We start from the raw sequence: 246,110 nt of genomic DNA, 5'->3' as shown, positions 1-246,110 counted from the left end.
CACACCGGGTGGGCGGGGGGGGGGGGACCGGGTTGGGCGGACACCGGGTTTGGGGGGGGGGGGGGGGAAAAGGGTGGGGGGGACACCGGGTTGGGCGGGGGGGGGACGACACCGGGTTGGGGGGGGGGGGGAGGGTGGGGGACACACACCGGGGTGGGGGGCGGGTGGGGGGACACCACACCGGGTGTGGGGGGGGGGTGGGGACACACACGGGTGGGGGGGGGGTGGGGGACACACACCGGGGTGGGGGGGGTGGGGGACACACACCGGGTGGGGGGGGGGTGGGGACACACACCGGGTGGGGGGGGGTGGGGGACACACACCGGGTGGGGGGGGGTGGGGGACACTACACCGGGTGGGGGGGGGTGGGGGACACACACCGGGTGGGGGGGGGGTGGGGACACACACCGGGTGGGGGGGGGTGGGGGACACACACCGGGTGGGGGGGGTCGTGGGGTGGGGACACACACCGGGTGGGGGGGGGGTGGGGGACACACACCGGGTGGGGGGGGGGTGGGGGACACACACCGGGTGGGGGGGGGGTGGGGGACACACACCGGGTGGGGGGGGGGTGGGGGACACACACCGGGTGGGGGGGGGTCGGGGGACACACACCGGGTGGGGGGGGTGGGGGACACACACCGGGTGGGGGGGGGTGGGGGACACACACCGGGTGGGGGGGACGACACACACCGGGTGGGGTGGGGGGGTGGGGGACACACACCGGGTGGGGGGGGGGGGTGGGGGACACACACCGGGTGGGGGGGGGGGGGTGGGGGACACACACCGGGTGGGGGGGGGGGGGTGGGGGACACACACCGGGTGGGGGGGGGGTGGGGGACACACACCGGGTGGGGGGGGGTGGGGACACACACCGGGTGGGGGGGTGGGGTGGGGGACACACACCGGGTGGGGGGGGGGTGGGGGACACACACCGGGTGGGGGGGGGTGGGGGACACACACCGGGTGGGGGGGACACACACCGGGTGGGGGGGACACACACCGGGTGGGGGGGGGGGGTGGGGGACACACACCGGGTGGGGGGGGGACACACACCGGGTGGGGGGGGTGGGGGACACACACCGGGTGGGGGGGGGGTGGGGGGGACACACACCGGGTGGGGGGGGGGTGGGGGGGACACACACGGTGGGGGGGGGGGGTGGGGGGACACACACCGGGTGGGGGGGGGGTGGGGGGGACACACACCGGGTGGGGGGGGGGGTGGGGGGGACACACACCGGGTGGGGGGGGGACACACACACACCGGGTGGGGGGGGGACACACACACACCGGGTGGGGGTGGGGACACACACACACCGGGTGGGGGTGGGGACACACACACACCGGGTGGGGGGGGACACACACACACCGGGTGGGGGGGGGACACACACACACCGGGTGGGGGGGGACACACACACACCGGGTGGGGGGGGACACACACACACCGGGTGGGGGGGGACACACACACACCGGGTGGGGGGGGACACACACACACCGGGTGGGGGGGGACACACACACACACACCGGGTGGGGGGGGACACACACACACCGGGTGGGGGGGGACACACACACACCGGGTGGGGGGGGACACACACACACCGGGTGGGGGGGGGACACACACACACCGGGTGGGGGGGGGACACACACACACCGGGTGGGGGGGGACACACACACACCGGGTGGGGGGGGGACACACACACACCGGGTCGGGGGGGGGACACACACACACCGGGTGGGGGGGGGACACACACACACCGGGTGGGGGGGGACACACACACACCGGGTGGGGGGGACACACACACACCGGGTGGGGGGGGGGGGGGAAGACACACACACCGGGTGGGGGGGGGGGGAGACACACACACCGGGTGGGGGGGGGACACACACACACCGGGTGGGGGGGGGGACACACACATACACACACCGGGTGGGGGGGGACACACACACATACACACACCGGGTGGGCGGGGGGGGGACCGGGTTGGGCGGGGGGGGGGGGACACCGGGTTTGGGGGGGGGGAAGGGTGGGGGGGACACCGGGTTGGGCGGGGGGGGGACGACACCGGGTTTGGGGGGGGGGGGGACGACACCGGGTTTGGGGGGGGGGTGGAGAACGGGTGGGGGGGACACTGGGTGGGGGGGGACACACCGAGTGAGGGGGACACACCGGGTGGGGGGGGGGACACACACCGGGTGGGGGGGGGGACACACACCGGGTGGGGGGGGGGACACACACCGGGTGGGGGGGGGGACACACACCGGGTGGGGGGGGGGACACACACCGGGTGGGGGGGGGACACACACCGGGTGGGGGGGGGACACACACCGGGTGGGGGGGGGGACACACACCGGGTGGGGGGGGGGACACACACCGGGTGGGGGGGGGGACACACACGGGTGGGGGGGGGGGGGGAAGAGACACACACACCGGGTGGGGGGGGGGAGACACACACACCGGGTGGGGGGGGGGGGGGAGACACACACACCGGGTGGGGGGGGGGCGGGGAGACACACACACCGGGTGGGGGGGGGGCGGGGAGACACACACACCGGGTGGGAGGGGGGGGCGGGGAGACACACACACCGGGTGGGGTGGGGGGCGGGGAGACACACACACCGGGTGGGGGGGGGGGGGGGGCGGGAGACACACACACCGGGTGGGGGGGGGGGGGGGGGCGGGGAGACACACACACCGGGTGGGGGGGGGGGGCGGGGAGACACACACACCGGGTGGGGGGGGGGGGGAGAGACACACACACACCGGGTGGGGGGGGGGGGGGGGGGGGGAGAGACACACACACACCGGGTGGGGGGGGGGGGGGGGGACACACACCGGGTGGGGGGACACACACACCGGGTGGGGGACACACACACACACACCGGGTGGGGGGGGGGGACACACACACACACCGGGTGGGGGGGGGACACACACAACCGGGTGGGGGGGGACACACACACCGGGTGGGGGGACACACACACACACCGGGTGGGGGGGACGACGACACACACACCGGGTGGGGGGGGGACACACACATACACACACCGGATGGGAGGGGGGGGCACACACCGGGTTTGGGGGGGGGGGGTAGGAGACACACACCGGGTTGGGGGGGGGGGGGGAGAGGAGACACACCGGGTTGGGGGCGGGGGGGGTGGGGGGGACACACCGGGTGGGGGTGGGGGGGACACACACCGGGTGGGGGTGGGGGACGCACACCGGGTGGGGGGGTGGGGGACGCACACCGGGTTGGGGGGGGTGGGGGACGCACACCGGGTTGGGGGGGGTGGGGGGGAAAAAGAGACACCGGGGGGGGGTTGAAAAGAGACACCGGGGGGGGGGGGGGGGGGGAAAAGAGACACGGGGGGGGGGGGGGGAAGAAGAGACACCCGGGGGGGGGGGAAAGAGACACCCGGGGGGGGGGGGAAGAGACACCCGGGGGGGGGGGGAAGAGACACGGGGGGGGGGGGGGAAGAGACACGGGGGGGGGGAAGAGACACCGGGGGGGGGGGGGGGGGGAGAGACACCGGGGGGGGGGGGAAGAGACACCGGGGGGGGGGGGAAAGAGACACCGGGGGGGGGGGGGGGGGAGAGACACCGGGGGGGGGGGGGAAGAGACACCGGGGGGGGGGGGGGGGGGAAGTGACACCAGGGGGGGGGGGGAGAGAGACACGGGGGGGGGGGGGGGAAGAGAGACGGGGGGGGGGGGGGGAGAGACACCGGGGGGGGGGGGGGGGGGGGAGAGACACCGGGGGGGGGGGGGGGGGGGAGAGACACCGGGGGGGGGGGAAGAGACACCGGGGGGGGGGGGGGGAAGAGAGACACCGGGGGGGGGGGGGAGAGAGACACCGGGGGGGGGGGGGAGAGACACGGGGGGGGAGAAGAGACACGGGGGGGGAGAAGAGACACGGGGGGGGAGAAGAGACACGGGGGGGAGAAGAGACACGGGGGGGGAGAAGAGACACGGGGGGGGAGAAGAGACACGGGGGGGAGAAGAGACACGGGGGGGGAGAAGAGACACGGGGGGGAGAAGAGACACGGGGGGGGAGAAGAGACACGGGGGGGGAGAAGAGACACGGGGGGGGAGAAGAGACACGGGGGGGGAGAAGAGACACGGGGGGGGAGAAGAGACACGGGGGGGGAGAAGAGACACGGGGGGGGAGAAGAGACACGGGGGGGGAGAAGAGACACGGGGGGGGAGAAGAGACACGGGGGGGAGAAGAGACACGGGGGGGGAGAAGAGACACGGGGGGGGAGAAGAGACACGGGGGGGGAGAAGAGACACGGGGGGGGAGAAGAGACGGGGGGGGGGGAGAAGAGACACGGGGGGGGGGGGGAAGAGACACGGGGGGGGGGGAAGAGACACGGGGGAGGGGGGAAGAGACACGGGGGGGGGGGGGGAAGAGACACGGGGGGGGGGGGAAGAGACACGGGGGGGGGGGAAGAGACACGGGGGGGGGGGGGGAAGAGACACGGGGGGGGGGGGAAGAGACACGGGGGGGGGGAAGAGACACGGGGGGGGGGGGAAGAGACACGGGGGGGGGGGGGAAGAGACACGGGGGGGGGGGGGAAGAGACACGGGGGGGGGGGAAGAGACACGTGGGGGGGGGGGAAGAGACACGGGGGGGGGAAGAGACACGGGGGGGGGAAGAGACACGGGGGGGGAAGAGACACGGGGGGGGGGGGAAGAGACACGGGGGGGGGGGGGAAGAGACACGGGGGGGGGGGGGAAGAGACACGGGGGGGGGGAAGAGACACGGGGGGGGGAAGAGACACGGGGGGGGGAAGAGACACGGGGGGGGGAAGAGACACGGGGGGGGGAAGAGACACGGGGGGGGGGGGGAAGAGACACGGGGGGGGGGGGAAGAGACACGGGGGGGGGGGAAGAGACACGGGGGGGGGAAGAGACACGGGGGGGGGAAGAGACACGGGGGGGGGGAAGAGACACGGGGGGGGGAAGAGACACGGGGGGGGAAGAGACACGGGGGGGGGAAGAGACACGGGGGGGGGAAGAGACACGGGGGGGGAAGAGACACGGGGGGGGGGGGGAAGAGACACGGGGGGGGGGGGGAAGAGACACGGGGGGGGGGGGGAAGAGACACGGGGGGGGGGGGGAAGAGACACGGGGGGGGGGGGGAAGAGACACGGGGGGGGGGGAAGAGACACGGGGGGGAAGAGACACGGGGGGGGGAAGAGACACGGGGGGGGGGGAGAAGAGACACGTGGGGGGGGGGGAAGAGACACGGGGGGGGGGGAAGAGACACGGGGGGGGGGGGAAGAGACACGGGGGGGGGGGAAGAGACACGGGGGGGGGGGAAGAGACACGGGGGGGGGGGGAAGAGACACCGGGGGGGGGGGGAAAGAGACACGGGGGGGGGGAAAGAGACACGGGGGGGGGAAAGAGACACGGGGGGGGGGAAAGAGACACGGGGGGGGGGAAAGAGACACGGGGGGGGGGAAAGAGACACGGGGGGGGGAAGAGACACGGGGGGGGGGAAAGAGACACGGGGGGGGGGAAAGAGACACGGGGGGGGGGAAAGAGACACGGGGGGGGGGAAAGAGACACGGGGGGGGGGGAAAGAGACACGGGGGGGGGGAAAGAGACACGGGGGGGGGGGGAAAGAGACACGGGGGGGGGGAGAAAGAGACACGGGGGGGGGGAGAAAGAGACACGGGGGGGGGGAAAGAGACACGGGGGGGGGGGAAAGAGACACGGGGGGGGGGGGAAAGAGACACGGGGGGGGGGAAAGAGACACGGGGGGGGGAAAGAGACACGGGGGGGGAAAGAGACACGGGGGGGGGAAAGAGACACGGGGGGGGAAAGAGACACGGGGGGGGAAAGAGACACGGGGGGGGGAAAGAGACACGGGGGGGGGGGGGGGGGAAGAGACACGGGGGGGGGGAAAGAGACAGGGGGGGGGGGAAAGAGACACGGGGGGGGGAAAGAGACACGGGGGGGGGGGAAAGAGACACGGGGGGGGGGAAAGAGACACGGGGGGGGGAAAGAGACACGGGGGGGGGGAAAGAGACACGGGGGGGGGAAAGAGACACGGGGGGGGAAAGAGACACGGGGGGGGAAAGAGACACGGGGGGGGGGAAGAGACACGGGGGGGGGGAAAGAGACACGGGGGGGGGGGGGAAAGAGACACGGGGGGGGGGGGGAAAGAGACACGGGGGGGGGAAAGAGACACGGGGGGGGGGGAAGAGACACGGGGGGGGGAAAGAGACACGGGGGGGGGGGAAAGAGACACGGGGGGGGGGGAAAGAGACACGGGGGGGGGGGAAAGAGACACGGGGGGGGGAAAGAGACACGGGGGGGGGGAAAGAGACACGGGGGGGGGAAAGAGACACGGGGCGGGGAAAGAGACACGGTCGGGGGGGGGGGGGAAAGAGACACGGGGGGGGGGGGGGGGGAAGAGACACCGGGTGACGGGAGAGGCGACGGGGGGGGGCGAGGGGACATGGGGGTGTTCGGGATGGTGGGGTGACCGACCCCTAGGGACGCGCCGGAGGTGGTGGGTGGGGGGGTTGCTCCTCCAAACCGTTTCGCTCCCCATTCTTGCCGTTCCTTTCACCTGTAGTTGGACAGGATGCTCTTATTCACAACCACAATAATAAAGGAGCTGACTCCGTAAAAAACTGCCGCGCACAACTTGAGGAAAACAGTCAGCGTCTCGGCCGGCATCTCCTCGCCCCCGGCTCTGACACCAACTCCAGCAGAAGCATCTCCGGCTGCTCCGCTCCTTTCCTGGCTCGGTTTAACCACAGCATGGTGACGTTGACGGACCCCCAACATGTCTTCGCCATGGCTGCCCATCACTGCGTGCTCCTCAACGTCCTGACATCATCCACTTTAGCGACGTGCCGTGCGTAGCCAATCCCTGTTATGGGGACATTTCTGGGACAGGGTTTGCTGCCTGATCAGTGTGGCCAAAGGCAACATTACAGTTGTGTCCGTTTGGCGATATTAAATCATCTCGGCGAGGAGTCAGCAAGATTCAAAACTAGTAGAAGAGGAGGCGAAATAAATATCTCAGTTGTAATACAACGCAGATGTAACACTAGGGGCCGGTTTAATGTAGAACAAGAAGCGCGGGTTCAATTCCTGTATCGCCTCCCCGAACAGGCGGCGGAATGTGGCGACCAGGAGCTTTCACAGTAACTTCATTGAAGTCTACTTGTGACAATAAGAGATTATTATTATTGCTGTGTGACAGAAATAAGATTTTTTTTTTCGGACTTGAGTAAGGCATATAGAGTGGTTCCCCAGTGGTCAGTACTAAAACCACTGCTTTTGACCTGAGTGCACAAGACACAATTTCAAAGTTGGCGGATTACACAAAGACTTGAAAGTATTGTGAACTTTGAGAAGGATGGATAGACTTCAAGAGAGAAAAGGCAGGCTGGTGGGATGGGTGGCAGATGGAATTTATTGCAGAAATAAGGGATACACTGAGAGGAAGAAGAGAGAAGTAGTATTAATTAAAGGGTATGCTTCTAAACAGGGTGAGGAGACAAGGGACCTGGGAATATCTACACAAATTATTCGAAAGCTGGCATGGCAGGTAAAAAAAGTGATTAATAAGCTATACAGAATCCTGTGTTTCATAGAGCAGGGAGTACAGAAATAAGAGGTTATGGTGAGCCTTTATAATGAAATGAAATGAAAAATCGCTTATCGTCACATGTAGGCTTCAATGAAGTTACTGTGAAAAGCCCCTAGTCGCCACATTCCGGTGCCTGTTCGGGAAGGCTGGTACGGGAATTGAACCGTGCTGCTGGCCTGCCTTGGTCTGCTTTAAAAGCCAGTGATTTAGCCCAGTGTGCTAAAACACTGTTGTAGCCTCAACAGGAGTATTGTGTCCAGTACTGAACACCACACTTTACAAAAGGATGCAAAGACTTTAGAGAGGGTACAGAAAAGATTTATAAGAATGGTTCCAGGGATGGGGGACTTCAGTTATGAGGAGAGATTAAAGAACCAAGGGATATTCTTTTTAGAGAAGGTTGAGAGGGGATTGGCTTTTTTCTTTACTGTGATCATTTTATGATTCTGGAACTCACTGCCTGAAACCGAGTTAGAGGCAGAAACCCCCACAACATTTAAGAAGCATTTAGGTGAGCACTTTAAATGCCATAGCATACAAGGCTATGGAGCAAGTGCTGGAAAATTAGATTAAAAGGTACTTGATGGTCGGCACAAACACAATGGGTCCAAGGACTTCTTTCTGTTCTGAAAAATTTCAATGACTATGAAAATCCTGGAGATAAGACAAGGAGAATTCATGCAGCAGAAAATAAACTAAAAATGAAGTCTGCAGAACTGTACTCGCCTTCTCAAACACGTCAGTTCAATACTGAGGAAACACAATGTTGGAGATTAGATATTAAACCGAAGCCCCATCTGCCCTCCTTGGTGGATGCAGAACTCCCATGGCCCTGTTTCAAAGAAGAGCTTTAATTTAACTCTCAATCAATGTTACTGTTACAACCCCCTCTTGGGCCAAACCCTATATTGTATACCATTCCCCTCCTACACCTTGTAGTACAAACTACCCAAGTGATTGGGGGTGTTGGAGCCTTCCCCCTAATTGGGAGGAACCTCACAGGATATAAATCCTGACCTGGGCACAGATCAGGATGGGTGACCCTGTAGGGTGAGGGGTGTGGTGTACTTGTAGTATTGTGAGTAGAGTAAATTTGTTATCCAGCCTACCTGGTGTCTTATGAAGTCCATACCTTTGACCATCACAAGGATAATGTGGAACTGCCGCAGACACCAGATTTTTCGTCACCGACCAGCTTCATCTAAGTTTGGAGAGGCCTCCGTCCCGAGCAGAGCAATGGTACTCATTGGTAAACTGGAACCATTTGATGCTGACACCAACGATTGGGTCCAAAATGTCGAGTGGGTGCAACAGTTTTTTCGGACAGACGACATCGCAGGTGATGCAAGGTGTACACTGCTAACCGCTGTCGGCGGTCCCACCTATGCTTTAATTAAAAGCCTCATCGTCACGGACAGGCTGGATACGCTGCCATTCGTAATGTTGGTCGACTTGGTCGAAATGTACTTAAACCCACATCCATTTCCACCCACAGGCCCCGACTGAATCCACTGGGGGGGCTTTTGGAGTGCCTGCAGACGATCGCCGCCCCCTGCGAATTTGGGGCCACCTTGGCCGAATCCCAGCGAGACCGTTTTGTCTGTGGGTTACAGGACTGAGAGACACAACGCAAATCACTGATGGGGACTCTCCTGATCCTCCAGACAGCCATGATGTGGAGATGCCGGCGTTGGACTGGGGTGAGCACAGTACGAAGTCTTACAACACCAGGTTAAAGTCCAACAGGTTTGTTCGATGTCACTAGCTTTCGGAGCGCTGCTCCTTCCTCAGGTGAATGAAGAGGTCTGTTCCAGAAACACATATATAGACAAATTCAAAGATGCCAAACAATGCTTGGAATGCGAGCATTAGCAGGTGATTAAATCTTTACAGATCCAGAGATGGGGTAACCCCAGGTTAAAGAGGTGTGAATTGTACCAAGCCAGGACAGTTGGTAGGATTTCGCAGGCCAGATGGTGGGGGATGAATGTAATGCGACATGAATCCCAGGTCCCGGTTGAGGCCGCACTCATGTGTGCGGAACTTGGCTATAAGTTTCTGCTCGGCGATTCTGCGTTGTCGCGGGTCCTGAAGGCCGCCTTGGAGAACGCTTACCCGGAGATCAGAGGCTGAATGCCCTTGACTGCTGAAGTGTTCCCCGACTGGAAGGGAACATTCCTGCCTGGTGATTGTTGCGCGATGTCCGTTCATTCATTGTCGCAGCGTCTGCATGGTCTCGCCAATGTACCACGCTTCGGGACATCCTTTCCTGCAGCGTATGAGGTAGACAACGTTGGCCGAGTCGCACGAGTATGTACCGCGTACCTGGTGGGTGGTGTTCTCACGTGTAATAGTGGTATCCATGTCGATGATCTGGCACGTCTTGCAGAGATTGCCATGGCAGGGTTGTGTGGTGTCGTGGTCACTGTTCTGAAGACTGGGTAGTTTGCTGCAAACAATGGTTCGTTTGAGGTTGCGCGGTTGTTTGAAGGCAAGTAGTGGGGGTGTGGGGATGACCTTGGCAAGATGTTCATCGTCATCAATGACGTATTGAAGGCTGTGAAGAAGATGACGTAGTTTCTCCGCTCCGCAGAATCGCCGAGCAGAAACTTATAGCCAAGTTCCGCACACATGACTGCGGCCTCAACCGGGACCTGGGATTCATGTCGCATTACATTCATCCCCCACCATCTGGCCTGCGAAATCCTACCAACTGTCCTGGCTTGGTACAATTCACACCTCTTTAACCTGGGGTTACTCCATCTCTGGATCTGTAAAGATTTAATCACCTGCTAATGCTCGCATTCCAAGCATTGTTTGGCATCTTTGAATTTGTCTATATATGTGTTTCTGGAACAGACCTCTTCATTCACCTGAGGAAGGAGCAGCGCTCCGAAAGCTAGTGACATCGAAACAAACCTGTTGGACTTTAACCTGGTGTTGTAAGACTTCGTACTCCAGACAGCAGTAGCCTTCCCACTCTCCAGAGACAGTGCCAACCGTGGCCTCCAACAATTCCAGGGCTTAGTGGTCCCCATTTTTAGCTGTCGACAGGAACGCCAGCTGCAACCAGAAGTGATCAGCCAGGGTTTTCGTGAGGAGGAAGCATGACTTACCCCACAGCGATGGAGGAGTTTCCCCTGACCCAACGTTCCAGGGTGGCAGCTGATGAAATCGAGCGGGACGTCGCGACCAGGAGCGAGGCTCTTGGAGATCATGTGGGGACGCGGCTGGGACTGCAAATCAGGAAGCAAATCAGTATCCCTCGCCGTGCAATTTATGCATGCCGAGCAATACGAGGGATTCCCGATGGAATCCTGCAATCGGGCTGCCATTTTTAGCGGGAGGCCGATAGCGTGGTCCCAAGGCTAGCTACCACACAAAAACCGTAAATCAGTCCCCATTCCCCCTCACTGCACTGTAAATCAGCCCTTCCACCACCCAAATTGCAAAGGAGCCCCCCACCACTGGATTTTCTGGGTGCCTTCCTTCCCCCAGGAACCCCCTAAATAGGGAGCACCACTACAGGGACTCACTAAGTAGGGGGACCCCCCCAGGGACCCACTAACTAAAGGGACCCCCACAAGGACCCCTTTAATAAAGGGAGCCCCACAGAACTCCACACATTAGTTGCCCAACCCGCATCCACCCCAAAGACCCCCGAAATAGGGAGACCCCCACAGGGACCCCCAATTAGGGAGGGACTCCAAAAAGAAGGCCCTCCACAAGAACCCCCTAACCGAAGCGGCCTGTCAGTGACCACATAACTAAAGGGACACCCCCTAACTAAGGGACTCCCTGGGATCCCCTCTAATTGCTGAGAGGTAGTTATCTGGCAGTCACCTGAGGCCTGTTTAGGGGCACAAAGGTACACATTGTATTCTTCTCTTTGAAGTTTAAGTAGTGTGAGTCATCCTAAAGTCTGTATAAAGGACAGACAGAAAGCGCACTTAGTAAGCGTTGCGCAGGTCAAAGAGCCATAGCCTGAGTGAGTGAGACACAGACAGAGTGAGAATTTGAAACTTGGTAATTTGGTGCAGTGAGGTAACCAGGAAAGATAAGTGGTTAATCTAATTGTGCTGTTTTTCAGTTAAAAATGCAGTGTAGATTTGTGTCTGATTGGCTGAAGCTGCCCCCACCCTAATTGCTGAGAGGCAGTTATCTGGCGGTCACCTGAGGCCTGTTTAGGGGCACAAAGGTACACATTGTATTCTTCTCTTTGAAGTTTTAGTGTGAGTCATGCTAAAGCCGGTATAAAAGACAGACAGAAAGCACACTCAGTAAGCGTTGTGCTAGTCAAGAGACACAGACAGAGTGAGAATTTGAAACTTGGTAATTTGGTGAAGTGAGGTAATTCGGTGCAGAATGGGAGAAGGTGCTTTTTCCCTACTGTTTTGTTCTCTCTCTTTCTTCTGGCCTGTAACTTTTAATCAGCAGGGAGAGAACCTGAGAACATCTGAGACCCTCAGAAGGTAAGTAATTGATTTTTACTCATTTTTACTTTTATTACCTTTTCAAATTGTGTGTGGGGGGGGGGGGGGCTGAAGTGACATCACAGAAAAGCTGTGACCTGAGTGGCTAGTTGGGAATCTACACTAAATTAAAAAAATTAAGCATTGGTAACTAATTAAACATAATTACTTAATTATAATTTAGAGGGGTATCTAAGCCAGAGATCGAAGAGTACTATATTTAGCTTTCACATTTATAGTAGAAATCTAGTCCTAGGAAACAGATAGTTAACAGTAACTTTTAAATTTTAAAAAAACTTTTAACTTTAATTTACTAATTAATTGACGCAATGTCAGTTAGAGGGGTGCAGTGCTCTGACTGTGAGATGTGGCAGGTCCAGGAGGCTTCCAGTGTCCCGGGTGGCTTCATCTGCAGAAAGTGCACACAACTTGAGCTCCTCACAGACCACATGGTTCGGTTGGAGCAGCAATTGGATGCACTTAGGAGCATGCAGGTGGCGGAAAGTGTCATAGATAGCAGTTATATAAATGTGGTCACACCCAAGGTGCAGGCAGAGAAATGGGTGACCACCAGAAAGGGCAGGCAGTCAGTGCAGGAATCCCCTGTGGTTGTCCCCCTCTCGAACAGGTATACCCCTTTGGATACTGTCGGGGGGGATAGCCTATCAGGGGAAAACAGCAGAAGCCAGAGCAGTGGCACCACAGCTGGCTCTGATGTTCAGAAGGGAGGGTCAAAGTGCAGAAGAGCAATAGTCATAGGGGACTCTATAGTCAGGGGCACAGATAGGCGCTTCTGTGGACGTGAAAGAGACTCCAGGATGGTATGTTGCCTCCCTGGTGCCAGGGTCTAGGATGTCTCCGAACGGGTAGAGGGCATCCTGAAGAGGGAGGGCAAACAGGCAGAGGTCGTTGTACATATTGGTACTAACGACATAGGCAGGAAGGGGCATGAGGTCCTGCAGCAGGAGTTCAGGGAGCGAGGTAGAAAGTTAAAAGACAGGACCTCTAGGGTTGTAATCTCGGGATTACTCCCTGTGCCACGTGCCAGTGAGGCTAGAAATAGGAAGATAGAGCAGCTAAACACAGGCTAAACAGCTGGTGTAGGAGGGAGGGTTTCCGTTATCTGGACCACTGGGAGCTCTTCCGGGGCAGGTGTGACCTATATAAGGACAGGTTGCATCTAAACTGGAGAGGCATAAATATCCTGGCCGCGCGGTTTGCTAGTGTCACACGGGAGGGTTTAAACTAGTATGGCAGGGGGGTGGGCACGGGAGCAATAGGTCAGAAGGTGAGAGCATTGAGGGAGAACTAGGGAATAGGTTCAGTGTGGCTCTGAGGCAGAGCAGACAGGGAGAAGTTGCTGAACACAACGGGTCTGGTGGCCTGAAGTGCATATGTTTTAATGCAAGAAGTATTACGGGTAAGGCAGATGAACTTAGAGCTTGGATTAGTACTTGGAACTATGATGTTGTTGCCATTACAGAGACCTGGTTGGGGGAAGGGCAGGATTGGCAGCTAAACGTTCTAGGATTTAGATGTTTCAGGCGGGATGGAGGGGGATGTAAAAGGGGTGGCGGAGTTGCGCTACTGGTTAGGGAGGATATCACAGCTGTACTACGGGAGGACACCTCAGAGGGCAGTGAGGCTATATGGGTAGAGATCAGGAATAAGAAGGGTGCAGTCACAATGTTGGGGGTTCACTACAGGCCTCCCAACAGCCAATGGGAGATAGAGGAGCAGATAGGTAGACAGGTTTTGGAAAAGAGTAAAAACAGGGTTGTGGTGATGGGAGACTTCAACTTCCCCAATATTGACTAGGACTCACTTAGTGCCAGGGGCTTAGACGGGGCAGAGTTTCTAAGGAGCATCCAGGAGGGCTTCTTAAAACAATATGTAGACAGTCCAACTAGAGAAGGGGCGCTACTGGACCTGGTATTGGGGAATGAGCCCGGCCAGAAGTTTCAGTATTTCGGGAACAGTGACCACAATTCAGTAAGTTTTAAAATGCTGGTGGACAAGGATAAGAGTGGTCCTAGGGTGAATGTGCTAAATTGGGGGAAGGCTAATTATAACAATATTAGGCGGGAACTGAAGAACCTAAATTGGGGGTGGATGTTTGAGGGCAAATCAACATCTGACATGTGGGAGGCTTTCAAGTGTCAATTGAAAGGAATTCAGGACCGGCATGTTCCTTTGAGGAAGAAGGATAAATACAGCAATTTTCAGGAACCTTGGATAACGAGAGATATTGTAGGCCTCGTCAAAAACAAAAAGGAGGCATTTGTCAGGGCTAAAAGGCTGGGAATAGACGAAGCCTGTGTGGAATATAAGGAAAGTAGGAAGGAACTTAAGCAACGAGTCAGGAGGGCTAGAAGGGGTCACGAAAAGTCATTGGCAAATAGGGTTAAGGAAAATCCCAAGGCTTTTTACACGTACATAAAAAGCAAGAGGGTAGCCAGGGAAAGAGTTGGCCCACTGAAGGATAGGCAAGGGAATCTATGTGTGGAGCCAGAGGAAATGGGCGAGGTACTAAATCAATACTTTGCATCAGTATTCACCAAAGAGAAGGAATTGGTAGATGTTAGTCTGGAAAAGGGTGCGTAGATAGCCTGGGTCACATTGAGATCCAAAAAGACGAGGTGTTGGGCGTCTTAAAAAATATTAAGGTAGATAAGTCCCCAGGGCCTGATGGGATCTACCCCAGAATACTGAAGGAGGCTGGAGAGGAAATTGCTGAGGCCTTGACAGAAATCTTTGGATCCTCACTGTCTTCAGGTGATGTCCCGGAGGACTGGAGAATAGCCACTGTTGTTCCTCTGTTTAAGAAGGGTAGCAAGGATAATCCAGGGAACTACAGGCCGGTGAGCCTTACTTCAGTGGTAGGGAAATTACTGGAGAGAATTCTTCGAGACAGGATCTACTCCAATTTGGAAGCAAATGGACGTATTAGTGCGAGGCAACATGGTTTTGTGAAGGGGAGGTCGTGCCTCACTAACTTGATAGAGTTTTTCGAGGAGGTCATAAAGATGATTGATGCAGGTAGGGCAGTGGATGTTGTCTATATGGACTTCAGTAAGGCCTTTGACAAGGTCCCTCATGGTAGACTAGTACAAAAGGTGAAGTCACAGGGGATCAGGGGTGAGCTGGCAAGGTGGATACAGAACTGGCTAGGTCATAGAAGGCAGAGAGTAGCAATGGAAGGATGCTTTTCTAATTGGAGGGCTGTGACCAGTGGTGTTCCGCAGGGATCAGTGCTGGGACCTTTGCTGTTTGTAGTATATATAAATGATTTGGAGGAAAATGTAACTGGTCTGATTAATAAGTTTGCAGACGACACAAAGGTTAGTGGAATTGCGGATAGCGATGAGGACTGTCAGAGGATACAGCAGGATTTAGATTGTTTGGAGACATGGGCGGAGAGATGGCAGGTGGAGTTTAATCAGGACAAATGTGAGGTAATGCATTTTGAAAGGTCTAATGCAGGTAGGGAATATACAGTGAATGGTAGAATCCTCAAGAGTATTGAAAGTCAGAGAGATCTAGGAGTACAGGTCCACAGGTCACTGAAAGGGGCAACACAGGTGGAGAAGGTAGTCAAGAAGGCATACGGCATGCTTGCCTTCATTGGCCGGGGCATTGAGTATAAGAATTGGCAAGTCATGTTGCAGCTGTATAGAACCTTAGTTAGGCCACACTTTGAGTATAGTGTTCAATTCTGGTTGCCACACTACCAGAAGGATGTGGAGGCTTTAGAGAGGGTGCAGAAGAGATTTACCAGAATGTTGCCTGGTATGGAGGGCATTAGCTATGAGGAGCGGTTGAATAAACTCAGTTTGTTCTCATTGGAACGACGGAGGTTGAGGGGCGACCTGATAGAGGTCTACAAAATTATGAGGGGCATAGACAGAGTGGATAGTCAGTGGCTTTTCCCTAGGGTAGAGGGGTCAATTACTAGGGGGCATAGGTTTAAGGTGAGAGGGGCAAGGTTTAGAGTAGATGTACGAGGCAAGTTTTTTACACAGACGGTAGTGGGTGCCTGGAACTCGCTACCGGAGGAAGTGGTGGAAGCAGGGACGATAGTGACATTTAAGGGGCATCTTGACAAATACATGAATAGGATGGGAATAGAGGGATACGGACCCAGGAAGTGTAGAAGATTGTAGTTTAGTCGGGCAGAATGGTCGGCATGGGCTTGGAGGGCCGAAGGGCCTGTTCCTGTGCTGTACATTTCTTTGTTCTTTGTTGACCCCCATCCCTGCCAGGATTGCCCTAACTAAAAGGACCTCCCCATGATCCCCTTAACTAAAGCCCCCCCCCCCCCCCCCCCACATCGGGAACCCCCTAAATAGGGAGACTCTCCAAAGGGACCAAATAATAGGGAGACCCTCCACAGGGACCCCTCAACCTAAGCGATTATCCACCAGGGACCCCCTAATGAAAGGAACACCTCTCCCCCCCCCCCTCCCCCCTCAGGAACCCTGAACTAAAGGGACCTCCCGGAACTCTGGAACCAAAGGGCCCACCAACAGGGAACCTCTAAATAGGGAACCCTGCCACTAAACCCAGTAAATAGGAAGACCCCCCCCCCCGCTAAAGTGACCCCTCCCCCAGACCCCTATCTAAGGAGACCCCCCATAGAAACCCCCTAACTAAAGGGACCCCCACAGACCTCCCAAGAAAAGAGACGCTGTCTGGAACTCAGAACGTAGTCCAGATAGGGCCAGTGAAAATGATTACCACCACCAGCTGTGGGGAGGACGGAGCATAGTGGACGGTTCGGCTCCCAGCGCGAACCTCTATGTTGGCCAGGCACCCGATTCTCTGCCTGATTGCAATCCACGTGCTGGCATGGCGTGGAGGAGAACCCAGCTGTCAGAGTTCACGGGCTGGATTCTCCAATTTTGAGGCTATGACAGAGGAAGTGTCTAGTTCTACGATGGAAAAATCGGTGAGGCCCCAGCACCGACCCTCCGACCGGTGAAGGGCTAGCAGCTGCACCACGCAAAACACACAACCTTTATGAAATAAACAGCTGGAGAATTGCCGAGTCCGTGGCCGCACATGCACACGGTGACGACCTGCAGTGGTCGCGCCATGCAACATGACGCCCTCTGCGATTTGGCATGACCTGTCAGATTGTGCCTCCCTGGACCCCCTTTCGCCACCCCCGGACGACTCCCCCACCAGTCCCCCAGCCCTCGCCAAGTCCCCCCCTAGCCAGCGGCCCGGCTCTCCCCCCTCCCCCCCACCCCGACTGTGGTGGCGCTGGACACAGTCCGCAGCCTCCATGCCAGGTTGACGAAAACTGAGAGCACAAGTGCACCGTTATGAACTCGGTCCATCGGGGCGGAGCATCGGGGGCGGGCCTTCAGTTAACGTCCTGAGGCCGTCCCAATGCCGTGCGGCGTACTCACTGACAATGCCGTTTTGGAGGGGGTGGAGTATATGAAAAAAGGCGCCGCCCCGATTCTGGTGTAAAAAGGGATTCTCTGCCCGATGGCCAATTACAAAATTTCTTGGAAAATTTTCTGAGAGAGTTCACACCAGAATCAGGAGCACAAACAAAGCCCTGAAAGCTGTTTGGCTTGTTACACATGGGTCTAAGCAGAACATCTGGAGTTGTCTGAGAAGTGTAGTTTAATGTCAATTGTCAGTTCTTGAATCTGCTAACTATTAAAACATTTATGTTCTTCAGAATTCTTCTCACTTTTATAACTGTTCATGCATTTATGGGACAGAAACTATATTTTGGGCGGGATTCTCCCGTACCCGGCGAGGCGGGGGCTCCTGGTGGGACGGAGTGGCGTGAACCACTCCGGCGTCGGGCCGCCCACAGGTGCGGAATCCTCCACACCTTCAGGGGCTAGGCCCGCCCCAGAGTGGTTGGTGCCCCGCCGGCCGGCGCGGGTCCGCGCATGCGTGGGAGCGTCGGTGGCTGCTGATGTCATCCCCACGCATGCACAGGGGGGGTTCACCTACACGTCAGCCATCGCGGAGGCTTACACGGCTGGCGCGTAGGAAAAGAGTGCCCCCACGGCACAAGCCCGCCCGCGGATCGGTGGGCCCCGATCGCGGGCCAGGCCACCGTGGGGGCACCCCCTGGGGCCAGATCGTCCCGCGCCTCCCCCAGGACCCTGGAGCCCTCCCTCGCTGCCAGGTCCCACCGGGAAGGGACCTAGTCCAACTTACTTCGGCCCATCGCAGGTCGGAGGATCGCTGAGGGGGGGGGGGGGGGGGGCGCCGTCGACCGGTGCGGCGCGATTCCTGCCCCCGCCAAATCTCCTCCCGCCAAATGTCACGCCGGCCACCGGCGATTTTCCGACCCGGCGGGGGGTCGGAGAATCCCGCCCTTTATGTTGGGTTGATGGTCCCCTTAAGAACTAGGTTTCACCAGGATATTATTTCTGATAAAGCACTCAGCTTCCTTATCACCTGACCAAGTTGCCCAGGAGATAAAAATAGAATTACAAAGGGTCAACAGAAGTTAATTATGGGGTTAAGTAGGTTGTGGGTGTAACTAGTTTGGAAGCAGGTTTTAGTTTTTCATTTAAAATAAGGTGGCAAAGGAAATATTTATTTCAAGCAGGATTCTGTGTGTGTTGACTGTCATGATATTCAAACATACATCATAACACATACATAATGATAGACAGACCAACAGACCAATTAGCACACACAATACGACAGCCAATCACAGACAAGAGCAGACACCGTATAAGACAAGAAACACAACACTTCCTGGCCAGTCCATCTGGAGACAGCACAGGGCCAGGACCTTCCAAAACCAATGAAGCAAGACATTCGCACAGTCACAACGTGCTGAGCACCAAGTCAAATGTATAAATAGTTGGTTGGAATAAAACTGCGTTGTACCAATCGCAACCGTGTTGGTTCGTCTGTACCTCAGAGCACCCAACACCTCATTGGCTAAAAGAATTTAAACTCTTGTTAACTTAAAAAATGCTCAGTGAGGTGGACTTCTGGGATCGGCAAGCTGAGACAAGAGGGAGAGTTGTAGATACAAGATGCAAGGGTTCAAGAATACGAGAGACAGAAGAGTTCTGGCTGAGGTGCCTGAATATTAAATGCTAGTGATGTCTGTGCTGAAATGGGAGCCTACAAACACAGAATGGTTGGAGTACAACTGAAGGGACAACCTTGCTGGAAGTAAACAGAAGATCTAAGAAATCTGAACCCTTATATGAGTCTTTGAAACAGCACTCAGATCATGTGGTTAATCTTCCAATTCCTGCTAAGTATCTGACTTGGGTTATTGGGTGTGTGTGTCAAATGTGTGTGAAAGGAAAGTTGAGTTCAGAAGTTCAGTTTAAAGTGTAGGCATCTGTGCTCATTGCATTTTTAATATCTTTAACAAAGCTGACTATTTAAAAGAGAGAGTAGCTTTCGGTATTCATATCCTTTGGCACAGTAAAATTATTTTAAGTCATGGAACTTGTGCCTCTTGCTTTTAGAAAATACCTTGGTTTTCAGATTCTTAAAAAATGAAATACACACTTCTGGCCTCTACTGAGATCATAATACTCTTCAAAGTAGTACCTGTTTTTTTTAGTACAAGAAAATCCAGAACTCTTCCTCATTCACTTTGTAACTGCCATCCAAAACCTATGAAGCCTGTGTTGCGAGGACAATCGTCATTAAGAATCCAAAGGTCTTGTCATTGGTTTAATCTGGTCAATTGTGTCAAGACTAATATTGCTGATTGCTGGCAAGCCATTTGGTTGCTATACTGGTTGCTATGAACTGGAAACCATGGAGAAAGTCCTGATTATATTGTGTTATGCTCTCAGAATTTAACAATTTCTGCTACACTCCGAAGCTACATTGAATAGTATAATCAGGGCTTTCTAATATAGTGGTGTTTATGCTTTCACTTTCAGAAATTAGCTTCATAATATTATGTTCAAATTTTACACTGTTAGGGAATTTAATAAAGTCCAGTCCTTAACCCAACTGATGAAGAACTTGACTGTGACAACAGGCTGCCTGGCAGGCACTTCAGTGCACCAAGTGGTTTTGTGTGTAGGACCTCTTGTGCTCTCCTGTATGCCACCCAATCAAAGTTCTCATCCGAGTTCTTAGGAGCAGAACTCATCTGTAATCTCTCCTTCCAGTCAGCTGACACACATCATTCATTCTCTTTGGCCTGGCTACAGCCTACTTGTACCTGGTGACTGTGTAGAATCTCCCTCTACATGATTTCCAGTGGCAGCCATGAGCTGAGCGGTCACACGAAAGCTGGCTCTCGTATGAAATCCTCGAATACGTCCTTTTAACTCCAGCGAATGGACTCCAAAAATAACCTCAACCCCCAGGCTAACCCCCCCAAACCGCATCGACAAGAAATAGGAAGTAAAAATGGGAACGGGCCAATCGCCCAGCAAAAAAGCCAGCAAGGGCAAAGGGAGGGAAGCCTCAGTCTTGTAGCCGGCAGCCACACAAGGAGGCACGGAACCAGGTAGGGCCAATTCCACAGAGTTCTCAGCGCAGGCCCAGGCGCTGATGTACAAACTCATGGGCTTCATCACCTCTGAGATCCAAAAACACAGAGAGGGGCTGAAGAGAGACCATCTGGCAGCCGTCCAGACAGCAGTGGAAGTGGCAATGGCCCCCACGAGGGAAGCAATGGGCAAGATGGAGTGGCAGCTTGAGGCCCAAGAGGCAATGGCAAGAGACCTCGAGAAGGCCACCACGGACCAAGGGGCCCGAATCGTGGCACTCGAAGTCGAGGTGGCGAGCTTGATCAAGACCCAAAAGGGCCTAGAGGAAAAGGTCGACGACCAGAAGAACAGGTTGTGACACCAGTACTTAAGAATCGTGGGGCAGTCAGAAGGAATGGAGGGAAGACCCCCACAGTGCATACAGTGCTAATGCTCAGATAGCTGGTCAACGAGGAGGGCTTCGCCAAGACCCTGGAGGTGGACCACGCCCACAGGTTCCTTCGGCAGAAGTCCAGAGCCGGGAACCTCCACAGGCGATAATTGTGAACTTCCGTAAGTACCTGGACAAAGAACGGATCCTGAGGTGGACGAAAGGCGCGAGGGGCTGCAAATGGGAACAACATTCCATCCACTTGTACCAAGACATTGGGGCAGCCCTGACCAAGCGCCGGGCTGAATTTAACAGTGCCAAATCCGCCCTAAACAAAAGTAAGGTGCGGTTTGGCATGCTTAAACCTGCCAAGATATGGGTCACACACCAGGGGAAAGAGTGTTATTTCGATGTCCCAGAGGAGACCAACAGGTTTATCCGGAATAATGGTCTGGGCAAGCAGTGATAGCACACAAGGGCTAGTTGCGAAAGCCGAGAGGAGTAGGAACAAACACGGGCAGAAATCGGGGGGATGGCGTAGAAGGAGGGGGAAGAGGCAGACGGGGGTTACGTAGGGGAACCTGACCAAGACGGGAGCAGCTTCACCAGTGATTAAGCTGGTGTATAGAAGTACAGTGAAGGAAGAGGTTGCAGCGCGCCTCCAGGGTGGGAGGCTGCATCTGGCAGAAGGGAAGGGAAAAACAGAAATTCAGGGAAAACAAAGGGCAAAAAAAGGGGGTGTCGGAGTTGTGGTTGGGGTGGGGGAGGGGGGGTTGGGGGTTAAGGCCAAGGGGCAAAGGCAGGAGCGGGAAACACAAAGGTAAAGGGGGAACCAGAGGGGGGAGGGGAAGCGGGAAGGGGGAGAGGGAGGGTCGAGCGCTGCTTGCAACAGACAACACGTGGAGATGGCGAAAAAGGGGAAGTAGTCGGTGGCCATTTTGAATGGCCGGTGAGCGAGGGTAGGCCCGATCAGACAGTGCCGGGCCCACAAGGTGAGTATGATTAAACCACACCCTCCATCCGGATAGTTACATGGAACGCGAGGGGCCTCGACGGGCTGGTGAAGAGATCCAGAGTCCTCGCCCATCTCAAGAGTCTGAGGGTAGACATAACCTTCCTACAGGAAACGCACCTGAGAGAGAGGGACCGACAGCGGGTAAGGAAGGGCTGGGTGGGACAAACATTTCATTCACATTTTGACACTAGGACAAGGGAGGTCTCACCCTCCAAGTTCTGAGAGACAATGAAGGCAGTGATCGGGGTGAAATTATAGCCTACAGGGTCCTTAGGACAGGAAGGGAAGAGAAGCCCAGCAGTGGTTGACCGACTCCATACTGGAGGTGGATCATTGATAGCCAGGCAGAGACCTCTGCTTGGGTGGAAGTCGGCAGCGCCACCCAGGGCCTCAGAGTGGCTCTCCGATCTGGCTGAATTCCTGAGGCTGGAAAAAAATAAAATTTGGAATAAGGAGAGATTCCCCGGCACATGGAACAAATTCACAAACATCTTCAGAGACCTGCCTGCAACCAGCAGCCAACCAGGGCGTGGGGAGCTAATGCACTATCAATTACGACGAGACGAGAGTAGAGCATAATCGAGGCTTTATTACACAGAGATGTGTAGCCTCCCGCAGCTGCTGCCAAAATGGCTGCAGCTCGGTGAGCCCACACATTTATACTCTGCCTACTGGGCGGAGCCAGCAGGCAGGGATCTACCCCCATACCTGCAGTACAGAGGACTTACCGTAATACACCTCATATGCGGTACATACAATACAAGTGGTGACTACCACATTCACCCCCAGTTAAAAAAAGAGTACGGCGGCGGTGGTGGAAGGCTATTTACATGCAGGCGTTTAACATTTTAGGGAAAGTTTATAAATTCAGACGATCGGGCGCCTTGATCCGTCGTTGCGAACGCCGCAGTCTCGGTGGCGATGCAGGCGTCGGTTCGGTCGTCGGTGACTCCGAGAGCGTGTCAACCTCATCTTCATCCCTGGGACCAAGGGGAGGATGGAGCAGGGGCTGTGGTGGGGTGCACTGGGGGGAGGGAGGGTGGCGCCGGGGCAGTGGGGTGGGTGTGGGGACCCAGCTGGCGCCAGGTCCCTGAGGGAGACTGTCTTGGCAGCCGTCAGGGTACGCTACGTACCTCTCAACCAACGGGTCTGCCTTGTGGAGCCACACGTGCTTGTGGAGGAGAACTGTTCCTGGAGCTGCCAGCCACGTTGGGAGCAAAACCCTGGAGGTGGACTTCCTGGGGAAGGCAAAGAGACGTTGATGGGGAGTTTTGTTAGTCGCAGTGCAAAGGAGCGACCAGATGGAGTGGAGAGCGTCGGGGAGGACCTCCTGCCAGTGGGAGGCTGGGAGATTTCTGGACTGTAGGGCCAGCTGGACGGCCTACCAGACCGTCCCATTCTCACGCTCCACCTGCCCGTTTCCCCGGGGGTTGTAGCTGGTCGGCCTGCTCGAAGCAATGCCCCTGCTGAGCAGGAACTGACGCAGCTCATAAATGAGGATCCCTGGTCGCTGTGGATGTAGGCGGGGAAGCCGAACAGAGCGGAGATGGTGTTGAGGGCTTTGATGATGGTGGCAGACGTCATATCGGGCATGGGATGAAGGGAAATCTGGAATATTTGTCGACCATGTTAAGAAAGTACGTGTTTTGGCCGGTGGAGGGGAGGGGCCCTTTGAAATCCACGCTGAGGCGTTCAAAGGGGCGGGAGGCCAGAGGTTTAGCTGGTCCGGGGCCTTGATGTTTCTCTCAGAGCGACGCAGTGGTGTCGGCGATGTTGGTGCTGATCTGGTCGATGGTGACTCTGGGAGCCTGCCAAAATCCTCTTCATCATCGGGCGTGGGCAGGATGGGGACGGATGGTCCTGGGGGGGTGCTGTTAGGAGCGACGGGAGAGGGGAGGGTGGCGCCGGGGGCGGAGGGCGTGTGGGGGTGAAACCTGCTGGTGCCAGGTCCCTGAGGGAGACGGTATCCTGGCGGTCATCGGGGAACGCCATGTAGGCGTACTGGGGGTTTTTGTGGAGCAAGTGCACCCTCTCCACCAATGGGTCCGCCTTGTGGAGTCGGACATGCTTACGGAGAAGCACGGTTCCCGGAGCTGCGAGCCAAGTCGGAGCGGCACCCCGGATGTGGACTTCCTGGGGAAGGCAAAAAGATATTCATGGGGTGTATTGTTAGTGGCTGTGCAGAGTAATGAGCGAATGGAGTGGAGTGCATCAGGGAGGACCTCCTGCCAGCGGGAGGCTGGGAGGTTTCTGGACCATAGGGCCAGCTGGACGGCCCTCTATAACGTCCCATTCTCCCTTTCTACCTGTCCGTTTCCCCGGGGGTTATAGCTTGTCGTTCTTCTGGAGGCAATACCTCTGCTGAGTAGGAACTGACGCAGCTCATCACTCATGAATGAGGATCACCTGTCACTGTGGATGTAGGCGGGGAAGCCGAACAGAGTGAAGATTATGTTGAGGGCTTTAATGACAGTGGCAGACGTCATGTCGGGGCATGGGATGGCAAAGAGGAATCTGGAGTATTTGTCGATCACACTGAGAAAATATGTATGACAGTCGGTGGAGGGGAGGGGGCCTTTGATGTACACGCTGAGGCGTTCAAAGGGGCGGGAGGCCTTCACTAGGCGCGTGCAGTCCGGCCGGTAGAAGTGCGGCTTGCACTCCGCACAGACCTGGCAGTCCCTGGTGATTGTCCTTACTTCCTCGACGGAGTAGGGCAGATTTTGTGCCTTAATGAAGTGGTACAACCGTGTGACTCCTGGGTGACAAAGGCTGTTGTGCAGGGCCCGGAGTAAGTCTACCTGCGCGCTGGCACATGTACCTCGTGATAGGGCATCTGGAGGTTCGTTGAGTTTGCCGGGGCGATACATAATCTCGTAATTATAGGTTGGAGAGCTCGATTCTCCACCTCAAGATTTTGTCAATTTTGATCTTACCCCGCTGTGTGTTGTTGAACATGAAGGCTACCGACCGTTGGTCAATGAGGAGAGTAAATCTCCTGCCGGCCAGGTAATGCGTCCAATGTCGCACAGCTTCAACGATTGCTTGGGCCTCCTTTTCAATGGATGAGTGCCGAATTTCTGAGGCATGAAGGGCGCGGGAAAAGAATGCCACGGGCCTGCCTGTGTGATTGAGGGTGGCGGCAAGGGCGATGTCTGATGCGTCGCTTTCTACTTGGGAGGGCAGTGTCTCATCTACAGCGTGCATTGTGGCCTTGGCAAATTCAGCTCTGATCCGGGCGGAGGCCTGGTGAGCCTCGGCCTTCAGTGGGAAAACGGTGGAGTGGATTGGTGGGCGGGCCTTGTCCGCATAGTTAGGGACCCACTGAGCGTAGTACGAAAAGAACCCCAGGCAGCGTTTGAGGGCCTTGGGGCAGTGGGGAAGGGGGAGTTCCATGAGGGGGCGCATGCGGTCGGGATCGGGCCCCAGAACTCCGTTCTGGACCACATAGCCGAGGATGACTAAGCGGATCGTGCTGAACACGCACTTCTCCTTGTTGTAAGTGAGGATTAGGAGAGTAGCGGTGTGGAGAAATTTAGCAAGGTTGGCATTGTGGTCCTGCTGATCATGGCCGCAGATGGTGACGTTGTCTAGGTAAGGAAAGGTGGCCCGCAACCCATACCGGTCGACCATTCAGTCCATCTCCCTTTGGAAGACCGAGACCCCGTTTGTGACGCCAAAGGGGACCCTAAGGAAGTAGTATAGGCGGCCGTCTGCCTCGAAGTATACAGCCATACACCCTATGCGGTGCATGGACGGTCCGATTTACGGATGGGGAGCTGGTGGTAGGCGGATTTCAGGTCTACCGTTGAGAAGACCCGGTACTGCGCAATCTGGTTAGCCATGTCAGATATGCGTGGGAGAGGGTACGCGTCAAGCTGCGTGTACCTGTTGATGGTCTGGCTGTAGTCCACGACCATTCGGTGTTTCGCCCCAGTTTTAACTACTACCACTCGGACTCTCCAAGGACTGTTGCTGGCCTCGATGATGCCTTCTCGAAGCAGCCGCTGGACTTCGGACCTGATGAAGGTCTTATCCTGGGTGCTGTACTATCTGCTCCTGGTGGCGAGGGGTTTGCAATCTGGAGTTAGATTGGCAAAAAGGGAAGGTGGGTCGACCTTTAGGGTCGTGAGGCTTCACACAGTAAGGGGTGGTAGGGGCCCGCCGAATTTCAGAGTTAGGCTCTGGAGATTGCACTGGAAGTCCAGGCTGAGGATTAGTGCAGCGCAGAGGTTAGGGAGGACGTAGAGGCGGAAGCCGCTGAATTCTATGCCCTGGACCCTGAGCGTGACCGTACAGTACCCCCAGATCACTACGCAATGGGATCCAGAGGCCAGGGAGATTTTTTGGTTGGCAGGATGTATCGTGAGGTAGCAGCGCCTTACCGTATCTGGGTGCTCCCGGAGTCCAGCAGGCAGGAGGTTACATGTCCGTTCACTTTCACGCTGGTGGATGCGTTGGTCAGGTTATGCAGACGAGACTGGTCGATTGACATGGAGGCACGTCTTGGTTGGTTGTCGGGTAATGGGGCGGCTGGTGAGCCCGGATCCTGGCACGCTGGTGGTGCCCATGTGCTGAGGGGTAGACAAGATGGCAGCGCCCGAAGATCTTGAGGGTTGCAAAATGACGGCGCCCATGGAACGCATGTTGCGGGGATGGAACAAGATGGCGGCACCCATGCAACGCACGTGTTGCGCGGAGGGGAAGATGGCAGCGCACACTGGCCGTACATGGTCTGAGGGGGGGGGGGAAATGACAGCGCCCATTGTCCGTGACCGAGGGGGGTGGGGACAATAGCGGCTACTGAGTGGGCCTGGCACACTGCGGCAAAGTGGCCCTTCTTCCCGCATGCTTTACAAAGGGCAGCACGGGTCGGCAGCGTTGGCGGGGGTGCTTCTGCTGGCCGCAAAAATAGCATTGGGGGCCCCTGGGGTTCGCTGGCTGGCGTGCAGCGCAGGCGTATTGGGTGGGCAGCGCCCCCGCTGGGGCGGCTGTCTGTGGGGTCCACGAAGCGTAGGAGGGGTGGGCCACGCGGCTGGAGGTGTAGGACTGGACGTTGCGCAGGGCGACCGTCATGGAGAGCGCTAGCGTTTTAGTCTCTGCGAGGTCACGCGTGGCCCCTTCTAGGAGTCGCTGGCGTATGAGATCTGACCCAATTCCAGTCACAAAAGCGTCCCGCATAAGGAGGTCTGAGTGTTCTGTGGCCGTAATGGCCTGACAGTCACAGTCCCGGACTAGTGGGATTAGGGCCCGCCAGAAGTCTTCTATGGATTCACCAGGGAGTTGAGAGCAAGTGGCGAGTGCGTGCCTGGCGAAGAGCATGTTCGTTTTCTGTGCGTAGTTGTCCTTGAGTAGAGTCATGGCTTCGGTGTAGTTCGGTGCATCCTGGATTAACGGAAAGACTTTGGAGCTCAACCTGGAATATAAAATCTGAATCTTCAGAGCCTCCGGAACAGGGGTTGGTGCCACGTTGATATACGTCTCAAAGCAAGCTAGCCAGTGCTGGAAGTCCTTTCTGGCATCGCTTGAGTGTGGATCCAGCTGCAGGTGATCACGTTTGATACGGAGGTCCATCCTCAGTAACTGAGAGCAATAAATTGAGGCACGATCAATTGGACGAAGACGATGGTTGAATCCAACAGAGGCTTTATTGCTATCAGATGTGTAGCCTCCCACAGCAGCTGGCGAAATGGCTGCTGGCTGGAGGACACGCATATTTATACTCTGCCTGCTGGGCTGAGCCAACAGGCAGGGACTACCGGCGAACCTGTAGTACAGGTCCTACCATACATCACCTAATACAGGTGCAACAGTGGTTTACCACAAGGTGGAGAGCTCGATCCTCCACCTCAAGATCTTATTATTTTTGATCTTACCCTGCTGTGTGTTGTTGAACATGAAAGCAACCGACCGTTGGTCAGTGAGGAGAGTGAATCTCCTGCCGGCCAGGTAATGTCTCCAATGCCGCACAGCTTCTACTATGGCTTGGGCCTCCTTCTCGACGGAGGAGTGCCGAATTTCGGAAGCATGAAGGGTGCGGGAAGAGAATGCCACGGGCTTGCCTGCCTGGTTGATGGTGGCGGCCAGAGCGACGTCTGATGCATCGCACTCGACTTGAAAGGGGAGGGTCTCGTCGGCCGCATGCATCGCGGCCTTGGCGATGTCGGCCTTGATACGGTCGAAGGCCTGCTGAGCCTCGGCCGTCAGTGGGAAAACGGTGGAGTGGATGAGTGAGCGAGCCTTGTCCGCATAGTTAGGGACCCACTGGGCGTAGTACGAGAAGAACCCCAGGCATCGTTTGAGGGCCATGGGGCAGTGGGGAAGGGGGAGTTCCATGAAGGGGCGCATGCAATCGGGGTCGGGTGCTAGAACTCCATTTTGCACCACATAGCCAAGGATGGCTAAGCGGTTGGTGCTGAATACGCACTTCTCCTTGTTTTAGGTTAGGTTGAGGAGTTTGGCGGTGTGGAGGAATTTGGAACGGTTAGCGTCATGATCCTGCTGGTCGTGGCCACAGATGGTGACGTTATCCAGGTACGGGAAGGTGGCCCGCAGTCCGTACCGGTCAACCATTCGGTCCATCTCCCATTGGAAGACCGAGACCCCGTTAGTGACGCCAAAGGGAACCCTAAGGAAGTGATAAAGGCGGCCGTCCGCTTCAAACGCGGTGTACTGGCGTCTTGCGAATGTGGAGCTGGTGGCAGGCAGATTTCAGGTCCACTGTCGAGAAGACCCGGTACTGTGCAATCTGATTGAACATATCAGATATGCGTGGGAGGGGGTATGCGTCGCGCTGCGTGTACCGATTGATGGTCTGACTGTAGTCAACGACCATCCTGTTTTTCTCCCCAGTTTTCACAACTACCAGTTGGGCTCTCCAGGGGCAGTTGCTGGCCTCGATAATACCTTCCCGCAGCAGCCGCTGGACCTCAGACCTGATGAAGGTCCTGTCCTGGGCGCTGTACCGTCTGCTCCTGGTGGCGACGGGTTTGCAATCCGAGGTGAGGTTTGCAAATAGAGAAAGCGGGACGACCTTAAGGGTCGTGAGACCGCAGACAGTGAGGGGTGGTTGGGGCCCGGCAAATTTTAGAGTTAGGCTCTGGAGGTTGCTCTGGAAGTCCAAGCCGAGTAGCAAGGCAGCGCAGAGGTTGGGGAGGACATAGAGCCGGAAGCCGCTGAACTCTATGCCCTGGATGGTGAGGGTGGCGATGCAGTACCCCCGGATCGCCACGGAGTGGGATCTGGAGGTCAGGGTGATTTTTTGGTGAATGGGGTGTACCGCGAGGGAGCAGCGCCTTACCGTATCAGGATAGATGAAGCTCTCAGTGCTCCCGGAGTCCAGAAGGCAAGATGTCTCGTGCCCGTCGACCTTTACTGTCGTTGACGCAGTCGCGAGGTTTTGCGGTCGGTACTGGTCGATCGTGATGGAGGCGAGACACGGCTGGTCGGCGCCGGTTGCAGGCGATGGTTGCAGGCGATGAGTGGCCCGATGAGGTGCCCGACGAGCAGGGATCCTGAGGCGGGGAAGATGGCGGCGCCCATGGGGCGCATGCGGCGGGCAACGTTAAAGATGGCGGCGCCCACGGGCCACATGTGTCCTGAGGCAGGCAAGATGGTGGCACCCACGGGCCGCACGTGTTGTGAGGCGAACAAGATGGCGGCACCCACGGGCCGCACGTGTTGTGAGGCGAGCAAGATGGCGGCACCCACGGGCCGCACGTGGTCTGAGGCGAGGAAGATGGCGGCGCCCATGGGTCGCACGTGGGGGGTGCAGGGACAATAGCGACGATCGAGCGGGCCTGGCACACAGCAGCAAAATGGCCTTTCTTCCCACAGGCCTTGCAGAGAACGCTCCGCGCCGGGCAGCGCTGCCGGGTGTGTTTTGACTGTCCGCAGAAGTAGCACTTGGGTCCCCCGGGGTTGGTTGGCTGCCGCACGGCGCAGGCCTGGGGTTGGCTGGGGGCAGTTGCTGGTGGGGTCCACAATGGGGTGTTCGCTGGCGGGGTCCACGATGCCAAGGAGGGGTGTGCCATGCGGTCGGGGGCATCCGCCTGTACATTGCGTGAGGCGACTGTGAGAAAGATCGCTAATTTCTTGGTCGCCATGAGGTCGAGGGTAGCCCCTTTTAAGAGTCGCTGGTGGATGTAAGCTGACCCTATGCCCGTAACGAACGCGTCTCTAATTCGAAGTTCAGAATGTTCAACGGCCAAAACGGCCTGGCAATCACAGTCCCTTGCCAGGGTGTGCAGGGCACGCCAGAAATCTTCCACAGACTCACCGGGGAGTTGATGCCACGTGGACAGAAGGTGCCTGCCGTAGATTTTGTTGGTCTGCTGAATGTAGTTGTCCTTCAGTAGCGCCATGGCCTCAGCGTAAGTAGGTGCATCCCGGATCAGGGGAAAGATATCGGAGCTGAGCCGCGTGTAGACGATCTGGAGCTTCTGTGCCTCTGAGGGTGTTTCTGTCGCAGATCCGATGTATGCTCCGAAGCAAGCTAGCCAATGTGCGAAGGCCGACTTGGTGTTGTCTGCTTGAGGGTGCAGCTGCAGGCGATCCGGCTTGATACGGAGGTCCATCGCTGTAAAATCTCTGCTTAATAAATTGATGCACTATTAAGTACGATGAGACGAGAGTAGAGAGTAATCGAGGCTTTATTACGCAGAGATGTGTAGCCTCCCGCAGCTGCTGCCGAAATGGCTGCAGCTCGGAGAGCACACACATTTATACTCCGCCTACTGTAGTACAGGGGCCTGACCGTAATACACCTCATGTGCGGTACATATGCGGTACATATAATATAACAGTGGTGACTACCAGAGGAGCTACCTAGGTTAGAGAGGGGGGGGGGGGTGGGCAGAAAAGGAGGGTAGGGAAGGTCGCCTGGAGGGAGGGGAGCTCGCGCTGAACAGAGAAAGAATGGGGAGGCGGGCCACCTGTGGTAAACCACTGATGTACGGTAAAACCTGCACTACAGGTTCGCCTGTGGCCCTTGCCTGCTGGCTCCGCCCAGGAGGCGGGGTATAAATATGCGTGTCCTCCAGATCGCAGCCATTTCGGCAGCTGCTGTGGGAGGCCACACATCTGATACCAATAAAGCCTCAGTTTGGATTCAACTTTCATCTTTAGTCAAATTGATCGTGCCTCAATCAGTTTCAAAGGATGGACCTCCGTATTAAACCGGATCGCCTGCAGCTGGATCCTCACTCAAGCGACGCCAGAAAGGACTGTCGCCATGACGGTCGCCCTGTGCAACGTCCAGTCCTACACCCCCAGCCGCGTGGTCCACCCCTCCTACGCTTCGTGGACCCCACAGCCGCCCCAGCGGGGGCACTGTCCACCCAATACGCCTGTGCTACATGCCAGCCAGCAAACCCCGGGGGGCCCCAATGCTACTTTTGCGGCCAGCAAAAGCACCCCCGCCAATGCTGCCCGGCCCGCGCTGCCCTTTGTAAAGCCTGCTGGAAAAAGGGCCACTTCGCCGCGGTGTGCCAAGCCCGCTCAGTGGCCGCGATCGCCCCCATAACCCCCAGCTACGGACAATGGGCGCCGCCATCTTCTCCTCCCCCCCCCCCAGACCATGTGAGACCAGTGGGTACCGCCATCTTCCCCTCCGCGCAACACGTATGTTTCATATGCGCCGCCATCTTGCTCCACCCCTGCAACATGTGTTCCATGGGTGCCGCCATTTTGTAACCCCCAAGATCTTCGGGCGCCGCCATCTTGTCTATCGCTCAGCACGTGGACACCACCAGCATTCCAGGATCTGAACTCAACGGCCGCCCCATCACCCGACGACCAACCAAGACTCGCCTCCATGTCACTCGACCAGTCTCGCCCACATAACCTGACCAACGCATCCACCAGCATGAAAGCTCGACGCGTACCCCCTCCCACGTATATTTGATATAGTTAGCCAGATTGCACAGTACCGTGTCTTCTCAACGGTGGACCTGAAATCCGCCTACCACCAGCTCCCCATCCGTAAATAGGACCGACCATACACCGCCTTCGAGGCAGACGGCCGTCTATATCACTTCCTTAGGGTCTCCTTCGGCGTCACAAACAGGGCCTCGGTCTTCCAAACGGAGATGGACCAAATGGTCGACTGGTACGGTTTGCGGGCCACCTTTCCGTACTTAGATAATGTCACCATCTGCGGCCATGATCAGCAGGACCACGACGCCAACCTTGCTAAATTTCTCCGCACCGCTACTCTCCTAAACCTCACTTACAACAAGGAGAAGTGTGTGTTCTGCACAAACCACTTAGCCATCCTCGGCTATGTGGTCCAGAACGGAGTTCTGGGGCCCAATCCCGACTGCATGCACCCCCTCATGGAGCTCCCCCACTGCCCCAAGGCCCTCAAACGTTGCCTGGGGTTCTTTTCATATTACGCACTGTGGGTCCCAAACTACGCGGACAAGCCCCGCCCACTCATACAATCCACCCACTTTCCCCTGACGGCCGAGGCCCAACAGGCCTTCGCCCGGATCAGATGATATTGCCAAAGCCGGGATGCACGCAGTAGACGAGACACTGCACTTCCAAGCAGAAAGCGACGCATCAGACGTCGCCCTTGCCGCCACCCTCAACCAGGCAGGCAGGCCCGTGGCATTCTTTTCCCGCACCCTCCATGCCTCTAAAATTCGGCACTCATCCGTCGAAAAAGAGGCCCAGGCTATCGTTGAAGCTGTGCGGCATTGGAGGCATGGAGATTCACTCTCCTCATTGACCAACGGTCAGTCGCCTTTATGTTCAACACACAGCGTGGCAAGATCAAAAATGATAAAATCTTGCAGTGGAGAATCGAGCTCTCCACCTATAATTACGAGATTATGTATCGCCCCGGCAAACTCAATGAGCCCCCAGACGCCCTATCCCGAGGTACATGTGCCAGCGCACAGGTAGACCGACTCCGGACCCTGCACGACAGCCTTTGTCACCCAGGGGTCACTCGGCTGTACCACTTCATTAAGGCACAAAATTTGCCCTACTCCATCGAGGAAGTAAGGACAATCACCAGGGACTGCCAGGTCTGTGCGGAGTGCAAGCCGCACTTCTACTGGCCGGACCACGCGCACCTGGTGAAGGCCTCCCGCCCCTTTGAACGCCTCAGCGTGGACTTCAAAGGCCCCCTCCCCTACACCGATCGTCACACATATTTCCTCAGTGTGATCGACGAATACTCTCGGTTCCCCTTCGCCATCCCTTGCCCCGACATGACGTCTGCCACCGTCATTAAAGCCCTCAATTCGATCTTCACTCTGTTCGGTTTCCCCGCCTACATCCACAGTGACAGGGGATCCTCTTTCATGAGTGATGAGCTGTGTCAGTTCCTGCTCAGCAGGTGTATCGCCTCTAGCAGAACGACAAGCTACAACCCCCAGGGAAACGGACAGGTAGAAAGGGAGAATGGGACGATATGGAGGGCTGTCCAGCTAGCCCTACGGTCCAGAAATCTCCCAGCCTCCCGCTGGCAAGAGGTCCTCCCTGATGCACTACATTCCATTCGCTCATTACTCTGCATTGCTACTAACAATACACCGCATGAACGTCTTTTTGCCTTCCCCAGGAAATCCACATCAGGGGTGTCACTCCTGACTTGGCTCACAGCTCCGGGAACCGTGCTTCTCCGTAAACATGTGCGAGTCCACAAGGCGGACCCGTTGGTGGAGAGGGTACACTTGCTCCATGCAAACCCCCAGTACGCCTATGTGGCGGTCCCCGATGGCCGCCAGGATACTGTCTCCCTCGGGGACCTGGCATCAGCAGGTACCACCCCCGGCGCCCCCCCCCCCCCCTCCAGGACCATCCATCCTCCCCCTGCCCACGCCCATCGATGAAGAGGATTTCGGCACGCTCCCGGAGTCACCTTCGACCAGGTCAGCACCAACATCGCCGTCACCGCTTCGTCCCTCTCAAAGGACCATCAAGGTACTGGACCGGCTGAACCTCTGACCGGTCCACCGGACGCAAAGAGACATTTGTTTTGCTCTGTAAATATTAAAATCATGATTGTATATAGTTATCCACCACTCCCGCCGGACTCAATTTTAACAGGGGGTGAATGTGGTAAACCACTGTTGTACTTATATTAGAGGATGTACGGTAGAACCTGCATTACAGGTTTGCCTGTGGCCCCTGCCTGCTGGCTCCGCCCAGGAGGCGGGGTATAAATATACGTGTCCTCCAGCTCGCAGCCATTTTCGGCAGCTGCTGTGGGAGGCCACACATCTGATACCAATAAAGCCTCAGTTTGGATTCAACTTTCTTCTTTAGTCAAATTGATCGTGCCTCGCCACCCACTGGAGGCGTCACAGACCTCTCTCACACGGGAGAAACCGGGGCAACTTAATGACCCATCCTCCTTCAAAAACGCAACGCAAACTGAAGAGGGGAGCGGGTCGTATCTCCCCCCCCCAACTGAACGGAGTCTACCGGCGAGCGAGGGGAAGGATCCCAATCCTATCTGTATACATGTGGGTAAAGCTGGATGCAACCCCTATTGCCAAGCTGTACGAGCCCAAGGTGAAACCCATCAAATCTGTAAAAACCAAACACTACTGTAAATATGTAAATGTAAATTAACACTGGAGCCCAGTCACAGTTATGGTGACAGTGAGGGGCTCAAAACTTATTGTTTCTATGTTTTGTTATTATTGTCGTTGCAATGTATTTTACATGCAAAGCTCGTTTTTTTTCGTATCTAACTACAAACACCAATAAAAATATTATTTTACAAAGAACCTCGCTCTACATAATCTTCTAAGGTAAATGCAGTGCCACTATGCCAGCTGATAGCTGCAAGTGTCAGATCAAGTGGTAGTCGTTCTTACTAAGAAGTCTGCTCTTCCTACAGGCCTTCAGACCCGGGCCTTTTCTGGCTGGTAGGACAGCAGTTCTTGGGCCTTTGAAAGTATAAATATGCAAGGGGAAGGTTGTGATGAGAGAAAGGAATATGGGAGAAAGCAAGAGATTGATGGTTATACCATCTGTAGCTTGTGCATTATACCAGATTTGGGAAGGTGAATAAAGCAGGAGAACATCATCCTCTGGGATTATTCCAGTGAGGACCTCTAGCTATGGCAATCATTTCCAGCACCATGTTCCCCCATGGGGATTAGTATATGCATCATATCTGCCTCCACTTGTTCACTGCTGCCACCATTTATTTTGGACACCTTGTACTCCAAGAATGAGGGAAATGTGTCACTGTGTTGTAATATGTTTCGATGATGTGCCTGGCACAGTTGACTAGCTGGTGGTGTGTGGAAGCTGTGAGATATGAATGTGCAATTTCAAGCAGTGCCAAGATGTGAAGGTGAGGTGAAGCATTTAAATATGAGGTTTAAGCTGTGGTTTATATAGGTCATTGTATGTGTGGGATGCGGATGTTGTGATTGGAGCACTGGTGCTATGGTAGGACTTTCACTGACCTTTACCACACGTCGCAGGTCATCAAACCACTTGTGGCACTGCATTCATATCCTCACCTTGAACTGTTGATGTTGACTGCCACAGTTATCTGCTCCCACTGCCTTCTGCCTCCTGGCCCCTTGAGGAATGTTAACCTCTCTCCTCTAGTCCACCCGCTGCACCAATGACTCCAGTACAGCATCAGAAAACCTGGAATCACACTCTTACCTGTTTGCCATATCAGGTCCTTCCTTAAATTCTTCCAATGTTGCCCAGTCTTTTCCAGTCCTTCCTGCAGACAGAATGCACCTTACCTTTAAGTCAAGGTGTTGAACTGGCACAAACCTGAGTCTCTGCTGAACCACCCAACTGCTCAACAGTGCATTCAGTACTGGGTAGTGCTATGACTTGAGTACAAGCCACAATCATGACAATGAGCAGACAGCACAACGTTTGCACGCTACATCACTCCAAATCATTTGTGGATCATATGTTTCCATGCTTGAGTTTGGGGACTATCCAATTTAACCCCTCCTAATCTTCCATGAGTATGTCCACAAGTAATTGAGCGATTACTTTTTTTTTTAACACTGCCACAATTTAACTTCAGGCTACAAAACAAATCTCTGATCATTAATGAGGGATCTTAACTACAATTACAGACCGTTATTTTGTCTAGTTCCTATACCTTACTTGGAAATTTATTATGTCTGAGGACTGCCAGTGGGTGTCCAGAGAAACACTTCAGCAAAACAATTATTTTTTGCAGGGCAATTGTTTTGAAACATTTCCTCATATGCTTTTGATAACATAACAGCCCAAATGCGTGATTCAAAATCACCATTTAACATCTCTTATCTAGATGTGGACCTCAGTTCAGTGATGCTCCTGCTCGCTCACCATAGCAGCTGATGGAATTAAAATTCAATTAATGAAATAAAACTGGAATAAAAAGCTAGCATCAGTAACGGTGACCGTGAAACCACTGGATTGTGGTAAAATCCAATCTGGTTGACCGCAGTCCTTTAGGGAAGGAAATTTGCCATCCTTACCCAGTCTGGTCAATATATTACTCCAGATCCTCAGGAATGTGGCTGAGTCTTAACTGGTCTCTGAAAGGCTCAGCAAGCCACTCAATTATGTCAAACTATTTCGAAACAGTTCAGTAAGAATAAAAGCAGACAGATCCCACCTCAACCTAAACACCAGACAAAGTAAAAGCATACCCACCCCAGCTAGCCCTTGCAAGGGTCTCTTATCTGACATCTGGGTATATTAACCTCAAATGAGACTTGGTGAATCAAATCTTTCAACCAATGTTCTGCACAAATCTGCATCTCTCATGGCCATTTTCTGGTGCTGGACCACAACTTAATAGCTTTATTGAATGTTGAGGACTTCCACGGCCATTTCCTTCTGCATGTATACCGCTATTGTTACGACCCTTCAGGTGACAAACCCTCTACTGTATACGGTTCCCTTCCTACACCATGAAGTATGAACTCCCCAGGTGATTGGGGGGGGGGGGGGTGGCAGAGCCTCCCCCCTAATTGGAAGGAGCCTCACAGGATATAAACCCTGACCTGGGAGCAGGTCGGGGAGGATGACCCTGTGAGTGAGGAGTAGCGTAGTTGTAGTATTGTGAGTGGAGTAAATAAACCTAGTTGTTATCCTGCCTGGTTGGTGTCTTATGAAGTCCATACCTTTGGTTATCACTATGGCGATGAGGATAAAGTGGAGCTGCTGCAGCCACTGGACTTTTCATCACCGACCAGCTTCATCTAGGTTTGGAGAGGCCTTCGCCCCAAGCAGAGCAATGGCGCTCATTGGTAAACTGGAACACTTGACACTGACACCGACGATTGGGCCCAATACGCTGAGCAGACGCAACTGGTTATTCAGACAAGTGCCATCGAAGGTGATGAAAGGCAGACGGTCACACTATCATCGATGGTCCAACCTATGTTTAAATTAAAAGCCTCGCCTACCTGGACAGACTGGAAAAGCTGCTGTTCACAATTCTGATCGACTTGTAGCCTCCAATCATGGTCCGGAGGAACTACTTCCTTGCAGGCCCCAATCAAATCCAACATGGAGTTTTTGGCGTGCCTGCGGATGCTCGCCGCCCCCTGAGAATTTGGAGCCACCTGGACTGGACGCTGACTTAACCAGTTTGACTGTGGGCTATGGGACTGAGAGACGCAGGGCAAGTTATTGCTGGGGACTTCCCTGACCCTCCAGAGTGTAGTAGACATAGCACTCCAGGGAGAGTGCCGAGCGCCACCTCCAGGAACTCCAGCACCTAGTGGTCCTTACTATTGGCCGTTGACAGGACCGCCGGCTGTCGCAACCGGAAGTGATCAGCCGGGGTTTTTGCGAGGAGGAACCCACCACAGATTCCGCTGACTTTGCTACGACTCATCCCGGAGCGACTGCAGAGTTTCTGCTGACCAAATGTTCCAGGATGGCAAGATAGAAGATAGAACATACAGTGCAGAAGGAGGCCATTTGGCCCATCAAGTCTGCACCGACCCACATTAAGCCCTCACTTCCACCCTATCCCAATAACCCCTCCTAACCTTTTTGGACACTACGGGCAATTTATCATGGCCAATCCATCTAACCTGCGCGTCTTTGGAATGTGTGAAGAAACCGCAGTACCCGGAGGAAACCCACGCAGACACAGGGAGAACGTGCAGACTCCGCACAGACAGTGGCCTAGCGGGGTATCGAACCTGGGACCCTGGCACTGTGAAGCCACAGTGCTATCCACTTGTGCTACCATGCTGCTCAAACCAAGCGGGATTCCGCGACCAGGAGAAAGGCTCTTGGAGATTACATTGGGACGGCGTTTCCCGACAACAGACCAGTCGCCATTTCCGCCCCGATAGGCCGGATGTACCACATGGACAACCCAGAAACAGAGGACACACCCCTGCCGCTGCACTGTGTTACAGGCCCCATGACCGCACCTATCCAGTTCACACTAGAGATAAATGGATACCCCACTGAGATGGAATTCGACACCGAGGCAGCAGTTTCGGTGATCAACCATCAAATGTTTGCCACAATCCAGACCGGCCTCCAGACGCTGGAACTTCGGGACACGGGAGCCAGGTTGGGCACTTATACCGGGGAGCCCTTGACCATGGAGGGCACTGCCATATACGGGGACCAATCAGCGTGCTTGCCAATGATGGTGGTCCACAGCAATGGACTCAGTTTGCTGGGCCGCAATTGGCTACGTCACCTGTGATTGGATGACCAAGTAGTGCTGACCAAGTTCCGAGGGCTTCGGCACCATCAAGGGACCGATGGCCACGATCAGCATGGATGCGAACGCTCAACCCCAGTATTTTTGCGCCCGCCCAGTACTTTACGCACTGCGCCCTAAGGTCAACCAAGAGCTGGACCTGTTAGAGACTTGGGCATCATCCTCCCCATCAATTTCACGATTGGGCCACACCAGTGGTCCCAGCCTGATGGATCCGTACGAATCTGTGGTGTATAGGTCCTTGTTATGCCTTGACTGTTACCCGGTCCCGGGTATCGAGGACCTATATGCTAAGCTCAGTGGGGGCAAGGCGTTTACAAAGCTCGATCTGAGCCACGCATACCTGCTGCTGGTGCTGGATCCGGGTTACCGAAAATTCGGAATGATTAACTCCCACATAGAGGGCTATACAAGTGTATCTGGTTGTTATTCAGGGTTCCCTCATCCTGCGCGATTTTCCAGCGTGTCATGGAAAACATCTTACGGGTTTGCCAAGGGTGGCCGTATACTTTGTCCTAACTACAGACAGCGCTAAAAAATATGGAGAATCTCGCCAAAGTCCTCGAGAGGTTTGAGCAGGCGACGTCCACCTCTATAGGGAGAAATACATTTTTCATGCCCCTGAGGTGACTTACTTGGGTTACTGGGTGGACAGCTGGGGTCTCCACCCAGTGGCGGACAAGGTGCAGGTAATCTGACAGGTCCCATCCCTTGTGACCTGCGGAGCACCGCTTCGTTCTCGGATTGGTCAACTGCTATGGATAATTTATACCCAGAATGGCTATGTTCCTCAACCCGCTCCACCAGCTCTTATAGAAAGGACAGCGCTGGGACTGGGGCCCCTTGCACCAGAAGGTCTTCCAAGAAATCACGCGGCACCTATCATCAAACGAACTACTGACATGCGTCGAAGCCGGTGCTCCTCACGTGCGGTGCCTCGTCTGGCGGCATTGGAGCGGTCCTGGCGCACCGGGCGCCTTGCAGCATTGGAGCAGTCCTGGCGGCATTGGAGCGGTCCTGGCGCACTGGGCGCCTTGCAGCATTGGAGCAGTCCTGGCGGCATTGGAGCGGTCCGGGCGCCTTGCAGCATTGGAGCAGTCCTGGCGGCATTGGAGCGGTCCTGGCGCACTGGGCGCCTTGCAGCATTGGAGCAGTCCTGGCGGCATTGGAGCGGTCCGGGCGCCTTGCAGCATTGGAGCAGTCCTGGCGGCATTGGAGCGGTCCTGGCGCACCGGGCGCCTGACGGCTCAGAACATCCATTAGCCTTCGCTTCCCGCATACCCGCTGATGCCGAGGGAAATTACCCGCAGGTTGAGAAGGAAGGTTTGACCGATGCATTTGCGGAAGTTCGATTAGTACACTTACGGACGCATCTTCGTGATTTATACAGACCATAAGCCCCTGCTGGGATCATTTAAACAGGACAGGGCGATCCCGCTGGGAGCACTAGAAGTCCCCACCAGCGGCCCCCATGCACCCATGGGAAGGGCCGGGAAAACCATGGTCCTGCAACCACGAGGACTTTGCGGCCCATTCCAGGGGACCTGATCCTTATCCTGGTAGATGTCCATTCCAAATGGCTCAAGGTCCATCGGGTGCAATCTGCGACTACACGGATGACCGTGGACAGGTTACGACACACTTTTAGCATACACAGATTACCTGACATCTTGGTGACCGATGATGGGACAGCAGCGTGTATCAACCAAGACTTTGCATCATACATCGCCGCGAATGGAACCCGGCACGGAAGGACTGCCCTGTACCGCTCAGCCTCCAACGGATTGGCTGAGCGGCAGTCCAGACGCCTAAGCGGGCCATGAAGTAGATGACCGCCAGACCTTGGGAGAAACGGTTGGCTCACTTTCTCTTCAGCTACCGTACAACACCGCATGTCAGCACTGGGGTTGCACCGGTGGAATTACTCATGGGACGATGGATCAGAACTCGCCACAGCCTCGTATCCCCCAATGTTGGTCCACGGATCCGCCAATGGCAGGATCACTCCAAGGCAAAATCACATCGGCGATCCCCACTAGCACTTTCGAGCCGGGTGACACGGTCTTTGGTGGAATTTTGGCGGCAGAGCCACATGGATCCTTAGCGACGGGCCTGGTCTCCTATGCAGTCCAATCACAAGGGAATGAAGCCAACCGCCACCTTGACCACATTCGACAACGCATGCAAGAACCACTAGAGCTAAGTGAGGGTGCCCTGACCAGGGTCTGGGTATAATCCCTTTTACAGCCTAGGAGGACCCCTGAGGCACCACTGGGGCCAGAGCACTGCTAGCCACCACCGCTGCCTGTCAGACATTGGGAAGCTGACGTACCCGATGCATCCGCGGGGCTATCCAATGATGACGGCACCAACGATGATGGCTCCGCCATGGACACCGGCCTGCCTGACAACAGCATACCAATGCCAATGGTGCCAACACCATTGCTGGTTGAGCCACTCCCACCTCGGTGCTCTTCGCAAAAATGACGGTCGCCGGTGCGCTGCACGCCTCCCGGATCAACCTTACCATCACTGGATCACCATCCACTTGCCAAACAGTCGAGGGAACCACTACCTGAGGCAATGGACCTTTGCTCCAGACTTGCGGGGGAGAGGGATGTTATGACCCCCTCAGGGGCCAACCCTATATTGTATACAATTCCCCTTCTACACCTTGGAGTACAAACTGCCCAGGTGATGGGGTGGGGGTGCAGACCCCTCCCTGTAAATGGGCAGAACCTCACAGGATATAACCACCGACCTGGGCACAGGTCGGCGAGAGTGATCCTGCAGGGTAAGTAGTGTAATTGTAGGATTGCGAGTAGAGTAAATACACCTAGTTGTTATCATACCTACCTGGTGTTGTATGAACTCCTTACCTTTAGCTACCACAACTGTGCATAGATGCTGTACTTACTGGGGCATTGGCAATGGCTGCAGGGAATGTTCTCATTACTAATCAACCGTTCCGTTACATGGAATTGAGTAACCCGAACTGGTAAGGCGGGTTGTTATGTGATAAATTTTAATTAGTGGTATCAGGTTAGGAGCTATTAACGTGCCCCCTAAGCTATTTGGTGTCACATTCTTTGATAGAATCAAACCTCTCTAATTAATGAAATTTCAGGGAGGTGGAATAATTCAGATTGTTATTTGTAGCTTTCAAGACCACAAGTATTCCTTTTTGCATCTGTGGGAACCTTGCCATTACATAAAATTGGACCACTCATAAAATTGGACCACTTAGCACTTTCATTGAAAAGGTAGAAGCGACAACGCATATCAAAAAGGAGCATCAGCGACCTGCATAATACAGTAGGGAATTACAATCTGACTAATATGATAAAAGGTCAGCAAAAAGTGCTTCGAAAGATCCAATGGTAAAAAAATGAGTCAACCACATTCACTGTTTTAGATAATGTTGTGCTCCTTGTAAAAGTGGGCTGCAAGTTTTCAGCCAACATAACAAATACTGAGTAGGATCTGTGAAGTTGCTTGATTGACACAGAAATATAAGTAAGACCTTTTAGTTGTGTAAATGCCTTTGATTGGTATCAGCATTTTGGAAACAAATGTTTTCTCTCTACTTTCCTCCAGTCTAGCCTCTTCCGTTTCCTTTCTCTTCTATCCTTCTTATTACAGGTAGGGGCAGATTCCCTTTGGAAAATATATTTCCTAGAAATTAAAAGTTCTTCAACGCCACTTTAATTGACAACTTTATGAAGTTAGGAAAGAAACAAAAAAAATCTGTATTGGTAAAGTTTAGAAAAGCTTGAAATGAGGTAAGCTCCTCCGTGCGATATTACACATAGGGATATCTCTGTGCTGCTCCCATGGCCACTTGTATAGTAGTCAGGGTAGAGGTACATGTGGAAGGTTGTAGGGAAGGGTCCATCAACTCCTATTTGCCAATGGCAATGTGAACTCACAGCAGACGACAATAATGGCTAGAAGGTTCACTTAGGCAAAAGTTTGGTAACCATTTGTGAGGACACAAATGTGGCAGTCAACCTCATCACTCAATTTTTATTTTATTTACCATTTAATAATTGTCTTTATGTTGGACAGTTTTATATTTGGCAGTCTGAGGTATAAGATTGCACCAATTGAGTTGACCTCGAACATAAGTTGAGAAAAGAGCAAACTTTTGGATGCAAATAGAGAAATTTATTGGGCATATTTGACTGGAATCAGTATGATTCTCAGCACAACGCATTATAACGTTGATCAGCAGCTGGTAGCATTGGGCAACTTGTACAATTCATGACAATAGGCAACAGAGATTGATTGAGAGCGGTCATCATTCACTCAGATATTTCATTGGGGTCATTGATAGCATCTTCGAATAGTCACTCGAGAGGAAACAGACCTCGTGTTCAAATAAGTCAAGACAGTCTACAACCAGTGAGTCACCAAAACACCTTTTATGGCAAATTAGAGCCATTTGATCCAAACTCTGAAGATTTGGTTCAATTGGTGTGATTTTCTGGAAATATTTCTAAGTGTGGTAGCGAGCGGGAATTGCCGCGAGCTTCCGGGCGCTTGGCCCAGCGAGGTCGGCAACACAATTCAACATTAATTGGTCCACTTAACGAGGCCTCACGGGCTTCTCATCGCAAATGAAGGCTTGCCAGCTGATTCGCCGGGACCGCGCTCGCCAGCCTCCCGCTAACAAGATTGAGCAGCACTTAAGCAGCACTTGCTCAGCCAACCGCAGCCAGCTCGCAACAGTGGCGTCGAGGAGACCTGCCCCAAGATTCGGGGACGCTGACCTGGGGAGGATCTGGGATGCTGTGGAGGCCAGGAGGGATGTTCAGTTCCCCGAGGGTCCTGGAGTGTGAGCCACAAGGCAGCCAGTGCTGTCAAGGATGCGGCGGTGGCTGTTGTGTTATGTAATTTGAAATAACACAAGCTGCCACATGATGCAGTTTTGAGTAAAAGATGCTTCAGACTTTGAAGTGAGTTCAATGTGTTTTATTGAACTATTAGCACAGTTCTCAATGAGTTCGACTCTCTGCTAATCTAAATGTACTAACTCCGTCTAACTGAACCAGCCTTGCTCTAAGCCACGCACTGGGGTGTGATACTGAGGATACACCCTGTCTCACTCTGCAGATGTTGGTCTGTGGAAAGAGGCGGGGTGTGAGTGCCTCATCCCTTTTATAGTGAGATACCACTCGAGTGTCCTGACTGCTCATTGGTCATGTCCTATTCTATGTGTTCATTAGCTGCATGTTTGCATATCATGACAGTGACACCTCCTCCACCCCCTCACTTAGTTGCTCCGTTTCCTGGACAAGGAGGGGGTCATGAGGTGGGCCAGGCAGACGAGGTGCTGCACCTGGGAGGGCAGCGAACTTCGAATATATCAGGTCCTGGGTGCATAGCTAGCCAAGAGGAGAGTAAGTTTCAATGAGGCCAAGGCGGCCCTACCCAAGAAGGGGGTGAAGTTTAGGATGTTGTACCCTACACGTTTGTGGGTAACTTACGGAGCCAGGGTCTGCACTTTGGGACGTTGGAGGAGGCGATGGAATTTATCGGAGACAATGGACTGGCAGGAGAAGGTGAACCTTGAACTTTGGTGGAGATGCTTTGGCTTTGCTGTGGTGCTGTGTTTAATTTGTGTTTGGGACCATTGTTCGGCTTCAGGTTTGTTTTTGTTCTTTGTTGGAAGAAGGGGGATGATCTCTTGGATTGGGATAGGGCAGGGGTTGTTTTTGTTTGTTTGTTCTAGCAGGATGACTGAGCGGGGTGGAGGGAAATCAGTGGGGGTAGGATGCTATGCGCCATGGGCGGAGGTTGCCAGGCTAGCTGGGCGGACTAGTTCACGGAAGCTCAGTGGGGGGTGAGCAGAATGTTAGTGGGAGGATGGGGGTAGGGGTTGTTGTTTGGGGGACTGGGTGCGGGAGGGGTGCGTACTGTTGACAAGGGAAGGGCTTTTAAAATGTAATAGGCGGAGGATTGATGACAGTGGGCGCCCGAGGGTGGGCCTGAGGAGGCGCAGGACGATGGCCAGAGGCTGGCCCAAGAGGGACCATGGTTGATCGGTGTGTGTGTGTGTGTGGGGGGTTTGTGGATGGTAGGGTGTCCCCCAACCAGGCTGATCACATGGAGCGTGCGAGGGTTGAATGGGGCAGTCACAAGTGCCCGTGTGTTTGCACATTTAAAAAGATTAAAGGCAGATGTGGCCATGCTGCAGGAGACTCATCTGAAGGTGGGGGACCAGACTAGACTGAGGAAGGGATGGGTTGGGCCAGTATTTCATTCGGGATTGGACTCTAAAATGAAGGGGGTGGAGATTTTGATCAATAAACGGGTGGCGTTTGAAGTGGGAGGTATAGTGACGGACTCTGAGGGAAGGTGTGTTATGGTGAGCGGGAAACTGGAGGGGATGCCGGTGGTGTTATGAACATCTGTGCCCCGAACTGGGATGATGTTGAAATAATGAGGCGGGTGCTGGGGAGGATCCCTGACCTGGACTCTCATCGGTTAATTATGGGGGGGACTTCAATACGGCCCTGGATCTGAGACTGGACCAGTCGAGCTCAAGGTCGGGGAGGTTGTTGGCAACAGCTAAGGAGCTCTGGGGGTTCATGGAGCGCATGGGGTGGGGGGTGGATCCGTGGAGACTTGGGAGACCGGGGGCGAAAGAATTTTCATTCTACTCCCATGTGCATAAGGTGTACTCTCGAATAGACTTTTCGTGTTTGACAAGACGTTGTTGGCAGGGGTGGCTGATATTGCGTATTCGGCAATCGTGGTGGCGGACCATGCCACGCACTGGGTGGACCTATGAGTGAGCAAAAGTGGGGCTCAGCGCCTGCAATAGAGGCTGGATGTGGGACTGTTGGTGGAGGAAGAGGTGTGTGAGCAGGTGAGGAAAGCCATCCGGGGATATGTGGAGATTAATGACACGGGGAGGATTCGGCAAGTACGGTATGGGAGGCACTGAAGGCAGTGGCCAGGGGGGAGTTAATATCGATTCGGGCACAAAGGGGGAAGGGGAGCAGGCGGAGATAGAAAGGCTAGTGGAGGAAATCCTGCAGGTGGACAGGAGATATGAGGAGGCCCCGGAGGCGGGGCTGCTAAAGGAACTGCAGAGGCTGCAAATGGAGTTTGGGCTATTATCTACGGGTAAGGCGATGGGGCAGTTGAGAAGGGTGAGAAGGACGGTATATGAGAATGGGGAGAAGGCGCGCAAGATGCTAGCACACCAGCTGAGGAAGCAGGAGGCCGTGAGGGAGATTGAGAAAGTGAAGGACAGAGGTGGGAATGAGGAGCGCAATTCTCCGACCCACCACAGGGTCGGAGAATCGCAGGGGGCTGGCGTGAATCCCACCCCAGCCAGTTGCCGAATTCTCCGGCACCGGATATTCGGCAGGGGCGGGAATCGCGCCGCGCCGGTTGGCGCCCCCCCCCCCACCCCCTCAGCCGGCGTGGATTGAACCACCTTTGGGATGGCGTGGCGCGGGCGGGCTCCGGGGTCCTGGGGGGGGGCGCGGGGCGATCTGGCCCCGGGGGGCCCCCACGGTGGCCTGGCACGCGATCAGGGCCCACCGATCCGCGGGCGGGCCTGTGCCGTGGGGGCACTCTTTTCCTTCCACCTTCACCACGGTCTCTACCATGGCGGAGGTGGAAGAGACTCCCTCCACTGCGCATGCGCGGGGATGCTGTGAGAGGCCGCTGGCGCTCCCGGCAATGTCATTTCCGCACCAGTTGGCGGGGCACCAAAGGCCTTTCCCGCCAGCTGGCGGGGCGGAAATCAGTCCGGCGCGGGCCTAGCCCCTCAAGGTTAGGGCTCGGCCGGTCAAGATGCGGAGGATTCCGCACCTTTGGGGCGGCGCGATGCCGGACTGATTTGCGCCGTTTTTGGCGCCGGTCGGCGGACATCGCGCTGATATCGGAGAATCCCCCCCCCCATGGTCTTGGACCCGGCAGGGGCGGATGGGGTGTCTAGGGATTTTTATAGTAAGTTATACAAGACGGAACCCACAGCCGCGGAGGAGGAGATTAGGCAGTTTCTGGAAAGGTTGGAGTTCCCAAAGGTGGATGAGGAGTTGGTAGAGGGCCTGGTGGCCCCAATTGGACTGGTAGAAGTCGTTGAGGGGCTGTAGGCGATGCAATCGGGCAAGCTCCCGGGTCCGGATGGATACCTGGTGGAATTTTACAAGAAGTATTCATCAGGAGTATTGGGACCGTTGTTTGTAAGGGCTTTCGATGAGGCAAAAGAGCTGGGAGTATTTCCCCTCCCCCCCCCCGACGTGATGCAGGTGTTGGTCTCCCTCATTCTAAAGCGAGATAAATATCCGGAATAATGTCGGTCATATAGACTGATCTCTCTGCTAAATGTGGATGCCAAACTATTGGCTAAGATCTTGGCCTCGAGGATCGGGGATTGTGTGCCAGGGGTAATAGGGGAGGACCAGACGGTGTTTGTGAAGGGGAGGCATCTGGTGGCCAATATCAGGAGATTACTTAATGTGATTATGATGCCTCCAGAGGGACGAGACGTAGAGATGGTGGTGGCCATGGATGCAGAGAAGGCCTTTGATCGAGTGGAGTGGTAATACCTATGGGAGGTCCTGGGGTGGTTTGGGCAGGGATTTGTGGACTGGGACCGGTTGTTATATCAGGCACCGGTGGCGAGTGTGCGGACGAATCGGGTCAGATCAGATTATTTTAGGTTTCACCGGGATACGAGGTACACACTTTGCACACTGCTCTTTGCCCTGGCTATAGAGCCGTTGGCAATGGCACTGAGAATGTCGGGGGTCTTTGAGGGGTTAGTGTGGGTGGGAGGTTGGAGCACAAGGTCTCGCTTTACGCGGATTATCTACTTTTATATATTTTAGACCCGCTGCGGGGGATTGGAGGGATTATCGGAATATTAGAGGAAGTCGGTGGGTTTTCGGGGTTTAAATTGAATATGGATAAGAGCGAGGTCTTTGCGATTCAGGTGAGGGGACAGGAAAAGAGATTGGGTGAGATGCCGTTCTCAAGGTGCTGGGAGGGAGTATTCGGTATTTGGGTATCCTGGTGGCGTGGGAGTGAGAGCAGCTGCATAAGCTGAATTTGGGTCGGCTTGTAGAACAGATGAGGGGGGACTTTCCCATTGTCACTGGCAGGGCGGGTTCAGACGGTAAAAATGACGATCCTCCCGAGGTTTTTGTTCGTCTTTCAGAGCCTTCCAATTTTTATCCCCAAGGCATTCTTTAAAAAAGTATACACGGTGATCTCGGGATTTGCTCGGCGAGTAAAACCCCGCGGGTGAAGAAGTGCTGCTGGATTGTGTGTGTGTGTGGGGGGGGGGGCTGGCTCTTCCAAATTTTAAAATTATTATTGGACGGCGCATATTGGGATGGTCAGGGAGTGGGGGAGAGGTCGGTTTGAGAGGGGATGGAGGCGGCCTCATGTAAAGAGGCAAGTTTGGGGGCACCATTAACGGCATCTCTGTCATTCTCGCCGGCCAGGTAGTCCACAGGCCCGGTAGTAGTGGCAGCCCTGAGGTGTTGGGGACAGTGGAGGCAGCATATGTGGCTGGAAGGGGTGTCGGTGTGGGCACCGCTATGTGGTAACCACCGGTTCTCTCCGGTGGGGGGGGGGATGGGGGATTTCAGAGGTGGCAGCGGGCCGGGATCGAGAGATTTGGAGATCTTTTTATTTATGAGGGCTTCCCGAACTTAGAGGAACTGGAGGAGAAGTTTGAGTTGCCAGGTGGGAATGGGTTCCGGTGAATCTGCAGGTGAAGGATTTTGTGCGGAGGCAGGTTTCGATCTTCCCGCACCTGCCGCACCGGGGGCTACAGGATAAGGTGGTGGCAAGAAGAGGAGTAGGAGAGGGGAAGGTTTCAGAGGTCTACAAAGAACTGATCAAGTGGGAGGGAGCCCCAATAGGAAGGTGAAGAGAAATTGGGAAGAACAGCTGGGTGGGGAGTTGGAGGCTGGATTATGGGAGGAGGACCTGAGATGAGTCAATGCATCCTCGTTGTGTGCCAGGCTCAGCCTGATGCAATTTAAGGTGGTCCACAGGGCGCACATGACTGTGGCCCGGATAGGCAAGTTCTTTGAGGAGGTGGAGGATAGGTGTGGGCGCTGTGTGGGAGCTCCTGCGAAACATGTCCATATGTTTTGGGCATGTCCGAGGCTGAGGGGTTTCTGGTAGGGGTTTTCTGACATAATGTCAGAAGTTTTAAAGGTGAGGGTGGTGCCGGGTCCACAGGTGGCAATGTTTGGTGTGTCGGAAGACCCGGGAGCCAGGGGGTGAGAGAGGCCGATGTCCTGGCCTTTGCCTTCCTGGTTGCCCGGATCTTGCTAGCTTTGAGAGACTCGGGACCCCCGAAGTCGGGGGTATGGGTTAGTGACATGGCGGGGTTTCTCAGGCTCGAGAAAATTAAATTCGCCTTGAGGGGATCACTGCAGGGGTTTGCCCGGAGGTGGCAGCTGTTCATCGACTTCTTCGAGAAAAATTAGGCTGTCAGCGGTGATGTGTTGGGTGTTCTGGATCACATACAGGTCACCAACACTTGGAGTAGTGCAACACTATTTTATTAAAAGGTTAACTATTTAAACATACTTGACCTGTGGGTAAATACAATACCAGCTTCAACTAAAGACCTTTGCCTTGTCCTAACCAGTTGATGCACTCAGCACATGGTGAATGTCTGTGTTGCAGGTTGTGAGCTCTGTGCTCCTAGCTAGCTGCTACTCGAATGAGCGGGAACTCTGATGTCCCCTGTCTTTATAGTGCGTGTGCTCTCACTGGTGATTGGCTGCGCTGTTGTGTATGTTGATTGGTCCCACTGTGTGTCCATCAGTGTGTGTCTGCACCATGATATACTGGTGTATATTATCACATCCCCCCTTTTATATAAAAAAATGTGCCTGCGTCACAATAAATAGTGTGTGGTAAATGTTCCTGACTATGTGTGTGCAAAATATTTACAGGACTATGTACATAAAACTAAGCTATTTACGTGGGAAGGCGCCTGGTGCAGAAAAAAAACAGGTGTGTCACACAAGTAATGAGATGAACACTATATACAAACCATGGGAACCTGAATTGTAGCTCCAGTATACAGGAGGTTGGGAGTAGTGAGGTCATGAGTAAGGTTTCAAGGTTGCAGGAGTGTACCGGCAAGCAGGAAGGTGGTTTAAAGTGTGTCTTCTTCAATGCTAGGAGCATCCGGAATAAGGTGGGTGAACTTGCGGCATGGGTTGGTACCTGGGACTTCGATGTTGTGGCCATTTCGGAGACATGGATAGAGCAGGGACAGGAATGGTTATTGCAAGTGTCGGGGTTTAGATATTTCAGTAAGCTCAGGGAAGGTGGTAAAAGAGGGGGAGGGGTGGCATTGTTAGTCAAGGACGGTATTACGGTGGCAGAAAGGACGTTTGATGAGGACTCGTCTACTGAGGTAGTATGGGCTGAGGTTAGAAACAGAAAAGGAGAGGTAACCCTGTTAGGGGTTTTCTATAGGCCTCCGAAAAGTTCCAGAGATGTAGAGGAAAGGATTGCAAAGATGATTCTGGATAGGAGCGAAAGCAACAGGGTAGTTATGGGGGACTTTAACTTTCCAAATATTGACTGGAAATGCCATAGTTCGAGTACTTTAGATGGGTCCGTTTTTGTCCAATGTGTGTAGGAGGTTTCCTGACACAGTATGTAGATAGGCCAACGAGAGGCGAGGCCATATTGGATTTGGTACTGGGTAATGAACCAGGACAGGTGTTAGATTTGGAGGTAGGCTGAGCACTTTGGTGATAGTGACCACAATTCAATTACGTTTACTTTAGTGATGGAAAGGGATAGTTATATACCGCAGGGCAAGAGTTATATCTGGGAGAAAGGCAATTATGATGCGATGAGGCAAGACTTAGGATGCATCGGGTGGAGAGGAAAACTGCAGGGGATGGGCACAATGGAAATGTGGAGCTTGTTCAAGGAACAGCTACTGCATCTCCTTGATAAGTATGTACCTGTCAGGCAGGGAGGAAGTGGTCGAGCGAGGGAACCGTGGTTTACTAAAGCAGTCAAAACACTTGTCAAGAGGAAGAAGGAGGCTTATGTAAAGATGAGACATGAAGGTTCCGTTAGGGTGCTCGAGAGTAGCTAGGAAGGACTTAAAGAGAGAACTAAGAAGAGCCAGGAGGGGACATGAGAAGTCTTTGGCAGGTAGGATCAAAGATAACCCTAAAGCTTCCCATAGATATGTCAGGAATAAAAGAATGACTAGGGTAAGAGTAGGGCCAACCAAGGACAGTAGTGGGAAGTTGTGCTTGGAGTCCGAGGAGATAGGAGAGGTGCTAAATGAATATTTGTCGTCAGTATTCACACAGGAAAAAGACAATGTTGTCGAGGAGAATACTGAGATTCAGGCTACTAGACTAGAAGGGCTTGAGGTTCATAAGGAGGAGGTGTTAGCAATTCTGGAAAGTGTGAAAATAGATAAGTCCCCTGGGCCGGATGGGATTTATCCTAGGATTCTCTGGGAAGCTAGGGAGGAGATTGCTGAGCCTTTGGCTTTGATCTTTAAGTCATCTTTGTCTACAGGAATAGTGCCAGAAGACTGGAGGATAACAAATGTTGTCCCCTCGTTCAAGAAGGAGAGTAGAGACAACCCCGGTAACTATAGACCAGTGAGCCTTACTTCTGTTGTGGGCAAAATCTTGGAAAGGTTTATAAGAGATAGGATGTATAATCATCTGAAAAGGAATAATTTGATTAGAGATACTCAACATGGTTTTGCGAAGGGTAGGTCATGCCTCACAAACCTTATTGAGTTCTTTGAGAAGGTGACCAAACAGGTGGATGAGGGTAAAGCAGTTGATGTGGTGTATATGGATTTCAGTAAAGCGTTTGATAAGGTTCCCCACGGTAGGCTACTGCAGAAAATACGGAGGCATGGGATTCAGGGTGATTTGGCAGTTTGGATCAGAAATTGGCTAGCTGGAAGAAGACAAAGGGTGGTGGTTGATGGGAAATGTTCAGACTGGAGTCCAGTTACTAGTGGTGTACCACAACGATCTGTTTTGGGGCCAGTGCTGTTTGTCATTTTTATAAATGACCTGGAGGAGGGCGTAGAAGGATGGGTGAGTAAATTTGCAGCTGGCACTAAAGTCGGTGGAGTTGTTGACAGTGCGGAAGGTGTTACATGTTACAGAGGGACATAATTAAGCTGCAGCGCTGGGCTGAGAGGTGGCAAATGGAGTTTAATGCAGAAAAGTGTGAGGTGATTCATTTTGGAAGGAATAACAGGAAGACAGAGTACTGGGCTAATGGTAAGATTCGTGGCAGTGTGGATGAGCAGAGAGATCTCGGTGTCCATGTACATAGATCCCTGAAAGTTGCCACCCAGGTTGAGAGGGTTGTTAAGAAGGCGTACGGTGTGTTAGCATTTATTGGTAGAGGGATTGAGTTTCGGAGCCATGATGTCATGTTGCAGCTGTACAAAACTCTGGTGCGGCCGCATTTGGGGTATTGCGTGCAATTCTGGTCGCCGCATTATAGGAAGGATGTGGAAGCATTGGAAAGGGTGCAGAGGAGATTTACCAGAATGTTGCCTGGTATGGAGGGAAAATCTTATGAGGAAAGGCTGAGGGACTTGAGGCTGTTAAGGTTAAGAGGTGACTTAATTGAGGCATACAAGATGATCAGATAGGGTGGACAGTGAGAGCCTTTTTTCTCGGATGGTGATGTCTAGCACGAGGGGACAAAGCTTTAAATTGACGGGAGATAGATATAAGACAGATGTCAGAGGTAGGTTCTTTACTCAGAGAGTAGTAAGGGCGTGGAATGCCCTGCCTGCAACAGTAGTGGACTCGCCAACACTAAGGGCACTCAAATGGTCATTGGATAGACACATGGACGATAAGGGAATATTGTAGATGGGCTTTAGAGTGGTTTCACAGGTCGGCGCAACATCGAGGGCTGAAGGGCCTGTACTGCGCTGTAATGTTCTATGTTCTGTGTACATGAATGATTAAACGGAAGAACAGAACAGACCAGAGAGTCCATTAGTGCAAAGTTCACAAATCAAGTCTCTGAGGTGGGCGACAAATTCTGGTTGACCGCCCCAAGGGTGGGTCAGGAGCCACCAGCTGAAGAGCGGGCTGGACTGCGTCAGAGTGAGGAGGATGCAGAGTTACTGGAATCTCTGCATAGTCCAGGTCAGGGACAACAAGAGGGCGTGGCACTGGCGGAGGATCACGTAGCGAGTGCGGAACGAGACGAGGGGCACGCTAATTATGGCGCAGAATGGAACTATCCGGTAGACGAACCACGAACGAGAGGGGAGCCACCTGCCGAAGAACCACAGCAGTTGCAGACCAGCCACCAACCGGAAGATGGATGCGGACGTTGTCATCTGGAGCCAAAGCAGGGCGATCAGCTGCACGTGCGTCATGAGCCGCCTTGTGCTGTGCACGAGACAGTTGCATTCGTTGAAGGACCGGAACGTGGTCGAGGTCTGGGATGTGAATGGATGGCACCGTCGTCTTCAGGGTGCGACCCATGAGCAGCTGGGCTGGTGACAGGCCAGTGGACAGTGGGGCCGAACGATGGGCCAGCAGGGCGAGGTAGAAGTCAGATCCCACATCTGCAGCCTTGCAGAGGATCCGTTTGACTATGTGGACGCCCTTCTCTGCTTTGCCATTGGATTGGGGGTACAGGGGACTGGATATCACATGCACAAAGTTGTAGCTTCTGGCAAAGTTGGACCATTCCTGGCTTGCGAAGCAGGGGCCATTGTCTGACATCACAGTGAGTGACGAGCAAAGGTGTCCTTACAGGCACGGATGACTGCAGAAGATGTGATGTCGTGCAAACGTACCACCTCCGGGTAGTTTGAAAAATAGTCTACAATCAGAACATAGTCCCTGCCCAGTGCGTGGAACAGGTCAGTGCCGACCTTGGACCAAGGGGACGTGACCAACTCATGGGGCTGTAGGGTCTCACGTGGTTGGGCCGTCTGGAACCGCTGACAGGTGGGGCAGTTGAGCACTGTGTTGGCGATGTCGTCATTGATGCTGGGCCAGTACACTGCCTCTTGGGCCCGTCGACGGCACTTCTCCACGCCAAGATGGCCCTCGTGTAGCTGATCTAAGACGAGCTGGCGCATGCTGTGCGGGATAACATTGCGGTCCAGCTTCAGGAGGACACCATCGACTCCTGCCAGATCGTCTCTGATGTTGTAGAACTGAGGGCATTGGCCCTTGAGCCACCCGTCTGTTAGCTGGGGCATGAAACGCTGTGGCAGGGGGTCAGCCGCAGTTTCGCGGCGAATTTGGACGAGGCGTTCATCCGTGGCCGGTAGATTGGAGGCCACGAAGGCCACATGGGCGTCAACCTGGCAGACGAATCCCGCTGGGTGACACGGGGTGTTGACTGCCCTGGACAGAGCGTCGGCTATGATCAGGTCTTTGCCCGGGGTGTATACGAGCTGAAAGTTGTACCGCCGGAGTTTGAGCAGAATGCGCTGGAGGCGAGGCGTCATGTCGTTCAAGTCTTTTTGTATTATATTGACCAGTGGGCGATGGTCGGTCTCGACGGTGAATTGGGGAAGGCCGTACACATAATCATGAAATTTGACGACACCGGTCAACAGGCCCAGGCACTCCTTTTCTATCTGCGCATCGCGCTGTTCCGTGGGGGTCATCGCACGTGACGCATATGCAACGGGGGCCCATGATAAGGCCTCATCGCGTTGCAGGAGCACTGCCCTAATGCCAGACTGGCTGGCATCGGTCGAAATTTTTGTCTCTCGCTGGATCAAAAAAAGCCAATACCGGGGCCGTGGTAAGTTTGGTTTTAAGTTCTCTCTATTCACGCTCGTGGGCAGGAAGCCATTGGAAGTCTGTCGTCTTCCTGACCAGGTTCCGGAGAGCTGTGGTATGAGAGGCGAGGGATGAACTTCCCTAGGAAGTTGACCATGCTGAGAAATCGGAGGACCGCCTTCTTGTCCTCTGGCTTTTTCATGGCTGTGATAGCAGCTACCTTGTCCGCATCCGGCCGCACACCCAACTGGGAGATGTGGTCCCCTCGGAACTTGAGTTCCGTCTGGCCGGAGGAGCATTTGGCTCTGTTGAGGTGTAGGCCCTGCTCCCGTATGCGTTTGAACACGCGCTGGAGGCAACTGATAAGCTCCTGTGGGGTGGTGGACCAAATGATTATGTCGTCAACATAGACGCGAACACCTTCAATGCCTTCCATCATTTGTTCCATGATCCTGTGGAATACCTCTGACGCCGATATGATCCCAAATGGCATCCTGTTGTAACAATATCTGCCAAAAGGGGTGTTAAAGGTACACCGTTTCCTGCTGGATCTGTCTAGTTGAATTTGCCAGAATCGTTTCGAGGCGTCAAGTTTGGTGAAGAGCTTGGCCCGAGCCATCTCGCATGTGATCTCTTCGCGCTTGGGGATTGGGTAATGCTCCCTCATTATGTTGCGATTCAGATCCTTTGGATCAATGCAGATTCTGAGCTCGCCGGAAGGCTTCTTTACGCACACCATGGAAATGACCCAGTCGGTTGGTTCCGTACCTCTGGAGATCACTCCTTGGTCTTGGAGGTTCTCCAGCTGCTGCTTGATGCGGTCCTTGAGGGGTGCTGGGACTCTGCGAGGTGCATGCACCACAGGCGTGGCATTCTGTATACCGACAGCGGCTGGTTTCTTTGCTTCGGGGACAGCCTGTTTTTCGTTGCGACACCGACTTGAAAAGGCACCTTCGGGTCCTCGGTGTCACTGCTGTGTGGGAGGTCGGAATCGGACTCGGTGACCGTGGGTTGAATTGCCCAAACATTCCTACGAGGCTGGCTGAAGCGATATGAATTGGAAGGCTGAGCTGCTCGACTGCAGGCAGCATAGTGGCGAAGTCTTCCACATCGTAGGCATTGTCGAGAATTTGCGGGGCATTGCCGCTTTAAATGGGCGGAGCCACAGTTACCGCACGTCGTGACGTCAGCACGTTCGCTGCGCCACCGTGCATGCGTGGTGCGGTCCTTCGTGGTGCATGCCTGCGCATTACGTTCCTCCATGTCGCCGTCCCCTCGTTTGGTGCGTACAAGCGCGGGAGTCCACGAAAAGCACGCAAAATGGCTGCCCTCATCCAGGCTGAGGCCCTGGAGGTGTTCAATCACTTGGACCCATTACGCCTCGTGGGGACCTTGCCGCACCGTTTCAGCCGCTTGTATATGGGAGTACCGACTGGTGGCATTTTCATGTAGGACACAGGTCTCGATGGCGGTCGCGAGGGTGAGTTGCTTTACTTTGAGGAACTGCTGATGTAGGGGGTCCCACTGAACACCGAAAACGATCTGGTCGCTTATCATGGAGTCGGAGGTGGGCCCGTAGCTGCAAGATTGCGCAAGGATGCGGAGGTGCGTTAAAAAGGATTGGAAAGGTTCGTCCTTACCTTGCAAACGCTGCTGGAACACGTAGCGTTCAAAACTTTCATTCACCTCTACACTGCAGTGAGTGTCAAATTTGAGGAGAACCGTCTAGAACTTCGTCTTGTCTTCGTCATCTGCAACGGTGAGAGAGTTGAAAATATGGATGGCATGGTCCCCGGCCGTGGAAAGGAGAAGAGCAATCTTTCTGATGTCCGAGGCGCCCTCCCTGTCCGTGGCTTCGAGGTAGAGCTGGAAGCACTGTTTGAAAATCTTCCAGTTGGCCCCGAGGTTGCCGGCGATGCGGAGCGGCGGCGGGCTGATGTTGTCCAGGTTGCAGAATGACGGAATGCTGGCGGAAAGCTGATCACTTGCAGGTAGGTCTAAGAAGTGCTAGTATGCAACCACTCCTGGCATCATGATGTGTTGGGTGTTCTGGATCACATACAGGTCACCAACACTTGAAGTAGTGCAACACTATTTTATTAAAAGGTTAACTATTTAAACATACTTGAACTGTGGGTAAATACGATACTAGCTTTAACTAAAGACCTTTGCCTTGTCCTAACCAGTTGATGCACTCAGCACATGGCGAATGTCTGTGTTGCAGGCTGTGAGCTCTGTGCTCCTAGCTAGCTGTTACTCGAATGAGCGAGAACTCTGATGCCCCCTGTCTTTATAGTGCGTGTGCTCTCGCTGGTGATTGGCTGCGCTGTTGTGTATATTGATTGGTCCCATTGTGTGTCCATCAGCGTGTGTCTGCACCATGATATACTGGTGTATATTATGACAAGTGGGGGGGTGGGGGGCATGTGGGAGGGAGTAAGGGCAGGAGAATCAGTGGAAGGGGGGGGCAGGGAAAGGTGGTACTGTTTATGTAAGCCATGTTGGCTGAGGTTTGTTACTGGGGGTTGGGGGGCGGTGGTGTTGGTTAAGCTGTTCTTCCCAATTTCTCTTCACCTTCCTGTTGGGGCTTCTTCCCACTTGATCAGTTCCTTGTAGATCTCTGAAACCTTCCCCTCTCCTACTCCTCTTCTTGACACCACCTTATCCTGTAGCCCCCTGTGCGGCAGGTTGTATTGTTTTGTTCCTGTTGAAACCTTATGTTTAAAATTGTTAAAATTATAAATGTGTCAATAAAATATTTTCTAAAAAAAAAGAATCCTCACCTCCTTCGAGGAGCGGGCCCTGGAGGTGACTGGTATGGCCGAGGACCGAAGAGGAGGCTGGTGGACGCTTCAGAGGTGAGGAACCATTGGGCTTCACCAGGTGGACCTGTCAAAAGTGACTTTATACTGCCTTACTGACTGACCCATCCCTCCCACTGACCACATGTCCATTCTCCAGCAGCTCCAGAAGCCGATGGCACCAGCCCATCCCGGGCGGCTCTCTCTCCTGACTCCGAGGGGAACACCTCAGAGTAGAGCTCCGAGGATGCAACCGTGGTTGCGGCACAGCTGTCATCCCCACCCTCCCACCAGTGCAGATACACGCACTCGGTGGGAAATGTTAGTGGACAGGCTTCAGGGCACAATCCGGTCAGCACTGCATTGCTGATGATGTACATCATGTGGAGTCAAGATCACCAGGCTACACAGCGGTCGGAGGGCTGCTGGATCCCAGGACCCAGCCGGTCCCAGCTTGATGCTGAGCCTGTGGAATTGGGTTGCCCAGAGCTGATGGAGGCGCTAGGGAGTGGCCGGGACATTCAGAGGGAGATGCCAATTTGGAGGAGTCCCAGAGGCTACAGGCACATGAGTGGCACCACAGCCAACACTGCTAGGGTGGCAATGGCAGTGGAGAGCCTGGTGCATGACCATTAGTGAAGGTGTCCAAGGCGTTGCGCAGTCGGTGACAGCCATGGCTGAGGTTCTCGGCAGAATGCCTGACTCGCTGGGGGATGCCACCAAGTACCAGGCTGACCTTGATAAGGTTGTGCGGTTTTCCTCAGGTGGGCATGGCTGAAGTGCTGTGGAGCTTGTCCCAGTCGCAGGTGAGTATTGCTGAGGTGCTGCAGAGCGTGTCTCAGTCGCTGAGGAGCATCACCGAGGGCGTCGACATGGTGGTGCGGACTATGGGGAACCGCCAGGGCTGGCAGATGATGCAGGGGCAGGTCGGGCTTGAACCAGCTGCCCCTGTCCCAGGTGGACCCCAAGGCCCTGTGGGCACTTAGTGGGAGGAGGCGCTGCTGAGTGCCAACACGGACCTGTCACATGGAGTGGCGATGGTGGCGACTAGCTCGCCCGAGTTCCACCCCTTTGATGAGGCTGCGTCTCGAGGTCAGCACGCATGTGTAGCCGGCAAGTGAGCCGGGGCCCTCTGGCCCCAGAGCCCCCAGAGGATGCTGCCCATGGGCACCGAAGGCCACAGGACGAGATAGGCATCTGGCAGCCTTCACCTCAGATGTGCATCGTGGGGAAACACCTAGATGTAGTGGTACAGCGCAGAGGGCCAGGCACGTTGAGGGCCACTGAGGGCATCGGGGGAAGGGGAGGATGTGGTGATGGTAGGGGGGTAGGTAGGGGGTCAGAAGGGGGAGTTGGGGGGTGCCTATGTCACTTCCTTCTGCAATACAGGCTGACCTCCAGACTCTTTGGCCATCTCTCCAGGCATCCCACCTCCCTGTGGCACTCACCCACTCTCTGGCTGTGGACAAGTCCCTGAAGTTGTGTCCCATCCCCTGGGTCTTCGGATGTGGCATGTGTGGTGTTGCCTCCCGCAGTGTTCAAGCACAGTGTCCAGGCAAAAAGTTCTGATTAGGATGCTAGGCAATGACTCCCACATGCTACATGTCCCACCCACCCACGGGAATCCACTTGGTATGTGTGAAATGCTCATTTAACCACAATTGCCAATTCTCTATTAGCAATAGCATTGCTAATAGGTCTCAGCAGTCGTTGGGTATGGTAATCGGTGGGCAGATGGGCAGGGACAAGGATACACACGATCCAGGGGTTGGCACGGTGGGGCCATGAGTGGTTGCCCCCCGGTTGCCCCCCCAGCACCTCCCCATCCCCCATGGCGGGCCACCCCTCCGGAGGGACCCCCACTTCCAGCTGAGGGTCCCCCACCCTCCACTGAGCACTGGGGTGGCAAGCCCAGTGCCCCCAGGCTCTTTGCCTGTGAACAACGATGATGACTCATCTCCTCAGCTCCCCACAGGAGACCTTCTGCCAGTTCACATTTTTCAAAAGGTGTACTAATCGGCACCAGCGTGACTTGCTGGGGAGGCCGCTGAATGATGGGAGGCTGCGGAATATGGGGTGGCTCTTGTTGATTGTATGGAAATGGGGCTTAAGTGCTGATAATGGGGCGGGATGACGGGGGGGGGGGGGGGGGGTGGAGGGGGAGAAGAGAAAGATCATACTATTTACAGGCTGTGGAGACCAAATTTATAATTTAATCAAGGTTTTGACCTCCAAACACCCCTGATAAAAAGACTTTCACAGACTTAGTAGATCTTGTGAAAGAGTATTACCATTCGCAATTCTTCGATAATATACAAAGTTATGAATTCAATTCGACTGCAAGATCCCCTGGAGAAGCAATAGCAGCCTTTGTGGCCAGATTAAGGCAAATAGCAGAGCACTGTGAATATGGACCTGCCCTTAATGGCACTTAGGGCAGCATGGTAACATTGTGGATAGCACAATTGCTTCACAGTTCCAGGGTCCCAGGTTCGATTCCGGCTTGGGTCACTGTCTGTGCGAAGTCTGCACATCCTCCCCGTGTGTGCATGGGTTTCCTCCGGGTGCTCCGGTTTCCTCCCACAGTCCAAAGATGTGCAGGTTAGGTGGATTGGCCATGATAAATTGCCCTTCGTGTCCAAAATTGCCCTTAGTGTTGGGTGGGGTTATGGGGATAGGGTGGAAGTGTTGGGTGGGGTGCTCTTTCCAGGAGCCGGTGCAGACTTGATGGGCTGAATGGCCTCCTTCTGCACTGTAAATTCTATGAAATTAAGAAATTGTCTCGTGTGTGGGGTGAATAACACTGCCAACTGTTGGCAGAGTCCGAGGTAACCCTGAAGAAGGCACTGGAGGTTTCTCTAGCTATGGAAAGTGCCGAAAAAGACGCTCTAGAACAAGGCAGTGACACCAGGTCTGGAAAGAAGCTGCTAGCAGCAGTGGCACCATGTTTGAGGGGTGAATGAGCAGAAAATTGCAGAAAACGAGAGAATGCAGACATAAAAGATTTAGTCAGCAGACCCAGGAGTAGGGGAGAGTGCTGTAGATGTCGGGGGAGTCACTCCAGGAGAAGTGCCGATTTAGAGAAGCTGTATGTTTTGCCTGTGGTAGAAAAAGGCATGTAAGGTGCAAGTGAAGGAATAAGAAGGGCCTAACCAGTGATTGGTCCGTTGATCTGTCCATCAGTGTGTATGTGTGTTTGCACAATGATATGTGTATCTGAATATCATGACATCCCCCCTTTTTTACAAGAATATGTGGCTATGTGGTCATAAATATTGGTGTGTACTGAGTGCAGCTGAATATGTGTGTGCAATATCTACAACATGTACATGAGGCTAAACTATATACAGAGGAAGGTGTCAGGTGCAACATAGCAGCGAGGTTGTACCATAAACAAAACAAGTGCAATCATCAAACATCGACAACGAATTCCTGTAACGACAAGAAGAGAAACACATTAACATTGTAGCATAACACTTTAGTGAGTCCAGTGTGCAAACATGCTCATAAGTCCAGCCTAGTCGGTGGGCGATGAATTCGGGTTGACCGCCTCAAGGGTGGGTTAGGATCCACCGGCTGAGGAATGGGCCTGGCAGGCGACAGAGGAATAGGCATGGTGGCAGGAAGCTCCACGCAGTCGACATCAGGGACAACAGGAGGGCGTAGCACCGGTGCATGATCATGTAGCGAGTGCGGAAGCAGCCAAAGAGCCCGGCGATTACGCGGCGGAGAACTTCGGCAGTTGCCGACCAGCCACCCTCTGGTAGGTGGATGCGGACGCTGTCTCCAGGCGCCAAGGCAGGAAGATCAGTTGCCCGAGTGTCATGTGCCACCTTCTGCTGAGCACGCTGCTGTCGCATCCTCTGCAGCACTGGAGCATGGCCGGGTTTAGGAACATGAATGGATGGTACAGTGGTCCTGAGGGCGCGACCCATCAACAGCTGGGCAGGTGAGAGGCCAGTGGACAGTGGGGCCGAGCGATAGGCCAGCAGGGCTAAACAGAAATCCGAACCGGCATCAGCAGCCTTGCAGAGGAGCCGCTTGACGATATGGATGCCCTTTTCCGCCTTGCCATTTGACTGGGGATGCAGAGGGCTGGACGTCATGTGTGTGAAGCCATACGAAGCGGCAAAAGAAGACCATTCTTGGCTCGCAAAACAGGGCCCATTGTCCGACATGACGGTAAGCGGAATGCCATGGCGAACAAAGGTTTCCTTGCATGTCCTGATGACAGCTGACGATGTCAAATCGTGCAGGCGTACAACCTAGATTACATAGAACATACAGTGCAGAAGGAGGCCATTCGGCCCATCGAGCCTGCACCGACCCACATTAATCCCTCACTTCCACCCTATCCCCGCAACCCAATAACCCCTCCCAACCCTTATGGACACTACGGGCAATTTTTAGCATGGCCAATCCACCTAACCTGCACGTCTTTGGACTGTGGGAGGAAACCGGAGCACCCGGAGGAAACCCACGCAGACACGGGGAGAACGTGCAGACTCCGCACAGACAGTGACCCAGCGGGGAATCGAACCTGGGACCCTGGCGCTGTGAAGCCACAGTGCTATCCACTTGTGCTACCGTGCTACCTCTGGATAATTTGAAAAATAATCAATTATGATGACGTACCAAGCACATGAAAAAGGTCCACACCCACCTTCGCCCAGGCGGACGTTACCAACTCATGGGGCTGAAGCGTCTCAGGAGGCTGCGCCGGCTGAAACCTTTGGCAGGTGGGGCAGTTGAGCACCATATTGGCGATGTCGTCGCTGATGCCCGGCCAGTAGACAGCTTCTCGGGCCCTCCGCCTGTGCTTCTCAACCCCGAGATGGCCTTTGTGTAATTGTTCGAGGACCAACCTGTGCATGCTGTGTGGAATCACAATCCGGTCCAGCTTTAGGAGGACACCGTCAATGGCGGCCAAGTCGTCCCGGACATTGTAGAATTGTGGGCATTGTCCTTTAAGCCACCCTTACGTCATGTGGCGCATAACACGTTGTAGAAGGGGGTCAGCCGCAGTCTCCGGCGAATACGGGCCAGACTTGCATCATTAGCTGGCAGATTGGCAGATGTGAAGGCCACATGCGCAGGGCATCCGCGATGATGAGGTCCTTTCCCGGGGTGTAGACCAGTTGGAAGCCGTACCTCCGGAGCTTGAGCAGAATGCGCTGGAGGCGAGGGGTCATCTCATTCAGGTCCTTTTGTATGATGCTGACTAGGGGGCGATGGTCGGTTTCCACGGTGAACTGAGGGAGACCATACACGTAGTCGTGGAACTTATCTATGCCGGTTAACAAACCCAGGCACTCCTTCTCAATCTGCGCATAGCGCTGTTCTGTGGGAGTCATGGCCCACGAGGCATAGGTGACCGGGGCCCATGATGCAGTGTCGTCCCGTTGCAGGAGTACCGCCCCAATGCCGGACTGGCTGGCATCAGTCGAGATCTTTGTATCTCGAGAGGTGTCGAAGAACGCCAGTACCGGGGCTGTGGTGAGCTTAACCTTGAGCTCCTCCCATTCCTTCTGGTGTGCGGGCAGCCACTGAAACTCCATAGTCTTCTTCACTAGGTGGCGAAGAGCCTTTGTGTGGGAGGCAAGGTTGGGAATGAACTTCCCCAGGAAGTTGACCATCCCGAGAAAGTGTAGTACTGCCTTCTTGTCTGCCGACTGCGGCATGGCTGTAATTGTCTGCATCCGGACGCATTCCGGACCGGGATATGTGGTCCCCCAGAAACTTTAGCTCAGTTTGGCCAAAAGAACACTTGGCTCAGTTGGGGCGCAGGCCGTGCTCTCGTATCCGAGCAAATACGCGCTGGAGACGACTGATGTTCTCCTGTGGTGTGGTGGACCAGATGATGGCGTCATCAACATAGACACGCACCCTTTCGATGCCCTCCATCATCTGTTCCATGATTCTGTGAAACACCTCGGATGCCGAGATGATGCCAAACGACATTCTGTTATAGCAGTACCTGCCAAAAGGAGTCTTGAAGGTGCACAGCTTTCTGCTGGACTGTTCCAGTTGCATCTGCCAAAAACCCTTTGAGGCATCAAGCTTTGTAAAAATTTTAGCCCGGGCCATTTCGCTCGTGATCTCTTCCCGTTTGGGTATGGGGTAGTGTTCCCTCATGATGTTGTTGTTCAGGTCTTTCGGGTCGATGCAGATCCGGAGTTCGCCAGAGGGCTTTTTTACGCACACCATGGGGCTGACCCATGGCGTGGGCTCCGTGACCCGGGAAAGCACTTCTTGGTCCTGTAGATCCTGCAGCTGCTGCGTGAGGCGGTCTTTGAGTGGTGCTGGGACTGTACGAGGTGCGTGAATGACCGGGGTGGCGTCCGGTTTGCGCCGTATTCTGTAAGTGTAGGGCAGTGTGCCCATGCCCTTGAAAGCCTCCTGGTTGTGGACGAGGAGCGAGTGGAGCTGTGCCCTAAAGTCTGCATCCGGGAAGTCGGACGTGCCTTCTGGAGACAGAGTGTGTACCCGCTGAACGAGGTGGAGAACCTTGCACGCCTGTGCACCTAGCAGGGAGTCCTTCGATGATCCAACTATCTCAAAGAACAGTGTGGCCATGTATGCATTGTGTGTAACCTCGAGCTGGCAGGATCCCATGGCCAGGATAACATTTCCGTTGTAATCGACCATCTGACAGCGGGATGGCCGAATCGGTGGTTTGACCTTCAAGGCGTAGAAGGCCGACCATGCAATAAGGTTGGCGGAGGCACCAGTGTCTAAACGGAATGTGATTGGTGATCGGTTGACCGTCAGGGTGGCACACCATTCATCACCCGGATTAACGAACATTCATCACTGGCATCGGCTGGTGGGTCCTACTTGGGGACATCCGATTCCTGTCAATGACCGCAACGCGGAAGGCTTCCCAGTCGTCGGTGTCACCGGTCTGTACGTCGCCAAGGTATGACTTGGTGTATGGAGGCTGAATGGCCCGCACGTCCCTGCGAGGCTGGCGGAATTGGGGAGCGTTGGCAGGTTGAAGTGCTCGACAGCAGGCAGCCTAGTGTCCCATCTTGCCACAGCGGAGGCATTGTCGATTCTTTGCTGGACATTGCCGCTTTAAATGTGCAGATCCACAGTTGCCGCACGTCGTGACGCCATGGCGTTCGTTGTGCCTCCGTGCATGCGCAGTTCGGTCCTGCGTAGAGCACGCCTGCGCGTCACGTCCCTCTGCGTCGACGTCTCTTTTGGCGCATACAAGCGCGGGAGGCCGCGGAAGCGCGCAAAATGGCCGCCCTCGTCCGGGCCGGGAGGAACTCGATCGACTGGACCCGCCCGGCCTCGTAGGACCCCTGCCGTGCCGATTCGGCCGCCTGGAATTGGGAGTACCAGCTGGTTGTGATTTCATGGAGGACACAGGCTTCGATGGTGGTGGCGAGGGTGAGGCTCTTAATTTTGAGGAGCTGCTGACGTAGGGTGCCTGAGGTGACCCCAAAAACTATCTGGTCGCGAATCATTGAACCAGAGTGGCCTCATAGCCGCAGGACTGCGCGAGGATAGGGAGGTGTGTCAGGAAAGATTGAAAAGGCTCATCCTTACCCTGCAGGTGCTGCTGGAAGAGGTACCTCTCGAAGCTCTCGTTCACCTCGACGCTGAAGTGTTGCTCAAGTTTTAGAAGGACCGTCTTGTACTTCGTCTTGTCCTCACCTTCCGTGAACACCAGGCAGTTGTAGGTGTGGATGGCGTGTTGCCCTGCCGTGGAGAGGAGGAGGGCGATTTCCCTGGTGTCCAGTGCATTCTCCCTTTCTGTGGCTTCTAGGAAGAACTGGAAGCGCTGTTTAAACAGCTTCCAGTTGACGCCTAAGTTTCCAGCGATTTGGAGCGGCTGCGGCGGGCTGATGGTGTCCATGGCGCAGGATGGCAGATCCCTGAAGATGTGTAGGTAGGTTTCACAGTTGCTGGGTTCCAATCCTGGTACTATGTCGTGTTGGGTGTTCCGCTATACAAATGAACCAACACGGTTGTAGATGGTACAACTCTGTTTTATTACTCTTGATAACAACATCTGTAAACGTATCACTGTGGTTCGTACTTTACCCATTAACCTGTGGACCTAGCCCTAACACTACCTTAGAGAGGCACTCAGCACATGGTGTATGTCTGAGTGCCCTGAGCTGTCTCCTGCTGGAATGAGCGGGAACTGTGGTGTTCCCCGTTTTATAGTGTGTGTGCTCTCACTGGTGATTGGCTGTGATGTTGCGTGTGTGTTGATTGGTCCGTTGATCTGTCCATCAGTGTGTATGTGTGTTTGCACCATGATATCTATCTGAATATCATGCTCGCATTCCAAGCATTGTCTGGCATCTTTGAATCTGTCTATCTATATGTTTCTGGAACATACCTGTTCATTCACCTGAGGAAGGAGCAGCGCTCCGAAAGCTAGTGACATCGCAACAAACCTGTTGGACTTTAACCTGGTGTTGTAAGACTTCTTACTGTGCTCACCCCAGTCCAACGCCGGCATCTCTACATCTGAATATCATGACAGTGTCTCAAGAAGAAAGTGGAGGATTTACAGAACCTCCCCGGAGGCAGAATCTGAGAATAGTGGGGATGCCAGAGGGCATCGAGGGAGCGGACGCAGGCTCTTACGTGAAATGAAAATCGCTTATTGTCACAAGTAGGCTTCAAATGAAGTTACTGTGAAAAGCCCCTTGTCGCCACATTCCGGCGCCTGTTCGGGACCAATGTGGCCGAGATGCTGGAGCAGCTAATGGGGGAGGGGACCTTCGACCGACCCCTGGAGGTCGACCGGGCGCATAGGGCATTTATGAGGACGCCAATGAGCCGCTGAGGGCGATGGTGGTGACGCTACACCGGTTTCTGGACAAAGAGAAGATCTTGTGATGGGCCAGGCAGACGAGGAGATATATTTGGGAAGGTAATGAGTTTCAGGTATATCAGGACCTGGGCGTGGAACTGGCAAAGAGGAGAGCTGGATTCAACCGGGTCAAGGCTGCCCTCTTCAAGAAGGAGGTGAAGTTCGGGATGCTGTAGCCAGCCCGCCTTTGGGTGATCCACAACGGCCGCAAATACTACTTTGGAACACCGGGGGCAGGCAATGGAGTTCTTGAGAGACAATGAACTGGCAGGAGAGGGAGGACATTGAACTTTGGAGGGAATGTGAGGTGGTGTTGGATCTCCCTGCCCCTCTTTTGTTATATTATGCTGGGTTCAATTGGTTTGGGGTGATGGCCAGAGGAGAACTTCTCTTCTCTTAGCGGCTGTTTACTGTTTTCATGGAGTTCTTTGGTGGGAGGCCGGAGGATGGTGGAGGGTGAGTTTATCTTTTTTTTCTTCTTTACAGTGATATTGTTGTTTGCACCATGGTGGAGTGCAAACAGCAGGGAGGGGAATGGGTGGGGGGTAAGGTGTTCGGTGCCATGGGCAGGGGCTGCCAGGCTAGCTGGGTAAGCTAGTTTACGGGAGCGCAATGGGGTGGGCTGTCAGGTGGTTAGAGTTTTAGAGGGGGTGAATGGGGGGCTTGAGAAATTTTGTAGGAGGCTATCTAAATCAGAGCCCCCGGTAGGGGGAGAGGGATTGTGGCGATTTTTGGATCGGTTAGAATTCCCCAAAGTGGAGGCGGATTTGGTAGAGGGCTTGGGGGCACCAATTTTACTGGTGGAGGTGCTGGAGGGTTTGGGGGCGATGCAGACAGTGTAAGGTTTTCGGGCAATTCGGCCTTTTTGGACTGCCCAAGAATAAAACCCAGAGACTGTAAACTGACTTTTCAGCCAAGAGAACGTAACCAGATTTCCCAGCAGGCTTGGTCCGCTGAGCTGAGTAGGGGCATAGGTATTTACAAACCCCCCCCTAGGAGCTACAAGGAAGAAGAAGCCAGACAACGAGATAAGATTAAACACAGAGACAAAGGGGCATGGTAATGCTGTAAGGGGCCTGCCTGCAAGCAGGACAATGGGATGGTCATAGCCCCATGCAGATGTAAATGACTTTGCCTCCACCAGAGCAGTATCCAATCAACACCCCATCAACATAGCAGCGATCTCCAGAGCAGATGGAAGACTTTAAAAATCATCACAGGGGAGCTCAACCTCGTTATCTCAAAAAGCAGACTGGAGGCGGACCTAGGGGAGGTACTCCTATCTTGACAGGTCTGACAGGCTCAAAGGGGCAGGACCAGCGGGAACTTTAAACCTTATGGATTCAATGCAAAAGGGGCTGGCCGAACACAGGAAAAAGCCTGGTAAAACGGATATAAAAGGGGCTGTGTTTCGATTGAGGGTCTCTTGGCTCGACCTCTCCACCTTTGACTTGACCTCTGCAGCCTGTGACCGTAAGTACCCTGCAGCAGCTTGCGAAACTCCCTTGACTTTGATAGTGGTTGAGGCTTTGGGGAAGGGGACTTGATTTGTGTTCTGTGTCATTGCTAAAACTGTGTAACAATAAGATTTTTCGTTGTGTCCGTTATAGTACTTTCTGAATAGACTTAGTTTGTGTTAGAGTTTAAGATTTTATTATAATTTCTTCTGTTTGATGATTTTGACCTGGGTTTTGCAATAAACCTTGATTTGCTGATAATTGGAGTCGTTTAAATTCTTCAATCTCTCACCAGCGATCTCTGACCAAGTCATTGTTAAAATATTCCTCACCTTAATTCCGGGTTCAAGAATCTAGGGTCATCTTGAGCGATTCACTCAGGACAGGCTGCTGGTTAGGTAATAAACAGCAGTGTCCTATTCTCTCTCTTGGGAAAGCTACTCCAGCGAAGTAGGAACCGGGTGGGTGTTGCACCACCGGCAAGAGAGAGAATCACCTGGGCATTGGTAGGGGTCTGGATATCTGTGTGATATAAGCCTCAGGCTTCCGGTTAGGGATAAACGGCAGGCTTGATTCAGTGCTCTCTTCCGTGGAGGTGTCCCAGTGCGGCATCCCCTGGCCTCTGAAGTTTCAGTGCCAGCTGGAGAGAGACACACACAGATACTCAAACCCCAGATATCGGCCCAGTAGTGGAGTAGCAGAGATGGCACCCTCTACAACAGGGAAGGTCCCAGGTCCAGATGGGTTCCTGGTGGAATTTTATAAGAAGTTTTCAAGGGACCTGGGGCCCTTGCTGGTGAGGGCATATGATGAGGCGAGGGAGAAGGGCGAGCTTCCCCTATGTTATCGCAGGCTTCAATATCCTTAATCCTGAAGGTGGAAAAGATTAAGTTCACCTTGAGAGGGTCTGTGGGGAGGGTTCGTCCGGAGATGGAAGCCGTTTCTTGACTTCTTCAAAGATAGTTAAGATGTCAGCAGTGCGGGGGGGTGGCGGTGGGGGGTGTTTTCATGGGAGGAAGGGTAGATGGAGGGGAACAGCAGGGAGGGTGGAGTGGTGCGGTGTTATTTATTGGTTATGTGACTTCCTGTTCTCTTTTTCTTGGTTTTGGATTGTGTTTGATGTATATATTTATAAATGCCTTAATAAAAATATTTTTTAAAAAAGGAAATGACAAGAGGTATACCAGGAGAATTTGGGTAACATCAGACGGTTAAAAGTCAAGATTCATGCAGATCCCGAAGCTACACAGTGGTTCTATTGGGCCAGACCTGTGCCTTACTCATTGCATGTAAAAGTGGAGACTGAGTTGAGGCAATTGGAGGGTTTGGACATCATCGAGCCCATAAAATGTGCAGAGTTAGGCAGCACCAATTTTACCTGTAGTCAAACCTGACAAGACTATTTGCATCTGCGGAGACCACAAGTTGATGGTAAACCAGGTGATGAAATTAGACAGGTACCCCACCCCCAAAATAGAGGACCTGAATGCAAAGTTGGCTGTGGGTCTAATATACACCAAGTTAGCTATGAGTCATGCATATCAGCAACTGGAAGTGGCTTCCAGAGAATTTGTCACCATTAATATGAACAAAGGGCCATAACATTATACGCGATTGCCATTGGAGGTCTCGTCGGCTTGTGTCATTTTTCAATGTACAATGGAGAGTCTGCTGCAAGATTTTTTGTTTACTTAGACAACGTGTTCATAATGGGAGCCACAGAGGAGGAGGATTTATCCAACCTGGAGGAAGGTTTGTAACATTCCAGAATACTGGTGTGCATTTAAAGAGAGAGAAGTGCACCTTTCAATCAAATAAGGTGGCTTATCTGGGTTATAGGTAATTATGATCGTACCACTATTATACCGGTGCCAAAGAAGAACCAGGGAATGTGTCTCAATGACTAAGAACCAGTGGCCCTGACATCTATCATTGTGAAGTGCTTCGAGAGGTTGGTCATGAGACACATCAGCTCCATCTTTCCAGATTGTCATGATCCACTGCAATTCACCTACTGCCACAATTGGTCCACAACAGACGCCATCTCCCTGGCCCTTCACTCATCCCTGGAGCACTTCAAGAACAAGGACTTCAACGCCAGACTCCTGTTCATTGACGACAGTTCCGCCTTCAACACCAAGGGCGGGATTCTCCGCCGGCGTGATTTTCCGTTTTGCTGGCGCCTCGGGATTTCCTGAGGTGTAACAGAGAATCCCGCCGGCAGGGGTCGGGGCAGAAATGTGATGCAGCGGGGCGGAGAATCCAGCCCCATATCCCAGCCAAGCCCATATCCAAATGCCAAATCCTAGGACTCGGATCTTCCCTCTGCATTTGGCCCCTTGACTTCCTGACCCATAGACCACAATCCGTAAGGATAAACAACAACACCTCCTCCACGATGGTCCTCAATACTGCGGCCCCGCAAGGCTGCGTATTTAGCCCTCTACGATACTCCCTATATACACATGGCAGTGTGGCAAAATTTGCCTCCAACTCCGTCTACAAGTTTGCTGATGACACGACCGTAGTGAGTCGGATCTTGAACAACAATGAGTCAGAATACAGGAAGAAGATAGAGAACTTAATGACATGGTGCAATGACAACAATCTTTCCCTTAATGTCAGCAAAACTAAGGAGCTGGTCATCGATTCAAGGAAGCCAATTGTCATACACACTCCTGTCTGCATCAATGATGCCGATGTGGAGATGGTTGACAGGCCTGCTTTTGGAGTCCTTCTGTGTGGCAGTAACACCCTCCTCAGCCTGTGGAGCTGCAGCTGAAACAGTCACAGGAAGAAGGGATTCAGATGGCACTGCTGGAGTCGCCTGGGCGGATGGCCCCGGGCTGTGCTCCAGCTGACCCTCCTCCCTATGTGTCAGGAGGGGCCCTGGTGTCCTGCTTAGGATATAGGGCAGCTGAAATCAGGATGAGAAGCCCCACCATCCTCTGGCATTGACACTAATGGATCCCAGCAAGTGCCTGTACCATGGTGTGCCTGTCCTGCAGTGCAGGACAAAAGGCTTGGACCAAAGTGTCCACAGCAGCCATCAACCTATCTGTGTTGATCTTGGTGCATTGGAGTGTTGGTACAAGTACCTCAGACATAAGGCAGGTGGATGTCTCCATGCAGCCTTTCAATCTAATGCATACCATCATCCCATCTTGATTTTCCCTCCTTTGAGATTCAGCAACTGTGGCATGACCGAATCCAGAGGCTTGTCATCTGGCTGTCTGACTGGGACACAGCAGATTCCTGGCCTCCAGCAATCCTCTGAGTGCCGGCGCCTTGGTATGCCCCTGCCTCTGCCTGCAATGCGTCTGACAATGTGATGTGCTCATCAGATTGTCACCCCGAGGTTTCTCTAGAACTAGGTCCCACCAAGGTGTGTGTCTCTATGCTAGTGGAGTGTGTGTGTGTGATCACTGTGACAGTTCTTCAACTTCGGGCACTGAATGGCTGTCCTCTTCTGCAGGGTATTGGCACTCACCACTGCTACCACCGCCTCTCACACTGGGTTCATCACCTTGCTCGTAATGATATGTATAATCAAGGAAAGTAAAGGGTTGACAAGATGATGTTCATGTATATCAACACGAGATGGCATCACTGAGTTGTCTTATAAAAGGCTGCGTCTCTAGTCATGCTGGGAAAAAGTGTTGGAGAAGTTGATGTAGAAGGATAGTGTGAAGTTGAGTTAGAGTGTAGATTATATATTAGAGAGATAATTAATTACTGTATCATAGATTCAATGCTATTATTTTGTTAACTGTTCCTCAGTAGAGTGCTAACCAATTTTAGTGTAAAATAAACTAGTTTTGATTTGAACATATAGCTTTATGTTCTTTGTCAACACTACGACTTTGGCTATCTTGGAGAACAATACAAGGAACATAACACGTTACCAGTAGAGAACAGTCATAGCATTGCTGGCTGGTTTTTGTCCTGAACACCTCACCGTGCGTGAGCCTCCGCAGCATCGAGCAGTTTCTCCAGGGAAGCTTTTGAATACCTGGGGGCTGTTTTCCTGCAAGCCTTCACTTCCCGGCGACCTGTGAAGTGTGGATGCTGTGCGCTGGGTGGCCTTAAATGTGGTGCCCCGATGATTTCAGCACTGAGATGATGGTGGGGCAGACGAATAATAGGCCACCCCACCAGAGATGGCCTTTGCCAATATCTGAGAAAATTCCAGCCATTGAAGCTACCTGGCAGCATTATTAATGGAAATCCATCAATTGACAATCCACATGCATGCAGTTGTCTGTCACAATATATTTACAATCTTCAGTCTCAGTGTGGCACTATGCTCAATGGTACCAAATGATAATACCATGTCATAGTAATTTGGGAGACATGGCCAAGTCTGCCAGAAAGCAGCCACCAGAAACATTTACAGCCTTCATATTAGTTCCAAATTTACAGATAATGGGTGGAATTCTCTGCCTCGCGACGCCGCGACGGCTAATGGTGATCGGATGGAGGATTTGGTGTATGGCTAAAATCGAGGTCTGCCCGCGGTGCCAAATCAAACGCCATGCCCCGGTCCCTCGCTGGTGGCGCTCTGCACCGGCATCCAAAACCGGCATTTACATTCATTTACATGCCGTTTGACCCAATATGCTCTGGGCCTCTGCGATGCTTCGCCCCTCTCAGGCGGAAGTCATGCAGGCGCGTGTTTATAAATGGGGACTGGGTGCCACAGCTGCTGCGGGGGAGAGAGAAGATAAGCAAAGTTTGAAATACTGTTTAAAATTGTAGCGCCTGCTGGGGGAGTGGAAACCAGGGCTGCGGGAGTAGCGGGGAGCAGCTTGGTGACAGCTCCGTGGATTCAGGGTGTCCCCCTCGTGATCAGGGTGGCCTGGCTCAGGCCGACATTGCTGCAGTATTTGTTTGACCACACACATTTGGTACAAGTTACAGGCCCCTGGCTGATCACACTGCTGCCGGCTCACTGTGTCCTGTAAATATTCAGAGAGCTTCTGGTAATTTGGGAGCCCACCCAGGCCGCCCCCCTGGAAACCCTCAGACACCAGCTGTATCATCAGTGGGATGGCTGTGGCCAAGCTCAATCAGTGGCCCTCCAGGTGCTGGCAATCCTCAGTGCACTCATCAGAAGCGCAGCCCCACTGCAGGGGAAGCAGGGGAATAGTAGAGCTCACCCCAAACAAAGGACACATGCACCGTGGTGTTTCGTACCATCCCTGGCACACAGCCCCTCATACAGCAGAGGCCTCACCAGTGAGACTATTAGCTAGCCCACACCTCTGGACCACCAGCTGTCTCCAACACTGCCTGCCCACCGTGCTCCTGCTCCCGCCCATCCTGCCCCAGTCAGGTTGTCACAACCTGTGTGTCACGCCCAGGACCCACATCACGCTGTAGTTAAACTTCCAGCAGACGCCCACTTCCCTTGCTCCCCCCTATCTATAGGACCTGCCCACACACAAGCCTCTAAGCTTAAGCACTGGCATGGGCTCCATCACTTCCTCCTCCCTCGGGGTGCTCAATGACCCCTGGGCTACTCCATGGGATGGAGGTGAGGCTGGAGTGAGCTCCGAAGGCTCTACCAACACCTGGCGCTTCCAGTCCTGGAGACTCACTCTTACCTGAACCAGGGTCTTGATGCACTCAACCATAGAGCACAGAGACTGGGCCACATCCCTCAGCAAGTGAGTCATGTCCCTTTGCACCTCAGTCACGTCCCTCTACCCCACTGGCGTAAAAACTGAGTGCCGCAGTAACTTTCAGTGACACTGGCAGTGGATTCCCTCCAACTCCTGCAGAAGGTGGCAGATGCGACCAACCAGTTCCCTGGACAGGTGACTGGTTCTCAGACATCTGCAAGTATTGTTACGGTCCCAGTTGGTGTTACTACTGGATGAGAAGGTCCCAGAATGGGACCCTGGCTCAATAGATCATGGGAGGGATTCTCTGTTGGCTGACGGCAAAATCGTGAAATGCGATTGGGTGGAGAATAGGATCTGATGCCAAAATCTTGGTAGGCACCTATTTGACGGCAAATCGCATTTCTCCATCACCCTAACAGCGGGGTCAATGCGTTCCAGATCGCACGTACTGTAAACACTGTTTGCATGTCATTAGCAGGCCCGACCCAGTATTCTCCGGAGCCTCCTCGATTCTCCGCCTGTGATGGGCCGAGATTCCGACTGCGCGGTTCACTTGTGCTTTTGAAACGCGTGAAACCAGTGTCGTGGCTGATGAGGGAGAGAGAGAGGAAGTAGGATATGGAGAGTCACAACTATGGGCTGTCGGGCCGGACACCGGCCAGGCTGGCTGGGGTGGGGCGAGGCCCTGCAAGGGCCGGTTGAGGGGGGGGGGGGGGGAGGGGGGCGGAAGGTTGACAGGGGAACAGGCCGAGTAGCCAGGGTGATCCCCCTAGGGACTGGGGTAGTGTCCAGTCACAGACCACCTCTGCCGTGGTCTGCAAGGCAGCCATCATGCTACGCACCCCACTGATCACCCACCTTGGCCTCTGGTTCTGCAGAGTGACACCGACCGTATGGATGTCCCCACCTCCCTCTCCCCTGCTCCCAACCCTCCGCCATATTCCCCCCACCCCAGCCGGCTAGCGGCCTACCCAGGGCAACACCCACAGTAGCTCCTATGGGGACGCCGGTGGGGGGTGCGTAGTGTACCGCTTACATGGGCAGTGCCAGCCGATGGTACCCATAGCTTCAGGGACTGTGCCAGTGCCAGAGGCTTCCACGGTGCCGGCCACTGATGGGGCCAGACATGGTGGGGCGGGGGGGGGGAACATGTGGGGGGCAGAGTCTGCAGTGCCAACCAACCGGGGCCACCATGTAGTCCGGTGAACCTGGTCGGGCACAGGAGTACGCACCATGCTAACATGTCAGCCTTTCACCCCTTTCAGACAATGGATATTGGAATACAACCAGCAATGGTGGCCTGCCTGCTAGATGCCGCAGCCCTGGGGATGCCCTGCATCTGTTCGCGCTGGAGCTGCTTGAAGAGGAGGAAGTTGCAGCAGCGGAGTGTGCAACAGTGGAGGTGCAGATGCGGATAGTGGTACAAAGGGACAGGAGGCAGCTGCCCAGCATGAAGAGCCAGCTGCCCAACAGGCCGAGGAGGTGCCAAGGAGACACCTCATGAGGCTTCGTGTGTACCGGCAGCGCCTGTCAAGACTCCGGCTGTGCAGAGAGACAGTGTGACATAACTGCCAGATCATGGCACACCTGGCAGCGAGGGGGTATGGGGAGGACACCCAATCCCGGTGGCCTTCAACGTGACGGTCACCCTGAAGATTTACGCCACGGGGTCCTTCCAGGTGCCGAGTGGGGACCTGTTTGGGATCTTACAGACCTCGGTGCACAGGTGCATCCGTGCCATCACAGAGGCCCTATATGCTCAGGTGGCTCAATACATCCATTTCAATGTGGACAGTGCCCACCAGGATGCCCGGGCAGCAGGGTTCGCCGCCATCGACAGGATACTCCGGTTCCAGAGGGCGATCGATGGGATGCATGTCGCCTAACGAGCACCTGCAGATGACAGGCCGCTCTACACAAACCAAAAGGGGTTCCACTCGATTAACGTGCAGCTGATATGTGCCCATCAGCTTCGCATCATACACATCTGCGCCCAATATCCCGGCAGTATGGGCTGACGGTGGTGGGGACAGTCGGGGGGTGGGGAGCCCCAGCCACCAACAACATCTTCTGTGCAGCCTGCTCACTTGCATGACACATCTTAATATGGCTTTGTCATTGAAGCCCTTCTTTCTGGTAGGCGTACTAAATGTGTCATGTTCACATGCTTCATTATTTTTCAGAGCGAAGTACTGAAAGAAATGCTTTATCACCTCATTGTAGCTCCTGTTCTCCTCTTCACTGTCACAGGTGAAGGTATGGTACAGTTCTGTTGTTTGAGGACCTGCTACCGCAAGCAGCAGTGCAATAACCCTCTCGGCAGGCTGTGCCTGCAGGCCAAGGGCTACAATATAGAATCCAAATTGCTTCTTTAAAGCACGCCAATTTTTTTCTACATTTTCAGAGAATTGAAACTGGTGGGGTCCTTTAAACCTTCCATCTCTAACTTCATCATCGTACACTTCGTTGAGTCGCCGATGGTCGCAGTTCACCAGGTCGGTGGAAGAATCTTTTCCTTTTTTCGTTCTTTGGCCGATTTAACTTTGCCTTTTCTGCTGTCACCCTCAAATCTTCATCACTCCTAGTATCATGTTGTGTTCTGTGATCTTGTTTGCAATGAACCTACAGAACTGCTGGTGACTTAACCAGCATGATGTTTTATTGATGTACATGTGGTAAGGTAACAATCAGAATTGCTATACAGACCAAATTATTTATAGAGTTACATTAGATTGTCCTGGAACTATCCTTATGTGCAACTGTCCTTGTGTACGCCTTACAACTTTCTGGCATTAGCTGGATGTCACATATCTGACACCACCTGCTGGTGGGAGATCGCACTACTGAGTACATATAATATTATTCACAGGCATATCACCACAAGCCCGAGAAATAGTTTGAGATTTAAAATGGACAATCAGGAGAACCTCACAGAAATGTTAATACCTGGGACCGGTGGGGGCATGTAGGAGGAGGTCACATGTTGGATGGCTCCTGCTCGAGGCTTGATTTTGTAGAATTTATGTCTGGTCCCAGGGGCAATTTTTAGTTAAATAAGTGCGGGAAGACATAAGGAAGAAGGATGTCCAAAGCCCAAAGGAAAGCTGCCATGAAGAAGGGGGCGAATGAAGGTTCGCCGTTGAGTGGAAGGGTCGGCTTGGCAACTGGAAGGATGGCAGAATCTGGGTCGCTGGGCGGGGCTGCACTGTTCACGGCAGAAAAGATGATCGAGGTGATGGTTGTGGAACTTGAAAAACAGTTCGCAAAGTACATGGAGGTGATGAGGAAGGAGATGATGGCAGCATTGAAGGTGCTGGTGGAGGAGGTGATTGCACCGGTGAAGGTGGTGGTGTCGAGGACATCGGTCGAGGTACGAGAGCAGGGTGAGAAACTGAAGGGAGTGGAAGAGGCCTTGTTGCAACACAGTGATCAACTCACCTCAATGGGTGAGGAGCTGCAGAGGATGGTGGAGACCAACAAGGGTCTGCGAGCCAAAGTGGAGGACCTGGAAAACAGATCTAGTCGCAAAATCTGAGGATCATGGGTCTGCCTGAAGGGGTGGAGGGCCCGAGGCTGACGGAGTATTTTGCCAAGATGTTGGCGGAGCTGTTGGGGGAGGGGGAAGATCCCTCTGGGTACGAACTGGATCGGGCTCATAGGGCGTAGATGCCGAAACCAAAGGCAAATGGGCCGCCAAGAGCAGTGATTATTTATTTCCGTAGGTACCACCTAAAGGAGAAGGTCCTGTGTTGAGCTAAGCAGAAGCGGGAAGTGCAGTGGGCTAGAGTTGGTATACCTATATACCAGGACTTCACTGTGGAGTTGGCAAGGAGGCGGGCAGCCTCCGGTCGCGTGAAGACGGCACTGTATAACAGCAAAGTGCGGTGCTCATTGTTATTAAGAGTAAATCAAATCACTACATGCATGGTAAAATGCCGAACTCAGGATGTTGCTGTTCAAGTTGCCCTATTCCTTTACAGCAGTATTGTGCCATGAGATCTAATATTCAAAGACTTGAAGGGCATGATGTTGTGGTAATTAGCACTAGGTTCTCATTAATTAGCTCAGAAAAAGTTAGCGCTTGCCTGTTCAAGTGTAACTGAGCTTTTAACAACGTGGTAAGTCTTAATTACTACTGAACAATTTCTCTGGCATGAAGAATTTATTTTTATAAGTGTGGAGTCTTATTCTGTCCTATTTCACCATCTTACACAAGTCGGCGTCGACAGGCTTAGATGGGGGAAAGGGGAAAGTAAAGCATAAAATTGATTCGTGAATTTAAACTTTTAGAAACACCATCTTGCAAATAAAAGTATATCATATACACATATGTGCCTGCACTTAGAAATGTTAAGTGCTGCCGTTGTGAAGTCTTTATTGCACAATAAAGTAAAACAATGTTAAGCATAACGCATGAATTAACAGTGGACAATACATCAATAATCAAAGATTTGGAGAGTGTGGTAGCAGTTAATTAATTGCCTGATGAGGAATAGGAGCAATCAGGGCACCGCAGGGCAACATGTGAGTCTATGTGTCAGTGGCATCTTGACCTGTAACAGAGTGAAGGAGTGACAGATTAAACATTTGGCAAAGATCTTATCTCACACACACTACTATTTGCACTTCATCCCGAAAAAATGTATATAATATTAATTATTCAAGTCCATCCAAATATTGTCTCCTGTAGCCAGGTGCCAAGAGGCACTAGATACAGATTAGTGATACTATCCTTACCAAATGTTCTCTCCTCTCCCCCCACTCCCTCCTCATTTTCAAACAGAACACTCACAGCCGTCGTTGCCCCAGCTTTGCCTTTGGTTTGACATAATTCATGAGGAATTAATCAGGCTAGGGATCAAACTGTAATGCCCCTGCTCCATGGCAATTTACATCTGTGCTCTGTTACAATAATAACAATAATCTTTATTGTCACAAGTTGGCTTACATTAACGCTGCAATGAAGTTACTGTGAAAAGCCCCTAGTCGCCACACTCCGGTGCCTGTTCGGGTACACAGAGGGAGAATTCAGAATGTGTTAATGCATGCGTACTAACAGGGATACAAGGTAAACCTGAGAAATTTTGTTGCGTAAAATTGTCGGGAGTTTTGTAGGCCGGAAATTAGCGTAAGCCGTACCCATGTTTACATCACCCCCTGTTCCAAATTCAGTAGAGAACCCAGAGATAGAGAAAATCGCAATGAAGACAATGGAACGCCTTATGAAACCCCAGAGTAGGACAGTGTCCTGTATGGGAAGAAGAGATCAGGAGATATCTCAAAGGGAAAGGATGGCCCCTTTGGAGTGAATTCTGCGCCAATGATGAAACAGGTCCCGGGAGTATAGGGTATACTTGGTGGGAGAACCTGACAGAGATCCATAAGAAGAACTTGGGGAAAGCTCGCAAGCCGATGGCAATCGTGTCCTGCTTGGCACAATTGCGAGGCACAGAGGAGGTCGTTAGGACGCTCCATAGAGAGATTGAAGAGAGAGACAGGAATAGTGAAGGAGATGTGAGCGAATTTGAGAAGGAGAACGGGGAATTGAGAGAGCAGTTAGCGGCAAGGGACAAGGAGGTGGCTGATGCCAAGCTGGCACACCAGTCTTGTCTCGCCCATTTGAGTAGTTTTCAGAACCAATATGATAAGGCCTACCAAGACACGCAACACGCGGTCTTGGTAAGACAGGAAACCGAACAACAGGTTGAGCAGTGCAGAAACAGTGCAATTACTTAAAAGCAGCCCCACGAGCACTCCACACTTCCACGACGGAACAAAGGCTGAGCTCGGTAGATCACGCAAAGTGCCGGAAGCAAATTGCAGAATTGCAATCTCTGCTTTCCGTTCAGAATGGGTTTCAGAGCACGTTTGGACCCCAGTTAGACCAGGAAAACGGCCCCGATTGGCAGGAGTTAAGTGAGACTGCCCACAGATATGTACATGGGACATGTACACAGGAAAAAACCCAGAAACGAAAAGCACCCCAACCCCCGACTGCACAGGCAGAACACACCCCTATGAACCCTGTAACCACACAGCGCAGGGCCACAACAGAAGGAGACTCAGATTTCCTGTACACAGTTAACAGTCCGTTAACAGTCACTCAATTATGGGACGCGTGCGATAAGATTACACCGTTCCTACCCACATCGGACCCCAACCATTACTTTGCAAGAGTCAAACAGCAGGTGACCATGTACGGCCTGGATGAAAAGGAGCAAGTGAAGCTCACAGTTTTAAGCCTCAACCCTTCAGTTGTGGCAGCCCTTCCCGACCCACAGGATGTAGGAGGAGGCGCACTCCAAGAAATGCACACAGCAATCTTAGATGCGATCGGCTATAACAAAGTAGACCCTGTAGAAGACTTAAACAAATGTAGGCAGAAAAAGACAGAGCACCCCATAGCGTTTGCTGGACGCTTGTGGATTCATTTTACAGCGGTATTTGGAGAGTTAGCCCGCGCCCATTTGTCCCCAGATAATATGGCCAAATGGACTTACATCCTAGTCTCTCATGCGACAGAGGCAGGACAGAGAGCTTGCGCAAATTACGAGCCCTCAGACAAGGCCCACAATGAGAAATGGGTTTTGAAAAGATTGTCCCGCACTTGGGAACAGTCCATCCAAGGCAAAACCGCATTTGTTAAAACCGAGGAAGAACAGGCAGACATGCATCCAGTTAGGACGCACCGGAACCCCGCATGGGTAAAAGAGGGGAGGAACAGCCCACAGCAACCCAAATCCCAGGAGTGTTACAATTGTGGACAATTAGGACACTACGCATGAGAATGTCAAGCGCCCCAGAAGCAGCAGAGAAACCAACAGACAGGCACCCTAAATAAGAATAGGGCAAAGCCAATCCACAGTGTTAGCGCCCATTCTGAGAATGCAGATATGAACGGCACCGACTGAAGGTGTTCGGGATCCCCAACTTGCTCTGCGAAACCTTTGGGACAAGTCTGGTAGACTGGTAGTGGCAGGCACAGTCCGGGGCACCCCGTAGAATTCCTTTGGGACACAGGAGGATCCCGCACCACGCTCAATTCCTCCACGATGTTTCAATGAGACACGTGGCCCACCACCGACACCATTACACTCAGCAGTTTTACAGGTCATTTATAGTAGGTACACATCACAGCCCTTGTAGCAATTGTGATAGGGAACATTAAAACTAAACACCCCGTAGTTCTGGTCGATCTACCCCAGACAGCTGAACACATCTTAGGAATTGCCTTCTGAGCTCCCACAATCTATCATTTGATCCGGTAAATAAATGTGTATGGAGAATGGCAAAGGCAGCACGAACCCCCGCCACACTCACAGTTGGAGAGTATGAAAATCGAATCAGCGCAGTAGGAGACTTCTGGTTCAACCCCCGAGCCATTAGTCATGACAAACAAGTTATAGAGGTCCTGCCGCAACACAAAGCAGCATTTGCACAGCACAAGCACGACTGTGGCAAGATCGCTGGCTTAGTGAATATTATAGGTCCCGACCCCCGACCCCAAAAGCAGTACGGTTTTCACCAAGAAACAGAGGAAGAAATCTCAAAGGTAATAGAGCCTAGTAGCAGCCCCCACCATAGCCACGAGTCCCGAGACCATGCTCAAACAGGGACTACAGTCAATTTTTTTTTCGGTTTTGGATATTAGCAACGGCTTTTGGTCCATTCCATTGGATAAAGTGTGCCAATATAAATTTCCATTCACATTCCAGGGACAGCAATATACGTGGACGTGCCTTCCACAAGGCTTCCACACTCCTCCTCCATTTTCCACCGACAGCTGGCAAATGGATTAGCAAAGTTTTCCCGACCTGATTGTCTGGTCCAATATGTAGATGATCTGCTACTACAGACGGACACAAAGGGAGAGCACATTTCGCTTCTCGGCGAACTTTTAGGACTCCTAAAACAGATTGGATGTAAAGTTCACCCCAAGAAGGCCCAGATTTTGCAGGAAAAAGTGATTTACTTGGGTACAGTAATCACACGTGGTAAACGCGAGATCGAGCAAAAGAGAATTGCCTCGATCGTCAAATTGTCCATTCCCCATAACGTAACAGCCCTCCGGTCATTTCTAGTACTGTGGAAACCATATCGACAGTTTCGCCACAAAAGCAGCGCCCCTATCCAAACTTCTCAAGAAACAAGCACCTTGGGAATGGCTTCCACAGCACACGGATGCCGTGGATGCTTTAAAAGAGCCGTCAGCGTTACAGGTCCCAGATCCACTTTCCCCATATGCAATTGAAGTAGCAAGCACCGACTGAACCTTTTCGGCTGTGCTCCTCCAAGAACACCATGACCGATTAGACCCCGTGGCATACGCCTCACGCGTGTTAGATCCTGTCGAGCAAGGATTTTCTGCCTGCGAAAGGCACCTGCTCGCAGTTTTTTGGGCAGTACAATATTTTGCCTACATTACACGACTCAACCCCATCACTATTCTCACTGAACACACCCCAACACAGCTACTACTAGATGGTCGACTTAAGGATGGCACAGTCAGCCAAATCCGGGCAGCCCGTTGGACCCTTTTACAGGGATCTGACATAACAGTTAAGAGAACCAAGACCCATACTTTCCTAGCCGAGAACTTACAATATGCTGGTACCTCACACGAGTGTGAGATCATCTCCACTTAACATAATACAGGACCCTTTATATCTAAGTCAGCTCCCAGGAAAGCAGGTACTACACCCCAGAGACCCCAGCCCACGGACACGTGCGCACCCCTTAGAATCTATGCGGATGTCTCCTCCACAGTATTAAATGGGAAAAGAATTACCGGTTGCGGTATTTATGTCGAGGACGCGCCCTAGAAGAGATTTCGTTGAAATTGCCAGGACACTTAGGCTCACAGGCAGCAGAACTGGCAGCCATAGCGTACATTGTAGATCACCCCGACTCGTTTCCAACCCCAGCCAACATATATTCGGACAGTTTATATGTCTGCAACAGTTTAACCGAATTCCTACCCCTGTGGGAAACTAGAAGATTCGTTTCCGCAGAGGAAAGCCCCTACCCTCAGCCCCATTACTCTGGCATATCCTAGAAACTGCTAAAGATAGAAAATATGGCATTATTAAAGTTCGCAGTCATCATCGTTCTTCCCCCCCGGTAAAGTTAAAGCAGACGCCCCAGCGAAGGCAGGTTCCAGACATGGTCACTTTTGGAACCCCCCGAAAGCACCCCAGTACACGCGGTTTAGGTCTCACAGACCAACATTCAAGATTTGGCAAAGGCTTAAAAAGAAGATGAGAAGCTCAGGGAAGCTTTAAAAGGCAACTTCCCAGCCCTTTATGATAAGTTTAAAAACGCGATAACCACGCATGACGGTGTGATTCTAAAAGACGGCATTTATGTAGTCCCCAGCCAGGACAGGAACCAAATTATTTGTCAGTTCCATGACAATCATGGACACCAGGGCATTGAACCCACTCTAGCCCACCTCAGACCTCTCTGCTGGTGGCCTGATTTAAAAGCCAATGTTACTCATTACATTGAGAATTGCCTAATCTGTGCCCAGAACAATCCGGACAGATATGCAAGAAAGGTATATCTTAGTCACACCTGCCCCGTTAATGGCCCCTGCTAAATCAAACTTTGGTTCATTGCTGTAATTCACACATGGGCTAATCTTTTCTCCAGATGAGTCTTAGCCACTGATTAAGTCCACTCTGCTCCTAAAGGGATGCATTAAACGTTCACTGCGAAATTTTGGGCGTGGTGGTCTGGCCTCCTAGTGGCGTGTTTCTCAGTGTCAGGAGTTGTCTGCCGTTGGCCGGTGGTGGTATCTTCTTGTCCCATTGAATCCACTCCACCCCACCAGGAAACCCACATCAGTGGGACCGGAATATCCTGCCTCCCATGAACAGGGGAAGATTTTGCCCCCGTTAGCTTAAGCATCAACCAATTTCCTAGTGTATCTTGTGGCTTGTGGATTCAAAATCCAGCCAAGTGCCCCGAAATTTGTTATGATCGTGTTAGGGACCGTTAATATTTAAAAAGTAATCTGAACATCTCATTTTAATCAATAGATATATGGCAAATGATTTCATGTTTAAAAAAGAGTTATTGTACATAAAAGAGTTAAACATAACAAGCACTAGACTTGCTTGTTAGGTGAATTGGACATTCTGAATTCTCCCTCAGTGTGCCCAAACTGGCGCCGGAGTGTGGAGACTAGGGCATTTTCACAGTAACATCATTGCAGTGTTACTTGTGACACTAATCAAGATTATTATTGTTATTAACTAATAATATGGTTTATAACAATATATGTTATACACTCACTTCTAGTCCTTACTTCTCCCAAACCTTTTTCTGATAAGACATGTCAATCTTAATTTAAATTATTTACTTCTTTAGTGATCACTTACAAGAACACCACAGTTCTCTGGAATATACATTAATTCTCCTCAATTTCAGAGGTAAAGCTTTCATTTACCACCCCTTGACTATGGATGCCTCAGTCTCTTGTCTGGTTGCTTTCCCAATACTTCCAAGCTAATCTTCTGATTGCTTTCTGTTGCCACAAGACACCATTTGTAGATTTGGACTATTTGTACGTATTATGCTTGCTGTGCTTGTATATATATTTGTTAAACCAGCTTTAAAAATTTTAAAGAAAAAAATTAATACTTTTAGACTCACAGGCTAATGATATCACATGTAAATATACTGATGATAATGTATTAATTTATTCTTTCAAAGGAAAGGGGATGCAGTAATATCATGGTGGTGTTGTAATTCACCTACTGACCACTAGGAGTCTCATTATTATATAAGTGAATATTATAGTCAGGTGACCTCTTTACAACCACTGGGCTCACGGAGTGACGAGCTGGCGAGAACGGCAGAGGCGCTGTCAATACCGCCCTAAAGCTCGTACCCCTACACGAAGCCGCCTCCATCTGCCCCCACACCTACCCCTCCCCCCATTACTCATTTCCTGACCATGCCAATGTTCGCCGCCTAGTAATAATTCATCATGTTCGACAACGTCAGCCTCCCCTCTCCTCGCCCCCACTCCACGTAAGCCTCCTGACTGGCAGGGTCTTCCCCACCCCCACAATGCCAGAGATCAGCACATTGACCTTTTTAAAGTATACCTTTGGGATGATGATTGGAAGGTACTGAAATAAGAACAGAAACCTTGGCAGCACTGTTATTTTTACTGACTGCACCCATCCCACCAGTGACAATGCCAGCACATCCCACCTCTTAAAGTCCGTCTTCATCTGCTCCACCAACCGAGTCAAGTTCAGCTTGTGCAGCTGTCCCCAGCCCTACATCACCTGGAGGCACCACAATACCTTGAACAGCAGCTCCCCTAATCTCCTCTCCTGCCGGCCAGTCTCAATCGGGAGCACCTCGCTTTTTCTCATATTCAACTTGTACCCAGAGAACCGGCCGAATTCCTCCAAAATCCCCATAATCCGCCCAATACCGCCCAATGGGTCTGAAATGTATAACAGCAGGTCATCTGCATATAGCAAGACCCTGTGCTCGGCACCCCCCCACCCCTGCACAATCCCTCTCCAGTTCCCGATGCCCGAAGCGCCATTGCCAGCGGCTCTATCGCCAAAGCAAAGAGCAACGGGGAGAGCGGGCACAGCTGTAGTGCATGATGCTAAAGTTGAATTTCTACGATCTCTGCAAACGTGAAAGGAGCTGTGCCTGGCTGATACCCTCTCCAGAGCCTTCTTACCCACACTGGCCAAGTAAATCGCGAGGAGGTTGTTGACACACAGCATGCAAGGGCTACTCAGAGTATTCAATAAACAATTAGTATTGTAAGTCCCTGGTTGCCAGTCATTGGATCTCATCTCTTCTACAATGTTCATTGGAAGGAATCCTGGCTAATATTTTGCTGCCTTGGCCCAGGACCTTAATGCAAATTTTAGTACCCTTACAATCGTCATAACACTCAGCTAATTCCTCACAGAATCCGGGGCCTTTCTATATGGTCTCCATTATGCTACATGGTTCATTTACCGACTGAATTGAAGAAATATATTAAAATCAATACTTAGCCCCAATAGCTCCGAAAAGGTACTCAGGGAGTCCGGTAATAATAGCTTCATTGAGAATTTGGAGGCAGTTTCGTCAACAGTTCGGGTTGGGGGCAGGGTCAAGGGAAATGCCGATTCGGGGGAACCACAGATTTGAGGCAGGGAGGTGGGATGGAAATTTTCAGAAATGGGAGGAGAAGGGGATTAAGACACTGAAAGATTTGTTTCTTAGGGGTCGGTTTGCAGGATTGAAGGAGCTGGAAGCGAAGTATGGGCTGGAGCAGGGGGAAATGTTTAGATACATGCAGGTTTGAGATTTTGCCAGAAAGGAGATACAGAACTTCCCGGAGGAGCTGACGCCAGGGGGACTGGAGAAGGGGGTAATGGCAGCGGTTTACGGAGCTATTTTGGAAGAGGAGAAGGCACCACTGGAAGGGATCAAAGCAAAGTGGGAGGAAGAGTTGGGAGAGGATATGGAGGAGGGGTTCTGGTGTGAGGTGCTCCGGAGAGTGAATGCCTCCACCTCGTGCGCGAGGTTGGGACTGATACAGCTGAAGGTGGTATACAGAGCACACCTCACAAGGGCAAGGATAAGCCGATTCTTTGAAGGAGTAGAAGATGTGTGTGAACGTTGCGGAGGGGGGGGGCAATCACGTTCATGTGTTTTAGTCCTGTCCAAAGCTGGAGGATTACTGGAAGGAGGTTTTTAGGGTAATTTCTAAAGTGGTGCACGTGAAACTGGACCCGGGCCCCCGGGAGGCCATATTCGGGGTGTCGGACCAGCCGGGGTTGGAAACGGGTGCAGAGGCAGATGTTGTAGCCTTTGCCTCGTTGATCGCCCGAAGGCGGATCCTGATGGGTTGGAGAGCAACCTCTCCACCCTGTGCCCTGGCGTGGCGGGGGGATATGTTGGAATTCTTGACTCTTGAGAATGTTAAGTTTGAACTGAGGGGAAGGATAGAGGGGTTCTAAAATTCATGGGCATTATTATGCACTTTCAAGACCTGGATAAAATCGAACATTAATTGGGAGGGGGGTGAGTGGGAGGGTTGGGGGGAGGGGGGCGGTGTGTGTTACTTGTGGCTATGGGTGACTCCTGATTCCTTTTTGTCATTTGTTTACGTGAACATGCGGGCTATTGCTTGGGGTTTGGTGGGAGGATGGGATCGTTGTTATTGATATGGGGATTGACATATTTGTTACTCATTATTGTTTATTGTTGGTGGGTGTAAATTTGGGAGAAAATGTGAAAATGGAGGAGAATAAAGAATTTAAAAAAAAAAAAATCAATACATAGCCATGGTTCAATGGGCAGCATCCACACCTCTGAATCAGATGGTGGTGGGGTTATGTCTCAGCCTAGAGACTTGAGTACAACATCAAGGTTGACATTCCAGTGCATTCTGCCTTCTTGCAAGCCACATAACTAGGGCAATAGAGAGAATTTTAAACAAAATAGTGTGCACAAGGGATCAAGTTTGGGAGGATGTAGTGAACAAAAGAGTAGAGACAAGGCAAGAGAGAAAGGTACCGTGTGGAAAATGATAAACGGACCAAGACAGGATGGGACAGTGAGTACGAATCTAAGAGTAAACCAATAGAAAGGCTAGAGGTGACAAAAATAATAAAAGGACAAGGCTAAAGGCTCTCTATCTAATTGCACATAGCATTCAAGAGGAAACAGATGAACTGATAACGCAAATAGAAATAAGTAAGTATGATCTGAAAACTATTACAATGAGATAACTACAGGATGACAGAGATTGGGACCAAAATATTGAAGGGTATATGATATTTGGGAAGGACAGGAAGTTAGCAAAAGGTGGAGGGGCGGTGTAAGCATCCTCCTGTTAAGTCCTGTCTGAACCTGTTTTTTACTTTCAATTTCTGTCATTCTGCTGTTTCAATTTTTACACCTGGATAATTAGTGGGACCTATGCCTTTAAGATAGACTTCACCCTTTTTTTTAAAAAGGGCACTGCAGCAGGATGTGCTGTTATATCTGACATCAGTGATAACACCTCATGGTGGACTTGGCTGGCAGCCGATGAGCTGCTTTACAATTGCGGGCCTTAACTGATATCCAATGCTGATTCGTGCATATACAAGGCAGGCCAGCAGCACGGTTCAATTCTCGTAACAGCCTCCCTGAACAGGCGCCGGAATGTGGCGACTAGGGGCTTTTCACAGTGACTTCATTTGAAGCCTACTTGGGACAATAAGCGATTTTCATTTAATTTCATTTTCATATAGTTCTGGAATGCTCCTTCCTCTGTGGGACTGTGTTTTGATTTTAGTTTTGTTTTGAACAGAAGCTGGAGGGTTACACCTCTAATTTCTCTCTCTCACCTGATGAATTCTTTCTGAAGGTTCAGAGTAAAGACCTTTCTCTCAGCCCAGCCCGTTTGAGTGGCAAAGAAAATCCAGTCCAGCACCAGCTGCAGGCAGGGTCAGTTGATTTCAGAAAACTTATCACCTCATGGTCAAAGTACAAAAGAAGAGCCATGATACATAGGCCAAGCTTCCCTTTAGAATTTGGTTTGCGGGGCAATGACCACCTGCCAGATCATCATAATAGATACATTCCAATGAGAAAGAAAATTCCAAGGGAAGATCCATCATCTGTGGTTAATGATAAAAGCTAAAGATAATATGAAACTTAAAGTAAAACACGTATATTTAAGTAGACAGGTGATAGGTCAGAAGATTGGACAGCAGAGAATGACAAAAAGATTAATAAGGAGAGAAACTTTAGTGTATCAGAGAAAGATAGCGAGAAATATAAAGTCAGACAGTAAGAGTTTATGTGAATATTTAAATTAAAAAAGAGTTAACAAAGTGAGCAGTGGCCCTACAAAAAGTGTGTCTGGAATTGGTAATGAAAAGTAAGGAGAGGGCAGCTGAATTAATTGGTATTACGCATCAGTCTTCACTATAGAGGAAACAAGTAATATCCCAGAAATGGCTGTAAATCAGGGAGGGAGGAACTCAGAAAAATTACAATCACCAGGAAAGTGGTATTGAGCAAATTGTTGGGTCTGCGGGCTGACAAATCTCTGGGTCCGGATGGACTTCATTCTCACGTCTTTAAAGAAGTGGCTAATGAGTTAGATCATGTTTTGGTTTCAATTTTCCAAAATTCACTAGATTCGGGGAAGGTTCCATTAGATTGGAAAATAGGAAATGTAACTCCTTTATTCAAAAAGGGAAGGAGACAGAAAGCAGGAAATTACAGGCCAGCTAGTCTAACCTCTTGTCATAGGGAAAATGTTCGAAGCTATTATTAAAGATGTTACAGGAGGGAACTTAAAAAAACTCAAGGCACTTAAAAAAAAACGAAAGGCAATCAGGCAGAATCAACATGGTTTTGTGAAAGGGAAATCATGTTTAACCAATTTATTGGAGTGTTTTGAAGGAGTCACATGTGCCTTGGATGAAGGGATGATGGCTGTATTTAGATTCCCTGAAGGCATTTGCTAAAGAGCCATATCAAAGGTTATTGCATAAAATAAAAATTCATGGTGTAGAGCCTATCGTATTGGCATGGCCAGGAGATTGGCTAAATGACAGGAAACAGAGAGTTGGCGAAAATGGGTCTGTATCTGGATGGCAGGATGTAATGGGTTGTGTGCCACAGGGATCAGCGCTGGCCCCTGGTCTTTATAATTGAAACAAATGACTTGCATGAAGATGTGGATGTGAAATTTGCTGATGACACAAAGATAGGTAGGAAAGTAAGTTGTGAAAAGAACTTAAGAAGGCTACAAGGGGACACAGATAGGTTAAGTGCGTGGGCAAGATCTGGAAAATGGAGTATAATTTTGGCAAATGTGCAATTCTCTATTTTGGCAGGAAGAATAAAAAAGTGATAAAAGCAAATTACTATGGATGCTGGAATCTGAAACAAAAATAGAAAAACTGGACAATCTCAGCAGGTCTGACAGCTCCTGTGGAGAGAGAAGGGAGCTGACATTATGTGTCTGGATGACTATTTGTCAAATAAAGAATATTTGTTAATGAAAAAGTGCATGAAAAGTTCATGAATCGCAAAAAGGCTAGAATGCAGGTGTGGCAAATAATTAGGAATCCTAAAATAATGCTGTTGTTTATCGTGAGGAGAGTTGATTATAAATGTAGGAAGGTTGTGCTTCAGCTGTACAGGGCATTGGTAAGACCAAATCCGGAGTATTGTGTTCAACATTTATCCTTAATTTACGGAAGGATGTAAATGTGTCAGAAGCAGTTCAAGACTAATACCTGGAATGAGCGTGTTGAATACCTGGTTGTTTTATGTGGAAAGGCTGGACAGACTAGGGGCAAAATTCTCCCGAAACGGCGCGATGTCCGCCGACTGGCGCCCAAAACGGCGCCAATCAGATGGGCTCCGCATCTTTGGGGGCCGAGCCCCAACATTGAGGGGCTAGGCCGACGCCGGAGGAATTTCCGCCGCGCCAGCTGGCGGAAACGGCTTTGGTGCCCCGCCAGCTGGCGCGGAAATGACATGTCGGGGCGGCGCATGCGCGGGAGCGTCAGCGGCCGCTGACAGTTTCCCGCGCATGCGCAGTGGAGGGAGTCTCTTCCGCCTCCGCCATGGTGGAGACCGTGGCGGAGGCGGAAGGGAAAGAGTGCCCCCACGGCACAGGCCCGCCCGCGGTTCGGTGGGCCCCGATCGCGGGCCAGGCCACCGTGGGGGCACCCCCCGGGGTCAGATCGCCCCGCGCCCCCCCCCCAGGACCCCGGAGCCCGCCCGCGCCACCTTGTCCCGCCGGTAAATAGGTGCTTTAATTTACGCCGGCGGGACAGGCAATTTATCGGCGGGACTTCGGCCCATTCGGGCCGGAGAATCGAGCGGGGGGGCCCGCCAACCGGCACGGCGCGATTCCCGCCCCCGCCGAATCTCCGGTGCCGGAGACTTCGGCAACCGGCGGGGACGGGATTCATGCCCTAGGTTTGTATTCACTAGAGTTTGAAAGAATCACAGAATACTACAGTGCAGAAGAGGCCCTTCAGCACATCAAGTCTGCACGACGTAAGAAAGGCCTTGACCTGCCTGCCTAATTCCACTTGAAATGAAAATGAAAATCGCTTATTGTCACAAGTAGGCTTCAAATGAAGACACTGTGAAAATCCCCTCGTCGGCACATTCCGGCGCCTGTTCGGGGACGCTGGTACGGGAATTGAACCGTGCTGCTGGCCTGCCTTGGTCTGATTTCAAAGCCAGCGATTTAGCCCTGTGCTAAACCAGCACTTGGCCCATAGCCTTGAATGTTATGGCGTGCCAAGTACTCATCTTTCTAAAGGTTGTGAGGCATCCCGCCTCTACCACTCTCCCAGGCATTGCATTCCAGACCGTCACCCCTCTCTGGGTAAAAACGTTTTTCCTCAAATTCCCCCTAAACCTCCCACCCCTCACTTTGAACTTGTGTCCCCTCGTAACAGACCCTTAAACTAAGAGGACCAGCTGCTCCCTATCCACCCAGTCCATGCCCCTCATAATCTTGTACACCTCAATCAGGTCACACTCTCAGCCTTCTCTGCTCCAGAGAAAACAACCAAGCCTTTCCAACCTCTCTTTATAACTTAAATGTTCCAGCCCAACATTTTGGTGAATCTCCTCTGCACCCCCTCCAGTGTAATTACATCCTTCCTATAATGTGGTGACCATAATCGCACACAGTACTCCAGCTGTGGCCTCACCAAAATTCTATACAGCTCTATCATAAACCCCTGCTTTTGTAATCTGTGCCCTGATTGATAAAAGTGAGTGTCCCATATAACTTTTTCACCACCCTATTAACCTGCCCTTCTGCCTTCAGAGATCCAAGGACGAACACACTAAGGTCCCGTTGTTCTTCGGAACTTCCCAGTGTCAGACCTTTCACAGTATACTTCCTTGCTAAATTACTCCTTCTAAAGTGTATCACATCTCACTGTTCAGGGTTAAATTCCATCTGTCACTTATCCACTCATTATCTATATCTTCCTGTGACCCAAGACACTTAACCTCACTGTTAACTGCCCAGAAAATCTTTGTGTCATCTGCAAAATTACTGATCCTGCCTCCACATAGTCACCTATGTCATTTATATAAATGACATCAATAGAGTGCCCAGCATGGATTCCTGTGGTAAGCCACTGGCTTCCATACATTACAGCAGCCATCTATCATCACCCTCTGTCTCCTACCGCTAAGCCAATTATGAATCCACCTTATCAAATCACCCAGTATCCCATGTGCATTTGCCTTCTTAATATGTCTCCCATGTGGGACCTTGTCAAAGGCTTTGCTGAAATCCATGTAAGCTACATTAACTACGCTACCCTCATCTATACACTTGGTTACATGCTCAAAAAATTCAATCAAATTTGTTCAGCATGACCTCCTTCAGACAAAGCCATGCTGACTATCCCTGATCAAACTTTGCCTCTCCAAGTGGAGATAGATTCTCTCCTTCAGAATCTTCTCCAGTAGTTTCCCAATCGCTGACGTGAGACTCTCTGGTCTATAGTTCACTGGCTTATCTCTATAACCTTTCTTAAATAGTGGGACCACATTTGCTGCTCTCCAGTCCTCTGGCACCTCTCCGGTGGCCAGAGAGGAATTAAAAATTTAGGTCAGAGCCCTGGCAATCTCCTCCCTTGCTGCCCACAGCAACCTAGGACATAATTCATCCGGACCTGGAGGTTTGTCCATTTTCCAATACCTTGTCACTCCCAATGACAATTTGCTCAAGAACCTCACAATCGTTCGCCCCGTGTTCCATATCTACCTCCTCATTGTGGGGTGAAGTAGCGGTGACTTGATTGAAACATATAAGATCCTGAGGGTTTTTGACAGTGGATGTGGAGAGGATGTTTCCTCCTTAAAGAAAGTCTGGAACTGGGGGTTTCTGTTTCAAAATATGGGGTTCCCCCATTTAAGACAGACCTAAGGAGAATTTTTCTCTCAGAGGATCATGTGGACTCTCTCCCTCAAAAGGCAGTGGAAGCAGAATCTTTGAATACTTTTAAGGCAGAGCTTGATTAACAAGGGGGTGAAAGGTTATCAGGAGAGAGGCAGGAATGGGGGGTTGAGGTTACAATCATAGAATGTTGACAGTGCAGCGGGAGGCCATTCGGCCCACCGGGTCTGCACCGGTCCTCTGTAAGAGCACTCCACCCAGGCCCCACTCCCACGCCCTATTCCTGTACCCCCACCCAACCTGCACATCTCTGGACACTAGCGGGCAATTTATTATGGCCAAACCACCTAACTTACTGGTATGGGTCAGGGATTAGAGAATCCCAAAGTGTATCATGGAGTTCACCTGACCCAAACTTTTAATAGATTGTGGTTTGAGCACACGGCCCACTCTACAGTTGTGGTACAGCAGAAATGGAAAAGTATTTTTTAAAGCAAAACAATGTTTATTCTATGAACTCAAGTTAACTTTTTAAAAGCATACAGTGAACATCTTAGCAACCATCAATTCAAATACAACCCCCAAAGATTACAACACTATGTAATCCTCTAAGCTTTCCTTTTAACATCCATACAACTTAAAAACAAAACCTTTATCAGAAGCACATCAGGATAAAGTCACTACTGAAAACATTTATAATTCTGAATTCACCAAATGATCAAGAGATAGTCTTTTGATGGCAGAGAGATCAGCAGTACACCTGCTCTGACTGGCTTCAGCTCCAACACTGGAAACGAAACTAAAACACACCCTACAGCAAAGAGCCTAAAACAAAAGTAAAAAGCTGACAGACAGCCCAGCTCCACCCACACTCTGACATCACTGATAAACGCCCATTTCTTAAAGGTACATTTCTTAAACATCCATTTCTTAAAGGTACTCTCACATGACACCTCCCCCCAAGAAAAGAAAAGAAACCATCAACTTCAAGATGGTTTCATTTTTCACCTTTCACCATCTTTAAGAAATGCACACAGTAAATATACTTTTTCGTTTTAAAAAAACCACACGTAAACAATATAATAATATAGTCCATGTTTTTTCTTCTTCCTCCAACTGAAATCCTTCTCGATTGACAGTCTCTTTGAACAAGAAGGTCTCTGCACGATCCATCCATTTCTCTATGCCTCAGCATTTCTCTTTAAAGTCAGATACTTTAGTTCAATCTGATCACAGAGTCCCTTGTAATTCTCCAACACATGAGCATTGATGATCACAGCTTTCAGGCAGTCAAATGCCTGTTAAAAGTCCGCTGTCCAAAGAAATTTTGTATGTGTCTTCAGCAAGTCCATCAGTGGAGCAACCACCCGACAAAACGTTTGCACAAATGTTTGATCAAATACATTCATGCCAAGAAATCACATTGTTTCCCTTTGTCTTGAGAGTATCGGAAGCTCCTCAATAACTGTTGGTTTCACATCCCGTGTGACCATTCGACCCTGTCCAATTGTATGGCTAAGGGAAGTGACTTGGGCTTTTCCAAATTCACTTTTGGCTAGGTTTATCACCAAACCCGCCTCCTGAAGTTGATCGAATAACTCATTCAGATGTTTTAAATGTTCTTTCCATGTCTGGCTGAAAATTACCGGATCGGCGATGTATACCGTACAATTGGGTAATCCTGAAACAACTTTGTTAGGTAACTGTTGAAATGTGGTTGGGGCATTTTTCATGCCAAATGGCATAACTTTGAATTGGTATATACCACCTGGAGTCACAAAAGCTGAAATACCCTTTGCCCTTCCGGATAAAGGTACCTGCCAGTAACCTTTAAGTAATCTAGTTTGGAAATAAAAGCTGATTGTCCCACTTTCAAAATACAATCCTCCAGACGTGGGATAAGATAAGATTCCATTCTTGTAACTGCATTAACCTTTCTAGTGTCCACACACAACCGTTGGGTACCATCTGTTTTAGGCACCATCACTATGGGTGAACTCCATTGGCTGCAACCCACTTCAATTATGCCATTTTAAAGCATACTCTCAATCTCTTTGTTAACCTGTGCCAATTTTAAAGGGTTAAATCTATATGCATGTTGTTTGATTGGAACAGCATTTCCCACATCTACATCATGTATAGCCATTTTAGTACTTCCCAATTTATCTCTACAAACTTGCCCATGTGATATCAATAACTCTTTCAGGTCAGTTCATTTTTCCTCTGGAAGGTAACTCAACAATTTATCCCAATTTTTAAGAACATCCTCATTTTCCAATTTAATTTGAGGTATGTCAAATTTACAGTCATCTGGATTTGGTTCTTCTCTTGGTTTTCTTCTCTTTGAAGTTTTAGTGTGAGTCATCCTAAAGTCTGTATAAAAGACAGACAGAAAGCACACATTAGTAAGCATTGCGCAGGTCAAGGAGACACAGCCTGAGTGAGAGAGATACAGACCGAGTGAAAATTTGGTAATTTGGTGCAGTGAAGTAATTCGGTGAAGAGTGGGAGAAGGTGCTTTTTCCCTACTGTTTTGTTCTCGCTCTTTTCTCGGGCCTAATTTCGGGAGCCGTTCGGAGGAGGAGGAGCAGTCTCTGTGAGTATAAAAACCTAACGGTAACTTCCTGTTTTCCAGTTTTTTTTTCCAAAAGTGACGTCAGAGGGAAGCTGTGATCTGAGTGATTGATAGCAAATCTGCCCCAAATTTAAAAAAAAAACACAGCTAAACTCATAAACTTAAATTAAACTAATTAATTAATTAGTGATGGCTGGTCAGGTGATGTGCTTGAGCTGCTTGATGTGGGAGCTGGCAGATCCCATTGCGAGCTGCAGCGACCACATCTGCAGTAAGTGTTGGCTGCTCGAAGAGCTCCGGCTCAGAGTTGATGAGCTGGAGTCTGAGCTTCAAACACTGAGGCACATCCGGGAGGGGGAGACTCACCTGGACACTGTGTTTCAGGAGGCAGTCACACCTGTCAGAGTAAGTAGTTTAAATCCTGCCAGTGGCCAGGGACAGCAGGATGTGACTGCAAGTCAGGCAGGTAAAGGGAACCAGCAGTCAGGAACTCAGGAGCCTCAGCCCTTGACTCTGTCCAACAGGTATGAGGCACTTGCTTCCTGTGCGGATGGCGAACAGGGCTGCAGGAAGGATGAGTCAGCTGACCAAGGCACCATGGTTCAGCAGGCCATTCAAGGGGAGGGAGTAAATAGGCAAGTTGTAGGGGATTCTATTATCAGGGGGATAGATAGTATCCTTTGTGAGCAGGATAAAGAGTCCCGCATGGTATGTTGCCTGCCCGGTGCTAGGGTGCGGGACATCTCTGACCGACTTGAAAGGATACTGGAGAGGGAGGATCCAGTTGTTGTGGTCCATGTCGGTACCAACAACATAGGCAAGTCTAGGAAAGAGGACCTGTTTAGAGATTATAAAGAGCTAGGATTCAAATTAAAAAACAGGTCCTCAAGGGTCATAATCTCCGGATTACTGCCCGAGCCACGTGCAAATTGTCATAGGGAGGCAAGAATAAGGGAAGTTAACACGTGGCTGAAAGAGTGGTGTGGGAAAGAGGGGTTCCTTTTCATGGGACACTGGCATCAGTTTTGGGACAGGGGGGACCTATACCGTTGGGATGGTCTCCACCTGAACCGAGCTGGGACCAGCGTTCTGGCGAAAAGAATAAATAGGGTGGTCAATAGGACTTTAAACTAAAGATTGGGGGGGGAAGGGAAAGTCAGGGAACCAAGAGGTGAAGTAATCAGTGGGAAGCGTAGCTGCTTAGGAATACAAAAAAGCACGAAAAGACAAAACTCAGGAGAGGTTACGATAGTCTCCATCCCACAAAATATGACACAGTGTATGGAAAGGCTCAGTAAACCAAGGTCCACCACACTAAGAAAACAGAAAGGGACGGTCAATAGAGAATTAAAGGTGCTATATTTAAATGTGCGCAGTGTACGGAACAAGGTAGATGAGCTTGTGGCCCAGATTGTGACTGGCAGGTATGATGTGGTAGGCATCACAGAGACATGATTGCAGGGGGTTCAGGACTGGCATTTAAACATCCAGGGATTCACAACCTATCGAAAAGACAGGGAGGTGGGCAGAGGTGGCGAGGTTGCCTTGTTAATTAGGAATGAAATGAAATCAATAGCACTAAATGACATAGGGTCAGATGATGTGGAGTCTGTGTGGGTAGAGTTGAGGAACCACAAAGGCAAAAAAACCATAATGGGAGTTATGTACAGGCCTCCTAACAGTGGTCAGGACCGGGGGCACAAAATGCACCACGAAATAGAAAGTGCATGTCAGAAAGGCAAGGTCACAGTGATCATGGGGGACTTCAATATGCAGGTGGACTGGGTAAATAATGCTGCCAGTGGACCCAAGGAAAGGGAATTCATTGAATGTTTACAGGAGGGCTTTTTGGAACAGCTTGTGATGGAGCCCACGAGGGAACAGGCCATTCTGGACTTAGTGTTATGTAATGAGCCAGACTTGATTAAAGATCTTAAAGTAAGGGAGCACTTAGGAGGCAGTGATCATAATATGGTAGAATTCAATCTCCAATTTGAAAGAAAGAAGGTAGAATCAGATGTAAAGGTGTTACAGTTAAATAAAGGTAACTACAGGGGCATGAGGGAGGAACTGACGAAAATCGACTGGGAGCAGAGCCTAGTGGGAAAGACAGTAGAACAGCAATGGCAGGAGTTTCTGGGAGTAATTGAGGACACAGTACAGAGGTTCATCCCAAAGAAAAGAAAGGTTATCAGAGGGGGGATTAGGCAGCCATGGCTGACAAAGGAAGTTAGGGAATGCATCAAAGCAAAAGAGAAAGCCTACAATGTGGCAAAGAGTAGTGGGAAGTCAGAAGATTGGGAAGGCTACAAAAACAAACAGAGGATAACAAAGAGAGAAATAAGGAAAGAGAGGATCAAATATGAAGGTAGGCTAGCCAGTAACATTAGGAATGATCGTAAAAGTTTCTTTAAATACATTAAAAACAAACGGGAGGCAAAAGTTGACATTGGGCCGCTCCAAAACGACGCTGGTAATTTTGTGATGGGAGACAAGGAAATAGCTGAGGAACTAAATAAGTACTTTGCGTCAGTCTTCACAGTAGAAGACATGAGTAATATCCCAACAATTCCGGAGAGTCAGGGGGCAGAGTTAAATATGGTAGCCATCACAAAGGAGAAAGTGCTAGAGAAACTAAGAGGTCTAAAAATGGATAAATCTCCGGGCCCAGATGGACTACATCCTAGAGTTCTGAAGGAGATAGCTGAAGAAATAGTGGAGGCGTTAGTTATGATCTTTCAAAAGTCACTGGAGTCAGGGAAAGTCCCAGAGGATTGGAAAATCGCTGTTGTAACCCCCCTGTTCAAGAAGGGAACAAGGAAAAAGATGGAAAATTATAGGCCAATTAGCCTAACCTCGGTTGTTGGCAAGATTCTAGAATCCATTGTTAAGGATGAGATTTCTAAATTCTTGGAAGTGCAGGGTCAGATTAGGACAAGTCAGCATGGATTTAGTAAGGGGAGGTCATGCCTGACAAACCTGTTAGAGTTCTTTGAAGAGATAACAAATAGGTTAGACCAAGGAGAGCCAATGGATGTTATCTATCTTGACTTCCAAAAGGCCTTTGATAAGGTGCCTCACGGGAGACTGCTGAGTAAAATAAGGGCCCATGGTATTCGAGGCAAGGTACTAACATGGATTGACGATTGGCTGTCAGGCAGAAGGCAGAGAGTTGGAATAAAAGGTTCTTTTTCGGAATGGCAACCGGTGACGAGTGGTGTCCCGCAGGGTTCAGTGTTGGGGCCACAGCTGTTCTCTTTATATATTAACGATCTAGATGACGGGATTGGGGGCATTCTGGCTAAGTTTGCTGATGATACAAAGATAGGTGGAGGGGCAGGTAGTATGGGGGAGGTGGGGAGGCTGCAGAAAGATTTAGACAGTTTAGGAGAGTGGTCCAAGAAATGGCTGATGAAATTCAACGTGGGCAAGTGCGAGGTCTTGCACTTTGGAAAAAAGAATAGAGGCATGGACTATTTTCTAAACGATGACAAAATTCATAATGCTGAAGTGCAAAGGGACTTGGGAGTCCTAGTCCAGGATTCTCTAAAGGTAAACTTGCAGGTTGAGTCCGTAATTAAGAAAGCAAATGCAATGTTGTCATTCATCTCAAGAGGCTTGGAATATAAAAGCAGGGATGTACTTCTGAAGCTTTATAAAGCATTAGTTAGGCCCCATTTAGAATACTGTGAGCAATTTTGGGCCCCACACCTCAGGAAGGACATACTGGCACTGGAGCAGGTCCAGCGGAGATTCACACGGATGATCCCAGGAATGGTAGGCTTAACATACGATGAACGTCTGAGGATCCTGGGATTATATTCATTGGAGTTTAGGAGGTTGAGGGGAGATCTAATAGAAACTTACAAGATAATGAATGGCTTAGATAGGGTGGATGTAGGGAAGTTGTTTCCATTAGCAGGGGAGACTAGGACCCGGGGGCACAGCCTTAGAATAAAAGGGAGTCACTTTAGAACAGAGATGAGGAGAAATTTCTTCAGCCAGAGAGTAGTGGGTCTGTGGAATTCATTGCCACAGAGGGCGGTGGAGGCCGGGACGTTGAGTGTCTAAGACAGAAGTTGATAAATTCTTGATTTCTCGAGGAATTAAGGGCTATGGAGAGAGAGCGGGTAAATGGAGTTGAAATCAGCCATGATTGAATGGTGGAGTGGACTCGATGGGCTGAATGGCCTTACTTCCGCTCCTATGTCTTGTGGTCTTATGGTCTTATTGTTCGTCACTTTGAATTAGAATCATTAAAACCTCCTCCTTTTCCTCTCCTTCCCTTTCAAACTGCCTTTTAAGCAGATTGACATGAAACACTCGGTGAATTTTCCTTCTGTCTGGTGTTTTTACCACATAATTCACCTTACTTAATTTCCTTTAAATCTGATAAGGTCCACAAAACCTAGCTTTTAAAGGTTAACCTACCACTGGTAACAACACTAAAACTTTATCTCCACTGGCAAAACTACGAACTTTGGATTTCCGTTTCATCACATGTTGTGCAACTTTTAAATGTTGTCTCGCCAAATCACCTGCTCTATTTAATCATTCCCTAACATTTGACACGTAATCCATTAATATAATTTCTGATTCCTCACTCAACAATTTTTCCTTAATCAATTTAAGTGGTCCTCTTACCTCATGACCAAAAATTAGTTCAAAAGGACTGAATTTGGTTGAATCATTAGATGCATCCCTAATTGCAAACAGTACGAATGGAATTCCTTTATCCCAATCCTCTGGATAATCTTGACAATAAGCCCTCAACAGTGTCTTTAATGTCTGATGCCACCTTTCTACCGCTCCCTATGATTCTGGATGATACGCAGTTGATTTAAATTGTTTTATTCCTAAGCTATCCATAACTTCTTTGAATAACCTTGAGGTAAAATTTGATCCTTGATCCGATTGTATTTCTGTGGGTAGTCCATATCTAGTAAAGAATTTAAGTAATTCCTCCACAATCTTTTTAGCTGTAATATTACGTATTGGAATGGCCTCTGGAAACCTAGTAGACATATCCATTATCGTCAAAAGATATTGATTCCCACTTTTCGTTTCAGGAAGCGGTCCTACGCAATCAATTAGGACCAGTGTAAAAGGTTCCTCAAATGCTGGAATGTGTATTTTTCTTTTTTTTTCTTTTTTTTTTTTACATCTCATGAAAAAATACATTTCAAAATAATCTGACATCCAGGTACATTCCAGTACATGAAAATAGTCAATCTCTTGGTGATGTTTGTATCTTTGCCTCTGCATTTTTAACAAAACTATGCTTGATGGTCTGGCCTTAGGTGTTGCACCATGCGGGGAGGGAGGGAGGGGGAGGAGATACACCAAGATATTGAGACAGACACCACTGCCGCCTACACCCTGATCTATTTTAAATTTACCGAGCAGTCAACAGTGCCTTGCATCAGTGTGACATGATATTGGGATACCGGTGTGAGTGTGCAGATGTGATTTGTTACATCTGGAGTAACTGACATGTGAAATGCAGGGTGAGCCTGCACTGAAGAACGGGTCCCAGATACACTCAGCTACTAGAAACAGAACACCATTGAGTGATCAGTAAAATGGGACATTTTAAATCGTCCAGAGAGAAACTGACTTTAAAACAATTAGGATAGGATTAAACACACTGGTATCCATCAGAGGGAGTAAAATTAAAATGAAGAGGGATGTAGCAAAGTAAAGTAGCCATCATTCCAGATGACCATAGACCGTTTTCCCCTTTGTGGGGGAGAGCTGACTGGTGGTGACTTAACTGAGGATCACCACACCTCAGGTGAGGGTCAGGGTTGAGAAGGCGGGGCCTTCATGAATAACCTCAGCCGGCACGGGAACCGAACCCACACTGCCCGTTCTGCATCACATAAAAATTGAAAATACACCTGGGTCAAAACAGAAGTTCATGCACGGACTTTAAAAATTCTCCAGCTCTCTGTTCACCTGCATCCACCTTGTGGATATTTTCTAAATAAGAAAGTGGGGCTGGTTTAGCTCACTGGGCTAAATTGCTGGCTTTTAAAGCAGACCAAGGCAGGCTAGTAGCACGGTTCAATTCCCGTACCTGCCTCCCCGAACAGGTGCCGGAATGTGGTGACTAGGGGCTTTTCACAGTAAGTTCATTGAAGCCTACTCGTGACAATAAGTGATTTTCATTTCATTTCATTTCAACTGGTTTGCGATGCAGAGCCAGGCCAACAGCGTGGGTTCAACTCCTGCACCGGCCAAGACCACCCATAAAGGCATCGCCCGATCCAGGATCAGTAAACCATTCCGAGGAAACTCACCTCCAGCCACGGAGATCAGCATCCCCCTGATCCAGGATCAGTAAACCTTTCCGAGGAGACAGTCACCTCCAGCCACAGAGATCAGCATTCCCCTGATGTGGGCCCAGTAAACTGGTTCCACCTGATCCAGGGTTGTATGTCTTTTCTGAATATTTAGCTGATGCATTATATCGAAACTGTTGCTTCTTAATAAACTGCTTTGAAATCACCTATAATTTCGACCCCCTTTTTGGATAATCTGTGACTCCCGGACACTTGTCCATGAGAGTAACGGAAAGTCTGAGAACTGAAATAATCCAGAGTAATGATGAGGTGTTAGTCGTGGCTCAGTGGTTACATTCTTATCTCCGAGTCAGGAGGTTGTGGGTTCAAATCCTCCTCCAGAAACATGAGCATCAAATCCAGGTTGATATTCTGATGCAGTCCTGAGGGAGCACTGCACTGTCAGAGGTCCCGTCTTCCAGATCAGACCTTCAACTCTGGCCCCATCTGCCCTCAGCTGGGTGTAAAGGTTCCCATGATGTAATTCCAAAGAGCAGGGGAGTTCTCCCTGGTTTACTGCTTAATATTCATCCTTCAACAAACATCACTGAACAGGGCGAAATTCTCTGGAAACGGCGCGATGTCCGCCGACTGGCGCCCAAAACGGTGCCAATCAGACGGGCATCGCGCCGCCCCAAAGGTGCGGAATGCTCCGCATCTTTGGGGGCTGAGCCCCAACATTGAGGGGCTAGGCCGACGCCGGAGGAATTTCCGCTCCGCCAGCTGGCGGAAAAGGCCTTTGGTGCCCCGCCAGCTGGCGCGGAAAGGACATCCCCGGGCGGCGCATGCGCGGGAGCGTCAGCGGCCGCTGACAGCTTCCCGCGCATGCGCAGTGGAGGGAGTCTCTTCCGCCTCCGCCATGCTGGAGACCGTGGTGGAGGCGGAAGGGAAAGAGTGCCCCCATGGCACAGGCCCGCCCGCGGATCGGTGGGCCCCGATCACGGGCCAGGCCACCGTGGGGGCACCCCCAGGGCCAGATCGCCCCGCGCCCCCCCCCCCAGGACCCTGGAGCCCGCCCGCGCCGCCTTGTCCCGCCGGTAAGGTAGGTGGTTCAATTTACGCCGGCCGGATAGGCAATTTATCGGCGGGCCTTCGGCCCATTCGGGCCGGAGAATCGAGCGGGGGGGCCCGCCAACCGGCGCGGGGCGATTCCCGCCCCCGCTGAATCTCCGGTGCCGGAGACTTCGGCAACCGGCGGGGGCGGGATTCACGCCAGCCCCCGGCGATTCTCCGACCCGGCGGGGGGTCGGAGAATGTCGCCCCAGATTCTCTGGTCACAATCACATTTCTGTTTGCAGGATCTCGCTGTGCACATTTGGTGACTGTATTTCCTACATTACAACAGTGACTACACTTCAAAAGAACCTCATTGTCTGTAAAGCACTTTGGGACATCCTGAAGTTGAGAATGGCGCTATATAAATACAAGTCTTCCATTAACAAAGGAGAAAAGACCCAACAATGGAACAGTCGGTAACAGGACCATCAATCAGTCTCCTCATATCTTAGAGAAATCAAGGACTCCAACACTGTGGGCGCGATTCTCCACTCCCATGCCGGTTGGGAGAATCGCCTGGGCCGCCAAAATTTCCGGGGACGCCGGTCTGACGCCCTCCCGCGATTCTCCCAAGCAGCGGGAATGGCCCGGTCGAGTTTCGCAGGCCGGAGATTCGCCGGAGACACCCAAAATGGCGATTCTCCGGCACCCCCGCTATTCTGAGGCCCGGATGTGCCGAGCGGCCAGGCCAAAACGGCGGGTTCCCCCCGGCGCCGTCCACACCTGGTCGCTGCAGTCGTGGGTGGTGCGTGAACGCTGGGGGGGGGCGGCCTGCGGGGGGGCGAGGGGGGATCCTGCCGGGCTTCACCTGGAATGTGGGGTGGCCCGTGATCGGTGCCCACTGATCGTCGGGCCGTCCTCTCTGAAGGAGGACCTCCTTCCTTCCGCGGCTCCGCAAGGTCCGTCCCCCATCTTCTTGCGGGGCGGATTTAGAGAGGACGACAACCATGCATGCGCGGGTTGGCGCCGGCCAACCCGCGCATGCGCGGATGACGGCCGTTATTCGGCGCTGGCCGCATCATCGATGCGGCGCAGCTTTTACGCGGGCGATAAGGCCTGGCGTGTGTAGATGACGCGGCCCATTGTCAGAACCTGAATCGGTCGGGACCGGGGCCGTTCCGCGCTGTCGTGAACCTCGACGGCGTTCACGACGGCGCGGCCACTTCGTCGTGGGAGTGGAGAATCCCGCCCAGTGTGTTCGACACAAGGCTGATTTAATTAATCTATATCCAGAACATTAACCTCCAGTTACAGAAGGTGAGAGCATTGAGGGAGAACTAGGGAATAGGGACAGTGGGGCTCTGAGGCAGAGCAAACAGGGAGAAGTTGCTGAACACAGCGGGTCTGGTGGCCTGAAGTGCATATGTTTTAATGCAAGAAGTATTACGGGTAAGGCAGATTAACTTAGAGCTTGGATTAGTACTTGGAACTATGATGTTGTTGTCATTACAGAGACCTGGTTGAGGGAAGGGCAGGATTGGCAGCTAAACGTTCCAGGATTTAGATGTTTCAGGCGGGATAGAGGGGGATGTAAAAGGGGTGGCGGAGTTGCGCTACTGGTTAGGGAGAATATCACAGCTGTAGTACGGGAGGACACCTCAGGGGGCAGTGAGGCTATATGGGTAGAGATCAGGAATAAGAAGGGTGCAGTCATAATGTTGGGGGTTTACTACAGGCCTCCCAACAGCCAGCGGGAGATAGAGGAGCAGATAGGTAGACAGATTTTGGAAAAGAGTAAAAACAACAAGGTTGTGGTGATGGGAGACTTCAACTTCCCCAATATTGACTGGGACTCACTTAGTGCCAGGGGCTTAGACGGAGCAGAGTTTGTAAGGAGCATCCAGGAGGGCTTCTTAAAACAACATGTAGACAGTCCAACTAGGGAAGGGGCGGTACTGGACCTGGTATTGGGGAATGAGTCTGGCCAGGTGGTAGATGTTTCAGTAGGGGAGCATTTTGGGAACAGTGACCACAATGCAGTAAGTTTTAAAGTGCTGGTGGACAAGGATAAGAGTGGTCCTAGGATGAATGTGCTAAATTGGGGGAAGGCTAATTATAACAATATTAGGCGGGAACTGAAGAACATAGATTGGGGGCGGATGTTTGAGGGCAAATCAACATCTGACATGTGGGAGGCTTTCAAGTGTCAGTTGAAAGGAATTCAGGACCGGCATGTTCCTGTGAGGAGGAAGGATAAATATGGCAATTTTCGGGAACCTTGGATAACGAGAGATATTGTAGGCCTCGTCAAAAAGAAAAAGGAGGCATTTGTCAGGGCTAAAAGGCTGGGAACAGATGAAGCCTGTGTGGAATATAAGGAAAGTAGGAAGGAACTTAAGCAAGGAGTCAGGAGGGCTAGAAGGGGTCACGAAAAGTCATTGGCAAATAGGGTTAAGGAAAATTCCAAGGCTTTTTACACGTACATAAAAAGCAAGAGGGTAGCCAGGGAAAGGGTTGGCCCACTGAAGGATAGGCAAGGGAATCTATGTGTGGAGCCAGAGGAAATGGGCGAGGTACTAAATGAATACTTTGCATCAGTATTCACCAAAGAGAAGGAATTGGTAGATGTTGAGTCTGGAGAAGGGTGTGTAGATAGCCTGAGTCACATTGAGATCCAAAAAGACGAGCTGTTGGGCGTCTTAAAAAATGTTAAGGTAGATAAGTCCCCAGGGCCTGATGGGATCTACCCCAGAATACTGAAGGAGGCTGGAGAGGAAATTGCTGAGGCCTTGACAGAAATCTTTGGATCCTCACTGTCTTCAGGTGATGTCCCGGAGGACTGGAGAATAGCCAATGTTGTTCCTCTGTTTAAGAAGGGTAGCAAGGATAATCCAGGAAACTACAGGCCAGTGAGCCTTACTTCAGTGGTAGGGAAATTACTGGAGAGAATTCTTCGAGACAGGATCTACTCCCATTTGGAAGCAAATGGACGTATTAGTGAGAGGCAGCATGATTTTGTGAAGGGGAGGTCGTGTCTCACTAACTTGATAGAGTTTTTCGAGGAGGTCACAAAGATGTTTGATGCAGGTAGGGCAGTGGATGTTGTCTATATGGACTTCAGTAAGGCCTTTGACAAGATCCCTCATGGTAGACTAGTACAAAAGGTGAAGTCACAGGGGATCAGGGGTGAGCTGGCAAGGTGGATACAGAACTGGCTAGGTCATAGAAGGCAGAGAGTAGCAATGGAAGGATGCTTTTCTAATTGGAGGGCGGTGACCAGTGGTGTTCCACAGGGATCAGTGCTGGAACCTTTGCTGTTTGTAGTATATATAAATGATTTGGAGGAAAATGTAACTGGTCTGATTAGTAAGTTTGCAGACGACACAAAGGTTGGTGGAATTGCGATGAGGACTGTCAGAGGATACAGCAGGATTTAGATTGTTTGGAGACTTGGGCGGAGAGATGGCAGATGGAGTTTAATCCGGACAAATGTGAGGTAATGCATTTTGGAAGGTCTAATGCAGGTAGGGAATATACAGTGAATGGTAGAACCCTCAAGAGTATTGAAAGTCAAAGAGATCTAGGAGTACAGGTCCACAGGTCACTGAAAGGGGCAACACAGGTGGAGAAGGTAGTCAAGAAGGCATACGGCATGCTTGCCTTTATTGGCCGGGGCATTGAGTATAAGAATTGGCAAGTCATGTTGCAGCTGTATAGAACCTTATTTAGGCCACACTTGGAGTATAGTGTTCAATTCTGGTCGCCACACTACCAGAAGGATGTGGAGGCTTTAGAGAGGGTGCAGAAGAGATTTACCAGAATGTTGCCTGGTATGGAGGGCATTAGCTATGAGGAGCGGTTGAATAAACTCGGTTTGTTCTCACTGGAACGAAGGAGGTTGAGGGGCGACCTGATCGAGGTCTACAAAATTATGAGGGTGTGGTGGTATGTATTAGGGGTAATACGGTACACCACGTGTCGACAGGCTATTGGTGGAGGGATGACAGGTCCTGATAGGATCTGCCACCTACTGGACTCCACCCAGAAATTCCGGTATAAGAACCCAGTTTTTCCCTCCATTTCCCTCAGCAGTTGTATTCTGTAACCCCGCTGCTGGGGATAAAGTTCTGCTTAATAAAGCCTTCAATTGACATTACCTCAACCTGCCTCGCGTCATATTGACGGTGCTACAGAGGGGCATAGACAGAGTGGATAGTCAGAGGCTTTTCCCCGGGGTAGAGGGGTCAATTACTCGGGGGCATAGGTTTAAGGTGAGAGGGGCAAGGTTTAGAGTAGATGTACGAGGCAAGTTTTTTACGCAGAGGGTAGTGGGTGCCTGGAACTCGCTACCGGAGGAGGTGGTGGAAGCAGGGACGATAGTGACATTTAAGGGGCATCTTGAAAAATACATGAATAGGATGGGAATAGAGGGATACGGAGCCAGGAAGTGTAGAAGATTGTAGTTTAGTCGGGCAGCATGGTCGGCACGGGCTTGGAGGGCCAAAGGGCCTGTTCCTGTACTGTACATTTCTTTGTTCTTTGTACAGGGATTATTAACATCAACTGAAACAAACTCCAACTGTCAGAATGAACATGGTTCAGTCCTGGATATGATTCACAGCAGCAATAACAGCAAAATCCAACTCTTGTTACTTGTGAAATCGCTGGTGTTTCTGCAGGGTGGATGACTGAGTGAATCCATTCCCACACTGAGAGCAGGTGAATGGCCTCTCCCTGGTGTGAATTCACTGGTGTATCTGCAGGGTGGATGAATGAGTGAATCCCTTCCCACTCTCGGAGCAGTAAACGGTCTCTCTCCAGTGTGATCGCATTGGTGAATCAGCACATCCATTTTGCTTCTAAAGCTCTTCTCACAGTCGGAACACATAAAATGTCTTGTGTCCGAGTCAACATGTTGGTGTGAAGTGAGATGGGTTCGAGTTCTCGAGTTTTACAGCACAAAACACGGCCCTTTGTCCCACTGTGTCTGTGCCGGCTATCAAGCACCAATCTATTATAATCTCAGTTTCAGGGATTATTAACATCAACTCAAACAAACTCCAGCTGTCAGAATGAACATGGTTCTGTTCTCGATGCGATTTAGGCTCAGTCCTGGATGTGATTAACATCAATAACAGCAGAGTCCTGGAGGCACTTGTGAACTTGCTGGTGTGTCTGCAGGGCAGATGACCGAATGAATCCCTTCCCACATAGGGAACAGATGAACGTTCCCTCCCTGGTGTGAATGCGCTGGTGTTTCAGCCAGAGGGAATACTGAGTGAATCCCTTCCCACACACGGAGCAGGTGAACGGCCTCTCTCCAGTGTGACTGCGCTGGTGAATCAGCAGATCCATTTTGCCTTTTAAGCTCTTCTCACAGGCGGAACATTTAAAAGGTCTCATGTCAGAGTGAACACGTTGGTGTGAAGTGAGTTGGGTGGACTGAGTGAATCCCTTCCCACACTCAGAGCAGGTGAATGGTCTCTCCCCAGGGTGAACGCGCTATAAATTGCCCCTTAGTGTCCAACAGTGAAGTGGGGTTATGGGGAGAGGGCAGGGGAAGTGCACCTGGGTGGGGTGCTCTTTTGTCGAGTTGGTGCAAACTCGAAGGGCCGAATGGCCTCCTTCTGCACTGGAGAGATTCTGCCAGATTTGTTGAGTTAATCTGGCATTTTCAGTTTAAAAAAATAATAATTTTTATTCAAATTTTCACAAAATATCAACAACAAAATACAGAAAGAAAAGAACATCCCCCCCCCCATATACATAAATAATAAATTAACAGCCTTCATCAACACAAAGGCAAAAATACACACCCACTCAAGAAAAACGAAACAACCCCCCCCCTCCCGGGTTGCTGCCGCTACTGACCATCTTCTAACGTTCTGCCAGGAAGTCTAGGAACGGTTACCACCAGCTGAAGAACCCTTGTTCCGATCCTCGTAAGGTGAATTTCACCCTCTCCAACTTAATAAACCCCGCCATATCATTGATCCAGGATTCCACACTTGGGGGCCTCGCATCCTTCCACTGAAGAAGAATCCTTCGCCGGGCTACCAGGGACGCAAAGGCCAGAATACCGGCCTCTTTCGCCTCCTGCACTCCCGGCTCCTCTGCCACCCGAAATATTGCGAGCCCCAGCCGGTTTGACCCTGGAACCTACCACCCTCGACACCATCCTCGCTACACCCTTCCAAAAGTCCTCCAGCGCTGGGCAAGCCCAGAACATGTGGGTGTGATTTGCTGGGCTCCCTGAGCACCTAACACACCTGTCCTCCCACCCAAAAAACCGGCTTATCCTTGCCCCGGTCATGTGAGCCCTATACAGTACCTTAAACTGTATAAGGCTGAGCCTTGCACAAGAGGAGGAAGATTTCACCCTCCCCAGGGCATCCGCCCACATCCCCTCGTCAATCTTCTCACCCAACTCCTCCTCCCACTTACCCTTTAGTTCCTCCACCGAGGCCTCCTCCTCCTCCTGCATCACCTGATACGTTGCCGAGATCCTCCCCTCTCCAACCCACACCCCCGACAGCACCCTGTCCTGGACCCTGCGTGGCGGAAACAGTGGGAACTCCACCACCTGCCGCCAAACAAACGCCCTTACCTGCATATATCTGAAGGTGTTCCCCGGGTGGAGCCCAAACTTCTCCACCAGCTCACCCAGGCTCGTGAACTTCCCGTCCACAAACAGGTCCTCCATCCTTCTAATACCTACCCTGTGCCAGCTCAGAAACCCTCCGTCCATTCTCCCCGGGACAAACCGGTGGTTCCCCCGAATCAGGGACCACACCGAGGCCCCCACCTCCACCCTGTGACATCTCCATTGCCCCCCAAATTTTAGGGTAGCCGCCACCACCGGGCTTGTGGTATTCCTCTTTGGAGGAAGCGGCAGCGGGGCCGTCACCAGCGCCTCCAGGCTCGTGCCAACACAGGACTCCATCTCCAGCCTCTTCCATGCAGCCTTATCCCCCTCCATCACCCACTTACGCACCATTGCCACGTTGGCGGCCCAATAATACCCTTCTCACCCTCGGGGTCTTCTGCGCCCACACAAACCCCATAACGCTCCTGCTAACCCACCTGAAGAAGGCCCTAGGGATCAGGATGGGGAGGCATTGGAACAGGAACAAAATCCTCGGGAGCACCGTCATTTTAATGGACTTCACTCTACCTGCCAGGGAGAGTGGCAGCACGTCCCACCTCTTAAATTTCTCCTCCATCTGCTCCACCAGCCTCGTGAAGTTAAGGTTATGTAGGGCCCCCCAGCTCCTAGCCACCTGGACCCCCAGGTACCTGAAACTCCTCTCCGCCCTTTTTAGCGGGAGCTCACCAATCCCCCTCTCCTGGTCCCCCGGGTGCACTACGAACAACTCGTTCTTCCCCATATTAAGCTTGTACCCGGAGAAATCTCCAAACTCCCTAAGGATCCTCATCACCTCTGGCATTCCCCCCACCGGGTCCGCCACATAGAGCAGCAAATCATCCGCATATGGAATGTGTATTAAGGGTGCTGGTTTTATCACTGCTTGAGGTTTCCCTATCATTTGATATGTGTGACATGATTGACAAAATTTAACTATATCTTTATGTAGTCCAGGCCAATAAAAATGTTTTTGTATTTTAGCTTGAGTTTTCCTTATTCCCAAATGACATCCCACTGGTACCTCATGTGCAATTCGCAATACCTCCTTTCTATACCCTACCGGCAATACTACTTGGTGAACTTCTGCCCACTTTTCATCCGCCTGCATATGTAAAGGTCTCCATTTTCTTATCAAGACATTACTTTTTGGTAATAACACTCTGGTATACACTCAGATTCCTCTTCCGTGCATGCTTTCTGATACTTCCGTTTTATTTCTATATCTTTTTGTTGTAACTCAGCCAATTTTCCTGAATTAAAAATATCCTCCTCATTCTCCACCTGTTTTTGTTCTTTTTCAACCATCTGATCAAAAATCGTTTCTGATAAGTGCACTTCAACTTCATCTTCACTCTTTGATTTCTCCTCTGGTCTTAACCTGTGACTTTGCGACCTTGTTACTACACAATCCGGAAAAATCCCAGGATATTCGTCCTTCAACACTTCAGTTGTCTGATTATCCACTGGCTTATCAACCAAGTAGGCATCACTCCCACCTGCGATCCAGCTATATCATTACCCAAGATAAACTGTATTCCTGGACAAGATAGTTTCTCTATTACTCCTACTACCACTTCACCACTCTTCACTGGATTTTCCAACCTTACTTTATATCATGGAACACTACACCTCTCACCCTGAATTCCACATATTACCACCTTTTCTGGCAACATTCTTCCCAGACTACATAACTCCTCATCTCTTCCCATTAAAGATTGACTAGCTCCGGTATCTCTTAAAATTGCGACTTCTTTACCTGCTCCTCCTGATACACATGAGTAAACTTTACCCACACAAGTAAATTCTTTAAAGACATCTGGCACCTTCTTATCAAACAACTCTTGATCAGGCTGTACAATCGTTTGCACCTCCTTCACTTCACTTGGGCTTTCCTTTACCACTTTAACAAACCCCACTGTCTTATTCTGTTTTACCACATCAGCCTTCCCAGTGCTTTTCTTCAACCACCAACACAGTGACTTTACATGGCCTAGTTTATTACAGTGAAAACATTTGAAACTTTGCATGTCTCTTCCACCGTCCTGGATTTCTTTTTAAAATTGAGGTACACTCTCCTTATTATCTCCCACCAGGTCACCTTTACCTTTACCACTTGAGTATTTCTCATGTCCCCAGTTTCTATCCCTCACAGGCTGAAACTGATGTCGGAAACCAAGCTTTGATTTATGAACTAATTCATAATCATCTGCCATTTCTGCTGCTAATCTCGCAGTTTTAACCCTCTGCTTTTCCACATGAGTTCTCACTACATCAGGAATTGAATTTTTAAACTCCTCCAAAATTATAATTTCTCTGAGAGCTTCATACGTTTGGTCTATTTTCAAAGCCCTTATCCACCTCTAAAAATTACTCTGTTTGATCCTTTCAAACACCATGTATGTTTGACCAAATTCTTTCCTTAAATTTCTAAACCTTTGTCTGTAGGCTACAGGCACTAGTTCATATGCACCTAAGATGGATTTTTTCTCCACCTCATACATCTCAGATACCTCCTCCGGTGTTGATGCAAACACTTCACTAGCGCTACCTACCAGCTTTGTTTTAAATCAGTAATACCCACATGTCCTGTGGCCATTTCATTTGTTTAGCCACCTTCTCAAATTAAATGAAAAAGGCTTCTGCCTTATTCTCGTCAAACCTTGGCAATACTTGGACATATTTAAATAGATTCCCACCGAGCCTTCGACTTTGACGCTCTTTCTCACTATCCTCATCAGTATCATCCAACTATATGTTTCCCTTTACATCTGCTAATTTTAACTGACTGTCATGTTTCATGACCATTTTCTGAAGTTCAAACTCTCTCTCTTTATCTTTTTCCCTGATCTGTATCTTCCTTTCTCTTTCTTTTTGTTATGCTAGTGCTATTCTTTCTTTTCTCCTTTCTTCTCGCTCCTTTCCTTTTTTCTCTCTCTCGCTTTCTTTTCCCTCTCTTTCATATTCAAGCTGCTTTAATTCTTTCTCATGTTCCATTTGTTTCAGTTGTAACTGAATTTTTGCCATTTCCAATGAGTCAAACTGTATCTCAGGCAACTTTAAATGCTTAGCCACCACCATAATTAACTCATCTTTTCGCATTTTGTCAGGTAATGTTAACTGCAATGTTTTTGCCAAATCTAACAGCCTGCTTTTAGTCTCTGTCCGTAAGGTACTGCGTGTGACCGTCTCCACCCCCAAAAACGTCAGAGCCTCTGAAAGAGCCATTGTCCACAACACACTCCCTACTTAAACTAGAATATCACACCTGAAAAGCAACCACAATATGCTCACCCCTCACAGTCTTTAAGTTCACTAAGCCAATCCAATAGAAAGACTTTTATCCCCCTCGAGCCCCCAATTTGTTATGGGTCAGGGTTTAGAGAACCCCAAAGTGTATCATGGAGTTCACCTCACCCACAACTTTTAATAGATTGTGGTATGGGGAGCACACGGCCCACTCTACAGGTGTGGTACAGCAGAAATGGAAAAGTATTTTTAAAAGCAAAACAATGTTTATTCTATGAACTCAAGTTAACCTTTTTAAAACATACAGTGAACATCTTAGCAACCATTAATTCAAATACAACCCACAAAGAGTACAACACTAAGTAATCCTTTAAGCTTTCCTTTTAACATCCATACGACTTAAAAACAAGAAGACCTTTAACAGAAGCACATCAGGTTAAAGTCACTACTGAAAACATTTATAATTCTGAATTCACCAAATGATCAAGAGATAGTCTTTTGATGGCAGAGAGAACAGCAGTACACCTGCTCTGGCTGGCTTCAGCTCCAACACTGAAAACAAAACTAAAACACACCCTGCAGCAAACAGCCTAAAACGAAAGTAAAAAGCTGACAGACAGCCCAACGCCACCCAGACTCTGACATCACTGATAAACACCCACTTCTTAAAGGTACATATCTTAAACACCCATTTCTTAAAGGTACTCTCACATGACACCTACACATCTTTGGGCTGTGGGAGGAAAGCGAAGCACCCGGAGGAAACCCACACAGACACTGGGAGAAAGTGCAACTTCACACAGACAGTCATCCAAGGCTGGAATTGAACCTGGGTCCGTGGCGCTGTGGGGCGGCAACGTTAGCCATTGTGCTACCGTGCCGCCCTGACCATATCGGCCATGATTTTATTTGATTGTGAAGCAGGCTTGAACGGCTGAGTGACCTATTTCTGCTCCTAATACACATATTTGGATGATCCCATGCTTTACTAGAGGAGTGCCACCATGCTGTTCATCTGTCTTTTGATGAGGCAATAAACATAGGCCAGGATTTTCTGCTCCCGTTAGTGGCAGTTGGGCAACAGGAATGCTAAATACTGCGAGAAAACCAAAGTCGAGTTTTCCGTTGGTATCTCATTATCAGGCCCATATGCCAGAATCATACCATCTCTCTTCAAAAATACCATCCATGGTGGCGTGATGTCAGAACAGTGCAAATCAGGACTGGCTTCAAAGGCGTGCACCTGTCAAACATCCCGTCGAGGTTAGAGCAGTGCTGGAGAAGTGGTTCCACGTATTAAGGGGTGTGACCCAGAGGTACCGGCTCTGACTCGGGGGTGACCACTCTTTGACTCGGGGGTGACCAGGATCTGACTCGGGGGTGACCACCCTTTGCCTCGGGGGTGACCACTCTTTGACTCGGGGGTGACCACTCTTTGACTCGGGGGTGACCAGGCTCTGACTCGGGGGTGACCACCCTTTGACTGGGGGTGACCACCCTTTGACTGGGGGGAGGACAGCCATGACTCAGGGGTGACCAGGCTCTGACTAGGGGGTAACCAGCCTTTAACTCAGGGTGACAGGCCTTTGGCTTGGGGGTGACCGGCCTCTGACTTGGGGTGAGCAGCCTTGGACACTGGGAGTGACCAGCTTTTGACTTGGGGGGTGACCAACCTTTGAATTGGGGTTAACCGACCTTTGACTCAGGGGTGGCCAGGCTCTGACTGGGGGAGATTAGCCTTTGACTCGGGGTATCAGCTCTGATTGGTGGTGACCAGGGTTGACTTGGGGCTGGCCGGGGTAATACTGGAGGGAGACTTGGGTAACACTAGAAGGCAACCAGGGATGAGAACCAGACTACTGGGGGGAAGACCCCAGGATATCGGGGGCCGAGACATAGGTTAGGAGTGGGGAAGACACTAGGGTACCATGGGGACGACTCCGGGGTACCAGGAGGAGGACGCCAGGGTACCGGGAGAAGACACCAGGGTACCGGGGGAAAAACACCAGGGTACCATGGAGACGACTCCAGGGTACTGGGAGGAAGATGCCAGGGTACCAGGGGGAAGACGGCAGGTACCTGGGGGAAGACTCCAGAGTACCTGGGGTAAGACTCCAGGATACTGAGGGGACGACCCAAGGGTACCGGGAAAAGACACCAGGGTACCGGGGGGAAAACACCAGGTTACCATGGAGACGACTCCAGGGTACCGGGAGGAAGATGCCAGGGTACCAGGGGGAAGACGCCAGGGTACCGGGGGGACGATGCCAGGGTACCGGGGGGAAGACGCCAGGGTACCAGGAGGAAGACGCCAGGATATCGGGAGAAGATACCAGGGTACCGGGGGGAAGACGCCAGGGTACCGGGGGGAAGATGCCAGGGTACCGGGGGGAAGACGCCAGGGTACCGGGGGGAAGACGCCAGGGTACCGGGGGGAAGACGCCAGGGTATCGGGAGAAGATACCAGGGTACCAGGGGGAAGACGCCAGGGTACCGGGGGGAAGACGCCAGGGTACCGGGGGGAAGACGCCAGGGTACCGGGGGGAAGACGCCAGGGTACCGGGGGGAAGACGCCAGGGTACCTGGGGGAAGACGCCAGGGTACCAGGGGGAAGACGCCAGGGTACTGGGGGGAAGACGCCAGGGTACCGGGGAGAAGACGCCAGGGTACCAGGGGGAAGACGCCAGGGTACCGGGGGGAAGACGCCAGGGTATCGGGAGAAGATACCAGGGTACCAGGGGGAAGACGCCAGGGTACCGGGGGGAAGACGCCAGGGTACCGGGGGGAAGACGCCAGGGTACCGGGGGGAAGACGCCAGGGTACCTGGGGGAAGACGCCAGGGTACCAGGGGGAAGACGCCAGGGTACCAGGGGGAAGACGCCAGGGTACCGGGGGGAAGACGCCAGGGTACCGGGGGGAAGACGCCAGGGTACCGGGGGGAAGACGCCAGGGTACCGGGGGGAAGACGCCAGGGTACCTGGGGGAAGACGCCAGAGTACCAGGGGGAAGACGCCAGGGTACCTGGGGGAAGACGCCAGGGTACCTGGGGGAAGATGCCAGGGTACCAGGGGGAAGACGCCAGGGTACTGGGGGGAAGACGCCAGGGTACCGGGGGGAAGACGCCAGGGTACCGGGGGGAAGACGCCAGGGTACCGGGGGGAAGACGCCAGGGTACCTGGGGGAAGACGCCAGGGTACCAGGGGGAAGACGCCAGGGTACTGGGGGGAAGATGCCAGGGTACTGGGGGGAAGATGCCAGGGTACCGGGGGGAAGACGCCAGGGTACCTGGGTAAGACGCCAGGGTACCTGGGGGAAGACTCCAGGATACTGGGGGGGGGGGGAAAACCCCAAGGTACCGGGAGGAAGACACCAGGGTATCGGGGGGAAGATGCCAGGGTACCAGGGAGAAGACGCCAGGGTACGGGGGGAAGACATCAGGGTTCGGTGGGTGGACGCCAGGGTATCTGGGGGAAGACTCCAGGGTCCTGGGGGAAGACTCCAGGATACTGGGGGGAAGACACCGGGGTACTGGGTGGAATACACCAGGGTACTGGGTGAAATACACCAGGGTACTGTGTGGAAGACACCAGGGTACAGGGTGGAATACACCAGGGTACTGGGTGAAATACACCAGGGTACTGTGTGGAAGACACCAGGGTATAGGGTGGAATACACCAGGGTACTGGGTGGAGTACACCAGGGTACTGGGTGGAAGACACCAGGGTACCGAGGCTTAATACTCCAGGGTGCCAGGGGAAGACTGCAGGCTTCCGTGCCCCTAGTTGGAGGGACCAGGGGGAAGACTCCAGTGTAGAACATAGAACATAGAACGATACAGCGCAGTACAGGCCCTTCGGCCCATGATGTTGCACCGAAACAAAAGCCATCTAACCTACACTATGCCATTATCATCCATATGTTTATCCAATAAACTTTTAAATGCCCTCAATGTTGGCGAGTTCACTACTGTTGCAGGTAGGGCATTCCACGGCCTCACTACTCTTTGCGTAAAGAACCTACCTCTGACCTCTGTCCTATATCTATTACCCCTCAGTTTAAAGCTATGTCCCCTCGTGCCAGCCATTTCCATCCGCGGGAGAAGGCTCTCACTGTCCACCCTATCTAACCCCCTGATCATTTTGTATGCCTCTATTAAGTCTCCTCTTAACCTTCTTCTCTCCAACGAAAACAACCTCAAGTCCATCAGCCTTTCCTCATAAGATTTTCCCTCCATACCAGGCAACATCCTGGTAAATCTCCTCTGCACCCGCTCCAAAGCCTCCACGTCCTTCCTATAATGCGGTGACCAGAACTGTACGCAATACTCCAAATGCGGCCGTACCAGAGTTTTGTACAGCTGCAACGTGACCTCCTGACTCCGGAACTCAATCCCTCTACCAATAAAGGCCAACACTCCATAGGCCTTCTTCACAACCCTATCAACCTGGGTGGCAACTTTCAGGGATCTATGTACATGGACACCTAGATCCCTCTGCTCATCCACACTTCCAAGAACTTTACCATTAGCCAAATATTCCGCATTCCTGTTATTCCTTCCAAAGTGAATCACCTCACACTTCTCTACATTAAACTCCATTTGCCACCTCTCAGCCCAGCCCTGCAGCTTATCTATATCCCTCTGTAACCTGCTACATTCTTCCACACTGTCGACAACACCACCGACTTTAGTATCGTCTGCAAATTTACTCACCCACCCTTCTGCGCCCTCCTCTAGGTCATTGATAAAAATGACAAACAGCAACGGCCCCAGAACAGATCCTTGTGGTACGCCACTTGTAACTGAACTCCATTCTGAACATTTCCCATCAACCACCACCCTCTGTCTTCTTTCAGCTAGCCAATTTCTGATCCACATCTTTAAATCTCCCTCAATCCCCAGCCTCCGTATTTTCTGCAATAGCCTACCATGGGGAACCTTATCAAACGCTTTACTGAAATCCATATACACCACATCAACTGCTCTACCCTCGTCTACCTGTTCAGTCACCTTCTCAAAGAACTCGATAAGGTTTGTGAGGCATGACCTACCCTTCACAAAGCCATGCTGACTATCCCTGATCATATTATTCCTATCTAGATGATTGTAAATCTTGTCTCTTATAATCCCCTCTGTCATGATATTCAAACACACACATCATGATAGACACACCAACAGACAAATCAGAACACACAACACCACAACCAATGACAGAAAGATATAAAAGCACAGACACGACCCCCGGTGGTCAGTATTAGCTGCAGAGGAGAACCAGGACACATCTGTTGCCAAACACACTTAGGGAGACAGCACGTGCAGAGTATCCAGAACGAACTGTATTATAAGAGTTATAATAAAATAGAGTTGTACCACATACAACTGTGTTGGCTCATCTGTGCACCAGAGCACCCAACACCACATGGTACAGGAGTGGATCGATACCTGCCGGCAAACCTCAGTGTACACAGACAACCAGCAGTGCCCAGGCATGATGTACGAGCTCCCGGTTCCGCAGCCGCTCCAGTGCCACGGCGACCTCCGCGAAAACTGGCGGCGATTCCGGCAAATGTTCGAATTGTTCCTGGTGGCAGCTGAACTCCAAGACCTGGGTGATAGGGAAAAAATTGAATTTCTCCTCACCATCGCCGGTGCAAGGGCAAGAGAAATATTCAGAAGGTTCAGGTTCTTCAGGAGGCAACAAAGGTACGATTACCAGGCAGTCCTGGGCAAATTCTCCAAGTACTGTGAAGAAAACGCAATCCAATCGGCACATAAAGGTAAGAAAAGCTGCAGTACTCACCTCGTGGCTGGGATCCCGGAGCCCGAATTCCCAGAGGCCGAAATCCCGGGCCTGAGAGAAGGCTGGGTCGAGGTCGGCGGCCATCTTGCGAAAGGTATCACGCTAGCACAGTTGCGCGAGCAGTGCGCAGAACCGGAAGTTTCGTTTGCGCATGCGCGAGATGCTGCGCATGCGCAGTCAAGAAAACGGCCATCGGTAAAGGAACAGCGATCTGAGCATGCGCAGTCGCTTCCTACGTGCTACATACCGAGCGTCAGGATGTCAGAGGCCCCAGACTGCACCAATTTAAAAGGGAAACGTCCCAAATCCAATTTAAAAGGGAAACGTCCCAAATCAAAAAAACAAAAATCTGTTAAAGCTGTAAAACAACCTTCCCTCACCTGGAATGACAGCACAGTGCCGCAAATTGACCCAGGAGATGAATTTGACCTCCGAAGAACCCTCCGACAAGCAGTTACCTACGCACAAGCCGATGATTCCGACCTTGAATACTTCGATGACGATCTTTACAGTGTTTCCGGACCTCGCGAGCCCAATGATAGCTCCGTGGTCCTATATGACTATGACTCGGACGAACCTTTCGTGTTGCACATTGGCGGCCCCCACATTGAATCCGACGCAGATGCGGATTCATTTTTCGGATTTGAGGATCTTCAATCCAGCAGATATGACGTTCCAACTTATCAGTACCGGATGATGCTGCAGCCTGACATTAACAGACAGGGAGCGGTGCAAGCACACGGAGAGTGCCCTGCTGCCACACAGAGCGTGGTCCACGTCCCGCTCAACGTTCCCGACTCTATGAAAGAAGACATGCAAGACTCCAGAGTGCAGTCCTCGCATGAACCAGAAGTGACTCCAGTGTCACAAGCTTCCACAGCAAGCTCGTGGACAGACTCCACAATTGCAGAAATGCAAGACTCCAGAGCGCAGTCCTTGCACGAACAAGAAGTGACTCCAGTGTCACAAGCCTCCACAGAGAGCTCGTGGACGGACTCCACGATGGAAGGAACGCAAGACTCCAGAGCGCAGTCCTTGCAGGAACAAGACCATGAGGGTCTAGCAACCTCTCCTGACCAACCAGCGGCAGACGATGCAAGTCTGCCATGCTCACGTGAACAGCAAGAAGGCTATAACAGCCTACCATGCTCCACTACACAGCAGCATGAACATGACGGTCTCTCATGCTACAATGAAGGGCACAGCGCTGAAGACTGTTCAAGCCCAACTGAAGACAAGCCAAAGGAATCGCCTCGTCCAAGCCCGAAGAAAAAAGGTTTATGCGCTGACATTCAGGATCATTATAGCCGAACAGAGATTAATAATGCTGCACGGCCACAGAAGGATGCTGAGGATTTGCTAACGAAATTAATTGAATGTTTAACTTGCAAGGAGCAGACTGAGAATTGCCAGTGTTTTAGTACGGATCGAAAAAATGGACAAGACATTGATCCTCAGGTAATGGAAATAACACAACCTGAATCATATCTACAGCAGGGACAAATGTCTCCCTTCAACACAACACCGCAAAATCCCAACTTCGGAGACCAGCAGTCAGTCAGTAATGACTCTTCAAACCTTGAGGGGAACATTAATTGCATTGAACCTATACACGCTCCACTGATTATTGAGCAGAACATTGGAGCAAGAATCCTGAGGACACCGACATCGAGTAGCCAGATAACGAATTTAAAACCCACAGCAGTTTCAAGTGAACCAAGTGTGCTTTCCACTAATGGTGAAGATGCAGATAAGGTCGACCCAATTATCCATTGTACCACACTAACCCCAGTGATTAAGCAGTTATGTATGGGGAGTATAATGTGGGCAATTGAGAACAGTAAAAGAGAGACTGTGACCATGCCAGTCCCAGCAAAATCAGACCCAGAGACCATGAAGGCATGTACATTAGACAAAGATACATATGAGGCACCGGAGAAGAAAAGTGAAACGGAATGTTCTTTGGAAAATAGTACAATGTCGATAGAAACATTGGATCCTATATTCGAGACCATACCTATGGGAGAATTTGGGGGTAATAAACAAGGTTCTGCAATGTCTGGGGGAAGATTTAAAATTCCAAAGAAGAAAAGCCCAAATGAAGGACAACGGCAAGACAATGACAGTCCACCGACATGGTGTGCACCACCAGATGAAGACTCTGACAATTTACCCAACCCTAGTGAACAGCAAGCTGCTAATGAGGATCTATCCACGGGATGTGAGACGAGTGACGACAGCATCCCACTTCCCATGCAAAAGGTGCAAGGTGACGGACCTCGCCTAGTGCGTACCGAGGCACTCGACGATCACGGTGGGACCACTGACGACTGCGGTGGCGGCGCACCGCTTCCACCCTCGATGGCTCGACCCTCTCCACTGGTTGGTGCATTCCTGCATGTTCCGACTCCAGAAGTGCAGCTTCAGGGAATCTCGGCTGCCTCCAGTGAACCTGTTGGGACTCCGGACGGGGGGCATCGACGGAAGGCAGACCGGACTCCAGATGGGGAGCAGCCAAGCGCCGACTCTGATTCGCGCACGCCAGACCTTGCTCCGGACGGGCGGTGTCGCGGCCTCGGTGATGGCACGCTCAGGGTGACGGCGGATGCCACGGCGACAGGGAATGGATCGCGTGGCAGTCCCACTGGGTCGGCAGTGGCAACCAGCACCGGCGGTCCAAGATGGACACACCAATTCGCGCCATCGCCAGACGTTGATGCGAGCAACAATTCTCTCTCCAAGGCGACATGCTTCGACATTTCTCTGCGGAGTCGCCCTTCCGGCACAGCAGGTGGCCGGAACCAGCGTACACGGTCTCGGCCAACTTCCACATCTGGCACAGTCATCGCCTTGCATGATATTAGTGATGGTGCTACTTCGATGGCAACGACCCATCGGCTACAAGATGCCGTCCACCACAAACATAAAAAGAAAAAGACTCCACCTTGTTCCTGGCATGCTGGGCGGATGGATTGGTGCGTAGGCGCAATCAGCGAGCTTTGCGCCGCCTTCCACGCTCGCAACTGAACCGTACGCACACGCCGGATCCTCCACTGGTTCCCAAGGATGACTTCGTGGAGATGCCACGGATCATGCCCCTTCCATCGCCACCAGAACCAAACCACAGCCAAGGCACCACTAACAAAGATGTTGAATGTTATATTTGCACGAATGAAAAAACCAAGCACTGCACGAAGTACAACAAATGGTAAAGTAGAGACTTCGGCAACAGCATCACCTCCAACAGTCCAAGGTGAACCAGTGTGACCCCAAATCTCCACAGCTGAACCGGCTTGAGGACCAGCCCATTCTTGAGGCGGTCACCCATTAGACTGGACTTATAACGCTGTTCATACATTCAAAAAAGTCAAACACTTCTGTATTATAACCTGTTGTTGTTTATTGTTCCAGATATCGTCTGACCAGACCAATGTTCAAGTTTTTTTTCTCTCGCATCCAAGTTTTGTTATGGTACAACCTTGTTAGTGTGACGCACCCGACATCGCCCCATGTAAATAGTTACGTCATATACACACGCTGTACATAACACACACACACACTCTTCGATGCACTCACGACACAATTATATTTATAACCACGTAGGCACATATCTTTGTAAAAAGGGGGGATGTCATGATATTCAAACACACACATCATGATAGACACACCAACAGACAAATCAGAACACACAACACCACAACCAATGACAGAAAGATATAAAAGCACAGACACGACCCCCGGTGGTCAGTATTAGCTGCAGAGGAGAACCAGGACACATCTGTTGCCAAACACACTTAGGGAGACAGCACGTGCAGAGTATCCAGAACGAACTGTATTATAAGAGTTATAATAAAATAGAGTTGTACCACATACAACTGTGTTGGCTCATCTGTGCACCAGAGCACCCAACACCACACCCTCCAAGACTTTACCCACTACAGACGTGAGGCTCACCGGTCTATAGTTGCCGGGGTTGTCTCTGCTCCCCTTTTTGAACAAAGGGACCACGTTTGCTATCCTCCAGTCCTCTGGCACTATTCCTGTAGCCAATGATGACATAAAAATCAAAGCCAAAGGTCCAGCAATCTCTTCCCTGGCTTCCCAGAGAATCCTAGGATAAATCCCATCAGGCCCCGGGGACTTATCTATTTTCAGCCTGTCCAGAATTGCCAACACCTCTTCCCTACGTACCTCAATGCCATCTATTCTAATAGCCTGGGTCTCAGCATTCTCCTCCACAACATTATCTTTTTCCAGAGTGAATACTGACGAAAAATATTCATTTAGTATCTCTCCTATCTCTTCAGACTCCACGCGCAACTTCCCATCCCTGTCCTTGACTGGTCCTACTCTTTCCCTAGTCATTCGCTTATTCCTGACATACCTATAGAAAGCTTTTGGGTTTTCCTTGATCCTACCTGCCAAATACTTCTCATGTCCCCTCCTTGCTCGTCTTAGCTCTCTCTTTAGATCCTTCCTCGCTACCTTGTAACTATCCATCGCCCCAACTGAAACTTCACACTTCATCTTCACATAGGCCTCCTTCTTCCCCTGAACAAGAGATTCCACTTCTTTGGTAAACCACGGTTCCCTCGCTCTACGCCTTCCTCCCTGCCTGACCGGTACATACTTATCAAGAACACGCAGTAGCTGATCCTTGAACAAGCTCCACTTATCCAGTGTGCCCAACACTTGCAGCCTACTTCTCCACCTTATCCCCCCCAAGTCACGTCTAATGGCATCATAATCGCCCTTCCCCCTGCTATAACTCTTGCCCTGCGGTGTATACTTATCCCTTTCCATCATTAACGTAAACGTCACCGAATTGTGGTCACTGTCCCCAAAGTGCTTTCCTACCTCCAAATCAAACACCTGGCCTGGTTCATTACCCAAAACCAAATCCAACGTGGCCTCGCCTCTTGTTGGCCTGTCAACATATTGTGTCAGGAAACCGTCCTGCACACACTGTACAAAAAACGACCCATCTAATGTACTCGAACTATATCTTTTCCAGTCAATATTTGGAAAGTTAAAATCTCCCATAATAACTACCCTGTTACTTTCGCTCTTATCCAGGATCATCCGCGCCATCCTTTCCTCTACATCCCTCGAACTATTTGGAGGCCTATAGAAAACTCCCAACAGGGTGACCTGTCTTTCCTGTTTCTAACCTCAGCCCATACTTCCTCGGAAGATGAGTCCCCATCTAGCATCCTCTCCGCCACCGTAATACTGCTCTTGACTAGCAGCGCCACACCTCCCCCTCTTTTGCCTCCTTCTCTGAGCTTACTAAAACACTTAAACCCCGGAACCTGCAACATCCATTCCTGTCCCTGCTCTATCCATGTCTCCGAAATGGCCACAACATCGAAATCCCAGGTACCAACCCATGCTGCCAGTTCCCCTACCTTATTTCGTATACTCCTGGCATTGAAGTAGACACACTTCAAACCACCTACCTGAACACTGGCCCCCTCCTGCGACGTCAAATCTGTGCTCCTGACCTCTATACTCTCATTCTCCCTTACCCTAAAACTACAATCCAGGTTCCCATGCCCCTGCAGTGTAATGGGGGGAAATCTTCAGGATACCTGTGGGATGACTCCAGGGTACCAGTGTGGAAGAATTCAATCTACCGGGGCCTAGTCGGGAGAGACTGCGGTGTGGTGGTTGACTTGGGGAAGATCAGACGGTTGACATGGGGAAGATTTAGGTTGATTTGGGTGAGATTTTGGGGGTTGATTCAGGGGGGATTTGGGGGTTGAAGAGGGAGGGATTTGGGGGTTGTCTTGGTGGAGATCTGTGATTTGTCTCGGTGGAGATTTGGGGGTTGACTCGGGAGATTTGGACTCTTTGTGTAAAATTAATTTAAGAAGCAACTGTCATCAATTGTTAAAAACCTATCTAGCTCACTGACATTCCCTAGGGAAGGCAATCTGCCATCTTTACCTCACCTGACCTCCATTTAACTCATGACCCTCAGCAATTTTGTCGACTCTTAACTGCCCTTTGACGGCCGAGCAAGTTTCTCAGTTCAAGGGCAATTAGGGATGGGCAACAAATGTTGGCCTTGTCAGAAACACCCACACCCCACAAAACAGTATCAAAAAACTGTCCCTCAGCCACTAAAATACCACTAAAACAGAAGATTTAGTCATTACCACATAGTTGCTAGTGGGATCCTGCTGTTCACAAACTGGCTGCTGGATATCCTACATTACATTAGTGGCTACACTGCAAAAGGTACTTAATCGGCTATAAAATACCTTGAGATGTTCTGTGATTGTAAGTGATATGAAATAAGTTCTTTACTTTTGAACGATATCTCATATGGGGGAAAAAAAAGTAATACCCTCATGGAGGAAATGCTAATTAGTTATTTGTTAAGCAGACTTTTTTTCAACTAACTGAGCATTTTTTTCAACTAAGCATTTAATATTTCAGAAATTCCTCTTGTTACCTTCATTTTCATTATCACTCAATGATACGTTGGACCGTTTAGTTTCAACTATTTCATGAGGTACTGTTGTGTCTGGTGGCATTTGTTCATCTAACTCTAGATTCTCTCCTCCAAAAGTATGATCATTCTGCAGGGATGGTACACTATCAACAGGGGACATGTTGGAAATGTGCTCAAGAAGTTCTTCCATTTTTTCATCTTCCATTGATTGATTATTTTCGATTGAGCTTGAAATGTAGAATGAAGAGGTAAAGCTTGAAAGAGGCAAAGAGTTGATGGGAGTAGGTGACGGTGTGGGTATTGATGCAGCTTCAAGTATTTGCACAGACGTTTCATGAGCCTCAAGGTCTTGGGTAGAGAGTTTTGGAGGCCTGTCATCTAGCTGTTCCTCTGAATTTATAAATGGAGAAGTTTCAGCTCCTGGTTTGACTTCATGTTGTGCAGATAAAACAGTACTGGGCCCTTTTGTGTCAGAGATGGAAAAAGCCAACTTTGGAGATGGAATGGAAGGCTGCGGATTTTGTCCAGATGCAGGACCTCCCTCATTTACAATCTTAGTTTCTGAACGCAACAAAGCCTTACCAGTCAAACGTAACAAGGTAGTGTTACTCATTTTACTTTTGGGTCGATTGGTGATACTTCTAGATTTCAGTTCTTGAGCTGATTTCTTACGGTGAATAGATTCTTTCGTATTTCTGAGACGAGGTGAAGTTGTTTGGGCAGTAGTAAAACAATTTTTGGGGCAAAGAACATCTTTCATTCCACGAGTCTTCTCAGTTACTTTCTTAGGTTGATTTTTTATTTGCTGGATAGTAACTGAGGGTTTGGTTGTACCATCATCTGACAGAAAGTATAATTGTTGACCCTGTGGTTTTGCATTTTTGCTCCTTGTTCTTGCTGGCTGGTTTGAAGGCTTCTCACAAGGCTTTACTTCATCAGATGATTTCATAAAGGAATGTAGGTCCACAAATTTACTTAAAGAGGTAAATGAATGAAGACCGCCTACATTTTTTATTTCTTCAACTTCTTGATTCCAAACTTCAGGATCAAAAGGGCATGGTTCAGTTTCATCCTGTGAGAAAGAGCAGTGGCTGATTTTAATTGTTACTTAAAAAACATTGCAATTAAAAAACATTTTTGTTTCACATATATTTATTATACTTGTTTCAAATCCTCCACTTTCTTTATGCCAAGGTGCCAGAGCTGATCAGCGAATCCAATTTAGATCTAGGGCTGGATTCTCCGGCCTCCGTGCTGCGTGGTTCTCAACAGCAGGAGGCAGCACGCCGTTGGCTGGAGGCGGGGTTCTCCATTCCCGCTGCAGTCATTGGAATTTCCCATTGAAGCTACCCCACACCATTGGGAAACCCATGGGCAGGGTTGCCGAGACTCCCGGCGCCAGTGAATGACCGGAGAAGTCCAGCCCTAACCTTATAGAAATTTCAAAGTGTCAAACCCTTTCTCTAGATAGTAAATGAGCACCTAAACCTCCAACATGGCAAGGACGAAATGCATGTTCATTATGATGGATGGAAGTGTGCCGCCAACCATATTGGTACAGACATTAAGATAAGATAGGTTCTGTGAATATGGAAATATGGGATACATGCCTGATTGTGGCCTGATATGTTTGACTAAAAGTAACTAGCTGTGATAACCGTCACAAAGGCTACAGGGAATTGCTGATTGATCTCCCCATGGGCTTCATAGAATACGAGTTCCCGTGGGAGCGGCGGAGGCCTCCCCAGCTGGGGCGCATTATCAGGGTGATCAGGTAGCTCCCAGACTGACAGTTCCCGATAATCCTGGCCTGGGACGTTTGTTTTGCGGCCCCGCTAGCAGCTTTATTTTCAGTTTAAAATAAACCAGTCTGGCCTTTCACTCTGCGCCTCCTGGAGTTATGACACTACCATATTATTTACCATTATACATGCTTGAAAGAGTGGTTTGACATACAGCAGATTCTATTCATGGGGCAATGGCACCCATACAGGGGAGAGAAGGAGATGTTCCGTTTGCATCAACTCCACCAAAAACAGAATTGCACCCAGTCCCCCGTGAGTTCAATGATTTGGGTGGTAGATAAGGCTTTGGACAAATGAAGGGGAGGGAGGGATCAAATAAGGGTAAATTTATAAGTCTGAGAAGGAAAGGTCACGTTGAACAGAATAGTGATTTTGGGTGAAATCAAGCAGATTGTTTTCACAGAATCCCAACATGCAGAAGGAGGCCTGCACCAACTCTCCAAAAGAGCACCCTACCTAGGCCCATTCCTCCTCTCTATTCTTGTAACCCCATAATCCCACCTAACATTTGGACACCCTTGGGCAATATAGCATGGCCAACCCACCTAACATGCACATCTTTGAACTGTGGGAGGAAACTGGAGCACCCGGAGAAAACCCACGTAGACATGGGGAGAAAGTGCAAACTCTACACAGAGAGTCACCCAAAGTTGGAATGGAACCCGGGTCCCAGGCATTGTGATGCAGCAGTGATAATCACTGTGCCACCGTACCGCCCATAGGATGGGACATAGAATTTAATGATGGTTATAGGGTATTAGAAGCTACGGCGTTTAATGGATTTGGTGATGTGTAATGAGGCAGACTTAATTAGGGAAGTTAAGGTGAAGGAAACCTTAGGGAGCAGTAACCATAATATGATAGAATTTGAGAGGGAGAAGCTGCAATCAGATGTAACGGTATTACAATTAAATAAGGGTAACTACAAAGACATGAGGGAGGAGCTGGCCAGAGTTGATTGGACAAGAAGACTAGCAGGGAAGACAGTGGAACAGCAATGGCAGAGTCTTTGGGGGTTATTGGGGAGGCACAACAGAAAGTCATCCCAAGGAGAAGGAAAAATGCTAAGGGGAGGACAAGGCATCCATGGCTGACGAGGGATGTCAAGGACAGCATAAAAGCTACAGAAAAAGCATACAAAGTGGCGAGCATTATTGGGAAACCAGAGGTTTCGGAAGCCTTTAAAGGCGAGCAGAGGACAACTAAAAAAGCTATAAGGGGGGAGAAGATGAAGTATGAGTGCAAGCTAGCTAGTAATATAAAGAATAGGAAGAGATTTTTTTCAATATATAAAAGGTAAGAGAGAGGCTAAAATAGACATTGGACCACTGGAAAATGTGGCTGGAGAAGTAATAATAGGAAACAAGGAAATGGCAGACGAACTGAATAGTTACTTTGCATCAGTCTTCACGGTGGAAAACACCAGTGGGATGCCAGAGCTCCAGGAGAACCAGGGGGCAGAGGTGAGTGCAGTGACCATTACTAAAGAGAAACTGAAAGGTCTGAAGGTGGATAAGTCACCTGGACCAGATGGAGTACACCCCAGGGTCCTAAAAGAGATAGCTGAGGATATTGTGGAGGCATTAGTGATGGTCTTTCAGGAATCACTGGAGACTGGAAGGGTCCCAGAGGACTAGAAGGTGGCTAATGTAACACCACTGTTAAAGTAGGGAGGGAGGCAGAAGATGGGAAATTGTAGGCTGGTTAGCCTGACTTCGGTCATTGGTAAGATTTTAGAGTCTGTTATTAAAGATGAGATTGCGAAGTACTTGGAAGTGCATGGTAAAATAGGACTAAGTCAGCAAGGCTTTGTCAAAGGGAGGTTGTGTCTGAAAAATCTGTTAGAGTTCTTTGAGGAGGTAACAAGGAAGTTAGACAAAGGACAACCAGTGGACGTGATTTATTTAGAATTCCAGAAGGCCTTTGACAAGGTGCCTCATAGGAGACTGTTAAATAAGTTAAAAGCCCATGGTGTTAAGGGTAAGATCCTGGCATGGATAGAGGATTGGCTGACTGGCAGCAGGCAGAGAGTGGGGATAAAGGGGTCTTTTTCAGGATGGCAGCCGGTGACTAGTGGTGTGTCTCAGGGGTCGGTGCTGGGACCACAACGCTCACAATATACATTAATGATCTGGAAGAAGGTACTGAAGGCACTGTTGCTAAGTTTGCAGATGTTACAAAGATCTGTAGAGGGACAGGTAGTATTAAGGAAGAAAGGGGGCTGCAGAAGGACTTGGACAAGCTAGGGGAGTGGGCAATGAAGTGGCAAATGAAATACAATGTGGAAAAGTGTGAGGTTATGCACTTTGGAAGGAGGAATTTAGGCGTAGACTATTTTCTAAATGGGGAAATGCTTTGGAAATCAAAGCACAAAGGGTCTTGGGAGTCCTTGTTCACAATTCTCTTAAGGTTAATGTGGAGGTTCAGTCAGCAGTTAAGAAGGCAAATGAAATGTTAGCATTCATGTCAAGAGGGCTAGAATACAAGACCAGGGGTGTGCTTTTGAGGCTGTATAAGGCTCTGGTCAGACCCCATTTGGAGTATTGTGAGCGGTTTTGGGCCCCATATCTAAGGAAGGATGTGCTGCCCTTGGAAAGGGTCCAGAGGAGGTTCGCAAGAATGATTCTTGGAATGAAGAACTTGAATATGAAGAATGTTTGAGGTACTCGTACTCGTTGGAGTTTAGAAGGATGAGAGGGGATCGATTGAAACTTACAAGACACTGTGAGGCCTCAATAGAGTGGGTGTCGAGAGGATGTTTCCACTTGTAGGAAAAGCCATCTCAGGCTAAAGGGACGATCCTCTAAAACAGAGGTGAGGAAGAATGTCTTCAGCCAGAGCGTGGTGAATCTGTGGAACACTTTGCCGCAGAAGGCTGTGGAGGCCAATTCACCGAGTGTCTTTAAGACAGAGATAGATAGGTTCCTGCTTAATAAGGGGATCAAGGGTTATGGGGAGAAGGCAGGAGAATGAGGATGAGAAAATGTCAGCCATGATTGACTGGTGAAGCAGACTCAATGGGCCGAGTGGCCTAATTCTGCTTCTATGTCTTATGGTCTTATGGTTAGGGGCTGGTTTAGCGCAGTGGATTAAACAGCTGGCTTGCAATGCAGAACAAGGCCAGCAGCGTGGGTTCAATTCCTGTACTGGCCTCCCCGAACAGGCACCGGAATATGGCGACTAGGGGCTTTCCACAGTAACTTCATTGAAGCCTATTTGTGACAATAAGTGATTATTATTATTATTACATCAGGGAAAATAGCAAAAGATTAAAATTAACAATGCTGTAATTGAATTCACAAAACACTTATAACCAGGTGGATGACCCAATAACAAAAATAGGGAGACAAATAGTAGAGCATAATATCATAGGAGTGTCCCTTTAAGAAAGTTTTTATCTTATCACATGGCTTCAGTGATGTAATTTGTGTGGGTGGAGCTGAGCTGTGGTTGTGAGTTTTTTTGTTTCGCTTTCACATTTGGCTGCTGTGGACTCACACAGAGAACAGAGGTTTTTTGGCCTGTCTCTCTATCTTCCTTTTAAAAGCTGTTCCAGACTGCTTGGTAACTTAAAATAGTTAATTGCTTTCTGGAAGGAACTCAAATCTGCTGTTTGAAAAGGGGAACAGAATATCAATAACAAGTCTTACACCAGTGAGAATGCCGTGTGCTGGGTCACACCTTTGAAAAGGTGTTTCTGGTTTTTCTTGGATTTTGTTATTGAATTGGAACAGTTAAGAGGAATTTATTGAGGGTTAGACATAGATTACTGTAGCTGTGTGGGGTCTTTATGTTCGTAATTGTTAAAAATCCTGCTGTGTGTGTATATACAAATGTTAACTAAATTCTTAGAATAAAGCTTGTTTTTTGATTAAAAGCACCTTGAGAAGTCTGTTGAATTACAGCTGAAAGGCAGGCTTGTGTGCTCATCCTAACCAAATTCAGCAAAATGTTATAGGTCAAGAGAACTCTATAATATACTTTGGAGTTTTTAAACCCTGGCCCATAACAATAATGAGGTGCGGTTGCAGGGTGACCAAGGTTGAAAACTAAATATTACAGGGTCCTTGACTTTTAGAAAAGATAGGCATAATGGACAAGAATGAGATGAGAGGTAGTGAGAAAGGATCTTTGCCTAGAAAGTCAAGATACAGAATCAGTCTTAGTGAAGCTAATAAATAAGGATGAAACACCAGTAGGAGTATTTTACAGGTCCCCTAGCAGTAATCAAAATGTTGGGCAGAAAATAAATTCAGAAATTAATGCAGTATATAATAAGGTTAATGCAATAATCCTGTGGGACTTTAACATTCATATAAACTGAAAAAAGCAAATTGGTATAAGCAGCTTGGAATGATTTCAAGACAATTTTCTCCACCAGTATGTTGAGGAACTACAAATGGGTAGGCTACTTTAGAGCAAATATTGTGTACCAGAGTAAAGTTAATAAGTAATCTTATGGGAAAGGATTATCTGGTAAATATGATCATAATATGATAAAATTTCATATTAAGTTTGAGAATTATGTGGCTAAGTACAAAGCCAGTGTCTCAAATGTGAACAAAACCAATTACCAGGGCATGAGCGGCAAGTTGGCTGAGATGGATTGGGAAATTAGATTAAAAGATATGGTGGTAGAGTAAGCAATATGGTGATAAGCAATGGAAAATATTTAAAGAATTAATTTGCAATTCTCTTTTTAAAAAAAAATATATTTATTAAAGTTTTTTAACACAATTTTTCTCCCTTACAAACAATAACCCCCCCCCCCCCCCCACCCCGTAACAAAATAAAACGAGAAATCGCGCAGAGCAAGATATATACATGGCAAAATGATATACTTACACAGCTTTGTACACTGGCCCTCACCCGTACGTGCCAGTTTCCCCAACCCTTCATGTTATCTCTTGCTCATCCACCCTCCCAGGCAGTCCCCCCTTTCCCCCCCCTCCCCCCACCTCCCAGGACGTCCCCTCCCCCCCCACCCCCCCAAGGTTGCTGCTGACCGACCTCCTCTAACGCTCCGAATTTGCAATTCTCAATAATTAATAATTTCCTTGAGAAATAAAAGCTCTACTAGACAAGTTGCAGACCTATGTCTAACTGGAGAAGTTCAGGATGAATAGAATAAATTTACCATGGGGCCAAAAAGAGTTGTAAGCCTAAGGACTGGGAGCCTTTTCAAAATCAGAAAAGGTGACCAGATTATGAGCAAGCTGACAAGAAATATAAAACGTTTCTGAAAAATTTTACAAGAATGCAAAAAGGAAAATGTTACTACGTGAAAGCGAACATGAGTCCTCTGGACTTCCGGTGATGGGGATATGCTGAATAGTCGCACATCAGGTGACTCTTCACCGACAAACCCCAAAATAGGCTCTATGACCCCAAAATAGCCCACTAAAAAAGGGAAAAATGTATCCCCTCACCCTAGCTAACAATAATACAACAGAGGAAACTGAACAACAGTAACTCCAGAGGTCAGAATGGGAGAAGAAATGGAAGAAACCAGGAGAAGCAAGCGGCCGAGGTGGCTGACGCACGAGGCGACGGAGCATCAGCCACACCAGAGCGAGAAGGACTGGAAAATTGCACACGGGGTTCTTCCTTACCAGAGGGCAGTTGGAAGATGTTCCTCCTCAGGGAACAAAGAGAGCAGAGGGAAGAGATAAAGACTGATATCCAAGCTGCGGTCAAGGTGGTGGTCGCGGAGGCCCTGGCAACCATGCAGGTGGCCCTGAACAAGGCAAAGTGGTGACCGGAGTCCCTGTGGAACACCATCAAAGAATTAGAAAAAGCCTCAACAGACCAGAGTGTCATGATATTCAAACACACACATCATGATGGACACACCAACAGACAAATCAGAGCACACAACACCACAACCAATCACACACAAGGACACCAACCACATAAAAGCACGAGCACGACACCTAGTGGACAGTAGGTCTGGGGACAAAGACACGGACAAGACCGGTTACAAGAACACAAACAGGGAATCCCCACGTGCAGAGTATCAAGACAAAACTGTACATAGAAAGTTTAAATAAAATAGCGTTGTACCATATACAACCGTGTTGGCTCATCTGTGTGTCAGAATGCCCAACACCACACAGAGCGATTAGATTGCTGCCCTGGAGACGGAAATAGCGAGGTTGGTTGTGACGCAGGGGAGTCTGAAATGGAAAATAGAGGACCATGAGAAGCGATCACGGCGCCAAAATTTAAGAATAGTGGGCCTGCCGGAAGGGATCAAAGGGAGGGACCCCACGGACTATGTGGCCCAGATGTTGGGAAACCTGGTGGGAAGGGACAGCTTCCCCAACCCGCCAGAAATAGACAGAGCCCTGGCCAAAACCCAAGCTGGCGAGCAGCCGAGAGCGATAATCGTCAAAATGCACCGCTACCAGGACCGGGAGAGAATCCTGCGCTGGGCCAGGCAGACAAGCACCTGCAATTGGGAAGGGCACCAAATCAGGATTTACCAAGACATTGGGGCAGACCTGGCCAAACACCAGCTGGAGTTCAACAGGGCGAAGGCAGCCCTGTACAAAAGCTAAGTCAAATTTGGGATGCTGTACCCAGTTAAACTCTGCATCACATTCCAGGTCAGGGAGCTTTTCTTCACAAACCCTGCAGATGCGGATAAATCTGTCCTGGAGAATGGGTTGGGAAAACAGCAGCAGAGACAGCGGTGAAGAGGATCACCCGAAGGGACTGAATTAGCCCGAGAGACACTTTGCGCAGGACTGCACTGCCTCTCTTTGAAGACAGGAACTAAAGCGTAGGAAGGGGTGATGGCAGCGGAACACAGGAGAGGGAGAGGAGGTTGGCAGAAGGGGAAACCAGATAGCAAGCTCAGGGTAGACACATAGCTGATCCCAGGAGGGCGGCCACCACACTCGCGGGAAAGCTAGAATCAGGAGGTACGAGTGATAAAAGGGCCGCTACGCATCTCCCGCAGGGGAGAGAGCACTTGGCAGTGGTGGGGAGGAGATGGAACACAGCACCAATGGGGGCACAGTCAGAGGGGTAAAGCAGGATAGAGGAGTAAGGATGGGGGACAATAACAGGCGGGAGAGGACAAGGAGGGGGAGAAAGAATCATAGGGGAAACATACAGACAAGGATGGTAAGGGCATTAGGCTGCCTACAACTGGTCATACATGGTGACTTGGAACACAAAGGCATCGCAAGCAGCCACTTTGGCGGGTTCCTGAACAAAGGGAAGCCCTGGAGTGCAGGGGCTCACCCAAATAGCACACACATAGTTTGCGGCCATGTTGGGTGCTCCTGGACAAAGGGAACAGTGGGACCGGTGACCATGGCCATCTTGGATGGCCCCCTAACAAAGGGAAACCCCAGAGTGCAGGGGCAGGTTCACAAGGTAAGTATGGTTGATCCAGTAGGAAGAGAGGGGACAGAAGCCCCCCATCAGGATAGTCCCCTGGAATGTCAGGGGACTCAATAGCTCAGTGAAAATATCCAGAGTCTTCACCCACCTGAAAAATATGTAAGTTGACATAGTCTTCTTCCAAAAGACACATCTGAGGGAGAACGACCAACTCAGGGTAAGGAAAAGCTCGGTGGGACAGACTTATCATTCCTGCTATGGGACGATAGCTAGGGGGGTAGCCATACTGTTATATGCTGCGACGAGGACAATTATGGACCCAGGGGCGAAGGTACGTCATGGCCAACGGTGTCTTTGTCGGGCACCTGTGGTCCTGGTTAATGTGTACGTTCCCAACTGGGACGACATGGAGTTTACAAAGGCCATAGCGGAAATCCCAGAAGTTGACACACATCGACTCATCATAGGGGGGACCGGGGGAGGGGGGCACCTTAACTGTGTACAGGATCCACAGGCAGACAGGTTGAACCCCAAAACAGGAGGACCTCTCATATGGCAAAAGAACTCGGCATATTCATGGTGCAGATGGGGGCAGTGGACCCATGGCAGTTGGGGATCCTGTACGAGCACGGAGACAAAGCTTTTTTAAAATAAATTTAGAGTATCCAGTTATTTTTTCTTCCAATTAAGGGGCAATTTAGTGTGGCCAATCCACCTAATCAGCACATCTTTGGGTTGTGAGGGTGAAACCCACGCAGACACGGGGAGAATGTACAAACTCCACACGGACAGTGACCCAAGGCCGGGATTCGAACCCGGGTTCTCAGTGCTGTAGTCCCAGTGTGCGAACCACTGCACCACCGTGCTACCCTTCATGGAGACAAAGCTAGCCGCCTGCTGGCTCACCAGCTGAGAAAGCAGACACCCACGAGGGCAATAGCCCAGATTAGAGACAGCAGAGGCAAACTAGTAGCGGAGCTGGAAAAGGTCAACGAGGCAATCGAGACCTTCTACCGGGGACGGTACACCTCCGAGCCCCCCTAAGAGGGCTTAGGGATTAAATAGTTCCTCGACGAACTGGACATACCAGTTGTGGGGGAGGATAGGAAACGAGGGCTGGAGACACCACTAGAACTGGGAGAAGTCATGGAGAGCATTAACTCCATGCAGGCGGGGAAGGCTCCGGGACCAGATGGATTCCCGGTGGATTCCGACAAAACATTTGCGAGCACTGGCCCCGCACTTGCAGGAGATGTTCATGTATTCGCTGACAAGGGGCATCCTGCCGCCTATGCTAACACAAACCTCAATCTCGCAGATGAACAATCAATTGCACAAAGTCTAAAGTTGGGTACAACTGTGGCTTTATTACAGTCAGATGCGAGGCCTCCTGCTGCAGCTGGCAAAATGGCAGGGCACTGGAGGTCATGCATATTTATACAGTTCTCCGTGGGCGGAGCCAGCCGGCAGGAGCTACCGGTGAACCTGTAGTGCAGGTCCTACCTTACATCTCCTAATATAGTGGTTCACCACATTCACCCCCTGTTAAAAATGAGTCCGACGGGGTGACGTGAAACTATATACAATTAGTGCGATTATGTACAGTGGTAGGAAAAGAAAAGTCTATGTTGACAGTCTGGAGTCAGTTAAAGGTTCAGCCGGTCCGGTGCTTTGGTGCTTCGTTGGGAGCGGCATAACGGTGGTGGCGAAGTCGGTGCTGGAGGTGGCACCGATGGCGGTGGTGGCGGTGCTGATGCTGGCCAGTCATCGGGGAACTCCGGGAGAGTGCCGAGATACTCTTCGTCCTCTTGTGCTGAAAAGGGGAGGGGGGGTGGTCTGGTGGGGTCGATATTAGTGGCACGGTGGGGGGAGGGGGGCCGCATGGGTGGGGGGTTGTGTTGGGGTGGAACCTGATGGTGCCATGTCCCTGAATGAGACAGTATCCTGGCGGCCGTCGGGGAACTCAACGTAGGCATATTGAGGGCTGGCGTGGAGCAGGTGAACTCTGTCCACCAAGGGGTCCGCCTTGTGGAGTCGGACATGCCTACGGAGAAGGACCAGTCCTGGAGCTGCGAGCCAAGTCGGGAGCGACACCCCAGCTGTGGACTTCCTGGGGAAGGTAAAAACACGTTCATGGGGTGTGTTATTAGTGGCGGTGCACAATAGTGACCAGATGGAGTGCAGAGCGTCAGGGAGGACCTCCTGCCAGCGAGAGGCTGGGAGGTTCCTGGACCATAGGGCCAGCTGGACGGCCGTCCAAACCGTCCCATTCTCCTGTTCTACTTGCCCATTTCCCCGGGGGTTGTAGCTGGTCGTCCTGCTGGAGGCTATACCCCTGCTGAGCAGGAACTGACGCAGCTCATCGCTCATGAATGAGGATCCCCTGTCACTGTGGATGTAGGCGGGGAAAGATAACAGAACGAAAATGGTGCTGAGGGCCTTGATGACGGTGGCAGACGTAATATCGGGGCATGAGATGGTGAAGGGGAATTTGGAGAACTCGACGACCACACTGAGAATGTACGTATTATGGTTGGTGGAGGGGAGGGGCCCTTTGAAATCAACGCTGAGGCGTTCAAAGGGGCGGGAAGCCTTCACCAGGTGCGCACGGTCTGGCTGATAGAAGTGCGACTTGCACTCCGCACAGACCTGGCAGTCCCTGGTGACTGTCCTTACTTCCTCGACGGAGTAGGTCAGATTGCGAGCTTTGACCAGATGGTACAATCGAGTGACCCCGGGGTGACAAAGGCTGTCATGTAGGCCTGGAGTTGGTCCATTTGTGCGCTGGCACATGTACCTCGGGAGAGGGCGTCTGGGGGCTCGTTGAGTTTACCGGGGCGATACAAGATCTCGTAATTCTAGGTGGAGAGCTCGATTCTCCACCGCAAGATTTTATCATTTTTGATCTTGTCCCACTGTGTGTTATTGAACATGAAGGCTACCGACCGTTGGTCCGTAAGGAGACTGAATCTCTTACCGGCCAGGTAATGCCTCCAATGCCGCACAGCTTCAACAATAGCTTGGGCCTCCTTTTCGACGGATGAGTGTCGAACTTCAGAGGCATGAAGGGTGCGGGCAAAGAATGCCACAGGCCTGCCTGCCTGGTTTAGTGTGGAGGCAAGGGCGACGTCTGAAGCGTCGCTTTCTACTTGAAAAGGCAGTGACTCGTCCACTGCGCGCATCCCGGCCTTGGTGATGTCTGCTCTGATGCGGGCGAAAACGTGTTGTGCCTCGGCCGCGAGGGGGATTTGGGTGGACTGTGGGCGGACTTTGGCTGCATAGTTTGGGACCACTGAGCGTAGTAGGAAAAGAACCCCAGGCAGCGTTTGAGGGCCTTGGGGCAGTGGGGGAGGGGAAGTCCCATGAGGGGGCGCATGCGGTCGTGGTCGGGCCCGAGAAGTCCGTTTTGGACTATATAGCCAAGAATGGCTAACCGGGTCGTGCTGAACACACACTTGTCTTTGTTATAGGTCAGGTTGAGAAGATTGGCAGTGTGTAGGAATTTTTCGAGGTTGGCATCGTGGTCCTACTGGTCATGGCCGCAGATGGTGACATTATCTAAGTACGGAAAGGTGGCCCGCAAACCGTACTGGTCGACCATTCGGTCCATCGCTCTTTGGAAGACCGAGACCCCATTTGTGACACCGAAAGGGACTCTAAGGAAGAGGTAGAGGCGACCGTCCGCCTCGAAGGCAGTGTATGGCCGGTCCGACTTCCGGATGGGGAGCTGGTGGTAGGCGGATTTCAGGTCAATTGTTGAGAAGACTCGGTACTGCGCAATCTGATTGACCATATCAGATATGCATGGGTGGGGGTACGCGTCGAGCTGCGTGTACCGATTGATGGTCTGGCTGTAGTCCACGACCATCCTGTGTTTCTCCCCAGTTTTAACCACTACCACTTGGGCTCTCCAGGGGCTGTTGCTGGCCTCAATAATACCCTCCTTAAGCAGCCGCTGGACTTCAGACCTAATGAATGTCTTGTCCTGGGTGCTGCACCGTCTGCTCCTAGTGGCAACGGGCTTGCAATCCGCAGTTAGATTGGCAAAAAGGGAGGGGGGATTGAGGGTCGCGAGGCCGCAAACGGTAAGGGGGGGTAAGGACCCGCCGAATTTGAGGGTGATGCTCTGGAAGTTGCCCTTGGAGTCCAGGCCCAACAGGAGTGCAGTGCCGAGATTAGGAAGGACATAGAGGCGGAAGATACTAAATTCTACGCCCTGGACCGTGAAGGTGACTGTACAAAAGCCTTGGATCGTGACGGAGTGGGATCCGGAGGCTAGGGAGATCCTTTGATTGGCAGGGTGATCCGCGAGGGAGCAGCGCCCTACTGTATCTGGGTGAACAAATCTTTTGGTGCTCCCGGAGTCCAGCAGGCAGGAGGTCGCGTAGCCGTTGATTTTAACCGTCGTCGACGCGGTGGCCAGGTTGTGCGGGCGAGATTGGTCCAGCGTCATCGAAGCAAACTGCGGGTAGCCATCGGATGCTTCGGGTGGCGAGTGTGTGCGTTTCCGATGTCGGCCTGTGGGCGACAAGATGGCGGTGCCCATGGTGCGCACATTGCGGGCTCGGGACAAGATGGCGGCGCCCATGGTGCGCACATTGCAGGGTTGGGACAAGATGGCGGCGCCCATGGGGCGCACGAGGCCAAAGGGCGACAAGATGGCGGCGCCCATTGATCGCACATGGACCCGGGAGGAGAAGATGGCGGCTCCCATTGTGCGTCTCGCATGGGGGAGGGGGCAATAGCGGGCGCGATCGCAGCAACTGCGCGGGCTTGGCACACAGCCGTGAAGTGGCCCTTTTTACTGCAGGCTTTACAAACGGCAGTGCGGGCCGGGCAGTTTTGATGGGGTTCTTCTGCTGACCGCAGAAGTAGCAGCGGGGACCCCCGGGGTGCGCGGATCGGCGTGCGGCGCAGGCATACTGGGAAGGCAGGGCCCCAGCTGAGGAAGTCGTCGGCGGGGTCCAGGAGGGGTAAGAAGGAGTAGAAGGGTGTGCAGCGCGGCGGGTGGGATACGATTGTACGTTACGGGATGCGACCGTCATGGAGAGCGCCAAGGTTTTCATCTCCGCCAGTTCGAGCGTGGCCCCTTCCTGTAATTGTTCTCGGATGCGGTCCGATGCAATCCCCGTCACAAAGGCATCGCGCATGAGGAGATTTGAGTGTTCGGCGGCCGTAACGGCCTGACAGTCACAGTCCCGGACGAGTGAAATTAGGGCCCGCCAGAAGTCTTCGGTGGACTCACCAGGTAGTTGCGAGCGGGTGGCGAGTTGCCCCGTCGATGCTGGAGATGCAGTCACAGAGCCAGGGACTACATGAAGGCTGTCAGCGATCATCCAGTGTCTGCAGGTGCAGTTGGAGGAGTCCAACTGCCTGCAGGGGCATGAGGCAGTGCGACCATGTGTGCCACCCAGGCCAACACTGCATGGGTAGTGTCTGCGGTGGAGGCCGAAGACCTAGGGCACTCTGTGGGGTTGGTGACTGAGGCACAGAACAGGGCTAGCCTGGCACAGGCAGCTATGCACCAAGGCCACATAGACATTGCAGCGGCGCTCCAGAGCTTTTTGTATGAAGGTACTATTGACCATTTAATAAATAAAATATTCTCTATTGGCTTCTCGTGGGCACATGTGCCATGTTTCAGAGGATGATGAGTGCATTGCATTTCAATGAAACTTTGAAGCCTGAACACTGTGCCAGAACTCTAGGAGCTTCAGCACCATAGAGGCAGCAGCCAACAATCAAACACTAAAGAGCTGAGCTTCAGCACTAGCAATATTCTTGTGACCAAAGGGTAATTGTGTGGATCAGGGAAGGGTAGCGGAGCAGGGCCTCCCTATTGTTCCCGGCAGAGGTCTGGGTTCTGGAGTCTAGGGTCTCCTGATGTGGTCAGGGGTGAGTTGCAGAGCGAGATTCACCAGCACAACGGGCTTGCTGGATGACACTCTGAGAGAAGCAGTGACATGTAAGGTTTGAGGAGGTTTGGGGATTTGAGGGTCCCAGGATGGAAGTACTAACTGAATGTCGGGCGCCCTCATTCTCCAATTCCTTACAGATGTAACAATATGGCTGGAGTTGTCAGAGCCGCAGAGGTTGCCCTCGTGGTGCTGGTGGAAGTCCAGGTGGCCAGATGCGAGGGAAGGCGTTTCGATGCAGGCTGGAGATGGCACCCATGTGCACAACCTGAAGACCCAGCTGCCCATCAAACCAAAGGGGGAGGCCAGCGACGATCCAGTGTGTACAGGCGTCATTGGTCTTTCAATGAGATGATGGATAGCATGTGCTGCAGGAAACACGGTCTCAACAAAGACACAGTGTTGCATCTATGTCACATCCTTGTGGATTTTGTACCCCGTGGAGCAGTAGGCCACCCATTCCAAGATGGCGCCGGAGCGAGGCGACTCTGTGAGCTCTCCCCAACAGATCCACTTTTTACTTAACTTATACTCGTTCTAAACTTTTGAAAATTAATTCTAAAACTAACATAATTACTAACCTCTCTCTTTTATCTTCTCTTGCAGGCTTGAACAGCCTCCGAGGCCCTTGGAGACCTTTTGACCCGACCCGACCTGACCTCCGCGACCTGGAAGAAGATCGGGCCCAAACCGGAAGTGAAGCCCCAACCTCGATTTGGAGCCGACCCGGACCTCAGAGCTCCCAACCCGGCCTAACTACCGATGCCAGCCCCCGGATCTCCTTGCCCAGTCCCCGGAGCTCCCGACCTGACCCCGACGGCAAGATCCGGCCCAACGTGCCCCCGAGAGACCCGCCCAGCAACCCGACCCAGAGAGGCCCGCCCAACAACCCAACCTACCTGGTGAGGGAAGAAAGAAAAATCCACGTGGACGCCGGACCGGGCCTACTTCAAGATCCGACCCCAGGAGCGCCCAGGGAGGAAACAGACCACGGGACCCAGCCCAATCTGCCTCAGGAAGCCCCTGCCCATGACCCAGGACACCCAAAACGGCAGAGACCCCGTGTGAGGACCCAAACGCACTGCAAGGTATTCCCACTCCCATAGAACGCCGGGACCCATCCGGATTGCAAACATGCCCCCCTAGCAACCCCTCTACCTCAACTAGCGCCTGGGACCCTGCCAGACACAACTCTGGATACGTAAACAGCGCCCTGGCCCCACCAGCGCCCTGGACCCCGCCGGACGCAACCACCTACCTTCCACAAGAGCTGACGTCTCCCATCGGATCCCAGGATCATCCAGCAGCAGCCACCGACCAAGGAAATGAGGGAAACGCGGCGGTCTGCAGGTTAGACTGAAGCAACGCGGTTTCAAGACCCCTCTCCCCAGCATACTCCTGGCAAACGTCCAAGCGATCGAAAACAAGCTGGATGAACTTAACGCCAGACTTACCTCTCAGAGGGAAGTAAGAGACAGCTGTGTGCTCTGTTTCACAGAGATATGGCTCACCCCCGCCTCACCGGACTGTGCCATACAACCTGAAGGCTTCACAATTCACCGGGCGGACCGCACGGCATCGTCAGGCAAAGCGAAGGGTGGAGGGGTTTGCCTCCTCATCAACTCCTCCTGGTGCTTGGATTTGGCGACCCTGGCAACCTACTGCTCTCCAGACCTGGAATACATGACCATGAAGTGCCACCCATATTATCCTCCACGTGAGTTCACTTCAGCCATTATCACAGCGGTCTACATCCCACCCCAGCCAGAAGTGAGGAAGGCACTGGACGAACTATACACAATTAGAAACAACTACGAAACAGAACACCCGGCGGCCTTGTTCACCGTGGCCGGAGACTTCAATGAGGCCAACCTCAAGAGTGTACTGCCAAAATTCCACCAGCACATCTCCTGTCCCACCAGGGGTGACAACACTCTTGACCACTGCTACTCAAAAATCAAGGGTGCCTACCGTTCCATCTTCCGACCGCACTTTGGGAAATCAGACCATAAGATGGTGCTCCTTCTCCCGGCATACAAGGAGAAACTCAAGCGGGAGAAACCAGCTAAAAAGGTTGTGCAGTGCTGGTCCGAGGAAACAGAAGAGCTCTTACGTGACTGCTTAGAGCCAGTGGACTGGTCCATATTTAAGAACTCAGCGACCAACTTAAATGAGTATGCCACCACCGTCACAGACTTCATCAGCAAATGTGTGGACGACTGCGTGCCAAAGAAAGCAATACGTACGTTCCCCAACCAGAATAACCATGGCTCTATCGCAAGATTGACTCCCTACTGAAGGACAGATCTGAGGCGTTCAAGGCAGACAGATCTGAGGCTTGACCTATACAAGAAATCCAGGTACGACCTCCGCAAAGCCATCCGAGATGCCAAGAGAGAATATCAAACCAAGCTAGAGACACAGACAGACTCTCAGCGGTTGTGGCAAGGACTAAACAACATAACGGGCTACAAAGCGAAGCCGAACAGCAGCAGCGCACCACTCCCCGATGAACTCAATGCATTCTATGCTCGGTTCGAGCAGATAAGCAACAATCCGCTGTCGTGTGCCCAAGCAGCCCATAATTCACCCATACCCACCATCACAGCTTCCAAAGTCAGATTGGCCTTCCTGAAAGTGAACCCTCAGAAGGCGACGGGCCCAGACGGGATCCCTGGTCATGCACTCAGAGCCTGCGCGGATCAGCTGGCAGAGGTATTCGCGGACATCTTTAACCTGTCCTTACTCCACTCCGAGGTCCCCACCTGCTTCAAGAAGACCACCATCATACCGGTACCAAAGAAGAACCAGGCAACGTGCCTCAATGACTATCGTCCGGTGGCCCTGACTTCAGTCATAATGAAGTGCTACGAGAGGTTGATCATGAAGCGCATCACCTCCGTACTCCCAGAACGCCTTGATCCACTGCAATTCGCATACCGCTGCAACCGGTCCACATCAGACGCCATTTCCCTGGCCCTACACTCATCCCTAGAGCATCTCGAAAACAAGGACTCCTACATCAGACTCCTATTTATTGACGACAGCTCCGCCTTCTGCACCATAATCCCAGCCAAGCTCATATCAAAGCTCCAAAACCTAGGACTTGGCTCCCCACTCTGCAACTGGATCCTCGATTTTCTGACCAACAGACCACAATCAGTAAGAATGAACCTGCTCCACAATAGTCCTCAACACCGGGGCCCCGCAAGGCTGCGTACTTAGCCCCCTACTCTACTCCCTGTACACACACGACTGCGTGGCAAAACTTGGTTCCAACTCCATCTACAAGTTTGCTGATGATACGACCATAGTGGGCCGGATCTCGAATAACGACGAGTCAGAATACAGGGGGGAGATAGAGAACCTAGTGGAGTGGTGTAGCAACAACAATCTCTCCCTCAATGCCAGCAAAACTAAAGAGCTGGTCATTGACTTCAGGAAGCAAAGTACTGTACACACCCCTGTCAACATCAATGGGGCCGAGGTGGAGATGGTTAGCAGTTTCAAATTCCTAGGGGTGCACATCTCCAAAAATCTGGCCTGGTCCACCCACGTCGACGCTACCACAAAGAAAGCACAACAGCGCCTATACTTCCTCAGGAAACTAAGGAAATTCGGCATGTCCACATTAACCCTTACCAACTTTTACAGATGCACCATAGAAAGCATCCTATCAGGCTGCATCACAGCCAGGCATGGCAACTGCTTGGCCCAGGACCGCAAGAAACTTCAGAGAGTCGCGAACACCGCCCAGTCCATCACACGAACCTGCCTCCCATCCATTGACTCCATCTACACCTCCCGCTGCCTGGGGAAAGCGGGCATCATAATCAAAGATCCCTCCCACCCGGCTTACTCACTATTCCAACTTCTTCCATCGGGCAGGAGATACAGAAGTCTGAGAAAACGCACAAACAGACTCAAAAACAGCTTCTTCCCCACTGTGTGATTTTCATTAATGACTTGGATGAGGGAGTTGAAGGGTGGGTCAGTAAATTTGCAGACGATATGAAGATTGGTGGAGTTGTGGATAGTAAGGAGGGCTGTTGTCGGCTGCAAAGAGACATGCAAAGAGGATGCAGAGCTGGGCTGAGAAGTGGCAGATGGAGTTTAACCCTGAAAAGTGTGAGGTTGTCCATTTTGGAAGGACAAATATGAATGCGGAATACAGGGTTAACGGTAGAGTTCTTGGCAATGTGGAGGAGCAGAGAGATCTTGGGGTCTATGTTCATACATCTTTGAAAGTTGCCACTCAAGTGGATAGAGCTGTGAAGAAGGCCTATGGTGTGCTCGCGTTCATTAACAGAGGGATTGAATTTAAGAGCCGTGAGGTGATGATGCAGCTTTACAAAACTTTGGTAAGGCCACATTTGGAGTACTGTGTACAGTTCTGGTCGCCTCATTTTAGGAAGGATGTGGAAGCTTTGGAAAAGGTGCAAAGAAGATTTACCCGGATGTTGCCTGGAATGGAGAGTAGGTCTTACGAGGAAAGGTTGAGGGTGCTAGGCCTTTTCTCATTAGAACGGAGAAGGATGAGGGGCGACTTGATAGAGGTTTATAAGATGATCAGGGGAATAGATAGAGTAGACAGTAAGAGACTTTTTCCCCGGGTGGAACAAACCATTACAAGGGGACATAAATTTAAGGTGAAAGGTGGAAGATATAGGAGGGATATCAGAGGTAGGTTCTTTACCCAGAGAGTAGTGGGGGCATGGAATGCACTGCCTGTGGAAGTAGTTGAGTCGGAAACATTAGGGACCTTCAAGCAGCTATTGGATAGGTACATGGATTACGGTAAAATGATATAGTGTAGAGTTATTTGTTCTCAAGGGCAGCACGGTAGCATTGTGGATAGCACAATTGCTTCACAGCTCCAGGGTCCCAGGTTCGATTCTGGCTTGGGTCACTGTCTGTGCGGAGTCTGCACGTCCTCCCCGTGTCTGCGTGGGTTTCCTCCGGGTACGCCGGTTTCCTCCCACAGTCCAAAGATGTGCGGGTTAGGTGAATTGGCCAATGATAAAGTGCCCTTGGTGTTGGGTGGAGGTGTTGAGTTTGGGTAGGGTGCTCTTTCCAAGAGCCGGTGCAGACTCAAAGGGCCGAATGGCCTCCTTCTGCACTGTAAATTCAATGATAATCTATGATTAATCTAGGACAAAGGTTCGGCACAACATCGTGGGCCGAAGGGCCTGTTCTGTGCTGTATTTTCTATGTTCTATGTTCTATGTCACCAGACTCCTAAATGACCCTCTTATAGACTGACCTCATTAACACTACACCCTGTATGCTTCATCCGATGCCAGTGCTTATGTAGTTACATTGTATATGTTGTGTTGCCCTATTATGTATTTTCTTTTTATTCCCTTTTCTTCCCATGTACTTAATGATCTGTTGAGCTGCTCGCAGAAAAATACTTTTCACTGTACCTCGGTACATGTGACAATAAACAAATCCATCCATCCATCCATCCATTCCCGGTGGCCATGAAGATCACCGCAGTCCTGAACATTTATGCAACTGACTCATTCCAGGGCTCGAGCAGGGACTTGTGTAGCATTTCCCAAGCTACAGCCCACAAGTGCATCCGTGAGGTCACGGATGCCCTGTATGCCGAGCATCCGACTGTGTCAACTTTGAACTGGGCCAAGCCCACCAAGATGTCCGGGCTGCAGGATTCTCCGCCATTGCCTGGGTGCCACGGTCCAGGGGGCAATTTATAGAGCACAAGTCACCTTGTGCACACCGGGGCATCAGGGAGTGCCCTTCATTAGCAGGAAGGAGTTCCACTCCCTGAATGTTCAACATATGTGCTCCCACAGCCTCCGGATCATGCACGTGTGTGCATGCTTCCCAAGAAGCGTGCATGACAACTGCATCCTGGGACTCTTGGAGATCCTCAACATCTTCAAGGACCAACCCAGGATGACGGGTTGGCTCTTGGGGGATAAGGAGTATCCGCAAAGGTTGTGTCTGATGACGCCAGTACGGAAGCCTGAGACCGAGACCAAGACCCGACATGACGAGACTCATGTTGCCACCTGTGATGTCATTGAGCAGCGCATCAGACTGTGCATTGGAAAATGCAGTTCCGATGCCTGAACCGCTCTGGTGATGCACTGCGGTACACCCCCAAGAGGGTCGCTCACTTTGTGGTGGTTCGCTGTGCCTGCAACAACCTGGCACAGCAGCGGGGTGAAATGCTTGAGGAGGACGTGAAGGGACCTGTGGCCTCGTCTGAGGATTAGGAGGAGGTGGGTCAAGAGGGGATGGAGCCCAGGGCGAACCTGCAGGAGGAGCTGGAGGATGGAGGACTGCCAACAGCAAGGGGCTGGCATGCCCAGAAGACCAAGGCGGCACTCATCCTCAACTGATTCTCATAGGATGAGGCTTTGTCCATCATTTCACTCCCTCTTCCCCCACAACCCTTTTTTCCCCCCCAATCCCCCCTCCCCAATTCCCATCCTTCCCACCAATCCCCTCTCTCCCCCCCACCCCCCCCATTTCCCTCATACCCCCAATTCCCCTACCCTAGCTCTGGTGCTTCTCAGTTTATGACAAAGTCTGACTCCATGGGCAAAATTCTCCGGTATTGGCGCGATGTCCGCCGACCGGCGCCAAAAATGGCGCAAATCAGTCAGGCATCGCGCCGCCCCAAAGGTGCGGAATCCTCCGCATCCTGGGGGGCCGAGCCCTAACCTTGAGGGGCTAGGACCGCGTCGGACTGATTTCCGCCCCGCCAGCTGCCGGAAGTGCCCCGCCAGCTGGCGCGGAAATGACATTGCCGGGCGGCGCATGCGCGGGAGCGTTAGCAGCCACTCACGGCATCCCCGCCAATGCGCTGTGGAGGGAGTCTCTTCTGCCTCCACCATGGTGGAGTCCGTGGCGAAGGCGGAAGGAAAAGAGTGCCCCCACGGCACAGGCCCTCCCGCAGATCGGTGGTCCCCGATCACCCCGTGCCTCCCCCAGGACCCCGGAGCCCGCCCGCGACACCTTGTCCCGCCGGTAAGTAGGTGTTTTAATCCACGCCGGCGGGACAGGCATTCTAGCAGCGGGACTTCGGCCCATCCGGGTCGGAGAATCGCGGGGGGGGGGGGGCCGCCAACCGCGCGGCGCGATTCCCATCCCCACCGAATCTCCGGTGCCGGAAAATTCGGCAACCGGCAGGGGTGGGATTCATGCAGCCCCCGGCGATTCTCCGACCCGGCGGGGGGTCGGAGAATCTCGCCACTGGTCTTTCTGCTGACAGCACTTTCACACCCATCCTTTGAGGGCATTTGATCTTGGACCACTGCTCCCTGGGGGGTTGGTGGAGAGGAGGACAACAGGAGGGGGTGCAGGCAGGTCCGTTGTGAGTGTTACACAGAGACTTCACATATATCAAATGTAACATGTTTTAACAGTGAATATTTGACATTTACATTCCCCCTAGCTACAGATAGTGAACTGTTGACAATCATGATGTCGAGGCCCTCAGCCATAGTTGTCACGGACTGAGCCATGCCTTGGCTACCACCACTCAAAACATGGACGCATAGTCCAGGCTTTCCACTGCAGTTGCCACCCTAGCAGTGTTGACCATGGTGCCACACTTTGTCGGGATCATCTCCAGCGCCCATAGCCTTTGGGACTCCTCAAATCAGCTACACACTTGCTTGAATGTCGCTGACATTCCTTCGAGAAACTCACGGCTGTGTTCTATCATCTGCATCAGCTCTGGGATCACCTTCTCCAGAGGTTCAAAATCCGATGGGGCCCACCTGAGTCCTGGAATCCAGCAAACTGACTCCCTTGGATGTTCCTGCCTCCACCTGATGTGCATCAGCAACTGTGTGGTGCTCACCAGATTGTGGCCCAGGAGCCTGTCCAGTAATGTCGCCCTCCGAGGTGTGTGTCTCTGCACTGGTGGAAGATGGGGATGATAGTTGTGACATGACAATGGTGGTCTCCTCAGTGCTCTCCTCCGAGGTGCTTTCTTGGGTGGCAGGGTAAGGAAAGATTCCTGACGACTCAGCCCCATCAGGCTAGCACGGTAGCATAGTGGTTAGCACAGTTGCTTCACAGCTCCAGGGTCCTTGGTGCCCAGGTTCGATTCCCGGCTTGGGTCACTGTCTGTGTGGAGTTTTCACGTTCTCCCCGTGTGTGCGTTGGTTCTCCAGGTGCTCCGGCTTCCTCCCACAGTCCAAAGATGTACAGGTTAGGTGGATTGGCTATTCTAAATTGCCCTTATTGTCCAAAAAGGGTAGATTGGGTTACGGGGATAAAGGGGATAGGATGGAGGCGTGGGGCTTAAGTGGGGTGCTCTTTCCAAGGGTCGGTGCAGACTCGATGGGCTGAATGGCCTCTTTCTGCCCTGTAAATTCTATGAAATTCTATGAAATCGATGGAGGAACTGCAAGACAATCGACATGTGGTCAGTGAGAGGGAAGGTTCAGTTTTTCTGACATAAACAATTCACTTGAGACAGGTCCTCGCCTCTCTGGCACCGGCCAACCTTTCTGTTAGTGACTACTCTCTCTGCCCAGCGATTTACAGGACCAGTTCCTCATAGGGGGTGAGGACTTGAATCTTGGTCACACAGTACTCCATCTTGGCACTTTCCCCACTTATTATGGGCTATCCTGTGGGGACAAAGAGAGGGCATTGTGAGCTGCACACTTGATGGGTTGGGGGGGTCTATAGCAGGTGACATGCACCTCACCTGGCCATGAAGGGGTTGTGCTGGTGGGTGCCAGTGGGCTCTGAGGAGCAAGCATGAAGATCAGATTTGGGAAGGTACAAGGTGTCAGCCTGCGATTTGTGGAGGAGGGTGGGGTTGGGGAATTTGAGGGGTGGCAGGTGGAACTGATGCCAGGAGAGAGGTGGTAACTTACCCTTGCAGCTTAGTGGAGGTCTTTGGTTTTCTTCCTGCATTGGACAGTAGTCCTCCTGGACATGCTGTCAACACTGACAGCTGCAACCACTGCCTCCCAGGCAGTATTGATGACCCTGCTGTTGGTCCTCCAACCCCCTTGGGAGAACAGGATGTGCATTCTCGCATTGATGGCATCGAGAAGTCTGACGAGGTCAGCATCTCCAAAGTGAGGAGCAGGTCTGCGCGCTGCCTTGCTTATGTGTTGACTGGGAGGTAGTGCTGAGGGAGCACTTAAAAGCACTTGTTAGCGGCAAGACACTGAGGCTAAGTCTGGTGAATCAGATGGCAAGACAGGCTGTCATAGCAAGAAGCATTCCAGCACTAAGTGCCATTAGATATGGGCTGTGATCTTGCCAATGTGGCCAATCATGCCCAAAATGAAACTTAGAAATGTTTCCGTTAAATCACACCCATAGGGGATGCCCCCAGGAAAAACTGCTCAGCTTTTGGTGAAGATAGAAATCCAGTTACAGGGATTTTTAAAAGGATCTTTCAGCATTGGGAGATATGGTAAACTGACTTTTGCTTTTAGAAGGTTATAGGTTCGTTTAATGAGAATATTGTGGCTTGTTTTGGAATGTTGTGGATTGTCTCAGCAGCTATGCTGAAATTCGTTACAGCTGTCAAGACGTGAGCAGAGTTTTCAGAGCAGGTTGTTGGCCTGAAGCCTCCACCGGTAGATGGAAGTTATTTATAAAAGATTTATTTTTCCAGTTTTGTAGCTACCGAGCATCAACTAGGCAGGGAAAAGGCTCATGGGAGAGCTGTACAACTGTACTAACATTGAGCTAATACAGCGCAGCAGAGGTATGCACTCTTCACTTGTTCTTTATGATTTTATGAGAAGCACGTCTTCTGTACTTATCTAACAAACTCAAGGCTAATCTATACATTTAATCCTCTATTATTGTTAACAACTTGTATGAAGTACTAAAGACTTCATTGCAATCCCCGATGCTTCCACTATTTAGCAGTTAATACTGATTTTAGTTGTTACAACACTTACTTCTGTTTTGATCGGTTCAAGGGGATGTAAGATAATGATCTTTACATTGCATTTTTCCATTTGCTGCTCAATACTGAGAGGTATGAGGTTTAACTCCATGTCTAATCTTTCCATTTCTATGTCTTCCATAAATTCTGAGTATTTTCTGCATTCTTTTGTGCTGTCAACCGACTCCTCTCTGTAAAACAGCAGGCAATAAGTCTAATAGGTGACTGTTACTTTTTCCAATTTCCTCTCTCCTGATAGTGTTTTATCAGCTGGATTAATGCCCACAAGGGCGAGTCACATAGGAATTATTAGGAGCAGAAGTAGGCAATCCAGCCGCTCGAGCCTGCTCCGCCATTCAATCAGATCTAGGTTGATCTCTTCCTGGTCTCAAATCCACCTCCCCACCTGTTCCCCATATCCCTTTAACCCATTTTTAAAATCAGAAATATATCTATTTCCTTGAAACCATTTAGTAACTCAGACTCTATCGCCTATAGGGCAGCCAGTTCCACAAATTCACCACCCTCTGCGAGAAGTAGTTCCTCCTCATCTCAGTTCTAAATCTACCACCTTCCAGCCTATATCTATGACCTCTAGTTCTAGATTTCCCCACAAGGGGGAGTATTTTGTTTATGTTGACTTTATCAATCCCTTTTAGTGTTTCAGATGCCTTGATCAGATTCACTCTCATCCTTCTAAACTCCAGCGAGTATAAGCCCAAACTGTTTAATCTCTCTTCATATGTCAACCCTTTCAACCTCAAAATCAATCTGGTGAATCTCCTCTGAACTGCCTCCAATGCCACCACATCCTTCCTCAAATGAGGATACCAAAATTGGACACAATACTCCAGATGTGGTCTCACCAACATCCTATTAAATTGCAACATTTCTCTACTTTTATGCTCCAGTCCTTTTGCAATAAGCACTAACATTCCATTTCCCATTTATCATAGTATTTACAGTGCAGAAGGAGGCCATTCGGCCCATCAAGTCTGCACCGGCTCTTTGAAAGAGCACCCTACCTAAGTCCACACCTCCACCCTATCCCCATAACCCAGTAACCCCACCCAACACTAAGGGCAATTTTGGACACTAAGGGCAATTTAGCATGGCCAATCCACCTAACCTGCACATCTTTGGACTGTGGGAGGAAACCGGAGCCCCCGGAGGAAACCCACGCACACACGGGGAGAACGTGCAGACTCCACACAGACAGTGACCCAAGCTGGGAATCGAACCTGGGACCCTGGAGCTGTGAAGCAATTGTGCTAACCACCATGCTACCGTGCTGCCCCTTTAATTACATGCTGTACCTGCAAACCGACTTACTGCAATTCATGAACAAAGACACCCAGATTCCTCTGCCCATTTTGAACCTGCTTTCCATTTAGATAATAATTTGCCTACTTTTTTGGCCAAAATGGATAACCTTACACTTATCCACATTAAACTCCATCTTCCAAATTTTGGCCCAATCTCCTAGCCTATCTATATTTGTCTGTAAAATCTTTATCTCCTCTTTACTGCATGCTTTCCCACCTATTTTAGTATCATCTGAAAATTTAGCTATGTTATATTCTGTCCCTGCCTGCAGATCATTTGTATAGATTGTAAATATTTGAGCTCCGAGGACTGACTCTGCGGCACCCCGCTAGTTGCAGTTAGCCAGACAGAGAAGTACCCATTTATCCCGACCCTCTGCTTTCTGTCAATCAGCCAGTCAGTCACTCAGCCAATCCTCAATCCAATCTCGTCCTCTACCCTCAATCCCCTGCGTTCTCACCTCCTGGACCAGTCTTTTATACGGCACCTTGTCAAATGCCTTCTGGAAGTCTAGATATACCACATCCATAGGTCCCCCATTATCCACCTCGCTGGTTATGTCCTCAAAGAACTCAAGCAAGTTTGTCAAGTATGACTTACCCTTCATAAAACCATGCTGAAAATGGTGAATTGCGCTTTGTTTTCCAAATGTTCAGTCATCTTCTCCTTAATGATTGATTCCAGCAATCTCCCTACCACAGAGGTCAAGCTAACCGGTCTACAGTTTCCTGCTTTTTCCCTCTCCCCCTTTTTGAATAGGGGCGTTACATTAGCATGTTTCCAATCCACTGGGACTCTTCCAGAATCCAGGGAATTCTGAAATATCCTGCATCCAGTATCTCTGCTGCCAACCCCATTAATACCCTAGGGTGCAGGCCATCAGGAGACTTATCTGCCTTTAGTCCCATTAGTTTATTAAATACCTTCTCCCCAGTGATGATTTTGCACCAAGTTCCTCTACATTAACTGCAGTTTTTGGAAAACTTTTATTACCCTCTACCATGAAGGCAGAGGCAAAATATTGGTTCAGTGCCTCCGCCATCTCTGTGTTCCTCATTATTACCTGACCCATATCGTCCTCTAAAAGGCCAATATTTACTTTAGCTATTCTCTTCCTCCTTATATACTTATAGAATATTTTGGAATCAGTGTTTATGTTTTCTGTTTGTTTCCTTTCGTAGATCATCTTAGCTCTTTTGATTTTATTTTTAGCAACCTTTGCATGAACCTTAAAGTTCTCCTAATCCTTACCACTAAATTTTGCAGTATGCTATGTCCTCAGTTTTGCCTTTAAATCTTCCATGACTTTCTTGTTTATACATTGAACGTTTTTTTCCCTTTTACAATTCCTCTTCCTCTCAAGAATATACTTTAATTGAAATGAATTTAAAATCTCCCTGAACATCCACCATTGGTCCTCAACTGTCCTACCTCAATAGTTTGTGCCCAGTCTACTTGGGCCAACTCTTTCCTCAGGCCTGTATAATTACCTCTGCCCAACGCTATAATTACCTCTGCCCAACGCTATAATTACCTCTGTCCAATGCTAAAAATCTAATATTGCACTCTGTCTTCTCTCACTCAATCTGAATTTGAAATTCAAGCACTCCTTCCAAGAGGATCCTTAACGACAAGACTATTTATCAACCCTTCTTCGTTACATACTACTAAATCTAAATAGCCTGCTCCCAAGGGCTCCATAACATATTGTTCCAAGCAACAATCCCTCATACGCTTCATGAAATCTCCCTTGAGGCTATCCTTGCCAATTCAGTAAATATGCATGTTAAAATCACTCATGGTTACAGTTGTGCCCGTCTCACAAGCCTTCATTATTTCTTGGTTTATACTTTTGTACTTTACTCAGATGGTTATTCTTTGTATGTGGTTCTAGATAGTAAGGCCTGGGTTTACTGCGGCAGAGGGGATCTCATTGGAAGAAGACTAGGATTGGGATTTCCACCTCAGCTCCTGATCCCTCCAACCCCGGCAACTCTCCTTTAGCTTTCTCTAGCTCCTCTAGCTTTTTTGGATTGGAATCAATCAGATACTCATGGATACATTCCACTGTGGGGGAAGGAAGAAAAGCACCAACTTCAGAATCTGCAGCATTAAATTAGCAGAGACAGAGCAAGCAAGTCTGAAGGAGCAACAGCAGGGCATCGAGACCCCAAATTTAATGGTTCCTCCATGGAATTTCCACAATGGGAGAGAAGGGCAAGAAGTGCCGACCTGACTGTGAGGCAAGGAGGTCAGACAAAACAATTAAGATGGCATAGTAGAAGTGGGTGGCTATGGTAATTAGTGCCACGTCCACCACCCCATGTATGGTGACCCTTGGGGGATCTCCCCAGAACAGCTAAGGTAAAATAAGAAAATCACACCCTGTCAAAGTGAAACTTAAGAAGCATATTTCGCAGCAATAGCTTCCTTTCTCTCGCTGTGTTAAGCAATGTAAGGAACTGATGCGCAATCAATTGCACAAAGATGCAGATTGGGTACAACTGTGGCTTTATTGCAGTCAGATGCGTGGCCTCCTGCTGCAGCTGGCGAAATGGTAGAGCAATGGAGGTCACGCATATTTATACAGATCTTAGTGGGCGGAGCCAGCCGGCCGGGGCTACCGACGAACCTGTAGTGCAGGTCCTACCTTACATCCAATAATACAGTGGTTCACCACATTCACCCCCTGTTAAAAATGAGTCCGGCGGGGGTGATGTGAAACTATATACAAATAGTACAATTATGTACAGTGTTAAGAATGGGGAAAACAAGGAAGAAAAAAAAGAAAAATCCATGTTGACGGTCTGGAGTCCGTCAAAGGTTCAGCCGATCCGGTGCTTTGGTGCTTCGTTGGGAGCGGCGTAACGGTGGCGGCGAAGTTGGTGTTGGCGGTGGTGGAGGTGGCACCGATGGCGGTGGTGGCGGTGCTGATGCTGCCAGTCCTTGGGGAACTCCGGGAGTGTGCCAAAATCCTCTTCGTCCACTTGTGGGGAAAAGGGGGGGGGTGGTCTGGTGGGGCAGCACGGTAGCATTGTGGCTAGCACAATTGCTTCACAGCTCCAGGGTCCCAGGTTCAATTCCGGCTTGGGTCACTGTCTGTGCGGAGTCTGCACGTCCTCCCCGTGTGTGCGTGGGTTTCCTCCGGGTGCTCCGGTTTCCTCCCACAGTCCAAAGATGTGCAGGTTAGGTGGATTGGCCGTGATAAATTGCCCTTAGTGTCCAAAATTGCCCTTAGTGTTGGGTGGGGTTGCTGGGTTGTGGGGATAGGGTGGAGGTGTTGACCTTGGGTAAGGTGCTCTTTCCAAGAGCTGGTGCAGACTCGATGGGCCGAATGGCCTCCTTCTGCACTGTAAATTCTATGAAATTCTATGATAATCTCTGTTTGTGGCGCGGTGGGACGTGAGGGGGGGGGGGGCGCATTGGTCGGGGGGAGTGTGTTGAGTGAGACAATATTTTGGCAGTCGTCGGGGAACTCCACGTAGGCATATTGTGGGTTGGCGTGGAGCAGGTGAACCCTGTCCACCAAGGGGTCCGCCTTGTGGAGTCTGACGTGCCTACGGAGAAGGACCGGTCCTGGAGCAGCGAGCCAAGTCGGGAGCGACACCCCGGATGTGGACTTCCTGCGGAAGGTAAAAACATGTTCATGGGGTGTGTTATTAGTGGCGGTGCACAATAATGACCGGATGGAGTGCAGACCGTCAGGGAGGACCTCCTGCCAGCGAGAGGCTGGGAGGTTCCTGGACCGTAGGGCCACCTGGACGGCCGTCCAAACCGTCCCATTCTCTTGTTCTACTTGCCCGTTTCCCTGGGGGTTGTAGCTGGTCGTCCTGCTGGAGGCTATACCCCCGCTGGGCAGGAACTGACGCAGCTCATCGCTCATGAATGAGGATCCCCTGTCACTGTGGATGTAGGCGGGGAATCCCAACAGAGCAAAGATGTTCTGAGGGCTTTGATTTTTAAAAAAATATATATATATTATTCAAATTTTTCGGCCAAACAAACAATACAAAGGTTTTCCCTTTTTTACAACAATAAAACAATATAAATAACAGTGACCATTTTAACAAGTAAATAAATAATATATAAACTAAATGGCAACTGCCATAACAAAAATAATAACTCTCCAGATAATAAAATCAAACAATCCAATATACATAACCAAGTACTAATATCTGTACAAAAAACCACCCCCGAGGACCCACCCGAGCCCTCCCCCCCCCCACCCCCCCTCCCCCCTGGGTTTCTGCTGTTACCTTCCCATTTCCTTTATCGTTCTGCGAGGTAGTCAATGAACGGTTGCCACCGCCTGGTGAACCCTTGAGCCGAACCCCTTAGCGCGAACTTTATCCGTTCTAGTTTTATAAACCCTGCCATGTCATTTATCCAGGTCTTCACGCCCGGGGGTTTGGCTTCCTTCCACATAAGCAATATCCTTCGCCGGGCCTACTAGAGACGCAAAGGCCAAAACATCAGCCTCTCTCGCCTCCTGCACTCCCGGCTCTTCTGCAACCCCAAATATAGCCAACCCCCAGCCTGGCTCGACCCGGACCCCCACCACCTTCGAAAGCACCTTTGCCACCCCCACCCAGAACCCTTGCAGTGCCGGGCATGACCAAAACATGTGGGTGTGGTTTGCTGGGCTTCTCGAGCATCTCCCACACCTATCCTCTACCCTGAAAAATTTACTGAGCCTTGCTCCGGTCATATGCGCCCTGTGCAGAACCTTGAATTGTATCAGGCTTAGCCTGGCGCACGAGGACGACGAGTTTACCCTACGTAGGGCATCAGCCCACAGCCCCTCCTCAATCTCTTCCCCCAGTTCTTCTTCCCATTTTCCTTTCAGCTCATCCACCATGATCTCCCCCTCGTCCCTCATTTCCCTGTATATATTCGACACCCTACCATCCCCCACCCATGTCCCTGAGGTCACTCTATCTTGAATCTCCTGCGTCGGGAGCTGTGGGAATTCCCTCACCTGTTGCCTCGCAAAAGCCCTCAGTTGCATGTACCGAAATGCATTCCCTTGGGGCAACCCATATTTTTCCGTCAGCGCTCCCAGACTCGCAACGTCCCGTCTATGAACAGATCTCTCAGTTGCACAATCCCAGCTCTCTGCCATGCTCCAAATCCCCCATCTATTCTCCCCGGGACAAACCTATGATTATTTCTTATCGGGGACCGCACCGAGGCTCCCGTCATTCCCCTATGCCCTCTCCACTGCCCCCAAATTTTCAGTGTTGCCACCACCACTGGACTTGTGGTGTATTTCTTCGGGGAGAACGGCAACGGCGCCGTCGCCAGTGCTTGTAGGCTGGTTCCTTTGCAGGATGCCATCTCCAATCTCTTCCACGCCGCTCCCTCCCCTTCTCCCATCCACTTACACACCATTGAGATATTGGCGGCCCAGTAGTATTCACTTAGGCTCGGTAGTGCCAGCCCTCCTCTATCCCTGCTACGCTGCAAGAACCCCCTCCTTACTCTCGGGGTCTTCCCAGCCCACACAAAACTCATGACATTTTCACGATTTTCTTGAAAAAAGCCTTCGTGACCATCACCGGGAGGCACTGAAACACAAAAAGGAATCTCGGGAGGACTACCATTTTGACCACCTGCACCCTACCCACCAGTGACAGGGGCACCATGTCCCATCTCTTAAAATCCTTCTCCATCTGTTCCACCAATCGTGTTAAATTAAGCCTATGTAAGGTTCCCCAACTCCTGGCTCTCTGAATCCCTAAATACCGGAAATCTCTTGTTACCTTCCTCAACGGTAAATCATCTATTCCCCTGCTCTGCTCCCCCGGATGCACCACAAACAACTCACTCTTCCCCATATTCAATTTGTACCCCGAGAATTCCCCAAACTCCCTGAGTGTCTGCATTATCTCAGGCATCCCCTCCACTGGGTCCGCAACATACAGCAATAAATCATCTGCGTACAATGATACCCGGTGTTCTTCTCCTCCCCTGAGTACACCCCTCCACTTCCTGGAGCCCCTCAGTGCTATGGCCAGGGGCTCAATTGCCAATGCACACAGTAACGGAGACAGGGGACACCCCTGCCTCGTCCCTCTATAAAGACGGAAGTAGTCAGACCTCTGCCTGTTCGTGACCACACCCGCCACCGGGGCCCTATATAGCAGCTGTACCCATCCAATAAACCCTTCTCCAAAACCAAATCTCCTCAGCACTTCCCACAGATAGTCCCACTCCACTCTGTGAATGCTTTCTCGGCGTCCATAGCCACCACTATCTCCGCCTCCCCCTCTGGTGGGGGCATTATCATCACCCCTAGCAGCCTCCGTATGTTCGTGTTCAGCTGTCTCCCCTTAACGAACCCAGTTTGATCCTCGTGGACCACCCCCGGGACACAGTCCTCTATCCTTGTCGCCATCACCTTGGCCAGGAGCTTAGCATCTACGTTTAAAAGGGAAATGGGCCTGTAGGACCCACACTGCAGCGGGTCTTTTTCCTTCTTCAAAAGGAGCGATATCGTCGCCTCCGACATAGTCGGGGGCAACTTCCCCCTTTCCCTGGCCTCATTAAAGGTTCTCGTCAAAAGCGGGGCCAGTAGGTCCATATATTTCCTATAAAATTCCACCGGGAATCCATCCAGTCCCGGGGCCTTCCCCGCTTGCATGCTCCCAATCCCTTTTACCACCTCTTCCATCTCAATCTGTGCTCCCAGTCCCGCCCTCTCCTGCTCCTCCACCTTCGGGAATTCCAGCTGATCCAGGAAACACATCATTCCCTCCTTCCCCTCCGAGGGCTGAGCCTTATATAACCTCTCATAGAATGCCTTGAACACCCCGTTCACTCTCTCCGCTCCCCGTTCCATCTCTCCCTCCTCATCTCTCACCCCACCTATCTCCCTCGCTGCTCCCCTCTTCCTCAATTGGTGGGCCAGTAGCCGACTCGCCTTCTCTCCATACTCATACTGTACACCCTGTGCCCTCCTCCACTGTGCCTCTGCCTTACCCGTGGTCAGCAGGTCAAATTCCACATGTAGTCTTTGTCTTTCCCTGTACAGTCCCTCCTCCGGTGCCTCTGCATATTGCCTGTCCACCCTCAGAAGTTCTTTCAACAATCGCTCCCTTTCTTTACCCTCTTGCTTCCCTTTATGTGCCCTTATGGATATCAGTTCCCCTCTGACCACCGCCTTCAACGCCTCCCAGACCACTCCCACCTGAACCTCTCCGTTATCATTAAGCTCCAAGTACCTTTCGATACACCCCCTCACCCTTAGACATACCCCCTCATCCGCCAATAAGCCCATATCCATTCTCCAGAGTGGGTGCTGTTCTTTTTCCTCTCCTACCTCCAGGTCTACCCAATGTGGAGCGTGGTCCGAGATGGCTTTGGCCGTATACTCCGTCCGTGTCACCTTCGGAATCAGTGCCCTTCCCAAGACAAAAAAGTCTATCCGTGAGTATACTTTGTGAACATGGGAGAAAAATGAGAACTCCTTAGGCCTACTAAATCTCCAGGGATCTACTCCTCCCATCTGCTCCATGAAGTCTATGAGCACCCTGGCCGCTGCCGGCCTCCTCCCGGTCCTGGACCTCGACCGGTCCAGCCCTGGATCAAGCACCGTATTGAAGTCTCCCCCCATTACCAACTTTCCCACCTCCAGGTCCGGGATACGTCCCAACATACGCCTCATAAAATTTGCATCATCCCAGTTCGGGGCGTATACGTTCACCAGAACCACCGCCTCCCCTTGCAATCTGCCACTCACCATCACATATCTACCCCCACTATCCGCCACTATGGTCTTTGCCTCAAACAGTACCCGTTTCCCCCCTAAGATAGCCACCCCCCTATTCTTCGCATCTAAACCCGAATGAAACACCTGCCCCCCCATCCTTTACGTAGTCTGACCTGGTCTATCAGTTTCAGGTGCGTCTCCTGCAACATAACCACATCTGCCTTTAATTTCTTTAGGTGTGCGAGTACCCGTGCCATAAGACCATAAGACATAGGAGCGGAAGTAAGGCCATTCAGCCCATCGGGTCCACTCCACCCTTCAATCATGGCTGATTTCAACTCCATTTTCCCGCTCTCTCTCCATAGCCCTTAATTCCTCGAGAAATCAAGAATTTATCAACTTCTGTCTTAAAGACACTCAACGTCCCGGCCTCCACCGCCCTCTGTGGCAATGAATTCCACAGACCCACCATTCTCTGGCTGAAGAAATTTCTCCTCATTTCTGTTCTAAAGTGACTCCCTTTTATTCTAAGGCTGTGCCCCCGGGTCCTAGTCTCCCCTGCTAATGGAAACAACTTCCCTGCACCCACCCTATCTAAGCCATTCATTATCTTGTAAGTTTCTATTAGATCTCCCCTCAACCTCCTAAACTCCAATGAATATAATCCCAGGATCCTCAGACGTTCATCGTATGTTAGGCCTACCATTCCTGGGATCATCCGTGTGAATCTCCGCTGGACCCGCTCCAGTGCCAGTATGTCCTTCCTGAGGTGTGGGGCCCAAAATTGCTCACAGTATTCTAAATGGAGCCTAACTAATGCTTTATAAAGCTTCAGAAGTACATCCCTGCTTTTATATTCCAAGCCTCTTGAGATGAATGACAACATTGCATTTGCTTTCTTAATTACGGACTCAACCTGCAAGTTTACCTTTAGAGAATCCTGGACTAGCAATCCCAAGTCCCTTTGCACTTCAGCATTATGAATTTTGTCACCGTTTAGAAAATAGTCCATGCCTCTATTCTTTTTTCCAAAGTGCAAGACCTCGCACTTGCCCACGTTGAATTTCATCAGCCATTTCTTGGACCACTCTCCTAAACTGTCTAAATCTTTCTGCAGCCTCCCCACCTCCTCCATACTACCTGCCCCTCCACCTATCTTTGTATCATCGGCAAACTTAGCCAGAATGCCCCCAGTTCCGTCATCTAGATCGTTAATATATAAAGAGAACAGCTGTGGCCCCAACACTGAACCCTGCGGGACACCACTCGTCACCGGTTGCCATTCCGAAAAAGAACCTTTTATCCCAACTCTCTGCCTTCTGCCTGACAGCCAATCGTCAATCCATGTTAGTACCTTGCTTCGAATACCATGGGCCCTTATTTTACTCAGCAGTCTCCCGTGAGGCACCTTATCAAAGGCCTTTTGGAAGTCAAGATAGATAACATCCATTGGCTCTCCTTGGTCTAACCTATTTGTTATCTCTTCAAAGAACTCTAACAGGTTTGTCAGGCACGACCTCCCCTTACTAAATCCATGCTGACTTGTCCTAATCTGACCCTGCACTTCCAAGAATTTAGAAATCTCATCCTTAACAATGGATTCTAGAATCTTGCCAACAACCGAGGTTAGGCTAATTGGCCTATAATTTTCCATCTTTTTCCTTGTTCCCTTCTTGAACAGGGGGGTTACAACAGCGATTTTCCAATCTTCTGGGACTTTCCCTGACTCCAGTGACTTTTGAAAGATCATAACTAACGCCTCCACTATTTCTTCAGCTATCTCCTTCAGAACTCTAGGATGTAGTCCATCTGGGCCCGGAGATTTATCAATTTTTAGACCTCTTAGTTACTCTAGCACTTTCTCCTTTGTGATGGCTACCATATTCAACTCTGCCTCCTGACTCTCCGGAATTGTTGGGATATTACTCATGTCTTCTACTGTGAAGACTGACGCAAAGTACTTATTTAGTTCCTCAGCTATTTCTTTGTCTCCCATCACAAAATTACCAGAGTCATTTTGGAGTGGCCCAATGTCAACTTTTGCCTCCCGTTTGTTTTTAATGTATTTAAAGAAACTTTTACTATCATTCCTAATGTTACTGGCTAGCCTACCTTCATATTTGATCCTTTCTTTCCTTATTTCTCTCTTTGTTATCCTCTGTTTGTTTTTGTAGCCTTCCCAATCTTCTGACTTCCCACTACTCTTTGCCACATTGTAGGCTTTCTCTTTTGCTTTGATGCATTCCCTAACTTCCTTTGTCAGCCATGGCTGCCTAATCCCCCCTCTGATAACCTTTCTTTTCTTTGGGATGAACCTCTGTACTGTGTCCTCAATTACTCCCAGAAACTCCTGCCATTGCTGTTCTACTGTCTTTCCCACTAGGCTCTGCTCCCAGTCGATTTTCGTCAGTTCCTCCCTCATGCCCCTGTAGTTACCTTTATTTAACTGTAACACCTTTACATCTGATTCTACCTTCTTTCTTTCAAATTGGAGATTGAATTCTACCATATTATGATCACTGCTTCCTAAGTGCTCCCTTACTTTAAGATCTTTAATCAAGTCTGGCTCATTACACAACACTAAGTCCAGAATGGCCTGTTCCCTCGTGGGCTCCATCACAAGCTGTTCCAAAAAGGCCTCCTGCCAAAAAGGCCTCAAAACATGCTAGCCAGTGAGTAAAGTCTTTTCTAGCGTCGGGCGCGTGCGGATCCAGCTGCAGGCGATTGGGCTTAATTCTGATATCCATTCTGTGGGAAATCTGACTATAATAAATTGATGCATGATCAATTGCACAAAGACTAAAGTTGGGTACAACTGTGGCTTTATTACAGTCAGATGTGAGGCCTCCTGCTGCAGCTGGCGAAATGGCAGGGCACTGGAGGTCATGCATATTTATACAGTTCTCCGTGGACGGAGCCAGCCGGCAGGAGCTACCGGCGAACCTGTAGTGCAGGTCCTACCTTACATCTCCTATTACAGTGGTTCACCACAATATCTTTCTCCCTCATGTGTTTATCCAGCTTCCAAGGCAGGCCACACACTTCCTCTGTCAATAGAAAAGCACGTTTAATGGATTTGCAGGTTTGGCACATGCGAGCCAGGCATTTGTAAAACTAACGTTTAGATCAAATCTGCGGGATACTTCAAATGAACTGGAAATACTTCTGTCTAACACCGGTCTCTGAAATGGCATATATTCTAGGATCAACATCCCTCATTTTGAAGAGTGCAACAATGCAGAAAAGAGGCATGAATGACAAAATAGAAAGGTTGGAATAGCACAGATAAATCAAATGTTGAATTTAAGGCACAGTGAAAATATGTACCGTCCATGCTCTGATTGTAGATGGTCAACAGTTTGAAGACCATTTTTCCCAACTCGTATTTTAGCTTCATCTTGTAGCTGCTGTGCTACCAGTTTTCCAACCCCACCATGAATATAATACATCGGATTGAGATCACCTACAAAATAAAGCAATAAATTTATATTGTTGAAGATACTGGGCAGGATTCTCCGTTGCCCAACACAAGAAACACAGGCGGAGAATTGATTCCGACATCGGAATAGGGGCCGGCACCAATTTGACGCCGGTTTGCGATTCTCCCCTCCCTCAAAACTGGCATCATCTTGACGCACGCAGTCGCAAGGCTGTTGGTGCCTCATCGGCCGGCCCACCCACGATGTTCCCAGCTCGATGGGCCAAGTTCCCTACTGCGCGGGACACATGTGGGCCGGGATTCTCCGCCGGCGTGTTTCTCCGTTTTGCAGGCAACTGGAGGTTTTCCGACGGCGAGGGGCTGCCCCACAATGGGAAACCCTATTGACCGGCCGGCGTAACGGAGAATCCCACCGGCGGGTCGAAGCTGAAAAGTGGCGTGGCGGAGAATCCAGTCCCTGGTCTGAGCCGGCGTGCTGGCTGCGGACTGTGTCCAGCACCGGGGTCCATGCTGCTGGCTTGGGGGGCATCTGCTAGGGCTGGGGGGATTTGTGGGGTTGGGCTGTGGGGTCATGGTTTGCGGGTTAGGTTACGCGCATAGCTGGCGCATGCTGTACGGTACGACCGGTGCAGGTCGTCAGCCGTGCTCATGGACGGCCCGTGACCCGGCAATTCTCTGGCCGTTTTCAGCCCAATCCATGGGTGTTTCAGGCAGTCCCAGTGTTAGCCCTTCACCGGTACCGGAATTGGTGAGGGGTTCACGCCAATTTTCCTGAGGTCAACCCTCCCGCGGACTCTCCGTTTGAGCCGGCACTTAGCTGCAGAAACGGAGAATCCCACCACTCAACTTAGTATTTTATTTAGCTTCATGGAATAGAAGTGAGCTCACATTTCCTTATTGTCTTGTAGATAAGGAAATAGATTATTTTATACTCAACAGGACTGGTTGGGACAATTAGGTGAATATACGGCGATCATTTTCCCTCTGGGATCTGGCTTGAAATTTAAGATTGGAATCAAACTGATATAGCTGAGATCTCCTCTCCACTGTCCCTATGTGAAATTAATTTGAATCAGCTTAACTCAACACTTACTGGGCAGCACGGTGGCACAGTGGGTAGCACTGTTGCCTCACGGCGCTGCGGTCCCAGGCTTGATCCTGGCTCTGGGTCACTGTCCGTGTGGAATTTGCACATTCTCCCCCACAACTCAAAGATGTACAGGGTAGGTGGATTGGCCACGCTAAATTACCCCTTAATTGGAAAAAAAAATTGGGTACTCTAAACTTATTTTTAAAAACTCAAGTCTTATTGGGAATAGATTCAATGGCAAAAAAAACTCGAACAAATTGGGATTACATTACTATCTTCTCTCACATAAACATATGGATGACTAATTTGTGAAGTGTTGCCAACTTTTGCCTTAGTTTAATTGCTCTGTTTTATCTGTTTATTGCTCTTGAGTCGCCAGGTATCTTTATGATACCGCCACATGGTTCAAGTCCGAGTAATGATCAATAATCCAATACACCGCTTAGTAAGATTTAAATCAAAGCACATTTATTATACACAGTAATCACTACTCATGCACAAATTCTACGTTTAAGCTACTTCTACAACTAACAGGCCAATACTTAATTTGGAACTGGCCCACCAGGTCAGGGGAACGAATGGCCTTTCGTTCGGGTTCTGAGCCTGCGGGATTCGAAGTTGGTACAGATTGGTAGCTGGGAGCGCCTATCTCATAGCGAGCATTGAAGTAAGACTTACAGTTCTGACCAGCTGCTGAAGAGTGAAGAGCTGGAGAAGTGGTGGAGAAGAGAGCTGGAAGAGAGCGCCTTGAACTTGGGACTCAATTCTTATAGTCCCCAGGGGCTTCCTGCCTTTCGGGGCAGACCCTGTACCTGGTCCCAAGTGATTGAACTTTGTCCCAATCACTTGGTTCGATTTTCTCCAATGCTGGAGCGGTTCCCTGATCGATGGGCGGTCTTGAGGTGGTCGTTCACCTCCTTTTGTGTAGGCGTCTGCTGGTGCCGAAGAGTCTGGTTTTGCTTTATGTGTCTAAATGTTGCTTATTGTTCCTGGGGATTGCTCATTAGTATGCAGATGGCTGGTGTTTTGTTATGCTGATGTTTGCTGGTATCGATCTTGTCTGGCCTTTCCAGAGGTAAATACACAGCCAACCTGCAGCTGCTCATTTTTGTCCTGTTGGCTGACTTTCCCATCAGCCTTTGCCGTTCGCCATTTTGAATCGGGAGTTGGCCATTTTAAGTGGCTACATTCCCTCCTTGTGATCCTAACGCGAAGCGTGAAGGATCATATAACTATGTTGCTTTCCATTCCTGGCCTGGGGGGGGGGGGGGGGGCACTTCCTTCATGGCCTCTGCACTGACCATAGCTATGCAGAAATTTTTTTAACTGACAATTTCTAAGGGCGCTATGTCAAACAGGGACATGCATTACAAAACAATAAACTGGGAACCTCCAACTATTCTTAATACACTACACTCACTTAAACATTTCATTATCCTAACTTCCTCAACCATACAAACAAAATCATAGCAGTTTATACACAGTCTTCCTGGCTTGGCAGTCAAGCTCAGGATCGTACAATTTGCTCATGAACAGTTCTTTACATTTCTTTATTTACAAAAACGCAAGTGAATGCTCTTTATTATAGATCGCGGGGATTGGGGGTCTGGCCGTATCCGAAAATAGGGGATCTGATCCTATATACCGGGGTTCGAGCGCGGTAGGCTCTCCTTCTCTCTTTCCGTAGACGCATAGTCTGCACTATGCAGCAGAGTATCGCTAATACCAGTAAAGTTTCTACTACATAGGACAGGAAGTACCAGGTTATAAACCTGGCACACCAAGATAATGTGGTGCCGCTGGTGACTGGGCTCTGGGTACTGCGGGGAAGTGAAACATTAACGGCTGGGGGGCTTGAAGTCATGGGGTTCACGTTCACGCGCAACCAAATGTCCATAAAGATGATGCTGATCCATGTGAAGGAAGTCCTCATGGCTGTTCTCTTTCCTTTTCTTTCTTCTCTTCTCCGGTCATGAAGCTTCTGGAGTTCTGTGGAAACACGCATAGTGTCTGTAACTATCTTTGTTTGATATCTCGTACGATAGTGTGTCTGTCCTGTAGTGCCAATTACTCCCTTTATAATTGGTCACTATGTGTGGCTCCCTCATTTTATTTCAAAAATCGAATTTTAGGACAAGACACACTTCCAAATAATGAACCAGTGCGAGCCGTCTCGCAGATGTGCAATTTACCATCCAAATGTTTCAGGATGTAAATAGCATGTGGTTGGCAACCTAACCGCCCGTTCTATGTTCCATAGTGTAGGTTAGATGGCTTTTGTTTCGGTGCAACATCGTGGGCCGATGGGCCTGTACTGCGCTGTATCATTCTATGTTCTATGTAAAGGTTACCTAAAACAAAACAAAACTTTTTGAACGAAAAGTGCCAAAATAAGGTGCGTATGGGCCGTGACGGATAAGAGTTGGATGGAGTCCTCGGGTAGGACGGCAACCAATGCTGTGTCTCTCCTACCCTAGCGTAGTTGACCAGAGGGGGGGGTTCCCAGGCATGGCGGGTCCCAAGCCATTTCTCCACTGCCTGAGCAATCAACAAAAATGGGCAAGAAATGTAGTCATCGTGGTGGGGCTGCCGTAGTGGTTCTGTCCTTCGAACCAGAAGGGCAGTTACGAACGGGCGTCTGGTAACTTAACCAGTCTCTGCAGACAAGTCCTCAGGGGTTTCGGCCGAATAGGCGTGGGGCAGTGAAAAAAAAATTCTGCTGTCGGACATACAACATTTAAAAAACGTACAAACAACATAAAACATTCTCCAGGTTCCATCAGAAAGGACACCACTTCTCCCAAGCGGTTCCTTTTAAAACATCATCTGGACACCTCAGTTCTCGGTTGCGAACAGGGTCGCAAAGGGGTTCTCGGTATGGGAGTCACACCCAAGGTCGTCATCTTCTCCCGGGTGCCAAACTCTGGAGTGTATCAGGGCTGAAAGGGCTGCGTGGTGTGAGGTGGGGTTGCTCTCGTCGTTGCGGACGAGTCTGAACGAGTTATCTCGGTGCCAATAATTGGTGTCCAGCTGTGTGGGGACAGAATTGGGGTCGTCAGTGTAGTTCGGTGGTCGGTGGTGGGGTTTGGTGAAGAAAGTGATCATGAAGGGATCACTTGGATCGTAGTCGGAATCGCTGGGTGTGGGTCCTGTTGCATGGGGATAGTAGGGAGGCGTGCTGTGGCTGTCGTCCGAGTCACAGTCGCTGTCTCTGCTGCTGCAGTCTGTGGGTGCTCCGGGGCGGAGTGTATATTTAAGGGGTGGAGTCGAGGTCGAGTCCGTGGCTGGGCTGGACGTGTTGGAGGATGGTAGGGTTACGTTGGCGGTGGGCTGAGTGTGGTGTGCTGCGTCGATCATGAAGTGGTGTGCGTGGTTAGACTGTGTCCCATATGCCTTCAGCTGGTTTATATGGAACCACGCAGTCTTACCGTTGGGGTACTTTATTTTATATACGGAAGGGCTTACTTTGTCCGCAATGGAGTACGGACCCGAGTATTTTGGTGACAGGAATGTGCTGGAATTATATACAGAGAGCATAACTTGGTGTCCTATACTGTACTCAGTCGCATGCACTGTCTTGTCGAAAGAAGCCTTGCTCTGTTTCATTCTGGTGCCTAATTTTACTGCGGCTGCTAGCTGAGCCGTTTTAACATTCTCCACTAACTGCTCTACTGCTTTCTCGTGTGTGAGGGCCGTCACTTCGGGGCTGGTCAAGTCTATACCCAACAAATATTCTGTGCCTTTCATGGTGCGTCCGGTCATGAGGGTGTGTGGGGTGTAACCTGTGGAAGTAGAAATTGTATTACGCAGAAACATCAGCGCAAAAGGGAGGACTGAGTCCCAAGTGGTGTTGTTCTGCTGGACCATTTTTCTGAGGGTGGATTTTAGGGTCCGATTCATGCGCTCCACGATACCACTCGACTGTGGGTGGTATGCTATGTGGAATTTTTGGGTGATGCCAAATATCGTGAGGACGTTCTGCATGACACGTCCCGTAAAATGGGAGCCTTGGTCAGATTCAATGCTGCGGGGGAGTCCCCATCTTGTAAAGATGTGGTGGGTCAAAATCTTGGCTGTGGTTTTTACAGTGTTTGTGCGGGCTGGGAATGCTTCCACCCATTTTGTAAATGTGTCAATTACCACAAGTACATATTTATAGCCATTCCTGCAAGGGGGCAATGGTCCTATAAAATCAATCTGGAGGTTAGTCCAGGGGCCATTAACGGGTCGGCTGTGGCTGAGTTGAGCCTTTTTGGCATATCTGTCCGGATTATTCTGGGCACAGATAAGACAATTCTCGATGTAATGGTTTACATCTTCCTATAAATTCGGCTACCAACAAAGCTGCTTGAGATGGGCTGTAGTGGGATCAATTCCCTGATGTCCATACCGTCATGGAACAAACAAATCAGTTGATTCCTGTCCTGTTCAGGAACCACATAATGGGTGTCTTTTAACACCACACTGTCATGTGTGGTCAGTGCATTTTTGAACCTCTCATAGGGAGCTGGATATTTTCCTTTTACAATCTCCCTGAGATTGCTGTCCTGCTTCTGGGCCTCCACTAGATCCTCGATCTTTGTCTGTGAGACCTGAACTGCACTCACTGGTGCGCTTTCGGGGGGTGTCCAAAGGTATCCATGCCTGGAACCAGCTTTAGCCAGTGTGTCGGCTTTTACATTTCCAGGGGGGGAGGAGCGATGGTGCCTGCGGACTTTGATTATCCCAAAAGTCCTGTTCTGGGCTCTCTCTAAAATGTGACGGAGCAATGGGGCTGAGGGGAGGGGTTTTTCATCTGCGGAAACAAATCCTCTTGCTTTCCACAGGGGCAGGAATTCCGTGAGGCTGTTGCAGACATAGAGGCTGTCCGAGTATATGTCTGCTGGGCTGGGGAAGGAATCTGGGTGTTCCACTATATATGCGATGGCCGCAAGTTCTGCTGCCTGCGCGCCTAAGTGGCCTGGAAGTTTTAACAATATTTCCTCAAGGGCGTGTCCCTGTGCGTCCTCGACATAGAAACCGCAACCTGTTATGCGCTTCCCACCCAAGACTGTGGAAGATCCATCCACATAGATCTTTATGGGCTCACACGTGTCCGTGTGCTGAGGGCTCTGGGTTGAACTACCTATCTTTCTGGGGGGTGTTTTCGCAATAAAGTGGCCTGTGTTGTGGTGTGGAGAGATAATTTTGCATTCATGGGGGGTTCCGGGGTACTGTAAGTTGTCGGCTAAATAGGTGTGCGTCTTTGTCCTTTTAACAGTGATGTCCCGTCCCTGCAAGAGAAGGGTCCATCTCGCTGCTCTAATCTGGCTGACTGTACCGTCCTTGAGTCGTCCGTCCAGTAAAAGTTGGGTGGGGGTGTGTTCGGTAAGAATTGTGATGGGGTTCAGTCCGGTGATGTACGAAAAATACTGCACTGCCCAAAATACTGCAAGCAGGTGCCTCTCACAGGCTGAAAATCCATGCTCCACAGCATCTAAAATTCTGGAGGCGTAAGCTATGGGCCTTAACTGGTCGTGCCGTTCCTGGAGGAGCACGGCCGAAAGGGTGCGGTCTATGGTTGCTGCCTCTATAGCGTAAGGGGAAAGCGGGTCTGGAACTTGTAGTGCGGGGGCTGCTATGAGTGCCTGTTTTAAAGAGTCCACAGCATCCGTATGCTGCGGAAGCCATTCCCAGGGGGCTCCTTTCTTTAGGAGGTCTGAGAGGGGTGCTGCCTTGCTGGCGAAACCGTCAATGTGGTTTCGGCAGTAGCCAACCAGTCCTAAAAATGACCGGAGGGCTGAAACGTTCTGGGGAAGGGGCAATTTAGCAATCGAGTCAATCCTTTTATGCTCGATCTCGCATTTACTATGTGTGATAATTGTTCCCAAATATATCACCTTTTCTTCCAAAATCTGGGCCTTTTTGGGGTTGACTTTACAACCGATTGAGTGTAAGAGTTCCAGGAGTTCGGACAGAAGCTCAATGAGCTCTTCCTTGGTGTCTGTCTGCAGTAGTAGGTCGTCTACATACTGAACCAGACATTCGGGGCGAGAGAATTTGGCTGAACCATTTGCCAGCTGTCAGTGGAAAATGGAGGGGGAGTTGTGGAATCCTTGTGGCAGACATGTCCACGTGTACTGCTGTGCTTTAAAGTGAAGGCAAATTTGTACTGGCACGCCTTTGCCAATGGAATGGACCAGAAACCATTACTGACATCCAAAACCGTAAAGAATCGAGATTTGAATCACTGCTTGAGCATGGTCTCGGGACTTGTGGCTACTGTGGGGGCTGCTGCGGGGGTGATTTTGTTGAGTTCCCGGTAATCGATGGTTAGTCGCCTTGATCCATCGGGCTTTCTCACTGACCAAATCGGGGCATTATTAGTGGAGACTACATCTAAGTACGCCCTGCTCTAATAAGCTTTCTATTACCTTGGAGATTTCTCCCTCTGCCTGTTGGGGAAATCCATATTGTTTTGGGGGTCTAGGGTCAGGTCCTGTTATTTGTACGGAGCCAGTCATCCGTCCACAGTTGTGCTTGTGGGTCGCGAATGCTGCCCCGTTCTTTTGCAGAACTGCCCTAACCTGCTTGTCTGTACTAAGCGTTGTCGGGTTGAACCAAAATTCGCCTACTGCGCTAATTTTCATAGAATTTACAGTGCAGAAGGAGGCCATTCGGCCCATCGAGTCTGCACCGGCTCTTGGAAAGAGCACCCTACCCAAGGTCAACACCGCCACCCTCTCCCCATAACCCAGTAACCCCACCCAACACTAAGGGCAATTTTGGAGACTAGGCAATTTATCATGGCCAATCCACCTAACCTGCACATCTTTGGACTGTGGGAGGAAACCGGAGCACCCGGAGGAAACCCACACACACACGGGGAGGATGTGCAGACTCCGCACAGACAGTGACCCAAGCCGGAATCGAACCTGGGACCCTGGAGCTGTGAAGCAATTGTGCTATCCACAATGCTACCATGCTGCCCATTTTGTTCGCGTACTCTCCTATGTTGAGCGTTGCGGGGGCTCTTGCGGATTTTGCCATCTTCCAGACACACTGGTTGACTGGATCGAATGAAAGATTATGGGAATTCATGAAATCGATTCCCAGAATGTGCTCTGCTGAACTGTGGGGCAGGTCAACTAAAACTACGGGGTACTTGATGGTGATGTTGCTGATTTGAATGGGTACAGGGGCTGTGATGTGTCCCTGCTGTGAGTGGCCTGTAAAGCCGCTGAGGGTGATGGTGGCTGTAGTTGGCCACGTGTCTTTTTGAAACATGGTGGAGGAATTTATTGTGGTGCGGGACCCTCCTGTGTCCCATAGAAATTCGATGGGCTGTCCCCGAATTGTTGCTGCAACTACCAGTCATCCGGATCTATCCCAAAGGGTGTCGCAGACCCAACTGGGGGAGCCCGAACACCGTCAGTCCGTTCCGGTCAAGTCCGTCTGATCTGAACGGGCGCTAACGCTATGAATGGGCTCTGTGTTTTTCTTACTCAGAGTGCCCGTCTGCTGGGCTCTCTGTGGCTTTTTAGGGGCATTGCTCTCTCTGGCGAAGTGCCCCAACAGTCCGCAGTTGTAACACTCCTGTGACTTTGGTGGGGGACTGTTCTTTCCCTCATTTACCCATGCAGGGTTCTGGTGTGTTGTTTTTACTGCCTGCATATCTGCGCCAGCCTGCCTTTCCTCAGGATTCTTAACTGCGGGTTTGCTTTGTACAGATTGCTCCCAAGCGCAGGACAATCTTTTCACTACCCACTTCTCGTTATGGGCCTCCTCTGAGGGATCATAACTCGTGCAAGCTTTCTGTCCTGTTTCTGTGGCATGAGAGATATGGGTGCGGGTCCATTTGGCCATGTTGTCTGGGGACAAATGGGCACGGTCTAAGTCTCCAAAGACTGCTGCAACGTGGATCCACAGGCATCCAGCAAACGCTGTGGGGTGCTCGGATTTCTTTTGCCTACATTTGTTGAGGCCATCTACGGGGTCACCCCGGTTATACCCGATCGCATCCAGGATCGCGGTATGCATTTCTGCAAGGGTGCCTCCTCCTACATTCTGTGGGTTGGGAAGGGCTGCTGCTACTGAAGGGTCTAAACTTAAAACGGTGAGCTTTACATGCTCTCGCTCATCCAGGCCGTACATGGTCGCCTGCTGCTTAACTGTGGCAAAGAAATGGTGGGGGTCTGAGGTGGGAAGGAACGGTGTGATCTTATCGCACGTGTCCCGTAATTGGGTCACTGTTAAGGGGGTGGAGTATAGAAATTCCGCATCGTCCGATGTGGCTGTGCGACAGGTGGTTACTGGGATCATTGGAGCTTGAACTATCTGCTGTGTGGGGGGTTGGGGCGCTTTTCTCTTTTGTGGCTTTCCCAAGCACAACATCCCTGAACATATCTCTGCACTGTTTCATTCAATTCTTCCCAATCAGGGGCGTCGTCCTGATCTAATCTTTCTCCAAAGGTTTCCTGGAAACCTTTCTGAACAGAAAGCAGCGATTGCAGCTCTGCAATCTGCTTCGGCACTTTGCGTGATCTAGTGAGCTTTGCCTTTGTTCTGTGGTGGCAGCATGGAGTGCTCTTAATGCTGCCTTTAGATCGCTACGCTGTCATGCTTCTACTTGTTTCTCTCTTTCCTCACGTACCAGGACTGCACGTTGCATGTCCTGATAGGCCTTTTCATATTGAGACTGGAAGCTGTTTAAGTGCGCCAGACAAGACTGGTGTGCCCTTTTGGCCTCCTCCACCTCTACATCTTTTGCTGCCAACTTCCTTCTCAATTCCAAATTCTCCTTTTCTACCTCGCTTACATCGACCTTACTCATTCGATGTATGCCCTCAACTTCTTTCCAGAGCGTCCTAACGACCTCCTCTGTGCCTCGCAATTGTGCCAAGCAGGACACGATTGCTATCGGCTTGCGAGCTTTCCCGGAGCTCTTTTTGTGGATCTCGCTCAGGTTCTCCCACCAAGTATGTCCTATACTCCCGGGACCTGATTCCTCGTTGTCACAGAATTCATTCCAAAGGGGCCATCCTTTCCCTTGGAGATATTTCCTGATCTCTTCCTCCCAAATGAGACATTGTCCCACTCTACTGCTGCTGGTCGCTGTGACCGCAAATTCCTCGGGGTTCATTAGGCGCTGCATTGCCTGCATTGTCATCTTTCCCATCCGAATGCTGCTCTTCAAATTTTGGGACAGGGGTTTTAATCCGAATGCTGCTCTTCAAATTTGGGACAGGGGTATTAAGGCGGTGCTGTAAATACGGGTACGGCTTTCGCTACTTTCCGATATACAAACTTCCGACAGTTTTGTCGCAACAAAAGATCTATCAGTTTTACCTTATCGCCCTGTTAGTTACGCATGCACACACACACACTTCCGAATTTATGAGTATTGATCAGATCTGCTTGAACACTTGTGGTTTTCTGTTTCCAATTGTATCTCTAATTCAAATTCTGGGTTCTCCCGGAGTGGTTTTCCACTTCTAGATCGGGTCCCGTCAGGATGTCGCCAAATAATGTTGCTAACTTTTGCCTTAGTTTAATTGCTCTGTTTTATCACCTTTGCTCTTGAGTTGCCAGGTATCTTTATGATACCGTCACGTGGTTCAAGTCCGAGTAATGATCAATAATCCAATACACCGCTTAGTAAGATTTAAATCAAAGCACATTTATTATACACAGTAATCACTACTCATGCACAAATTCTACGTTTAAGCTACTTTTACAACTAACAGGCCAATACTTAACTTGGAACTGGCCCACCAGGTCAGGGAAACGAATGGCCTTTCGTTCGGGTTCTGAGCCTGCGGGATTTGAAGTTGGTACAGATTGGTAGCTGGAAGCGCCTATCTGGTAGCGAGCGTTGAAGTAAGACTTACAGTTCTGACCAGCTGCTAAAGAGTGAAGAGCTGGAGAAGCGGTGGAGAAGAGAACTGGAAGAGAGCGCCTTGAACTTGGGGCTCAATTCTTATAGTCCCCAGGGGCTTCCCGCCTTTCGGGGTGGACCCTGTACCTGGTCCCAAGTGATTGGACTTTGTCCCAATCACTTGGTTCGATTTTCTCCAATGCTGGAGCGGTTCCCTGATCGATGGGCGGTCTTGAGGTGGTCATTCACCTCCTTTTGTGTAGGCTCCTGCTGGCGCCGAAGAGTCTGGTTTTGCTTTATGTGTCTAAATGTTGCTTATTGTTCCCGGGGATTGCTCATTAGTATGCAGATGGCTGGTGTTTTGTTATGCTGATGGTTGCTGCTATCGATCTTGTCTGGCCTTTCCAGAGGTAAATACACAGCCAACCTGCAGCTGCTCGTTTTTGTCCTGTTGGCTGACTTTCCCATCAGCCTTCGCCGTTTGCCATTTTGAATCGGGAGTTGGCCATTTTAAGTGGCTACAGAAGTCAAAAAACCTTTGTGTTTTTCAGAGGTTAGGATAAAGTATAAACCTGGGCATGACATGGATACACCTGAATGTGCCTGATTGATTGTGCAATTTAATGGACGTCCTTAACAGGCTCTTTCATCCCAGCAGATTTGACACCAGCAGACACAGGGCCATTTAATATAAAGAATAAAAGATCAATTACCATCCTAGGAATTACACAGAATCATCCAAGAGACAGCGGTTTCACTCTCCCTCCCACTTGCATCTCCCACCTCCACCGCAACTCAACGGGCAATATTGGGAAGCAGCAGTAAATTCGGCAGTAGGATACATTCCCCATACACACTCACAAGGTGGGTCCCAGAGTAAACGATTCTGGCGTCATGGTATTGCACTATTAAATCTTTGGATGGGTTGCACGGTGGTACAGTGGTTAGCACTGTTGCCTGATGTCGCAGAGGGCCCGGGTTCGATCCCGGCCCCGGGTCACTGTCCATGTGGAGTTTGCACATTCTCCCCATGTCTGCGTGGGTCTCACCCCCACAACCCAAAGATGTGTAGATTTGGTGGATTGGCCATGCTAAATTGGTCCTTAATTGGAAAAAAGAATTGGGTACCCTAAATTTTTTTTAAAAATTAAATCTTTGGACTTGGATTAAGCCTCTGCAGTGTGTTCATTTAGATAATGATTAATCTAGGACAAAGGTTCGGCACAACATCGTGGGCCGAAGGGCCTGTTCTGTGCTGTATTTTTCTATGTTCTATGTTCTATAAGGGTCAGATTTCTGCAATGGAATTGAACGGGTGTGTCTGCATACTGGATGAGGTGTGGTGCAGTGTTCGATACCATGTGGGATCATGATGCACAAACAATTGTACTGAGGATTTCAAAGATTCAGTGAAATTAATTTGCCATTGTATGTTATCAGAATAGTCTTCCTTGCTGCAGTTCCATTGGAGCTGACAACAACTTTGGCTTGGGCTTATTCCCATTTACTTCTTCCTGGTCCTCCCTTTGTATCTGTTATCTGCTGAGGCCTGGCATGGTAATTGTGAAACCCACCAAACCTTCATTTCAACCTGTCTATCACATGTTCGCTTTCTCACCCTGTGGAAACATGCCTCCCTTATATTTTAGTTGTGGCTGGTGGCTGGGTGTTTGGGAATGATTTTTGAGAAGCTGGTGGCTTTGTATTCGTTATAAAATGTCACATATTTACAGAACATCTAAATCAAAACAATTATGAAATTCAGGCAAAGGTTTTCCATAATGGTTTATTTTAGGGGCAAAGTTCAGCTGTGTTGAGAGCGCATCTCCTCAGTATTATATAGAATAAAATCATAACCTTATTTATAAACAGATTTATAGTTTGTTACACATACTGGGTTGAATTTTATGGGGTCTGCAAGTGGGATAGGTGGAGGTGGGGGGTAGTGGTGCAGGGGGAGGGGGGAGGAACTGAAAATTGGGAAGGCACATGCTCACCTGGAACCCTGATGTCATTATGTCAGTCCTACCTTTTACCTTTGGCGGAAATAAAAGGGTGGTGGTGCAAAAAGGTTGGCAGTACTAAGTTGAGAAGATCATTAAGATGTATTTTCATGGACCAAATTGCGTTTTGAATATAACAAATGAGGCACAGGGATCATGGGTTTCCAATTCCTGACCAGTTAAAGCTGGCAGCAACAAGGTGAGGCCTCAGTGCGGTTGCCATCCTGTTTTCACTTACCAGTGAAGGCACTGATTGGTGTTTGCTTTCTTGGACTGTTGGCTCCTGTTAAAGAGTACCAGTGTAATTTGTCTTTATAGACATGGGAAGCACCAGAAGTGGCCTGATTGTCGCGAAGCAGTGTCTGCAGACGAGGAATTGTATCAACCTACGAATAGAACAGATAGCACATAATTTATTCATATCTGTTGCTTTTGAAAATATTATAAATTTCGTCTGGTAGCGCAGAACATAAATATCATTGAAGAAGACATTTTGTCGAAGCTTTTGATCTTGTATTCATCAGTATACTTCACAAGAATACCAATGTCAGGGGAAGCAACAATGCATACCATATGTATACCATATGAGACAAGAGTGCTGATTGGTTAACAAGTGGACTCTGATTGATAGAGGCGTTGCCATGAAGAATGCGCCAGTTCATGGTGTCTGACAGCTGATTCAAGAGGCTGTGCTTTACCAAGGAGGTGATTACAGAGAACTGGGACCTCCTGAATAATGAAAGCCAGGATGCATTGCTTGTGTCAGCCAGGCTCCCTACCAAACTTCTACAGGTCTTGTCCACACTAGGTATCACAGGGTAACAAGGTTACAATCACCTGTGCATTTTTGCATGAGCCAGGTCTCTACGGCTCTATACACTCTGAGAAATTACTATATGTTATTCCCTATTGCCAGTGAGCTCTAGGATTTTACAGGATTGCAATAATACTCCACACAGCGTATGGAGAAATTGACTGAGGCATTTGAGTACCTCATTTAAACTCAGGGGTATTTTGGAACAGGAAGGGATTCCATTCAGCAAATTTGCAGCTTGTCCACGCCAGGTAACAGTGCAGGTAAATACCTGCTTTCCTGGAGCTGCAATGCTGCTTTTATGCTGAGACAGTAACTGATCCCACGGATCTTTGGCCCCAACACAGTGAGCATGATTTTGCACTCTTACTCGCTGTCAGCGATAACAGCAACCTGGGCACAAAATCTCACATACAATCTGACTCACTATCACTGAACTGACCAATAGGGTCCTGAAACAGAACTATTGATGCATTGAACAATCAGGAGGTACCTGCCTATTCAGCTGAAAAGGTGTCCAAGTTCATGGTGACATCTCTATAATCTGTTGGGCATGAGAGACAGGCCTTATCTCCAGTGTATATTTCATATGGTCAAATGCAGGACCCACAACAGGAAGAGGACAAAGGGACTCAGGGAGAACCAGAAGATTCTACGTACATGGCTGACCACCTCTGGTCAGGTTTTGCTGCCCCAATTATGTTCGATCTTGTTCTGGACGAGAAAGAGTACCCATGGTGATCGAGTATATTCAATGTGTGTTTGATGCCTCACGTTTGAAGAGCTGTGAGAAATGCTTGAGGTATGGAGCTGGTTGCCTGTGTGGGATGCTTGCGCAAGGTGTGAACGGAGTTAGATGGTTGATGAAGGATATTGAAGTTCTGATGCTGATGCTAGTGAGAGAAGTGTGTTTGTAATGACCCATGTGTCGTGCCATTAAGCTTTTGCGTCCTTGGGCCAGGGCTTCTGATTGTCATGTGCATGTGCATTGCCTTAGCTTCCTCTGTGACTTTGTTCTCCATTTGCAGGTACATTAATTTACTTCAGCAGGCCCTCCAGTGTGGAGTCGGAGCAGGGAAGGCATTGAGCGGCCCATTCACCTGTGGTCCAAGTGAGGTTCTTAGACCATAAGACATAGGAGCAGAATTAAGCCACTCGGCCCATCGAGTCTGCTCCGTCATTCAATCATGTCTGATACTTTTCTCATCCCCATTCTCCTGCCTTCTCCCTGATCCCCTTATTAATCAAGAACCTATCTATTTCTGTCTTAAAGACACTCAGTGATTTGGCCTCCACAGCCTTCTGTGGCAAAGTGTTCCACAGATTCACCACTCTCTGGCTGAAGAAATTCCTCCTCATCTCTGTTTTAAAGGATCGTCTCTTTAGTCTGAGATTGTGTCCTCTGGTTCTAGTTTTTCCTATAAGTCCTCTCCACATCCATTCTATCCAGACCTCGCAGTATCCTGTAAGTTTTAATAAGATCCCCCCCTCATCCTTCTAAACTCCAACGAGTACAGACCCAGAGTCCTTAACCGTTCCTCATACGACAAGCTCTTCATTCCAGGGATCATTCTTGTGAACCACCTCTGGACCCTTTCCAAGGCCAGCACATCCTTCCTTAGATACGGGGCTCAACACTGCTCGCAATACTCCAAATGGGGTCTGACCAGAACCTTATACAGCCTCAGAAGTACATCCCTGCTCTTGTATTCTAGCCCTCTCGACATGAAAGCTAACATTGCATTTGCCTTCCTAACTGCCGACTGAACCTGCACGTTAACCTTAAGAGAATCGTGAACAAGGACTCTCAAGTCCCTTTGTGCTTCTGATTTCCTAAGCATTTCCCCATTTAGAAAATAATCTATGCCTCCATTCCTCCTTCCTCCTCACACTTTTCCACATGGTATTCCATCTGCCTCTTCATTGCCCACTCTCCTAGTCTGTCCAAATCCTTCTGTAGCCCCTCTGGTTCCTCAATACTACCTGTCCCTCTACAGATCTTTGTATCACCTGCAAACTTAGCAACAGTGCCTTCAGTTCCTTCTTCCAGATCATTACTGTTTATGGTGATCTAAAGTGATCAATTAACTACCACTTCAGGGAATCCTTCTGCTGTTGGGATTTTACCTTCGCAGGAAGCCAGCGTCAAATATCCAAGCCCCTCACATAAAAGTTGCTGGGCTGAAGTGCTTCCTGTTGGGGCAGCATGTACCCATCAGCGGCTCCACCAAAATATTCATCATCCGCCTAACAAGCCAAGTTTCTCCTCCCACCTGCCCTGTCGATCCTGGACTCCAACTCCCCTCAACAGGGCCTGGTGAATCCCTGGACTTGCCTTCATCTGGGCTCCACAGTCCTCATACCATTGTACTGAGGAGCCCAATTAAGCCCTAGGTTGAGAGTCTCAGTGAGGGAGATGGGGGCCTGGGTCAAGAGGCTCGGCGGGGGGCAGGGGGAGGGGGGGGGGGGAGGTTAAAGACAGGGAGATGTCCTGGTGGGGATGTACTGGTCCCCAAGGGGCCCCAAAGGAAGCCTTAGCCGACATCAGCCAGTACAGTTAAAGCTGCCGGCTTCTTGCATGACTTGGGCTTCCCTCCCACCACAGGTTAAATACCAACAGTGGAATGATGAGGCCCTTATAAGGTCATTAATTTTCCCGGGCCAAAGATCATTTGAAACCTCTCCCCGTAAAATTTCAGATAGGTCAGGGGTAGGTGGATCAGCAGCGGGCGAGCTGCTGACTGGATTTCAAGACCCACACCACCCGTCTTCAAACCGCCAGCAGGGGAATGTATAATCCAGCCCATAGACTCTGTCAACTTCCTGACAACAGATATTAGTCTAGCTGCTCTATAATTTCCTGGATTCCCTCTTTCACCTCACTTAAATAGCGGAGTAAAATGTAATTTCCAATCAAAAGGAACAGTTCCTGAGTCAAGAGAACTGGAAGTTAGAGCATCTGCAATGTTCTCAACTGCTTCCTTAAATCCTTGGGATGGGAAACATGTGTTTCCGTGCCATTATTTTCTTCTTTATACTATTAGTTTGTTTATGTTAATTTGTTAAGTCCCTATCCCTGACCAAAGACATTGATTTGACTTGGTTAGGACATTGGACATTGTTTGTTTGTATTTCAGGAAAAAATAATTGGAGCTCTTGGGCAGGAATTTCAGGCAGTGTTCTCCTAAAACCATAAAGGGATTGCTGGAAGATGGCAACTAAAAGACACGTAGACAGTTTTATATTTTAGTTACCGTGGAAGCTCTTTACCTTCCCACATCCATCCCCTAACCAACTGAGAACCTGGGCTAGTCTGGCAGCAGATACAATTTCTAAGACCCTAGTTTCTGCAGCTCGCTGAGTTCAAGGCTGGATCTCAATCAATTCTTCAGCTAACATCTTTGGTCATGTCTTCAAATTGTATCACCAAATTGTGAAGTTCTCCCCCGCTTTATATTTCCAGCATCATTTGTCTTAATCTCTGATTTCAAGAATTTGTTCAATTTAATGCAATTATTGTAGGCTTTTCCATTTGCTCCCAGAAGAGGGAGCTACTTTTTCTTAAATAAAACAAAGGGCTGGATTCTCTGGTCCCGACGCTGAAAGCGCGTTCGGCGAGGGGGGCAGAGAATCCCCGATGATGCCAAAATCGGGGGCGGCGCCGCTTTCACAATGTTCCACCCCCTAAAATGCGGGAACACTGTATCCACGGCCTCAGACCCACCCCGCAATGCTCCGTCCCCGACCGGCCGAGCTCCCGATGGTGTGGGACACGAGTGGTCTCACCCGTCGTGAACTCAGCATGGCGGCTTTCAGACCAGCGTGGGGACTCAGTCTCCCAAACGGAGAATCCAGCCCAAAATGCTGGGAAAACTCACCGGGCTGGATTCTCCGTCGGCGGGATCCTCCACTTCACCGGCAGCGCACTCACGCCCATGGATTTCCCAACGGCGTGGGGGTGCCCACAATGGGAAACCAGCATCTGCAGTATTTTGCTTTCATTTTAGGATATTTTTCTCCTGACTACCTTGCTGGTTCTTGGTGTACAGTGCCAGGATAAATATGTAACCCACTTTTGATTTGAACTAAGTGTATGTTTAGGTATGGTGGTGTTAGAGGTGTACAGCTCTCAGATGTAACTCTCACACCTAGAATAGAAACAGATTTGAGGAATAGTAGACATTTTACAAGTACTGTCACCCTGAAGTATCTGTGACAGCTTTGAACAACTTTTAAGGAAAAACAGTTTGTGAGCAAGTGTGAGCGAATGCCATGTTCTGGTTCACCTCTTCACTCCATTTTGGTAGTCTAAGTGATGTTGCTAGTGGAGCTACAGGTTGTGCTCTTGCTTTACATCCACGGTTGATGAAGCCAGCAGCCATATTCTGGATCCTCTCTGTGGCAAGAATAATATTTTTCATGAACACCAATTCAAACAAATTAAATCTTCCACAAAAAAAATTGATCTTTTGGATGAGACATTATACCAAGGCTCCGGGGACTTCCGGTGGCGACATGTAGGCGGAGGTCGCACGTCGGGTAGCTCCCGCTAACGCTTTCATTTTTTTGGCCCTTTTCACCGGGTTTTCTGGAAAAATGTTATATGTATGGTCTCCAGTAAAGTTGTGGTAATTGGAGGATGTCCACTGGAGGACCCGGTGGAGTGTGGGACATATCGGCCATTACCCCTGTTAAATATGGAAGCCAAGATTCTTGCCAAAGTGTTGGCATTTAGGTTGGAGGAGTTCCTTCCGCAGGTGATTGGGGAGGATCAGATGGGGCTAGTAAAGGGTAGGCAGTTATCCTTGAATGTTTGACGCTTGTTAAACATGGTGCTCTCCCCATCAGAGCGGGGGGAAGCCTGAGGTGGTGGTGGCGCTCGATGCGGAGAAGGCGTTTGATCGAGTAGAGTGAAATTATTTGTTTGCGGTGTTGGAGCATTTTGGGATTGGGTTTTAGTTTGTGGCATGGGTCAAATTGTTATATAAGGAACTGAAATGAGTGTTTGTACAAATGGGGTGAACTCGGGATATTTTCAACTGCATAGAGGAACAAGATTGGGGTGGTCCCATGTCCCCCTTTTTGTTTTCGCTGGTGATAGAGCCCTTGGCCATTCCGCTGAGGTGCTCGGATAAGTGGAGGGGGATAGCGAGGGGGGGAGTGGAGCATAAGGTGTCTCTGTATGCTGACAATCTTTTGTTGCATATTTCTAACCCGGTCCCACGGTGGGGGATATAATGGGGCTGCTCAGGTGATTTGGGGCTTTATCGGGGTGCAAATTGAATTTGGAAAAGAGCGAATCAGTTTTGGTTTCCTCTCTGGGGGTGGGAGCTGGCTTGGGGGGATTGCCGTTACGTGTGGCAACCACTTACTTCAAGTACCTGGGGGTGCAGGAATTGGGCCCGGCTCTGTAAATTGAATTTTATGAGCCTGGTGGGTAGGGTCAAGGCAGATCTATACATACATAGATACATAGAATTTACAGTGCAGAAGGAGGCCATTCGGCCCATCGTGTCTGCACCGGCTCTTGGAAAGAGCACCCTACCCAAGCCCACACCCCCACCCTATCCCCAGTAACCCAGTAACCCCACCCAGCACTAAGGGCAATTTTGAACACTAAGGGCAATTTAGCTTGGCCAATCCACCTAACCTGCACATCTTTGGACTGTGGGAGGAAACCGGGGCACCCGGAGGAAACCCACGCACACACGGGGAGAACGTGCAGACTCCGCGCAGACAGTGACCTAGTGGGGAATCGAACCTGGGACCCTGGAGCTGTGAAGCAATAGTGCTAACCACCATGCTACCGTGTTGCCCCAAGATCTGTTGAGATGGGTCAGCCTCCCCCTATCATTGTCGGGCCGGGTGCAGGCGGTAAAGATAAATATCTTGCCACGGTTTTAATTTTTATTCCAGTGTTTACCGGTCTTTTTGTCGAAGGTGCTTTTTATGTGGGTGGAACAGTTGATTTTGTTGTTTGTATGGGTGGGTAAGGCAGCGAGGATTCGGAAGTAGTGTTTCAGAGAAGGCAACAGTCAGGGGCCAGTTGGCTCTTCCGAATCTGATGTATTGCTATTGGGCTGCGAACAGCAAGAAGGTGCAGGGCTTGGGTAGGGAGTGGGTGGAAACGTGGGTGAGGAACGAGGCAGGCTCTTATAGGGGTCAGGATTGCCGGTGCTGGCAATGATGTCGCTCCCGTTTGCCCCAGGGAAATACTCGGGTAGTCTGGTAGTGGTAGCCATGCTGAAAATGTGGAGGCAATTTCGGCAGCATTTGAAGTTAGAGGCTGGGTTGAAGCTGTTGCCGGTTCGAGAGAAACATGTGTTTGAGTTAGCGAGACTGATGTTAGGTTTCGGGGATGGGAGCAGCGGGGGATGATGGAAATGAGGACTTATTTTTGGAAGGGCGGTTTGCAAGTTTGGAAGAGTTGACGGAGAAGTTTGGGAATTCTGTGGGGGGAGGCCTTTAGGCATATGCAGGTGCGGGACTTTGCAAGGAAGGTTTTCCCAATGTTTCTGGTGACGCCTTCCTCCTCATTGTTCGAGGGGGTGTTGTCGGTGATGGTGTTGGAGATGGGGGGTCATCTCGGCAATTTATGGGAAGATTTTGGAGGAGGATATGGCATCGCTGGAGGGGGTTATGGCCAAGTGGGAGGAGGAGCTGGGGTGGCACTGGAGGAGGGGCTGTGGTGTGAGGTGTTCAGGAAGGTGAATGCCTCAACCTTGTGTGCGAGGCTGGGTTAATACAGTTAAAGGTGCACAAGGCGCAACTGACGAGGTTGAGGGTGAGCCGGCTGTTTGAGGGGGTGAACGACACTTGCGAGAAGAACATAAGAACATAAGAATTAGGAACAGGAGTAGGCCATCTGGCCCCTCGAGCCTGCTCCACCATTTAATGAGATCATGGCTGATCTTTGTGGACTCAGCTCCACTCTCCGGCCAGTACACCATATCCCCGAATCCCTTTATTCTTTAGAAAGGCATCTATCTTTTTCTTAAACACGATTAAAGAAGGAGCCTCAACTGCTTCACTGAGCAAGGAATTCCAGAGATTCACAACCCTTTGGGTGAAGAAGTTCCTCCTACACTCCGTCCTAAATCTACCTCCCCTTATTTTGAGGCTATGCCCCCCTAGTTCTGCTTGTGGGAAGTGTGGGAGAGATCCGGCCAACATGTGCTCTGGTTCTGCCTGAATTTGGAGAAATTTTGGGGGTTGTTTTTCAGCACCATGTTGGTGATCTTGCATGTGGATTTGGAGCCCAGTCCCCTGGGGGGCTATCTTTTGGGTGTTGGACTTGCCAGCGCTGCAGACAGGAGCAGGGGCAGACGTTTTAGCCTTCGCCTCGCTGATTACTCGCAGGTGGGCCGTGTTGGGGTGGAGATCAGCCTCTCTGCTCAGTGCCTCAGTGTGGCTTGGGGACCTGATGGAGTTCCTGTATTTGGGGAAGGTTAATTTTACCTTTGGGGGGGGGTGTTTGAGGGGTTCCACAAGAGACTGGGTCTGTTTATTCTTCACTTTAAAGACTTGTTTACCGTCAGCTTCTAAGGGGGAGGGGGGTTGGGTGGAGGGTAGGGATGGGGGGGACTATTCTTTGAGTTATTGAGATGTTGGTTGGTAGAGTGGCAAGGGGCGGGGGGGTTCTATTGTTCTTATTGTTTTGCATTAATTTGTATTATGTATAAAATGTTAAAATATTTTCAAAAAATAAAATAAAATTAATAATCCAAAAAAAACAAAGGTCCCATCTTGCCCTGTCAAGTGGACATAAGATATCCCATAGTATTAATCAAAGAAGAGCAGTGTACCAACCAATATTTATCCCTCAATCAACATGACTAAAAACAGATTATCTAATCATTTATCCAAATGCTGTTTGTGGGGCCTTGCTACATGCAACTTGGCTGTTGTAGTTGCCTTGCTTACATTACTAAACATTATTTCAACAGTAATTGATTGGCTGTAAAGCACTTTTCTTCATCCTGAGGTAATGAAAAGTGCAGTATGAATGTAATTCTGTCCTCCTTTTTCAAAAGCCTGAGCAAATATTATAAGCACCAGTTTAGGAACGTTTTTAGGCAGTTGCTTTAGTTCTTACAAAGATAAGAATGTGAACCCAGAGTAATAGAAAACTTTGACATTTCAGACAGCTGGGGTCAGATTTTCTAAAGCTGGCAGGGTTGGCACCCTGTTGGGGTGAGGATTGACAATTGTGCCCCCAGAGATTGTGTCAGAATTTCGACGTGCGTGGGACAATCTGAGATTTTCAGTGTTGGCAGGATGAAGGAACAGGGAACCCACTTGCCACCAATTAATGGCTCATTCAGCATCTCTATGAGGTTGTGAATGGGCTGAGGAGGTTGGTACTGCAATTTCTAATGCTGATTTTGGTGAGTCCAAAGAGTCTGGTGCACATTAATGCACAGCTGTCAGGTTCATGTGGAACCAAACAAAAGTTCTGTCATTAAAATTGAAAGGTATTGGGCCTTCCAGTAATCTGCAGTGGAACATGCGCTTTACGTTAGTTTGGCCCAGTTGCCCTCAGCATCAAGCATTAATCCTGCTGGCTCTTTAAGGAGCTACGCTTTTCAGCAAGGCAGCAGCATGCCCCTCCATGGCTGCCTCTTGCATTTGATGCTGATGCCTGTCAGGCATCTCTCTCCTCCTGGCACCACAAATTGAGTGCCAACCACATCATTGGTCCAATTAGGGCATTGTTATTTGAAAATAGTGCTGCGTGGTTGACGCAGTATGAGGCATGGGGTTGGGACCTGGAATTCACCCAGGTGTCAGGTTCCTCCCCCACTTTGAAAGTCTGGCCCTGATGTCATCATCAAATACTCCCAGCTCAGGTAATGTGCAGCTGGTTACAGAACGTCTTTGCTCAAGTTACAAAAATAATTGGGAGTTAGTTTTGTGTTGCAAGCCAGCAAACAATGACAAATCAGTTAAGATGATCCCAAATTCATTCTATTTAATTGTCACGATAGCATAATAAATGCTGGAATTCAGAACTGTGAAAAGAAAATGGTGGAAATGTATTGGAGATAATTTTAACCTAATCCACCCAGCAGGAAACAGACAGGATTGGATCAGTTGTATTACAGCCATTTGAATTTATTTTCCATTGGCTTATGTTAAAGTAAATTCTCACATGTCTGCCAACACCTTAAATAGAAAGATTTAACATTTTGGGTGTGACACATAATCATTCCTGTGAAATATTCATCTTTTTTCTGCATTTCCAGCATTTTCTGTTTCAGAACTACCGCTTTGACAAAAGTCATTGATCTGAAACATTACCACTGTTTCTCTCACCACAAATGCTGCCTTACCAGCTGAGTATTTCCAGCATTTTCCATTTTTATTGTAAATAGTTCCCTCTCCTCAGCTACTGTACTTTGTAAGACTGCTTTCACCACAGCCTTCAATAAAAAAATACTTTTGACTCCTTTGTCTTTGTAAACTACTGCCTCATCTCCAAAGTCATTGAGTGTGCTGTTGTCTCCCAAATGTGTGTCTACCTTTCTTGCAATTACATTTGCATGTCTGCAATCATGTTCCAATGGATATACTGAGTTATTGGGTGGGATTCTCTGTTGCCCGACTCCGAAATCGCAATCGGCGATCGGACGGTGAATTGACTCCGTCGCCCAAATCGGGGTCGCCTCCTCGGAAATTGTATCATCGCACGCCGCGCACCGTTGCAATGGCATTGGCACGTCATCGGCTGGCCCTTCCACGATGTTCCACCCCCGATAGGCCGGGTTCCCGATGGCGTGGGACACGTGCGGTCGGGAACCCGGCCTGGCAGCTGCGGACTGTGTCCAGCGCCGCCACATTTTGCCAGGATCTGTGCCGCTGGCCCGGGGTGGGGGGGGGGGGGGAACTTCCATGAGGGCTGGGGGGGACTGGTGAGGGAGGGCCAGGGGGTGGCCTGTGGGGTAGCAGAAGGCGGGTCATGTCCGCAGAATTTTTCTGTTTTATGACTTTTATGTTGTACGGCGCGACCGCTGCAGTTCGTCAGCTGTGCGCATGCGCAGCCAGGGACCTGGCCTTTCTCTGGCCAATTTCGGCGTGGGAGCCAGGAGTTCATCTGGCACCGGTGCTAGCCCCTCACCAGTCCCAGAATCGGTGAAAGGTCGCGCCAATTTTTTCCACGCAAACCTCCCGTGGATTCTCCGTTCGAACCGGCACTTAGCTGCTGAAACAGAGAATCCAGCCTTGTGTTTCCCACATGGGAGTCAAACCCCACTTCCTTTCTGCTCCTGGCAAAATGGGATCTGTAACAATTGGGGGACAGGACTTCCAGATCAGAGAGTCGCATGCAAATTTTAAATGCTGCAGTTTCTCCTTGACTGCGAAAATCCGGTCGATGAAGTCAATCCGATCTATGAATGGTCGTTTGGTAGTATAGAACCTGGAAACTTTTCATCTTGCACTCAACAGGACAATTCACAAGAAAACTAGATTTAAAGGAACAATAATTTATACTTCTCAGAGAGTGCTGATTGGTTGGAAAAAGGAATCTGATTGGTAGAGGTGTTGCCATGGGGAATGCACTAGTTGATGGTAACTGTCAGTTAACTGCCAAGCATTGTTTGAAACTTAAACGAAACAGTGTGGCTCTGATTGGTCAAGGCTTTACCTTAAGGAATGAACCATCAAATGGCTGTCACTTATTTTGTTTAACTGAAACAGGGCACAATGTATGTACGTGTTCTTTCTGTCTGCAAAGAACCAGGCCCTGTATATTAATATATGTAGCTTCCAGTACAAGCAAATGCAGCACACTGCGAGCCCAACTGATAATCTTGACTTGGTTGTCAGCGTAATTCTTAGTGCACTGAGGATTATTCAGTAAATGTTGTCCAATTGCAGAATCACATCAAATGTTGGACAATATGTTTTGTGTTTTGCAAGCACAGGTTGATTTTGTATGGTTGGTACCTTGCCTGTTGTGAACAGGAGGGGCATGCTGTTTGATATGATCCGCCAGTCTTTGGGGTGTACGTCCTTCATACCTAGCATCACACTGGCACTGAAATTCATATACTACATTACTTATTTGTGCGATAGGTAGAATATCTTTTATGCTTGACGGCAGCCTCCGGTTAGTGGCGAATACCACTTGTGTTGATACGGCATAGTAGCAATGTGAAACAGCTAGCTTCATTGCTCAAATGTTTGAAATACCTTGACCTTTCAGGATAATCAAAGGTAGACTAGGCACTTTTCAGTGCCGATTGTAATGGCTTTCAGCCCATTCATGAGTTTGCACGATAAACAATGCAAAATGATCTGATCAGGATAGCCATTATCCTGCAGGATGCCTTTGATGTGTCCTATTTTAGCATCAAGCTTGCATGGTGAGCAAATGGCTCAGGTTCTATTGATGAAGTGTTGATAAGGCCAATCCAAAGCACAAAAACTGTAAGAATCCCAAACGGTATATGGACCAGCGAAGGTAGGCTTATGGTAGATTGTAGTACAGAACCCCCAGCAAATTTCTCAACTAGTTTGTCAAGGAAAGGGTAAATTTGGGTGCAGGATGGAGCCTATTAGGGCATGTTAGAAAATTATTACATGCAGCTGCAGATTTAAATACAGCAAACGTATCATGCACATTTCAGAAATATGTAAGATGTAGGAGACTGAGTGTCATTTCATCAGAGGCACGTTTCTCATGGAATCCAACAAAGATGCCTACGAGAGCAGGGCCTCAAAGTGATCACATGGCAACCCCACCTATTTGAGTATACATGGTGTCTCAACTCAACTGCGCAAATTGCTAAGTTCAATGAGTACTGATTCCGCAATGGTGGCGGTCTAGATTGCCATGACCTGGTGCTGCAGGCCAAATATCTATGGCTTGAATTGAAGATTGGTGAATAGGCTAACAATGTCAAATAAGCACATGGCCACAGCGTTGCTATTGATATGCAAGTCCTTGCAGAGAGAAAAAAACATGTATACACATTGCGCCTGTTTCAGCTAAATAAAATAAGTGACAGCCATTCGCTGTTTATTCCTCAGGGTAATGCCTCGACTAGAGGCAAGCTGCCTTGTTTAAATTTCAAACAATGCGTGGCAGATAACTGTCATTTACCATCAGCTTGGGCTTTTTCCATTGTAACACCTCTACCAATCAGAGTCCACTTGCCAACCAATCAGTACTCTTTTCTTATACATTACAGTTCGCTGTTCCCTTTACATTTGGTATTTTTGTGACTGTCCTGATGAGTCGAAGACAAAAGGTTTCAACAAAAATGTTTCTTTTTACAACAATACGCAAGTCAATTGAAAGCTTCAACAGGCACTCACCCACTATTCAGCTGAGATCAGTTAGCTCAATACAGATTAGGGTTCAAACCTGGGATCATTCTGATCTATATGAACCATACGGTCATGTATATTTTGATCTGCCTTCCAGACCAGCTAAGCAGACGCCAGATAATTTTAACAAGGAGGAAAATAAAAAATAATGAATGGTCAATTCAGCAGCCAATTTCAAACTATTGATAAGGGTCTGGGAATCGCCTACTTAACTGTAACTTCGGCCATGAATGTAGTGTGGCAACAGGGAGTAGGGAAAAAAATGGAAGAGACTGTGGAGATGAGAGCCCTTACATCCTGAGAAATGCAATATCCTGTGTAGCCAGTGGGACCAACACAGGATGTGTTTAAACAGCTTTCTACTGAGCCTAGGATGTATTGTGGTAAGTGAACCGAAGGCAAGTACATCCCCAAAGATAAAAAGGGTGATAGAATGTGTGGAGGTCACGCAGCTACATCTGTGATGGTCTGGAATATGTTAGTTAGGTCATCTGTGTTTGGGAATAAAAAATCAGAGAAATTTGCAAAGCAAACTGTATGTTGATGTGTAGTCTATGGTTTAGGGTAACAAGGTAAATTCAATTGAGGCAGAACTTTTTTAAAAAGCATGTCAGTGTTTGAAGAGGAAGTACAGGTATACTCTCAAAACTGGTAAGATCGGGACTGAGGCCATGTTAGATTTCCGGTTACGCGCTTTGAGCCAATCTGAATTGGGTAAGTGTCAAGGATCACTTGGAGTGTGGGAATAAAAAAGTGCATAAATGGCAAAGGGGATAAAAAGTACAGTTTTGGCCCCTCCTACACAGTTAATGGGTGCTTTTTGTGCAAAAAGTGCACAGTAAGTGGAGGATGTTGGTTTCTTCCCCAGAGTCGGTGGGTATCACACCCGGCAAAAGTTGGTGAAACCACTAATTCAGGAGTTGGAGGACATGGGCTGGTTTAGCTCAGTGGGCTAGATGGCTGGTTTGTGATGCAGAACAAGGCCAGCAGCGCGGGTTCAATTCACGTACCAGCTTACCCGAACAGCCGCCAGAATGTGGCGACTAGGGGCTTTTCACAGTAACTTCATACTTGTAACAATAAAAGGTTATTATTATTACATGTGGTTCAGCATCAATAGAGAAAATGGAAGAGGGGGAAGGGTCGTAATAATTTGCAATACTTCCCGTGGAGCAGTTGATGGACTTTATCAAGGGGGTGTTTTGGCAACAGTGAAAAGAGATGCAGGAGGACTGGTCCAAGGCGATTGAAGGGACAAGTAGCCCCTCTTCACGGGGCTACTAGATTGGCTGGAGAAGTGCCTGGAGTTGCAAGGTGTGATGATCTGAGATGTGGAAAGGGCGGTGTCAGACAATAGTGACTGGATCAATTCATTGGAGGCAGAGACGGTGATGCAGGGAGAGGCCTGCAAGGTGCTGAGGGCAAGGTGAAATTTGCGAATTGTAGGTCCGCTGGAGGGTGTGGAGGGAACGAGTGCTAACGGCTACGCTTTGAAGGTATTTGAGCAGCTGATCGAGGCAGGGATGTTTGAGAAGGCCCCTGGATGGATCATGCCCATTGGTCATGATGACAGAGGCTGAAAGATGAGGAGCCGCCGCAGGCCCTTGTATGCACAAGTTCCAGGAGTAGGAGAAGTTTCTGAGGTGGGAGGGGAATTGGATCCGGATTTACCAAGACATTCATAACAACCTAGCCAAATGGCGGGCAGGGTTTAATAAGGCCAGGGCGCTGCTCTTTCGGAGCAAGGTCCGATTTGGGGTGTTGTACCCGGCCAAAATTTGGGTGACTTTCAAGGACCTGGAACATTACTTAATGACGCTGGAGGAGGCGGACAACTTTGTCAAGGAGCATGGGTTGAGGGAGGATTAATGTTGGAAATTTTTCTGTTTTATGACTTTAATGTATATATAAGTTTTCTGATTGATATGTTGTTTTTTTTCTTGCACAGGTTGGTTTTGTATTGGTTTGGGTCGATGAGGGAATGCTACAGAATTTTGGGTTGTGTGCTCCTGCTATAGCGAGGAGGTCGGGCTATGATGGGGCGGGGTGGGGGGCTGGGGAGGGACATATTGAAAGAGTAAGGCGGTGGAAGCAGAATGGGGGAGGGGCGGCTTGGGAGGGGTCCTTTGTGTGGATCTCCAGATGGGAGCCATCACGCTAGCAGGGAATGCTAGTAAATAGAAGTAATGTGGAAAGGGCTGCAACGGGTAGCCAGGGGAGTGGGAGGGGAGGGAGGAGGCTTGGGACATAGATTACTTTCTGGTTGGGTTTAGGAGAGAATGGAGGAGGTGGCCATTTTGGGTGGGCCAGGCTAGAGGGGTGCTGGATGGTTGGGCGAGAGCTGTGCTAGGTGGGGATGGTGGACTTTGGTAGGGAGGGGGGGGGGGGGGGGGGTTGTCAGTATCCCCCGGTGTGTAACGTGGAATGTGTGAGGTCTAAATGGTCCGGTTAAATGGTCTCGGGTGTTCATGTTCCTAACATGTTTGAGGGCAGATGTGGTTTTCCTTCAGGAGACACATCTGGAGGTGAAGAACCAAATGCGGTTAAGGAAGGAATGGGTGAGGCAAGCGTTCCATTCGGGGTTTGATTCTAAGTCAAGGGAGGTTGCAATCCTGTTCAGTAAAAAGGTGCCATTTGTAGTGGCCAAGGAGCTTCGGGAACCAAGGGGGAGAGTTTTGATGGTGAGCGAGGTCCTGGCGGGACGTCTTAGTTTTACTTAAATGCACCTAATTGGGACAACGCAGACTTTGTCAAGAAGCTGTTAACGTCCAGCCCAGACATGAATTCACATCAGCTGATAATGGGGACGATTTTAATTGTGTGCTGGACCCTGGGATGGATAATTGTAGCCCCAAGTCAATGGCCAGGTCGGGGATGGCAAAGGAGCTGGGGGTATTTATGGATCAGAATGGAGAGTATGGGCCCATGGAGGTTTAGGCATCTGGGAGAGAGGGAGTACTTTTTCTTCTCCCATTTTCATCGGGTATACTCCTGTATTGATTTTCTTTGTGGTGGGGAATTCAGTACTGTCAGAGGTCACGGGACGGAATTTGCAGGGATAGTGATTTCGGACCATGCGCTGCATTATGTGGACACGAGGTTCGAATCAGGCCGGGCAAAGAGACCAGGGTGGAGATTTGATTCAATGCTTCTGGCAGATAAAAACTTCTGAAAGAAAATTGCATTGGTGATTAAGAACGATGTGGAGCTTAATCAGAACAGGGCGGTTTCCTCCTTCACATTCTGGGAGGAATTGAAGGCATTGGTCCGGGGGGAGGTTATCTTATCAGGCCCACAGGAACAAAGGTGAGAGCGAGGAGAGGCAGAGGTTGGTGGATGCTACTGTAGAGGTGGATCGGAGGTACTCGGTGGCCCCGATTAAGGGAGCTGCTGGCTGAATGGGAGAAACTGCAGGGCAGTTTGACTGAGTGATGACAGTGAAGGAGGTGGGTCAGCTTTGCTGCTCAAGGGGGGTTCAGTATGAATATGGGGAGAAGGCTAGTGGGCAGCAAGCCTGTCAGTTGAGGTGGCAGGCAGCGGCACGGGCGTGGGTGAGGGAGGCAGGAGGTGGGTTGGTGATGATAACGGAAAAAATCATTGAGGCATTTAAGGCCTTGGCGGTTGTATAGATCTGAGCCCCAGGGAGAGGATGTGGAGATGGGGCATTGTTTAGACTGGTTGGTGTTTCCGGAGGTGGAGAATGGGAAGAGACAGGATTGGAGGCGCCATCTGGGTTGCAGGAGATAATGGAGTGTGTGGAATTAATGCAATCGAGGAAGGTTTTCAGGTAGAATTTACAAAGAGTTTTTGGCAGATTTGGCACCCCATCTCCTGGACATGTATAATGAATCATTGGCACAGGGGGAATTGCCTGGCACAATTGCACAAGCTTCTATTTCTTTGATCCCAAAGAAGAATAAGGACCCAACAGAGTGTGGGTCTTATAGGCCCATCTCCCTGTTGAATACAGATGTGAAGCTATTGGCTAAGGTGTTGGCGAGGCAATTGGAAGGATTTGCCGGATGTGGTCTTGGAGGACCAGACGGGTTTGTTAAGGGGCGGCAGTTGTCAAGAAACATCAGGAGGCTGTTGATGTGGTAATAACGCCGTCAAGGGGTAGAGCATTGGAGGTTATCATATCAATGGATGCAGAGAAAATCTTTGATCAGGTAGAATGTTCGAGATCGTGAGGAAGTTTGGGTTTGGACCGACATTTATTTCATGGGTGCAGTCGCTGTATGCATCTCCATGGCGAGTGTGTGGACGAACGTAACAAATTCAGGGTATTTTAGGTTGTATATGAGGACAAGGCAGGGATGCCCACTGTCCCCATTGTTGTTTGTGTTGGCTGTTGAGCCCTTGGCCATTGAGCTGCGGGCTTCAATAGAGTGGAAGGGCATTATAAGGAGAGTAGGGAACATAGGTTTGGGCAGCACGGTAGCATAGAGGTTAGCACAATTGCTTCACTGCTCCAGGGTTCCAGGTTCGATTCCCGGCTTGGGTCACTGCCTGTGCGGAATCTGCACGTTCTCCCTGTGTCTGCGTGGGTTTCCTCTGGGTGCTCTGGTTTCCTCCCACAATCCAAAGATGTGCAGGTTAGGTGGATTGGCCATGCTAAATTGCCCTTAGTGTCCAAAATTGCCCTTAGTATTGGGTGGGGTTACTGGGTTATGGGGATAGGGTGGATATGTGGGTCTGGGTAGGGTGCTCTTTCCAAGAGCCGGCGCAGACTCGATGGGCCGAATAACCTCCTTCTGTACTGTAAATTCTATGATGGGGTGTCACTGTAACTGGATGATTTATTGCTTACGATTCAAACCCACTGAAGTGCATGGGGAAAGCAATGGACCTACAGGGAGGTTCGGTGCATTTTCTGGATATAAACTGAACGTGATAAAAAGTGAGGTATTTCCAGTGAATGCCCAGGGGAGGCGTGCAAATCTGGGAGCCCTGACCTTTAAGCTGGCCAGGCTACAGGTTTGGTATCTGGGTAGTCACATGGCCCATGATTGGGCCACAATACATAAATGGAACCTGGCCCATTTGTTCAAGAGGCTCATTGGGATTTTAAGAGGTGGGGTGCCTGGTCTCTGTCCCTGGCGGGGAGGGTACAGACCATATAGATGAACACAAAAGGTTGCTGCCTAAGATAAAGATGCATGGCATTAAGGGTAAAGTAGTAGCATGGATAAAGGATTGGTTAATTAATAGAAAGCAAAGAGTGGGGATTAATGGGTGTTTCTCTGGTTGGCAATCGGTAGCTAGTGGTGTCCCTCAGGGATCAGTGTTGGGCCCACAACTGTTCACAATTTACATAGATAATTTGGAGTTGGAGGCCAAGTTTGCAGACGACACTAAGATGAGTGGTAAAGCAAAAAGTGCACAGGATACTGGAAGTCTGCAGAGGGATTTGGATAGGTTAAGTGAATGGGCTAGGGGTCTGGCAGATGGAATACAATGTTGACAAATGTGAGGTTATCCATTTTGGTAGGAATAATAGCAAAAGGGATTATTAATTAAATGCTAAAATATTAAAACATGCCGCTGTGCAGAGAGACCTGGGTGTGCTGGTGCATGAGTCGCAAAAAGTTGGTTTACAGGTGCAACAGGTGATTAGAAAGAGAAAGTCGCTTATTGTCACAAGTAGGCATCAATGAAGTTACTGTGAAAAGCCCCTAGTCACCACATTCCGACACCTGTTCGGGGATTGAACCGTGCTGCTGGCCTGCCTTGGTCTGCTTTCAAACCCAGCGATTTAGCCCTGTGCTAAACAGCCCGAAGGCAAATGGAATTTTGTCCTTCATTGCTAGAGGGATGGAATTTAAGACTAGTGAGCTTATGCTGCAATTGTATAAGGTGTTAGTGAGGCCACACCTGGAGTATTGTGTTCAGTTTTGGTCTCCTTACCTGAGAAAGGACGTACTGGCGCTGGAGGGTGTGCAGAGGAGATTCACTCGGTTAATCCCAGAGCTGAAGGGGTTGGATTATGAGGCAAAGTTGAGTAGACTGGGACTGTACTCGTTGGAATTTAGAAGGATGCGGGGGGGATCTTATAGAAACGTTAAAAATTATGAAGGGAATAGATAGGATAGATGCGAGCAGGTTGTTTCCACTGGCGGGTGAAAGCAGAACTAGGGGGCATAGCCTCAATTTAAGGGGAAGTAGATTTAGGACTGAGCTTAGGAGGAACTTCTTCACCCAAAGGGTTGTGAATCTATGGAATTCCTAGCCCAGTGATGCAGTTGAGGCTCCTTCGTTAAATGTTTTTAAGATAAAGATAGATAGTTTTTTGAAGAATAAAGGGATTAAGGGTTATCGTGTTCGGGCCAGAAAGTGGAGCTGAGTCCAAAAAAGATCAGCCATGATCTCATTGAATGGCGGAGCAGGCTCGAGGGGCCAGATGGCCTGCTCCTAGTTCTTATGTTCTTATGTTTTGCCGAGGTTTTTGTTTGTTTTTCAGTCATTTCCAATATCGCTTCCTAAGGCGTTTTTCTAGAAGGTGGATAAAGTAATTTGGGAATTTGTTTGGGCAGGCAAGACGCCTAGGATTTGGAAGTCCTTTTTGCAGAGAGGGTGGCAGGTGGGGGGGTTAGCACTCCCATGCTGTTGTACTATTATTAGGTGGCAAATGTGGAGAAGCTAAGATGCTGGTTGGGGGTCAGAATGGGAGCAGGTGGAGGAGGCCTCACGTGTGGGGTCAAGCTTGAGGACCCTTGTAGGCACACTAACATTCCCGTCGTGTGTCATCTCTCAAAATATAGAACCAGCTGAGGCAGAACTTTGGTAGACGAAGTATGTCAGTACTGGCCCCAATATGTTTTCACCAGGATGCGATGTACAGGAGTTGGTATAGGGAAGGGATAGGGCGGGTTAGGGACCTGTTTGTAAAGGGGAGTTTCGCGAAGCTAGAGGAATTGCAAAAAAGGTTTGAGTTGCCATGAGGGAATGAATTGAGATGTGTTCAGCTCCAGAATTTTGCACATAAGGAGCTGCCCTCGTTCTCTCAGCTGCCAAAGCATTCATTGTTGGATAAGTACCTAACTCAGGATGAACTGGGCGGGTGGGGGGAGAAGATTGGTGACATTTATAGGTAGTTTGTGGAGATGGAGAAGGTGCCAGTGCAGAAGATAAGGTGGAATTGCAGGGGTGGGGTGGGGGGGTGTTGAGCCTTGAGTGAAATTATGCATCTGATAAATTCAACCTCACCCTGTGCTAGGTTGAGCCTTATGCAGTTTATGGTAGTGCATAGGACTCATATGATTCAGGCCTGTATGAGTGCGTTTTTCCTGGAGTGGAGGATGTATGCGAGAGATGTAGGAGGGAGCCGGCGAATCACGCTCACATGTTTTGGACATGCACAAAGTTGGGGAGTTTCTGGGCAGTGGCTTTCGAGACACTGTCAGAAATAGTGGGGATGTGGATGTCGCACTGCCCTCTGGTGGCGATGTTTGGTGTTTCGAACCTACCGGAGCTGCTGTAGGGGTGGGGGCTGATGTCATGGCTTTCGCCTCACTGATTGCCCGACAGAAAATCTTACTGAGTTAGAGATCGGCAGTGCCGCTTGGAGGTTACCATTGATCAGAAGATGAACTGGACTAGCCATATTAATACTGTAGCTAAAAGCAAATTACTGCGGATGCTGGAATCTGAAACAAAAGAGAAAATGCTGGAAAATCTCAGGTCTGGCAGCATCTGTAGGGAGAGAAAAGAGCTAACGTTTCGAGTCCGATGGCTCTTCCCTGTGGCTAACAGGGAAGGTCAAAGGCTAGGAATCCTATGGCGAGTAATTCACCTCCTGACCCCCAAAGCCTGTCCACCATCTACAAGGCACACATCAGGAGTGTAATGGAATACTCTCTACTTTCCTGGATGGGTGCAGCTCCAACAACGCTCAAGAAACTTGACAACACCCAGGACAAAGCAGCTCGCTTGATTGCTACCTCTTCCTCATACATTCAAACCCTCCACCACTGATAAGCGGTGGCAGCTATGTGTACCATATACGGCAGTAACTCACCAAAGTTCCTTAGACAGCATCTTCCAAACCCATAACCACTGCCATCTAGAAGGACCTTTCAACACCTTTATTCTCATGGTGCTTTACAGGAGCATTAGAAAACTACATTTGACTTCATAGATTATCATAGAATCCCTACAGTGCAGAAAACTGCACCGGCCCTTGTTCCAATAGAGCACCCTACCTAGGCCCAATCCTCTGCTCCTATCCCCATAACCCCACCTACCTTTTAGGCAATATAAGCATGGCAATTCACCTAACCTGCATATCTTTGGACTGTGGGAGGAAACTGGAGCACCCGAGGAAGCCCACGCAGACACAGGGAGAAAGTGCAAACTCGACACAGTCACCCAAGGTCGAAAAACCTGGGTCGCTGGCGCTGTGAGGCAGCAGTGCTAACCGCTGTGCTACTGTGCCTCTCATCCTTATGTGTCACATAAGGAGTTAAACAGAAGGAGGAATGTGGGAGACTGCTTTGGGGCATTAGAATAGTCAAGCTAAAGGTAACAAAGGCACGACTGGTGGTTTCAACAGCAAATGGACTGAGGCAGGGATGAAGTCAGCTGATATTCCAGAGGCGAAAATTGGGGTTTTGGCGGTGGTGCGGATATGGGGTCGGAAACTCACCTCAGATTCAAATATGACACTGAGGTGGCAGCAAACAGTCTGGTTCGCCTCAGAAGGTTGCTTGGGATAGGGATGGAGTCTGTGGATAGGGAACAGATTTTGTAGAAGGTTTCAAAGACAATGGCTTCAGTCTTCCTAATTTTTAATTGGAGATGTTTTGTAAAATGCAAAATGTCAGGTAAACAGTCAGATCATTTATAGACATCAGAGTAGTCAAGAGAGGTGGTGGTGAGGTAGAGCTGGATATCATTAATAAAAAATAATCTTTATTAGGTCACAAGTTGGCCTACATTAACACTGCAATGAAGTGTGACGAAAATCCTGTAGTCGCCGCACTCCGGCACTTGTTCGGATACATGGAGGGAGAATTCAGATTGTCCAATTCACCTAACAAGCACGTCTTTCGGGACTTGTGGGGGGAAACCGGAGCACCCAGAGGAAACCCACGCAGACGCAGGGAGAACGTGAAGACTCCGCACAGACAGCGACCCAAGCCGGGAATTGAACCCGGGTCCCTTGTGCTGTGAAGCAACAGTGCTAACCACTATGCTACTGTGCCACCCAAATAGCACTATGGAAATTAATATCATTTTTGCATGACGTCATTGAATGTTAGTGTTTGGTTGAGAAAGATCCTTGGGGGACACCAGGGGTAACAGTATGAGAGTGAAAAGAATAATCATTGCAGGTGATACTCTGGCTATGAGTAGATATGTAAGAATGGAATCAGGCAGATGGCAGTGTTAATCCCCGGTAAATTCTTAGTCTTAGCAATACTCATCTGATATGAAGGATTACTTTTTTTATCTTCAATGTCAGAGAAAACTGTTAAAAAGTTATTGGCAGGTCTATAAAGGGCTTCGAAAGATGATGTTGTTAGTTCTGGCCCTGCAATCCTGAAAATAAGGAGAAAATTATGTTTCAAAAGTGTTCTTCCTTAAGACATTAGACATTCTGAAAAAATGTTAACAGGCTAGATATTCTTCCACTTCTCCAGACATGTGAACTGAAGACCATATGAAGCAGCAGGCTAAATATTAAAGCCAAGGCCAATATTACATGTACATATCATCCACACACACATATTCAGAGCACATCATAAATAGTCTGCTGATTTTTATGCTGTTTGGCCTGGAGGCTGTAATGACCATTGTTTCCCCACTGCTTGCCTGGCTGACATTGGCAAACTCCCCCCAGTTTCAGGTCTGAGGATCAAGTCTGGAGTCTTCCTGTTCAGGTAATACTGGCTACTAATTATTGTTTCTATCTGATTGACAAGACTCTACTCAAGGTACACTTACCCAGTGTGTCAATTGAAAACTGCATTCCTTTGTAATTGACTTATGTCGATAAATATATTTTTTAATTGATTTATGCACACTTAGAACATAGAACATAGAACATTACAGCGCAGTACAGGCCCTTCGGCCCTCGATGTTGCGCCGACCTGTGAAACCACGCTAAAGCCCATCTACATTATTCCCTTATCGTCCATATGTCTATCCAATGACCATTTGAATGCCCTTAGTGTTGGCGAGTCCACTACTGTTGCAGGCAGGGCATTCCACGCCCTTACTATTCTCTGAGTAAAGAACCTACCTCTGACATCTGTCTTATATGTATCTCCCCTCAATTTAAAGCTATGGCCCCTCGTGCCAGACATCACCATCCGAGGAAAAAGGCTCTCACTGTCCACCTTATCCAATCCTCTGATCATCTTGTATGCCTCAATTAAGTCACCTTTTAACGTTCTTCTCTCCAATGAAAACAGCCTCAAGTCCCTCAGCCTTTCCTCATAAGGTCTTCCCTCCATACCAGGCAACATTTTGGTAAATCTCCTCTGCACCCTTTCCAATGTTTCCACATCCTTCCTATAATGCGGCGACCAGAATTGCACGCAATACTCCAAATGCGGCCGCACCAGAGTTTTGTACAGCTGCAACATGACCACATGGCTCCGAAACTCAATCCCTCGACCAATAAAAGCTAACACACTGTACGCCTTCTTAACACCCTCTCAACCTGGGTGGCAACTTTCAGGGATCTATGTACATGGACACCGAGATCTCTGCTCATCCACACTGCCAAGAATATTACCATTAGCCCAGTACTCTGTCTTCCTGTTATTCCTTCCAAAATAAATCACCTCACACTTTTCTGCATTAAACTCCATTTGCCACCTCTCAACCCAGCGCTTCAGCTTATCTATGTCCCTCTGTAACTTGTAACATCCTTCCGCACTGTCCACAACTCCACCGACTTTAGTGTCATCTGCAAATTTACTCACCCATCCTTCTACGCCCTCCTCCAGGTCATTTATAAAAATGACAAACAGCAGTGGCCCCAAAACAGATCCTTGTGGTACACCACTAGTAACTGGACTCCATTCTGAACATTTCCCATCAACCACCACCCTTTGTCTTCTTCCAGCTAGCCAATTTCTGATCCCAACTGCCAAATCACTCTGAATCCCATGCCTCCGTATTTTCTGCAGTAGCCTACCTTGGGGAACCTTATCAAACGCTTTACTGAAATCCATATACACCACATCAACTGCTTTACCCTCATCCACCTGTTTGGTCACCTTCTCAAAGAACTCAATAAGGTTTGTGAGGCACGACCTACCCTTCACAAAGCCGTGTTGACTATCTCTAATCAAATGATTCCTTTCCAGATGATTATACATCCTATCTCTTATAAACCTTTCCAATAGTTTGCCCACAACAGAAGTAAGGCTCACTGGTCTATAGTTACCGGGGTTATCTCTACTCCCCTTCTTGAACAAGGGGACAACATTTGCTATCCTCCAGTCTTCTGGCACTATTCCTGTAAACAAAGATGACTTAAAGATCAAAGCCAAAGGCTCAGCAATCTCCTCCCTAGCTTCCCAGAGAATCCTAGGATAAATCCCATCCGGCCCAGGGGACTTATCTATTTTCACACTTTCCAGAATTGCCAACACCTCCTCCTTATGAACCTCAAGCCCTTCTAATCTAGTAGCCGGAATCTCGGTATTCTCCTTGACAACGTTGTCTTTTTCCTGTGTGAATACTGATGAAAAATATTCATTTAGCACCTCTCCTATCTCCTCAGACTCCAAGCACAACTTCCCACTTCTGTCCTTGACTGGCCCTACTCTTACCCTAGTCATTCGTTTATTCCTGGCATATCTATAGAAAGCTTTAGGGTTATCTTTGATCCTACCTGCCAAAGACTTCTCATGTCCCCTCCTGACTCCTCTTAGTTCTCTCTTTAAGTCCTTCCTAGCTAACTTGTAAGTCTTGAGCGCCCTAACTGAACCTTCATGTCTCATCTTTACATAAGCCTCCTTCTTCCTCTTGACAAGTGTTTTGACTGCTTTAGTAAACCACGGTTCCCTTGCTCGACCACTTCCTCCCTGCCTGACAGGTACATACATATCAAGGACACGCAGTAGCTGTTCCTTGAACAAGCTCCACATTTCCATCGTGCCTATCCCCTGCAGTTTTCCTCTCCATCCGATGCATCCTAAGTCATGCCTCATCGCATCATAATTGCCTTTCCCCCAGATATAACTCTTGCTCTGCGGTATATATCTATCCCTTTCCATCACTAAAGTAAACTTAATCGAATTGTGGTCACGATCACCAAAATGCTCACCTACCTCCAAATCTAACACCTGTCCTGGTTCATTACTCAGTACCAAATTCAATATGGCCTCGCCTCTCATTGGCCTATCTACATACTGTGTCAGGAAACCCTTCTGCACACATTGGACAAAAACAGACCCATCTAAAGTACTTGAACTATAGCGTTTCCAGTCAATATTTGGAAAGTTAAAGTCCCCCATAACAACTACCCTGTTGCTTTCGCTCCTATCCAGAAACATCTTTGCAATCCTTTCCTCTACATCTCTGGAACTTTTCAGAGGCCTATAGAAAACCCCTAACATGGTGACCTCTCCTTTCCTGTTTCTAACCTCAGCCCATACTACCTCAGTAGACGAGTCCTCATCAAACGTCCTTTCTGCCACCGTAATACTGTCCTTGACTAACAATGGCACCCCTCCCCCTCTTTTACCACCTTCTCTGAGCTTACTGAAATATCTAAATCCCGGCACCTTCAACAACCATTCCTGTCCCTGCTCTATCCATGTCTCCGAAATGGCCACAACATCGAAGTCCCAGGTACCAACCCAGGCCGCAAGTTCACCCACCTTATTCCGGATGCTCCTGGCATTGAAGAAGACACACTTTAAACGACCTTCCTGCCTGCCGGTGCATTCTTGCAACTTTGAAACCTTACCCATGACCTCACTACTCTCAACCTCCTGTATACTGGAGCTACAATTCAGGTTCCCAAGCCCTGCTGAACTAGTTTAAACCCTCCAGAAGAGCATTAGCAAATTTCCCCCCCAGGATATTGGTACCCCTCTGGTCCAGGTGTAGACCATCCCGTTTGTAGAGGTCCCACCAACCCCAGAATGAGCCCCAATTATCCAGAAATCTGAAACCCTTCCTCCTGCACCATCCCTGTAGCCACATGTTCAACTCCTCTCTCTCCCTATTCTTCATCTCGCTATCACGTGGCACGGGTAACAACCAGAGATAATAACTCTGTTTGTCCTAGGTCTAAGTTTCCACCCTAGCTCCCTGAATTCCTGCCTTACATCCCTATCCCTTTTCCTACCTATGTCGACTAGCAGTTTCTAATTGTAGGGTTGTTTTTTTTAGAAAATATTTTATTAAGGCATTTATAATTTTAACGCTTCTAAACAGAAAGAGCCAACAAACACAAAAAAAAACACAGTAACATAGCCATCTCCCCACCAAGCATAGACCCTAACTATCATGGTCCATTTAGCTACTCCATCTCACGGTTCCCCCTTCATTGGATTACCTACCCTTATTCGTCACTTCGATGCCTTTCCCCTTTCCCACCCGTCACCATACACCCCCCCCCCCCCCCCCCCCCCCCCGTTGCTGACAAACTAATTTTCCTTGAAGAAGTCGATGAACGGCTGCCATCTCCAAGCGAACCCCTGTAACGAACCCCTTAAGGCAAATTCGATTTTCTCCAACCTGAGAAACTCCACCATGTCGCTGACCCAAACCCCCGACTTCGGGGGCTCCGAGTCACTTTATCCCAGCAGAATCCGTCTCCCGGTCACCAGGGAAGCAAAGGCCAAAACGTAGGCCTCTCTCCCCCCCCCCCCCCCCCCAACCCCCCGGGCTCCCGAATCTTCCGACACTCCGAATATCGCCACCTCTGGACTCGGAGTCACCCTTCCTTGCAGGACCTCAGACATGACGTCCACAAATCCCTGCCAAAATCCCCTCAACCTCGGACAGGCTCAGAACATATGTACATGATGTGCAGGACCCCTCCACACCTATCCTCCACCTCCTCAAAAAACCTGTTCATCCGGGCCACAGCCATATGAGCCCTATGGGCCACCTTAAATTGGATCAGGCTGAGCCTGGCACACGACGAAGATGCATTGAATCTCCTCAGGGCCTCTTCCCATAAACCAATTTCCAACTCCCCTTCCAACTCTTTCTTCCACTTCCTCATCACCTCCCCTATTGAAACCCCTTCCATCTCCATCAGTTCCTTATATATTTCTGAGACCCTCCCCTCCCCAGCCCCTGTTTTTGACATCACCTTATCCTGTAGCCCCCTTAGTGGGAGGTGCGGGAAGCCCGGGACCTGTCTCCAAACAAAGTCCCGCATTTGCAAGTACCGGCACCCATTCCCACAAGGCAACTCAAACTCCTCCTCTAGCTCCTCCAAACTCGGAAAGGCCCCTCAATAAAAAGATCACCGAATCTCTCGATCCTTGCTCGCTGCCACCTACTAAAGCCCCCGTCCAGCCCCCCGGGGGCGAACCGGTGGTTGTCACAGATTGGTGACCACAGCGACAACCCCTCCAGTCCCATGTGCTGCCTCCATTGTCCCCACCTCAGGGCTGCCACTACCACCAGGCTTGTGGAGTACCGAGCCGGCGAGAATGGCAGGGGTGCCGTTAACAAAGCCTGCAGGCTCATGCCCTTGCAAGATGTAGGGTTATATTTAAACCCAATAATAATCATATGGCTCTTGTGTGATGTCAGAAAAAACTGTTTCACACAATGGCTGGTTCGGGTCTGGAATGTTTTGCCTGGAAGTGTGGTGGAGGCAGGTTCAACTTAAGCATTCAAAAGGGCATTAGGTGATTACTTGAATAGATACAATATGCAGGGGAATGGGGAAAAGGCAGGCAAATGGAAATAAGCCGTAATGCTCGTTGAAGAGCCGGTGCAGGCATTATGGGCAACAATGGCTTCCTTCTGCGCCATAACAATTCTGTGATTTATAAACACTCTTGCTATAATTGACAGCTCCTCACCACATGGAAAGGAATTAAGTGCTTTCATTTCCTCCTTTTATCAGCAGAAAGTACTTAACTCCTTTTGATATGGTGAGGAGCTGTCAGTCATAACAAGAGCTATAAACATTGTGGTTAACATCAAACAGGGCAATTGAGAATCAGTCAAGTGTGCAAGGAAAGTTAAATGAACAAACCCCAAAGCAGACTATGTCTGGACAAATAAAACTGTCAATCACTGGCTAGTGAAATGTATTGCTCTGTGAAATTGAATGGAAGATTTGCATTTCAAAGACTGTCACAGGATATGAAGCCCTTTGAAGGAAGCACTTGTAACAGCTGATGCGTGAAACGCTTTTGTTTGTGGCAGCAGATATTAGGGAAGGGTAAGTGAAAATGCAGTGCATCTTATCTCTACTGCCTGGACTGCTCTTCAGCTTTCAGACAGGGGTGACGGAAGGGGTTCACTGATTGGGGAACCAATGAGGGGTCTGGTGAGGGGGTCTGTGTGGGTTGATGGGGGTCAGATCACCCTCATGCATGCATGCTGGGGGGGGGGGGTGACAGATTATTCCCAAGTTGGTGGAGAAGATGCCTCTACTTGTCAGGGGGCAGTCAAGATTTGCATTGTGAGGAGGGAGGGAGGCCTTCCAATGGACTTTAGGGGGGCACCTCAGTTGTGCTCTGACTCCCTTGACCCACCCCGGGGTCTGTTGCGCCTGGGAAAACTTGCACTAAACCCTGTTGTGGGGTCGGAGCATAACTGGGGGATGGAGATTCAGGTTTTGAGCTGTCAATGACATTAATATTGATTTAAATGCTTGATTTGCATCCTCCCTCCAACACAGAGCAGGTAGCACACTGAGGATGCCAACGGGAGATCGGAGTATCGCAACTGCATCAAACCTGTTTTCCCCTTAACACCCAATTCTCCGTCTGATCATGAATCCCGATCGGAGCAGCATTGAATGGAGAAGTCACCCCCCAGATCTTTGGAAGATACTGGAATCTATTAATAAGGAAATCTCATCAATACACTTAGAACAAGTCAACATGGTTTTATTAAAGGGAAATCCTGTTTGACAAATTTATTAAAGTTATTTGAGGATGTAACTAGTAGGGTAGATAAAGGGGAACAAGTAGATGTAATATACCTTGGCCAGAATTTAACATTCCTCGGGCAGACGTGCACCCCACATGAAAGCACATGAAATCACTCAAGAAAGCATCAGGCAAGCGAACCAATGTTATCATGCACTCGCGCAATATTTCAGTTGGTGGGCATGTCCAAGCGTCATTAACGTGCTGCCACCCCTGCCATTTCCACATTTGCATGGTGGTGATAATGAAATATTAGCCAGAGGAATCATTCCTCCCATCAGTGAAAGAACAAAGAACAGTGCAGCACAGGAACAGGCCCTTCGGCCCTCCAAGCCTGCGCCGATCATGATGCCTGTCTAAAATGTGTCTTCTGCACTTCCGGGATGATGGACATCGTGCGACAATCACCAGGTAGGATGTTCCCTTCCAGTTGGGGAACACTTCAGCAATCAAGGGCATTCAGCCTCTGATCTTCGGGTAAGCATTCTCCAAAGCGGCCTTCAGCCTGTACGACAACGCAGAATCGCCGAGCAGAAACTGAGTTCCGCTTGCGTGAGTATGGCCTCAACCGGGACCTTGGATTCATGTATCACTACATTTAATCCCCCACCATCTGGCCTGGGCTTGTGAAAACCTACCAACTGTCCTGGGGCTTGAGACAATTCACGCCTCTTTAACCCGTGATTATCCCTCTCTCCAGTCGCTCCGTTTGGACCTGTAAAGACTTAATTACCTGCAAAGACTCGCATTCAAAGTATCGTCTTGCATCATTGAATTTGTCTTTATATTTTGTGTTTGTGTAACCTACCTCTTCACTCACCTGATGAAAGAGCTGCGCTCCGAAAGCTAGTGATTCCAAATAAACCTGTTGGACTTTAACCTGGTGTTGTAAGGCTTCTTACTGTGCCCACCCCAGTCCAAAGCCGGCACCTCCACATCATTACTGGCCTTATTCACTAGATCCCCCTCTAGTAAGACTAGAAATGTCAGCAGATGCAAAATGGGCTGAAAGCTTAGCAGAAACAAGCTTTTCTCCCAAGGTCCAAATCTGATCATTGAGGTCCTTATTTTACTCCATTTTTCCAAAAGTACGTCAGGACGGGTGTCAAAATGGGCCAAATAGCTTCCCCATAAAATTAGTTCGATTATTTATGTAAGAACTATTTTATTCACTTATACAAAATCCACGTGGTTATCTCGCCATCTGAAGTTAAATATGTGCATTCTGTTCATTATCACTTAAGGAAGATGTTTTTGTCCTTGACTTATAGGAAGCAGGATGTGTATATTTAAAGCAGTTCCTGTTTATCTCTGCTGTGGTTAAAAATAAAAGATGTTCCCAATTGATTTGTTAACACTAGTAAGTGCATAACATTGTATTAAGTTACAGGATTTGCCACCGACTACAGTCAGGTCAAATCAATTTGGTGATTTGGGGCATCAAAGAGATGTTCAGCCTTTATTTGCCCAGGGCCTAACCTCCGTTTCAGGCCTGGGTCCTGGGTGCCTCTTTTGATGCCAATCTTATTGTGGAACAAGGAGCATTTTTGGCTCATAATATATGTGCACTTGCTGTCATATACTCAATGCTTCTAACTCATGTTATGCTGCTAAAACAGCATATAGGCCAAGACCTATTTGAGAGCTGTTCTGTATGTGGTGGTGAATGTCATTCTCGTATTCTCCGGTATCTGTTCCTTTCCAGTTACTGGTGATGACATTTGCCACATCAGTCAGACATTGATTTATAACGCAAGAAGTAGGTCACTGACATGTGTTAACTATAAGTCATTTGGAGCATTATTGCCGCAGAGTTAGAAGGTCATGAAGTCTCACTTGAGACTGCACTGTCAGAGGAGCCGTCTTTTGGATAAAATGTTGAAGGTAAATGTAAAAGATCCCATGGCACTATTCCAAAGAATAGCAGCAGAGTTCTTGGTGTCCTGCCCAATATTTCTACCACATCACCAAAACATATTAACTGCTCAGTATCACACTGTGGCTTGTGGGACCTCGGTGTGCCCTTAATAGCTGCCCTATTTCCTATATTGCAACATAGGCTACAATTGAAAAGTACTCTGTTTGATGTAAAGCACTTTCGAATGTCCTGAAGTCATGGGAGCATCTTTCATTTCAGTGTTCCAATGGAAGCAATAGAAAATGTAAGATCTAAAATAAACTTTTTAAAAAAGGAAATAAATATTTGAAAAATAAATTCAAGTCACGTACTGTAGAAATCACAGAAGAGTATGGTTCTTTCAGAGACTCAGTGCAGGGTAATGGATCAGTTTCCTCAAGTATTATGGGGTGGGTTTTGGTATTGTTCTACTGTAGGCCATACTGTACAGCATAAAATCGATCTTGGTCTATATGGTGCCCACATACAAATTTACCACCATTACCCTCATTATTTAAACAATCCCAACCGCAGTGGGATCTGTAGGTAAAGCTGTGAGCAGAGGTTTTACTCCACCAGACTTCTAGTCGCAAAATGGTGTCACAAGATTTGTAACCTTATCTGCACAGATCACCCTACAATGTAAGGTGCAAAAATATAATGAAGCCATAAAGTATCTTGTCCCAAGTGGGGAATAAAATTGAGAACCAGATCAGGTCTTGTACTTACTCTGCAGCCAGTGGAGGTAAAAATCAGAACAAAGACATGTTACGAAGACATGAGTAAATGAATAAGGAACAGGGGTAGACCATTCGGTCCCTCAAGCCCTCAAGATCTTGTCGGTTCTGATTGTGGCCCCAACACCGCTTTCCTACCTGCCGCCTATACCCTTCAACTCACTTGTTAGTTGAGAATCTACCTTCCTCTTAAAAATATTCAATGACCCGTTCTCTGTGGAAGAGAGCTCCACAGATTCAACATGGTTTTGTGAAAGAGACATCATGCTTAACCAATTTATTGGAATTCTTTGAAGGGGTCACATGTGCTGTGAATTAAGGGGAGTGGATGTACTGTACTTAGATTTACAGAAGGCAATTGATAAGGTGCCACATGAAAGGTTATTTCGAAAAATAAGAGCTCATGGTGTAGGGGGCAATATATTGGCATGGATTACAGATTAGCTGGCTAACAAGAAACAGAAAGATGGCATAAATAGGTATTTTTTTAGTTTACAGGATCATTACTGGGGCATCAACTCTTTACAATTTATATAAATTACTTGGATGGGATGAAGGGACGAAAGGTATGATTGCTAGATTTTCTGATGACACACAGATAGGAAGAATGTAAATTTTGAAGAGGATGTGCAAGGCTACACAAGCATGTAGATGGATTAAATGAGTGGGCAACAATCTGGCAAATGGAGTATAAAGTGGGCAAATGTGAAATGTTGGCAGGGAGACTAAAAAAGCTTATTATTATCTAAATGGTGAGACATTGCAGAGCTCTGAGGTGCAGAGGGATCTGGGTGTTCTAGTGTGTGAATGACTAAAGGCTGGTATACAGGCACAGCAAGTAATTAGGAAAACTAATAGAATGTTATAGTTTATCAAAAGAGGAATTGGTTATAAAAGTAGGTAGATTATGCTTCAGTTGTACAGGGTATTGGTGAGACCACTTCTGGGGTATTGTGTACAGAATTGGTCAACTTATTTTAGGACAGATGTAAATACGTTAGAAGCAGTTCAGAGAAATGTACTAAACTAATATCAGGAATGGGTGGGTTGTCTTATGAGGAAAGGTTGGAGATGTTATGCGCGCGATTCTCGTTACTCTTTCACTCAAGTGAAACGAGGCCGGTGAATAGAGGGAGAGGCCAAAAACGAGAACCACGCCAGGCAGTTTGTGATGCAACCACCCCGCTTCCGTAGGCGAAATCGGGATCTTGCCGTAGTGAGGCGAAAAACCAATTATCACATTTAAGCCCAATTTCCATACAATTAATGGAGGCCACCCCATATCCAATGGCCTTTTGTCATTCAGCGGCCTCCCAGCAGGTGGTCATGCTGGCGCCGATTGGTATTCCTTTTTAAAAACATCAACCTGGCGGAACGGTTTCTTTGGGAGCCGAGGAGGGGAGTAGCCATCTTTGCTCACAGGCAAAGAACCCGGGGGCTCTGGAATTGACATCCCAGTGCTCGGTGGGGGGTGAGGGACCCTCGGCTGGAGAGGTGGGCCGTCATGGGAGGGTGGGGGGGGGGTGTTGGGGGGCTGCCGGCGGGCAACCGCTCGCATTACCACCATGCCAACCTCTGGATCATGTGTACCCATTCCGGCGGCAACCCTTGACCCTGCCCATCTGCCCCAATGATCACCCATAACCCCACCGACTGCTGAGGCCTCTGAACCTGCGGCTGAAGGCTATTGCTGATAGGGAATTGGCAATCGTGGTTAAGTGAGCACTTCACACATGCCAAGTGGATTCCCGTGGGTGGCCGGGCCATGAAGCATGTGAAAGTCATTGCCTAGCATCCCAATCACACCTTGATGCCTGAACACTGTGGGAGGCAAGACCACACACACAGCAGCCAACATCCAAACACCCGGGGATGGGACACAGCTTTGGGGACAAGTCCAAGGCTGGAGGGTGGGTGAGTGCATTCCCATCTGAGAGTGGGACATGTGTCACCCGCAGAACCTCATCAAGATCGGCCTGGTGCTGGGTGACATTCCCCAGTGAGTCGGACATTCTGCAGAGACCCTCAGCCATGGCCGTCACTGACTGCGCGATACCTTGGACACCTTGGACACCTTCACTTATGGTGCCGACATCGTGCACCAGGCTTTCCACTGCGATCACCACCCTAACAGTGTTGGCCTCGGTGCCATGCATTGCCAGCGCCATCTCCTATGCCCTTAGCCTCTGGGACTACTCCAAGCGGCTATGGATCTGCTGACATCTCTCTCGTGGCTACTCACTCGTGCTGCCCAGTGCATGTCATTGACCTTCTTACGGCACTGGAGGCCAGTACTCCTGGTAGCACTCCACGAGCTGACAGCTGCTACCATCTCATCCCAAGCAGCACTGGCTGCCTGGTTGCTGATTCTCCGGGACCCTCGGGGGAACACAACATCCCTCCTGGCCTCCATGGCCTCTAACAGCCTCCCCAGGTCAGCACCCCTAAGTCTTGGTGCCTCCTCGGCGCCATTGTTGAAAGCTGGCTGGTGTTGGCTAAGGAAGTGCAGCTTAAATGCTGCTCGACCTTGTTAGCGGGGCCTGGCGAGCAGGGTCCCAGCGAATCAGCTGGCGAGCCTTCATTTGTGATGAGAAACCCAGGAGGCCTCATTTAGTGGACCAATTATCGTTGCCAACCTCGCTAGGCCGACCGCCGGGAAGCGCGCGGCAATTTCCGCTCGCTACCACACTTAGACATTTTTCCGGAGAATCGTGCCCTATGTTTGTATCCGCTAGAGTTTAGAAGGATAAGAAGTGACTTGATCGAATCCTTTAAGATCCTAAGGGGTATTGACAGGGTGAGATGGTTCCTCTTGCTGGAGAATCTAGAACTGGGGTCACTGTTTAAAAATAAGTGGTCACTCATTTAAGACGGATAAGGAGAATATTTCTCTCTCAGAGGGTCTTGAGTCTCTGGGACTCTCTTCCTCAAAAGGCAACAGAAGCAGAGTCTTTGAATATGTTTAAGGCAGAGCTAGAAAGATTCTTGATTAACAAGAGGTGAAAGGTTATCGGCTGTAGGCAGGAAGTTACAATCAGATCAGCCATAATCTTATTGAATGGTGGAGCAGGGTTGAGGGCCTGAGTGGCCTACCCCAGCTCCTAATTCGCATGTCCATATCCTCTGAGAGATTCCTCTGATTCACCTTAAACGGGAGACCCCTTGGCCAGGGTATTCCTCTCCTGTACATGTCAGATAGGTTCAGTGATGGGAGTGTAAAATATCATGAGATGGCCAAAGTTATGTTTCACAATAATGTAAAAGCAGGAGGCGATTGTTCCCTCCCCCCCCCCCCCCCCCCGCCCCCACCGTGAATGGCGGACTTTCTCAACATTGGAAGTTCAGAGTAATAAATTATCACATCATTATAGTTGTAGTTGGACCGTGCCGTATCACCTGTCCCTCGTGGAAATTTCTTTTCAGAAAAACACCTTTGACCGCAAGGCAATGAAGCAGTGGTCTGCACGTAATGTCCTCGAGGCCCTTAGGGAAAAGGAGACTGTGGAGGATGTTGGATGGTTCCCTGAGCAGACTGTCAGAGTCATCTGGCAGAACGTCTCATCACCCGAACTGTCAAACAAGCACCAAGACCTAGCTTGGCTGGTGGTGAGAAGGACCATCCCCGTCAGATCCTTCATGTACACCCGAAGTCTCAGCGCCGTCGCATGCTGCCCTCGGAGTGGCTGCGGGGGAGATGAGACAGTCGGCCACCTCCTTGTGGAAGGTGCCTTTGCAAAGAAGGTCTGGAGAGAGATGCAGCGGTATTTGTCAAGGTTTATGCCGAGCAATTCTGTGACACAGGATTCTGTGCTCTATGGACTGTTTCCAGGGACACACACTGAGACAAACATCAACTGCTGCTGGAGGGTCATCAACTCAGTGAAAGATGCTCTTTGGTCTGCCCGAAACTTGCTGATCTTCCAGTGCAAAGAATTGTCCTCGACCGAGTGTTACAGACTGGCACATTCCAAGGTTCAGGACTACATGCTGAGGGATGCACTCAAACTTGGGGCAGCTGCCGCCAAGGCGCAATGGGGAAAGGCCACTGTGTAAGGTCTTCCAACAAATGTACACCGAGGGGCTGGTAACCGTGTAAATCCCCTTGGTCTGGGTCATTATCACTCCAATGAACAAAAGTATTGAAAGAAACATGCAAATGTAAATACTTAAGAAAGAATTGTAAAGTAAACAGGGAAATGTGTGGAATGTCATCCCAATTGAATGCAAGAAAGTCAAGTGAATATGTAACTTTGATGGAAATGTGCAGTCAGAACAATTCTAAATGTTCTGTAATGTTATTTTATGAATAAAGTATATTTTGGGGGAAAAAAAACATATCATTATCGGACCTACACGCCAGAATCGTACGCCCACATCAAAGAAATCTATCCACGGTGAAAGGGTGTCAAAACGGCATGAAACACAACTGCTCGCTGGAGGTGTGCACCTGCGAGCATTACTCTCTATTCTCTAATCCACCCCAAGGAGACCAAATCTGTACACGTTACTCCTGATGTGGTCCCACCTCATTTGTGTTGTTACTTCTGCTTTAAATGGGTTTAGAAACATGCCAAGATAATTATATTTTCAAAACTGATAGTGGTCAAATTCAAATTTAGTCACAAGAGAATAAACGTAACCCAGGATTACTGTCTGCTTCTTTTGCTGGGACTATACATGAAAGCACTCTGAAAACCGTGCTTATTTATTTACTTATGAATACATCATCTTATCCCCGTGTTTTTACTTTCTTTGTACATGAAGGCTTATTTTGTGATATCTCCCACATAGTATTTTATCCTTAATATACGCAACTCTTGGGCGGCAGTGGCGCAGTGATTAGCACTGCTGCCTCACGGAGTTGAGGACCTGAGTTCAATCCTGGCCACAGGCCACTGTCCTGTGGAGTTTGCACATTCTCCCCATGTCTGCGTAGGTCTCACACCCACAACCCAAAGATGTGCAGGGAGGTGGATTGGCCACGCTAAAATTGCCGCTTAATTGGGAAAATAATGTATACATAACTCTTCATCTGATATCTTGGGGAGAACGGCATAGCTCAATTCTGCATTCCTGCTAATGCTCCAATCAGCTAGGCTGACAAGACAATTGTGAATGTGCTTTGCTGATTTCCTGTTCCATATGCTCAACATCTCTCTGCATTCAACATGGCTTAAAATGTACAGAGTGCAAACCTTTTTCTGTCCCTGCTCTATAAGAGTGAGAATTAGCATCTTGTCATCCTGTCAAAGTGATTTGGCATGTCTGTGATTCTGTAGCAAATAATTCAAAAAATTCAAATCGGTAAACAACTTAATCCAATTGTTTCAAAAGTAGATAATCAAAAATCACCTGGATTGTGAGTCATAAAGTGTTTTTTTCTCGGAATTCTGATCCTGTGGTTTAGGACAAATAACATCAGTTCTTCTTGTGCCAGCTAAGTCCAAATCCAATTCAAACGCAAACCTCTCTTGTACGCTTAAATCCCACGGTGAATCATCATGTGCTCTCTGTATATCTCCCAGTGATTGTTTCTAGAGATGCAGAAAATGCAGAGCCATTATCATTTACCTTCAAATGAAAGGGTTGTTTATTTTCCTTATTTCCATTGCTGCATTTTTGTTACTTTCTTTTTCCTTTATCTTTGTTATGAGAGCGCAGCAGCAGCACAAAAAGTGCTCTGTGATGGCCACATTTTTTTTTCAGATAAAATTTCACATTGCACAGCCTGTTTCCACGGTTGAGTCCAGGGTTCCACTCTTGATGACTGTCTAATAACTCCTGCTGAAAACTGCAGGCATCACCTGAAGACTCCCATTAGATCGCCCAATGAGCTGTTTAACACACAATTCTACGTAGTGAGTGTTGACTGATTGTTCAAATTCTAACCATGTTACTCTTACCATTTTAACTTCAGCTGGTTTCAGTTGTTTGTCTTACCCGGAGCTAATATCTTCTGGAATAATCATCCAATGTCTTGAATGAAGTTACCAGTCCCTGTCATTTCTGTTGAATTAGATGTGAATGAAATTACAACATAAACTGCTTTGAACAACATCATTATTTTACCCAAAGAATGGAATTGAACCTCATGCCGGAAAGTAAACAAAAGTTTGCTACTTTTAGAAATGATGGGAAATCTTAAGATAATTGGAGAATAAACAAGGTAAGTAAAGATAATGGTTGGGTAATTTGTATCAAAAGTAAAGAGTGAAGGAGATGAGCACAGGAAAATATTCACAGTAGGAGAATCATTGTTGAGTCTTGACTTGCAAATAGCAAAGATGCAGAGAGAAGGAAAATCGCACTTGGAGAATTAGGAATAGGTTATTATAGTAGGTCTGTGGATTGAGGAATATTGTTCAAATTGTTGAAATGCAGGTAGCTGACAAGAACAAAGAACAAAGAAATGTACAGCACAGGAACAGGCCCTTCGGCCCTCCAAGCCAGTGCCGACCATGCTGCCCGACTAAACTACAATCTTCTACACTTCCTGGGTCCGTATCCCTCTATTCCCATCCTATTCATGTATTTGTCAAGATGCCCCTTAAATGTCACTATCGTCCCTGCTTCCATCACCTCCTCCGGTAGTGAGTTCCAGGCACCCACTACCCTCTGCGTAAAAAACTTGCCTCGTACATCTACTCTAAAACTTGCCCCTCTCACCTTAAACCTATGCCCCTAGTAATTGACCCCTCTACCCTGGGGAAAGGCCTCTGACTATCCACTCTGTCTATGCCCCTCATAATTTTGTAGACCTCTATCAGGTCTCCCCTCAACCTCCTTCGTTCCGGTGAGAACAAACAGAGTTTATTCAACCGCTCCTCATAGCTAATGCCCTCCATACCAGGAAACATTCTGGTAAATCTCTTCTACACCCTCTCTAAAGCCTCCACATCCTTCTGGTAGTGTGGCGACCAGAATTGAACACTATACTCCAAGTGTGGCCTAACTAAGGTTCTATACAGCTGCAACATGACTTGCTAATTCTTATACTCAATGCCCCGCCCAATGAAGGCAAGCATGCCGTATGCCTTCTTGACTACCTTCTCCACCTGTGTTGTCCCTTTCAATGACCTGTGGACCTGTACTCCTAGATCTCTTTGACTTTCAATACTCTTGAGGGTTCTACAATTCACTGTATATTCCCTACCTGCATTAGACCTTCCAAAATGCATTACCTCACATTTGTACGGATTAAACTCCATCTGCCATCTCTCCGCCCAAGTCTCCAAACAATCTAAATCCTGCTGTATCCTCTGACAGTCCTCATCGCTATCCGCAATTCCACCAACCTTTGTGTCGTCTGCAAACTTACTAATCAGACCAGTTACATTTTCCTCCAAATCATTTATATATACTACAAAGAGCAAAGGTCCCAGCACTGATCCCTGTGGAACACCACTGGTCACAGCCCTCCAATTAGAAAAGCATCCTTCCATTGCTACTCTCTGCCTTCTATGACCTAGCCAGTTCTGTATCCACCTTGCCAGCTTACCCCTGATCCCGTGTGACTTCACCTTTTGTACTAGTCTACCATGAGGGACCTTGTCAAAGGCCTTACTGAAGTCCATATAGACAATATCCACTGCCCTACCTGCATCAGTCATCTTAGTGACCTCCTCGAAAAACTCTATCAAGTTAGTGAGACACGACCTCCCCTTCACAAAACCATGGGCAGTGTGGTAATACCAGGTATTGCGGTACCCGAGAGGTGAATGACCATTGGCTAGACCTAGGGGTCTACCATTGGCTAATGTACATAGCCCCGCCCTGAGAGGTGGGGTATAAGAACCAATGCCGTCCCAGCAGCCTTCACTTTCTGTATCATCGCTGCTGGGTACAGTTCTAGCTGATTAAAGCCGATTACATATGACTCCTCTTTGTCTCAAGAGTATTGATTGTGCATCAATTTAATCAGCTAGTACTTTTGAAGGATGGATCTCCGCATCAAGCCGGCGTGCCTTCAGCTCAGCCCCCATGCAGACAACTCCGCTGCTATTTTTAAGCATTGGCTGGCGTGTTTTGAGAACTACCTCGAAACGGCTGCCGACACCCTCACGGAAAGGCAGAAGAGGCTCGCGGGTCAGCCCGGCGATCTACCCCTTGATCGAAGGGGCGGCGAACTATGCTGCAGCTATGGAGCTGCTAGAAGGACATTACATCCGTCCTCTGAACCAGGTCTACGCCCGTCACCTGCTGGCAACGAGACGGCAGAGCCCAGATGAGACACTGGAAGACTTCTACCGGGCACTGATAGTGCTGGGCCAAAACTGCGGCTGCCCAGCAGTGACGGGGAACGAGCACACGGAACTTTTAATTCGGGACGCGTTCGTGGCAGGTATGGCTTCCCCCGACATCCGCCGAAGGCTCCTCGAAATGGACACACTGGGCCTTACTGAGGCACGAGCCCTGGCAGGGTCCATGGACGGTGTACACAAGAACGCACATGCTTATGCCCCCGCTCACACGGCGCCCCCCTGGGCTGAGTGGCGCCCCGCTGCAGCAGCCCCCCAGACTTACCCGCTAACCCCGCAGGCCTGCGCGGCAAGACGGCCCGCTACCGCCGCCGGCCAACGCTGCTTCTTCTGCGGCCAGGCGAATCACCCGGCCCGCACCGTCACCTGCAAAGGGTGCGACAAGAAAGGCCACTATGCCGCGGTCTGCCTGGCCCGCGCTGTGGCCGCAGTCTCCAGCGACTACCAACAGCCTTTTTTCCAGGTCCCGGCCATCCAAGGCCCACCGCAGCCGTTCTTTCAGGTCCCACCAGCCCAAGGCCCACCGCAGTCTTTCTTGCAGGTCGCGGCCGTCCAACGCCCACCGCCGTCTTTTTCCCTCCAGGCAGCGTGCGACCCGCGGCTGCGGCCATTTTGCCCCCTGGCAACGACGCTGGATGGGTGGGCGCCGCCATTTCTGTCCCTCGCCGCCGCCATCTTCGGAATCCCCGTCCCCGGTCTCCATGTGCGACCCATGGCCTCAAGCCCCCAGCACGGCTGACTACGCGCTGCCCGACCAGAACTCCCCCTTGCTGTAGCTGGCCTTCGTTACGCTGAATCAGAGTCGGCCCTGGACGCTAGCGAAGGCCACCACAACGATCGCCATCAACGGCCACGTGACGTTGTGCCTGATCGACTCCGGGAGCACGGAAAGCTTCGTCCACCCCGACACGGTACGGCGCTGTTCCCTGGTCACCCATCCCGTCAAACAAAGGATCTCCCTGGCCTCCGGGTCACACGCAGTGCAGATAAAGGGGTTCTGCCTCGCGAACCTCACCGTCCAAGGCAGGGAATTCCGCAATTTCCGCCTGTACGTGCTGCCGCACCTCTGCGCAGCCACCCTTCTTGGGCTGGATTTCCAGTGCCACCTACAAAGCCTGACTTTTAAATTTGGAGGCCCTATACCCCCCCCTTACTGTCTGCGGCCTCGCGACCCTCAAGGTCGACCCGCCTTCCCTGTTTGCGAACCTCACCCCGGATTGCAAACCCGTCGCCACCAGGAGCAGACGGTACAGTGCCCAGGACCGGACCTTCATCAGGTCCGAGGTCCAACGGCTGCTGAAGGAAGGGGTCATCGAAGCGAGCAACAGCCCCTGGAGGGCTCAAGTAGTAGTGGTAAAGACCGGGGGAAAACATAGAATGGTCATCGACTATAGCCAGACCATCAACCGGTTTACGCAGCTGGACGCGTACCCTCTTCCCCGTATTGCCGACCTGGTAAACAGGATTGCGCAATACAAGGTCTTCTCCACGGTGGATCTCAAATCCGCCTACCACCAGCTACCCCTCCGTAATAGTGACCGCCAGTACACTGCCTTCGAAGCAGATGGGCGGCTCTACCACTTTTTAAGGGTTCCCTTCGGTGTCACGAACGGGGTCTCGGTCTTCCAGCGTGAGATGGACCGAATGGTTGACCGGTACGGCTTACGCGCAACATTTCCGTATCTTGATAACGTCACCATCTGCGGCCATGACCAGCAGGACCACGACACAAACCTCCAAAAATGTCTCCAGACCGCGCACCTCCTTAATCTGACCTACAATAAGGAGAAATGCGTGTGTAGCACCGACCGTCTAGCCATCCTAGGCTACGTAGTGCGGAATGGAGTCATAGGCCCTGACCCTGAACGCATGCGCCCCCTCATGGAGTTCCCCCTCCCTCACTGCCCCAAGGCCCTAAAGCGCTGCCTCGGCTTCTTTAGCTATTATGTACAATGGGTCCCTAATTACGCCGACAAGGCTCGACCCCTGATCCAGTCCACAACCTTCCCCCTGTCGACGGAGGCCCGCCAGGCCTTCTGCCGCATCAAAGCGGACATCGCAAAAGCCACGATGCGCGCCATCGACGAGTCCCTCCCCTTCCAGGTAGAGAGCGACGCGTCTGACGTAGCTCTGGCGGCCACCCTCAACCAAGCGGGCAGGCCCGTGGCTTTCTTCTCCCGCACTCTCCATGCTTCCGAAATTCGCCACTCCTCGGTCGAAAAGGAGGTCCAGGCCATAGTAGAGGCAGTGCGACACTGGAGGCATTACCTGGCCGGCAGGAGATTCACTCTCCTCACGGACCAACGGTCGGTGACCTTCATGTTCGATAATGCGCAGCAGGGCAAGATAAAAAACGACAAGATCTTGTGGTGGAGGATCGAACTCTCCACCTACAATTAAAGAGATCTTGTATCGTCCTGGGAAGCTGAACGAGCCTCCTGATGCCCTGTCCCGCGGCACTTGTGCCACCGCACAAGTAGACCGCCTCCGAGCCCTCCACGAGGACCTCTACCACCCGGGGGTCACTCGGTTCTTTCATTTCATTAAGACCCGAAACCTGCCCTACTCCATCGAGGTGGTCAGGACAGTCACCAGGGACTGCCGAATCTGCGCCGAGTGCAAACCGCACTTCTACCGGCCAGAGAGGGCGCATCTGATAAAGGCTTCCCATCCCTTAGAACGCCTCAGCATGGACTTCAAAGGCCCCCTCTCCTCCACCGACCGCAACACGTACTCCCTGAACATGATTGACGAGTACTCCCGGTTCCCGTTCGCTATCCCCTGCCCGGACATGACCACAACCACCGTCATCAAGGCCCTCCAAAGTATTTTTACACTGTTCGGTTTCCCCGCATACATCCACAGTGATAGGGGGGTCCTCCTTTATGAGCGACGAACTGCGTCAGTTCCTGCTCAGCAAAGGCATCGCCTCGAGCAGGACGACCAGTCACAACCCCCGGGGAAACGGGCAGGTAGAAAGGGAGAACGGAACGGTCTGGAAGACCATCCTGCTGGCCCTTCGGTCCAGGAATCTCCCAGCCGCCCGCTGGCAAGAAGTCCTCCCAGTGGCCCTTCACTCCATTCGGTCGCTGCTATGTACTACCACAAACCACCTCACGAACGTCTCCTTGTTTTCCCCAGGAAGTCCTCCTCCGGGACCTCGCTCCCAACCTGGTTAGCGACACCCGGACCCGTCCTGCTGCGGAAACACGTGAGGGCGCACAAGTCGGACCCGTTGGTCGAGAGGGTCCACCTGCTGCATGCCAACACCCAGTACGCCTACGTAGCGTTCCCCGACGGCCGCCAAGACACGGTCTCCCTTCGGGACCTGGCGCCCGCAGGAGCCCCCACAGCACCTGACCGGAGGGTCAGTATTGCCACCGGAGCCCCTGCCCAGTGCAGAACAGGCACCGAAGCCCCCTACAGGCGCCCCTCCCCCCTTTTCACCCCAACAGCGCTGCCTAGGGGTGACGAAGCTGCCTGGGAGGAAGACACCACATTCCCGGAGCCACAACCGCCGGGGCCCCCATCAGGATCGTTGCCGAAACTCAGACACTCCAGAAGGACGACCAGGCCACTCGATCGTCTGATTGCTGCACCATAGACTTTTCTTCCGTTACCCTCGACATCACGGTACCTCCATACCTGGTCCTACCATGCAAAAAGGCGACAGTAATAGCTGGCCATCACCCCGCTGGGTTCTTTTTTAACAGGGGGTATTGCGGTACCTGAGAGATGAATGGCCATTGGCTAGACCTAGGGGTCTACCATTGGCTAATGTACATAGCCCTGCCCTGAGAGGCGGGGTATAAGAACCGATGCCGTCCCAGCAGCCTTCACTTTCTGTATCATCGCTGCTGGGTACAGTTCTAGCTGATTAAAGCCGATTAGATATGGCTCCTCTTTGTCTCGAGAGTATTGATCGTGCATCAGGCAGGTACTCGACAGATGAGGAAATCTGTTTGCAATGGACCATTTCTCCAAGCCTCCCGTGGCTGATGCTGCCAAAATAATTTAAGAGCAAATACTAGACCCCAGGACTCTATGCCAGCACAAAACTGCTAAGAGAAAATTACAGTAGACTTTTAACTTCAAATATAAAATGAAAAAGTATTGAAATAAAGTTATCTTTGTACTTATGTGCAAAGTAATGGCCAGAACTTCAAAACCAATTATGAATTATATGCTTATTTGTGTTAAACATAGTTTTACACAGTACGGTTATGTCAATTGTATGTGGTATACTGTCCAAAAGGAAATTACAACATTTCCAGCATATTTGTGCTGCAACACTAAAAGGGTCAATTAACATGCCCCTGCACAAACTTCACCAAGCAGGAAGCATCATAATCTGTTTTGTGGTGAACTAAATTCACACAATTAACCTTACTTCTTCTAAATTTACTAATCCCCAATCACCATTAAACTTTGAAATGGTTTTAAAATAGCCTATATATGTAGAACGCAACAAATTTCCAACCTTCTCAACATCTGCTTTTGTTGCATTATGGTCAGAATCTAGTTTCTCGTAACACATTTGTGCCTTTTCAGTCTCCTTGCATTCTCGCTCAAACTTCTTTTTACTATTATCCATCTGTTTCCTTCAAGTGTAAATCAGCCATCGTAGCCAATCATGAGAAACTCCAAAAAAGAAGGAAAAAATAACTTTCCCAGAAATATTCAGTTCCACCTTTAAGAATGGGTGGTAGTCAGATAAAATAAAAATGTAGAATTAACAAAGGAATCTGGAATGAGGATACTGGGAAGATGCAGGACAAGGAAAAACAAGTCAACAAGTTCACTTGTTTGTTAGTGATAAATTGCAGCAAGAAAATACTGTGGGATAACAAGGATAAGGAATTGTAATAATGTCAATTAAACTGTAGATAGACACAGGTGTTCTAGCAGGTGGACCCGATACTCATTGGAGTTTAGAAGAACAAGAGGTGATCTTAATGAAACATATTATTCTGAGGGGCCAGTTGACAGAGTTGATGCTGAAAGAATATTTGCCCTCATAGGAGAATCTAGAACTCGGGGGCTCAAATTCAAACTAAAAGGTCTCCCATTTAAGATAGAGATGGGCGGCACGGTAGCACAGTGGTTAGTCCTGTTTCTTCACAGCTCCAGGGTCCCAGGTTTGATTCCCGGCTTGGGTCACTGCCTGTGTGGAGTTTGCACATTCTCTCTGTGACTGCATGGGTTTCATCTGGGTGCTCCAGTTTCCTCCCACAAGTCCCAAAAGATGTGCTGTTAGGTAATTTGAGCATTCTGAATTCTCCCTCTGTGTACCTGAACAGGTGCTGGAATGTGCGACTTGGGGCTTTTCACAGTAACTTCAATGCAGTGTTAATATAAGCCTACTTGTGACAATAAAGATTATTATATTTTTTTATGAGGAAGAATTTGTTCTCTCAAAGGATTGTTCATTTTTGGAATTCTCTCCTCCCCCTCCCCTTCCCTTCCCTTCCCTCCCAAGTTAGCAGAGAAGGTTGGGCCATTTAATATATTCAAGGATGAGTTGGACAGATTCTCATCTACAAAGGAGACAAGGGTTTTTTAGGGAAGGGGGGGGGGTGGGGAAGTAAGGGTGGATTTAAGGCCATAATCAGATCAATCATTAGCTTATTAAATAGTGCAGCAGGCCTGAGGGCTCAAATGACCTACTCCTGCTCCAATTTCAAGCTAGTTAAAAATTTAGATTTTCACTGAAGTATAATTAAATTGTATATCTACTCATGACCTGCAGGGCTATGGACCATATTCTGGAAAATGGGATTAGACGGATGGCTCAGCTGATGTAGAAAAGATGGGCCAAGTGGCCTTTTTCTGTGCCATAAACGTTCTATGATTCTATGTTACTTCAACTTCCCCCTTGACCAGTTTACATAGGTGGAGCTGTGGGTAGGGAGGGGTGTGGGCATTGTGCAGAGACAGTGGCAATCTATCAGGGCAGAAGTATTCATTTAAGAATTCTCACATTTCCTTACTGCCATTATACAAATATCCACAGCTATCTGTAATAAAAAAGAAAAAGGAAAGATTTGCATTTTTATCTTGCGTTTTATGATTTCAGGACATCCCAATCGTTTTTGGACATGTAGTCACTATTGCAATATAGGAAATATTGGCAGCCAATTTTCACAGCTAACTCCGACACAAAAGAATGTGATTAAAATATTGGCCGTAATCAAACGGCAACATAGCGCTGACTTGGGACGCGATGCAGCCCGTAAATCATGCGAGAGGCCTCTCGTGAGATTTACCTGGTTTGCCACGCCTCACAATATCTAACAGAATCTTGCGAGGCATCATGATCTGGATCCTGCCCACAATGGGCAGGACCTAAATTTGCATATTTAAGTGTGCAGTTAGGCACACCTAAATGTGTCTCCGCCAGAGCTAACCAGCCCTCGGGATTTAACGGCCTCACCAAGGAGACCCCCAACCAGGCGCTGTTTTGAACTGGTTTCCACAAATAGGGACCAGGTAGAATGGCACTGGGGTGATCCTGTGGTCTCCCAGGCGATCGGAGGCCCCTGGGTGTTCAGCCTCTGGGCAGGATGGCACCCTGGCACTGCTGATGTCACCTGGGCACTGCCAGCCTGGCAGCCTATCCTGGCACTGCCACCTAGGCACCCTGGCAATGCCACCTGACAGTGTCACTAGGGCATCCTAGCTGTGCTAGGCTGGCAGTACCTAGGTGGCATATTGCCCCTGATGGGGATTGAGCCTGGGGATGCCCTGCCCTTATGAGGTGGGGTCCGCCGGGTTCAAAAACCTTCCAACACCCCAGTTGGTGGGGGCAGCATTGGGGGATCAAGCGATCAGGGCGCCATCTCTTTCTGCACTGAGGAGCTCTACGGAAAACACCATGTTAAATCTTCCCACAACGGGACTCTTTTTTTAGTTAAATCGCGCTTCTAACCCTAATTCTTTTTCTGAATATATTTATTAAAAATATTAGTTTTTACATCTCATGAAAGTTTTCGTACTCCATTTTTGCACCTTATTGCTTTGTACCTTTGCAAACCTGAGGGCCTCCACAACCTTGCTGCCTGTGCCCTAACTTGCATCAAGTCATATTCATCTATAACACCCTGTTCCCAGTGACCTACATTAGCTCCCAATTAAGCAATTCTAAACTCTTTTCTTGATTGCAAGTCCAGCCATGGCATTGCCTCTCCCTATTTGTAATCTCCTTCCACCCTAGAACCCTCCAATATATGCTCCTTAAATTCAGGCTTCTTGCGCATCTCTGGTTTTAATCACTGCACCAATGGCAGTGATTTCACTAAACGTCTAGTTGCCGAGTTCTGGACTTGCCTTCCTGAACCTCTCTTCCTTTCTTTCAGACGCTCCTTAAAGTACCTGCTTTAATCAGCTTTTGTTTATCTGCGCTGATAACTTTTTTGTGTCTTAGTGGTCGTATGTTTTTGGGTAACACTTGTATCAGGCACATTGGGAAAAGATTGTTGTTTTTGTCATACCTTTACATTTTTTATTGCTATCCCAGTCTCCTGCATTGACAGTTTATCTTTTCATTTGTCTAAGCTTTGTTCTTAACACTGTATCTCACCTTGTTGGTGGAGCATGTTTGTTCATCTGCACTGGTGGAGCTTTTGTCTTTTAAGTCTATGTACTTGTTTCATATTGAACAAATACCTCTTGGACTATTTCCCACATTGTAGAAGAGCAAGTTTCAAGAAGAAACATTTTTTTCATCACTTTCCTGGAGTTTGTAGCTATAGGAGCTTTTTGCAGAATCCCAAGTGGGGAAAACCCAACCCTTGTCTCACTCACCAGCAACAAATTTCACACTTGATTCTTTAATGGGTGTGAGGCCCCTTAATTTAAATTGCTTAAAGCCTGTTTTAGTAGTCCAAATGAGAGGCCTAAATGAAACCCTGCGACTTGAGTCAAAGTTTCTCCCACCTCTTGTTTCTCCCTTGCAAACCTCTCTCCTACCTTTAGTGTCTCCTCTTCATTGTCCTCCGTTTCTCTTCTCCCCCTGCTCATGAGTGGCCTCCTGGAATATCTCGAACAACAGCTGCTGCCATGAAACCACAAGATACATAATTAGAGGGGATCCAACCTTTATAAGGTAAATCTAATATTTGCAGATGTCTTGTGATCAGACATAATGTGATTAGATGTCATATGGTGAGGCATCACATAAAGAACCCTCCAAGAATATCTCCAACCAGAGTTGCCATCCCATTACATTTCTACATGAAATCTGCTGCTTCCCTTCAATCCACTGGTGATATGTGCTTCACACTGTGCTATCCCATGCACTTCATTAAATAATGGATGAGATGTACATAAATCTGGATGTCTAATTACCACCAGTACAGATGATGATGCTTTCTTTAGTGCTTTATGATGATTTGAAGACTACTTAAATCACTTGTTCACCGTGGCCTGTAAAGGGAACACATGGGGCATTTTTAGTATCTTAACACACTTTTCTATATTTTTATTATTTCTGCACAGAACATTTGGTCAAAACCAAAGTGTAAGGAAATATTAGTGCAACAGATGGTACACAACACAATCTTCACAGAACCAGCAACATGTCTATCAACTCCATATTTCTGTATCCACATGCAATAAAGGTTTTTCACAGTGCATTTCGCCATCTGTTTCAGTCCACGTCTTGCGGGGGTTGGACTTAAAATCTTCAAAAAAGTGTGAATTAGTAAAACAGATAATTTTTTAATGCTAGAATGGAAATCAAAGATGTAAGTAGTTAAATTATGACACTGAATTAATTTTCCAAAACGAGCACCTACAAACCCTAATCTGTCATGTATGGTTTTTAAAAAGCGTCAATTTTTCATATTGTGAAACGTTTTGTAAGATCTCCCCACACGCCACAAGATGATGGGCCTTGAGTTTACTCTGTTGATGGTTTCAGGCTCAGTTTTCTAGGTCCTCACTATAATCATTGGATAGCTCCGGAGGTAAAAAGAGTAGCACACTTTTTTTTTCTAAATTTAGAGTACCCAATTCATTTTTTCCAATTAAGGGGCAATTTAGTGTGGCCAATCCACCTAGCTTGCACATTTTTGGGTTGTGGGGGCAGAACCTATGCAAACACAGGGAGAATGTGCAAACTCCACACGGACAGTGACCCAGAGCCGGGATCGAACCTGGGACCTCAGCGCCGTGAGGCTGCAGTGCTAACCCACTGCGCCACCGTGCTGCCCCGAGTAGCACACTTCTGAATGTCAAGTAAGATCTTCAGGTCCCAATCATAAAGCTTATTTTACGGAATCTTCATGCAGTTATTCCCTGTCGAGTTTATACTCTCCAGAGCTGTATGAAAAATGTTGCACATTTAAACCAATTAAATAATTCTTTATATGCTTCTTAAATTTGGAAATAGCATTAACACAAATGTGTGTTAATTTGTAGATTTGCTGCGGAGAGATTTGCAAATCATTTTATAGGTACAAGAAAAAAAAAACAGTGTGAAACAGCCACTTTAAAATCCCTCCTTAAAATGTCACAATTAATGGAATATTCATACATGATCTGGTAAAAGGTGAAAATGTAATCCAAGTATATTGGGGCCTTCAAAAAGTATGCAACAATGGATGCTGATTGTCTGAATGATCAATTTCCTTTACTTTTGAAGTCCTTTGGAGGATAGAGAATCCAGGAGGGAAGCATTGATGAAAATGTTAATGGAAAGCTCTGTAATGGTCCAATTAATAACAGGTTTCTGCTGTGAAAATATTGTTTCACAGAATACCAAAACAGAGTTACTACTAGGTGTTTGAACACAGTGAAATATACAAAGGTGAGCAATTAGAATTAACATTGACCAAAACTCTTTTTTAGTCTCTTACAAAATTACAACCACTGGTCTGTTTTGGAGTGGAAAGGAGAAAACTCTTCAAACAGTATTTATCTTTATCAACTTTTTCATCATATTAAATTCATACATAAGCGACATAGTAACATTTTATTTTTATCATATTGCGTGCTATTGTCTCGCAGTACATTGAATATAAATAGGTTTGCCAAAATAATTTTAATTTTAATAGTTTTGAGTTTAGTACACATCATGAAGTAAACATGATACTTGGTATGTTGATAACAAATAGCTTTTAATAAAAACATTGCCCTTTTAAGATTAAGGAGAAAATTGTAATTGTTAGTGTTCCTTGGAATTCCCAATAGTGCTCTTAGTTCATGAAGCACTGTGCAGAAATCTCTGAAATTAGAATTTATTTTTTTGGTTTTACAAACAAAGTGAATTTGGTAAATTCAGTTAATATCCACAGGTGAGAACAATGACAACTCAAATTCTGCTCATCCAAGCATGTCTGTTGATTTAGTGACAATGGAGGAGTCCAGAGAAGTGGTGGTGTGGTTAAGTTGAGAGCTGTCAGTGTACTTGTGAAATATGTTTTTAGATGCTGTGGCTAAAGGGTAGCATGTAGCTCAGAAATAGGAGGCCAAGGATAGATCTGTAGTGACATCAGAGGTATTGGTGTGAGAAGAGAAACCATTGCAGGGGATACTCTGACTTTGTAACTTTGATAAGAGCCATTATGTGCCAGGGGTGATAATTTGATTGGAGCTCGCTGTGATTTGGAATATGACACAACTTCCATCACTTTGGAGAGGAGTTTGGAGGTGTCCTGGTGATTTGCATGGGGAGAGGGGGTTCAAGTGCTTGTTTTTTGAGGAGTGGAACCAAGGGACAGTACAGGAGAGAGAACTATTAACAATATCAGCTAATATGGGGACTGAGGAGGGAAATTGGTTGGTCAACATCTTAGTGGGAATAGCGTTGGGTGCGGGTGGTTCTTTTGATGAAGTTTGATCTGGGGGGCCAGGAGAAGGTAGGGAAGCGGCAGTGGAAGATGTTCACAATCTCGGTGACAAAAAGTTTATGCACTCTATACACATATTATTTGAAGTGGGAACCACAAAGAAAAGGTTTGCACGCAGAACAAGACGAAAGATTAAGCACAATAAGTCCATTCCTTTGAAGTCTACTCCACCAATTTGCTTCATCCCGCGGGAGGGATTTCTGCATTTCTTTCTCACTTCAAGGTAATGAAAACCACCCCAAAGCGGTTATCCTTTCCCTCATAGAAACCCTTGCTGGTTGCCTTCCACTGAAAACGTTAGAGGCAAATGATGGCAAGCAAGACAATCAATCGTTTGTGCTGTACATTGTGAAATATTAAAATCTCCAACACATTAGAATGCAGTTGGTTGAGTCATCTGGAAAATATAAGAATTGCATCTGGTACCTGCTCATCAATGCGATTCAACCGGTTAGCTGGGCAATGACAGCTGAGCCAGCGGTGCTTATATTGTCCAAACATGACACTGACTATGACAGCATTGGGTAAAAAATGATTACAGCAAAGATAGCCACTTGTCCAAAGTGAAATAACTGCCAAGGCTGACAATCCTTCCAGCCACGTTTACTTTTCATCTTTATCTCCTGATTTCAAAGATTTAGAAATTGTTATTTAATACAGCAGTAACCTTTCCATAAAGCATTCCCTGCCCTTAGTTTCAGACTGGGTGACATGTTCGTCCCACAAAACTGCCCAATCCTAGAAATTAATTAAAAGTCCCGGGTCTTCGAATTTAAGTTATATCAATTGGATTTCCTGGGAGAATGGAATTGTGATCTTGGACAGGCGTGTTAACTGATCCGGAGCTGCAATACTGTAATAAAACTCTGCAACTGGAGATTTTGTGAAATTCAGAACAATTTAATTTGGAGAGATTGTAATTTTAATGTAGCTTCTTAATTGTTCCGTAGCGGCGACTTGACTTCGCTTCAGTTTCAAGCATGTAGCCCCCGCCCCCCGGTCGTCATGGAGACAAAACCTTTCTATTCTTTAATAAAGGATTTCTGTAACGGAACAATGCGCGTTTTTGTACATTTTTGTGCTTTTAAACACAAATTGCAATTAGTCTCTGCTTCTTCTTCCACTTAGTTAAAGTCTTTCCTCACTGTGCCACCACTCACTACAAGATTTATATTCAAAGTTTTATTTTTTTAAATGTAATTTTGTTTCTATTCTTTTATTATCACCCTCCGTTCTGTCCCGAGGTGGTAATTGAGCCAGCTTTACGAGTGCTTGTTGGAGTAGTCTCCCTGGTTTGGTTGTAGGGGGCCACAATATAATACATAGAACCTTTGTGCAAAGCTGGAAGAATTTCTTTTGACAAAATAATTCAACCTAATATATGTTCCGAATGGAAAACTGGCATATCTCTAGTGATATCACCTACAAATTGAATTTATATGGTGTTGCTCCCATAGGTTGATGTATATCTTGACTTATCTTGGATAAACAAGGAGGGTGTGCCTTGGGAAATTATGAGGCATATGTAATCACAATGCTACTTGGAAATTGATGTGGCTGTGACACATGTGCTGTGATATGTGATCTTGTTTCAGATGATGGTTGTGGTTTCAAGCTGCAGTTCTTCCATATCTGTGAAAGGAAGATAAAGAATTTGTATAATGATGCATTCCAACAGTGACAACCCTTCCAAAATACTTCATTGTAAACTTTGTGGTGCTATGAGGCAACTTGAGGTCTAAGGCAGCATTTAAACATTTGTATTTAATTGTACATATGCACACTGGCATTAATTGTTTTTACATTGATAATCAGTGAGTTTGGATTGGGGGGGGGGGGGGGGCGCAGTGTACGTACAAGGTTCCATGTGTTTGCCTCCCCTAAATCTGCCTCCTTTACACTTGGGAGATGGATTTAGTATTATAAATGGGGTCACCATCACCAAAAGTCTGTCCTGGTCCACTCACGTCAATGCAACAGTCAAGAAAGCTCAACAACATCTCTACTTCCTACGGAAGCGAAAATAATTCAGCATGTCTGCATCGACCCTCACGAACCCCTACAGATGTACCATAGAGAGCATCCTATCCGGCTGCATCACAGCTTTGTATAGCAACCTCTCCGCCCAAGATCGCAAGAAACACAGAGAGTGGTGAACTCAGCCCAAGGCATCACACAAGCTTGCCACTCCCACATTGATTCTGTATACACTTCCCGCTGCCTCAGGAAGGTAGACAGCATTGTCAGAGACCCCTCACACCCAGGCTTTGCCCTCTTCCAGGCCCTTCCATCAGGCAGAAGATACAGATCTGAAGACCCGCACATCCAGACATAAAAACATAAGAACATAAGAACTCGGAGCAGGAATAGGCCATCTGGCCCCTCGAGCCTGCTCCACCATTCAATTAGATCATGGCTGATCTTTTGTGGACTCAGCTCCACTTTCCAGCCCGAACACCAGAACCCTTAATCCCTTTATTCTTCAAAAAACTATCTATCTTTATCTTAAAAACATTTAATGAAGGAGCTTCAACTGCTTCACTGGGCAAGGAATTCCATAGATTCACAACCCTTTGGGTGAAGAAGTTCCTCCTAAATTCAGTCCTAAATCTACTTCCCCTTATTTTGAGGCTATGCCCCCTAGTTCTGCTTTCACCCGCCAGTGAAAACAACCTGCCCACATCTATCCTATCTATTCCCTTCATTATTTTATATGTTTCTATAAGATCCCCCCTCATCTTCTAAATTCCAACGAGTACAGTCCCAGTCTACTCAACCTCTCCTCATAATCCAACCCCTTCAGATCTGGGATTAACCTAGTGAATCTCCTCTGCACACCCTCCAGCGTCAGTGCGTCTTTTCTCAGGTAAGGAGACCAAAACTGAACACAATACTCCAGGTGCAGCCTCACTAACACCTTATACAATTGTAACATAACCTCCCTAGTCTTAAATTCCATCCCTCTAGCAATGAAGGACAGCATTCTATTTGCCTTCTTAATCACCTGTTGCACCTGTAAACCAACTTTTTGCGACTCATGCACTAGCACACCCAGGTCTCACTGCACAGCAGCATGTTTTAATATTTTATCATTTAAATAATAATCCCTTTTGCTGTTATTCCTACCAAAATGGATAACCTCACATTTTTCAACATTGTATTCCATCTGCCAGACCCCTAGCCCATTCACTTAACCTATCCAAATCCCTCTGTAGACTTCCAGTATCCTCTGCACTTTTTGCTTTACCACTCATCTTAGTGTCATCTGCAAACTTGGACACATTGCCCTTGGTCCCCAACTCCAAATCATCTATGTAAATTGTGAAAAATTGTGGGCCCAACACTGAATCCAGAGGGACACCACTAGCTACGGATTTCCAACCAGAGAAACACCCATTAATCCCCACTCTTTGCTTTCTATTAATTAACCAATCCTCTATCCATGCTACTACTTTACCCTTAATGCCATGCATCTTTATCTTATGCAGCAACCTTTTGTGTGGCACCTTGTCAAAGGCTTTCTGGAAATCCAGATATACCACATCCATTGGCTCCCCGTTATATACCGCACTGGTAATGTCCTCACAAAATTCCACTAAATTAGTTAGGCACGACCTGCCCTTTATGAATCCATGCTGCGTCTGCCCAATGGGACAATTTCCATCCAGATGCCTTCCAAATAGTTTGATACCCTTGGATAATTAACTCCCAATTGTGACCATCCTTTAACCATGTTTCAGTAATGGCCACTAAATCATAGTCATTCACGATGATTTGCGCCATCAACTCATTTACCTTATTCCGAATACTACGAGCATTCAGGTAAAGTACACTTATGCTGGCTTTTATACCTCTGTTTTGAATCTTCACCTCGATCAGTAACCTTTCCTAAGTTATATTTCCTCTTAACTTTTCTCCTAGTTTTCCTTGTCGTTGAACCCATATCTTCATGTACCAACCTGCTGCGTCGCTTACCATTTATGTTTTTACTTCCCGTTTTATTCCTTTTAGTATTACTGGGCCTATTCACTGAGCTCTCCTCAGTCACTGTACCTTGTACTATCGCCCTTTTTGATTTTTGACTCTGGCTTCTCTGCCTTACACTTTCCTCCTTACTGCCTTTTGTTTCTGTCCCTGTTTTACTACCTTCCAACTTCCTGCATCGGTTCCCAGCCCCCTGCCACATTAGTTTAAACCCTCCCCAACAGCTCTAGCAAACACCCCCCCCATAGGACATCGGTTCCAGTCCTGCCCAGGTGCAGACCATCCGGTTTGTACTAGTCCCACCTCCCCCAGAACCAGTTCCAATGCCCCAGGAATTTGAATCCCTCCCTCTTGCACCATCTCTCGAGCCACGCATTCATCCTATCTATCCTGACATTCCTACTCTGACTAGCACATGGCACTGGTAGCGATCCTGACATTACTACCTTTGAGGTCCTACTTTTTAGTTTAACTCCTAACTCCCTGAATTCAGCTTGTAGGAACTTGTCCCGCTTTTTACATATATCATTGGTGCCTATGTGCGCCACGACAGCTGGCTGTTCACCCTCCCCCCCCCCCCCCCAGAATGTCCTGCAGCCGCTCCGAGACATCCTTGACCCTTGCACCAGGGAGGCAACATACCATTCTGGCGTCCTGATTGTGTCCGCAGAACCGCCTGTCTATTCCCTTTATGATTGAGTCCCCTATCACTATAGCCTTGCCAGTTTTCTTCCTGCCCTGCTGCGCAGCAGAGCCAGCCACGGTGCCATGAACCTGGCTGCTGCTGCCTTCACCTGGTGAGGCATCTCCCTCAACAGTATCCAAAGCAGTATATCTGTTTTGCAGGGAGATGACCGCAGAGGACATCAGTACTGCCTTCCTACTCTTGCTCTGTCTTTTGGTCACCCATTTTCTATCTCCCTCAGTAACGTTCACCTGCGGTGTGACCAACTCGCTAAACGTGCTGTCCACGATGTCCTCAGTGTTAAGTAATGGGTTAAGAGACATTGCAATTAGTTGTATCATTTATGTTAAGTATCCATTAATTGACACTGATTATGTAAAGGGGCTTCAGGTGGCCTCTATCAGGTGATGTATAGTTAGGGTTTTGTGCAAAGACTGTTGGAATGAAATAAATGTGTGTTTCTGAAAAAGGAACAGAACTTTAGACTCTTCATATCACAGCAACCATCCTCTGCTACCAATTGTTAGACGTTTTAATTGCTGTGATATGAAGAGTCTAAAGTTCTGTTCCTTTTTCACACTCAGCATCGCGGATGCTCCAAAGTGAGTCCAACCGCAGCTCCAGAGCCGTCAAGCAGTCTAACAGGAGCTGCAATTGGACACACTTCTTGCACGTGAAGGAGCCAGGGCCAGTGGACATGTCGCTGAGCTCCCACATCGCACACGAGGAGCATGACACGGGTCTGGGATCTCCTGCCATGTCTTAAACCTTAGGTTAACTTATACAACTACAATTCCAAAAAACAAAAAAAATATATATAAATTAGACAATGAAAAGAAAAACTACTTATCAGTCACTTACCAGGGTCAAAAAGCACATCCTCCCCACCCAGCTTCGAATTCCCACCCAGCTTCAAATTCCCAAACTCACTCTTTGCTGTCTCACTCTGGCTGTGTCTTGTCTGGCTCACTGGGAGAACATAGGAACAGCTTCCTCCCCACAGCAACTAGACTCCTCAACGACTCTCCCTCGGACTGACCTGTTCCCTGTAAGAACACTATTCACGACACCCTATGCTACTCTTGCTCATGTTGTATTTGCTTTGTTTGGCCCTTGTTCCGCACTGTAACCAATTACTTATTTGTCGATGTGCTGTGCATTCTTCGCATTCACTGTAACTATCTATTATTCTTTTTTGTTCACTGTGGATGGACTGTGTATGCTCCCTTGGCCACAGAAAAATAATTTTCACTGTACTTCGGTACATGTGACAATAAATCAATCAACAAATGAAGAGGCTAATTCTTCCCTCATGCATCCCCAAATGCAAATTAAACAGATGGCTACTGTCAGTACTAAAAGTGTTTTCACTGTACAGATAATATTTTCTCTACTTCGGATAAGAGAGGCTTCAACCATCAAGATACGCAATTGGAAATGCAAAACCTTTTTTCCTTATTCAAGAAAGTCAAAGTGGAAATACCTGACAGAGAGTGTAGGGAAAGTGAAGGATGGGAAAGCAGGAGGTTTTCCCTGAGCTCCAAGCTAGCCCCATAGTGTTCATGTCACGCAATATGTCTCCGACTGCACATCTATCAGATATGGATCTTTAACTTGAATAATATTACAAGATCATGCCATTTGATGTCAGTCATACTGCACTGTGATTAACTGGCACTTTTGTTTCTCTTTACACAGAAATGGAGGAACTGAACAAAGCTGCCAATCTCTGTAAACAAGCTCACAGTGAACAACACCCATTTCACAGTCACCACCATTACAGCTACATATGCCGCATAATCTCCTAAAGGACTCTCTTCCCCTGTCAGTCTCAGGAAGCAGGACATGTGAAGTGCAAGATTGGGAATAGTGTTCAAGGTAAATGAAAAGTTACAAATTGATTTGGGTGAATAACTTGGTTCCATGTTGTAATTTTCTGTAACTGTTATGATGTTGGCTTTCTGCAGGGTGAAGGTTTTGGCAGGTCCACAATAAAAACTAAATAAATAATTCTCATTATTATATCTAACTATTGAAAAATGTATATTGTTACATGTAGCATAGGCAATACACTTAACCAGGTATATTTCTTGATGGGGGTCAGTTAAGTTGGCTGAATGGCTGGTTCTTGGTGCAGAGTGACGCCAACAGTGAGGGTTCAATTCCTGTAGCAGCTGCGGTTATTCATGAAGGTCCCGCCTTCTCAACCATGCCCCTTGCCTTAGGTGTGGTGACCCTCAGTTAAATCACCACCAGTCAGCTCTCTCTCAAAGGGGCAAGCAGTCTGTGGCCCGCTGGGACTGTGGTGACATTTACATATTTCTTGACTTATTTTTATAACATTTTATAGTAACTGTTTGTGGGAAGAAATTGTCCAAATGGCCTATTTCAGATCTGAAAAAAGATTGTGTAGGTGTGTAGTTTCTTTTTACTGTGAGTCTAACAGTTTTAACCACAGGCTCAGGAAATGACAAGTAACATTAAAATTAAAATGTGCCACACAAGGATTAGGGTATAAGAAACAAATGATCAATTTTCAGATGTTTAAATGTCACATTTCTAAACATTTATCAACAACATTTTATTCAACATGTTAAATATCATTTCTAAAAGTTATTAATTTAATGAGAATCATTAATTTTATTTCAGAGTAGCAACTAATATATATAGGACAAATTGCACACACTGAATACTGGCCTAAATTCTATCAGACTAGTTATTATGAAACTTTTAAACTTCTGGTTTGTCAAATCTTTCAGGTCTTTGTACTATGAAGTGTGCTTGGGTAGCTTGTAAAATATGTTTAAAAGTCAAAGTGTGTGATACAGAATATTCAGATTTATCAGGCTTTACTTTTGTTACATTGGGAGGACCAACATTTTGAGTAAGTTTTTGAATTTGTGAGTTGCCAGGCAGGAAAGTTTCATCTGTAAATATATGAAGCTGAATGGTTTAAACTTTCTACATGATCCCAATTCTGATGGAAGTGTGATCGGGTGGGACTCTTATTTAAATATTGTTCAGTGTGCTACCACCTAAATCCTGTTTTTAAAAAACTCTATTGGCATTTTCAAAATTTATAAACTGTTACATACATTGTTGGCCGTGTTTATTCCCTGTACAATACAGAAAGGTTTGTCTTTTCCTTCCCTTAATTTCCCCTATTTACATTCTACCGCCCACAGTTCGGCATGTGGTCCCTCCTGCCCCCCCTCCCACCCCCTCCCGCTGCCTGCCCCTCCCTGCCCCCCTCGCCCCACTCCCCCTTGTGTCTCCCCTGGTCGGTTTTAGAGGGAGGGGGTGTTTCCCTCCTACTCTCCCCTTCCCCCACCTTTTCTTTTCTTCCCCCGTAAACTTCGGCTGTGTTTCCCCTGTGATTGGGGTGGTTCCCCCTCCCACGTTGTCCCTTTTGTGTCCCGTCAGCCTTTTCTCCCTGATGCATGACCAATTGAACAAAGACTAGAGTTGGATACAATTGAGGCTTTATTGCTCTAAGATGTGTGGCCTCCCACAGCAGCTGGCGAAATGGCTGCTGAATGGAGGACACGCATATTTATACTCTGTCTGCTGGGCGGAGCCAGCAGGCAGGGACTACCGGCGAACCTGTAGTACGCCTTACCTTACATCACCTAATAAACGTGTAACAATGGTTTACCACATTCACCCCTGTTAAAATTGAGTCCAGCGGGGGTGGTTGAGAACTATATACAGCAATGAATCTATGTTTGCAGTATTTGAGCAGAAGAAAATGTCTTTTGAAGTCCGGCGGACCAGTTAGAGGTTTAACCGGTCCAGTGCCTTGATGTTCCGCTGGGAACGACGTAGCGGTGGCGGCGATGTCGATGCTGGCCCAATGTTCGGTGACTCCGGGAGCATGCCAAAACCCTCTTCATCCTCGGGCGTGGGCAGGGGAAGGACGGATGGCCCTGGTGGGGTTAATGCTGGGAGTGCCAGGGAAGGGGAGGGTGGCACCAGGTTGGAGGGGTGTGTGTGTGTGGAACCTGACGGTGCCAGGTTCCTGAGGGAGAAAGTATCCTGGCGGCCGTCAGGTACGCCATGTAGGCATACTGGGGGTTTGCATGGAGCAATTGCACCTCTACACCAAGACGTTCATGGGGCGTGTTGTTAGTGGCAGTGCACAGAGCGACCAAATGGACTGGAGTGCATCAGGGAGGACCTCCTGCCAGCGAGAGGCTGGGAGGTTCCTGGACCGTAGGGCCAGTTGGACGGTCCTCCATACCGTCCCATTCTCCCTCTCTACCTCCCCGTTTCCCCGGGGGTTATAGCTGGTTGTCCTGCTGGAGGCGATACCCCTGCTGAGCAGGAACTGACGCAGCTCATCGCTCATGAATGAGGATCCCCTGTCACTGTGAATGTAGGCGGGGAAACCGGACAGAGCAAAGATAGTGTTTAGGGCTTTGATAAGTGTGGCAGACGTCATATCGGGGCATGGGATAGCGAAGGGGAATCTGGAGTACTCATCGACCACACTGAGAATATACGTGTTTCGGTCGGTGGGGGGGGAGGGGCCCTTTGAAGTCCACGCTGAGGCGTTCAAAGGGGCGGGAGGCCTTCACCAGGCACGCACGGTCCGGCTGGTAGAAGTGCGGCTTGCACTCTGCACAGACCTGGCAGTCCCTGGTGATTGTCCATACTTCCTCGACAGAGTCGGGCAGATTGCGAGCCTTGACAAAATGGTACAACCGTGTGACTCTCGGGTGACAAAGGCTGTCGTGCAGGGCCCGGAATCGGTCTACTTGTGCGCTGGCACATGTACCTCGGGAGAGGGCGTCTGGGGCCTCGTTGAGTTTGCCGGGGCGATACAAAATCTCATAATTATAGGTGGAGAGCTCGATCCTCCACCTCAAGATCTTATCGTTTTTGATCTTACCCCGCTGTGTGTTATTGAACATGAAGGCTACCGACCGTTGGTCAGTGAGGAGAGTGAATCTCCTGCCGGCCAGGTAATGCCTCCATGCTGCACAGCCTCAACAATAGCTTGGGCCTCTTTTTCGACAGATGAGTGACGAATTTCTGAGGCATGAAGGGTGCGGGAGAAGAATGCCACGGGTCTGCCTGCCTGATTGAGGGTGGCGGCTAGGGCGACGTCCGATGCATCGCTCTCTACTTGAAAGGGCAGTGCCTCGTCTACTGCGTGCATCCCGGCCTTTGGCGATATCGGCTCTGATACGGGTGAAGGCCTGTTGTGCCTCGGCCGCCAGGGGATAGTGTGTGGACTGTATGAGTGGGCGGGCCTTGTCCGCATAGTTTGGGACCCACTGGGCATAGTATGAGAAGAACCCCAGGCAGCGTTTGAGGGCCTTGTGGCAGTGGGGAAGGGGGAGCTCGATGAGGGGGCGCATGCGGTCGGGATCGGGCCCCAGTACTCCGTTCCGGACTACATAGCCAAGTATGGCTAAGCGAGTCATGCTAAACACGCACTTCTCCTTGTTGTCGGTAAGGTTTAGGAGAGTGGCGGTGTGGAGAAATTTGGCAAGGTTGGCATCGTGGTCCTGCTGGCCATGGCCGCAGATGGTGACATTGACTAGGTATGGGAAGGTGGCCCGCAAACCGTACCGGTCGACCATTCGGTCCATCTCCCTTTGGAAGACCGAGACCTCGTTAGTGACGCCGAAGGGAACCCTGAGGAAGTGATAGAGACGACCGTCCACCTCGAAAGCGGTGTATGGACGGTCCGATTTACGAATGGGGAGCTGGTGGTAGGCGGATTTGAGTTCTACCGTTGAGAAGACCCGGTACTGTGCCATCTGATTGACCATATTAGATATGCGTGGGAGGGGGTACGCGTCGAGCTGCGTGTACTGATTGATGGTCTGGCTGTAGTCCACGACCATCCTGTGTTTCACCCCAGTTTTAACCACTACCACTTGGGCTCTCCAGGGGCTGTTGCTGGCCTCGGTAATACCCTCCTTAAGCAGCCGCTGGACTTCGGACCTGATGAAGGTCTTGTCCTGGGTGCTGTACCATCTGCTTCTAGTGGCAACGGGCTTGCAATCCGCAGTAAGTTTGGCAAAAAGGGGGTTTGGCAAAACCTTGAGGGTCGCCAGGCCGCAAACGGTAAGGGGGGGTAAGGGCCCGCCGAATTTGAGGGTGAGGCTCTGGAGGTTGCACTGGAAGTTACTAAATTCTACGCCCTGGACCGTGAGGGTGACTGTACAAAAGCCTCGGATCGGGACGGAGTGGGATCCGGAGGCTAGGGAGATCCTTTGATTGGCAGGGTGGACCGCGAGGGAGCAGTGCCTTAACATATCTGGGTGAACAAAGCTTTTAGTGCTCCCGGAGTCCAGCAGGCATGAGGTCGCGTGGCCGTTGATTTTCACCGTCGTCGATGCGGTGGCCAGGTTGTGCGGGCAAGATTGGTCCAACGTCATCGAAGCGAGCTGCGGGTAGCCGTCGGATGCTTCGGGTGACGAGCGTGTGCGGTTCCGATGTCGGGATGTCCGGAGACCCTGTGGGGGACAAGATGGCGGCACCCATGGTGTGCACATTGTGGGGTCAGGACAAGATGGCGGAGCCCATGGTACGCACGTTGCGGGGTCAGGACAAGATGGTGGCACCCATGGGGCGTACGTGGCCGAAGGGGGACAAGATGGCGGCGCCCATTGGTCGTACATGGACCCGGGAGGAGAAGATGGCGGCTCCCGTTGTGCGTCTGGGGTGGGGGAGGGGGTGATAGCGGGCATGATCGCAGCGACTGCGCGGGCTTGGCACACAGCCGTGAAGTGGCCCTTTTTACTGCAGGCTTTACAAATGGCAGTGCGGGCCGGGCAGTTTTGGCAGGGGTGCTTCTGCTGACCGCAGAAGTAGCAGCGGGGATCCCCGGGGTGCGCGGATCGGCGTGCGTCGCAGGCGTATTGGGAAGGCAGGGCCCCGGATGAGGAGGTCGGCGGCGGAATCCAGGAGGGGTAGGAAGGAGTAGAAGGGTGGGCAGCGGGAGGGGTACGATTGCACGTTACGGGATGCGGCCATCATGGAGAGCGCCAAGGTTTCTGTCTCCACCAGTTCGAGAGTGGCCCCTTCCAGTAATCATTCTCAGATGCGGTCCGACGCAATCCCCGTCATGAAAGCATTGCGCACGAGGAGGTTCGCGTGTTCGACAGCCGTAATGGCTTGGCAGTCACAGTCCCAGACGAGTGGAATTGGGGCCCGCCAGAAGTCTTCGATGGACTCACCAGGTAGTTGCGAGTGGGTGGCGAGTACATGCCTGGCGAAGAGCGTGTTCGCCTTCTGCGCGTAGTGTTCCTTGGGGAATTCCATTGCTTTTGTGTAATTCATGGAGTCTTGGATCAACGGGAACACGCTGGAGCTCAGTCTGGAGTACAGGACGTTTATCTTCTGAGCCTCCGTTGGCGCGTGGTCCGCCGCGTTGATGTAGGCCTCAAAACATGCTAGCCAGTGAGTAAAGTCTTTTCTGGCGTCGGGTGAGTGCGGATCCAGCTGCAGGCAATCGGGCTTAATTCTGATATCCATTCTGTGGACAATCTGACTGTAATAAATTGATGCACGATTAATTGCACGAAGACTAAAGTTGGGTACAACTGTGGCTTCATTGCAGTCAGATGCGTGGCCTCCTGCTGCAGCTGGTGAAATGGCAGGGCATTGGAGGTCATGAATTTTATACAGTTCTCAGTGGGCTATCGCCAGGGGTTTGATTGCTAGAGCGAAAATGAGCGTGGACAATGGGCGTCCCTGCCTTGTGCCTTTTTGTAGCTGGAAGTATTCAGAGCTGGTGGTGTTGGTGTTGGAACGCTCGCCTTGGGAGCGTTGTACAGGAGTCTCACCCAGGCGGTGAATCCCACTCCTAGCCCAAACTGTTCCAGTACCTCAAGGGGGTATTTCAATTCGACTCTGTCGAAGGCCTTTTCTGCGTCCAGGGAGACGATCACCGCTGGTGTTCTCTCCCCGGGGGGGGGTCATTATTACATTCAGCAGCCGCTTGATGTTTGCTGTGAGCTGCCTACCCTTAACAAAGCCCGTTTGGTCCTCTGCGACCACCTCTGGTACGCAGCTTTCCAGCCTTTTGGCCAAGACCTCATAGAATTTACAGTGCAGAAGGAGGCATTCAGCCCATCGAGTCTGCACCGGCCCTCACAAAGAGCACCCTACTCAAGCCCACGTCTCTACCCTATCCCCGTAAACCTCACTTAACCTTTTTGGACACTAATGGCAATTTAGCATGGCCAATCCACTTAACCCGCACAGCGTTGGACTGCGGGAGGAAACCGGAGCACCCAGAGGAAACCCACGCAGACACAGGGAGAACGTGCAGACTCTGCACAGACAGTAACCCAAGCCGGGAATCGAACCTGGGACCCTTGAGCTGTTAAGCAACTGTGCTAAACACTATGCTAGTGCTGCCCACTACTGTGCTACCGTGCTGCCCACCTTTTGTGACCTTTGCGAGTATTTTCGCTTCTACATTCAGCAGCGAAATGGGTCGGTATGATCCACGTTCCGTCAGGTCTTTATCCTTTTTGGGTATCAGTGAGATTGTGGCCTGTGCTAACGTGGGAGGCAAAGTGGCCCTTGTCAGCGAGTCCGCGAACATATCCCTTAGGGTTGGGGCCGGTGCAAACTTTTTATAGAAGTCCGCCGGGAACCCGTCGGGTCTCGGTGCCTTCCCTGCCTGCATGGAGTTGATGCTCTCCATGATTTCTCCCAGATCTATTGGTGCTTGAAGCCCCCCCCCCCACCCCATCTGTCTTCCCCCACAACTGTTCGGGTCACCGATCTTTCCCCCTCCTGGTTCACCTGAGCCTCCGCCTTGCCTCGTGGGGCCGCCGGTCCGCTCGCCCGTTGCTCCTGCACCTTTCCTCCGTTTCTGCTTCTGGCTTCTCGCCGTCCCCTCGAGCTGCTGTTCGCGGGCATCCTCTTTCCTTCTCGCGCTGTTGGGGCTTTTTGTATTTGTGTGGGTTCAGGTGGCTTTTAGGGCCAAAACCTCAAATAAATTCACTGTGTTGGGTCCAACTGGGACGAGAGCCACCTGATGTGCGTCCGCTCAGCACATCGCCGCCACCAGACGTCCTACCACCTAAATCCTGCTAGTGATTGAAGGTTTCGAGAGGAGTGGTGTGGTTGGAAACTAGCGAGGCATACTGCTGGATTTAAATTGCCATAGTAATTTTGGGGGCCAGGCTGTGTAGCAGGAGGTAATGAGGAAGGAAAGGATTCGTTCTGAACATAAATGAGCTTAGTTTCATGATACTGAGCCAGAAGCTAACATGCAGGAGACAGTGACAAGGTACAGTGGCCTTGGGCTGCAGGCCGAAGACCATTATGAGCAATGGCTATAGCCCAGTGGAGGGAGATGACATTGATGATGGGCCGAATGGCCTCCTTTTGCACTGTAAATTCTATGATAATCTATGATGAAATGGCACCTTTACGAATACACCAATCCCCAGCCCAGTTGTGCAAAAGGTTTCCCAAACTCATGAAGATGGATAACGTATTGAGAAGTCAAGTGGAGCTTTCCAGAATACACTGTAGTACCATTTAAGTCAATCTGTCAGAAATTAGCTTCAGTCTTGAACAGGTTTCTTGATATTTTCACTCCTTTTACATTCCCATTCTACATCTGCAAATATACCTTGTAATAAAACAGGCCTGATACACTTTCACTTGAAAGGCATATTTTGGATTTCATGCTGTCACAGCAGCAGGAGAGTCGGCAGTGGAGAATTTGAAGGGCAAATGTCAGCTGCAGGTTCATAAGTCTGCAAGAGTGCACTGAAACTCCTTCAGAACAACCGTAAAGTATTGATTATTCTGCAAGTGACCAAAGAACTTTGTTCTTGCACCAGTTATTGTACTCCCTCATCCCCTTCTCATCCTCCAGATGAAACTTGTTATCAAAAAGTAGAAGAGGACAACAATCTACCCTATTAAGCCCTTTAATTATCTAAAACATCTCAATTAGATCATCTCTTCCAGATTCAAGGGCATACATATTTGACCTGTGCACCTTGTCTTCATATTGTAACTCTTTTAGCTCCTGTACCACTCTGGTGAATCTGTGTTGCAGCCATACAAGGCAAATATAGCCTTCCGGACATGTACTACCCAGAACTGAATCTAATATTCCAAGTTTAATCTAACAGGGCTTTAATAAACTGTAATGTAGAGCCCAGTTTTGTAAGTGGATGGGTTTTGAAGGAGTTAAAATCTTGCCCTATAATTTCTACCCCTTTGTATTCTGGCCTCTAGAGGTAAATGCTAACATCCTGTTAACCTTCTTAATTTTTTTGCAACTTTCCACATGTTTTTAGTGATTTCTGTTAGATGGACCATGAAATCTCTCTGCTGTTCCACAGTACTTAGCTTTTCACCATTTCGAAAATATTTGCTTTATCTTTACAGTGGAGGACCACACACTTACCCACATTAAACGCCATCTGCCACAATTTTGCCCATTCACTTAACCTATCAATGCCCCTTTGTAACCTTTTGCTCACATATACACTGTATGGTAAGCCATACTCTTGATGGGTCAGTTGGGGCCAGAGGGTACCTAGGAGGGGTGGCCTGGGGGGGCACCTATACAACCTGTGGCACGAGGTTTACAGTGGACACTCAGCGGCATGCGCAGGTGTATGGCTGCCTGGCAGGCTGCAGCGATGGTGTTCCGTGCCCACCCAACCTGACCCCATGGCCCACCTCCTGGCCGCCCCCGCTACCCCGGCCCTGGCAGAAGCCGCCCAGCCAGTGGCACAACTGTCAGAACACTATGGCGATGTTGGACACTTTCCGTACCCTCTCTCTGCCCGTCATCAGCCAAGTCGCCTGTTTCACAATTTTTGAAAGCACAAGTGAACCTCGGCATCGGGAATTCCTCCCGGTGGAGGCGGAGGATCGCGGAGCCCCGGAGAATACCGGGTCAGTCCCGCTAATGAGATGTCAACGGCTTTTACTGTACATGGGGAGCGGAACTCTTTGACATTGCTATTGAGGCACTAGAGAATTACGATTTGGCATGAACCCAGCGTCAGACGCGATTTTGGTGTCAAAACCGATTCTCTTCCCAATCACGTTTCACGATTCTGGCGTCAGCCGACGGAGAATCCTGCCCCTTTTGTTTCTTTACTTATCGCCCTTTTGTGCCTTGCATCTTCAACCCTTGTTATTTAAATGCTCTTGTCTGCCACACAACCTCAGAACCTCCCTTTGGCTGTATCCTCCCCTCTCCTCTTTCCAGCCTCTCCACCTGCTCTGAACTTGCTGCATTTTTAACTTTCCCAATTCTCATGAAAGGTCATTGACCTGAAACATTGGAGTCAATTTTCTCAAGGGTGTCAGAAATCTGACATTACGATCATTTCTTTTGTCATGATCCAGTTCAAGGTTGTGGCATGACACTCTGCTGAATTCTGCAGGAGGCAATCAATTAGTGGGCCACCTCTATGATCACCATCCAATTAGGAACATTGGGCATGTTCAGGAGGTGAGTGTTAGATGTTGCAGACCCCATTTCCGACCTCAATTACAACCACCTGAAAACCTGCCAGCTGGGGAAAGTGCAATTCTAGCCATGGTTTCTAAAAGGCGATACACTAATTTCTAAGCACCCTCAAGCACAGTATTCCTGTTTTCATGGGAATTGTGTCAGAAAGCCACCAATGTATATTGAAAATAGTGACCCAAAATGTTTTGCCAGCTTCAAGCTTGGCATGACATGGGTGGACCCATCTCCAGACTCAATTGTTATAATTTGGAACACCACGCCACAGAGAATTACAGGATTTATATTTTTCTGATGCCTGTATTTTGTATAATGACACAGTGATGAAAACGAGAGGAAGTATTGTCACCATTTTGCCATTTCCTTAACAGTTGACATCCTAACCATAATATATTGTACATGAGATTCAAGGTTAATATGCTTGCTGTGGTCACTGTGTCATAGTTTGAGGTTAACACTCAGCACACAACTAATACCAGTGAAAACGGAAAAAAATAGTATGCTAAGCTGATGATAGTTGATTAGTGTATAACTAATTGAGGTCGGCAAAACGTTTGTGGTGAAGTTAGAATCTCTATTACAACAGTCACTTTTTAAATACTGCATTTCTGGTTATTTTTTTCACCAAAGACTTTAACAGAATCCAAACTTCTCACTCTGGAGAAAGCCACATAAAGATATTCCTGAGTAAAAACAGACCTAGGAATAGATATAGACATTTTGTCAAAACTCTGGCCTTGTGGCTTGTTACTTGTTAATTGGTGGTAGACTGCTCGCTATACGAATTTGTTCAAACTGCAAGTGATTTCGTAGTCTGCTGTAGGCTCTGTCATGACTGAAGGATTCAATGTGAGATTGGGATGGACGTCCACAAACCTGGCAGTTCATGCACTGGAGGGAATGAAAGAAATATGCTTTGTTTAGGTCTCCTTTTATTGACCGCTCTAATGAGAACCAGCCAGTTGTGCATCCAGAAGTAGGGCAGCTAGGCCATTGTGTAGTGCTGTCAGACCATGATGCTGCTTCCAGATACACCTGGTGACTGACCATCAATGAAAGACAACCTCCGAGAACTATCGCTTCCAGTGTGATCGCACCTGTCACTTGGTTGCTTCCCATTACCATAGAACAAAGAACAAGGAACAAAGAAAAGTACAGCACAGGAACAGGCCCTTCGGCCCTCCAAGCATGCGCCGACCATGCTGCCCGTCCAAACTAAAATCTTCTACACTTCCGGGGTCCGTATTCCTCTATTCCCATCCTATTCATGTATTTGTCATGATGCCCCTTAAACGTCACTATCGTTCCTGCTTTCACCAACACCTCCAGCAGCGAGTTCCAGGCACCCACTAACCTCTGTGTAAAAAACTTGCATCGTACATCTCCTCTAAACCTATGCCCCCTAGAAATTGACCCCTCTACCTTGAGAAAAAGTCTCTGACTATCCACTCTGTCTATGCCCCTCATAATTTTGTATACCTCTATCAGGTCGGCCCTCAACCATCTTCATTCCAGTGAGAACTAACCAGGTTTATTCAACCTCTCCTCATAGCTAATGCCCTCCATACCAGGCAACATCCTGGTAAATCTCTTCTGCACCCTCTCGAAAGCGTCCACATCCTTCTGGTAGTGTGGCGACCAGAATTGAACACTATACTCCAAATGTGGCCTAACTAAGTTTCTATACAGCTGCAAAAGACTTGCCAATTTTTATACTCAATGCCCCGGCCAATGAAGGCAAGCATGCCGTATGCCTTCTTGGCTACCTTCTCCACCTGTGTTGCCCCTTTCATTGACCTGTGGACCTCTCTGACTGTGAATACTCTTGAGGGTTCTACCGTTCACTGTATATTCCCTACCTGTATTAGACCTTCCAAAATGCATTACCTCACATTTGTCCGGATTAAACTCCATCTGCCATCTCTCCGCCCAAGTCTCCAAACAATCTAAATCCTGCTGTATCCTCTGACAGTCCTCATCATTATCCGCAAATCCACCAAACTTTGTGTCATCCGAAAACTTACTAATCAGACCAGTTACATTTTCCTCCAAATCATTTATATATACTACGAACAGCAAAGGTCCCAGCACTGAGCCCTGCGGAACATTACTAGCCACAGCCCTCCAATCAGAAAAGCACCGTTCCATTGCTAATCTCTGCCATCTATGACCTAGCCAGTTCTAAGTCCATCTTGCCAGCTCACCTCTGATCCCGTGTGACTTCACCTTTTGTACCAGTCTGCCATGAGGGACCTTGTCAAAGGCCTTACTGAAGTCCATATAGACAACATACACTGCCCTACTTGCATCAATCATCTTTCTGATCTCCTCGAAAAACTCTATCAAGTTAGTGAGACACGACCTCCCCTTCACAAAACCGTGCTGCCTCTCACTAATACATCCACTTGCTTCCAAATGGGAGTAGATCCTGTCTCGAAGATTTCTCTCCAGTAATTTCCCGACCACTGATGTAAGACTCAATGGCCTGTAGTTCCCTGGATTATCCTTGCTACCCTTCTTAAACAAAGGAATAACATTGGCTATTCTCCAGTCCTCCGGGACAACACCTGAAGATAGTGAGCATCCAAAGATTTCTGTCAAGGTCTCAGCAATTTCCTCTCTTGCCTCCTTCAGTATTCTGGGGTAGATCCCATCAGGCCCTGGAGACGTATCCACCTTAATATTTTTCAAGACACCCAACACCTCGTCTTTTTGGATCTCAATGTGACCCAGGCTATCCACACACCCTTCTCCAAACTTTCTCAACATCCACCAATTCCTTCTCTTTGGTGAATACTGATGCAAAGTATTCATCTAGTACCTCATCCATTTCCTCTGGCTCCACACATAGATTCCATGCCCTGTCCTTCAGTGGGCCAACCCTTTCCCTGGCTACCCTCTTGCTTTTTATGTACGTGTAAAAAGCCTTGGGATTTTCCTTAACCCTATTTGCCAATGACTTATTGTGACCCCTTTTAGCACTCCTGACTCTTGCTTAAGTTCCTTTCTACTTTCCTTATATTCCACACAGGCTTCGTCTGTTCCCAGCCTTCTGGCCCTGACAAATGCTTCCTTTTTCTTTTTGACGAGGCCTACAATATCTCTCGTTATCCAAGGTTCCTGAAATTTGCCATATTTATCCTTCTTCCTCACAGGAACATGCCGGTCCTGAATTCCTTTCAACTGGCATTTGAAAGCCTCCCACATGTCAGATGTTGATTTACCCTCAAACATCCGCCCCCAATCTAGGTTCTTCAGTTCCCGCCTAATATTGGTATAATTAGCCTTCCTCCAATTTAGCACATTCACCCTAGGACACTCTTATCCTTGTCCACCAGCACTTTAAAACTTACTGAATTGTGGTCACTGTTCCTGAAATGCTCCCCTACTGAAACTTCTACCACCTGGCTGGGCTCATTCCCCAATACCAGGTCCAGTACAGCCCCTTCCCTAGTTGGACTATCTACATATTGTTTTAAGAAGCCCTCCTGGATGCTCCTTACAAACTCTGCCCCGTCCAAGCCCCTAGCCCTAAGTGAGTCCCAGCCAATATTGGGGAAGTTAAAGTCTCCCATCACAATAACCCTGTTGCTTTTACTGCTTTCCAAAATCTGTCTACCTATCTGTTCCTCTATCTCCCGCTGGCTGTTGGGAGGCCTGTAGTAAACCCCAAATATTGTGATTGCACCCTTCTTATTCCTGATCGCTACCCATATAGCCTCACTGCCCTCTGAGGTGTCCTCCCGTAGTACAGCTGTGATATTCTCCCTAACCAGTAGCGCAACTCCTCCACCCCTTTTACATCCCCCTCTACCCTGCCTGAAACATCTAAATCCAATCTAAATAGGACTTGATTATTTTTCAGTAGACCACACTTCACAGCTAAACCTATGCTAAGGAATTTAATTATAGTCGAGGAAGAGTGTGTGCTGCTGGTCCCACTCTTTTGGCTGCTTTTGCATGATCCTTGAGGTGAGGAGGACCGAAGACGTCTCGGTAGTAGCTTGGCAACTGCTGCGGATGGCCAGTACACAACATTTCTCTGCTTTTGCCCTTTGGCGCGGTCCATACTGCATTACCTGTGAAAGTATCAAACACTTATAGGTGCTGACTTCCATGTTGCAATGAATCTTTCCACCCTTCAGGGTGGGTAACATCAAAGGGAAGGAATGATTTATCCACAGCACAATAATTGGAGAGAGAGATACACAGAATAGGCAGCTACCATCAGAGCCACACCCAGCTGCAGAAAACAATCTTCCTGAAAACAAATTATTGCTCAAAGGGCAGCCAGTTAAAATCAAAAACTCAAACCAACAAGATGACACCTTCGCTGAAACTGAAGACAGTTTTCCCAAACATGGATAAATAACCTGAGCATGGTAATTACCTGCTGGATTTAGCTCATAGAGGATTTAGCTCATAGAATAATATAATATTGGATGTGGTTTGGGAACAAGAGGCATCTCAGAATTAGAAAATGTAAATAGT

General features: G+C 49.7%; 2 protein-coding genes and 1 long non-coding RNA gene across 3 annotated transcripts in view; all 3 read right to left on the bottom strand.

Annotated features, from left to right (window-relative positions):
- LOC140426389 (nucleotide sugar transporter SLC35D1-like) overlaps positions 1-6,815 on the bottom strand; it is a 100,135-nt gene extending 93,320 nt beyond the window's left edge. Inside the window, 1 exon segment of the mRNA XM_072511085.1 lies at positions 6,574-6,815. Within this exon segment, the coding sequence (XP_072367186.1) occupies positions 6,574-6,815 (242 nt within the window).
- Positions 6,816-77,435: 70,620 nt separating this feature from the next.
- LOC140427307 (uncharacterized) lies at positions 77,436-87,606 on the bottom strand. The gene is made up of 2 exons (XR_011948457.1): positions 87,472-87,606; positions 77,436-77,658 (listed from the first exon to the last, which is right to left on the bottom strand). It is a non-coding gene; the product is annotated as an uncharacterized lncRNA (long non-coding RNA).
- A 36,463-nt stretch (positions 87,607-124,069) lies between these two features.
- LOC140427350 (uncharacterized) lies at positions 124,070-223,026 on the bottom strand. The gene is made up of 9 exons (XM_072512900.1): positions 222,968-223,026; positions 222,590-222,671; positions 211,716-211,897; positions 197,081-197,178; positions 179,592-179,701; positions 174,730-174,877; positions 161,431-161,566; positions 149,080-149,257; positions 124,070-125,161 (listed from the first exon to the last, which is right to left on the bottom strand). The coding sequence occupies exons 2-9, from the start codon at positions 222,638-222,640 to the stop codon at positions 124,070-124,072; spliced, it is 1,995 nt and encodes a 664-aa protein (XP_072369001.1). The 5' UTR covers positions 222,641-222,671; positions 222,968-223,026.
- Positions 223,027-246,110: the final 23,084 nt, after the last annotated feature.

The sequence above is a fragment of the Scyliorhinus torazame genome, chromosome 7 (genome assembly GCF_047496885.1).
Source record: "Scyliorhinus torazame isolate Kashiwa2021f chromosome 7, sScyTor2.1, whole genome shotgun sequence".
Taxonomy (NCBI): domain Eukaryota; kingdom Metazoa; phylum Chordata; class Chondrichthyes; order Carcharhiniformes; family Scyliorhinidae; genus Scyliorhinus; species Scyliorhinus torazame.
This window is presented reverse-complemented; position numbering and strand designations above follow the sequence as displayed.

Coding starts and splice junctions, on each gene's coding strand:
- LOC140427350 (XM_072512900.1), bottom strand. CDS start 222,640: ATGAGCAGGGGGAGAAGAGAAACGGAGGACAATGAAGAGGAGACACTA. Junction 179,702..197,080: donor TGACATTGAAGATAAAAAAA/GTAATCCTTCAT, acceptor TTCTTGCCACAG/AGAGGATCCAGAATATGGCT. Junction 174,878..179,591: donor TACCAAAATGGAGTGAAGAG/GTGAACCAGAAC, acceptor TTCTATTCGTAG/GTTGATACAATTCCTCGTCT.